Source organism: Taurulus bubalis (genome assembly GCF_910589615.1).
Source record: "Taurulus bubalis genome assembly, chromosome: 6".
Lineage (NCBI taxonomy): Eukaryota > Metazoa > Chordata > Actinopteri > Perciformes > Cottidae > Taurulus > Taurulus bubalis.
In genome coordinates this window covers 15,963,290-16,205,789 of record NC_136594.1, presented here as the reverse complement: position 1 = coordinate 16,205,789, position 242,500 = coordinate 15,963,290, and the positions used below count along the sequence as shown (strand labels likewise).

General features: G+C 39.7%; 7 protein-coding genes across 7 annotated transcripts in view; 5 read left to right on the top strand and 2 right to left on the bottom strand.

Annotated features, from left to right (window-relative positions):
- The window catches only part of LOC306738391 (neuronal acetylcholine receptor subunit beta-2-like), a gene marked incomplete at both ends in the record, with an annotated part of 11,444 nt that extends 2,067 nt beyond the window's left edge, over positions 1-9,377 (top strand). The window contains 6 exons of the mRNA XM_079220236.1: positions 2,533-2,678; positions 5,755-5,799; positions 5,900-6,009; positions 6,576-7,102; positions 8,197-8,690; positions 9,228-9,377. Of these exons, the coding sequence (XP_079076362.1) occupies positions 2,533-2,678; positions 5,755-5,799; positions 5,900-6,009; positions 6,576-7,102; positions 8,197-8,690; positions 9,228-9,377 (1,472 nt within the window). The remainder of the gene's footprint in view (positions 1-2,532; positions 2,679-5,754; positions 5,800-5,899; positions 6,010-6,575; positions 7,103-8,196; positions 8,691-9,227) is intronic.
- Positions 9,378-23,474: 14,097 nt separating this feature from the next.
- On the top strand, positions 23,475-43,633 carry LOC306738459 (neuronal acetylcholine receptor subunit alpha-3-like; the record flags this gene model as incomplete). Its single annotated transcript, XM_079220309.1, has 8 exons — positions 23,475-23,532; positions 32,894-33,033; positions 34,008-34,052; positions 36,783-36,892; positions 37,990-38,197; positions 39,820-40,449; positions 41,493-41,762; positions 43,502-43,633. 8 exons carry the CDS (start codon positions 23,475-23,477, stop codon positions 43,625-43,627), a joined length of 1,587 nt encoding a protein of 528 aa, XP_079076435.1. The 3' UTR covers positions 43,628-43,633.
- Positions 43,634-62,393: 18,760 nt separating this feature from the next.
- LOC306738461 (neuronal acetylcholine receptor subunit non-alpha-3-like) lies at positions 62,394-75,039 on the top strand (the record flags this gene model as incomplete). The annotated part of the gene is made up of 8 exons (XM_079220311.1): positions 62,394-62,466; positions 67,803-67,954; positions 69,930-69,974; positions 70,786-70,895; positions 71,369-71,882; positions 73,089-73,279; positions 74,114-74,315; positions 74,908-75,039. 8 exons carry the CDS (start codon positions 62,394-62,396, stop codon positions 75,037-75,039), a joined length of 1,419 nt encoding a protein of 472 aa, XP_079076437.1.
- A 6,680-nt stretch (positions 75,040-81,719) lies between these two features.
- Positions 81,720-118,482, top strand: chrna8 (cholinergic receptor, nicotinic, alpha 8; the record flags this gene model as incomplete). Its single annotated transcript, XM_079220310.1, has 10 exons — positions 81,720-81,789; positions 91,470-91,609; positions 97,139-97,183; positions 100,706-100,815; positions 106,662-106,741; positions 107,756-107,923; positions 112,249-112,443; positions 112,983-113,069; positions 117,162-117,271; positions 117,901-118,482. The coding sequence occupies 10 exons, from the start codon at positions 81,720-81,722 to the stop codon at positions 118,480-118,482; spliced, it is 1,587 nt and encodes a 528-aa protein (XP_079076436.1).
- Positions 118,483-123,694: 5,212 nt separating this feature from the next.
- On the bottom strand, positions 123,695-176,413 carry dnah6 (dynein, axonemal, heavy chain 6; the record flags this gene model as incomplete). Its single annotated transcript, XM_079219175.1, has 81 exons — positions 123,695-123,798; positions 124,045-124,267; positions 125,202-125,353; positions 125,544-125,616; positions 126,290-126,475; positions 127,366-127,493; positions 127,681-127,810; positions 128,134-128,255; positions 128,446-128,565; positions 130,428-130,566; positions 130,710-130,856; positions 133,241-133,329; positions 133,689-133,849; positions 133,958-134,148; positions 134,261-134,433; positions 134,661-134,796; positions 138,095-138,328; positions 138,486-138,665; positions 138,843-139,023; positions 139,242-139,309; positions 139,783-139,947; positions 140,105-140,230; positions 140,875-141,078; positions 141,395-141,591; positions 141,836-141,959; positions 142,257-142,373; positions 142,460-142,604; positions 144,265-144,500; positions 144,621-144,788; positions 145,024-145,266; positions 145,683-145,823; positions 146,289-146,441; positions 146,548-146,779; positions 147,348-147,502; positions 147,629-147,702; positions 147,861-148,007; positions 148,804-148,975; positions 150,563-150,694; positions 151,069-151,226; positions 151,457-151,604; positions 152,651-152,872; positions 155,028-155,171; positions 155,498-155,680; positions 157,262-157,384; positions 157,589-157,810; positions 157,896-158,108; positions 158,633-158,759; positions 158,959-159,066; positions 161,751-161,899; positions 161,993-162,160; positions 162,496-162,633; positions 164,525-164,686; positions 165,060-165,215; positions 165,379-165,504; positions 165,605-165,715; positions 166,266-166,430; positions 167,231-167,459; positions 167,742-167,838; positions 167,946-168,126; positions 168,505-168,624; positions 168,711-168,803; positions 169,275-169,325; positions 169,673-169,828; positions 170,029-170,172; positions 170,293-170,406; positions 170,606-170,734; positions 170,841-171,092; positions 171,281-171,433; positions 171,719-171,870; positions 172,832-172,952; positions 173,056-173,145; positions 173,329-173,436; positions 173,526-173,618; positions 173,750-173,933; positions 174,272-174,335; positions 174,424-174,514; positions 174,606-174,740; positions 174,904-175,251; positions 175,645-175,824; positions 175,989-176,062; positions 176,347-176,413. The coding sequence occupies 81 exons, from the start codon at positions 176,411-176,413 to the stop codon at positions 123,695-123,697; spliced, it is 12,117 nt and encodes a 4,038-aa protein (XP_079075301.1).
- An 875-nt stretch (positions 176,414-177,288) lies between these two features.
- Positions 177,289-192,279, bottom strand: sclt1 (sodium channel and clathrin linker 1; the record flags this gene model as incomplete). Its single annotated transcript, XM_079219063.1, has 21 exons — positions 177,289-177,617; positions 177,728-177,823; positions 178,424-178,502; positions 179,014-179,210; positions 181,631-181,823; positions 182,013-182,155; positions 182,265-182,339; positions 182,473-182,544; positions 183,615-183,713; positions 183,912-184,089; positions 184,487-184,578; positions 185,142-185,232; positions 185,938-186,008; positions 186,684-186,749; positions 187,025-187,147; positions 187,919-188,054; positions 188,481-188,536; positions 190,316-190,388; positions 190,545-190,597; positions 190,808-190,875; positions 192,246-192,279. The coding sequence occupies 21 exons, from the start codon at positions 192,277-192,279 to the stop codon at positions 177,558-177,560; spliced, it is 2,055 nt and encodes a 684-aa protein (XP_079075189.1). The 3' UTR covers positions 177,289-177,557.
- Positions 192,280-193,339: 1,060 nt separating this feature from the next.
- cUnh4orf33 (chromosome Un C4orf33 homolog) lies at positions 193,340-197,238 on the top strand (the record flags this gene model as incomplete). The annotated part of the gene is made up of 6 exons (XM_079220080.1): positions 193,340-193,404; positions 193,497-193,690; positions 195,174-195,234; positions 195,327-195,378; positions 195,479-195,678; positions 196,399-197,238. The coding sequence occupies 6 exons, from the start codon at positions 193,340-193,342 to the stop codon at positions 196,493-196,495; spliced, it is 669 nt and encodes a 222-aa protein (XP_079076206.1). The 3' UTR covers positions 196,496-197,238.
- Between the last annotated feature and the right edge of the window lie 45,262 nt (positions 197,239-242,500).

Below are 242,500 nucleotides of genomic sequence, written 5' to 3'. Positions count from 1 at the left end.
TACCCTGAAATCTTGGTTTGAATTATTTAAATGATGTACTACACCAAGAAAGCACATAGTACTTTGTTGTGTCTGCCAGCATGTTGGTGTAAGTGTTTGAAGACTTGATCAGGCCTTGTGCTACGCAATTATGTCTGGCACCATTCCTTAGTCACAGCATCTGTGTTTCAACTGAAGCTGTCACAAAACATAAAGGTTAAGAAACACACCAGTCCCAGTAGGCTTTAATAAACAACTCCATACATGTTACACAATAAAGTCTTTATAGGTCTTGATATTTTGTATCAGGCCCTTTGTGGCTGAAGGAGCTTTGTGAAGTCTGATAAATAGCCCAGAGTGATGTCACTTGAGTCAGGATTGAGCATTGAGTCTGAAGACTGCGAATTTGAAAATGAAAACGAATCTGAGCGTGTGGAGTTAGCAATAAGCGATCCCACCAGTCCTCATCTCTGCTCGAGGCTTGCAGCTCGAGGCTACATAAACCGCTACTAGCATAACAAACCCAAATCTCTTACCGAACAGAACCACATGCAGTAAAGGTACACAGTGAGTAATGTGGGCGCTATGTTTTGAAAAGTAAGAAGAATGTATGAAGCAATGTATTTTTTTTATTTTTTTCGTGAGTCAAACCATGTTATAAGAGCACAATGCTAAATCGTTCAAGTACTCTTTCCAAACGTAATTCCTATTACCTTTAACTGGAACTACTCATACATGCATACAAGCATGTGGTCCAATGAATCTCACTACAGTGGGTCTGCTGGGACCAACCACCAAGTAACCAAGTTGTTTTGTTGCCAAAACATACTTGTTTTTGCAGGGGTTTTTTCTTTCAGTTGTGTAATTTTAAACCAAACCATGATGTTCTTTTCTCTAAACTTGACAAAGTTTTTTGTTTTTTTGTTCTGTTTCAGTTCACAAAGTTGACCATATGTTTCAAACTGTTTAAAATTGTATAATCCTGGAGACAAACTTCCTGTGAGCTGCCCCTGTGGACAAAGACGATAGTATTTCCACGAGCACACCGCCTCATGTTGTATAGTTCTTTATCTGGCTATCGCATGCATTTGCTTTTGGGAAAGGAGACACTTTATCTTTTACATTTGTTTGTCCTTTGATCGATTATTTTTCCCTTCCCTTTTACTGATCCTGCCACAATTATCAGCCATAGCCACAAAATATGTCAAAAGTAAAATCTACTTCTGTTTGCTTTTAACTGGCTGCCTTATTGCAAAACTTTGCCTGGGAAAATGTAAACAAAGGCTTTTCTGGTAAATTGTTTTGTTGGATTTCATAACTACATTATATAGAAAGAGCCATAGTCTTCTTTCTGGTGGTCTCGTTTGCTCACATAGAGGTGTCAATTTTAAACTGAAACCGTTTCATAACCAGTTAAAAACTTCTTGTGGTAACTTGAACAATGTATTTTTGCAGTTTCCTGCCAGAAACAATATTTATCTTTGCATTGTTATTATTGAATAAGTACATAGAAATAAAGCACACGATGAAAATGTTCTTTCTTGTTTTATTACTAAGTCTATATTAAAAACAAAGTTATTATTCCCTTATTCCCTTTCCTAATACTAACATATTTTCCAGATACAGATAGCCTAGCCAGTAAGTATTTTCCTGTATATGATTAAGGGCTTCAACTATTAGGTTAACCTTCAGTTTAACTAACAAATCTCTCGCACAAATAGACAATTCAGGTTCTTGCTTGATGGAAAGTAATTTATCCTTTGAAAGATAAAATAAATTGAAGACTTTGATTCAGTTCTAATACATTCCCTGACCTCTCTTGCTTTTAAATAGCTGAACACATTGACAGTGACTTGAAATAACATGGTGCTGTAGTAAAAAGAGAACATCTTTGCTCACTCAGCCTTCTCTTACAAAAACACAAAATCCATGTGGCACAGTGGGGGTGAAGCATTCCAGATAATAAACGCTCTCTGTTCTGTTGTCAGTTTGTTTGACAACGTAGACATAATGGTTGTGGAAGCCAGGAGAGTGGGTCAAAAGCATTTTGCTTCTGACTTATTCATACGATCACTTTTACGTAACCAATAATTTAGGGCTGAGGAAACACAAAGCTTCAGGGATCCTCTCACAGTGATGGATGCATGACTGGATTTTTGTTTGTTATTTTGCTCTAAAACCCTGCAGTAAAGCGTGAGACTGCAAGACGCAACCCCATACACACACACTCACATTTCATAGAGAACACGTGATTCAGCCCTTTGGTTAATTTACTTAATTTACACCCAACTTGTTTATTGTTCATCATTCATGGTGTCACTGGACTGAAAACATACCGTGATGAATATCACACGCTTGGAGCTGCAACATACACGCACATATAATGTGGTAACATTTTTCTGTTCAATGACTCAATTAATGCGAGACACACTACCCCTAGACAAGTACTCTGTTTGTTTCTAGAAGAGCAGTAAAGTACATGCTAGTGTACCTCTATTGTTAAGATTTTAAATGAAATGTTTTCCCACTCTCTGTGTTCTCAATGGTCTGTAGGCAGCAGGGCAGAGAATGCAGAGGAACGGCTGGTGAACTACCTGTTGGGTCCAGAGCGCTACAACAAACTGATCAGACCTGCTGTCAATAAGAGCCAACAGGTCACCATCTCCATACAGGTGTCTCTGTCGCAGCTCATCAGTGTAGTAAGTATGTTTTCTTTTTACAAAAACACATATTTGGGGCTTTGAGCAGTGGGGGGGCCATGGATTTTCTACCTGCGCACCCCCTCGCGAGCTAACAGTGAGCTAGCGCAGACCTGCTTTCCATCGCAAAAGTTTGCAGAAAGTTCTTCTTCTTCAAGTTTAAATGGAAGATCGCCAACCAACTTGACTAGGTGCATACCGCCACCTACTGTACCGGAGTGTGCAGATTCAGGCCGCCGCCGCCAGCCGCTCCTCGTCTCTGTGAAGAATCACACGTACAGCACCCTCCTAGCTGGCCGTCACCATGTAGTTTAACCGGCTTTTCTACCTTATAAAGAAACAGGTGAAATCTGGTTGGATAAGAAATCTGCTTAACCAGCTGCAAGCTGAGGAACAGACAAGACAGGAGCTTGTACAATGAGAAAATAAACTAATAGGTAAAAAATTATTAAAATACATCTAGTGTATTTGTGAAAAACAATTACATTATAAAATAGATATCACTTTTAATTATACAAAAAAAATACATATATATAAAATAGCCATAATTTTGTTATTCTGTTTAGGCCAGCAGAGAAGCCTTAGCAGGCCCTGACGGCCCGCCACTTGCTTTGAGGTTATGACAGGCACTACATACATCATGAATTTGATTACAGCGACATCCTGATTGTGTAAAACATATTTAAAGGAATATAACCAAAGCTCTTTTTGATATATTATTTTACTAATCTGACTTACAGCCGAATGCATCTGTGGTTACTCGTAGTAATGTATGGAGATAAACATGGATGACTATGTGTTAAGGCTTTTACAAGGACACACAGCTGTGGTCACTATGACACTACTACATTTCGCTAAGAGATTACATTGGGGTCATTAGGTTGCTCTAGTTAGAGCAACTACGTTGTATATTTCACAATATATTACACAGTTGGTTAAACTACTCTGTGGGGCCACCGCAGCTCGCAGGCAGTGTCTAAGCCCACTATATATATATATATATATATATATATATATATATATATATATATATATATATACAACATAATAGATTTTCCAGGTTTATAATTCTGCTCTCATTCCTTTAAGGATCATTACTGAATAATAATAATAATATATTACTGTCCTGGTGTATTTAACATTTTTATCAAGTCATACTGGGTTTTCTATAGGGTAAAGACCCATGCAGGGCCTGACGCAGGTGTTTTCACTTATGTATTCTAATTAGTGATGCTCTCATGGCTGCGTGCATGTGTACCAAGTGTGTTTGATTGGCATCTCAATCTGTAGGCTATTTTCAAAGAGGATTGTTTCCATACTAGGAACAGCACAGGTGCGACTAATAAGATTAGCAATGGCTCATTAAAAATGTGCTTTACATGCAACATACTTTGTAATTGCTTCGGTACAGTGTTCTTTAAATGAAACGTAAGCGATACAGATACATACATATCAAAACAGCACTGAACAGTCATTATACAAATATGTGTGTTGTAGTAAAACATTTACAGTAATGCAGGTTAATGGGCAACTTTACATTTCATGTATAGGTGTGAATGAGCCTAAAGCTGTGTCTTTGAGTTAGCCCTGTGACAGACAGGTGACCACACCATGATGTATACTTCTTCACAACCAATACATGTTGGGATAGGCTGCAGCCCTCTCACAACCCTGAACAGGATAAAAAACTATCAGAAAAGGGAATGATAGATGATTTTCGAATATTGAATAAAAGATGAACACTGACCTGACACACTTTAGTTGCCTCCAGCCAAGGTTTTCAAAGACTGTGCTGTGGCAAATAAATGTGTAAAAAAAATGTAAACAAGATGTATAAGTACCACAGTCATTTTCTAAACATAATTTGCTATTTAATTTGATGCCGTAGACAGGCCTGCTGTGTGTCTTGCTCTTGCCCAGGAAAAGATGATCTACAAAGCCCCCCCTTAGCAGAATATTTAAAGGTTAGAGGGCCCTTTTGGGGCTGCACACAGCACTCGAGCAGGGTTCAAACAGCGTCCAACTCAGAACGGTTATGACTTGAAAGGATCTGTCTTAAAATGCGACTATAAGTTCTCGTTGTAAGAGAGACCCGGTTGATTTTTTGCTTACTTTTAACTGGTTATGAAACAGTCTCAATGTAATACTTGCGCCTCTATATGATCTAAATATGTAAGTAAAAAAGACGATCAGCAAGAACATTGACTATTTCTAAATAGTCTTTCTCAATGTTTATCTTCCGTGCCACTGCCATCTCTCTTGTTAGTACAAGACAGCTTATGATGCAGTCACCATCGTTCATTAAATTATGCAATACTTCAGCCTCCTGTCACGAACAGATCCCAGTTGGATGTGTAAGGGCCTGAGGGGAAGGGTAGTGGCTGGCATCTACATTCCAGCCAGAAGGCTCCACCCACTCCTCGTCAGGAGAGCATTGAGATCAGGGGTGGGAAGAGACACACCTGATCCTGATCTCCTCGTTATGGAGGTGGACAAAAGGTGATGGGGAGGGGAAATGGAGCAGAGAGACATGCGACAAGAGGAGAAGAGAGGCGTCGCCTCTTCATGAAGGAGAATAAGCCGGTAAATCGGATAGCGGCCCGGCTGATATAGTTTAGTTGGTGTAGTGAATTGATAGAGCTCTGGACTGAGCTACGTTTTCAGTTCTTTTGAGTTTGTTGAATTAAAAACCTTGAAAACCTGCAGAACTGACTGCCTATGATTGCTGCGCTGCCCTAACGCCTGTGTCCTCCGTACATTCCTGTTCCAGATGCCTTGTGTTGTATTAAATCCTACATATTTGATAATTTACTCGGGGGGGATACATGTAGCTAAATTTGTAATACCTTTGTGACATTTTGTGAATGTTTTGAAAAGGGATATTTGCCCCGTAAATGTTTCTGTTGGTGCGTCCTCTCCATATAGGTGCTTTGATACTTTGGTTTGACCTTTAGTGTGTTGTGTTACATCTACTGCCAGAATACAGCATACTAATAATTCAACTATTTATATTATAAATGGATTCTTATCGCAATTATGCTTATTAAATGACAAGTGGACTATTGCTTTCTTGTAGAATGAGAGAGAACAGATAATGACGACCAACTTGTGGCTGTTTCAGGTAATTTTTTTCTTTCTGTCATATAATAACATACAATGTTCAACATACAGTATGTGGGTGTGTTTGACAGTGAGGAAGTTTATAAACGCTCTCTCTGCAGGAGTGGAATGACTACAGGCTTAGATGGGACCCAGAGAAGTATGAAGGCATCAAGAAACTACGAATACCATCCAAACACATCTGGCTTCCTGATATAGTGCTATACAACAAGTACGTATGTGCATGTCATCCCACCAAAGACAATTTGTCCATATTTCATGTTTGTGATCTGGATCTATTATGCTGTGCTAAAGTCTGTGTAATAAAAGAATGCAACTACAATTACAGAATGTGTTTATGTGTGCGGAAATGGATTACCCTATGGCATTAATGGAGTTAGTTTGATATCATTCTATAGTAGTTAGAGGTTTTCCAACGCTCAACGTTCTAACATCAGGTTTTACAAGCAAAAAAACTGCTGCGAAAAAAAGCATGTTTCTCAATGGGGATTTTGTAATTAAAATGTTGCTATCTTTCTCTACTAAGCCAGTTTTTTTGGTAAGGTGAAGAGGATTAGTAAGAGCTTAATTAATGTCTACTTTTAATATTACTTCAGACATTCATGTGGAAGAGTTTTGTCTGATTATTATCATTGCAATGAAGGGAAAAAAGGTTTACGGCGCTGCCTTAAGAGTTAGCTGACTTTAAATATGTCTTATTTATGTGATGATTGTAATTGTATAATGTTTGAATCCATCACCTTTCTGATCTTACCTCTCACCCACAACCTCTCACAGTGCTGATGGCGTGTATGAGGTTTCCTTCTATTGCAATGCTGTGGTCTCCAACACAGGAGACATCTTCTGGCTTCCCCCGGCTATCTACAAGTCGGCCTGCGCCATCGAGGTGCAGAACTTCCCCTTCGACCAGCAGAACTGCACTCTCAAGTTCCGCTCCTGGACCTACGATCACACAGAAGTCGACCTGATCCTCCCAAGCGACTTTGCCAGCCGTGATGACTTTACACCGAGTGGAGAGTGGGATATCGTCTCGCTTCCGGCGCGCAAAAACGAGGACCCCAATGACATCACCTACCTGGATATCACCTATGATTTTGTGATCAAGAGGAAGCCGCTGTTTTACACCATTAACCTGATCATCCCATGTGTGCTGATCACGTCGCTGGCTATCCTGGTGTTCTATCTGCCTTCAGATTGCGGGGAGAAGATGACGCTGTGCATCTCTGTCCTGCTGGCTCTCACTGTGTTCCTGCTGCTGATATCAAAGATAGTGCCACCTACCTCTCTTGCAGTGCCACTCATAGGTCAGTCATATGTATTTGCATCTTTGTTCAGCTGTAGGCAGTTAGGGGTGTGAACCATTACTTACACATGGGTCTTGGATTACTGGGAATTGAATAAACTGAAACAAAATCTAAGATCTGATCTGAAATTAACAAATGGCACACAAGTAACTTTTTGATATGTTGTTCAAAGACACTGTTTAAAACCAAATATAATAAACATATTTTTCATTCAGATTTTGCCTCAATAATCAAGATTGTTAATACTTTTTGTATTATTAAAAGTACGACAATTAGGTATGATTCTTCAGCTATATTTATTGATTGTTTCCATGAAAGCCTAGTTTCACATTCAGGGTAATACACATATTCACTTTCTTACAGAGAGTTAGATGAACAGATAAAAAGTGTCAGACTGTTCCTCTACCTTCACCTCTAAAGCTCACTAATGAAGCCATCATATGTTATTTATTTAATCTGTACAACAGCCAAAGTGTAAAGTTGTGATGTTTACGGGAGGTTATGTATTGGACTATTTCTTTGATCGTGCAGTCACGTTGAAGTGCAGTCACTTCCTGATTTTTAAGTATGTTGATATGTATGATCATGAATCCTAATTTTTGGATTGGCTCCCATTTTATTTAGCTGTTGACATTATTTGCTGTTGAACTCAGATCAAAAACCTCAAAGGGCAAAATCGCTTGCTTTTCCAGCAGGCTTTTAATGCGAAACATGTGTTTACATGTCATCTCTATTATTGACAGCAACTTCACAACAAACAAAATAACAGCAAAGTGGTAGCCTCTGGAATTGCTCAGTGAATGAGAACTGTATTTCTATTAAAACTGGAACCTCAGAGCAGCAAATTGGTGAATGTGACATGAGTCTGCAGTTGTACTGATGGAGTGATGTGGAAATGTACCTGTAAAAGGTGAGTCATTAGGAACCTTTATTTGAGGCTTTTTAGTTCATATTGGACATTACGCCCTCAATTATTTGAGACTCTGTGATTATTCAATTAGAGAGTAACAAGTGACTGACTGAGAGCAGTGTGATTTAAGGCAGCACTGATATTTATGTGTTCATTGTGACATATTTCTGTTTCTCTCTCAAAGGTAAATACTTGATGTTCACCATGGTGTTGGTCACTTTTTGTATTGTGACCAGCGTCTGTGTCCTCAATGTGCACCACCGCTCCCCATCCACCCACCACATGCCCGACTGGGTCAAGCGCTTTTTCTTAGTCCGCCTCCCCACCTTCCTCTTCATGAGGCGTCCAGGATCTTCCAACGTCCAACGTGATAAACTCCGCAGGAAGTATGCAAACCGGAGTACCATCGAGAAAAACAATTCCCAGAGCGGCACAGACAAGAGGCAGTATTCAAACGTCAGACTCGGTGGGATCCGAACAGATGCCGACTCTTTCTACGTGAACGAGGACTTGGCACATAAGTTTTGCTGGAAGGTGGACGACATCCCAGATGGGGGTGGTGGGTTTTCAGACTTGCGGAGGCCTTCGGCTGTTCAGTGGGATGCAGATGTGGAGGAGGCAGTGGACGGAGTAAGATACATTGCCGAACATATGAAGACAGAAGATGACGATGAAGGGGTGAGGAGACAAAGACACTCCCATACTTAATAAACATTATAAACAAGTGTTGCTGCTGTAATTGCTCAAAAATCCCAATGTGTTTAGAAAACATAATGCATTCTCAAGTAATGTTGACTAAGCTGCCGCAGTTTAAGCATTTAGGACCTAGCTTCTAACATTACATATATTTTGACACAGTAGGAAGTCCTACAGTGCATGTAGTCATAAACGGGTCTTTTCAAACATTTTACGTAAACTTTAACCTCAAAGACTAATATAATTAAATAAGGATGTGATCCGTGGCCTACTACTGTGGGTAGTAATCTAGTTGCTAAGCTATTATTGGACAGTCACTGTTCGGTGGAGGGGTCTAGCAAACATTCAGCTGTAAAATAGGTGGATTGTGAGCACACAAACCTTTAGAGACGCCTCACAAGTTTATGTTCTTCTCGAGTAAAAACATGATGTTTTCCTGAATCTCTGTTCCTACAAACTTTCTTTATAGTCATGATTTGATCGGTGTTAACAATCTGTAACTTGTTGGTTTGGTTCCAGATCATAGAAGACTGGAAGTACGTGGCCATGGTGATAGACCGGCTGTTCCTGTGGATCTTCATCCTGGTGTGTCTGGTGGGAACTCTGGGGCTCTTCATGCAGCCGCTGTTCCAAAGCTATAACACACCCACAGCTGATGACACAGAGTAAGTCACATACACACCCTAAAACATACATTAAAGTACATCGCAACACATCTTAGGGGAAAACAAGTAATTTAAATGTCTGAAATATGAAAGAAACCGACTGTCTTCTGTATACCCAATCAATGCTAATGTCAATTTGTACTGTATTTGATTTTAACTGGTAACATGCTACGTCGCTTTGCAGTCTCCACAATTAAAGATTTCCAAGCAGTAAGAGAAAGTGTTATCTTTCCAGATGAGATAATGGAGGGATTTCACTATTGTTGTCTGATTGTTGATGCAGATTAATGGGCACGCGGTTGAGATACAGTATGGTAGAATGAAGTATCTTGTTATTTATAAATAATGAGCTGCCTAAATCCGATGAATAAATAGTTGATAATTGCTTTGACATTTTTCAGTTTGTTCTAACAATTGAAGGAATTTATGAACCAGAATCAATAAGCCAAAATCAATATGCGAAATCAAAAGAGATAATGTCTAAATTATAGCCAAATTTGAAGTAGTTATATTTGGTCATGCAAAAAAAAAAAGATTATCTTCATTTCGAAGACATCCTGGGTGGTGTCAGACACATAAATCACTGCATTCACGGAGCAGGTGTTCATTGCATGTCTTCTGATCTATTTCTATTTACTATTTTGTGTTTCTCTTTTCATAGGTATGGAGATTTCTAAGATTTGTGTGACATGAGATAGAAAGCTGCCAAATAATCGTCTCCCATAGAAACTATAATTGAGAAGTTGCACCAGGTCTGGCTCTGATCTGATACATACAGCCTAATTAATGCAGCCAGCTACATTGACTGTGTTTGTAACAGTGGACCTAAAAAAACCTCTGTTCTCCTCTGCACCACTGTTGATGTGAAAAATAAGACATTATACGACATTATACCAATTATTGGCACATTACAATGGACCACATACTATCCTGTTTTAAACCAAGCTTTATTGTAACAACACAAGAACAATTTATCCTATCCACCTTTTCTCTTCATAAAATGATGAATCCATCATCTCTCGCTCTGTCCTTCTTCATGTTCTGCTTCAGAGCGTTGTGCCTCATCTCCACAATCCACCTCCCGAGCAGCGTTGCAATCATTACCGCCTTGGTTTATTTTGAAGAATGTGTACTCTCCTCTTGCTTTCTCTTTCTGTCTTTCTGTCACTTGTTTGGTTATTTTCTTATTTTCTCTCCATTGTGAACCACTTCTCACTTTTAGCAGCACCAGGTTACATACGGTATTAAGAATAACTGTGACACTGACTGTATTCAATAAAAAGCTGTTGCCTCAGTCACATGTTCCCCAGTTTCTTCCTCAAATATTCCCTTTACTTAATTAAAGGACTATTCCAATAATTCTTCACAGTCAACCCAGTAAATCCTGTGTGCTTAAAAATGGCATTACCAACAAACATTTCCCAATGGATACAAGTGTAATTTTTGTATGCATTTTGCCCACCTTCCACGGGCCCATTGGTTTCAGTTCATTTATGAAAATCAACTTGCAGACACTACAAAATTAATATAGCTAATGCATCACAGTAAGTAAGTACGTACAGTTTATTTATATGGCACTTATCACAGTCAAAGGTCACAAAGTGCTGTACAGGAGTCAAGGAAAACACTGTTGAATAAGGGCGAAGTAGTTCAGCCACATATGCAGGAGTCTAGCCGTGTAGTGCTCTGTATGTATGGGTGAGGATTTTAAAGTGGATCCTATGCTCTACGGGGAGCCAGTGAAGAGACCTACAAATGGGAGTGATATGAGACCGTCTATTTGTCCTCGTCAGCAATCTGGCAGCAGCGTTTTGGATTACCTGCAACCGGTTAATCACAGATTTACTGAGTAAGGAGAAAAGTGCATTGCTGTAATCAATACGAGAAGAGATACAAGCATGAATGATCATCCAATTCAGCTGTAGAGGAGACATGGAGTTGGATATCATCTGCATTTAGATGATAAGCAACATTGTAGGTTTTAATGATCTGTGCCAGAGGTAATAAGAAAATAATAAAATAAATAATAGAGAATAATAGAAAAATAATAGAGGCCCCAGGACCGAGCCCTGTGGTACCCCACAAGACAGTGGAGAGATGTCTGACACAAATTCTCCCACAGAGACAGTAAAACTTCTGTTTGCGAGGTATGATGACAACCACTCCAACGCTGTGCCAGATATGCCCACCCAATCACTTAGCCTCTCAATCAGGATGTTATGGTCTACCAGTGGCGTGCCGTGCATGTTCTACCTGGGCCTTCTGTGCCGTTTGATATTGTATACATAAATACGCGCATGACGGTATGCTGCGTCATTAACAGACAATGCATGTAGTTCATATCAACAACCAGTCACATTTAGTCATAACACAACATGACAAAACAATACAACAAAACTAGTAGTAAAAAAAACACCAAATAGTCTCTACGGTGTCAAACTGAGGTCGAGGAGTACCAAAACAGAACAGTCACCTGTGTCAGATGACATTAATTAACAGTGAAACATACAACAGCACTGATTTTCATTGAAATTTTTTTTTATCAGACAATAGTTATTTTGCTTGAACATGAAAAAAACAAAACACTGCTATGGTCCGTGAAGTTGGTCTAAATGAAGGTCATAGTCATGAATATTTATCGCTGTACTATAGTAAAGTAATGTTGATACACCACTGTTATTGCTCTTATTGCACTTTTATTCTTGACTAATTCAAGTTCCACACATGTTGCACTATTACCATAAACACAGCAACTGTAGTTTATTTTGACCAAACCCCACATGCGCCATCCTGCTGCACCAAACGTATATCAATCTAAAAGTATGCTAAAATATACACTGTCCAGCTGTTTGAGAATATTACTGGGCTGTTTTAGAAAATTAAACTATATATTCTTTTACAACTTCAGTATGAAAAGATTTACAAAGAAAAACTCAAAATAAATATACTCTAAGTCAACACCTATCTACAAGTCTTACATATAATATTTTGCACACTCTTTTTTTCCACAGGCTCATAAAAGATGTGAAATCATCTACAAGCTCAGAATCTCTTTGACTCTATCCTCATGTTGTACCCAAAGACATTGTTATATGTATATGGAGTAAAAAAGAGGAAGTGAGAAAATAGAAGAAGGCAAATAATATTATTGATTCTGTGGATGGGATAACTGACACGGCTGAGTCCTGACAGTAAGCGATAAAAGGAGGTGTTCTTCACTCAGGGGGCAGACGCGGTTGACAGAAAGTGGTACAAGTATTTTTAGACTCCTCAAAAGTATAGTACGTATAAGTATAGTAAGTATAATGACACTAAAATGTCATCTGTGACATATTTTATCTGGATGACCTTAACCCCATTTGAAACGTTTCCCAAACTGTTTTCATCATGTTTTGATCAAACGACATCGGAGGACAAGCAGTTGTGTGTGTTTTGTGTTTGAGGTCTTGTATATGTACGCGTTGCTCTGAAACACATATTCAGTCAACATACATGTGTTCTTTGTAAAATGTTCTTAATGTTCATCTGCTTTATTGGTGAGATAAAATTAACCACACTGACAATTTATGGAGACATTTAATTTTTTTCTGAAGTGGAAAAAAGGGTGAACCCACATTCATGGTCACATCCCGTTAATGGACATCCTGGTTGTTGTGTGTCTATGTGTGTGTACGAGAAAGCTTCATTCCTCAGTCTGACAGAGGAGGAAATGTGCTCGACAGCACTAATGAGTGTTTGTTCCATTGCAGGCATTTGTGTGTGTGTGTCCGTGGGTTTGCGAGTGCATGTGCCCAAATTTGTGAACTCCATCTGCCAACCAAAAGGTAATATCAGGTGAAAATAACATCACCTTCAAACTGTCAGCAGCCTCTGAAGACCGATCACACTGTTACTTCTGATGTACTACCACTGAATGAACACGCACACATATAATACACTATAATAAGATTTAACTGGCCCAAATCCTTTATCTCAGCAAAAGTGAAAAGCTGATTCCTGAAGTCAGCACATCAGCAAAAATGCTATGAGCCTCTGCTGCTGTGGACAGCTATTGACAAGACGTATATTTACTGTGCTCCCTTTGGTTCGTGTGTGTGTGTGTGTGTGTGTGTGTGTGTGTGTGTGTGTGATATTTAACGTGCTCCACCCTATCAATATGAGGTTGACTGGAGCATAAAGGTGACAGATGTGATGTTGATGTGTCTGGAGGAAAGACAGAAGAGAACAAAGCAGGCCAGCTGTCATACATACTATTAGATTGTGTAATGTAAAGCTCTTATGTGTAATTTAGCATTAGCTTATACGTATACATCACTCTATCCCTCCATCCTTAATTAAGTCAGCTGTAACACCCGTGTTTCAAATGAGAATACTAGCAAAAATCTAAAAAAGGAATGAATAAAGAGTTATAATCTAAACTTTATAGGTATTTCAAATTTCTAAAAGACCCACTAGTTTACTAAAGGTAATGGGTACACAGTTGGCATAGTTAGCTAAAGGTTATGATTAAATAGTTGAAAGAGTTAGCTAAAGGTAAGACATGGAACATTTAAGTCTTGCCATACTAACTACAACAATGAACTAATTTGAGTTGCTGCTTTCATTTCTCTTCCAACCGTGACCATGCTTTCTGAATGGTATCACAGTTCTTCACAAAGCAGCACTTTTCCAGGACACTGCTTTTTAACTGATCTCTCTCCATCTCCCATTGGGTGCTACCTTCTGCAGCAACCACCTTACCCCTCACCCATCGGATCGCTGCTGCAGCGTTAATTTAAATGAAGCCAGCTTTTCAGATCAGCAGTTTTTGTCCAACACAAAATGGTCACACTAAGCCTTCTGTCCATGTGTTAAGGTATAGTAGCTGTGATGACGGAAGTGCACTTTTTCAATAGCCATAGCTCCCAGTGAAAGTCCAATAATTAGCTCTCTGGAAAATAAAGCACTGGTTTAAGCCAAATATTTCCCGAAGGGGTCATGAATGGCTTAATGTAGAAATAGCTTGGTGAAAGAATTTGGTTTGTGCATTGATGTAGACTCCAACTCTGTTTTTCCAAAAATATTCATATCACAAGATTAGTTTACATTGTTGCATTAGCCTTAAAGTAAATGCTTTTCACTGCTCTTACCAAGAGTGAGCTGAGTATGTCGATCAGAAACCACTCATGTCTGTATGTTGAATATAAAGTTACAGCTCGAAGATAGTTAGCTTAGTTTAGCATACAACTGGAACAGAAACTCAAAATAAAGCTGGGCAAACAGCTCTACGAAGACACCTCTCGTCAAACACTACGGTGTCGTTTTTACATTTTGTTTTACAAGATAAAATGTTAGGACTGGCAGTAGAGAGATTTGTTTTACCTTTAGACGGAGCTTACTATTTCCCCCGTTTCCAGTCTAAGCTAAGCTAACCATACCATATCATCTCCTTGCTGTAGCTTCATAGTTAACCAACAAACATGATAATGGCATCTATCTTCTCAGCTAACTGTAAATGTGAGAGAAAATACACATTTATTTCTAAAATGTTGAACTATTCCTGTAGTATTCCCTATTATTTTACCTTGAACACAATTCTTCAACCACTTTTGTATTCTTTCCTAGCTTTTCTTTAAATATCCATTCATGGAAACAAAGCATCCAAATTATTTTATTGTTAAATTATATTTCTCTTTTCGTGTTTTCCTTCAGACCACCACTTCATGGACTCTCCAGAACTCACGTTTATCTATTTCTTCATTACACTTAGCAACATGAAGGGATGCCTTAAGTCACACAACAACCATCATATTTATATTCCCTGTGATGTTTGCCAGGGTTAACAGAGGTCTGCATCATGGTGGATAATCCGGCTCCCTGCGTAGCTAAAGTTTCCTAAGGTTGCTCGCCTAAATAAGCATGGTTTGTCGGGCACCCCTGCAGTCATACAGAGGGCTTGTTCTGCTCCGTCTACCCGCACTGGAGCCTGAGGACAGAAACACTGCTGCTCCTTCACACACACTCCACCAAACCTGGACACGTGCCAGGCTCCATCTCTGTGGCCCATTCCTTCTTTCTCTTCCCTTTGTCAACCTCCATTTCCATCCTCCTCATCTTCCTCCTCCTCTCTTTTTCTGCTCTTCCACTCCTTCGCTCCCCCTGCCCCTTTTCAGTCTGTTTTAAATTACGTGTGGAGAAATGTGAACTAAAAATACGCCAGTGATAAACCCAATTATCTCTCCTTTTGGATGCTACACGCCCAAATAGCTTAAAACATGGGACAGGCTTTGTGCCAAATACCAGCCTTCTGTGTGGATTTCTATGGGTTTGTAATTTAAGTAGTACAGTAATTTAATGACTGCTGTTTCCAGTGTGGAGCTACAAATCAACTGAACGCAGCATTCATACTGTAAGACATTTAACTAGATTTTTTAAACAATTATTATCTTGGACTAGAGAAGTATTGTATCTGCTTCAGTGAAAACTAGCTGAGAGAGAAACAGCCAAGATAAAGTTGTGCCAGTGCAGCAGTAGGCTGCTCCCTGATGACCCTGCAGTATTACTACTTTCTGAATTTTCACTGTGTGTTTGGCTCCAGAAGATATCGCATGCTAAGCATGATGGCTTAAGTCAGCTTGTCCCACAGGATAACCCACTTTCAGCAGCACACACTATTTGACCGCTGTGTGCGTCAGCATGCATGTGTGTACACGTGTGTGTGTGTGCTGTCTGAAGATGACCAGAAAGGACACCAGCAAAGAAAAACCACCGACTTTTCCGTCCTGGGAACAACTCTGAATATTTAACAGACTTACCCTTTCAGATAGTTCACAGCCTGTGCAGCACCAATGCACTGTACTTAGCAGTTATGTTTAAAGTTTGGCTTTTCAGTTAATTTTAGATATCCAAACATGTAAAAATCTCCCCAGTGTTTGGTGTCAAATTATACTCCCCTTCTTCTTCTGCCGCCATAGCGATGAATATAAGATACCCAGTTTAGCAGACAGTAATGAGTGTGATGCTCTTAGACAGCACTTATGATGTACTAACAGAGGTTTGAGCTTGTTTAAGTATTCCTCTCGCCTATGGCTCGAGTACATGAGTGTCAGATACTCCTTCCTCCTTCCCTTGCTATCACAAGTTGTAACAGTCAAAGTATTGCCAGACTGGTGAGCTGTCACATATATATATATATATATATATATATATATATATATATATATATATATATATATATATATATATATATATATATATATATATTTTAATATATATATGTCTATCTATCTATCTATCTATATATATATATATATATATATATATATATATATATATATATATATATATATATATATATATATATATATATATATATATACATATATAATTTGGAGCAAACATTGGGTTTCCCAATTTGATTTATTGCAGTTATAGTCAGCATACATTTTGGACTAAATGCGTCAGACCATATGACATTTTCTGTCCCAGAGGAAATTAGTCTTGCAAGACCAGCATGTGTATGTTTCTGTGTGTGTGTGTGTTTACTTTTTGTTTCAGTATAAAATATGTTACCTGCTGCTGATGAAAATTCTCTCATGTAGGTGTAATGCACACTGAGTGTGTGTTTAAAGATACACAACAGGACACTGTAGAGCTATAGATCTGCGTGGGCAGACTCAATCAAATATTGCTTTCCTTAATCAGACAAATGAACACAGGTGCTTGTGTAGGTGTTTGTATTTGCTCTTCCACCTGCATTTATCTGTACGCATGTGCACTAAGCTGCTAATCTTCCGTTCAAGAACAATATTGCCCCTGTTGGCAGAGCTCTTGTGATTTTATGTTGACGCAACCAGATGTGTTGATATGATTTATTTAAAGTCTTTACTGAGGTTGCTTTTCTTGGTCTGAATATACACTTCTTAAGTGTTGTTTGATTGAGAATGTAATTGATAGAAAAGATTGCTCTCAGGTAAATACTTAAGATGTAATGGTTGCAATTAAGCCCCCATTGAAGCAATAAAAAAACATTAATTTCATTACAGCCAAGGTTTCTTGAGTACGCTAGATACAAAAAAACAAAAAACTATCCAACCGAGAAAGCCGCTCCAGTGTTGCCAGCTCTTTTCCAATGAAAGTAGCTAGTAGTAGTCGATTCAGGCCTCCCTCAAAAGCCCCTCTCCCAAAAAAACAAAAATAAACAGCTATTGAGCTAGCAGCTTGCAGACCACAAAAACATGTTCAACCTGTGCAATATTAATACACTGTTCATAATAATAGTTATATTTATTCTGTCTGTATATATATATATATATATATATATATATATATATATATATATATATATATATATATATATATATATATATATATATAATTCAGTATTGTAGTTTTTTTTACTGTATTATTACTGTTTTTTACCGTTTATTATTTATATTACTTGTTTTGATTTTACTATATCTCTGTGTGCACTTTACCCTATTTGCTGCTGTAATCCTGCAAATTTCCCCACCGAGGGACTAATAAAGGAATATCTAATCTTGTGGATGACTCCAGTGTCGAGGAATGAGTACATGGGCAGATTACGCAAAGGCAGGTAGCCTCTCTAATCACTACATGCATGAAACTGAAATTATTGGACAGGCTTATTTTAGCACTGCGACAGTCACAGATACTGGCTTTTTTTTAAACATTTTTTTATTGTCAGAACATTTAATCCATTGATTGCTGTCAGGATGAACAGAGAATTTCAACAAATAAAACTAATGTTTTTAAGAAGATTACCATCCGTATGAACATACACAACAGAAGGAGCCATTCCAACTCCCCATACAGTGAATGGCCATCCTGCTTAACCGTTTCAGCTACAGCCACCGAGTTCCATTGTGATTGATTGAAACAAATCATTTAGGCATCCTTTTTTATTTGCACAAACACTGCTAGAAAGATCTTGGGAAAAGTAACTTGTTTCAAAAAACTCCTGTTGAAGTATCTTTGTTATTTATTTTCCACAACTCTGCAGAGCAGTTCTATTTTCACATTAATTCACCTACACCATTCTCTAGACAGTTTGCTCCCTATTCACTGATCCCATTGGAGCACTTTGCCTTACAGTTTTTAAATTAAAACCTGTTTAACACATTCCTACGTCATTATTCGACAACCAGAAAGAGGTCAGCAGATTGCAGAAGAAATGACTACATATGGACTGCAAGCACGGGCATATTAGCAGCAAGTTTGTTTTTAATGAAATCACAATTCTGTGATGCATGCAAAAATCCTGACCTACTTTTTTTTAGGAACCTAAGAAAACGTTTTGGGGGACACAGCTGTTGGCACTAAATACAGTATACATATAGAGTATTTGACAAGTCAAAACTGTATTACATTTTCTGCTAATAACCTCATTCAACCCTGTCTCCTAAAAATTACGTTCCCCCAGAACTAATACGCATTCCCAATTACGTTTGATCAGAAACGTATCTCCTCCCTGACTATGTTTGTGTTTGACGTATTACACATACGTTGATTATACACGTATACGTTGATTAAACACATATGTTGATTATACACATATTTTTGTTTTATTGTTTTTATGTTTGTGTTTGGCGTATTACAAATACGTTTATAATCGTGTGTTTGTGTTATTGTTTTCTTGCTTTATTTAAACATATTTTAATTTTTAAACTCTGCAGAGAAAAAAAAAAAGAGGGGCGGGGTGAGGCCAGTGACAGCCGGCCAGTGAGAGCCGGTCAGTGAGAGCCGGCCAGTGACAGCCGGCCAGCCCGGGCCGGGCGCCGGCCGCACCGGGAGCCTGAGAGTCGGCCGCACCGGGAGGCGAAGACCGTTTGCCCGCCGTTGTTCGGCCAGTCTTCAGACTGCTTGCACCGGGGCTCGGACTTCAGACGCTTGGCGTCGCCGTCAGGCCGTCGGTAACAGCCTCCTTCGCCGGCTCCGGTCTTCTCTGAGTCGGGTTGTTTGTGAATGCAGCCCAAAGTGTGTGATAAACTCCATCTGGTGCAGTAAACCACTGCGATCATCAGCAGACACTCGGATCTCTGTGGTCACATCAAGTGCAGAATCTGACGTGAAAAATATTCAAATGGGCGGAAGGAGTCACGGGACCCAACATCCGGTTTTCAAAATACTAACTGATATGAATGTGTTTAGAACATTTCTGACCACATCCAAACATCTTAACTGTACTGGTCTTACAGAAATATTGTAATAAGTCAAACACAACGTAATGTTACAGTTAAGATGTCCGGAGCCGGCGTGAAGGAGGCTGTTACCGACGGCCTGACGGCGACGCCAAGCGTCTGAAGTCCGAGCCCCGGTGCAAGCAGTCTGAAGACTGGCCTAACAACGGCGGGCAAACGGTCTTCGCCTCCCGGTGCGGCCGACTCTCGGGCTCCCGGTGGGGCCGGCGCCACTGGCCGGCTCTCACTGGCCTCACCCCGCCCCTCTTTTCTTTTTTCTCTGCAGAGTTTAAAAATTAAAATATGCTTAAATAAAGCAAGAAAACAATAACACAAACACACGATTATGAACGTATTTGTAATACGTCAAACACAAACATAAAAACAATAAAACAAAAATATGTGTATAATCAACATACGTGTTTAATCAACGTATATGTGTATAATCAACGTATGTGTAATACGTCAAACACAAACATAATTAGGGAGGAGATACATTTCTGATCAAACGTAATTGGGAATGCGTATTAGTTCTGGGGGAACGTAATTTTTAGGAGACAGGGTTGCCTCATTTGATGAACTGAGGAAGTGTATGTATTGTATTATGATGATATATTTCTTTTGTGTAATGCATTGCATCAGAGTGCAACTATTTGACTATTCTTTGATGAGTCTGACTGGTGTGATTTCTTGAATGCAGCTGCACTGAACCTCCCTGAAAGTCATGCCTTCTGCTGTTCATATCACAATCATGACCTCTTTACTACTCTACCACCACTCTTATTTCTTTTCTCACCATATAAGGAAGACGTGATATCCACCTTCCTGCCTCCAGGAAGCTTCCAGAAGCCTCTGATCACCGCCGCTCCATTAAACCCCACCTCAGTGAGATGATCATGTCAGGGAGAATAAAAAAGGCCATCCAGATTTCATTACGTGGAGTTGAAAATAAAAGCACTTCTCTCAGGGTCAGGGATGTGGTGAAGATATGTGGATGTGAATAATTCACAATGGTCTAAAAGTTCTAGCGAGGGAGATAGATATTTTTATATGTTGTGTTTCACTTAAGGCAGAAAGATGTGATTGTATCAAATAAGAGCATGTGCAGTGGGGGAAAGCATGTTGGAGGTATGTGAGGTGAAAAGAGAAGGGCATCAGAAAGCATGAAAGGAAGAAATGTATTCAGCAAGTAAGTCAAATTGATTCTGAAAGAGGACTAAGAAGAAAATAAAGGTATTAAAAGGAGGATTGAGGATTGATAAAGAAAATTGGTGTATTGATGGGATGACGACTGAAAGCAGACGGAGTGCAAATGGAGAGATGACGCTGTGGAGAGAAAAGAGGATGACACTAATGGCTTTTGGGCTCGGTGCATTCAGCTTTTAAGAAAAACATGAATTAAACATTGCCCAGAGCAGAGCAGCAGCACAGGCCATGGTACGTCACGCTAAACAACCCTGGCAGAAACATTGATTCTCACCTAGTTCCTCCTCTAAACCGCTTCACTAATGAGGCTGGCGATGACAAGCGTGTCGTGACGCCACACTGTGAGCTCAGCACTTGTCAGATGGTGACACCAGCAACAGCAAAAACACATTATCCCTACCATGCTTGTTCTGTTTCACTTCATCTATCCTTTTTATGCAGCGCTTAAGATTAGACTCTGTAAACTCCTTCCAATTGCTAAATAAGAAAGAGAAAGAGAAATGCACAATGTTTTTATGGTTGTACTTGTGTTGAAACGAGGCGATACTGTTTGTTGTGACAACACTCAGATGTTGTTGTGAAGGTAGATTGTCTTTATCCTTGGTAATATGGCCTCGGGTGAAGGGGCGGTATTGATATAACGTGTGTGTGTGTGTGTGTGTGTGTGTGTGTGTGTGTGTGTGTGTGTGTGTGTGTGTGTCTGTGTGTGTGTGCCTGTACATGGAAGCACACCACAAAAACAAATGAAAACACACAGATGTTATGTAGTTTGGCTTTATGGAGTCATTTTGGAACTTTTGCAGTCACAACACTCTTGCTTTAATAAGTTCTGTTTAACTTAAATATATATTTTATTGTTCAGCTTTATTTAATTGTTCATATATAAAATAATAGGCAACTGGGCACATTACAGACTCCTACAGAGTCATGTAGCTTTACAAAGAACAATACTAATAACAGTCACTTGAATCATGGCCTATGCCTGAGGCTATCCATGCTGACTAGTTTAATGTTATTGGATTTTGCAAATGCACTAGATGTTTCAGTTTGTTGAACTGTTTTGTCAAACTGGTGAACTATTATTAAAAAAAATACAATATTCGGTGTAAATCATGTTATCTTGATCTGTTTTGTTATACTGCATCCCCTCATATAAATAACACCAACAAATCACTGAGCCACATGCCATCATATTCAATTTAGTTTAATTTATTATGACATTTTAAATGAATTACAAAGGTTAAAGAAAACAATGCAGTATGAGACTGGATGAAACAATTACCACATCACAATTATGATATATACCGTAAGTGAAAGAGGGCGGTTGCCTCCAGTGAAACTGTACCAGGCTTGGCATGTGATGTAAATATCCTGTTAGTATATGCCGCATATGTTTGTTTACACTGGTACTTATACACACACACACACACACACACACACACACACACACACACACACACACACACACACACACACACACACACACACACACACACACACACACACACACACACAAGCCCATTGAGTGTGTCTCGTTCACTACCCACTCACTGAAGGTGTTTATGTCGCCTAGGTTCAGCTCAGCTCAGCTAAGCATTACTACCTTAATTACTTTGCTTGATGACGTCAAACCAGGCGTGGAAAATAGCAGGCTAAAATTAAACATAATCAGCGCAATCCGAAGGCACCTGGGGAGCAAATAAAACGAGCAGCCTTCTCAATGAGACAGAAACAATGTTTCAGAGCAGCTAAACTTTCCTCCTAAGCACAGCACAGTGCTGCAGTTTAGTGGCTGGGGAAAGAAACAGCATGCAACACGCTCTATCTCTAATCTTGGATTTAGCAACGCAAACAATCTGAAGTCATGCAAGGATTGTACTCTAACTCATTGGGACACGCTGGCACGTGCTTCAAAGAGATGTTTAAACACCTAAGCGTGTCATGCAACAAAGCTAATAAAATATGAAATATCCTTCTAAATAAAGTAAGTGCACGTCAGGACCAGCTGACTTCAGCACCACGGACAGCTCTGATTGAGACTCGTTGGCGCTGTCCGGGTGGCTGAAATCACCAGAATCGCTATTTCCACACGTAGCAGGGCTACACGTCATTCAGTCCTGCATTTACCATCACACGAAAACTTTCTACCATCGGAGTATAAACACAGAGCAGCTGCCGACGAATAAAATGTATTTTAAGTCAGACATTATTCTGTTTTATTATTGTATTGACCTTTGTATGGCTCAGCCACAAACACATTAACGGGCATTTTAATGTTCCCTATTGTGAGTCAAGGCTATTTTACACGATCTTTGTTCAGTTTAAACCTAAAGAAAACTACGCCGTGGTGGTGCAACACTTGCCCGTAGTTTACTGGACACCAGTGTCAAACATTTATCTCGAAAATAGGCTCAATTTGTATTGTGTTTATTTATTTTCTCTTCTCGTCATCCACGGAATCAAATTACGCCTTTTATCCTTCAGAGCAAGTCAGGGCGGCTCTTTCCTCCGTATGGATGCGCCAGAGGGGAGCTCTGCACTCATAGGGGAGGGACGAACGAAGTCAAGTTCGGATCAGATCAGGAAGGAGCGCACCGGCAGACAGACGGCACCAGGGGAGAGACGCACGTTTTCCTGCCATTACACATTATTTAGTTCGCTCATCGATTGAACAGACAGACTTCCTTCAGGAGGAATCCTCAAACGACACGGGGGAGATGCAGCCGGCGGCGAGATGGACTTTGCTGCTTCTTCTCGCGGGTTGGATGGCGCAAGGTAAGTAGGGTGCACGGTAGGCGTATATATGTCATGTAATTCGTATTTATTTCAGATTTGTTTGGTTTAAATGAGTATGCGATGATACGGTGTGAGGTTTGCGCGCTAGTGACTAGACAGTTAACTTGGAGATGGTTCGGTGGAAAGCTTTTTAAAAATAACTTTGTCTTCATATTTCAGCTGTGAAAGTCAGCAATTACGTTATTGAGTTTCTGTCCAGTGCGTTACAGCCAAAGAAGTTCCTCTCTCATTAAATAGTCATCGATAATCAGTCCAATAACTTTTTTTCAGTTGTGTTATAATATATATATATATATATATATATATATATATATATATATATATATATATATATATATATATATATATATATATATATATATATATATATATATATATATATACACACATATAATATACATAGTCGTTAACGTGTCCAACGATTTAATGCAACACTGTAAACTTCAGCCTCACGAATTCTAAGTTATTTCAAATGTCCATGACTTGGTTCCGTGTTAACTAGGCCAACACAATAAAATGCGGAAGAATCCGAGAGATGAATTTTGATGAATGCAAATGTAGTTGTGAGGCTTGAGTCGCGATTTAGGGAAACCAAAACAGACTAGAATTTGTTTACAGGATCTGTTTTCCTGTTTGTGGCTGGTGAGAGAGTGTAGGGCACTGTATTATTCAGACAGAGGGCAGATAGGCGGGTTTCAGGCAGGGGAGATTGGCTGTCTGCAAGATTTTGATCTTTGAACAACCTTTCTCATTGTCATGTGCGTCTGTGGATAAGTCACAACCTTATTTAATTTCATACCATCATGGTATGAATCGAATGTTGTATCTACATTTTGTATTATTGTGTTTGTTTCTCTACTGCCTCATGAAAAGATAGAAGTATCTTTTTTTGTGAGAATATTTTGTCATTGTGTGGTCATTTTCGGTTATTTTGATGGATCCTTAATTTATCAAAATGATCATTTTTGGGGTACAAGTTGTGTTTAGCTCGATTCAGTTTAGTACGATCAAGTTAAGGTCAGGTGGGAGTCCACATTATGGATGTATTGATGGTTGACCTTAAGGCTGGGTAATATATATATATATATATATATATATATATATATATATATATATATATATATATATATATATATATATGTATATATATATATATATATACACACACATACACATTTTATTTTGTATTTGTATTTGTTAAATAAGGGAGAATAGACAGCTTTGTCTGTATGCATTCAGTTGTAATGGATAGGATAAGGAAGGAAGTGAGGAACAGAGGGAGCAAGACATGATTAATGGAAGGAAGGAGGGCAGGGAGGGGGAGCGAGGAAGGAAAGGAAGTAGGAGAGTAGGAGGGGGGGATTTGGTATTATTGAAATGCACCCAGACTTAATCACTGTCCGCAGCTGAGGCAGAGAGCCATATATGACCTGGAGCCACTCTGTGGAATAGATGCAGAGACGGTAATTATGCCACGGCATTTCAAAGCAGTAACGTAAACATTTGCTTCAAAGGCATAAATATCAGCTATCTGATTTATGCGAGGTGGCAGATAGGCGCTTTTATGGTTTATCAGGCTGTACACACATTGATTCCATGCATGACCCTCTTGGCTGGGATGTGTGTGTGTGTGTGTGTGTGTGTGAGTGTGTGTGTGTGTGTGTGTGTGTGTGTGTGTGTGTGTGTGTGTGTGTGCGTGCGTGCGTGTATGTGTGTGTGTGTTGGTATGTGTGTTTCTCTCACTCTCTTATAGCATTTTCTGAAGCCAAGTTTATACTTAAATCATTTGTAAATGTGGAAATGTGGAAAGTTGTGACCCTGAATCTCAATATGTACATGTATTAATGGCTCAGACACACTGCTAAAGACAAAGGCACTTCTGGGAATTAAGTGTCACTTGAGAACTCCCAGGCTCCTATTTACTAGGGGGGCATGTACAGTAATGTTAGCCAGCTGGCAGGCAAGCTTTAAGCTATGGCTGACATCTTCCAAACATTTACTCTGATGGTGATGATCTTCTTGTGTAACACATTTTACGATAGTTTTTTACTATACATTTCAAAATTTCAAATACAATTTCAAAATCTCAATGCACATTTAACAATAATTATTCATTTAAGTATACTCTCACCTATCCTATCATTTTATATATTCACAAATCTGCAACCACTTAAACATTTGACTACACTTTCTATTCTATATAATTACAGATGTTTTACATCATTATAAATCTGAATACATATCATTTTACGCATCCACCAAATTAACACTACTTACACATTCAAGAACACCTACACATCTCAGTTTACTTTTACAGATGTATTTACACAATTACAAAATAAGTAGCCAACATTTGTAACAATAAATACATTTTTGTGTCAACTAAAATGAGATTAATCTTTTTCTGGTTATGTTTAGGCAATCCAAAGTACTTGGTTAAGGTGAAAAAAAAATTGTAGTCTCCATTAAATGTTGGAAAAAAAAAATGCTACTAACGTGTTACCTCAGCCTGCAGGTATATTCATGATGCTGTTCCTTGTTTTAAAATAAAGCTGCTCTCTTAATATATTTGAATGCATGACTGATGATCCAGTCAGTGAACTGTGGCGTGTGTGTGTAGCTGCGTGGTAACAAGGCTTATATCACAGTAACATTTATAGAGCAGAACACAGAGCAGAGGGGGCGTGGCTAAACACAAACTGAGTCACAGATAAATGTGTGAAGAACACCTCACACTGCAGTGCCCGCTTCAAAACATTGTGTCGTCCGCCTTTTTTCTTGAACATCATGTTATTTCACCATTTTACATAAAGTTTGGGAGCACTTTTATATTTCCACAAAACACACATCCATTTTTTTATAATATTTTTTTCAACCTATTAAGCCAACACATGTTTTACTTTTAACACTTTTTATACTAGCGTATGAAGTGTAATATAATACATGGACTATCCCAAAGAGGACACATTTGTTATGCCCAATTTTTCCCGCTCTGGCTTCTCTCAAGGATAAATGACATTCCTAAACCCCAGGAAGAATAATATGGCCACTTCAGGGTCTCTCTTTACACCCAATCACCACAAAAATGTACATTACTAAATGATAAATATACTGTTGAGATATTGAACTACAAAGGCTGAATGACTCTCTTACATGAAACATATTCAAATTCATGTAACCCACTTTTTGGGGAACGTGCCTTCAGGCAAAGATGTGCAATTTCTATTTGATCCGCTCATTTTGAACGTGAAAAAAGTACATTTTCTTACCACATGAAAATGTGTTAGGGCACTGATACATGTGCGGCCTTCTGTGAATGCCATAAGGCTTGTATTAATAGCACTGTATTATACCTATAGTAGTGTGTATCTGCTGAAAACAGCCATAATGAAAATGAAATGTGAGAAAAGAAAAATTAAGGGAAGTTGTTTGCAAGGTTTGCTGTCAGGCATCACATATTTTCCTATACCGTTTTACTGGACACACACACACACACACACACACACACACACACGCACACACACACACACACACACACACACACACACACAAACACACACACACACACAGTCCCATCCCTGCTCCACTATCTTACTTTCTCTGTCTCCACACTTTCTCACTCACAAATCTCTCAAGCTTGTTGCTGTTTAATCTCTGTCAGTTGACTTCAGCTCATTTCAACTCAAGGAAAACAAACAGTATACGAAGAGCATTTCAGCTCATGGCAAAGCATTTACTCCTTTATACAGTGTTTACCATACATACACTGTGCATGATGAAGATATTAAAGTCTAAACACACTTTCTCTTTCACCCCCCTCTCTCTCTCTTCTTTTTGCTCTCACTCTTCTTTAAAAGCATTTGCATGCTCAGGGGAGAATGAAGGCTAAATGGCTCCCTACCAGTATCCTCTCAAACAGCCCATAAAATGGTCTCTTCCTCTCCATCACTCATTCTCTGTCCTTCACACTCTACCCATTTCCCTCCTCTTCCTTCAACTCACACTCGCTCTTCATCATCGCCCTCATCTTTTTCTAGTTGGGTTGACCTTCGACCCTCTTGTCTTGGGTGCATTAAATATCTCACGGGATCTATATTTTAATGAACTTGCTTTCTAAGTGTTTTTTGACAGATTCTGCATAGCTAGTTGAATAATTGATACTTTAACATTTTAGTACATTAACTGTACATGCTGCTGGGTTTACTCTGAGCTCACAAACTCCTATCCTGCCCTCGATCATACGCTGCAGCTGGCTTATTATAAGGAGTCCAATTGGAAAGATAAGCTTAGCCATTGGCAATACAGCTATGTACAAAGAATTATTGAATTATCATTATATTAGGACATAGTAGTCAATGAGTATAGATATCCCTATGCAGTAGTCAGGAAATACAAAGACACAGCACATGGTTGATGTGTCAGTACAGAATATTGTGCAAAACAATTGCTAAAATTAAAACCAGAATTATGGAGTGCTCGTTCAAAACATGCATGTTCAAAAGGGGCTTCATGCTTTAACGGTGGTGTTGCTGCTTGCAGCTATCTCAAGAACAACTCATACAAACAATTTCACACTCAACACCCCTGCACATCTAATTCCTTACCCATCAACTATATGCCATTCAATTCAATTCAGTTTATTTTATATAGCCCAACATTACAAATACAAATTTGCCTCGGAGGGCTTTACAATCTGTACACATGACATCCCTGTCCCGGGACCTCACATCGGATCAGGAAAAACTCCTCCAATAAAGATAGTAAAAACTCTTTCACAGGGAAAAAGGGGAAGAAACCTGAGGGAGAGCAACAGAGGAGGATCCCTCTCCCAAGATGGACAGAAGCAATAGATGTCATGTGGCCAGAATGAATAACGTAACGGAGTTACAGCACATTCAATGAATATGACAGAAATGATTCATATAATGAGTAGTAGGCATGGTCCATGATCCAGATAGCCACGATCCATGAAGCAGAAGGAGGTAGAGAGGAGGGGCATCAGCAGGGCCATGGCAGCTGGCAGGCCTGGTTCCAGGCCGGTTCCATCAGCAGGGTCATGGCAGTAGGCAGGACCGGTTCCAGTCAGCCACGATCCATGGCCTGGTGATAAATTAAAAGGTTCCAAGTCAAGTCCTTGGGTCTTGAGCTATACGTCACACACCCAAGTTGAGCTATTCAGAGTCAGAATCACCCGTGAAATACACTCTGGAAAAAAAAGTATGCATAGACTTTACTGTTAGGTAAGATAACCCACCTGGGTCTCGCTAACTAAAAGAGCTAACTAAAACATTTTAATTATTTTATTATTGAACTATGTAAGAACTTCCAAAAGGCACCCAAAGCACTTCAACTGTATTCTACTTACTGTGCATTTCTACATCAGAGGCTTCAGATGGCGTGAGTCGGGCCTGTTGTCAACGGAAACTTAACCACAGTATGAGCGCAGTGCAGCAACCATTAGCTAGCCAGTGGGACACACGAAGAGGAAGCACAGGGGGCTAAGCTGTGTTATGTATACCCTGTGGCAATGCTATATGTGTTATAAGTCAGTATCGCACAATTTGTATTGACATTTACACAATTTATTGTATGGAGTTGTAATGACAGAGCGGCATGGTTAAGGCTATCAGCTTGTGCTTGTTGACTCCAGGGAAGTCAAGAAAAGTTTGATTGCAACGTTATCAAGCATTGATACAGTATTATAGTATAGTGTTGGCAGGCTATATTCAGCATCCAGCAGCCAAAGTAAACTGCAGTCAATGAGCCGCTGTCTGCTCGCAGCAAGTGACATGCTGGACTCAGTCTGAGGGCCTTGAGGCTCCGCCTCCGCTGATCCACAGAGCGCTGTTTGCTTGTTTTTCTTTTTTTTAATCAATATTTAATGTGTCAAATGTTGTGTTGTGTGTCACGGACATGCTAAAAATTGGAGCAGATAAAACCAGTCTAACCAGTTTTAAAAAACTCTTCTTCAATGCAGTCTCACTACTCCAGCCCCATGTACACTCTACAAGCTCTACAGATACAGTCTTTAGATCATCACCATGGGGGAGGGGTTCAGTGAACTGTTAATTGGAAAATGGTGTCACACTTAGTTTGTAGTGATGGATAGCGAGATGCATTTACATCTTGATTAATTTACAAATCAAACATTCGTAAATGTTGGTTTCATTTCTGCATCACAAAATACATAATTTTTAGTATTGAGAGTTTTGTCTGCCATAGGCCTACTCTTTCTTCTTCGTGGTCTACTTTGTTTCTCATCCCTTTCCAATTTTACCACATAATATGCTAATCCTAGCATGATGAAAGCAGCCAGCGAAAACTGTCGAATGAGATTGGTTGACTAATGAGAGAGAAAGAGAGAGAGGGGACAGGAACGTGACAAATCCAGATGAAAGTGGGTAAATCTGTTGCTCATTTTCCTTCATAATGGTTCTTTTATGATTTTAAACGTGAAATGTATCTGACCATGTTAAATGTGTGTATGTGTGTGTGTGCGGATCCTGTTTTGATCAAAGAGCTGGTTTAGTAAGAGACGTGTATTAGAGAGCAGCTCTGCCTTTTAAATAAGCACCATACAAGTCCATTTTAGTCCATCGAATTTCTCCACTTCTTTTATCTTCTAATTAAAATGACCTTTTTTCCATCTTTCCTTCCTCACTTCTTTTCTATTGTATTAGTGAAATATTTTAGAAAATACTGCTGTCAACATTGTGCATTCAATTTTTTTTTGCCAAACATGGATTAGACGTGTTTGGTCCAATGCTCCTTTTATACTCTATTTAGCATAGCATGCTAGGCAGCTACTAGACAGAAGCTATGAAGTCTGGATTCTCATAATCTTCTGAGTGACATCCTAAGAAGGCTTTGCTTTCAGTCTCCTCTCTTCTCCTCTCTTGTCTCTGTGTTTTCTTATTTCCCTTGTCATTCTCTCTAGAGGGCTGTCACCAGAAGTTCGGAACCAGCTGGGTTTCTGGTGTCATTGTTGTCTGCATGAAAAGGGTTATCGCTTGCCTTTGAGTGGAGGATCTTGATTTAATAGGGTCAGCACTGTTTCATCATCAGAAGTTCAAGGCCTTCTCCATAGAAATCCACTTTAATTAAGATATTTTTCTCTCATATCCCAAATTCAGTTTGGCTGTTTTTTGTCAAATGAGGCTATATTTAAAAAGAGTTCAGAGGGAAACAACAGAAGTACCTCTAGGAACAATCTGCTGTCTTTGAGTTCTGCAAAGTTCGGAAGAGTAGACATAGTCTTTGTCTTGCTGCTTCCCATATTTATTTGTCTTTGTTTGTTGTCTTGTTTGTCTGTTTTTTGTTCTTGCTGTCTTTATCTCTTTTGCATGGTCTGTCTCCAGTGCAGCTCTATCCTGCATCCTCACCTATATCTAACAAACTTGAGAGCAGCCCAACAGAGAAGAATGTGGTATTGATCTAGATATTTCACAGGTTGATGGGGCGAGAGTTGTGTATCTGCGCGAGAACTTTCAGGGCACTGCGAGTATTGAAGGAGGAAGAGTGGCTGATCACCTTCACAAATGGCAGCAGTATGTTTGGTTGTGACTCAGTTGGCCTCAGAGCAGCAAACTGTGTGGGGAACCTTCAACTTGTCGCTTTGATACGGTTCACTTTGAAAATGTCCGTGGATTACACAACAAACACAAACAGGTTTATCTTGGTAAAGTGTGCAGTTGCACTGTTATTTTATGTCATAGTGAACTAGATTTAAATCTTTGTCATGTAAGTTTTTTTTTAAAGTCTGTTTTCTGTTTTATTTACTCTCACCATATGTCATGTTTTGTTTTATCTTCTTACTTTGTCTTTTTCCCTCCCTGTTTTCCACCACACCTGACTGTAATTAGTTAATTTGTTGCTTGTGTATTTAGTCTATGTGTTACCATGCTTCAGTGTCAGGTTGTCTGCTAGTAGCCTGTTTCTACAGTACAGCCTCACTCATGGTGTTTAGTTTATGCCAGTATTTAGCACTCTTAGGTCTTTGGATGGTCTCATGTTGCCTTTAGTTTTTGACAGGAATATTAACAGGAAACAGAGGGTTGACCTCGTCTAGTGAGCCGGTGCATCCTGACGAGGACGGCCATTTCAATCCTGGTGGGAATGGCAGACTAAATATATATTTAAAGAGGTAATTACTGAATGTCAATATACTGAATTGCTGTTGGTGACAAAAGAGTGACCATCAATAGTATCAGAAATGGAGTTTGATAATCTTAACGATTATGACTTTAAATTAATTCACTTTTGATTCTTTTTTTAATACATTTTGATCAAGGATCCAACCATGTCCTTGGTTGTTTTACATTTCCTACATTTTGGATTCACATTATAACATCTCATTGTTACATTAGCCAGAGAGTGCAATGCATTTATAACAAGTAACACTGAGTATATTCTTAAAGTAACATACATGAGAATACAGAACGGGGAAAAGCACAGAAAATAAGTAGCAACTCCTCCCACAACTTCATTTTTCATCTGGGCTAAAAAGAAAAACGAAGAACTTTCAGCACTTCATCTCCTGTCCTCGGGATACAGTCTTCAACTCCTCTGCACTAAGTTAAAATAGCTTGCCATGCATTTTCCACGATGTAGACATGCTGATATTGTGCCTCAGGCCTTTGAGGCTCCTTCCTGGATGATTAGTAAATAAGACCCTTCATAAATTGGTTATGTGTACAGCACTTAAGCCGCAGTCCAACCAGACATGCAGCTATTAGATAAGTTATAATACATCATGAACACCCTAAACTGCCCACACCGAGAGACGGGGACATTATTTATTGAGCTTGAATTAAACTCCATAGATATATACCACCTGCCCATAACTAAACAGACAGCATTGCTCTTGGCGCTTTTAATGCAATACTTGTACCATTCAGAGTCATTCACGTGTTTGTGCTTTCTTACTTTCTGACTCTATTTAAAGCAGCCCGATCCCACAAAGAAACACCCAAAAAGTTAACTCTTCAAAGTAGACTGTGATGATATAAGCAGATAAGTTATAATCCTAAGAGACTTCCTTATAGATGATTCATCAAATATCATTAAACTTTCATCTACGAACTTAAAAGACCAATTAATGTGATGTTACATCATAACTGGTAGAGGCTGACGAGGTATATTTCTCCCACAGTTTTCTGATTGATTAGCACTGCCAGTATTAGCCTTTCAGAAATATATGATTTCTTCGAGACAATTATAATTATAATTTGTTTTCTCTTTCAACCTCTTCCGCTCTTCTTATTCACAGTCACGTATTCAGTCACTGACCACTCTGTTTGCTCCTCTCTTCTTTGTCTCTGTGCCCTTTCTGCCTGTCCAGACTGCTTTTCATCCAAGGCAGAGGACCGGCTCTTCAGGAAACTGTTCAGAAGATATAACCAGTTCATCAGACCAGTGGAGAATGTCTCTGACCCTGTCACTGTGAAATTCGAGGTCTCCATCTCGCAGCTGGTCAAAGTTGTAAGCTACACACCCAAGCTACACACACACACACACACACACACACACACACACACACTGGAGTATATATATTCTAATCATACCATTTGTGTAAATTCTCAGTTCAATATGATTAATATTTAGTTTTATAAGTGTGTATGAGCAAAGTATGTAACCCAAATGTTGTTTCACTAATAGCAACCTCCCAACAGTATGTGTGAACTGAGAGGCGTCTTCCAATGAGCATCTTGATCATATTTCATACCTTTGATACAGAAAAGGCAAAAGATAGGCTGCAGAACGAGAGAAGTGAAAGCAGAAAGTGAATACGGTCTTTATTTAGTCTGTTCAATTTCACGGATTGTGAAAATGTCACACAGTGTTGTTATACACTGCTGTTTTGCTTTGGCAATGTTAAGTTTAAAGCGGTGGGGGATGGCTGCACATCCCTCGGTGAAAATAGGTTTCCAGCTCAAAATGGAAATCCTGAGATTAAAGGGAAATTGCCTACAGGAACCTTTTTCAGACTGGACGGATATGTAGCTATATCGGCTTGCTCGGCAAGGTGAGATTAATCTATAGGTGAGTGTGTGGACGTGCACTGAGCGAATGTATGTGTGTGTGTGTCTGTGGGCATAGTTTCACATATCTGCTTGTACATAGTGTTTTTAGCTGATATATTTTTGTATGTGGTTTATGTGGAATTCTGAGAATCACAGGACTGCAAATCAAACTGAACTTCGGTCACGGAGAAAGATTGAGAGGAAGTGACATCTGTAACCTCTCTATCTATTATTAACTTACTCACTGTCGACCTTTTCAGTCAATCAACTCCAGCTCTATAGGACAAAGATTAGAGGAAAAATTAAATTTCTTCTTGAAAAGTTATAAATTATTTTTCCTGGCTGGCGCACACTTTGCTTGTAGTTACTTGAGCTGATGTAACAACACACACAGTTCTGCATGTTAACAAGCTGTCTTCCTTCTCTTTGTAGGATGAGGTGAATCAGATAATGGAAACAAATTTATGGCTCAGACATGTAAGTACACGCACGCACGCGCACACACACACACACACACATACATCTTGGATATATATTTGAAGGCATCAGCTAGGGATCAGTGTCAGCATTATGGTTTGTCACGCTCTGTCTCTTAGCAGATCCATAGACATGGACCTGAACTCCAGACCTCCCACAGTCATTCTCCCAAATAACATATCCTTTTATCTTTCCTCTAAGCTTTTTTTAAAACCCATATAATTTAAGCTTCTATTCATCACAAACATAGAGACATTGCCCTTTTAAATCAGTGACTAATTGAGGCCAAACAGCTGTTGTATGCTGCTGCATTTCAATGGTGGCTAAGATGATACTGGGATCTTTCAAGCTTTCAAATGAAAAAGCATTGAAAGGCCTGTATAGGATGATCTTATTGGTAATGGCTGAGCTGTTTATGTATTACAAGGCATCACTAATGAGAAGCTGTGTAAACAGCACAGACACTGATACCGATTTTGATTCGCAGCCAGTGGGTTTACAGTGTTAGCCATTTTAGAAAGCCCCCCTTGATGCATGCATTGCATCTGTTCTGCACTGACGCTGCAGGGGATTCCTTCTGTAACAGCATACAGCGTTTCTAGAAAACAAGCTTCATTGACTACTTTTATGAAAAGGATAAGAGCATTTGATTTTAAACAGTAAAAAATAGATTCCCATTCTTATTAGTGTGTTTTAGCTAATACAGAGTGCCAGGGCTGGCTTTTGTATGTGTTTCATTGCGTATGTATTTCAGGTTGAAACTTGGTTGTTAATTAATCTACGGGGATCAACACTTATCATTGGTTGCTCTGTTGTTCGGCAGAGATACAAAAGAAAGCTATTGAGACAGACAATCTCACCAGCATTTAAAATAATAAAGAATGAAGTATTGTTACAACTAGTTTCACTATTCATAACTAGGGTTGGGTACCGAGAACCGGTGCCATATTGGCACCGGTTCCAACACGTCCGGTACCTACCGGACCGAAAAGCAACGCAGATGTCGGTGCTTCCTTCCGGGGCCTGAGCTGATTTAAGTACTTTTTTTTTTACACTACTCTGTAAAGTTGCGCAGTATATAGATACTAAAAAGGTAGCGCGGTACCCGCACGCTAAAAACGATTCTTAAAATAGCGCGGATCAGAGCACACTCGCTGCTCTGCTCTCTGTCTGCCTGCTTGCAGAGCGGGGCTCGAGGGGGCGGGGCTTCCAGCGCTCACACACACACACACACACACACACACACATACACACACACACACACACACACACACACACACACACACACACACACACACACACAGCGCGCGCACACAGAGATCGCTGGAGACACGAGCACGAGCTTTTGAACGTCCGTCCTCAGCTTGCTGGAACAAATCTCTCCAGTTGATATTAATGATGACGTGTAGTCCAGTAAAGCAGCAGTTTTAGGATCCAACAGTGTCTGAGTTCTGTTGCACACGGTCCCATCAGGCCACCTGATGCTTGTGTCTGTTCTTTTTTTAAATATATATTGTTTATAGTTTGAAGTTAAAAGGTTTGAAGCTGCAGTTTGAAGTCAAGTGTTTTGTATGTACTTATTTATTTATATATATATAGTATACTTTAAACAGTTCATAATATTGTTCAATTTGAAAAAAAAAAATTGCCTTGGCAATAAAAAAAGTATCGGTTCAGGCACCGTTTAGCACCGGTATCGGAAAAAACCCAAATGATACCCATCCCTATTCATAACTGAGAGATAACTGCAAAATATAATGAATTGTATCTGGTGTATCCTTTTTCAATATTTACTTAAAGTAACAAGACTAATACTAATATATTACATACATTTGAAGAAGTAAAACTACTAATTCCCAAATATAATGAAAATATGATCCACATCCTATTTCGCTAACGATGGTTACTATGATAAAAATAATGATTATTATTTTGTTTACGTTCCCTAAACTTCTCGCTTAAGTTTATTAGTTTGTGAAAACTTACGTTGTTGACTATTGTTACACTTAACAAAAATGACCCACTGCATGCTGTTATGATCATAGAAAGTAGGATAATTTATTTGTGTAAACAATAAGACATAAACCTCAACATATCAGGAATTACATCTCCAACCAATCATATTGTAAACTCCCTGGATAGATAGATGAAAAAGCAGTGTAGCATGAAGTGGTTAATTAAACAGCTCCCAGGTCATAGCAGGATATTAATCCGCCTTGCTAATGAATTAATTCATCTTGAATCCAATGCAAATAGCCAAGACTAATGGATCTATGGCTCATGAAACATTACCCGAAGGTATGTGAATCAACTGCAGTCAGTGTTCTGTCAGTGAGCTATTTACTTCTATAGTCCCCTCCTCTTTGAACTGCTCTTCATTTAGATGTATTGTAGATGTGTTATTATGTGCTTACTGAAGCATTGTGTCTCTTTTACCAGAAGGAAATGCATCAGACAACTACACATTTGCTTGATTTTATGTGAAAAAGCATGAAAGTGTGAATGTTCCTGTCGATAAACATTAGATTTTTTGCTCCATTATCTTTATTTTGCTCTGCTGTAATACATCAAAGGAAGTTATGACTGCAGTATAAATATGCATTTCAAAATATTCCCATGAAGGGGAATGTCTCAAGTGACTAATACTGTCTTTGTACAATGCAAAACAAATAAAAACAGATGGTTGGCTCCCCAATATAATCTCAATGTTTTTCTCTTCTTCTCTTTCAGATTTGGAATGACTACAAGCTGCGATGGATGCCGGCAGAGTTTGACGGGATTGAGTTCATTAGAGTTCCATCGAACAAGATCTGGAGACCCGACATTGTGCTCTACAACAAGTGAGACTCATCATGTTTATCATTAGCTTGTTGTTCAGTTTCAACTGCGAATTATTATCCCCCTACTCTGCAGTTTCCCTCAGCTCTATGGAGCGTTTTAGCGTTTTCCAGCTTATTGTTTTGGTTTTAATGGTCCGCAACCTCACTGCTTTGGTTCTTTTTCATCGCTCTCATTCAACCTTTTTTCTAGCAGCAGCAGCAGACTAGCTGGTGAACATAGTGGAGCATTTAGCAGCTAAGGAGCCAAATGTTTCCCTCAGACTTTGGTAGAGGCCAAAACAGACCTAAAACGTAAATGACAAGAATCCCAACTCCAAATGATTGCTAATGCTGCTCTGTGTCTGTGTATGTGTAAATAGGCAATTGTCTGCAAACATGCTTGCTATAAAAACAGCAGTGAAAGTGCTTGACAGTGTTGTCGCATATGGTCACTTAATGATGTCACCTAACCATTATTTAACCACTATTTCAATAAATTAAACTACAGCTTTTCCGTAGAGATGACAGATCAGAAAGACCATGTGAATCATTTTGTAAAACACTATTTTATTCTTTCAGCACAAGAACTTGTGTTAGTATCATCATCAAAATATGACATGAATTACAAATTCCCTTGAAGCACACAGGCATGTCTAGCTGCTGCACTATTCAACCCAGTGGACTGTAGTTACACTGAATACACCACTAGTCTATTATTCAGGGTCAGTTTGTGCTCTGCTCTGGTCTTTCAAAGTAATTGTGTCTTTGTACTAACAATATCATAATGTCAATCGAACACAATTTTGTATTTTACAATAATTCATAATGCAGTTTCATTGTCCTCTGTCTTCTAATCCTAATAATATATTTCATACCTCCTTAATCTTACCTTTTATCTTTTCCCCTCTTGTGTTTCTCACTTTCATCTCTGCCTCCCTCTAACCTTTGTGTTCTAATCAAAACCCACATATGCTTGTATCATTATCTCCTGAAATCCTCTCTGCCATGGGTCTACTTCACACACACACACACACACACACACACACACACACACACACACACACACACACACACACACACACACACACATCAATCAATCAATCATAAATCATATACAGCGCTGTAGGTGATTTCCTGGTGGAAGACAAGACCAAGGCTCTACTGAAGTTTGATGGTACCATTACCTGGGTTCCTCCAGCTATTTTCAAATCCTCCTGCCCCATGGACATCACCTACTTCCCCTTCGACTATCAGAACTGCTCCATGAAATTCGGCTCCTGGACTTATGATAAAGCCAAGATTGACCTGGTACTTATTGGGTCTAAGGTCAGTGTTTATGACTGTGTTTGAGTTTGGCATAACTATCAACTATTTCATTATTTTTCTTTCTTTCTTGTCTTATCCCTCCCACAAGAAAAAAACATTGCTTCCACTCATCCATATAAATACTGCATGTATTTAATGCAGATATCATTGCAAGGTAATTTAACTTAACCGTCTGTGAAAACAGTTTTATAATGTCTTCTGTAGCTCGGGAAGGATATCTCTCCAGTCTTCAGGGAAATAACCCTGATGGTGACATGGTGACCATCAGGATTACCATCATTAGGGTTAGTAAAAAAATACCTGCGTTACAAACTTGGGAAAAGGTGAAAAGGTGAATTAAGTGGGTATTTAAAACAGGGCTGGGCAAGTGGAACACATTTAAAACCAGTTTGATATATTTAACCAAACACTGGACAGGACTGGCAAACAACATTTTACCATTAGGTGTCACACTTGACTTGGCAACCTCTTAACCATAACTCGGAAGAGCGGCTTATCATTAAACTGAGAATACTACGGCGCCTTAAAGGTCAGCCTGGGTCGAAGTTGGCACTAACCTCATTACAGTTTAATCAGCAGGTGGCAAGCAAGACACAGAAACTTGGCGTGGGAGTTGGAGCATTTAGAAACCAACAGTCTCAACTGTACACACACAACACTGTTATAATGTTAGTGTTAACGTCATACCCACCATCACAAATGCTCTCTCTCTCTCTCTCTCTCTCTCTCTCTCTCTCTCTCTCTCTCTCTATCTCTCTCTATCTCTCTCTCTCTCTCTCAACTGCACACTTGCTAAAATAATGTGCCGTCGGGCTTGCAAAACACTGACTGGCAAAAACCTGTCTTGTCACTCCAAAAAACATGAATTTCCTAGTAAACAAATACAACTTGCAATGTGCAACGAGCGCCTTTTTCCATCTCCATGAAATTGAATCTCCTTGATGTTGCCGGCCGCTGCCTGGCAGTACATTGTGGACAGTCTGTGAGTCATTTTATAAACAAACATGATATTATGTTCACCATATTGTCATGTTGCTTATTACTATTCCAATACAAGATGGATTTAGTGCTGTGACTCCGTCTGCACAAGTTGCTGATGTAAGCTACATTTTCAGTTTTCCAGAATGTGTTATAATGACAAATACCGGTTAAGTCGGTTTGCATGAAATCAAACCGATGTAAGTGTGTACACCAGACAGGCAGAACCGGAAATCAACCTATCTCTAATTTAGGGTGCATAGAGGGTTTAATGACGGATGTTACTGAGTTGTATTATGTATCTCTTGTAAATGCCACAACCTTTTGAAAGTGCAATAAATTGCTGGAGTTCCCCTTTTAACATATTTTAACATTGTTTGTTTTGAATATAGATACAGCAAGAAGAGTTATGAGAATAACATTCAATTTTAAAAGTAAGATTGGGAGATTATTGGACAATTTTCTGTGCTGCCCATTCTAACAAATTCATAGTCATCAGCAGGAAAAAAAACTGTAAAAACCAAGTCCATGAGCCTTATATGTATTGCACTGACTGAAAGGGACCTAGAATGGTAAGCAGACCCTGTATGTTGTTCTGGTGTTAAATCAATGCATTATTTGATTTTAAGATCTTTATCCATTAGGTGAATCTGAAAGACTTCTGGGAGAGCGGAGAGTGGGAAATCATTGACGCTCCGGGCTACAAGCATGATATCAAGTACAACTGCTGTGAGGAGATCTACCCAGATATCACCTACTCCTTCTACATCCGGCGCCTGCCCCTCTTTTACACCATCAACCTCATCATCCCCTGCCTCCTCATCTCTTTCCTCACAGTGCTGGTTTTCTATCTCCCGTCCGACTGTGGAGAGAAGGTCACGCTCTGTATCTCCGTCCTGCTCTCCCTCACTGTGTTCCTGCTCGTAATCACCGAGACCATCCCCTCCACTTCGCTGGTCATCCCGCTCATTGGAGAGTACCTGCTCTTTACAATGATCTTCGTCACACTCAGCATCGTCATCACCGTGTTTGTGCTGAATGTACACTACCGCACGCCAATGACCCACACGATGCCAGATTGGGTGCGCTCTGTGTTTCTCAAAGTGCTGCCGAGGATTATGCTGATGCGGAGACCGATTGACGAAGACAGCAAGCAAGGGGGGTTGGATATCAGTGGGGAGGCAGGAGGAGCTGGAGGGGGAGGAGGAGGCGGAGGAGGGAAAGGAGGGAAAGGAGGAAAAGGAGGGAAGAAACAAAAGAATAGCTTGATACAGGTAAGGCATCCCCATTCCTAAACATCTAGTCCAATTGAGCTCTTAGGCTCTGACCCGAGTGTCATGTCCGAGTGTCATGTCTGACACATAATATATATAATTATGTTTCATATATAAACCACAGAAAGTGTAACTTGTTAACCTGGGCCACATCATTGTATGAAGGCCCACTAGAGGCCAGGAGTAATGGCACCACACCAAGCACAGTTGTTATTGCATATTCTACACTTTCAGACAATCTCCCCTGGAAGGCATTTATAGTGTCCACAAGAAAAGACAGAAATATGTGTATCAATATAAAAAAAAATAGAAACTATGGTCACACTCTTTTCTCATCATCCACAGTTGGGCAAGTGGCACATATCTAATGTGAATGGCCAAACATTTTAAGTTAGTTTATTTCCATAGCTATCCAGTTCCTGTTTGCTTCTATCAATAATAAGGAAGAGGTACATGGGCTTTGCCACGTAAAACTGTAACTTAGAGTTAATTCTGCAGCTGCAGCTCTGAAAGACAACTCAATATTACATCTACAATTGAATCAATTGTGTTTCAGCTCTGGTACAGGGAACCATCACAGTGGTCCACAGTGATTTAGCTCGAGAGCAACTAGGGGAAGTAACTGAACCATCCTGCAGTAATACTCAAAATATAGCTGTACAAAATGTAGTCCTCCTTCTGGGAATCGACCCAAGGATCCACCAACAGAGAGTGTTTCTCACAATGTGATAGCTTGCTTGTCAGACCATACAACAGTCTTCCATCTTCGAGTGCTCTTCTAAAACCCTTTGGAATATATAGCTGCCTATATCCTGCAAGTAGTGCCAGGTGAATCCATTAAAAACCTCTTCCAGGAAACACCATAAATTAAACAAAAGGTTTTAATCCCCAAAACACTGGAAACCTTGTTAATGTTGCACTTGCTGTACAGATATATCCCGGAGATCCCAATGTTTTATAATACATAATTACCCAAGAATGTCAACTTTGGGTTGAAGCAGAACGTGAAATGTAATCCAAACTCGGTTTGTGAACCCCAGCAGGTTGGAGGAGGCTCTCTCAACTGTCTGGAGTTCGGGGACAGTAAGTTCTCGTCTGCGGAGGGCTGCACTGGTAAGAAATGCCCTTGCCCCTGCCAGCATGGGAAGGAGACCCCAGAAACTCCAGACATGGGGAAGATAACGCGTCAGCTGAGTCCTCAGAGCATCAACACCGTGGTGGCCTTTTCTGTGGTGTCGCCTGAGATCAAACAGGCAATCGACAGTGTCAAATACATTGCTGAGAACATGAGGAGTCGCAACAAGGCCAAAGAAGTGAGTACTTCATTGTTTCATTGTATTTGATTACTCAGAATGTCAATGTTTCATAGGTAAAATAAATCACATGCAACCCAGGCTTAGAGCCGCTGGTGTTCAAATATTCTCCAACAAAAGTGTTTTGTTTACATTTACTGTCAAATTCATACTGTGTAAGACAAGCAAAAGCATATCGTTCAAAAATCAGAGAGGGACAAAGGGAAAAGAATAAGAAGTAAACCATCCCCAGGTAGCCGTCAGAGTTGATTGTTGCCAGACATTTTAACTTGTCACAGGTGTTTATTGTAGCATTAAGAATGGCTCTATTGTATTCATGCCCCAGTAGGCATGCACGATACCAGGACTAAATGGCTGAATGGAATTCAGCTATCCTTAATTGCATTATTTACACCTGTGCTTTATACATGTCAATACATCTGCTGTGAAAAAGTTATATCAGATATAATTGACTAGTTAGCCAAACTAATTTGAGACAAAAGAAAGACAAACATTGAAATAATAAACTCGGCTAAATGTTGTAAACATACATCACAACTTACAGACCATGTCCTGTATTAATTTGGACCCACTGTACTTAAATGACCAATTTTTGCACAGGAAAATGTGGTTTAGATAATGTGGTTAAACTTGTTAATAACCTGTATTTTGCTCCGTCAGACTTTAATACCATTTTTGGAAATACAGTAACGTTTAGATCAAGACACATATTCTAGTTTCTAAACTTAAAAAAACAAAACCTACAGCCGCTCATAGAAAGCAAACAGACAGCAAGCGTGTCAATGCATAATGTATTTATGCAAAACTACTCTAAACAGCTCCGGCCCTGGAGAGTTTTACTGTGATTCTGGGCAGCATTGTTGCGGATCCGAACCTGCAGCAGAAGTTTAAAGTAGTGTAAATTAAAATCAAATAATGTTAGATGTGAGTCGAGATGGTCTCTCTCTCTCTCTCTCTCTCTCTCTCTCAAACTCAGTGGGTGAAATGTCCCAAAGGGTAGAAAAAGTCTTTGATATGCAAATATTGTGGCTCAATCAGCTTTGTCAAATTGCCTGTTGTTTCTTTTAACGCTGTGGTTTGAATCCGATTATCATAGAAATTTCCTCCAGTGTAAATTATGTATACATTTTCTTTTGGCCTACAAGAAATGTTTAACTCAATTTTTCTCTTTGTCTTATTTGTGCATGTTGCCTTCTTTCCATCCTTTCTGTTTAATCCCCAACTCCCCCATCCACTCCCCCAAACCTCTCACCTGTATATCACATGTTTCCTTTCATTGCATACCTATCCTCACCTGCTTTAACCCTAGAACACTAACGTTACAAATAGTAACACTATCTATAACGTCAGGTATATTTTAGCCCATATAATGTACCTGATAAAAAATATCCAAATATGTTAAAAAAAACAATGCAAGGCAAATTGAAGTACTCTTCTTTTATTTTACCCTATATAACTTCTCATAAAACAAAAAAAATGTATCAAGGGGTGACCCTAAAAAAAGGCTCAAAATCGGGTGAAAAATTAGGGAATCGTCAATGAAACATGATTAGAAATATAAATAATGGAACTATGAACTATGAAGCAACACAATGAAAATTACGTAACCACAATCACACAGGTAAAAATCACTCGACGTTAGTGTTCTATGGTTAAAAAAAACAAACTAAAAATTTTCATCTTTCATTTGTCACCGCTGACACTCTCACCTGTTGCTTTCTCCCCTCCCTTGCTCACAGGTGGAGGATGACTGGAAGTATGTTGCCATGGTGATCGATCGAATCTTCCTTTGGGTGTTTGTGACAGTGTGTGTCCTGGGAACTGTGGGCCTCTTCTTCCAGCCTCTTATTGGGTTTTTCTCATAACTGCCAACCGATTAGGGTTCACTGTCACCCTGCGTAGAACAATCCCGAACAAGCTACTAACTCTCAGTTCTCGGATGGCCAATCAGAAGACAGCATTTTGAGTCCTAAAGGACTATTTGGTGTGCTAGTTTTGCTTCTTGCTTTTTGCAAAGAACTGCTAAAGAGATACAAAGGTTAGAATGCCTTAATTGTTATGCCCTTTAAGAATGCTTATTTCTACCAAAAACTGGACTCTGCCTTTCTGATAACCTTCACAAAAACAAGGTTATAATGCAGTATCTCAAAATGTGTTCTTTCAGCATTTTTGATAATTTAAAGAAGTTTAAGAAAACAACATTTCTTTAAATTATTAATAGTTTACAGTTTACAGTAATTTAATGTGTCTTTGTTTGGTTCGGTTTGTCAGTATGTGTGATAGCATGCTGTAGAGCCCAAACATTACTGAACAGTGTGCAGCCTGGCCAGTACTGTGGTTTGCTTCTTTAGCTGTTTTTTGTTTGTTTGTGTCTTTTATTTTACATCATGTCTTTACTGAAATTATATAAAGGTCTTAACGTAATTTTGACAAAATGTTTATTTACTGCGTTTTAGCCTCATAGTCTTAATCCCTGCATGGCTAAAAAGAGGTATATTAGAGTTTGGGTGGGATCAAAACTTTGCACATCCAGTAGTCCTTCAGGACTGGGCCCAGAGAATTCAAATTCAGCAAACTGGGAACGCTCCACCTCCAGTAGAAGTGACACGAACTCTACCACACTGAACTCAACCTTTCAGCAAACAACTCTCCCCATTGAGCTGACTGATGATTGTCATACCCGCCCCCCAGTCAAATTCATCAAGCTGCTCACTGTCAGAGCCGACAGGCTGTTCTTTTTTTGTAATTAGAAACCATGTGTTTATAAATGTTCTCTCTGATTAATGTTCCACAAGGTAATTGGTTGGCCTGGTAAATATTGGATTAAATGGTACTTGATTAGTTGCTCCTGAAATAGCGTTTCTATTAATTTATGAGAGGATTCTATCATCCAATTCCAAGCCTATTAATTTTCTTTTCACTTTTGATTAAGTTTACTATTAAGAGCAAACATGCAACGCACAAAACATGCATGACATCATTTTTGATTGCTTTGATCACAAATATATTGTTGTTGGATTACATCAGTATAATTGTACTGCTTATTTTATTCAATTTAAATTATCCCCATACTTTTTGTTTATATGGTGAGGAAATGCACAACTCGTGCTAAAGGGAGCAAACATGTTTGTACAAATGATCTTTGCCTTTCTTTTTTCTTTGAACCTAAATAAATGCAATATTTGTTCAAATAAAATGCATAACATTTGCTGGTAGAGGTTTTAAAATATGCACAAAAAAATCTATAACTACCTTGTGAAGGACTTTACACCAAATCATTTCACATGCACACACACTGACACAATGACATGGGAGGATTGCTGGGATATTGTTATTTCCATTATGCAGAAAAACAGCCACACAAGGTATAATTAGGCCTCCAGTTGCAATGTCTAATTACAATTTAAATTGCATCATTATGCATGACAGTGCCACATCATCATATTTATCTATCAAAAGGTCGATCTCTCAGCTGTAGAGTGGATGTGTAAAGATATGTTGCAGTGGCAGAGTCAGTTGTTGCAGGCTGTAATTAGTCACGAGTTCCTGGATATGAAAATATGGTAACAAACACATTTTTTGTTGCACTCCTGGATTTTGAGGTCGCCAATTAAATTCCAGATGGACCATGCACAACTTGCCACCATTTTGGCCCCACCCAACGAAGTGTGTCCTCATACAAAATACTTTTTTCGGGCATTTTGATGAATTTTCAGTAACACAAGTTAGGTTAAAAATACCTGGTCAAGTTCAGGCAATAAAGGGTTATAATATTGTAACCTAAAAGTAACCTATAAGCACAGTTGGAGCCCTCATCTAGAATCTATGGGATATAATCTCCTCCAAGCACAACCTTCACCTACTGAAAATGTTCATAAATGTTTATGAATTATGATGTGACTACCTGAATAGGTGTGGACCCCACAGTATACAGTATAAGGCAGCACCCACTGATGCCTGCTATCTGCGCTCTTAGCGAGCGGCGTAGATGCGACAGGGCCCCTTCAGTAGAACAAGGGCTAAAATATTCTAACTCACACAGGCTCTGCCCTCTACCACACTCTATGCGTATAGTGGGTGGAGGCTGAATGAATGCATGCATGAGGATAACAGGGGATGCACACACAAAGCCATCCCACCAGGCTTTTCTTAAAAAAAAAAGTCTTTACCGGCCACACCATGCCCCCAAAAACACAAACAGCTGCGACTGATGGGGGGCCACGCGTTCAACCTAAACTGAGCTGGTTCAGCACAAACTGCACCAAGCTGATGTAATTCTGCTTCCCTGTCCACTGCATGGGGTGGAAGAAAAAAGCATCCAGCTGGATAATCATCAACCTGAAAGAACTTTTTAAGTTCTTGGGAACAAAGGAGCGATTTGGTCTGAGGGTATAGCCCCGCTGCGGCCACCACCTAGCAGCAAGGAACTGGGGTTGAGTTCACACGTTCTTCGCTGAGGTCAGTGCCCGCAGCAAAACTGTCTTGAATAACAACACCTTTACAGAGGAGCGCTCCAATTGCTCAAAGGGAACCTTCACCAACACCTCAAGCACCAACCCTCACTGTCGTTATGCATTTCTACACCGTTGGTCTGCTCCGAGCACGAGTCGTCTGCTGAAGCGAGCCCTCTCTACGCTCAGTTGCACCAGATGAGGTGTGTGAGTTAGAACTACTTGCTTAAGGTAAGGGAAAAATCGTGGGTTAGGTTAAAATAACTGCGGAACTGCGAAATGTTCAATAATCACACAAATGTCATGTCCGAGCCCTCACATGCTTCTCATAGTATTCTCATAATATTCTTAGGAGAATATATATTTTTTTAAAGTTTTCTCCTGTAAATGTCTTTGATAACAATATAGATTGCATTAAAACATTGAAAGAAAAAAGCAAACACATACAGTAGACTTCCATGCTCCAACACGTTTTTTAAAACCTTATGAACGTCTCATTGAATCCCTGCATTGCAATAAAAAGTCAACATAAATCTGTACTGTGGTTGTATATCAACGTAATTCATGGAAGTCATGGCTGCACGCACCAACAAACACACATACTTGAAAGAGATCAAAGAGCAGTTTGATTCACTGGATAATCTCTTCTATGTTAAATTATGGTGCCATCCGAGCATGAAACGCATGGCTGTAGCCCAGAGGCTGGAAAGGCCTCTGTGATGCAGTGAACAGAGGCAGCTACCAGGGATATGGTGGCTGGAAGAGAACACACTGTGCATGCTGGGTGGCAACTAATTGTTGCCTAGTGGATATAGACCTAACAAAACAATTGGACATATATTCTGTGTGGACTCTGTTAACCTGAAGATATCGTCATTGGCCAAACAGGACCTCATGCAAGAACATTTTTGTATCTTATCTTGATTTTGTCGTACTTTTTTGTACTTTTGTAACTTCAGATGAATATGTAAATGATCAATGTCAAGATGATGAATGTGTAATTGGGGGCACATTCATGAGGATTGTAAATTAGCATTATTAACGCCCCAATAATAGCATATAAAGCTATGCATCCTGTCTCATATGTCCTGCATTGAAGTCCTGCTTTCCGAGCTCCATGAATGAAGTCTGTACATTTTAACAGTGTCAACTATGGAATGAAGGGACCTGCTAAAGCCAAGCAATGGGAGAAAATAATACATGATGTCAATGCTGTCACCTGATGGTTGCACTGTCACTAAAATAAAGAAGAAATTGTTCCATACTTTTTCAAATGACTTTTTTTTACATATACCTGTATGGTTAATATTTGCCATTTACCTTTGTTAGATCACATGTATGAATTATTATGTGCTACTCATTTTTTAATTTTTATAAAATGTAATAAAAGAAGGTTCTGTAATAAAAGAAGGTTCTATGCTGATGCTCCTGCATCAGCATAGAACCCTGAGGTTAGAGCATAGAACCCTGAGGTCAGAGCATAGAACCGTGAAGTTAAATCATAGAACCTTGATGTTAGAGCATAGAACCGTGAAGTTAAAGCATAGAACCTTGATGTTAGAGCATAGAACCTTGAGGTTAGAGCATAGAACCTTGATGTTAGAGCATATAAGCTTGATGTTAGAACATATAACTCTGAGGTCAGAGCATAGAACCCTGAAATCAGATCATCCATATTACTTACATACAATATTAATTTTACCTTTGGACTATAAACTGTCTTGAAGGGAATTTCATTTTAGGTTGGCAGACCAACACATTTGCTCTTTGGGGAGCCATTAATTTATTTTCTTGTAAAAAGCTTTGTGTGCATTGAGTTTAGTAAAACCACTGTGCTTTTTGTACTCATGTGATGTAAATATTGTAATCATCTGGCCTGAAAGTATTAACAATCCGTGCTTTGCAACTGGCAGGGGTTTTATGTGTTCTGTTGCTTCAATTCCCAATTTATATTCAAGTGTGCTATTTGATTAGAATTTAGAACCAGTTTAGTTTGATGCTTAAATGCAGAAGAAACATGGAGGAATTAAAAACATTAATGGCTCAGCCTAACTTGATACTATATGGACTGTGGTCTACAAACGGCTCTTTGACAGAGGTCAAATGAGATTGGGATGTCAAACAGAACTGGAATTACAATGTATATCAGGGCTCTCAAGTTTTTAAGACAGGTAAGAGTGACATCTCTATCTTTCTCTCTCTCTCTCCCCCTCTTTTTTTTCAGCGTGAGAAATACGATGTGTGGCGGGAGGGCGTGACTCAAGACCGAAATGCGTGACAGTCATGCTCAATGCATGACACTTGAGAGCCCTGGTATAGGGTGACTATTTTATTTTCTGTGGGATTTCAAAATAATATTTTTCAAAAAAAATAAACTGTAAATAGCATTTAAATAAAGTGCAAATTAAAGGAGGAGGAGGAGGAGGATATGTCACCTGTCTTAAAAACTTGAGAGCCCTGGCTTTAGCTTTGAAGCCTTCAGTGCTGCATTAGCTAGCGAGGCTAGCGTTAGCTATCAAGGCTAGCGTTAGCCCTCACTCCACACACTGGGCTCAGAGCTCCGCCTCGTTACCTCCGTTCACAAAGCCCTACTTCGTGAAGTCATGATCATACTTGCACAAACATTTCGACGTTTAGGGGGGGCGTTCGGCAGCACTTTTGTCTTTATTTTTTCGTTTTAAATACTTTCGCTACAGGTTAGCTAGCTGCTGGCTGAGTTTCTTCTTCTGCATATTAGAGATTGTTAAACAACTGACTGACGCATTACCGCCACCAAGTGGTGGGAAGCTGTATTGTAACTGAGCGTCTCATGGACAACAGTAATATCTCTGCTGTCTTCAATTGATAACCTATACGGTCCCACGACCCACAGTGAAAAACGAAAAGTTTTTGGCAGCCCTCTAGGTGGCGCTCGCGGACCAATGGGGGGCCACGGCCCTATGGTTAAGAATCACTGCCTTAGACAATTACCTTAATATGCTGCACTGGTATATTCAATCAAGTTATATTACTTGATGTGAAAAGCCAAGGTGTGATAATGGAAGCAAAGTAACCTTGTGCTTGCTTCAGTTACTGGTGTAATATTTATACACACAATTTTCACAAACGTTTGTTATGCTGCCAAGGATTTTAGATGAGACTTCTTTTTGATAAAGAGTTTGCAGGAGGTGAATAAGAACTCATATTTGATACAATGAATGAGAGGGATGATGACAGTGTTGAAAATTGTGTTACATTTCCTAACTTTAGCATTGTCAATGAAAAGGTATGCAAATGTATGGCCACATATTGTGTTATCTGAAGCTCTGTTGCTCTCAGGGAGATCACTCACACTGACAAAGTGCCTGACAACAGCTGAGCATCAGTTTTAAATTTATTTGGATTAGTTTGTGTAAACACTGGAGGGAATTGGTTTTCAGAGTTATGATGGACCGAGAAACGCAGATAGCTTATGAAGACAAACACACTTTTAAGAACAACCACACATACAAAGCTCTGAAACAGAGTCTTTAACACATACAATATCCTTATATAGTCAAGATAAGAACACATGTATTGAACATGAGCACTGCATTTGTACCTTTGAACACATGCATGGTATTTTTATGTACTGAAATCCTTCCTGTACTTTTTTCAGCTGTACTTATGAGGGCGTTTCTGACTTTCCTCTTTTTTCTTGTGGGATTTTGGAGGGGGAAGAGGCAGAGGAGAAGAAGAAAGACAGAGATGTGGTCCACAGCAGCAGAGAGGTGTTTCTTTGATGGCTAGCGGAGGCAGGAAATCACAAGATGTAATGCTCGATGTTAAACTGAGCAACTCTCACAGGCACACTTCAGACAGAACAGTGGGAGGGAAATGTAGAACATTGCACACTGCCGATGATATTGTGATTCCACTGCAAAAATATATTATAATTGCATGCTGCTTTCAAACATAACATTCCCAAAAATAAATGAGGAAATGCATAATGCAAAACAATGCAACAATTTGAATGTTAAAATCATATCCATGACAAACACAGATATCTGGCATTTTGAAACAAAGTAAAGGGATACAGTGTTACTTTTTTAGTATTTAGTAGTAGTGTTAAAAACACGTTACAACACGTTACACGTTCTCAATGCTCTGAATAATAAACAAAAGGAAATTCTCACTGCCAGGCCGTACCTCCTGTTTTCCCCTGCGTTTCCTCTTCCCACGTGTCTCTTGTTTTCCCCCTGTCTGTCTCTGTGTCTTCTCACCAACTCAGCAGTATATCTCTCATCGCCAGGCCGTTGTTGTAACCACAGTGGTAGTTAGTTGTTCTTGGCCACTCAGAGTTTGTTCCTTGTGTTATTGCTTACCAGTTCTTTCCCTGTCTTTCTGTGCCTTGCCAGCTCATTCCCCAACCTGCTATGCTCACACTCCGCTCCCTGCTTTGCTCGGCTCAGTCATCCTCCATCGCCCTCTCACCTTCGGTCACCACTGCTCCGTTTTAGTTTCTTGTCATTCTCACCACCCATTATCCCTGCGATAAAACTGTCACTTATTTTACTCCTCTTTTCTGTGTCTGCGTTTGGGTCCAACCCTGCAGTCCGTCACATAAACAATGCTTTGTTTGTGCTTAGTTTAGTTAAGTCAACAGATAGCAGCTCAGCAATGAGGAAATGGCAACAATTCAATTCAGTTTATTTTGAATAGCCCAAAATCACACATTTTCCCCCGAGGGCTTTGCAATCTGTACACATGCGACATCCCTGTTCCAGGACCTCACATTGGATCAGGAAAAATTCCCCCCAAAAAACAGAAAAAACCCTTTCACAGGGAAAAAAGGAAGAAACCTTCAGGAGAGCAACAGAGGAGGATCCCTCTTCCCGGATGGACAGAAGCAATAAATGTGTACGGAATGAACAACGCAATAGAGTTACATTATCATCCCGTATCTCAAGTCAACAGTCCAGATCTCTTCTTGACTGAACACAAAGGGTACATTTACATTCCTACAACCTACTGACAGTTGACTTTAAAATGAGAAAAACAATGCATCATAAAACGAAGGAAGGTGTGCCGCTGTGATTATCAAAGATGAAGTCAAACTGAATCTCTGTTTTCTGTGCTTGCTTTTTTAAAGTAGCTTTGACAAACTGCCTGTCAGCCTGTCTAACTCTATTCACTGCTTTATTCATGGTTTTAGTATGTTTTTTTGGGTCATCATACTTTCAGTACCCCTGATTTGAACCCTTCTGGCATGTGAGCGCTTGCCTCGGGATCACATACAAGTCTGTGCTAATGTCCCAGGGCTCCCACAGGCAGACCCAGGCATCATCCCTACATCTTACGGTCTCATTCACTTGTTTTCTCTGTCTACCTCTGTGACTATCATCGTTTCTTTCCGTGTTTCCAACAACATCAGGAAGAGGGTGGGACAAATCTGATTTGTTAACAGTTGCTAACCTTTAGCATTTCCAGTCCAGTAACATATAAGGCTCTTTCTGGGTCAGCAGCAAACATGTATTCCCATAGTACATGTATAGGAGATAGTGGCAGGATAAGTATCATATGTGTGTTTGACTGTGAACAACCCCACATGTGTAGTACTCTTCATTATTATAGCCAACAAGCCAGACAGGAAAGAAAGTAACAAGTAAGAGGTTGTATGTCTCTCAATAATTCATGAAGGTTGGAGACCCCACAGTACCGAGTCAACCAAGTCCTTCGCTCACAATTCTGTAAGTAAAGAGATTCAAATTGTGGACTTAGTACATCCTTACTGTATAAAGAGCTCTGTTTAACCTGTTTATTCCAACTTGTGTATTTTTTTAACGGTTCCAGACATCATTTGTAGTTGTAATAATAACAAAGCACTGAAAATAAGTCTAAAAATGCAAGAAACATGAGTATAGTCAGATGTTTTTAAAGGTTTTACATACATCCCCATGTTAACCAATAGCCACTTTTAGGAAGAGGACACAAAGGTGCACACACTGACCTCCACGTTCATAGTTGTGCATGCATCCATTTGTATTATGCAATGAGAAATTATTGCAGAAATCTGGTGTATCTTTCTGTCTAGCCTCCAATAGCGGTAGATAGCATGGCAAAATGGTTGGCTTGTTTAAAACCTCCCCGACTGATTTAGTCTCTTGTTACCACATTGAACTTGATGTTGCTGTCTTCCAGATCACCAGAATTACTTTGGTGAAAACAATATTACAGTCCAAAGTTGGAACAAACCAGAATTATGTTTTAAAATATGAGTTCAACATTTTGGCAGTGCAAAACAGTTTGTTGCAGAGAAATACAGAGCTGTTGAGAGTTACGGAGCTGTTCATGACTATTCACTAGCAAGGGACACAAGAGAGAAATTAATAAATCAAGCATCAACCCTGCTTTGCCAACTGACATCCTAATCCACACCTCGTCCAGTATATTTTGCTACTATAGCAAGCTAATGACCAGGTGCTATTTGATATGATAGGTGGGGTTGATTAACGCAAATCCCATTCATTTATTTTGCCCTTAAATTCAAGATGAATCATCGAAACTATCGTAACATAAAACAGAGAGGTATTTTGCTCTAAGATTACAAAAAAATGGAAACTGAATAATCATTTTGGAAAATATGTGTCTTTGTTCAGCAGGTTCTTAATACAAACAGATGAGACATGACCTTCTCATCTAAAACTCAGTAAGAAAGCTAATAACTGAATTGCCCAAAATGCTCAATTATGTATTTAATATATGGAAATTAACAGGTTCTATAGAGATTTTTTGTAAAAAATTTAAAAACATGAGAAAGATTATCTCACAATCATAAAACATATTGGTAAAATAAGTGGGCCACCTTATAGACATGGAATTTCATGGGAAAATAATCACAGCAGATCAAGCAACTTTGCTGAAACCGTGAATAAACATAAACATACAGGGACAGTGTGCAGTAATCAAAGAGTTACTATCAATATATCTAGTCAGACACGGTACTCATTTTAAAGTGCTCTCTCAGGAGGCTTTAGTCACTGATATCAAAGGGTCGTCTCAGGGAAGTCACGCAATCTACATTATGATCTGACACACTGAGACAACTTGAATGACATATTCATCCTGCCTATCGTCCTCGCAAATAAGTGTGGTGGTACAAACTGACAGCACTGTGACAAGATAACGGAGCTTTAATGACCGACTCATAAGAAATCTTGTTAAAGACCCCAGCGCTAAGAGCTCTTCAGAGAACAGGAGTGGGTGGCAAGAGATATGTTTTTATATTAACACACTGATCGCTCATCACGTTTTTTTTATTAAACTACTTGTACACCCATTGAAAAGCAGCACTCACAGTCACTTGTAGACCTTTTGAAAAGCAGCACTCATGACGAGCCTCTCCTCTACACAGTTTTAGCTTCAATCATCTCCAATCATTGCATGTGAGATTTGCCAGGCACACTTAAACAGTGCATGGTCAGATTTCCCAAAAGCATTATTCACAATCAGTCTGTTAACTTATTGGAACAAAGATTCTCAATGCTACATATTTTACTTTTATCCCAACCGAAGCCGAGAGAGTAATAATCAATCAACTGTTATGATATGAACACGTTTGCAGATATTTGAAGATCCAGAAACAGAAATTCATGATAAATATAATGCAAGGCTTTTAAGAATCATTATGAATCATTGCACAAGTTTCTATTTTTAGTATGGTTAGAGTAATACGACAAGAACAATGTGTGTGTGTTATGTGTGTTTGTGTGTCTGTAAGCACATTAGAGAGAAAACATATTCCATATTAAGGCAGGGCTGGGTGAATCATTATTCTTTGATAGCTGCCACAGCTATACCCCCAGGATACTGCAGAGCTTCAGATACTGGTCTGTTCCAGGGTGGTATTATACAGTAGATCACAGGGTGTGTGTGTGTGTGTGTGTGTGTGTGTGTGTGTGTGTGTGTGTGTGTGTGTGTGTGTGTGTGTGTGTGTGTGTGTGTGTGTGTGTGTCAGCAGAGGGAGCAAAATAAGTAAGAGAGAAAGAGTCTGATTGAGTCATACCTTTAACTCAGGGTCCAGAACATTTTTGTGACAACTTCAGTGGTGGAGCATGAGGAGTGTGTAGGTCTGTGTGTGTACGTACGTCTGTGTGTGCAGATGGTGCATGAGTGCATGTATCAAGGTACGCAGGATCCACGAGTGCAGACAGTGAGTCGCACTAACTCAGATCTCTGTCTCTCTATCAGAATATTTTTGTGACAGCTTCAGCAGAAAAGACACAGAGAAGTAGAGTGGAAATGACATACTTGGTTTTACTTAATGCCAACTCCTGTCACTCCGGTGTGTGTGTGTGTGTGTGTGTGTGTGTGTGTGTGTGTGTGTGTGTGTGTGTGTGTGTGTGTGTGTGTGTGTGTGTGTGTGACTTGTATTTTGCTTGTGTGTTCTTGTGATGCCCTCATTTTTCACCGAAAGGTCCTTCAGCTGTCTTCAGACAACAAACAACATGTTCGACAAAGGAAACATCAGTTCAGCTCTTGATGTGTTACTGCACACAACAGAGCTGATGTTACAGGCCTGACAATAACGTGATGGCTTTCGCAAAAAACTTCACTTATACACTGCATCAGCCTTTCAGACCAATATAATGTACTGCAACATGCACTATTAATCACATCACACAGAGTCCTACATTAGTTCACACACTCACATTGAGTGGACTTACCTTCCAGTTGCTGAAAAATACTGGTGTCTTCAAGGTAAACCATTCATTTTAAGGGTGCACTGCTCTTTATCAGAGAAGGGAAAGTTAACCAAACATACATTTGTCAAAGCAACCTTGTACAAGTATTTACCAAAATGGTGTTATTGCTGCCGCCTCTGGTCCCTGAGTGAAAAACTACGATAACAACAATAGCAGTTGTTGTTTGTTTACCGATTTTCCACAGGCGGTAGTAGTAAACCTCTTGAAGTGTTCCAAATATATAGTTCAGTTTTACTAGCAAAATGCGAACATGTTCAGGCACGTGCACAGATAGACCCCTAGTGAGAAGTTGTTTTGTCTGTTTTTGCCTGTTATTCATGTTTATTCAATTTGATAATTTGAGTTAGTTTGTTAAAAAAAAATGACATAGTACAGTATTCCTTGAAGTAAGCCTTACATGACAACATAGAAATCATGAATTAGATAAGATAAGATAATCCTTTATTAGTCCCTCAGTGGGGAAATTACAGGATTACAGCAGCACTGCTCACAAGTGAATAAAGAGTAAAGAATAATAAAATAAAATCAAGTAATATAAATAAATATAAACAAGCAGTAAAACAGTAGAATATTAATATACAGACAGGATAGAAAAGTATATATATATATATATATATATATATATATATATATATATATATATATATATATATATATATATATATATAAAAGTACTTAAACGTAAACGTATTACGTAAACGCAGCAGGTGAATGATAAAGTGACCAAGTTCAGATCAAAGTGTTCAAAGTGTTCGATTGTCAAGTGGTCTACTGTGAGCTCAGCTGGTTGTGCAACCTGACCGCAGCGGGAAGAAAAGACTTTCCGTACCTCTCCCTCAGACACCGGGGATGAATCAGCTGGTGACTGAAGGAGCTGTGCAGCGCTGCCAGAGTGTCCTGCATGGGGTGGGAGGCGTGGCTTATCATGGACGAGAGCTTCGTCATCATCCTCCTGTCCCCCACCACCTCCACAGTATCCAGAGGACGTCCCAGCACGCTGCTGGCCTTCCTCACCAGTTTGTTCAGTCTCCTCCTGTCAGCTGCAGTGATGCTGCTGCTCCAGAAGACCACTCCATAAAAGATGGCTGATGCCACCACCGAGTCAAAGAAGGTCTTCAGGAGTGCTCCCTGCACCCCAAAAGACCTCAGTCTCCTCAGAAGAAAGAGTCTGCTCTGTCCCTTTTTATAAAGTGCATGAGCATGGTCAGACCAGTCCAGTTTGTTGTTCAAGTGAACACCCAGGTACTTTTCAGGACGATTTCAATGTCCAGTCCCTGGATGCTCACCGGTACCGGAGGAGGGCGTTTACCCCGGCGGAAGTCCACCACCAGCTCCTTGGTCTTACTGGAGTTTATCTGGAGGCGGTTTCGCTGGTACCATCCTAAAAAATCCTGGTTCAGCTCTTTGTATTCCCTGTCGTCATCGGTGGAAATGAGGCCGACGATTGCAGAGTTGTCAGAGAACTTTTGCAGGTGGCAGTTTGCAGAGTTGTGGTTGAAGTCCGATGTGTATATGGAGAAGAGGAATGGAGCCAGAACGGTTCCTTGTGGGGCTCCCGTGTTGCAGGACACCCGATCTGACTCACACTCCCGTATCCGCACATACTGTGGACGGTTGGTGAGGTAGTCCAGGATCCATGCAGTCAGGTGGTGGTCCACCCCGGTCTGCTCCAGCTTGTCCCTCAAAAGTAAAGGCTGGATGGTGTTGAAGGCGCTGGAGAAGTCGTAGAAGATGACTCTCACAGTGCTTCCAGCCTTTTACAGGTGAGAGAGGCATCTCTGCAGCAGGAAGATGACGGCGTCATCCACCCCGATGCCAGACTGGTAGGCGAACTGAAGTGGGTCCAGGGATGAACTCACCAGAGGGCGGAGATGGGCAAGGACCAGCCTCTCCAGGGTCTTCATCAGGTGGGCTGTCAACGCCACCGGCCGGTAGCTGTTGAGGTCCTTGTTCCGCGGGGTCTTTGGTACCGGTAACACGCAGGACGTCTTCCATAGTTGTGGTACTTTCCCCAGCCTCAAGCTCAAGTTGAAGATGTGCTTCGCTATCCCGCACAGCTGGTCTGCGCAGGATTTGAGGAGCCTTGAGCTGATGCCGTCTGGACCCATGGCCTTCCTCACCTTGATCTTCCTCAGTTCCTTCCTCACCAGGTTAAGGGACACGCTGGTGGGTGGGGTGCTGTGAGGTGTTGTAGTGGGTTGCTGGTTGTGCCCCTCAGGCTGTTGGTTGTGCCCCTTGAACCCAGAAATGGCCTTGAGGCCCTTCCAGACCCCAACGGTGTTCTTCTGCTGCAGCTGGGCCTTTATCTCTGGGGAAATCCCCACTGGGAGTGGTGTTGATGAATATGCCTCCTTGGTGTTGGCATAGAGAAGATCCAGTGTCTTATTGTCTCTGGTGTGGCATTTGACATACTGGGTGAATGTGGGCAGAGTGGAGGACGGAGGGGCATGATTAAAGTCCCCAGAGAGAAGGAGGAGAGCATTGGGGTGTTGTGTCAGCAGCCTGCTTGTCGCCGAGTGGATGACGTCACAGGCCGCTTCAGCGTCAGCAGAGGGGGGGATATACGCAGCCACCATAATAACGTGTGAGAATTCCCTTGGCTGATAGAATTGTCTGATGACATGAAAGTGATGGGAATTTTTGCCACATCTTCTATCCATCTCATATTAGTTAATGAGACATGAGACATAGCACATATGGTTAATGTTAGTGTAAGTCTCCAAGGAATTATGGTAAGTAGTTAAGATTATCTCACTAAGGAACTGAAACAAGGCTGTGTGTGTGTGTGTGTGTGTGTGTGTGTGTGTGTGTGTGTGTGTGTGTGTGTGTGTGTGCTTTTATGCATGAACTGGTGTGCCAATAAAGCCAAGAGCATGTTCTCTCTGACCATTTTATCTTTGTGTAGTTGAGTTCGTCACACTGAACCTTCCACTACAGAATTTTGTAAGCACTTCCTCTTAAAAGTCTAACAACAGAACACAAGTGTGGCTGCATGTTTGAAATCATGTTTTCATACACTTTCACATACCCATTCTAGTTTGTGCATTCCTTATCGGGCAAGACGATATGAACTAGAGACAAACAAGTGACTTTTGTACCTGCACAAGCAAACAGATTAAGATTGTATTTGTTTTCGATCTAAACAATTTTCTTTGAAATCCACAACTTATTCGTAACTAGGCTCTTTCCCCTCTGTTCTCTCTCTCTCTCTCTCTCTCGTTCTCTCTCTCTCTCTCTCTCTCTCTCTCTCTCTCTCTTTTCTCTCTCTCTCTCTGTTCTCTCTCTCTGTCGTTGTCTCTGTCTAAGACGACCAGGCGTAGAGGAAGATTTAGCTTTATTCTCCTCGGTGCTGCTCCTTGCTAGAGCTGCTGGTCGCTCAGCCATACTGGATCAGTGTTGGCGGGTGAGCCTTTGAACAGCCTCTTATTGTCCCCCTGTGTTCAAGTGAATAAGTGGATGCCTGTTTTACTTGTGTGTGAAATAAATGCTGTTGTTGAAACACGGGAGTCCTGTGTCAAGGCGAAGAAAAATAAAAAACCTCTCAACTTTTTAATAAAATATCAATACACAAGTATAAAAAGAAGGGACATGATGAGTTTAGGGAAGGATAATAGCGTGACAAATGACAGCAGCTGAAATGACAGCAGCTGATGTCCCAGGTATTAGCTTGTGCGCAGTCAAAATCATGTCAGCTTTCTCTAAATCTTCTAGTGAGAAATTTTGCTGATTATGCTTATACTGCAATGCATAGATCCAGTCTCAAAGTCATCAGGCTAATGCACCATAACACTGTCTTTTCAGTGTGCTTGGTATGTAAATACACACACACACACACACACACACACACACACACACACACACACACACACACACACACACACACACACATATGTCTGTATGTCACACACTTTCTATTTCATCACTTTTTAATTTTGTGGAAAAAAAAGACTATATATATATTCTCAAGTACCCAACCTCAACCTTAAATGGGTCACCCTTCTTCGTATGTCACTTCCAAAAAGGATGAGTAATTTCAGACAACTTCAGTTTGTAAAGCAAGGCTTTATTATACATGTATGGTATCCAAGCCAAAACTGAGGTCACCCTAAGGGAATTTTCTTTCCAAAGCTTGTTTTCCCGTATTCAAATGCTGAGTAGGCTTGCACTCTTGATGAGGAGTAAACTGATCTTGCATGTAATCGGTAGAATTAACCTTCAATTAACAGTCATCCTAATTTTGGTAAAGGTGGCCTCTGTTTCCTTGGTCAGAGGGCTTCAAATTGAATATAAACAAATGCAAAAGTACACACTCATGACACAGCTACAGGCAAATGCTCCTCTTGTTGGTACCTTTCTGTTTGGATTGAAAAGGTCACTGAACACACACTGGAGCATGACTGTTAAATACAGCAGTTCTATAAAGAGCACGGGGACATGTGTAGTTTGTTTGCCTGCATATTCAGTGTGTGTGTGTGTGTGTGTGTGTGTGTGTGTGTGTGTGTGTGTGTGTGTGTGTGTGTGTGTGTGTGTGTGTGTGTGTGTGTGTGTGTGTGTGTGTGTGTGTGTGTGTGTGTGTGTGTGTGTGTGTCCAGGCAGTCATGCCTATATGTTGTTGCATTAAGCATCAGCCTGTTGAGGTTACCTGAAAGGACAGCTGCAACTCTACAGTGACGAATCTAGGTTATCACAAGTCCACATTCTTAGACAAAAACATACTTATTACACACTTATTAAATGCAATATGAGACAATAATAAGTACAATAATCCTTGAACATCACACAAATGTAAAAAAGAAAAATATTCCATTGTGCACTCTGATACGCTCAATTGCTCTTTTTTTCTCCTCAAAGATAAAAAAAGGTGAAATACAATGTAGATAACAAATGAGAGCAAACACACAAGAAGAAAGAAAGGAACAAATATGTGTCTCCTTTTCCAAAAGCTTTCTTTCATAATTAAAGCACAGATTGCTCTCTGGACCTTCCGTCAGCTCTGATGACCTTAATGTGAACTAATTTCCTTAATTACCATGGATTGGAAGTGGAATTAGACTAATTACTGAAGTAGTCTGCAATTTAAAGACCATCCAGAATCTACATTTACCTCCAGCGTTGGATAACAAGACTGAAGCAATTTGTGCGCACTGACACAGAAGAGTTTGTTTGGGTGTTAGATAAGCAGGAAGGTCGTGCCAACTTAATGTTTGTGTGTGTGTGTGTGTGTGTGTGTGTGTGTGTGTGTGTGTGTGTGTGTGTGTGTGTGTGTGTGTGTGTGTGTGTGTGTGTGTGTGTTAGATAGGCTATGTTGGGCAAGTCTTGGCATAGCAGAGCAGCGATCAGGTGCCGGAGCAAGGCAGCATTTAATGAGATGCTCAAAGCCAACAAAAGCATCCGAGTGCCATGTGACCTGCATTTGTGCAGCAAAGAGGTATGTGTTCATGTTGATGGTGAATGTACCATCAAATCCCATGCATTTGTTTGTGTGTTTGTGCGTGGGTGCAGAATGATTCACCTTGCAGTTCTTCTTCCAGCTGCTGTAGCTGGAAATTAATTACACGGAGAGGGAGAGAGAGAGAGAGAGAGAAAGAGAGAGTCCATCTCCTACACTGGCTCGCCTCGAGTTCTTTACGAGTCAACTAACAGTTTATTTGATTGCTTGAATAAATTACACAATTCAAATTAATCTGAGCTCTCTGTTCTCTGTAAAATACTCCAACTGTCGGACCTTTGCCCCTCCATAAATCCACTCCCATTCTTCTCAAAGGAGTAAACTAAACTGGAGGAGATGCATATTTCTCAATTTCTCAACAGTGTATGGAAACTCTCTGCCAGGATCGATAAATATAGATCACCTCATGCGCTCAGCTTGTACAGCAAGTAATTAGATAGATTGTGCCATAGTAAGTGCTCATCCTTGTCACTTCAGTTTTCATCAGCAAAAGGTGATGGCTTTGGAATAACATGTGTAAAATAAGAGCAACCACTCCCAGTCTTGTGGCCTACCTTGTACTGGAATCAGGCTCTAGTCAGGGTCCATGATGCCCACATGCTTTAAGAGCTCTAATCAAATTTGGTGTCAGGATGTGATGTGGAATAATGTATTCTTTGAGTGATCTGGGATCCTTTTTTCACTCAAGTGTCCTTGTATGATTGGCATGGATTCAGTTTTGCTTAAAACATACTTTGTGCATGTTGTCTCATCCATAGCTGCCTGTGACATTACGAGATGATGGCATGCCGTGCATGGAATGCAGGGACATGGCATGATAAGTGTGTGGCTCAATGAATAACGCATTAAAATGCACTCTGATGATAATGTGCAGACTCACTGCCGATAAAACAATGTGATGAGCTTCTGAGAGGAAACTTACAGGTCCCGGCTTCCCGTAAGATGATCTCAAGTCATTTCTCATAAACTAAAGTACCACACGACATCTATGAGTGTTACGCTTAAAGTAAAGTGGCAAACCCTGTTCGACCCAATCCTTTGTTTATTTATGGTAACCTGTGTGCAGTAAATTGATTTGGATCCTTGATGAAGTGTCTTAGGGTACTTTCTGTATTTTTCAACCTTCTGTCAAAGAGACTTACTGAGACCACATTTGCCTTAATTGGTCCAGTGCTGCAGCCGGAAAGGAAAGGATTTATTTGTTGTCCTATTAGTCAATTAGACAGAAACACATGGAATAAATAGGGTCCAGGTTGACAAATACTGAAGTCTTGAGGACCACTTTTGCTGTGTGACTTAATGGGTTGTGTGTGTCCGTCTGAAAGCAATTCTTATATAACGTATTATCACACCCATCAATGGTGTAAATATATAATGTTACTGACCCTGACATCTGAACTTGAGAGGATAGTACACTGCTTTTAAAGTATTATATTTTATTATTGTATATTAGGCAAGCCTGTTACTCACTTTTGATTATTTTGCATTGACTTTGACCTGTGTGTGTGTGTGTGTGTGTGTGTGTGTGTGTGTGTGTGTGTGTGTGTGTGTGTCTGTCTGTCTGTCTGTCTGTCTGTCTGTCTGTTGTTATTTATTTATTTACCTGTGGATGGGATCTGTCCTCCCGGGTCGGCGTCCTCCCTCCATCCTCGACCGGGCCAGCCCTCCTCCGTCCCGCCCTCAGCTCCGCTACGGCAGCATCCATCCAACTGGATCCCTTACGAACACACACACGAGAAGAGGCAGCGGTGAACCGGAGCAGGCGACAGACAGAACAAGGGGTGACAGAGAATAAACCACACGAGCTGTTGCTGCTCGACATTGTGACAGCGGACCGTGTTGCACAAAGCCTCCAACAACCGACGGTCCTTTATTATTTAAACTGGACAGCACATCGCGGTAGTACTCCGGAGGTCCCACCCGGCTGATGAGGTGCACGCTGTAGGACTGTGTGCGAGCAGGACAATGCTTTGATCGTCACACTGGACACATGCAATCGGTGTGGTAGATGATAAGCGGGAGCATGAAGTTTGCAGTTGCGATGTTGTGGTTGTCCCTTGCTCTCGGGAAGGCTATGGAAGGTAAGAATCGGGGAACACAGACGCGTCTTTTAACTGTTGAATCTGAGCTACTGAACAGCTGATTTGTCGAAACTAAGGATACATTGACTTGGGATAACCAGATGTTTTGGTGTTTTTGGTGAGCATTTACGATTGTATTGCGTGATCAAAGCACAGCCAGCATCCCACCGCCTAGTCTCATTGATCTAGCAGAGTGATTGGCAAATGTGCTCCGTCCTGCCCAATTATTCCTAATTTGGAAACTGTTTCATAAACAGGCGGTCATACTGTAAAAATCAGATGGGATTACACTTTTACGGGATGCAGCGGGACAACACGATGGGGTCAGACGAGAGGAGCACGGTCATGATTTATTAAAGAAAGGGAGCGCAGCGCCCCCCTTGGGACGTATGACTGAGCGTGGCTGTATATCACACTGCAAGAGAACAACATGGGACAATACAACACATTGCAATGCATGGGAAAATAATTCCATAACACACTAGAGCTGTGACTCTGCGTGGTATGGTGTTAGAAAAAGTAAAGAATCACATATTGTGTCATGGGTTTGAGCGACAGAAAGTCAGTCTTCTCTCTTTCTCTTTTACTGTGTGTGTGTGTGTGTGTGTGTGTGTGTGTGTGTGTGTGTGTGTGTGTGTGCGTGTGTGTGTGTGTGTGTGTGTGTGTGTGTGTGTGTGTGTGTGTGTGTGTGTGTGCGTGTGTGTGTGTGTGTGTGTGTGTGTGTGTGTGTGTGTGTGGGTGTGTGCTAGTGACAGAGAGCAAAATAGAGAGAAGCAATGACAAATTGATGAAAACAATTCATGCATCAGCATCAGAGGAACAATTATCTGTCCCAGGCAGCCTCAATCCACAGTCAAGTTATTGAGAAATCTCATTTTAAACTGACACTGAGCTTCCTGCAAGGGAATTATGTCACATAGCAGGTTGGCATGCCATGTCAATTATGCCATACTCAGATATATTTAAAATGTTCTGTTTACCCATATTTCAAACAAAATCATGCAGATTTTTTGGATTGTGCAGGTTGTCAAATATTGGTCTCCGACGTGTATGCCATCGACTCAATAAATTAATGGAAAATTACCTTTAAAAGTTCAAACACAACCTATCTTTCCAGAAATATTGTCACAGTTACTCTGGATATTCCAGATACCTTTCTGACAATAATTTCCAAAGGAACACTTTCTCTGAAAGTAGTTCTAATGGAAATGGCAGGTGTAGGCAGTGTGCAGTAATACAGCACACATGCAGTCGCCTCTGGTCATGTGATACTGGTCATGTGATGCTGAGTGTCTTTGACATCCAACGCCTATGTGTGAACCGACATGGCTTGGCGTGTATATGCTCTTACACACTATAGTACATGCCTCAAGGGCATAATGACTGATGGGGTTAACCATCATGAAACATCTTGGCTCCACAGAGTCATAATTATAAATCCACTCCATTCTTGACAAGACCCGCCCTGCGTAACTGGTTTAGGCACAGATGATTGATTGGGTTTGGACATTGACCGTGACTAGTTAGGCTCAGAATAGCCTGTTGGTTAGGTCATAGGACCTCAACAAATCAGGTTATCGGTACCTAATAGAGCATGGATGACTGGCCAATCTTAGTGCTTGAGTGCAAAAGGAAAGCATTGGGATTCCTAATAATGTCCCCCAGAGTCATTTTACATTGAAAGTATGCTTCCCTTCGTCTTTATGATTTGCTCTTGATTATTGCCTTCAAAATGTCCCCTTTCCCAAAGGTCTGGAAGAATATCTTTATAAATCAATGACATCTGCATTAAGAAAAAGAAAAAAAAAACACAAAGTAAAATTGTCTTCTAGTAGTGCGAAGAAGAAAAATGGCTCCCCTCTGTTACGTCCCATCCTTACACCCCCCTCAATGATATATCCTGCTGTGGTTACACAGTGAACAGATGGTGGATGGGACAAGGTGATCGTACCACTATGACACCCATGGGGTGTTTTAAAATGAGGAGATTGCAGGGTGTCTGTTTGAATGCTGGGTCAGCCTGTGTCTGCATCAATAATCAGCACACTGTAGTTAGTCTGTCTGTCTGTCTGTCTGTCTTACTTACACACACACACACACACACACACACACACACACACACACACACACACACACACACACACACACACACACACACACACACACACACACAGCAAGAGAGATGTATACCAGCCAAAAGCAACTCCATCTTGAGATTAAAGAGGTGTAAATCATATACAATAAACTGATAGAAACACACACACACACGTGCGCACACACACACACACACACAGAGTGTACGGGTGTTCACTGTCTTGTTATGTCCTTTGTATAGTACATATGTAAACACGCATCTCCCCTGCACGTTAGAATCAATAGTATGCCCTTCACCTCTGCTCAATCAACCCCACCTCCCCACACACACACACTCACACACACACACACACACACACACACACACACACACAGTCAATCAGTCTCTATCTGAGGGAGGGAGCCGACTCTTGTAGAGGAATCCATCCCTGTGGTGTTTAACTAGTTTGGCCTCTGTGCTTTGCCGCTTCCTGTAGAGCTGGAAGACTGAATGTACTGACGGGCCGTTTCAAGCCCTTACAAACTGTGCTTCACAGGGGATCTGATGCAATGGGAGGTAATCTGAGTCTAAACAGGCTGTGTATTTTATCTTCAGATGCCAACACACCCAACAGGAAACAGGAGTAGACTGAAGACAGGGAATATCAGGGTATGTTTGTGTCCATGCACACACACCCTTAAGCCCTCGTTCTCTCGTTTCGTTACATGGCAGCCTGGTCTAATAAAAATGATGTTGTCTGCAGTCTATGTTTCTAATCAAAGTCCACGGGTGAATGGATGAATCAAACAAACACAGACTTTCACCCAGGAGACCACAGAATGTGTGGTTTCCTGGGTGGAATCAACGGAGATTTCTAAGTTACTTACTTAACTCAAGTTACATAACAAAACATACAGACAAACCATGAACTTTTACAAAACCTAACAAAGTAGCTGTGTTACCTAAACATAACCGAGTTGTTTAAATTCATAACGTAAACCACATGTTTAAAACTGCAACTGTAATATATTTTTCCCTCGAAACATAATTGAGAATGCAGTTTTCTTTTATGGGAACATCATTTGTGAGCGACAAGGTTGTACATGCACGCAGGTATTGGAAAACAGACATACATGTTTTTCCTACTGTACTAAATATTAAACTATTGATAAATGGATTTTTCCTGTTTCGATGTGAGGTCCCGAGACAGAGGATGTCGTATGTATACAGATTGTAATGCCCTCTGAGCCAAATTTGTGATTTGGCGCTATACAAAATAAATTGAATTGAATTGAATAAAAAACAAACCCAACAATGAATTGATCCTATTAACAAGTAATGTCTGTGCATTCAAATCCATTAAGCTACCGGTTCTTTGAAGGAAAATGATTGATTGCCTTAATTCATCCACAATCCACTGAGAATTAGACAACACGATGCAACAAAACAGATGAGACAAACTGCATTAGAAAAACTAAATTAGAAGTTATAATCAACCCCAAAAGTAAATATTTCACGACAGTAGCAGAAAAAAAGTGCATCAAGTAATCTATATAGCATGTTAAATGAAAGGAATCTGCTTTAGCAGTCCACAACCTTGTGTTAAGAAAAAAGCTGAAATGGGAATTTTCTCTCAGCCGGCTATCTGTTTCGCTGTCGGTTCTCATTCCCCTTGCCCCAGTTAACTTCTCCTCTGATACCAACCTTTTCCCTGCCCCTTGTTCTGTTTCTCAGTAACTGGAGGGAATTGCTCCTGGTCACTCTGTCTCACTCCTTTCCTTATCAGCTCTCTCCACTACTCTGCTCCATTCCCCTTGTTTGAGAGGCTATTGATTCACACTTCTCTTCTCTGTCTATCAGCCGCCGTCTCTGGTGCAACACTACCATTGGCAGTGCCAGATACCGTCCTCTTATAGCATTTAAGTGCTCAGAACTCAGTGTTGATAGAGTTGCTGAGGGAGCCTCTGTTGTGCAGCTCACATATAAATACCAAATCATGCTCTGAGCGCCCAGCAAATGCTGCTGTCATCCGCATCTTTCATGAGTTATAATGAGTAACAGGGAAGCAGTGCGGTGTCTTGCTCAAGGACAATTTGACAGTACACACAGCTCCTGATGAGCATGCTGGCTGTCAGTAGAATCAAGTATGCAAACTTTAAGTCACTGAGGAGTCTCCGATAATGTACTTTTAACTGAATTAAAGTGCTTTTCTGCACTTGTGTACCTAAGAGACCTGATATTTCCTAATTCTCTGCTCGTGACCGGGTGGCTGATGATGTGAAAGCAGTGTTCCTGCAATGCACCGTCTCCTGCTCAGAGTGAGCGTCACTCTTTAACTGACTATTATGTCTCGTGCCTGGCTGCACAAAGCGCTCTGAGCTCAGCTTGTCTCCCCTGGCAATTGTTCTGTCTGTGGTGATCATGTCAGCATGATCATTTTGTCAGCCTTGGGAGCTGAGATGCATTCAGTCGGCCCTGGCCAGCTGTCAGTCCAGGGTTGACAGTGTGTGTGCTCCTGACTCTAAGGCCCTGACTTAATTTTCCCCTACACTTACTTTTGAGACTCTTGGGAGGTGGTTCACTTTGTTCATGCAAAACTGTGTCTTAATATGTTCTTAAAAAAAGGAAGAAATAGATGATATTTATGCACACATATGTCTGTGCACATGAATATTACATGCATGCAAATAAAGTGTACCTTTTTTGATTTTGTAATACTGTAATATAATATCACTGCAAAAGACCCCCAACCCCCCAAAAAATAAAATACTGTGGTATACATTTTAGGACCCCTAGTCCAGACTGAAATATCTCAACAGCATTTGTATGAATTGTCAATATTTTTACAGATATTCACAGTACCCAGAGGATGAATCCGAACAACTTTGGCAGTCCTCTGACCTTTCCCCTAGCACCACCAACAGGAAGTTGACATTTGTGGTTTTAAGCAAAATGTCTCGACAATTATTGGTTACAAAGGAGGACCAAAACATGTGAAGTCACACAAACGGCAGCAATGTCAATCCTCCATCAGTGTCTACACAGGATTAATTCAGACTCAGTATTGAGCGTAACACAATGTCTACACATCATATTAGCAGAGCAGCAGCATCAGCTTCAGAAGGATCTACATATTTCAGCACTACTTATAATCATATCCATAGCTATCCATATTCTTATGAACACTGTTCCATGTTCTCTCCCAAACTTGCTTCTTTGCTATTTTGTCTTCATCTCTATTTTCTTCTCTGGCTCCTTTCAGCGCAGGAAGACTTTGTGTCGCTGGCCGAGATGGAGGATTCCTTGTTGAGGAGCCTTTTCAGGGGTTACCAGAAGTGGGTGCGGCCTGTCCTGCACTCGAATGACACCATCACTGTATGCTTTGGACTCAAGATCTCACAGTTGGTTGATGTGGTGAGGAAACAACACCAGGATACACACAGGAGGCTGTTGTGAGGAACATGATGCATCTTCATGTCCTGTTCATCTGCATTGATATACCTTTGTGTGTTATGTGTCTGTTTCCACTCTACAGTCAACTTGAAGGCCAGTCTGTGCTGTTGAGGTTCCTGTAATTGAATTAGATGGGAAAGGGAGCAGGTTTACATGAAATATATAACAAAGTGGAAGTGAATGACAAAGAATTAGGCCATTTTTGTTGTGAATTCTCAGCAAAATAAATATGTACATACTTTTTATTTGTGTGGAGTACTCAACAGATATGTATTCTCCATTTGATTTGTATGCAGCCTTTGCAATTACTTTGCGTTTTAGTACAATTGACAGAGGCAGAACGAAAGAAGGAGAATCAATATAGCCAGGCTGACCTTTGAAAATCCAATCAGATAGACAAATAAAGCAGAAGGCTGAGGACATGACCTCATTGTCGTGAATGGCTCTGGCTCCGTTAATGCCATACTGTATGTTATATTTATATTAGATAGATGGGGGTATCTTAAACAGACTCTGCATTGATCACATCCTGAGCGCCCTTGAGCAAAGTGAAACCAGACATAGAGGCTCTAATGCTTCCAGGAGAGCAACACAGTAAACAGTCTCTGTGTGTACTTTAAAATTAAATTACCTTATGTAACATGGTTAATAAAATCCTGTTACAGTCTTCTCAGGATATGATGGTTATTTTTTGTCATGAGAGAGGAAAGGAAGACGGAAGGGATAAATTGAAACTCACCATCACTAAGACACATACGAACAAGCAGAAGCGGTGATTATTATTGAAATAAGTTCATGAAAAATATATTTGGTTAAGAGACGGCTCATCTGTTTAGTAAAGGACAGAGGGTTACTATGTTCAGAAGTAATGATAAAGGACAGAAAGGCAGTTAAGAGAAAAATGGAAAGGGATGGTCAACAGAGGAAGTATATAGTACAGAGGTTACACTGAGGACAAAAGTGTGAGCATAAGCAAGGAGGAGGATAAGGAGCTGATGGATTTAAATGGGCAGAAGAGAGAATAAGAATAAGAGCAAAGAAGAACGTGTGGTCCAAAGTGGTCTTTCATAGTAGCAGAGGAAGTAATAAGGCCATCATGCTGAGAGGAACCAGATCACATGTATTATTTAGACAAGGGCACACACACATGCATGGGTGCACACACACACACACACACACACACACACACACACACACACACACACACACACACACAAAGCTGCTCCCACAATTCCACAGAGGGTCACATTCTGCCATGCAAGATTAACATTTAGAAGAGTGCCATCTTGTGGTATTCTAGCTAAATTACTGTGACTTAAAAAAAAACGCACCTCTACATACGATACGATACATTTTTATTCAGAGCGGATGGGTATGCAATCAGGTTTGCCTCAGTGCCTCTCGTGAGCAGACAAACTATTTCAGACTATTACATGGATTTTTTTCTCTTTTATAGTTTAACTTTGTATGTGTTTTGCAAGGTTTTTCCTTCAGAGAAACTCAACAACTTCCAGAAATTCATTACTGTCTTTGTCCTCTTCTTACTCCTCTTTAGTTTTTTTTTTTACTTTGTATGTCGATACTCATTGAATAAATGAGGCAGCTGTGCCTATGCAAGTATTGCCAGTGATATTGGCCACTGAGTATCTTGTGCTCATTAAATTCTGTAGATGTACCCTGAAGCAAGGCACTTAACCCCCAAGCTGTTCAGTGGGCTTTCTTAGTGGAAAGCAAGAGAAGCAATTAACCCACTTTGGGGAAAAAAATATTTCTGTTTCACTAGGTTTAAGTTATTTCTTTCATCCCACTCATCCTTTTGTTTCTAGATTCTGGTTTGCTCCTCAACTCCTCATTAGCCTCTCTTATCTTTCATAGTAAGCACCACAAAGATGGGTAAATAGTGAACAAAACGTCCTCCTTGTCTTCTTTCCTGCAGGATGAAAAGAACCAACTGATGACTACAAATGTCTGGCTATGGCAGGTAAAAACCAAAGCTCCGAAACTGGATATTTAAATTGTTAGGTGCTATGTTAACATCTGTGAGTGTGCAGCATTTTAGGTTTTCCATGACTGGAGTGGATATGATTCATTAGCTGAAATATGCTATGTAGCCAGTATAAGATGTAATGTCACATATTGTGTATCATTTTACTGAAAGATAATGAAAGAAGAGTTACAAAATGTAAAACAAAAAATGATATACACGTAGTGCAATGACATACAATCTGTGTTTGTACTGTGTCTAGAAGGGACATTATTGTATTATATTTCAAAGTTATCCAGTTAGATATAATATACATATTCTTGTGAATGTAACATCTACTTGAGATATTCTTAATTTATTCAGAAAAATCTAAATTAAATTACATATTTTCTTTTGTAGATATTCATTAAATAAAATATAAGTTGTGCATTTTAAATAAATGCAAAACATGGCAGATGTAGGGTAATTCCTTGTATCTGATTGTCTTACACATGAGCATATACGATGCTTGATAAATGATAAATAAATAAACCATTATTCTTGGCCCTGGTCTATTAAATCCAAACAACATTGAAGGATATCAACAATACAATATTAAGCCAAGACACATATGGACATTGGCAAGGCAACAAGCAAACTTGGGACAGTGATGCAATGAAAAACATAGTTTCCATTTGCTTTGGGCAGTGAACAGTCTGGTGCCATGCTGCTGAAATAAAAAAAGATGCACTTAAATACTTCTTAAGCTTTATTAAGTCGAGTGTCAAATCATGTTACTTATCATGCAGTGTTATTTATGCATTTAAAGGAGTGGGTGGACCTGAAGCTGAAGTGGAACCCAGATGACTATGGGGGTATTACCTCCATCAGAGTGCCTTCAGAGACTATTTGGCTGCCTGATATCGTGCTGTATGAAAAGTGAGTTAAGCAGCACTCTACACACATCAGTAGCACATTCGGAGGAACTGTCTGATAACTCTGAAGCATTTACATAAATTTTCCTTTCCTTTTTGATGTTTATTGACCATCTTACCAGGGGTGTATATATAGACAGTGCAGGCAGTGAGGTTGCACTGGGGCCTGTGGGGTGAGGGGGCCCATCGAGAGAGTGGGCCCTCCAACAATGTGATGAGTGAAGAACGTGCTATTAAGGTGATTCAGATTGCCACCTAGGAAATAAACCTGTGATAACAAATACAGTATTTACTTTAAAATGGTGCAATTTGCCATATCTTTTATTGAAATGGTAAACTCATCTCCACCATAATTTAGCTATTATTGTTTTTGTGAAATAGTCTAAACTGTAAAAAGCTATTCAATTGAACGAATCATTTATTTGATTAATGTCCGTACCGCCTCATCCTTTCTCTGTCTTTCTCATCTTCACCCAGTGCGGATGGTCGCTTTGAGGGTTCCCTGATGACCAAAGCCATTGTGCGCTGGGATGGTACCATAACATGGACTCCACCAGCCAGTTACAAGTCCTCCTGCACCATGGACGTCACCTTCTTCCCCTTTGACCGTCAGAACTGTTCTATGAAGTTCGGCTCCTGGACCTACGATGGAAACATGGTGGACCTGGTCCTAGTGGATCACTACGTGGACCGTAAAGATTTCTTCGATAACGGGGAGTGGCAGATCCTGAATGCAACAGGACAAAGGGGAAGCAGGAGGGATGAGGTGTACTGGTACCCATTTGTCACCTACTCCTTCATCCTCAAGAGATTGCCTTTGTTCTACACCCTCTTCCTCATCATTCCATGCCTCGGCCTCTCCTTTCTAACTGTGCTGGTGTTTTATTTGCCATCTGACGAAGGAGAGAAACTGTCACTTTCCACATCTGTGCTGGTGTCGCTCACTGTGTTCCTCCTTGTCATAGAAGAAATCATCCCTTCATCTTCAAAGGTGGGTTCCCTCTGGGGGTTTACATATAAGCCTTTTTTCATTTTAAAGTTTCTACTGGGCTCAATATATCTTACTTTTTGTAATCTCAAATGCATTATGTTCAGATCACAACCACAGCCCTCTCAATTACTGAAGCTTAAACTGCATGTCAACTCAATTACTGTAAGAAGCTAGTGACATCAGATTTATCTATTTATCTCCATTACAGAAGCCTACAGAGCTCTAAAATACAATGATTGCTTCTAAAATCCTCCCACAATTCAACGTATAAAGTATTACCATGCATTGTGGGTAGTTTTGTAGAGGACATCATTTAACTACTTCAGCACTCCCGACATTTCATCTCAGTCAACATTTTCACTATTCAGTAAAATAGCTTGATATCTAGATTTACTGGGGCAAAATGTTGTCCAGGCATTGATGGTTTCGAAACAATGAATCACATTAACTTTGGTGATGTCTTTTCTTGACCTTTAGTCTTACCATTAAGTTGACTTTTTTTGTTTGTGAGTGAAATATCTTGACAGCCATTGGATGGATTGCCGTGAAATTTGAGACAGAAATTCAACATCTCGACAGGGTAATTTCAATTAGATTTTTGTAACTTTTCCTCTAAAGCCATCTTGAGGTAAATATTTTCCAATACTAGCAATTACCTGCCAAACTAATGACATTCCCATTCGCATCATCCGCTATACTTTGTTTAGTGCTAATTGGCAAATGTTAGAATGCTAACATGCTAAACTAAGAACATTTAAACATCAACATATTAAGACTATAATATACAGTTAGCCCTTTGCTTGGAACACTGTGACTGAGACACGAGCATCACTGTTTTCCTATAGTGAATAAGTGTAATTTATTGTACTAAACTGCCAGAAACTAATCAAGATGTCTAACATCAAACTTCTATAACATAAATTAATGTTTTTAAAGGGTAAAAATAAAATGTAAAAATAACCCCTCCAGAGCCACAAGAGAGCTAGTTTCACAGGCTAAATGGTAATCCTCCTGAAGAGCAAACTGATCTTCACGTGAACAAATTAATGGAGTGTCCCATTAAAGAGCAGTCAATGTGTATTATTAATAAAAAAAGACTAATGTATCCTTATTAAGTCATTACCACCTCATCCTTACTTCCTCGGGAAATACCACATATTTCAAACAGTCATGATACAGTAACCTTTACATTTTTTCTGTCACTAGGTGATCCCACTGATTGGAGAATACCTGCTCTTCATCATGATCTTCGTCACTTTCTCAATCATCGTCACCGTCTTTGTCATTAATGTCCACCACCGTTCCTCTGCCACTTACCACCCTATGGCCCCCTGGGTAAAGAGCCTCTTCCTCCAGAGACTGCCCAGACTGCTGTGTATGAGGGGACACACAGACAGGTAATATGGGACCAACTATCGTTTAAGGAATGTTTCAACATTTTGAGAAAAATGGTTATTTGCTTTCTGTCCAAGAGTTAGAGGAGAATATTAGCATAGCTTAGCATCACTATGAACAAAATAAGTTACTGGCCCTGGCCAAGAAATACAGCCTTCGTTAAAAAGCAATTTGTTGTTTTGACATTTTTGTTTTTGTTTGGGTAAAATGCACGAGATATAACGTGTTACTTAGTAAACCTTTGAGGTAGGCAGCTGTTGTTACATTTGTTACCTTACCAGGCTAGCTGATACGCTTGTTTCTAGTCTTTACTCTAAGTTCGGCTAACAATCTCCTGGTGGCAGCTTCCTATTTAGCATGCAGACATGAGCGTGGTATTAATCTAACTTTTGGCAAGAAAGCAAATATATTTCAGAAAATGTTGAATTCTTCTTTTAATATCTGCCAATACACACTAGAAGACAGGGCTCTCAAGTGTCACACATTGAGTGTGACTGTCACACATTTCGGTCTTAAGTCACGCCCTCCTGCCACACATCGTATTTCTCACGCTGAAAAAAACCTCTAGGCTATTTAATGTGCCGCAGCGCACAAACATGACCTGGTCGCGCTGCCCTCACCATGGAGGAATCAAGCACGTCTCCCCCAAATCCCCTGGAGTTCTGCCGCGAGGTGCCACTCATCAGCCAATCAAACAAAAGAGGGAGGAGGAGGGGGGAGGGGGGAGGAGGGAGGAGGAGGAGGAGGATATGTCACTCTTACCTGTCTTAAAAACTTGAGAGCCCTGAGAAGATACATATGCAAAATAAAAAAACAGTTGGTGTCAATTTCCTCAGATTCCACTTTGCAGATATGGAGATGCACAGCCCGGAGCTGAAGAAGAAAGGTGCGGGGAGGAGGGGCGCTCCTGGCCACAGTGGTGGTCAGCCGAGACGGAAGGAGGACGAGAACCAAGCCTGGCTGAACATGCTGGAGAAAGCCACAAGTTCAGTTCGCTACATCAGCCGTCACATCAAGAAGGAGCATTTCATACGAGAGGTGTGTGGGCAGACATGGGATGAAAGTCTTTGCTTGCATGTTGCATTCTCTTCTAATTTGTATGCGTCTGTGCCAGCGGCCTGAGGCATTGTGTTTTGGGCTTGTCATTCTGTCTGTCTCATTTTTGTGAACACAATGTTTTAATACATGAAGGGACTTTCTTTAAATATGTCACAAAAGTCTACTTGGGCTCAAAGGATAAACTGAGTAGAATTTGATCAAAGGTCAAGGTCACAGTTTTGGACACGCCATTAAGATTTCATATACTCATTTTGACAATGTTCAGACAAATGTTTGATAGAATTATGATGTGAGTAATTCTCATTTATACAGTTACAGTTTATTATTTGACACAACGTAGTAGTTATTGTGTCCTTAATGAAGAATGTTATCGCTTTAAAAAAAAAGGGCTTGAGGTTAACACAGATTCACACCTGTGGACTTTTCTTTTTTGTCTCTTTTTTGTCTCTGTCTCTGTTGTTTCTATCTATCTATCTATCTATCTATCTATCTATATATATATATATATATATATATATATATATATATATATATATATATATATATATATATATATATCTGTCTCATCCAGGTTGTTCAAGACTGGAAGTTCGTGGCTCAGGTGTTAGACAGGATTTTCCTTTGGGCTTTCCTCACCGTGGCAATACTGGGAACCATCCTAATCTTCACCCCTGCTCTGCAGATGTACTACAGCACACCTTGATGAACACGCACACACACTCATGAGTACTCTTCAACAGCTCCATCTTGTTTTCCAGTTTGTCTTGTCTGATAAAGCTCAATAAACAATCCACACTGCATATTTATTTTCTAGTAGTAGTTATAATGTATGGTTTTTATTTTGTTATGACTATTTAAACTGTAGTGTTACGCAACATGTCACTCATTGTGAGGCGCATGCATGGGAGTGTAAGGGAATGAAAGCAATAAGCAGGTTATAGTAGCATGTATGATTTAAACAAGCATGTTTGTATAACTCTAATGTTGTAATCATACATGCAACGACATGCAGCATATCACAACATGAATGAGTTATTTTCTGTGTCACATGCACCATGTTGTCCAGCCAGCTGTAAATACTGTCATGATTAAAAGAAAACCAATGTACCAAATCCTTTTCCAGTTCTGTTTTGGAGGATTTGTAATGCTTACAACCTAGCAAAGTGAGCAACTATCCCAGTGAGGACTGCAGGGTTGCAGCATGGGAATTTGTTTGTTAATACTGTTAGCAACACAAAAGCATCAGGAATATATTTCTGAGAGACAACTGAAGCCGTTATCTGCTCTCTTCAGAGCCACAAGGCTCCTTTGCCAAAAAACAGTGATTTTACCATTGCTGGTCTACCACTGCGTCGATCGGTTGTTTTGATTGTGTTATTGTGTGGCTTTGGTGTTTTAAAAGGTTCATTCAGATTCACCAGTCACACAATAACAGAAATAAACTAAATGATCGAGGTCTGAAGATCTATCTTCACTCTTAGGAAAGCAAAGATGAATAGAACAACTTCAGATCCCAGTTGTAAAGTGTCTGATGGCAAAGGTAACAAAGTGAAGATATTCTTTATATATCATAGACTTAAACTGATAGATTTTTTTTAGGTGGGCCATTCTTTTAGGTTGTTAAAATACGTTTTTCCCAGATGTCCCACGTCCACAACAGTACATGGCTTTGCTCCCGTGCCCTGTGGCTTGTTGACTACCATCTCACTGACTATAAATAAATACCTCACACAACCCAAGGATTTTTTACCAACTGCTTAATAATTATTAAGTAAAACACAATGCAAAAAGAGTGCCAAGAAACAGGGGTTAATAGGAGCCCACATCTTACTGTGTCACCTGGTTACAGGGTTAATCTGGCGCTGTTGATGTGCACAAGAACCTTGGACTACCTGATGGAGTGGACCAATTATGTTTTGTTTTTTGCTGTAATGACACAGTATCACCACTAAATGGCAGCAAACATCTTTTTAAACAGGAGATTTTAATGTACAGACTATAATGATAAATAGTATTTCAAATATAGCATGTATGCACACACAAATAAAGAAGTTAACACATTACCCATCAGGATGCCATGATGCATATGCATGTGGCCATGTTGAAAACTAATAATGTATCTTCATTCACAGTTCCAACCTGGTTGAGTAGCTGCATGGGAGAAGGTTGACATTGATATCCAACAAGATGATTAGGAACAGCAGATACTCTATGAAGCTCACAATGTTAACTTGTTGTAGAGATTCAACCACATATTTGTAGCGGTGGGGTATAGGTCATATATAAAGCATTATATTGTCAACCCCCTTCTGATCGGCTATACTTAAGATTCCCCAAGATGTCAGCTTTGCTAAAGGGCACATTACCATATTAATTACAAGAGGAGAAAGTGGCTCGTTCATTTCCCACACACTTATTTTCCCAGCTGGCTGAGTTTTTCTGTCTGATCAGTCAACCTTCCGGTTACTAGCAGCTGCAACTTTCTTGTCTAGCCTTCGGGCTTTCGTCACCCACCAAATATTGTTACAAGTGGCGGTCCCGAGTGATATCACTGCGTTGTGTGCTTTGGCCTAGTTCTAGAGAGACATGAGTTTGTTCTCTGACTTATTAAACATTCCTGGCATGCTGAAGTGAAAGTCTCTCCCCTGTTTTCCCTGCACTTAAACAGTCTGACCTCAGCCCATTCTTCTATTATTCACAGCTACAGACCTGACTCAGGCAGTGCATACACACACGCAGGTGTGCGTGTGTGTATGCACAGGTATCTCTTTGTTTGGGTGTGACAGAATGAGAGTGCACGAGAAGGGCCCAGTGTGTGTGTGTGTGTGTGTGTGTGTGTGTGTGTGTGTGTGTGTGTGTGTGCGTGTGTGTGCGTGTGTGTGTGTGTGTAACACAGACAGACTGTGACAGAGCAAGGTGTGAACCCCTCAGGATTCACAAAGAATAAACAAGATTTCAGGTCTTTGGATAAAAGAAAATAGAAATTTTGGCACAAGATGAAAATTTCAGCGATCACTAACGCTTTTACAATTCACCCTGACAGGAGCACAAATGTCTGTCCCAAATTTCATGGAAATCCATTGTATAGTTGTAAAGACATTTCAGTTAAAACCACAAATGTCAAACTCATGGTGGAGGCTAGTGGAAATGTCAGGGGATCACCAATGTATATAAAGGTCCATAATCTGGGAACCATGTACACCATTTTGTGCCACTCCATCTAGTAAATATTATATGATTTTTGAAAATGTAATGTAATGTAATGACATTTCACAGGATACGTAAAGCACTGCTGATATCACTGGATGAAAAGTCAGGAGATCACCAACATCAGTAGCATTCACCCTCTGTGGGCCATAAATGTCTGTGCAAACTTTTCTGTCATTCCATCCAATAGTTGTGGAGATGTTTACGTCTGGCAGAACGACACTATTCTCCCTAGAGCCAGGCAGATAGCGTGGCTTATATAAAAGACCAGAAGTGTTTAACGGATGCAATAAGAACTGCATATATACATTTGGGGGTAATACTTTGAATATACTCTAAATGCAGTATTTTATATTCATAGAGATTTTGACTCAATAGTAGTTGTTGCCTTATGCCAGAGGGCAACCTAATCCATCTGAGTGAACACAATTTACTAAACTTAATCTACTGCAGTCTGAATCCAATATATACTATTCTACCAAGATATGATATGTATATATCAGTTATTGCAAACATTGCTTGGCAGAGCTCACAGGCTTGAAATACAAATAATTGTCTTACTTGATTTTCTGCGATGTGTACAGCTCCAGTAGCAATGAACATGAAAAGATTGAAAATATGATCAGGGTAGGACTCTTAGGAATGTCTTGGGAGAAAGACTACATTTTCTGCTTCACATCTGTTATCAATGTTTAAAAATTGAAGCTAATCTGGATGGAAAGGCTGAAACCCAAGTTCTCCACATAGTCTCATGAGCTATGTGGTTCTGGGAGAGAGCTGGTCATGCAATAGGTTACTGATTGAACTGCCAGAGATATAAAAAAAAGATGACTGCATCACCTTCGCTAAAACTTATAACGTCATATACAAACTGTGAGTGAGAGCCTCATTATTTCCCAAGTACATGACTCAGACTGCCAATAACACTACCAACGTCATACAGTCATTTTAGGAGGTGCAATACATGCTCCACTGCTAGCCTCTCTTTTCCTGTCTCTCTGTGTGATACTGCCTTTCAAAGAAAATACAGCCTGATTTGATCGAGAATAGACAGTCTAAGTTCAAGTTTGTGTCATGTTTTTTGTTCACCGGGACACAAGAGAAATACAAGTGTAGAAATGGATTGAGAGGCCAAAGAGACAAAGAGAAGGATTAGCTTTTGTGCTACATTGAGGTACATTGACAAAGTGTTAGTGGTTATGGATTTTAAGACAAGCTTACACTGCTCATACTCCTGTGTAAATAAATGTGTCGATGGAAGATATGATAAAGGTCAAATACTGCATTCTTGAATATAACAAGGCTGATTTTAAAACTTTATCTCTGTATTCAAAAGGCACAGTAATCAATAATTCATATAATAAATAAGACAAAAAATGGCATTGACTAATGTGAGAATTGTTGTCAATATGAATACATAGAGAATCATCACCAAGCTCTGCAGAGCGTTCCAGTATCTTTCAGCTTGTCCCTCTGGCTTCCAGGAGAGGTAAAGTTAGCTTGACGGAAAGCCTACAAATGTTCCAGTTCACATATGCCACCTGTCCATCATCTAACAGCAGACAGATTAAGTTAGCAACTAGATGGTGAAGCATGTTTTTCAGCTCTGCGTTTTGTCTCCATTAACCTCAGAGGGAAATATCTGTCTCTGCCTCTAAATGCTCCACTATGTGTATCAGCCAGTACAGTGGGTTATTAGAACTGTCTCACTGAGAACAGCTGTCTGCTGTAGCTGCAAAACTAGATTGGTGAGAGTGTGGGCCAGACAGCCAAACAATGAGCTGAAATGTGCTATAAAGCTCCATAAAGCTCCATAAAGCCAAGGGCAGCTGCATATTCAGAGGATGATTGTCATTTTTCGTCAAATTTTATTTGGCAGAAGCTGTATTCAAGTGATTTCTCTTCGCATACATGAACAGTGCATTGATTTAGAATGAAGAAGTATGCTGACACATATTCAATGACATAAACCTCAACATAGAAATGTCCAGCTATGCTTGATGATCAAGCTGGCTAGTTACTGCGGGCAATGTATATGTTAGTAAGTGTAGTAAAGAAAGAAGGGGATCCTTTCAGTTGGACTTCAAGAGACAGGCCAACAGTACAGGACTGCACTGTAATTGAACAGGTGCACAAAGAGAAAAAGGCACACGGAAACATGCGCCCACACTTTCACAAATACACACTCACACACCGTACCAACTCCAATCCTTGCAGGTTCATCCAATAGAACATTTATTTAATGTGAGCTGAAGGCAATATACATACATGTACAACCGTGTGTCCAGACTGAAGCCAGAGGCAGACAGAAATACAAGGAGGGTAGATGGGGGTTTACTCACTGAGACTGAAGCGAAAGGCGGGAGAGTGAGAGTGATATATAGTGAGGGCTAGAGAAGCGCTGCAGGCGCCCTCGTAATGGTCTGAGGACATCACCACATCTGATGCTCACAGGCAGAACTGTGAAAGGAAAGAACAGAGTAGTGGAGGAGAGGAAACAGAGGGGGGGAGAAGAGAGATGGTAAGTTGAGGAGGAGGATGAAGGAGGAGGAGAGGAGGAAGAGAACGGACAATGAATGAGTGGGTATGGCAGATGGGCAGTGGATAAAAAAAAGGAGAAAACTGGAGGAAGTGAGAGTCAGTGGGTGACTAAGAGGACGACAGAAGGAGGGAGAAGAGCATTAAGATGATGATGCAAAGCTAACAGCTCAGGACGCAGATCATCGCTGAATCACACCAACCAACAACTTGAAGCATCTCCATACTAAAACCGCATATGACTGCCACACACAAACACACAATAATTCCCCAATTTCATGTCTCGGCGGTGTGAAGTGTGCTGCCCTGAAGATGTTTCCCTCCCCGCTGACAGCAACCACACTGAAGCTCAGGCTGTCTCGTCTGAGATAATTATGTGTTGCAATACGCTTTAACAACTGGCATCATGCACAAAAATGCACCCCATTGAACGGCTGCTATGTTGATTGAGATGAACCCATGTGGTACATGCTGGCATTAAATTGTTTATCTGACTTAATTCATCATCTGCACCGCCGCTATGCAGGAATGTTTAAAATAGCAACATAGCAACAGTCACAAAGTAAATGTGGTGCAAAAAAATAAAACTAAATGTGGGGCTAAGCCACCAATGTAAGAGGGAAACAAGGTTGTGACCACATATAACACATGGATTTGGATTAATTGTTTCTTTGCCACATGCTGAGATTCATGACTTTCAAAATCCAAATTGTGGTAGGCACACTTTATTGTATATGTATGAAAGAAAAGACATGAATGTGTCATCATGAGTCATGGGCACCTGATCAGCAGGCTGGATAACCATTTACCATGTTCAAAAGTTAATGGCTGAGAAGGTGCAGATTATGAAATGGAGGTATGGGATGAGGGCACAATGAAAATGAGGGGAGGAGCACAGTTATAAGGAAAAACAGCATCGTAAAAAAACGTAAAAAATGAAGTGGCTGACACTATACAAAAGAGCACAAGGCTGAGAGGAGGGATTTCAGGCTCATGCCTGAACTTTAGCTTTTAAAGGAAGCTCTTTATTGTTGCTCAGTTGCATTAGAGAGGTCATGTTCAACTCTTTGAGGTGAAAACCTACGGCTGCCACCAAAATCCGGGTGATCAAGTTAATTAAGCATGCACAAAAAAAAAGTTTAATTAAAAACATGCGTAGAAAAAGTTTTCCAAACGAGCGGGGGCGGGGCCATGTCTTTTGCGGATCCCTGCGTGCGTGGTCGGCCATATATTAGTCACCATTGCCTATAAACCAGATGAGGATAAATCCCACATGTCTGGAAGGGACCAACCTTGACGGCACTGCGCAGAAGCAGCCAGCGGACAGGTGGCTGCCATCATCACCGCACAGCACACGGCTGCGACAGGAAACGCTCAAAGGACAAGGTCGAGATGTCTGATATAAAATACAGCTGAGCACAGAGAGAGGGAAGAGAGCGGAATATAAAGTGACTTTTGAGGTGTCAGGCATTGAGAGAGAGAGAGAGAGAGAGAGAGAGAGAGAGAGAGAGAGAGAGAGAGAGAGAGAGAGAGAGAGAGAGAGAGAGAGAGAAGCACCAGCAGTCTGACAAAGCTGCACTCCTCGAAGTTTGACATCCCCAGCGGGCTACAGAGAGAGTTTCGCTCCTCGCTGCTGCCATGGAGCCTCGGAAGTGTACTGGATCTGTGTTGATTGGAGTTTACCTGTGGGCGACATTCTGCTGGAAAGGTGGGTCACTGATGGAGCCTTCAGTCTGTTGGCTGTCTGTCAAAGGATGCAGGGACCAAAAGAAAATGATGCAGCCAGGCACCTTTTCTTTTCATTTGAACGTCATGCATGTCGATACAATTTGTCAGATGAGAGCTGCAGTTAAGACACACTTCGGCTTAGTTCACTGCACGTGCTGTTTGCAGAACTGGTCAAAGGCATGGAGTTGTCCGAACAATATATTTTATTAAGCTTCTTAAGAAAAATATGTATAAATATTCATTAAGAATGGCAATTTAAAATAGCGCTCAAATAATCACCTTCATGAATCTTGCTATATTCAAGTGTTTACGTTTCTGTTATAAGCAGTGCTGCTGATTCACAGTTTTAATAAGCTTCTGTATTACTAAATGTGCAAGCTTGCAGCGCATGGACCAGTTTGTGTTCGTGTGCTCACGTGAGTGAACTCTTTTTAATAGTCCAACAACATCTGGGCCAGAATAATAATAATGAGGGCGTCCTGGCGATGCTGCAGGAAGCCTATTGGGGCCGTTCATCCCTTAATGTATCTGCAGCTAAAGGATTGCTGAATGCGTGACTACATTGGAGAGCTAGAGGACCCTCAGAGGAGGTTTAATCTCTCTAATATGTTTGAATCCCTGATTCTAGACTTTATCTAGGCTAATATATGGAAGTGTTTTTTCTTTAAAATAAAAGTTTTACTCATGTAATCATGTTTTTTTTAGTCTGACTAAAGTAGAACATAGACAGACACTGTAACTCAGTGCTCTGTGTGATCATAAGGTGTATTGGCTTCAATAGCAGGTGTAATTGATCCTATAACAAAGTCGTGATGCCCTGCTAAATAGATTCAAGACTCATAGGATCCCTAATCATCATAAGTAAACATCTTTAAAATGTTCCATTTGATTTTCCAAACTGCTTCAGCGGAGCCAAACCCAGCTGACATTGGGTGAAGGCAGGGTTCACCCTGGAGAGGTCACCAGTTTATCTCAGGGCACATATAGAGACAGACAACCATCCACACTTACATTTACACCTACGGGCAAATTTAGAGCTTCCAATTAACTGCATGTCTTTTAAATGTCTATATGGAAATGTCTGGATATAGAATTCTACCTATTGTATCCCTCAATGAAGTAATGCTTTCCTCATTGAGGAGTGATATGGTGTCTCAACAGACATTTTCTAGGACAACATACAAGCAGGATTTAAGTTATTTCATAAGTACAAGGTGACTCCTTCTCTCCCCTTCACACAATTAGTTGTTTGTATTACGGTATGTGCACTCTCTGTTCCAGACGAAGTCCATAGCTTCTCAGGGTACAGTGTGTCAAATGTAGTCTGGATACAGTCTTGTGTTCATCTGAACCTGTAGATGGCTTGTCTGTGTTAGCCACTACGTCACTGTGCAAAAAAATATGCAATTGAATGACTCATCTGCATCCACGGTGACTCACAGGCAAGTCCTTTTCTATGGTTTCTGATTAGTTGTAGATTACTATTCAGCTGCCTTAATTACACTGTCGACAATTTGTCTTATTGATTTAACACCCTTTTAATAGGCTTTGGGTCTTTTGTTGTCCTTTATCAAGCTCCTATAGACAGTGTTAGAGAGATGAAGACTAAAATATTCGAAAAATAATGTAATTGACATGCACTAGTCAATATTTTGATATTAATAATGGAAAACATGTGGGCTTTCTTGAAGTAGAAATGATCAATGCTCCACTTTGCAGTTCTACTTGGCTCTCTTGATAGCGTCTTTCAGCTTATTGTTTTTTCGGGAGATCTGCAGCTTAAGAGTCAGGTATTTTCCTCAAGAGTTGGTGGAGACCAAAATGGAGTCAAAGGGAGAGTGAATATTGGACTTACATTCCTAAATTGACTATAAACACAACTTCAAATGAATGATTATTGTGCTCTGTCTGCTGGATGTGCTTTGCTGACAGGTTGAAGAAACTGTGCCTGTAGGAAAAATATTATGCAGCACCACAGCCAGCACAAATGGATCATTCTTGTAAATTTGAATTTGATCATGTGTATACTCATGATCAAATTCAATGTGTATACTCTTGGGTCAGAGGAAGCATATTTTAATATATTTCCACAAGCTTAGAAAGTGACCTTCTTTGATATTCTTGAGGAAAATAAGTTGACCCGATCGTATTCTGTTCTACTGTCTTCTTTGCTTTTCATATGTATTGATTTTATACATATATCTGTGAACCAGCTGCTTTGATGTGATTTGATTAAGTTTATCAATATGTAATCTCTCTGGGCTCTCTGATGGGATAGTCCTTATGACTGGTGTCATGTTCTCGAGTTCAATGCTATCTTGTTGCTCCTTCATCAGATTGCAGCAAAGACCCAAATAGTGACTATTGGTACTTTTTCTTTATCTATATAAACATTTGAGGTGAGCACAACAATAAGACATCTAATATGTTAAAATTATGAATACAGTGTTTTCATCAGCAACATCCATGTGAAAAACCAAAGAAACATCTGTCAGAGAAAATGTAATCATGCTTAATTAAACCAACATGTGGAGAAGCTATAACAACAATATGTTAAAAGTATTATACAATATTATTGTAATTTAGTCACCTGTTGGATCGATCGCAGGTTGTCTCTTGTTTTCATAGTGTTCACTCAAATTGTCGTGGTGACAATGGTCCATTGTGTATTATATGTATTTTATTTATTTTAGCTCTTAATGTGTTAATAATTCGAACTGCAATGTGGAAACTGAACTGCCTCTTGGGGACATTAATCATTGACACTTCTCTGGCATTGTCCGTCTTAGTGTAAAGTTAATATTGCTGCGAGCCGCATGCTGTTAGGGGTTACCTTCTGGCCCTTGAAAGCTCCAATATGATACACACAAAAATGTCTTAGGAATGTAAAAAAATGTTTTGCAGCTGCTCTCTACTGACCTGCAGAGGAACCTTAAGGGTGTGTCGTGTTACATTATATAACTTTAGATCATGCAAGGTGTGTGCATGCTGGGGTCAGCCAAACAAATAGTTAATCAACGTAATTATTTGCTTATTTAATATTGATTGCATGTGAATGTTTTTGGAGGCTCCATGGAATGGCAAGTAATGGCAGGTAACAGTGTTAACTCACAACAATGAGCAAACAAAATCCGTCTTTCAACCAGGAAACAGTTGTTTGTGCCCCGTGTGAAACGAGTAGTCGACTCCACTTCCGTAGTTATTTTAACCCAAACCACAATTGTTTCTTAAACCTAATCAAGTAGTTAGTTGCCTAAACCCAACTAAGTTGTTTCCTCTTTTTAAAACAGAGGTTTATTTAAAACAACTAAAGACTGTCAGCTGAAATTGCCACGTGTTGCTGGACTTTCATTTCAACCGTTGTATGAGGATAAGTAGAAATACCATTGCATAGCTGAGAAGAGAGAGGATACTTAGAGATACACAGGTGTTTTGATGGACATGTAGTTTTTATTTGACTTTGGGATTGAAACTTTTATTATGCAAGCACAGTTCCTTTTCATGTAACTTTCAAGAAAATAACCTTGATGGTGCTATGAAACTCCTCGAAAGTCTGTGTGGCAAACTCGAGGTGTGGAGTTTGAAAGGCATGAATGTCTGATTACTTAAAATATGCTACCTAGTTGGACTGTTGGAAATGTAGGTTACAGCTATTGGAGCATGAACAATGGGATTGAAAGTCAAAATATCTCACCCTCTATATCAATTGTCCATTTTTTTTTTTAAATCTGTCTCTCACAAGTCCATCACCTGTATGGAGGTGGCATAGTCAATTACTGGATATACATTGATATGGTTGTGACAAAATTGTATGATTATTCCCAGATTGTATTCTGTCAAATTGATTCACAAAGCATTTCACTGAACTGAAAGAGACTTCGCATAATCTCAGGTATACATCTTTACTTGTACATCTTCAAGTAAACCTTTGGAAGGTTTTGTCTCAATGATTTGTTAATCCTGTGAGTGTCACTGTTTGTGACAAGAAAAAAACAAGCTCACCATGAACAATAAGTCTGTAAAAATGATTTTGAAGGCAGGGAGTGACTCATAAAGTGAATGCCCTGTGTACCTACTGCTGCAGCATCACAGCAATATAATAGACTCCCTTTTTATTTCTGTACAATACAACTGAGCTTTAATGATTGAGGATCAAAGGAGACCCCTAGTGGGCTCTGAAATGTAAATGAGAGAGGTCTCCGATGCCATGAGAGAGAGATATATATGGTAGTCATTTGAAATTGATAGATGCCTCCAGGCCACATTAGGGCTTTGTCTGCATTGGTGTGTTCAGTATGTCTGTTGAGGTTCTGGATCATGGAGCAATTCAGTGAGAGCTCGTTGAACGACATTCTGGGAAATGCAAAAGAGGACAGAAGGAGAACTGGTTTGGCTGTGGAGCACTCAGAGGGAAGCTCTGAGGGAAAGATAAATATTGGGACAGTAAGGATTTTTTTTTTTAAAGGGAAAGTTTGACTACGTATCATGTGTGGATATTGAATAAATATTGAGCAGAATGATTACTTACTGTAAACAGTGTCTAACAAGTCTGAATAGCTTGGATTCATCCATTATATGTGTTTCACTTGAAATTAATGGGAGACTGGGAACAATGGGAGAGTAACAATATTCAGGACAGAAGTGTAATGTGACCGTACCGCATCTCTTGTGTTACAATATATTACATTATATTCTCATGCAAGCTTGAGAGCCCTTTGCAGACATTTGCAATTTAAATGCAATTCAGACCACAACCATCGACTTCATTTAAAATTCAATCCATTACTTTCTTACAAAACATTTATATGTGTTGCTATCTGTGACTGGAAAATACAACTGTGTTATTTTTTTCTGCATTGCAGTCGAGCTAACAATTAGTTAACATATTGTGTATATATACAGTCTATACATATTATCGTTATATTCAATTAACCATTGATTTCAGTGATTTTTCAACCAAAAATGACAACCTTTTGATGATTACATTCTTCTTTGTGATATTATAAAAGCAATATCTTTGGATTGTGGACTCTTGGATGAGTAAAATTGCACGTTTCATTCCCACATCGTGGGCTCTTGGTCACCACGATGAACATGTTTCACTAATGTCTGATATCTGATAGACACAATTAATAAATTAGATTTATTTAAATGTATCAATAGTGAAGAAAAAAATGTTAGTTGCAACCCTACATTCGACTAATGAGACTTCAGTTCGAAAATCAGTTCCGTCCCTAAACCAAATTTTTTTTGTAATGATGCTGTGAGCATTATGTTGATCTTCAGCATAGCCATGCTTACACCGGTGCTCTTGACAACCACAACACTTTAAGCCACTTCCTGAAGAGATAAAGATGAACAATGACAACATCTATAAGAGGTTAACAATCATGGAATGATTTGTAAATCAATAAAATGTGAAAATGCATAAATTATGAGTAAGTAAGAGTGGAGCATTTTGTTAAATGATGGATCCATTATCATCTGCTGCTGCTGCACATAGTTGAAAGGAGAGGAGGAGAGGAGGTATGGAAGCAGGTGAGGAAGAGGACAGACGGAGTGACTATTTCCTGTTTACATTCTGCACACAGTAGTTGCCCTTAGGGCTACACGACATAATGAGACAGGAATCTGGTTTCCCTTAAAACCCTAGTGACCTCCTTTATCGTGGCGGTTCACACTGTCAGCCACGTTAAGTACACTAGGGTAGAACACTCATGTTGAGCTATCTGTTGTTATCCCTCACAGCACACACACTTTGTAAAAATATCTTTTATGAGAGCTTTTTCTTCATTTTTTTTCAATGAATCATTTAATCATCTGTCCATCTGTATCTCCCTCCAAATCCAGATGCTATACAGCCACACACCACATTATGCAACAGCATGGGATGTATAAAATGAATAAGGCAGAGTGTATTTGTTTGGCACCTTTCAACAACAAGATAAAGTGCTTTGCATTTTTCTCATCTGTCAATAGCTATGTTTCCATTCATATATGTGTACTTGAATTGTGGAAATACATTTGGCAAATACATTCTGACATAGTGAACATTTAAATCAGGTGACTAATCAGCTGTTTCTGCCATCTTCCCAAATATTTCCATAACGTGCAAATGATTCTCTTGGTCTCTGGATCGCATGAAACATGGGAAATACCTGCTGAGGTGAAAGAATAATTAAAACTAATTGAAACTAATTCTCTCCATTTTTCTCGAGATGGGTTAAATATTGTTAGAGGGCCATTGAATATAAATACTGCTTATTATTGTAACAAAAACAGGGTTAGCAAAAGGCAGATTTTAAAGTCTGCTTCACCTCTGCTCTGTTGCACCTGTAACCACACACAGCATTGCTGTCATGGTGTACTGATACAACCTGAAGTACACTTGTACATCACTACAGCAAAGTGAAAAGTCAAACGCCAGAAGGTAGTAAAAGCAAAACTTTCATGGGGTGCTAAACTATACAAAACATTTGACGGTTGACTAACTGCACGAGCCAAGTCACCTGTAGCCAGACCAGCCAGCAGCCTCAGGATGTGAGGCTCATAGGAGAGCAACAATTCAGCAATGTAAAACCATCCAGTGCAAGAAGAAAACACCAACCTCTAGTGGCAGTAGTAATTATGATGGGAGTAAAGGAGGAAGTCAGTTGAGGTAGTATAAAGAGCAACAATGGGGTGGTGGTTGAGGGGTCAAATAAACAAAGGTCTTTAATTTGAGAAACCGCTGTTCATGTCCTGTGTGAAACCGAAAGTTAATGTTGACTTATTTTACTTAAGTAATGTAAGCGCGTCAGTAACGCCAAGTTATGTAGGTAGAATGGTTCAGTTCAAAATGGTAAGTTTCATTTTGGCTTGTCTGAAGCATCACAATGACCGTGATGACCACTGAAAACATCCAAACAATCAGCTGATAACATTCAAAATGGGTGTTTGTTTTCATTCAGTTTGAGAAAGTGTTTAGAGATCCAGCACTTGATTTCTGACAGACAAAATAATAACTGATGACAATTGCCTTCTTCAGGAAGTACTGTATGTTCCTGGGCTTGAACCCTAAAAACAAACTGTTCATGACTTACCGTATTGGACTGTGCCATCTTCTGTCTCACAGGCAGCAGGTACAGTGTTTGCTGTGGATTGCTGCTACTGGAAGGACGAGACAACTTGATACATCCACTATGTGTTGCAAACAATGGAAACATTCTGGTAGGAAGAAAGGCATTTACTTAATTTACTATTAGAGATTAACTGCAGTATAACCCAAGTTGCCACCCAGTCAGAGATGTGTACATTCATACAGGAGCTCTTTGTCAGGGCTCTTTACTGTTAAGGCCAACTATGTTCAGCTTGTTTTGGCTCAATTCACTTCGCTCCATCGACTCTCAACCCTTTTGCTGGCTGCCATTATGCAGATTCCCCGTTATGCCAAGATTCCCCATCTACCACTTGCTAACACCCTCACAAACAGGGAGCTGTCTTTGTTTATTTTTGCCTTATTAGCTAATTAGTCATCCACTCAGTCACTGTCGGTGAACTTGCATCTTGGCTGTCACTCTGTAATTACTGGTATATGTTCCAATATTCGGGAGATGCCGGCAGACCTTTTTAGTTGTGGCTGAGATGAGACACTGAAAGATAAGGAAGTCTGCTTTTTTTTTTTTTTAGATGGTGGCAACCTTGATTTAGGAGAAGAAGCTGCTCCTCCTAAATTTCATTGGTTATAGATAGGAAACTTAAAGTCACTGTGCTTAGATTATTTTGTGATTATGGGATCTTTCATATTATTGAGTCGTGCCTATTTTGCATTTTGAAGTAGTTTAGAACATTTCATAATGATACTATTTAAGCAGATGCAAGGATGTTTTAAGTGTTTAATAATGTACAGTATCTCTAACAAGTTCCCCCATGAAGACATTTTATATTATTACAGCCTGTGGTTTATTATATTGTCACTCGCTATCTGTTCTCACACCAGCCTCCACTTAAAGGAATCCACAGGGAAACTTATGGTTTGTGATGAATACATTAATAAACACTTATGTGACAACTACATTAAGTGGCTTAATAACCATTCATCAAATGTTTATTGCTTCTGAGCGTTAATGGGTCTTAAAATAGAGTGTTACCACTGAAACTATGGCATTTGGGTCAACACATCAAAGGAAGGGCAGAAACTCAAGTCACATGCGAAGAAGGTGCCCGTTGAGCAAACTCAACAAATTACGTTTCACTCAGGCTGAGTTGCGAAGATGAAGTTTAAAGCATATTGATATGATTGTGCATAAGGAATGGAGATGCCTGTCCTCTCTTGGAGGTGCTCCAAGTTCCTACCATTAAATGTAAGGGGACATGTGGCCACATCATAGTCTTATCACATCTTGACAACTGTTCAGTGGCTTGGGTAAAAGGTTCAGGAATGATTGACGTCAACAACATTGATTGTGGTTGGAAATGGGAAATGAACAGTAGTCTGCAACGTTACAATTCTATGTTTTGTTGACCTATAAACCCACCCTGACCTCTTCCTTCCTGCTAACTTTGACGCGCTGTCACCTTGCTTCCTCCTTTGCTCCCGTCATAATCACTACGGTCACTGTAGGACTTTGTCACTTGAATGTTGTTTTGTGGCATTTGCTGTATAATGATGCTGTTGTTCTTCTTGTAAGACTCTGATTACCATATTTGGAAATGGTTAATACATTTGCAAACAACTGCATTCAACTATTGTAATGTATATAATCATGGTGTTATGCAAATCTTTCTCCGTGCATGTAATTCAGGAAAGATGATTTTATTTTTTATTCTTCCTTGAATAGCATCTCCTAGCTCAATGTTCGTCTTCATCGCATAATTGTACATCTAATGATAAGTGATAACTTTAACTGTTGTAGTAATTCTAAAGTTGGGTTCAATTATAGAGGTCCTTTAGTGACATAACATATATAATGTAGTAGTAGTTACCGCTAACTGTTTCACTATTTGAGCTGTTTGTTGTTGTTTTTTATTCATAATAATAATAATAATATCAAAAAACACAGTTATTTTAGGGACATAATTATTGCTTTGCACTTTCACGTTTAGAGCACTGCTTTCACTTACATGTTGTGCTACATTTCTGCTAATGTAGGAATCTTTACATCAAATCAAGATTCAAAATAAGGTTCTTCTGTCACCTGAATTCAGTTCTCATTTCACCAAAACCAGTAATATACAGTATATTACTCCTCCACTGTGGACTGCAGCTGCAATATCCACTAAATGTTTTCACAGGCCGCATGAACAATGTTGGACATAATTGCAATAATAATGTTAATTAGATTACAGGCATTAAACTGTGTGGGAGTATATCTTAAGTGTTTTATTAAACTACTGGGCTGATTGAGTCTCTGTTAAATATATAAACAGTAGAACTTAAATGTGTCAGTTCCTTCCACCATTACTCCAATGTCTTATTTTACTTACCATGACATTCTTCCATTTTCTCGTCTCTCGCCTGTTACTCTTCTCTTTTAATCCTTTAATTCCACTATCCATTATTCTTTTCCTTCCTCTTATTTTCCTTTAACACCCACGGCAACTTCTGTCTTTTACCTCCTTCCTCTCTTTCATCCTTCACACTCTTTCTGTCTTTCATATTCAATCCTATTTTTTCCCCAGGTTGTCATGGAGGTGTGTACCAAAGGAAGCTGTACCGCGACCTGATGGTAAACTACAATCGTCTGGAAAGACCCGTCCAAAACGACTCTGCGCCCATTGTTGTGGAACTCGGCCTCACACTGCTACAAATCATTGACGTGGTGAGTGTGTGTGCCCGTGTGCGTTGTAGCACAGTTAAGGTGTAGAGAATGTTTAAAGACAGACAAAAAAGAAAGCAAGGATGTGTGTGGAATTCATTTTAAAATCAACAGTGAAAAATAGAAAGTAAATGGATCTGTACTTGTACAGCGCTTTTCTAGTCTTCCGCCAACTCAGCGTGCTTTACCACTACATGACATCATTCACCCATTCATTCACTGATCGGAGGAGCCACCTGCCCATCAGGACTAACTAACATTCACACTCATTCACACACCGTAGGCCCAGCTACGGGAGCAATTTTGGGGTTAAGTGTCTTGCCTAAGGACACATTGACCTGGGCTAGCAGAGCAGGGGATCGAACCGCCGATCCTCTGATTGAAGGATGACCCTGATCCCCACTGAGCCACAAAAGTTTAAGACTCTTTGTGAAACTGTTTTTCAGGATTTTCTTTTCTGTTAAAGGTATTCCATCTGATTGAGTGACTGTGGTGCATGTTGAAGCACACCCTTTGTGCTTACTAAACACAATTCTTTCTCTGAAGTTAAAACAGTTTTTGCACGAGTTGCAGCACACAACCAACTGAGACTATTTGTCTTTGAATAAGCAACTTCTTTGTTTCTCCAATCGATCCTTTTTCATTCCGAGTCACCACAGGCCGTCAGTCCTATCTTTCATTCAACAAGAAAATGTAATCTTAAGTGTCAAGATATGCTCAAGATCAATACCACTTCCATAGATGTCTGTTAAACATAAAGGCTGCAATAGCAGCTTAGTTTAGCAAAAAGAATAAAGAGTAAGAGCTGGACTATATCTTGACCCGGTGCAATGACTCACTGGAGTCTCTGCTTGTCACCTGGCTTTGACCTTCACATTACATTGGTTGTTTGGGTTGAATAAACACGAACTGCAGACACGGTTCAGCGTTCAAATTTGAGCAAATAATGCAGCCGAGAAAAAGTGAGGCGTATAACTCCAGTTAACACAGGTCACAGCACAATAACAGCTGCAGTCATTGATAACAATGTGTTCTCGCTTTACAAACATATTTTTTTTGCTGCCCTCTTCATTAACTTCTCAAAAGCATTCGATACAGTTCATCATACAATCCCACAAACTGAAGTATTTAGGCCTGGATGATGCCACGTTTAATTGGTTCTACTCTTACTTTACAGGAAGAGCTCTGATGGTATTCAGTCAAGCCAGCGTCCCATCAGCAATGGGTTGCCTCTGGGCTGGGGTCTATCTTTGGTCCTTGCCAGTTTACATTATACATAGATAACATAATTATTCCTAATCAATACTTGAATATAATGTTTTTGCTAATGATACAATTTGATATGCCCCAGGCTACACTCCAGCCCCTGACTCGTCCTCCGTCTGCCTTTGATGTTTTCCAATTATCCCTCCTGAATCACAGGCTAGTTTAGATGCAGACAAGATCAAGTACATGGTGTTCTCCACCTCCACCAGTAACATTGGCTGTCCTGCCATTCAAACTTTAAAGGGCTGAGTCATACAAATACTTTGGGATTTGGCTTGACAGCAGATTGTCTGACAGGTCATTGGCCATTTTTTTTTAACCTTTTGACAGAACCAGATTAGCTGTCTTTTAAGCACAAATAACTGGCTGCTGCTCCAGAGTCATATCAATGTTACCCAGAAACACGAGGAAATTAGCTCAATGTGGTCACAATCCTCACTCTTAGTTAGATCAACACTTCTCTGGTTTGGGTAGAGTTTCTGTCACATGTCATTTTACGTTTCGTTTCTTTTTTGTTCGCCCTGCGCTTCCTTGTGTATTTCCTCCTGTTCCCCGTTTCATGCACCAAACCTCTCTCCAACCCACACATAACTTCTTGCCTGTAAGCTCCACCACACAACCGGAGCACTCATCCAAAAAACCCAAGCCGACACTTCGTCACATCCCTGAGCCAGCCCTGTCACAAGATGTGCACGTCTTCTTATGATAACTACATGGTGGTAAGAGCCATACACGCTAGGATGTAATATATTATTCTTATTCTATTATTAATATGGGTAAGTCCCCTGCAGCATACATATACAACAACATTTTAATGTATTCTTAGAAACTTGCAAACGACAGAGTCAAGAGGCGAGGCAATCTCCAGAGAGAACACATGGCGCTTTTTAACCACAATGTGACAAGAGTGTTTTGTGCTTTTTAGGTTTATGTTATTTAAGTGCTGCTGATTGAAAAGTTATGCCTGTATTATAAAGAACGAATTAACCAATCACTTTCAATGTACAGAAACCAAAGAAAAAAAACATACATTTGTTGAATCTACTGTATGTTGTTGAATATGGCTGACATGTGAATGATATGTGTGTTTGCTATTTAAATATTGTTGTTAACTACATTGTTTGCAAAATCGCTACATAATGGATAAGCTTACTGGGCAGTTTGTAAATAATGTAAAGCTGTTTCCCGTGTGTGTGTGTGTGTGTGTGTGTGTGTGTGTGTGTGTGTGTGTGTGTGTGTGTGTGTGTGTGTGTGTGTGCGTGTGTGTGCGTGTGTGTGTGTGTGTGTGTGTGTGTGTGTGTGTGTGTGTGTAATGTGGCCTTTGATTCCTCCATCTGCTCCTGGGTAACTCTCTAACCAGGGAACTGGGGCAGGTTGATGCCACAGACTGAGTTCATCAGCATAATTAATGACAGAAACACAGGCAGACTGACAGACGAGCACATGAACCGGTCACCATCCAGTATGGGAAGGGCCACCATGTGCCTTATGTAGCTAAAAAAAGATGCCAAAGTTCATTTCAGGTTCACTTAGTCAAATATAACACTAAAATGCTACTTACGCATTAGTACATCAGTATTGATAATCCTATAATAAAAGTCAAATAAATACAAATAAATATATGCATTATATAGTGTTTTTATCCAAAATTCTTTACAATTTGCCTAAAACTGCCAAGACTAGGAACAGAGGGAAATAGCTGGCCTGGCTCTGTCCAAAGGTAATACAATTCACTGGTGACTTCCTGGAGTCTCTGCTGGGTGGCTGTCAATTGCTCCGAGTCCAAAAAAATAGTCCATCACAAAATCCCATGAAAAAGAGGATTGTAATTTTTACCTCTGGCTTTTAGTGTACATGGTTGACACAAATGAGATATTACATGTTAATTAGTAAGCTTTAGGTCGGTGAATTTTGTCACCTTTGCAGAGACCCAGGCTAGCTGTGTCCCTCATGTTTCCAAATTGGTCCATATGATGATACTAGCAAGTTTCTGTGTAACGGATTAACAAAAACCCATTCAATTTCCTCCATTTGCACACAAAAGTAAAATTTCACACTGACCCAATAAAATGCAGAGGAACGAAAACAGATTTTCTCACAGAATAAACTTGGTGACTGCAGCTGTGGTTATTACTGGGGGTTAGAAAGTACCCCTATATGTGCTCAGGTAATGGTAAAATAAACCTACCTGTCTAGATAAATAAATCCAAATGTTTGCTTTTAGTAAAGGAATATACTTCCTGCACCACTTACAAGGTGCCATGTAGTGCATTAACACTAACATGTAAGTCAAGAAAGAAAGAGAGAAAGAATGACATAAAAATACAAAAATATGTCAAGGGCTGTTAACATGACGATCATAGTGTCTTCTTGACGAAGATTAACACGGCCAGAAACATTCACATTTAATTATATCAACCCTGAGACAGCAAGTTAATGTAGGGAGACATGTCTCATTGAGCCCTTGCTAAACAAGACAATGTTGCATCCACTCTCTGTTGTGGTGCAGCAGAAATCCGTCCGTATCCATTGAGGTATTAAAACACTGGGGCATTCCGTTGGTCCTCCATATATTCATGCCCTGTTAAAGATCAGTTCTTTTAGGAGATTGTTGACAATCTAAAGTGAAACTTAGTGGAGGAAGCACACTAGATGATTTTAAGATATGATTCATGATTTCTGTTCTTCACATTTGTTTTCTTCAATTGAGTGCCTTTGAATTCAAGTGTCCATTGCCAGTCCGTATAAAACCAATCAAGGCAGATTTATCAGGAGATTAGAGTGGGTGTGAGAGGGCTGATACAGTTTATTGAAGCTGAGCGAAATCTCACAAATCACAACAAAAGAGAGGTCAAGCACAAAAATAGAGTGAAAACACAGAAACCTTGAGTCAAATCTCCATGATTGCAAGCTTGATCGCACCACCCTCGCCAACAGATCAGAATAACGTGCTTTGTGAAGCACACAATGGGAGGCTGTTCTACTTCAGCACCAGAGAAAGGAGGCTGTTTTAAAGAGGGGCAGATCATAAAATAAAGGGGGAGATAAGAGGGAGGGAGTTAGGCAGGAGGTTTTTTCCTGTGGGTTTAAAAGCCCAAAACCAGTGGTTTAATCTTGAGCAATGTGTTTTATCTCACATGCTTATCATCTGGGTTTTTTTTCTTTAAAATCTGCAACTGAAATGTAGTGAGGGAAGAAAAGCTGGCTGCAAGGAGCAAGAACTGTATGAAACTGTGATACGGAGAAAGGAACAAAACTATACATTAAATGAGGTTTAGTAGGATGACAAATAGAGAGAAATAAAGTGAGCAAATTGATTTTGTGATTTAATTTTCATACAGTCACAAGAAAGGAAAAGTTTTCAAAGGGTTGAACTTGAGGTATAATTCTATCTTGAGTCACGGGTAGAGGATAACGAGATAAATCACTAAAGTGATTCTACAAAACATGAAAAAGAAATAATCCGTGAAGAAACAGAATAGACCATGCTGTCAAGCTGTTTCCGCCTTTTCTTTAGAGGTAAGAGGGCGGTAATCCGTTGGACACACAGCGTACCAGTGTGCAACAAGGAGTAAAACTTGTCGCTGTCATGTAGGATTGTGCTAAACAACTCTAAAGAAGTCCAACCTCACACTTCTTTGCTCTTCTTTCTTGAGGCGCTTCTTCTGACCTCTTTTTCTCTTTTTTTCTGTCTTTGTGGACTCAGGCTCTGTCTGTTCTGATTCTCTCTCTGTCACTCTTATCGATCACACTCTCCTCTCTTTACTTGTTTTCCCATGCCATTTTATTTTCTCTCTGGTCATTTACCATGAACTGACCCTTGGATACATGAAATGCAGCTGGAGCAAGAGTCTGTTTATTTGTATCTCTTTGTTGAAGAGCCACATCATTTCTGCTCAATGTCAATGTCTATTTCAGGTGAAAAATTGCAGTTTGACCTATTTTATTTCTTTTTTTATTTCCTTATTATCGATGAATTGTTTAAAATGGCAAAACACCACTTCTGCTACTTTACATCACAAGAGTGCCATAAAAGAGGAAAAAAAGCTGAGTGCATCATTGGCATTCGGAGAGCATGTCTGCTCCGAGTCTATTGAGCTGCAATTTTACTTTATTGCCGATCTGTCTCTTAATCTCGCTTCATGTTTAACAGACATGTTTCTATTTCTTTCTTTTTTTCTCACGTTGCAAAAATAATGAACTTCCTTATCAGTCCACAGCAATGTTTCCTCCATGCTGATTATTCTCCCCTCCTTTCTCCCGCAGGATGAAAAGAACCAGGTGATGATCACAAACGCCTGGCTGCAGATGGTGTGTCCTCTCTTCAAGCTCTTTTTGTGTGATCACTGTTATAATTGTTATTTGGTTTATTTTTGGAATGCGTGTGTGATGTTTGTGTCCTTTGGGCTCTGCCATTTATTCATTAATTTTCAAAAAGTGTTCACATCTCTCTGCATATGAAGACATAGAGCCAAACCAATAACCTTTAGTTATGAACAGAAGCTGTTTTCTGTGACCAAAAAGACATTTATGAATAAGTGAATCTCCAGGGCTTCATGTCACAAAATGCAATATCCTTAAGTTTATGTTAGCCAGTGTCATGATTTGTTGTTTCCTCTTAAATAAAAAGCAGTAGCATTAAGTTTTTGTCAAAAATTATATGTTGTGGATTATTTATTATTTTATGATACTTAAATAGGGCAACATTATCAGCATTAGGCTATATAACAGGAACATGAGAATTAAAATATCTTGTTCAGCCAGCAAATCAAACCTTTAAAGATATTATCTCAGGACAATGTATTGTTAAGCTTTTATAAATTATGTTACATTGGCTGCTGTTGTTATGCCTGTAAGCGTTCCGTTCCGCAAAAGAATAACGTAGATTAATTCCTCCAAATTTAAATTATTTAATTTACTCTTCCTGGCAACCATTGAGTTGAGATTTCTTAGCAGTAGCTAGCTAATTAAGCTAACATTAACGTCATGGGTTGGTAGATAATGCTGTCTCTGGTTGACTTCTTAATCTTTAAAGCAAACTTATTTTAAAACATGAAAGGCTTTTTTTATTAGACCTCTGCACTTTATGTTCATGTAAGGCTCACCCTCTATGTCCTAGGAAGTCAGTATGTTCTCACCAGTTGATGTGTTGATACATTTTTTGTATTTGGGAAGGTACAACCATCCAAACTCTTAATGCAGAGTATTGCTCTCATTACACCCCCATGCTTGCGCAGTATCACAGGAGGAAATCGTAACAGCATCAAGTACCGCCATCTAGGCATGTGGAAACTAAGCTACTTAGCTCAGCTACAGCACAACTATCCTATTATGTAAAGGTGAAATTAAGTTAATGGTACAGGGAGTTTATGATGCTCAGAGAAATGTTACATCAGGCCAGTCAGGTAGGTGCAACACCGTCATTATCACAGCAGCCCCAGTCAGAATAGACCATTAAGGAGTTCACAGCTTACACTCATTCAGTTTGAGTTGGTTGCTGACTGGCTTACAAGTTATGAATGAATGAATTATTCAGGAAGCCACCTCGTTAATGCGGGCATCCACTTTGGTGTGATGGCTTGAGGGAGCTTTGCAGATGCAGCAGATTTTGAAGGAGACTTGAGAAGTACATTAAGAAGAGCACAGGCAGGCGGAGAAGGGTCAGGTTCACTTTGAATGAATGTCCCACATCCGAATGGATAGGCGTTGTGTTTTTTTTAACTCTGAGAATTGTAATGATCTTGGTTTAAATCCAGATATGACTTAAATGCAAGTGTTGTGTATGTATATATATGTATATGTATATATATATATATATATATATATATATATATATATATATATATATATATATATATATATATATATATATATACAATTAATTTGTATGTAATGGAACATGGAAAAACTGGAAAAGGTCTGGCTAAGAAAGCTTTGTAGTGGCAGCAGATTTTGTTGGGAGGATGTATATGAAGGTCTTAACAAATAATAAAAGGCAATCAGTCCTATATGTAAATATCTGCTCAACTATTTAGTATGTTACTTCTCTTGGAAGTGTGATAAATACAGAACATATTTGCATCCTACACCCAAAAAGTATCATCCTAAATATTACATTCAGAGAATTAATTTCACACTCTCTTAATTTAGAACCTAGTTGTTTCAAATTAGTGACGCTTTCTTAAATTTCTGTTATGTAAGTCCAAACCTATTCTTAGAAAGCTGTTACCTTACGTAGCCTAGTGTCCTCCTTGTCTATTCCTGACAGACTACAAAGTTAGTGAGCTGTAATTTGTTCTCTTGGCTGTTAGTTGTGCTTTCCAAGCCAACGTGAACAACATAAAAGGAAGGCTCTGTAGCACCAAACAGCAAAGGCCCACAGATGACAAGTGTAGTGATTAAGTCATTAGCTGCGTGAGTGGAGACATATGTCAGCAGGCCCACTTTAGAAGGATGGCATCTCTTTGAAATTGTTTGAGTGAGGCACATATGCATATAGACATGTGCACGGAAACATGCACACATTAACAATCCCAAGAGCACATTCATGCAAACACAAAAATACACATTCCACACTCTCAGTATGCATATGACCACAGATGTGCCCAGTGTACAGAGGCCACATTAGCTATGGGACTGTGTTTGCTCCATAGAGAATGTGCCCTCTGGCAACAACATCTGAGTGCCTCCATCTGTAGGACTTTTATACATATGCTATACACACATATAGGTATTTACACACATTGACACACACACACACACACACACACACACACAAACACAGTAACAAACACATATGATCTTGATACAGATTCTAAATCACGAAAAGAGGCACAAAAGCAACACACACTCACTCTCTTTGCCTTTAGATGTGTTGATGCTGGGCTCAGTTGGCCCCTTGCTCTCTCTGGACTCAAATGGGAGAACAGGGGTCAGAGCCAACAACTGTTGGCTTGGCAAGAATTCACTGCCAGGCCTCATTAGCAGAGCGAGAGAAAAAGTTGTAAAATATTAGCCTGGCTCAAGGATGTGTTTTATATTTTAGGAAAGATGCAATGCAAACAGATTATATATGCAGTTTGCATAGCATTTTTCCAACAGTATTTAAGCTGTGAAATGCATGTTGCTAATAATATATATAAAAAAAAACTTGGCTCACTTGTCAAACAAACCAAAAACAGTTAAATCAGGAGAGACTTGTTTTGCATTTAACAATACATGTATTACATATGCATAACATTTGAATAGTGCAAAGCCTTTGGCAATTTGACTCTATCCTTAAACATGATAATAGAGGGCAGTGATGCTGAGTTCTGATAAGGAAGAATCCCTCTGGAGTCCAGACACTGGTGGTGATGAAGGGAGTTGCTGCAATCCGATGATGAATGAGGAGCATGACTGATGCTGACTGGAGGTGACTTGGGTGGAGGAGGGTCACATCTGGTTTTTCGAGCTGAAATGACAACTGACAGCAGCAGAGAGGAGAACCTGTTTAAAAGTTTGACAGCAACAATATGATTGGTTTAGGGACACGGTGCAGCATCTGGTTGGTTGATCTAAAGTGGATGGCCCCCAATCAGTCGATAGAGTAATCTCAGGGAGAATTAGAGACTGAGAGATTTATGAATGACCAGTAGTGTAAAGAGAGTCTTCCTTCCTGAATTATTATTACCGCTTAAGCTCCATTTGAGTCTTGAATTCTTTCTTTTTTGTTCAACATCTGTTTATTTCTTAACTTGTGTTCACTTCTCTTTCATTGTCATGTGTTTTGTCCTTGTGTCAATGCCCTCACCTTAACGTCTCTCTCATTTACTCTCTCTGCTGTTGTTTCAGTATTGGACAGACATTTACCTTTCATGGAATCAAGAGAGCTACCCTGGGGTTCAGAATCTGCGCTTCCCTTCTCATCTGGTTTGGGTCCCAGATATCCTCCTCTACAACAGGTAGGGCATACTCACAAACACCTTGCCTCGTCTCATCTCATGATGCCTTGTTTTGTTTCCTCCCTTAGTATTACCCCAATTGCTGCATTCATACACCTGCTATTTGAGAGTTGCTTTTAAAGTTGTATTGATTAAATACTACTTAATACTACTTTTTAACATCTGAAGCTATCCAGTTCATAAAATGAGATAGCATATGTTATGACACATCAGTATTAATATAATCATTTAATATTTAATCTCTACTCCACATGCCCTTATAATCACTTTACTTGTATAATGATGAGTGATTGATCTTCTAAAATCACCCACATAACATAGTTTTTCTGTTTTCTAACTTATATTGATATAAAGGAAAAGATAAAGAAAGGCAGCTAAAATTATGAAAGCCATTTTTTTTTGCTGGTAATTGTATGAGACATGACATGATCAGCACAGTGGTTAATCGGTCTTTGCTCTTGCCATTTCCTTCGATTTTGCATACTCCTTATTTTTATGTTGTTTACTGTTCTCTCTCTCTCTCTTTTCTTCCTCCATTTATGAATTAGTTTTCTGTATTACATGGATGGATACTCTTGATTTCCTGGAGCCTGTTCCCCAGATGAAATATCACTCTTTGTTAAAACCTCATTTAATGAGATGATTGAGTCCTTTGGGAGGGCGTAAACCAGAACTCCCATGGGGCTTTGCATCTGTTGCCTACAATGGCCAGTGGGAATTAGACTACTGAAAACACTGTGCTAAGTTGCTAGACACAGATATGTATTTTTTGTACCTTTAGTTCTATCCAATATTTTTGTTATTTATTTTGGTCCTTTATTTTAGACTTCATCATATAATTTCAGCATGTTTGTAAAAATTATTACATTTTTGCTCTATACACCGTAGACACAGCAACGGGGAGCAATTAGAGGTTAAGTGTCTTGCTCAAGGACACATCCACACATCGACTAGCGGAGCCGGGGCTTGAATCACCGATCCTCTGATTGGCAGAGGGGCATGCTAACCACTGAGCCACAGTCGCCACCTGTTTCTGAGTTTGATATCCACAGAGTGGTCTGTAACTGCTCAGTTTCTGAGAACAATTGTAAGATCTCTCCGGTCTGCCACTCAGCTGATTGCTGATTTTCCAATTACTTTTGTGTACATGCTTTCGTGCATATTAAAATAATGTATCCAATTCTGTCCTCAAAACAAACCATCTTCAGACATGACTCACAGACGGGGCCCACATGGTAAACAAATGGCATTCAGAACATTTACCCTCTTCCCAAACTATTGTGACTTCCTCTATGACTCACATGACTTATGAGTGATCTAACTCCTTTGCTAAAAAACTATAAGGCGACTGTAATTATAGAACGCTGTGTCTAAATGGACAGTAGGACTAAGGCCTGTCAAAAATGAAGTAGAATAAAATTGCAGTTCTGTGTTTTTAACTTTTTTAGCTCTAGAAGATTACATCTTTTATTCCATCACGATAGACTAATACATTAGGTTGAATGCAGTAACTGGGAAGATCAAATGCTCTTATCATGTTATTGCAATGGCAAGCATTTTCACACAGCAAATACAGTGAAGGAGTGCCATTCTGTGTTGAATGAGAACCTCCCTTACTAAACATTAATCATATTAATGTGCAAGGGAATAGCACTTGAGGAAAGACCAGAGCGGTGTGTGTCTGGTGCTCTTGCTTATGTGAGTCAAACAGCATTTTTTAAGTGTTGCTTACTGTAAAAGGCACCAGGGAAGAAAGGTTATGTGATTGTTAACATTATTAAACCGACACGCTCCAAGAGAGGGTATTTAACTGGGGAGTAAGATGTTTTTTATAATTTATCTCATGACTCCTTAGAATAACACAAATACAAACCCAAAGAATCACACTTGTAATGAGGGAATGACAACACAATACACTGCGAGTTGATTGATGGCGTTGGCTTTTCAGCTGTACCTTCAAGGTGATTGAGGATTTGGGGTGGGGGGTATTGACAGGTTTCCCACATATAAGTGTATGAATGACGGAAAGGGAGAGGTTTGGCTATCTGACAGGGATGTTACAGGACATTAAGCAGCTTAAAGTGGGGATCAGTGATCGCTAACGATAACGACAATTTTGTCCTGACACAGACCCAGATTGAATCGGACGTTCCTTATGCATGCATAATAAATCATGATTAGAGTCATTAATTCCTGTTTTTATGAAGCAAGAAAGCAAGCAGGAAGAGAGATTGAAACTGTAAGATAAGATTAACTTGTACTGTTCGCCATCTTTAAATTAGGTCACTGCAGTAGAAAGACTTCAGCAGGGACAAAATAAAACAAACTTTTAAAAGAACACCAGGAAAACCCGTCTAGGAATATTTGCGTGGTGAGACACAATATTGTTTGGATAACAGCGCACATTGAACTCGATGAAACCATTCATAGTGTTGTTTACATGAAAAAGTGAAGTTATATAAATTGTCGGACAGTGCCCAATTCTCATTGGAAAGCTGTGGAGGGAGCGGGTTTCCAGAGTTAGTCGACCATCTGTGTGAAGGTGTAAAGGTTAATTCATTTGTGGGTATAAACAAATGCAATAACACAAATGCTCTTGAGTAGAGACTGTCCAAAAGCTTATCCCCTTATTTCCCCTTATTTCTGTTTGTATGACTCACTGTCTCGCCTGCAAGTGTGGCTATTTGGAACAGCTATAAACAGATTTGCCTTTCGGCGTGGTTGACACTTTGTATGCACTTGCACTTTGTTGAAGCATACCCCGGCCTTCAGAGCAACCTTTGGATAAGCAGCCTTGACTGAGGTGTCCTCTTTGAGCCAAGCCTGGGAGGGGGACCGGCAGATGCACCATATTAGCCTACTTCCTGTAAAGTTAGTTGTAAAGGTCGTAAAGGTCTGGTGCTCCGTCATCATGCGTGAGGTGAGGGTAGGATCCCTGGCGTGCTGAGTTCTGTCTAAAAATACTGGCTCTGTGGACGTGGAACGTCAGCTCTCCGGTGGGGAAGAAGCCACAGGTAGTGCCAGAGGTTGCGTGAACCAAATATTTTCCGTCACTGACTGAATTTTTTATAACAATGACAGAAAAATATGAAGACATGTCCATCATTTGTGATGGACTGGAGGCCTTGGAGCACGTCTGTAAACAAACGTGACAGGATCACAGAGTGGTGCATGATGCAGCTGTGCCACAGGTGCGGAAGGAACCCATGCTGTGGGATTTTTCATCCATGTGAAGCGAGTGCTTGCCAAATCAGGAAATCTCAAAGAAAGAAATCTCGAGAAGAAAGATTCAAACCGCCATGAGAATTTGTCCGTTCAAGCCAAATATGGAAAAAAAAGATCTTGACACAAAAAGTCATCTTTTCTCTCCATTCACTTATAAGCCTCTTCTTAATATTTATTTATTAAGTCAAACACGCACACATACAGTACCGAGGGTGCTGCCACTCCAGCCGTGTGTGCTACCGTATCCGTCCTCAATCCAAAACTCAGATGTAATAGAGATAATGATTTCCCAAATGTTCACTTTGTCTTAATTTAACAACATATCCTGCTTCTATCCATAATTGTTGGTATTAAGGCTTTCAAAAACAACATTGTCACTGTGGTCAAAAACGGTTTGCTCTGCCAACTTGCAACCGCGGACACACAAAACTGACTGAATTACAGAAATGTAAGACTTCATTTGAAAGCCTAAATAGGAGCTTTCAATATAAAAACAAATGATATTAAGTACCGCCCTAGTTGCTCGGTCCACTTTGTTTGTTTCCCATTTACAGAGCCTGGGCTGTCTATAAACATCAGATTTGTTTTCATTGCACACACTGAATGAACAGCCAGCGGACCCTGATGAGATATTCACTGAATTTGGAAAAGAATAAACATCACATCACAGACTCCGCCTTTATAATTAAAAAAATGAAAATGACGGGTAACCATAGATCATGAGTTTTTCAACCTTGTCCGTCAAAATGAAGGACAACGAGAAGATGTACTGCAACCACTAGTTAGTGCAGGAGGTACAAAGGCATCAAAGATCACAAACCTTTGGCTGAGTGCTGCTATGTTGGAGTTTTCTCAAACATAACATAATGTTCCACTCTATGTGACTGCATGCTATGAAGCGGATGCTCAGGCTGTTTGTTATGCCTTTGCAGGAAACAGCAATTTAAAGTATCTGATCTTCTTTGAGTCACTAGGTGGGATTAAGAAGAAGAAGCCTCCTGGGACATAACTGACATTGCTAATCATACAGGAATTTCTGTTTCCTCAGTCCACGGCAGGGTCATCGCTCCCAGTTAGCCAAGTGCTGTAAAGCCAGACTAGTGTATGATCTAAGGTAGATGGCTGTATGCTTTGTTTGCAAAATGTGCCGTGTGGTTCTGAACACAAGGACTACCCTCCCCTAATGGATGCTTTCTTTCACTGACCATGGCCCAGAGCTCTCCTTTCCTCTAAATCTTTGTCTCTTTGCACACATTCAGAAAGAGAATCTAAGGGTGATGTGGTTCTTTGGAGCTGAAAATACAACTTGCTGTGTACCACCTTATAGTCTAACACATACGTATATAACAGATTGATAACTCAGCGGAATTTTTTTTTAATCAAAACTACTTCAAAAGGCATTTGCATTGCATATCGTCACTCAGGAGAGAACACACTGAACTGAAATACACTTGCGTTAAAAAAATGAGTGCATTATGTATTCCCATTGTGTCCCGGAACACTTTTTTTTACTAATGTGCACTTGCCACAACTTAATTTGAACATAACATACATACCATATTCTTTTCTCATTTTGTCTCTGGCCACTCTTAATTTACATGTACATAAACATCATATGAAATAAAGAGCATTCAGTAAAGTTGTCTGTCACTATGTCTGGGTCCTTCCCATTTATGTCCCATTCCTCCAGGTTCAGTTTTCAAACAAACATGCAATGTTACTATCTGTCGGGGAAAGTATCGATAGTAGACATATCAATACAATATTGTTTAAACAATATCCCGATAGTAAGTTATTTCAATATTTTTGCACAGCTCTGATATTCAGAATACATTGTTATCCCAGGCACAGTAAGTGCCTTCCCCTTCCCTTTTTTCCCTGGCATCTACGGCTCGTTTTCTGGTGTGTGTTGTCTGCTTGGAACATGCTGCCACAGTGGGGCACAGACTACATCAGCTTCGGCCTTAACCCAACAACAAAAGCTCTTAGAGGGCGAAGTCTATACAAAATAGAAGGTTAGTCACGAAGCGGAGCCCTCTAAGCTGTGGGCTCCTCTGGTTCCGCCTACTCCAGCTGAAGAAAGGCTAGTTTAAATTTGAAACAGAACCATGGTCACACATTGAATGAAATGCCATTATGGGTAAGGTTTGTTTCTGTTGTTTGTTTCAGTCCTCCACATTTTTAATCAAAGGCTAAAAATGGCTGTCATGCAGAGTTCTTTGGTTTGACTCTCTAAAAGAAAAACAATTATCGTTGGAATGTTAAAGGGATGTTTTTGTTTTTGTGTGAAATGTATAATTTTGTGATTAGGATATCTGTACTTTGGTTGTTGGGTGTACACAATCCCTGTCTGTTTGAAGGACATGGCAGACAACCATGTTTGTTTAAGATAATAAGTAAAATTGTCTGTTTGGATCTACACTAATCCCTGTTGTCTCTGTTGTCTGTTTGTTTTTTTAATCTTTGCATCCGTCTTTACTTTGGTTCTTAACTTCCAACTGTATAACCTCTGTTCCGTTTACTCCCTTTTCTCGTTTGTTTCATAAAAGTCTCCCCATTTACCTAGTTTTTTGCTGTTTTTTTCCAAAATGCTTTACATTATCCGCTTTCTCTCCCTGCAGTGCTGACGAGAGGTTTGATGCTACGTTCCATACAAACGTGCTAGTAAATTCTTCAGGATCCTGCCAGTACATCCCACCAGGTGAGACATTCAATGTTACATGTTATATTTCACAAATAACCCAGTTTTAAATTGAATTCTATCAAATATCTCTTATCACTGGGTAAGCTGCATTTTAAGTAAAAAGCAAGATTTTAACTTTTGACAACTTTATTGTTTTCCATTATGTAAAGCGTGTGTTTAAACGGGAAAATTGACTTGTTTCTCAGCCTTTCTGCAAATACATCAAGAGATTACAGAGCAGATCTACCAGAGCAGCTACAATTGGTAACTCCAAGGTCCCATTCTGCAGAACATCTTTTGCTCAGAAAGATTTTTCTGTAAAAGGAAACTCGCTAAATGATCATTTTACAGTCAGTGCAAACTTCATCACTTTCACAAGAGAGCAACCAAATACTATTTAATTCAGCAACACTTCTTATTTATGTCTAGCTCTGTAATGTAATGCTTTAAAATGTTTGCTTCATTGTTCCTCGCTGTATTCTGTCTAACATAATTACCTCTTTGTTCTCATCTCCTAGTTATTATTTTTGAGAAACATCATTAATCTGATCTCGTAGGATTTAACCACAAGTTGATTATTATTAACAAGTTATGTGTGACCTACACTTCTAAAAAGGTTCATCTTTTAACCAAATTGAACCCTGAATTTGTATTCCCAAAAATCAGCAAAGTAGTATCCTTACTCAGATTACTTTATTGTTATTAATTAATTAATGTTAAAACAATTCAGTTCAATTAATCCTTTGTAACAACTTGTGCCTTTTCTTTCTTTTAAAAAACAGGTTTTTTTTAGTGACTGAAAATGTATAAAATAAATAAATGTGAAATTATAGATAAGAAATAACGTTATGTGTTACGTGTATGATTTGCCAATAAAAGACAACATGTATTTGTCTTCAAAAAAAGAAGCACAAAAGTACACTTTCATAGGGACTTTTAGAGAAACTTGATGTATTGCTCTGCGATGCATCAATTTGCTTTTACAAATTAGGCAAAGCACATAAAGTAATTTTCCCTAGTGCCTCTCTCAAGGCATCCTGAAGAGTACCTGCTACATTGATGTACGGTGGTTCCCATTCGATGTGCAGAAGTGTGACCTGAAGTTTGGCTCCTGGACCCACAATGGCTGGCTGCTGGACCTCCAGATGATGGACGTGGACATCTCCACCTACATACCCAACGGGGAATGGGATCTCGTTGGTAAGAAGAAAAAAATACTCTAAGGCACACTGAGGCACATTCAGATGTAAGCTGCTGCTGCTGCTGCTGCTGCTGCTGCTGCTCTCAGGAACTGCTTCTGCTGGCTAGAAACTGCTGCTGCAACAGCAATTTCTTCAAATCTTTTACTGCCATTTATAGGTGAAATTGTAGAAAATGCTACAGACTTGTTCAGCATCCCCATGTGTATACTTTTCGGAAGTTGATCATGTCATTAATTTGACATTATAGAGTTATAGCAATTCAAAGAGTGTGTATGATTATGATAGTGTGCTGCTGCTGCGGCTCCAGCAGCCAGTCTTTTATTTTTTTTAAAGCAAACAGAACTACGAAATCTTTCTTGAGTGCCACCTAGAAGTTCAATAGTAATCCTAATTTGCCAAGATTTGGCCTAAGCCAATTCATACATAAAATCCTTAGAGTTTCTGCCTGGTTATGAAAACATATTTACCAACATTTCTTTTCTTAAAATGTGTGTTTATTTCTGACAGGATTCATTTTAAAATGTTTAATTACCTGCATAGAGAAGAACCGTTTAGCAGGCTACTAATAAACTAAACAGCAATTCAGTGTTGTGAATCACTAAATATTTTGGTGATGAATTTGTGCGGTTAAATCTGAAAATCAGAAACAATAAACGTATGAGAACTTGCATGGACACATAAGAGGGATTAAGATGATATGATGATTAACTGACAGCACTTACAATATTTATGGGATATGTTTTGAGCAGCAAATTGTAAATTCCTTCTAGGCATCCGAGAGACTGACAGACTCTTTCAACATAAGCTCGGCCCTCCATGTCATATACAGGGAGTTAGTCAACCGTCAGCATGACACAGCTCTGACAGCAGGTGTTTGGTGATGTCGACTTTCCTGTCTATTCGTTCTGGTTAAAGAGTGCTACACTACAGATTTCCTAACGAATATTGCTGCTGTTTAGCGCAGCATTATCAACAAAGTTTCTTCCTAAACTCTTTAACCATTTATTTGATTATCTGACATTTTTTGTAAGTTGATAAATTACTTTAGATGATTAATAGCACATTGTTTAGATTACAGTATATTTAATTTAGCTGACCAAAGCGACTTACAATAAGTGCAATTCAACCACGAGTACAAACTCAGAGCAACAAGAATCAAGAAAGTACCATTTTTTCAATAAAGATAAACCACAAAGTGCTATCTGTAAGTGCCATTTCAGTGCCATTAAAGTGCAACTAAAGTGCCACTAAAGTGCTACTACGGCGCTACCTTCCTTATTCAAGGTGTAGTCGAAAAAGATGTGTTTTTAGTTTGCGACGGATAATGTAGAGACTTTCTGCTGTCCTGATGTCAATGGGGAGCTCATTCCACCATTGAGGAGCCAGGACAGCAAACAGTCGTGACTTTGTTGAGTGTTTAGCTCGCAGTGACGGAGCTACAAGCCAATTGGCAGAAGCCGAGAGTAGTGAATGAGCTGGGGTGTACGTTTTTACAATGTCCTGGATGTAGATTGGACCGATCTGTTCACAGCACGGTACGCAAGTACCAATGTTTTGAAGCGGATGCGGGCGACCACTGGTAACCAGTGAAGGGCGCGGAGGAGCGGAGTAGTGTGGATGAATTTCGGGAGGTAAAGACCAGTCGAGCTGCTGCATTCTGGATGACCTGCAGAGGTCGGATAGCACTAGCAGGTTAACCTGCCAGGAGGGAGTTACAGTAGTCAAGGTGCGAGATGATCAGGGCCTGTACAAGAACCACCTTCTGGGTGAGAAGGGGAAGTATTCTCCTGATGTTGTACATGTTGCACATGAACCCCATAACCTGTTGTTTTAATACTTCTTTTTACAAATGATATAAACAAGATATAAAGTGTTAAACAATATCAGAAGTGCTGGTAGGAGGATGTTGTTCCCTTACAGAGCCAGGTTAGCTGTTTCCTCCCATTTCCAGTCTTTATGCTAATTTTAGCATAAGCTGTCTCCTGGTTACTTCATATTCACCAAACAGACAGTGGTATCGATTTATTTCTGCAAAAGAGACAAACTATTCCTTTAACATTAAAGCTTTACAAAACCAGGATTTTCCTATATTTTCTTATTATTTGTATTTTTTATTTTCTCTAACTCTGTCCACACTTATTCGTCTCTGTTGGTACAAAAGCATACTGGTTCCTTCGCTATGTGACTCTTTCTTCTCCTCTCATTTCCTTTTCTGTTTTTTTCTTTTCTTTTTCTGTCCATGTGGAAATGTAGAGCCCACATTATCTCTAATTCAAGTTTAGGTGTTAATCAGAGACCAACAGAATAATTTACGTTCACACACACACACACACACGCATACACACACGCACACACTAAAAACACAAAGTGAGTGTACCCAGCTGGCTGGGTGAATGGAGAGTGGTGGGTATGGGTGTGTGTGGTGACAGCTGGCCCAGAGATGGTTCACTTAATTCAGGCACAGCCAGCCGGCAAACTGGCGGTGAACACACAGTCCTGGTGCTTCAGAACATTCCCATCCCATTACCAACTAACACACACACACACACACACACACACACACACACACACACACACACACACACACACACACACACACACACACACACACACACATACACATACACATACACACACACACACACACACACACAACCTGTAGTCCATTTTGGAATAACTGTGTGTATGACATCTATCAAAGTAATGCATACTATTCATCTTCTAACACAATGGCTCTCATAAACAGAAATGCACTCACACTTGGGATTTATTTGACTTGACCGGACCAAGGTGACATTGTTTTTCTGTTGATCTGATGGACAAGGCAGATTAGTTGCATAATGTGAACATGCCAACAAGACATATGAGCATTAGGGATGATTGAGGATTGTTTTTGGAGAGGTAGTGGGGTAATTTCAAGTGTCCACAGATCTTTACTGTTCCATTCCACATTCCGCGCTTAGGTTTTGCGACTCAAGTATATTGATTGTTCCTCAGGTAAACACAGAATATGGTGTGTCACACATACCTAGAAAGAATCACTGATTCTCCCTAATCTGGCCATGTTCAAAATGTTAAAAGGATAGGCTCACATTTTTTCAAGTCTTTCTTAAAAGAGTACTCCACCCATTTACCATTGCCTTCCTATAGCATTGTTGGATTTTCTCTGGACATTTAAAAAAAGTATCAAAATCAATGCAGCAGGGCCAGAGCTATCCTCTTTTTTCATTCAATGCATTCCTCTTCCTTGTCAAACCTGATGCCTACATTACCCACAATGCAATTTGGCAACCAAAGTTTAGTTGGAGATTTGTGTGAGTTATGCTAGTACGGGCAGGTTTACCCTTGAGCCGCTAGCATCAAGCTCAATATGACATGCTGTATAAACCAATGGCCTTGCCTAACAGCAGGAACTGTTGCTGATGTCTAGCTGTAAAGTCAGACACAGACAATGGACGTGTCATTGGACTATGAACTTGACCTGACTTGTCTGCAATTTCCCTTGATTTCACTGAACATGTCCAATGACAAATACAGTAAGGATGAAGAGTATGAACAACAAACGCCAGTTAGCCAGTGTACACGAAGCCTGCTCTCAAACAGGTGGCTACCATAATGAAATTAAATTTGCTGTAGAAAACACATTATGACTCAAAACACTTGGGACCTCTGTCTATCCTTCTGACAACAAAACACAGTAAGCTGTGCTTTATAATGATTTTATAACAGCTAAAATATGTTGTTTTACAAAAGGTGAAAATGTGCTTGGAGGATTATTACTTTATATAAAAGATTACATCATGCCATTACTGTATTATGTACAGTATTCATTTAGGCAAGAGTACATTTGTTGTTTTTTCAGCGACAAGCTGCTTTTCACATGGGCACCAAGACAATTCATTAATGGTAAAATCCTAATCTTTCTACATTCTCAGCATTCGCTATATCTGTGCTTGGTTTAAGTCTCAACCTTCAGATAAAGAACATGTAGATTAGGTGGCATCTTTGAGGGATTTGGGAGAAACTGTCATTCAGTCTTTATATGACGAAATAAAAAAAAACAGGGGAGCATTAATCATTTAATTGTCTATCTGACTCACATGTTTTTCTTTTCTTCCAAGGATACAAACAGTGTACATAAATATGTCCTTTCAACCATATTTATTGTTACCAATAATATACACAAAGTATTAATAACTACAGTTAACTGATCTCTGCCAAGCACTCAATCAGTAGCACAGCTGCTGCAGCCAAGAAGAACCTAGAGCTGAACCTTTATTAAAGTTTTGTCTGTATGACCCACCTTTTTAATTTCTCCGCCAGGTGTGCCGGCTAAACGTAATGAGCTGTACTACGACTGCTGTAAGGAGCCATACCCCGATGTGACGTTCACAGTCACTATGCGCCGCAGGACACTTTACTACGGCCTCAACCTGCTCATCCCCTGTGTGCTCATCTCAGGTCTGGCCCTGCTGGTCTTCCTGCTCCCTGCTGACTCTGGAGAGAAGATCTCACTCGGTACACACACACACACACACACACACACACACACACACACACACACACACACACACACACACACACACACACACACTAACACAGAGAGACAATGAGTCATGGTTAAAGTCATACATGCATACAAACAAATATTTCTCTCCCCTGTCTTGCTGATTCCGATGCTGTTGCAAACCCATTTATCTGTCATTGCTCTTCGCTAATGCTGACATTTTAGCTGTTAATTTGCCTTTGAGTTGGATTTTACTTATTAGCAGACAAATAAAAGCTCCATCATAAACACAGCAAAGTTTATCACCTGCACCTGAAAATGTCAGCTTCTTTAAAAATGGCATTCAGAGAGACGGGGTCCGAGTACATATAGAACTGAAAGTAATCCCTCGAGGGTAGAATAGACCAAAATAAATCCACAGCTGTTTTCACCTATTTCGAAGCAACCGGCTTCATTTATTTTGAGTACTCTCAAGTCACCATTTAAGAGAAAACAAGACCGTGATGAAAGAATGTCTCCTCTGTGCTTCTGCTCTTCTGTCTTTCTGCAGGCATCACAGTGCTGCTGTCTCTAACAGTGTTCATGTTATTGGTAGCAGAGATCATGCCTGCTACTTCAGACTCCGTTCCTCTGATTGGTAAGACACTTTTCTGCTTCAATTACTGCTCATCGTGATTTTCAAAGTGATGAAGAAGAACGAAAAATAATTAAGATTGATCACAAAGTGATCAGCAGCTTATCTCCCACACATTTCACTCATAATAATAATGTGTAACATTCAAAACTTGAAGGAATAGTTTAAAAATACACACTTTATTTTGTCAGGATTAGAGAACATGTATGTTTGGTTAATATAAAGCTACAACCAGAAGCCTGTAATCCCGTAGTTTATTTTGCACAAAGACTGTAAACGGCTTGTTTGGCTCTTTCGAAAAGTAAAAAAAAAAAGAAGTAAAATATAGGCTTCTTCTTTGTGTACCTTCAGACAGAGTGAGACTAGCTGTTTTCCCTGTGTTCAGCCTTTATTCGAAGCTGAGCTCCTGGCTATATATTGAAAGGACATCTGTAAAGGGGAGTTCAGGAGCTCAGCCCCATGTTCCCTCAGCATCGTCCTTGGCCAATGTTAAAATCTATCCAGACCTTTTTTGAGATATTGTGCCAACAAATTCCGTCAACAGACATTTTTGTTCGTACTTCGTTGGTTGAGTGGGGCGGGCCATGCCCTTGCCACAATAGAAATGAGATGGGAGAGGAGGCTGCAGACGGAGAGGCTGCTTGATGTCATTTGGCAGCTCAGTGATGTAAAACGAATCCATTAGCAAATGTTCCTTTATTAGAGTAGACATATTAACACATTGCAGGTGGCAGTAGGAGCAAGCTCAAATCGTGGCATCGGCACCTCGTATAGGCACTTCCTGTGGCATCTCTAGTTGCCACTAGTTGTTGTGGCAAGCTGCCACAAAAACGTGGCAGCTTGCCACAACAACTAGTGGCAACTAGAGGTGCCACTAATTTTTGTGGCAAGCTGCCACAACAACTAGTGACAACTAGAGGTGCCACTTACTCTTGTGGCAAGCTGCCACAACAACTAATGGCAACTAGAGGTGCCACTAGTTTTTGTGGCAGCTTGCCACAACTTTGCTGCATTGCCACAACTTAATCGTGGCACCGGCACCTCGTATAGGCACTTCCTGTGGCACCAGGCATCAGGTGCCACTAGTTTTTGTGGCAGCTTGCCACAACCATGTACAATATTTTTACACTTGAATAAACAATAATCAAATACAAAGAAAAACAACTATTTGTGGCATCTGGTGAGATGCTCAGATGCATTGTTTAAGGATGTCAAAAGTCAATGTTGTACTCCCTAGAAGTAGCATTTCCATCATGTGGTTTTTGCATTCATTTGCAAGGTTTCCTTCTGAACCCAGTATTTCTGCACATATTGAAGATGAGTGTTATTGACCCATTTGGCCACAAGAGGGAGTTTACCTTTGTGTGAGTGCTTTTGTCAGGAGTAAACACATGCAGGTATATTTCTCTTTTAAAATGTTTTTTTTTCTGAATTTATAAATCCACTGTGCAATGCAATTCGTTAGCATAGCCGTTCATTCATTTTCTGTTTTGATATTGGTTAAATAAATTAAAGATTGGTATTCTGGCTATTGAATATCTATTGAATCAAATATCTGCCTCTTTGTCTAATTTAACTCATCATTCATATTTCTCCAACCAAATCTAATATTTATTATGTAGGACTATTCATTTTTTGGTTAGACTTAAGTATTGTAATGTGAATAATGTCATACAGCCTTCATAATAATTGATTATTCCATTAATCCATTCATTTTTTTAACTCCTTACTAAATCAGACCAAAAAAAATAATTGACTGTGCTGTAATTGAGAAATAAGCCAGGTATGCATTTACAAGTTATGTACAAAGTCTTTATCGGTCTTTAAATAATGCATTTATTAATTTAATCTCTCTTTTTAATTTAACCTCTCTGGATCAGAAGAAATAAACGTTTTAGGTAGGTTTTTATTCATTGGTTTAAACTCAACAGACAAAGACTTTCAAGCTTGTTCTTATTATTATAATGAATACAATCCATAATATCCTACTGTAACAGAACTAATAATAATTAGTAGTAGTAATATGAATGATATGTGCACTGCCACCCTGTAAATTATATGAAATCAAACATTATTAGTTTATGTTCCACATTTGAATATGCTTATTTGTCATTGTCTTTTATGACTGTATGTAGAGATAATGACATTTGTTTACAACAACTTTTTTTTAATTTATTTACTGTAACAACAGTAAATATTTCTCTGATATTATTAAGTTATTTTTTTAATTGGCCTTGCTTTTTAATCTTCTTAAGCATTACTACCAATGGGCTTCTAATGGGGCTCAGTGTCTCCCTCCAACACTCTCAACAGTACAGCGGACAGTAGGTGTGGATGGAATCACAACCTTGAGTTGCCCTGGTGAAAGAGAAAGGGCTGTTCTGTGCTCTTAATTTTCCCTTCCTGTTACAAATTGTATTTATTTTCTTTTTATTTGTTCAAGAGGGACAATGCACAATGTACGTGTATTGGATGCCTTGTTAAAAATAATGAGAAAGAACCTTGCAAATGAATGCAAAACGACTGACATCCTTAAACTGTGCATCTGTGCATCTCACCAGAAGTCACAAATAGTGGCAGGCAGTTGCTAAAACATCTTCTGAATCTATTCTGCAGCGATGACAGCTGTGGCCACAAATACCTGCCACAGCGGCCTTCTAGACTTGAGCTAAACATTCAACCAGAAAACTATTGTTGTGCCTCAATGACTGTCTATGTACCACAATATAGCCTAATTAATAGACCTGTGTTTAAGATTTGACCAAGGTAGGTTGATTGACATTTTGATTACAATGGTATTCAACTAATTCTTAACTGAAACCTAACCTATATTGTTAATACTTGTATTCTTAAGAGCACTTAATGATTTCTGTTCAGCAAAAAATGACACAAGATTAGTTAGGGAAAAATATTTTTCATTATCAAACAAAAAAGTGCAACAAATGAAGTGCTTAAACAGTAGCCTTTTAAAGCAAAACAATAGATTAACACATAAATAAATTAACAAAAAATGAGGTATTAGAAGGAGATCAAAAGCTGGGTAGAACGCGTCTGGAACGAACACGTCTGGAACGAACACGTCTGGAACGAACACGCGCCTGGAACGAACACGTCTGGAACGAACACGTCTGGAACGAACACGCGCCTGGAACGAACACGTCTGGAACGAACACGTCTGGAACGAACACGCGCCTGGAACGAACTCGCGCTGGAAGGAACGCGCCTCGGTCCAAAATCATAATTTTTTTTTGCCGTGAGAAATTGGTTGTGTGGCGTGAGTGCGTGTGAAAACATGCAAAAGCATGTGTCACACGGCGAAACCGTGAGAGTTGGTAGCTCTGATAATATATACCTTCCAGGACCTTAAGCAAGTTGCGGCACCGCTCTCTGACACAGGCAGATGCCTCAAAAACTAGTGGCACACGAGGGGCAACTCGTAAGTGCCCCGCCGCCTGAGACGTGCCATCGGAAATGCTGCCTCTAAAGTAGTGGCAGCTCTCAGCACATGAGACGTGCCACCGAAATGATGCCTCTAAAGTAGTGGCAGCTTCCGGAACAGCGGCATCTCCCTCTGGCACCGCGGAGCCTCCCTCCGGCAGCATGGCATGTGCCTCCAGCACTGTGGCAACTGAGCGGTGCCACAGGAAGTGCCTGTACAAGATGCCGGTGCCACAATTTGAGCTTGCCCTCTCTCGCAGGTGGAGCAGAACTGATGGATTGAAGACAAAATGAAAAACTCACTCTGTCACGTTTACTCTAACAATTATACTTTGACATGGACCAGATTAAAAATAAAAATATCTGGAGGAGCACGCTTGTTTACACATATATGTATGTTATGCATGTTGTCGTTCCTGTGGCTTCAAATGCCCCCAAGCATATGTGTTTTGGTTGGTGTGTACATTGGGGTGTGAAATGTTAGTCTTCCTCTCACCGGCTCCCGTCTGACTAACTAGCCAACCGACTGACCAAAATACTGTGCCTACCTCTTGTGTTTCGTCTTGTACTGTATGCAGAGACATGAGCTTTTCATTAACAAATGACACTGATGGACTGTTGTTTATTATTCCTAATGGAAATTGTTGTCCTTTCCAGCTCAGTACTTTGCGAGCACCATGATGATCGTGGGCTTGTCTGTGATGGTAACAGTCCTGGTACTGCAGTTCCACCACCATGACCCCCATGGAGGGAAAATGCCTAAATGGGTAGGTTAATACCTTTCAAACCCAATAATTTATCATCAGCAAATTCTGATTGACCTAGCCAGTGGATTATTTTCAAATAACCACACAATTTATTCATATTGGTACATTTAATATCTAGGCTGTTGAGTATGAGTTAGCAACACTTCATTTTGACTGTCTGTAATAACCCTCATGAGCAAGAGGGTCCACCAACAGTACAGTTATGTTGTGATAACCGGGCTGTTAAATATGCATATTTTTTTATCATTCAGATTTGATTTTATTCTAAATTTGACAAAGCTCTCGAATTAATTGTGGATTTCCCCCTAATTATGGATCAAAAACACAAATGTAATTAATAATTAAAAGAGTATTCACATTCAACAATGCAGGTATTAAATAATAAGTATATGGAAGGAAAACCTAAAGGTTATTATTCTATTCCTCATGGCACATGTGCATCTTCCCTTACTATAACCGTAACAAAGATAAGATTTCAGAGTAAAAGTTCTACATTTCTCTGTATTATCTCCTGGCCTCTCTTTTTATTTTCCATGTGATTTTTCTGCTCATACTTTGTTCTATGACCCACTGATCTCTCCTTTCCTTCTGTCCTGTCTTCTATCTTGATGCCTTATCTCTTGGTCCAGGTCCGAGTCATCTTACTGAACTGGTGCGCTTGGTTTCTCCGCATGAAGAAACCTGGAGAGGATAATAAAACGGCTGCGAGTGCCAATCGCCCCGCAGACTACAAGTACTCCCACAACCCTCCGCACCACACCAGCTCCGGCAGCATTCAAATGAGCACCATACCAGGACAGGCGGCCACCCAGTCAACCACGACCAACGGGAACATGAACCTGTACTTTGGCTACCACTCGATGGGCACAGACAACCCGGCTTTCCCACCGAGCACTGACTCAGGTGTGGTGATGTGCGGCGGTCTTCTTAACGGCTCCTCCCCGCATGACATCCATTCAGAACAGACGCGGACTTTGCTGCTGGAGCAGGTGCCAGAGATTTCGAGGATCCTGGAGGAAGTGCAGTATATTGCCCGACGCTTTCGACAGCAGGACGAGGGAGAGGCGATCTGCAGCGAGTGGAAGTTTGCAGCGGCGGTGGTGGATCGGTTGTGCCTGGTGGCTTTCTCGCTCTTCTCCATCATCTGCACCTTCACTATCCTCATGTCAGCTCCCAATTTCATTGAGGCTGTGTCCAAAGACTTCACATAAGGCCGTTCTCTTCCCTCTCGGAGAGGAAAAAGAAAGGCAAAGTTAACATTGGGAATCCTGACACGACTAGAACTGTGCTGCACAAGCATCCCTGCTACAACTATGTGAAGGGCAAACACGTATCAGTTATTCTAAAGGGGTTGTTACAAGTCACGGTATGAAGCAAACCTTTCCCTCTATCTGGACATATTTGTCAGTAATATATGGTTGTTGTTGTTGATGATGTGATTTTCCCCTTTCAAAGTGGCTCTCCTCACCAACACCTTACATACTGAACACCACCGAGGTAGTTGAGGCCTCATGCAGTAGTTAATGTTTTAGCCACTCACATAAATGCACGTTTCATAATTTACCTGCACTTCACATCTCATCAGAATATGTTGTTATAATCACTATTTCCCTTCCAGCTTTCTTTTCTGCTACTTTTTTCCCACTTATATTCCCAGTAGTACTATACATCTACAGTTGTCTTAATGTCTTTAATTTACATATAGTTACATATAATCTGTTACATATAGTACAGTCGCTAGAGTTCAATAAACAGTTTTAGGTAAAGCTTTTTCAGGCCTGTATTCTAGTAACACTATTTTATTTTGTATTTGTAAATACATCTACATCTTACTTTATGTGGTGAAGTCTTTTTTATTAGGTTGGTGAACTTATTGAGGGCTACTGACGTGTTAACTCACCACACTGTACACCACACACCTCTTTAAACTAAGGCTGCAAATAATATACAATAAATTGTAGATCTGCCAAGAATTTTCTTGATTATACAATTACTTATTTTGTATATACAATGTCAAAAAATAGTCCCACAGCCCAGGTTGACATCTTCAGATTGCTTCTTTTATTCAAACAACAGTTCAAAACACAATAGAATACATCACATTTGAGGCTAAGGAGATAGTGATTGTTTTCAATCTTAGCTTTAAAAAGATTACTTAAATGGTTCATTAATAACATTTAAATGGTTGACTATTAACTTGTGTAACTAATCAATGTATTAGTCTTGTTTCAGCTCTGCTTAAAACATGCTTGTCACTCTTTTTTTTATTGTTATTCCAGTCATCCTCACTATTTCCTTTCTTTTTTTTTATACCATCAATCCTCTCATTTCTTTTTTGTATATTTTACACCCAGGTTATATATCCTTCAATGTGAATAGATCAAGTTTTACTATTGCCAGTACAGTCCTCCTTAACTGTGACATGAGAGACATATACAGTTCAGCTCTTTCTTATTATAGCTGGAAATGATTCCACCAACATTTCTGCTTGTTGGCATCCCTTGTGCTTAAACATTATTTATATGATACACTCTGGCTATTTGTAAATCAGACCACATTAATTCAAAATGTATTCCTAATTCACGTGTTATTCCTTGTTTATCTGCGCTATGTCTTGACAAATTTGGAGCAAAACTTACATTGAGAAAAAAAGACCAATGCAAGTAGTGATTGAAAGACAATATTTGTTCTTCTGATGGCTTTTTAAATGAATTCTAAAGGGACATCACAACATTCGGTACTAATCTTTTGTAGTGCCGAGTGTTTTTACTCTCTAATACTCAGGCAAACACTTGCTTCTTTAATCTCTAGTAACATGCAACAAGGATTACTAGGTGACCTTATGTAACAGATTTGTGTTAAACCTTCTCACCACCAACCTTTAATGTGTTGCCAAGAATGTGATATTTATTTGGTTTAAACATTTCAAATGTTGTCAGTTGTATTAGATACACCATTGTTTTAATGAGTAATGGTATAGCTCAACATTGTGGGTTTCTTCTACTCCAGGAGGTATGTGAGATGTGTAAAACATATTATTTAATTAAAATAAATCTTTTTTTTATAAATTTTAAATTAGCATCCATTCGAAAATTGTTATTTAATAAATATTCAATTCAATATAAGAGTAAGTTCATGAACATAATGTTATATTTTATATCAGACATTGATGGCACAGTGCTGTGATTTCAAGCCAAAAAGCTTTGCACTGGTTCCCGTAACCGCTCGGCTGAAAAGATATTTTACACGGGGTACATCACTAAAAAAAGGTTGAGAACCACTGTTGTAGTGAGTTAGATGAGATTGATACCACACAAGATGTCTGAATGGTAAATATGATGTTTTTTTCCCAAAGATGTGGCACTGCTCTGCTCCATTAGTCTCATATGAGACGAGGAATGAGAAGTGTCTTCAATGAGACTTGGACTAATTTATGTAGATACTTTGTGAGATAACCTGACCCATTTGTATTGTTACTCATGTTGATGTCTAATTATTTAGCACACATTTTCCTGTGAGAAGCATTAATGGCATTGATCCTGTTCAAAGTGTGTTAAATTACATTCTGTTGACCAATCAAAGTTTTGTGGAAGCAGCGACCACACAACTTGCTCAAATAACTGTTGCAAATGTGAAAAGTACACCCAAAATGAGCATAAGTCTGTTTACTTTTACAATGCTATTACTTTTTTATCGATCACCAGTGTTGTATTTTGTTCAACTTGATTGTCTTTTTCTTTGTGGTCTGTGCCTCTCTGCTCAGTATAATTAATATTGATTTCAAAAGATAAATGCTCACTGTACATGCCAATTTAGAGAAAAATAAAGGAGCCATGTGATAATTACTGGTATTTGAGTGGCTGACATGCAACAATTAACTAAATAGAACATTTTAAAATGCTTTTTTGTTGTCGATGTAACTGGACAGACAGTGTAATGGCCACTTGTCACCTGATGTGCATGGTGAACCACAGCATGTGAGTACCATGGTAATGTTTACATACAATACAATGTGACATTTCACAGTTTAAAGCCTTAAACAAATAAAGCCAACACAAAATAGGAAATGTTGTTTTTTCTCACTATAAAATATAACAGTTGGCAAGAAAGCAATTAAGTGTATCAAACAATTCCTTTCACACTTTAACATTTTCTTTTATTTTTTTGCTAGATCCTACACATTGCATCTTGGGTTGACCTGAGCTCAGATGGGAAAATGTAATTGTCAAGTCAGGAGGGATCCAATCTCCTGGCCGATAGTTCGGATGTGAAGCAGCTCACGCACAAAAATAAACACACGTGCGTGTGAGCACGCACTGACCAAATGCTTGTTGAATCTGCTCATATCTAATATCAGGCGTTACTGCGCACATACAGTTGTTGGTGGCTGGAATGGTACCACACTTTATCTCTCTCTCTCTCTCTCTCTCTCTCTATCACACACACCTGTCCCCAGTACATCCCTCCTTGTTAACTGTCCTCAGACGCAGGGGAGTGTTGAGTTATGCAATCCTGGTGAATATTTTTTATACTGAACCTCATTGCCTTTATGCTCAGACCAGCTAAGAAGCTGCAGGCTGTAGCTTTGTATTGTAGGGAGTGGCTTTATCACTGTTAACTAAATCAATGGCTTTGAATAGCCTAAATGACTGTTGTCAACATCCTACAGCAAATTACAAATCACTCCAGTAAGAGCACAAGGCTCACCCACTGTCAATCGGTGCTTTTCCTCATTACAAACATGTCGATTAGCTGTGAAATATTCATGTCAACAGCTGTCCCGGGAGCTTTTTTGAATCAACTATGTTTGCTTTATGTCTGAATCTCACTCTTAGTATTTTTTTCCTTATCTGCCTTTTCTTCCCCCCTTAAAAAAAAGAACACCTCCATTCTCTTTGGACTCATCTTTTGCAAACATCAGCCGTGTCCTCTTCCCACTGATTTGCTCCACAGAGAAGTGTGTGAGTGTGTGTGTTTGGGATGATAACCTAACAGCAGTAGGCCCACAGCACATTCACTGTTATTTAGAATGCATTATCTTGACTCATAAACGGATTGATCAGGAGGAATATAAATTAAACTGGATCACTGTGCTTTCCCAATGGAACTTTCCGTGTTTACAGGTGAGATGAATACATAGAAGGTTTCCCCTCTGAACTAACATGTCCTAATGACCTGACCTGATGACGCCCCCACAAAGCCAGACAACTCATCACCATTACCAGCTTAAGGGAATCCTTTTCATTAAATGTAATATAACCGATCCAAACCCTGCAGAAAACCAGACAGATTAATTCAGTTTAATATTCAAAGTACATTGTAGTCTGTACAGGTGGGACAGTGGAGGACAGAGACACAGAGAGTGGCAAAGTGAGATTGAATGAGGAACAGAAAAAAAGAAAGTATATGAAATATACACTTTCTAAATGATGCACAACCTGAATTTTTTAATTTTACTCAATTATGTGTGGGCACAATTTCTAATACAGCATGTTGTGTGAAGCGTATGGCAAATTCTAAGCTCTGTCGTGAAACTACTGCAATAAGTCAGGTCTATTTTTATATAAAATGTCTATCATCTGTACTGGTGCTTTTAAAGTTGTATTCTCTTTACAGCACTTTTCTTGTTATTGTGCTGCTCTTCCTCAGGTTGATGTTCATTTAGTGTTTAAGTTCACCCATTGCTGCTTGGCTTTACCGAGCCGAAAGGGCTGAATGAGGCAATGTGCGTGACAGAGATAGAGATAGAGTGTCTGCACCCTGCCCCAGTACTGCAGTGGGTGTACGTAATGTGTTTGAAAAGCCATATTTTATGTGTTTGCACTGCATGCCCTAAGTTAGACAAATAGGCTGCTGTGTGTGTGGGGGTTGTGGTGGAAACATTTTCTCATTTGATGATCATCACTCCTTCTGTTTCAACTGACCCCACTTTTCTATCCCGTTTATTTTTTAGAACCATTAACATCTCTGTTCATCCATGTACTGTATCTACTCTTCCGTCCGTCCCTCCATCTTTTCTCTCCCTGAGGCTACATGTGAACCGTCATTTGCAGGAAGCACATTCATCTAATGACTTACCAGACAGCATGAATGGAGCTCTTCGCTACATGTTGTTTACACGTCTCATCTTTAAAGATCCGGATGTACCGCTCTCATTAAGTGTCAGCAGGATTAGATTTTGTTGCTGCACATAACTGATATGAATCTCCACGGATACGCAAGTGTATGAAGGAAGCAGATAGATCAGTCGGGATTATAGCTCGGAAGTGTGTATTACACTGTATTTGAAGTAAGAATACATTCAGCATACATTATATTTGAAAAGAAGAATAATTCCACAAAAGCTTCAGTGTAAATTCAAGGTTGTACAAAAGTAAATGTTTCAGTCACATTTCAAATTCCTTTTTGTCCTTGAATAAAAACTTAATCATCCAACTGGCACAGCAGAGCAGAGGCTTTTGATATCCAATAGTCGCTGGGTCGATTGGAGGGAAGCATTACTGTCACAACAAAATTAGTTGAGTGACCTGGATGGAGACAGAAATGAAGGGTGAAGGAACAAGTAAAATCAAATTAACGATCCATTACGTTGCTTGAATGGTAAAAGAGATCCTGGACACCAAAATTGGTAAGGTGCCCTTGAGCAGAACAATGAAATCCTGTCTGCTCATTGAGTATTGAAAGGTGTCAGCTAAATGCACAAAATGTAAGAAGATAAAGGGCAATCCAAAACATGTAAACATGAGTCCCTGTGTGAGGCCAGTATAATATACCTGTGGTGGACAGAGTCCCAGCTCTGGCTGAGGTCTTGTACAGAGGAGCGTGGTAGAGGTCGGGCTCAGGCACGTAGTTCTGCTGTGGCTCAAAGTGCACCACCGGCAGCATGGCGTTCATCACACGAGGCAACGCATCCTCAACCACCATGTTTTCATCGTCCCAGCGGCTGGAATCCATAAACATGCCGTGCACGAGCACGCCGTTTTCTGGCTCCGGTAACTGTTGTGTCGGTAAATGAGATGGAGTAGTGGTGAGTGAACCATATATATTCAAGGTCATCAATCATTTTAATGCTTTGCTGCCTCTTGTGTTTTCAGAGTAAATGTATTTAGCAAAGGACTATAATATGCTTTCACATTCACAATCGTGCTGACCGTCTCTTTTCCTTTTATAGGCTGAGTTACCAACAAAAACATTACATTGTCTTTGCCTTGATACAACCATTTTACCGAAGCTGTAATTATTTCCGTGAGCCTTACGTACCAAAGTGTCAAAACGACATATGGTTTAACAGGAGTTTAAGTATGTGCTGACTAATTCTTGGCTGAGTGCAGATACTTCCTGGGGTCTGCACTGGTGGCCTGGCAAACTTTATTTTTTGTTAGAAAAATTTAACAAATCACAACTTAATTAAGCTGAGAACAAATCTGAAGAAAAGTTTAAGTTTTACAAGCTGATATAGGACTGTAAACAACCAAAAATGTATATGATGCAGTGCATTGAGTGAATTTAAGGAAATGTGCAAACTTTAGTTGAGGTGATGCAGTGCAACCACAACCAAAAATAACACTATTACAAGAAGATACTATTTTTGTGTTGCTGTTAACCAGTTTTTTATTATTTATTATTTGTTATTCCCATGGACAGTTGTGTTGTCTGCTGCACTGCTATTAGCCTCAGCAATGATAGTTGAAATACTCTAATAATTTATTATCATGTTTTTTGAGGGCATTATTAAGGTTCTTACTCAAATAGATGACAGGAAATGAGGGGAGAGCAACATGGGAAAGGCATGCAAAAATTTTCCAGACTGGATGCAAACATGGGGCACCAGGGTACCCCATGTTTAAAATAATCGTATGGAGACAAATAGACCCACAGATTCAGAATCCCTAAACATCACTTCCCAACAATAAACCCCCCTCTTCAGTACCTCATCATCGATGTCCAGTTTAGGCTTGTCAGGCAGAGTGCGTAGAGCCTCACAGACTTCTACCTGGTCTCGGTACACCGGCACCATGTTGAAGCGGAAGTTGAGCTCATCAATGGGCAAATTGTAGTGCCTGGCATGATTTTGAAGCACCCCTACAGGCAGAGGGGAGAACACAAGATATATTCCATCATGTTCCTTTGCAAGATCTAATGCATGTACATAGCAACAACTCAGGAAATTGTTGAGGAATTAAAAACTAAACATATAATTTTTCTGTCAAATAATAGTTCAAGTGATCATTGTCTTCTAGCAGCAAGTTATTTTGGTGTTTCAGTTATTTACCCGTAAGAAAGCCTTGAGGAAAGAAGAATCCTGAGATCCAGAAAGATTTGGGTGGACCACGTGTAATCCAAGTCTAGCAAGAAGAACATTTATCAAAATTGCATATCTATAAATCATTTTGATTTTTGTTTTGTTTAACAAGGCAAGGTGCATTGCAAGCATCCTGTTATTAACGGGGTCTGACTCTGACTCAACTTGGGCTGGCAGTGAAGTGAATTCTCTCCTCTGAGGTGGCGATCATGTGCATCACTTCATAAACTAATGCAACTGTCCCCCGTTTGTCCCCTTTGTGTGTATGTCTGCGAGGGAATTTTAGTGATTGCGCAACACACATGTTCCGACCAGTCTCACGGAAGAGCAGTTTAAGTCAGGGGAGACAAACCAAACGCTGATAGAGGGTATACACACAGACAGAGAGAGAGAGAGAGAGAGAGAGAGAGAGAGAAAGATAGAGACTGTCTGTGCCTTAGGGAAGAATGCAGAATGTGTTATCAGTGTTTTCAACTTTACGGAAAAACAAAGACACACGCACAGTATGCATGGTGAGATTTCTCTCTGACTTTAACCAGGAGAAGTAAGTGAATCCTACTATTACATTACTTCCTGTGTTTTTAAATGTCTAGTTTAATTGCATTTCCTTCATCTTTATAAAAACAAATGGCTTATACAACATTTGAATACGACTAGCAAGTGCAGAAGATGCAAATATGTGTGTGTCATTGTATATTTTCCTTTCTCTTCCTAACCTGGATAAAGGAGGTCCTGAGAGCCAGGTCTCTGACCCAGGATGCCAGGGGTTTGAGAGAAGGGTAGGCAGAGTTTTCCCAGTGGGTGGGCACGTGGTTGTTCAGGAAGCTTGTGTATATGCGGTCCATCTCTTCTGACATCACCACCAGACCTGCTATGGCCTTCTGCAGAGTGAGAAGAGACATCTGGGAAGCACAAACAATCATACATCACAATTAGGGGGTGTAAAGGGCAGAGGAGATCTAAAAATATATGTCAGCAACAGCATCATGTTGATACAACAATTTGTCACAATCAGAAAGTGAGGACAATCTGATGAAAATAAAACATGTTTTCAAAGTCATTGTTAGCACAGAAATGGTATCATTATATACGGTACTCATATCAGTACATGGTATTGGTAAGTACCCAAATGTAAGTACTCGATGTATCCTTTGTTTTTGTTTTTCTCAGATCATTTCATGACATAAGCCCTGGGAAGCAAATTACCAAAATAATTCTGGTAATCCATTTTCCAAATCTGATCTAAATGTATTTCCTCTCCTTTATTAATGACTTAAAAAAAGTAAAAAAATAATAATAATAATATAATAATCATGACAGGATAATATTTCTAATTTTCATCTGTAATAACAGGTGACAAAAATAGGACTAAAGCATTCATGTTTTCTTCCAGTTGAGGTTTAATCGACATCATTTGCACTCTTGATGATCTTGTGTTTAGGGTGCATGGATAATTTAAAAGTCTCCTGGAAGAAAATATATATAAAATGAGTATTACAACAACAAAGATTATCCAGACCAAAACAAAAAGCCCAGGCCAACGGTTTCATTGGCTATTTTTTTTCCAACTGGCAAAACTTGTTTTCATCTGTTCTGAGGTCATAAACAATAAAGGCCAGAGAAAACAATAAAGATCAGTCTTAGAAAATTGATGACCAGATTGTTTTTTTCTTCAGTTGCCTCTCAGGGCTTCTGTATTTTGCTGATGTGTTCATGTATAATTACTCTCGGATAGATGGAGCAAACATTGCTCGAGGAAGCTAGATGTTTATGGGAGCGAGCAGTGAGGCACCTTGAGCACGCTCAGTAGGTGGTTGAACCGGTCTGCCTCTTGGCCCAACACAGTTGTCAGGGAGTTAAGGCGATCGTTTCTATCCCGGACATACAAAGATTCAATTGCCTCATCCATGTCCAGACACTCTGCATGGACAGGTGGACCAGAAGGGAGACAAACCGATAACAGACAAAGACAGGTAGGCAGACAGATAGACATGCGTTAGAGTTTTTTTATGAGATACATTCTCAGCAAAAACACAAAGTAAGATGGTTCTTTGCATGTGTACCTCATGAGGGGCATGTCTGTTTGTGTGTGTTTGTGTGTGAGTACCTGGTAGCTTGGTGAGGATGGATTCAGCGAGTTCGCAGACTATGTCATCGTTACTTTTAGCTCCATGGCAGGCTGATGAGCGAGGGTTTACATCAAGTATGGTGCTTATTAGAGTCATGGTTTCTTGGCGCTTTGGAGGCAAATACATAATACACCGACAAGGAAACATTACTGATATTTCACAGTTGCACTCTCATACTCTCTGAAAATAAATGCTTTTCTAGCCAGCAATACGCTGTTCAAGCAGATCCAAATTAAATCATGAATCGGCCAATAAATGATAACATTCATTGGTTAAAATGAGCTATTCAACACATTACCCTTCTGCAAAACAAACAAAATGCAAAAAAATTAAAACATTGGTCAATTAGTTTATAACATCAGCTTACATGAGAAAGATTGTGATGTTTCTGTACATATTTCTTTCTGTAACATTCTGTTACTGATCCTCACCTGGAATGCCAGGTTGGCATTTTCATGCATACCAAAGACCTCAGGATCATCTATGATTGGAAGACTTTCAATAAATTTGTTATATTGCTCTAGTTCCTCCTTTTCTGGGGCATAGTAGATCCCTTAAAAACACAAGTAAGAACACCATTAATTCAAAGAAAATAAACAGTACATAAGCATAAACAAGGACAAATGGAAATGCACACAAATCTAATATATTGAATTCCATTATATTAAGTGTTCCTGTTATTTTGTCCATGTCCTGTATGTAAACCAAGAAAAAGAAAGAGAGAGCCTAAGATAGAAAATGACCTGAGGAGGAGTAGGCATAGCCAGGATCCAGGGTTTGAGGCGAGAAGAAGCCTTTGAGGACCGTCCTGAGGCAGCGCTGGTCCCAGGCATCCGTCACTCTGCCCCCATATGTGATCTCACCTGGGGACACAGACACAACACACACATAATGTTATCAGTCTCCATCAGTGAAATATGCATGTGCTATAGCACATGGTCTAAACAACATGGTGCAAGTACATTTAGGGCGTTTCCAACTCTGGGGCAAAGGGGTTGTATTTAGTCCGTTAATTAATCATAAGTACATTTTAAGCAAAACATGAATTAAACCAATCAGAGTGTCATCCAATCAGAGTGTTACAATCCTATGCAGCCACTACAGTAACCTAACTCTACAAATAGTATAATATGAATACCCTTAAGAAAGACAAGAGGGAAAGAATAGTGAAAAGACAGCCAGACATAATATTACCAAAGAGCAAAAAGTAAGAGGAAATTATGTTTAACACAAACATTGCAACGCTTAAAATACATATTTTCTCGAAGACATGGTTATGTAAAAAAGTAAGGAAGGGAGTGAATAATCAAACAAATCTCTGCTGAAGCTTTTAGAAAGCTGCAGGCGTAGTGATGCTGGCAATAGAGGAACTGTTCCTTCTAAAAGAGGAAATGCAATATCATGCTTGACTTTAGCCCAAATTCTTTCCCTCAAAGAGTGTGTAGCTCCAGCACACAAGGACTGTTAGACTTAAGGATTAAACTAATAACACAGTCGTGTGAATGCAACAATGAGAGACAGCAATTTGATTGCGAAGTGGTACGCTCTCCTGAGACTGAACACAGCACATAATCCTTTGAAGGTGTAATTGAAAACCACATTAGGGAAACAAATTAACTTTAGCGATATGATTTATGATTATGAGTTATTGTTAATGAAAGACATCCCTCCCTCTTCTTTATAATAACTTTGAAGATGTCTGTTATGAAGGTCCAGGACAGAGAATATTAAATCAACGCAATTCAATTAAAATTGTATTTGTGCCCATATGTTTGCTCCGGATATGTGATAAGAATACAACTTCAATAAAATAGCAGCGAGAGGGACTAATTGTCTGCCGAATGTATACATTACCTCATTTAAATATGTGCAAATAGCACTGGAGCACTGAGAAACTATTTCCTGGCAGTGTGGTTTGGGGTGCATTTCACCCTTTGCAGGTGCTTTAAAAGTACATGATTTATTTTTCTTTTATTTGTAAAAAGGTGTATCGGCCGCAAATGCTGCACAATCTTTTAGTTAATTTGGCTTCACTTTGAATGTACACTTGGCTAAAACTAAAGCAGTCTAATACAACAGTACTGCAATAAATTATGCCTTTGTTTTTATGAGACGTTTATTAAATGTTTTGGTTATTTGGGAGGATGTAGTTTGTTGTGCTGAATAATTGTATTATGTTATACTTATATCTATTCTACCATCATTGATTGAAATTGTATGTACACTCCCATATACCATGATAAGTGCTGTGATATGTGAATTTCATTTTTGTTTTCCTTGAAATAGAAACATACTTTTTGTTGTGCATGGATCTGTTGTTATCATTTTTCTATGAACAAAAAGCCAAAGGGAATAGAGGAATGAAAGTACACTGAGTAAGAGTTGAACAAACATAGGATCACATCTGCAGAACAGAGTGAAATTGTGTCACAGAATTGACCTGCTTTGTGAAATCAGCTAAATGTTTGCCTTCCCCATTTCACACAATGCAGAAAATGTGAACATTGTTGACAAAACAAAAACAGCAGTGAGCCAACCAATCTGAATGTTTTTCTTATGCTTTGCACATTGCACTATACAATGTTGTATTTTCAGAACCAAATAAACAGACACACAACGCCTAAAACATAAATTTGTGCTTGACTGTAAATGCATGTGTGTATGCATTTAGATGGACTTGCTTGCAAATACACACGTGTATATCCCTGTGTGAAAGCTTCCCTACCAGTGATGTATATGAGAGCGTCCCAAGGGATTGCGCCATCTTTGCAGTAGAGGTTGAGGTTGAGCAGAGCACACTCCCTGTCACTGTCGTTAAACTCATAGCGGATGTTCCAGCCCAGAGGACCAAACTTCTTCCTCTCCTAAGACACATGCAAAACAAGACACAAATAAGGAGATGTGTAGAAGTACAGGCACATACCCAACTAAACACATACAACAGAATGCAAGAAACACAGAGCTGTAATGATCAAGCATGTGTGAGGTGTGTGAAACAGTGTGTAACCTGGATGATTGCATGGAAAAAGCAGATTCCAAAGATGATCTTCCTCCACTGGCGTCCCAGAACGTGGTCTTCAAAGAAATTGCTGGATATCTCTGTGAAGGACCGACGCATGTTGGCTCGGAGGCCTTTAGGAGGCTCATTAGTCACCTGGCAACAACAACACAGAGGCACACAAGGCTTGATGGCTGCTACATAGAAAACCATGTTGAGTTCTGCTTGGACTGACACATTTTGGGGCTCACTCTTCTGGTTGTGGCAGCAGGTTTTTATATGGACGTTTTTTTGCCTGGTTACAGAGCTTTAAATATCCCCACTCCACCAAGCTCAAATCAAGAAAGAAACAGCGTTTTCTAAATTGAAAAGTAATCGACCAATAAACAAACCAACAAAAAAGTAAATCAACGTCAGACTAGCAATGATTAGAGTAAGATACCTTAGAGTAATAATAACAACAATGGAGACCACTACAGACAGTCAAGCTGCTATCAAGGCTGTTCTGAACTGATACAAAATACTGAACAGCCCTGTGCTTTGATGTCTGGGAAAAATGTATTATTTACTTCTGTCACACTGCTACGAGATGCTGGGTCTGCCAAAGCTATATTTTCGTGGCATCTGCGATGGCGTATCACGGTCCATCTTCTCTATGCTTATCAAGCCCTCCTCATTTGTGTCAACCTTTAAAAGTAATCTAAAACATTTTCAAAAAATCCTCCTAGAATAGATGCCAGGTCTATGTGAGAGAATTACCCCGACATCTCAGACTCGTTCTCTGAATGGCCTCGCTTTCGTGTTTGGGCTTCTGAATAATAGTTTTGACTTTGATCCTTTTAGGCTAGTTCTGTTATTTTAACTCGATATACTCCACTCTTAACACCATGACAAAGTATGTTGTCATTGTGACACATCGCCTCGTCCTAGAGACCTACAATGACATAAGATTCAGGGAGACACATTAGTCTTTACTGATTGGAAATCGAGTGTAACAAGTTGACAATTCTGCCCGATATCAGGCAAGAAGTTTGTGCCAGATAAGGTCTGATTGGATTTTGAGTGGGGTCATATTGACTAATACTGCAATTGTGATATGATTTGAAATATTAGAGGGTATGATAACGGTCACATAATTATTCTCATTTTCATCGAGAAAAACTAATTAAATCGCAATTGCATAGTTGGATTGTTCAGCCCAAAGCCAGATGTAATGACATTCCCTCCAGACGTTTCTGGGATATGGCCTTCACAAGATGAGAAATATACGAGGTCACAGGGAGCCTGACCACCAAAATCTAATAGTTTCCTCCTTTTTGTGATACGACATGATACGCCATGGAGGCATGGAAGAAAAGCAACAAAGATTTATACAAGAATTCAAGATAAGATGGGGTGAATGATTACTATACAAATGGTATTTTTGTGGGTGAAGTATTCCTTCAATGACAGAAACATTTTATTTACAGTATGAAGTGCTGGTGCTGGCACTAAAATTAGTTGTGAATAATTCGTAGGCCAAAGATTTAGCAGTGTTAAAATTAGGACTGACGTGAATAGGCCCCTCATTTATCACATTTGTTGCTATAATTTCAAGTTATTGTGACACTGTGGCTTGTTGCGGATGATGTACAGAATACACAGATCCCAAATTTCAACCGATTTATGTAGACATTTTGTTCAACTTTTCCTGAATCCGAAAGTACTGAATAGTCTCTTATAATAAGCAAGTTACGAGAAGAGTGACTCAACAATACATTTACATGTTTTTTCTAGTCAGTTGTACTTACATAGCCAGTGGAATTAAAAACATGCAATACTAAAATTAAAATAATTTCCTTTTGGGCTAATTCTACTCCCACACGGCCTGTTTAAACTGATGTTGTGACACTTCTTTTCATGGAGAAAGCATCAGTTCTGCCTTCTTTTCAACAAATTACAAAGCATGCAAAATGTCACATAACTTTCCAGTAAAAATGAATGCAAATCACGTCCAATTAGTCTTCTTTGTACTCATTCCAGACTTTCCCTTATCCAAGCAAACACAACTACAATGCCATTATTGAATGCTTTAGAATACTACCATCAGCATCTTTTTGTAATTAATTACCTTTTTTCAATCATACATAGAAACACAGCAGTATTGACATGTATTATTGATAGTCCTTTGTACAGAATCAATATGTGCATAATCAACTGTAAATTTCCCACAGAAGTCTAAGAAATTAAACTCAGTATATGTATTTAGTATTATTTATAATAAAATAATATTTATTTTTAAGGCATGAGGGTGTTAAAACTCGTCATGAAGAACAATGATGAAGTGCCATATGCATCTGCAGAATGCATCATTATCTTATTAACTGTTAGATTGCTAATTTTTTCAAAGCTGGACTTCAATTTGGAACTGAATCTTCCTTAAGTGTGTGAGCGAGTGAGTGAGTGAGTGAGCGAGTGAGTGAACGAGCGAATGAGTGAGCGAGTGAGTGAACGAGCGAATGAGTGAGCGAGTGAGTGAGCGAGTGAGCGTGCGTGTTCACCTTGACAGAGTTCTGAAGCACTGTAACAGGAAATACTTTGGTCGGCATGGAACTGAGAAACAAACGGAAGTTCTCATCGATTGATGTGTCTGTACAGGAACAGAAGGGAATGTTATTCACCGCTATAAAAAAAATAAAAACATACAGAGTGAGTGTTATTCTAACAACGTAAAGTAGCAAGAATTTAATTTTTTCACAAAACAAAACAATCATTTAGTCCCGGAATGCTCGGCTTATGTAGTGTTGCTCGTGTTTTCTGTATTTACTTGGTGCTTTTCTTTTCAAGTTGAAGCTTTCAGTCACCATGCATGAGACAGGAGCAACAGTGCAAAACGTAATCACAAAGGCGTCACATCTGCAATAGGTGTCACGCTGCTCTGCCCTTGTAAACTCATGTGCACAGTTACATGGTGTAAGTGTTTAAAACACTGTTTCAATATGGAAATACCAGGTTCAGTAAAGGTCTTGATGAGCTCCTCCATGGCTAACATCCAGGAAACAGCCAGATGACAGTTCTGCAGAAAGACCCATTTGCCAGTCTCCATTGCTGCATGGATCATCTTTTCTGCTATTGGGCCCTGGCCTTGACCTAATGAGATGGACTCCACCCTGAGAGAAAGAGACCCTTGTCATCATGTGGAAACACTTTCCAGGTTGTGCGCCGTTGTCTATATAAACTCACCAACCTTATATCATCTGTCTATCTTTTTTTTTTACCTGTCAAGACAACCTCTCTCTTTTGCAAAGCGCTGGAAGGCACCCATGGGGTCGGATCCTGTGCTGAGAATGAAGACCAGTGGTGTGGAAGGGGACATGTCATTGTAGAGGTTTGCCAGGTCTATGGGAGGGTTCTCCACAAACTGCTTCCCTATGCTGACAATCACAAACTCTGTTGCTGCAAACACCACCTGGACAAGAGTGGGGAGGGTGTCGATCAGATAACAACTGGAAAGAAGGGCCAGAAAAACAATCTGGATGGGTTGAAAAAAATGTCTTTCCACAGATTTCATCTCGGCTCACCTTTTCTTCAATGAAGCTCTTGATAAGGACTAGCTTCTGGAAGGCCCCCAACCTTTCATTCCAGTGACCTCTGATCTCACTCCCTTCCTTCACTTCTTTGGACTCCCCAAGAGGACGCAACTCTGGCACATAGCCTCCCCATGTCTCTGGATTAATAGATGCTTGAAAACAGCCTAAAGGACAGGCAGCATTTAATGTGATACAAATCTTCTTTATAAATCACTATGTGGCAGAAGAATTATATGATATCCAAGAATTAGAATATTTAAGCCTGACAGTGAAAAATGATGTTTTGTTATTAGATAAAATGTTCTAGTTTTTTACATTTAGCAGAAACATTATGCATCTAATATGCTGATTCTTGGCACATCAGACAGGATAACAGTTGGGTTGGGTTTACCTAGCTCGATGTGGATAAGGGTTCTGGTGATTTCCTTGGAGATGCCCTTGAAGCAAGGCAATGTGTCCTCCAGTTCGCAACACGTGCGCCACTGAAAATCACTGAGCCATGGCACATTTGGATGTTCTGCATAGTCCTGAAAAAAGGACAAATTGAACAGGAGATGATTATGACCATAAAGGAAGGAGATGGGAAATCAATGGAGGACCGACCTTTAGTAGTTAGGCACTAAAGAATAATTAAAGGTTTTCAATAAAAGTGTAAAGACAAAATGATTCAGAACAGGGCAGGTAGACGCGTCTACCTGCGTATTTGACAAATTTGACTCAAAATTAGCAAGAAAAGCATAGATGATGGATGTATTGAAGCTCCGATGCAAAAGACAAGGTATTAACAGGAGGATCACGAGGGCTGACAGGTAGCAAATGGTGGATGAACGTGGGAATATACCCCTGATCAGCACCGACTGATCTGCATTGTGGTCACAAAGGTAATACCGCTAATACCCAACAGGTCTTTTATTCATTGCTTAGTTCTTTATTGCCTAAACCAATGCTGCCCACCCTTCTGACTCACACTGGGGTTTGAGAGGGAAGACAATGATTATACGAAAAACAAAGAAAAACACTGAAATGTAAACAAGCTGTCTTTTGGACTTTCAGATAAGATTTAGCCCCTCTCAAATTGTCATCTCTGACTTGAGTGACTAAGAATTTTGCACTGATTGCAAAGGCCTATTAGCGTGCTACTTACAGGTTGTGAGGACAGCTGAGAAACAGAGATATGCTTCTTTTCTTATCTCTCTTCCACAGAAAAAAATATTTTGTCAACCTCTCCACTGATATATTTTTACAAATATTATTTGTCGCTTACTGTGTGTGTTTCCATCAATCTCAGAAGTTCTTCAGCAATAAGCTGACCGAGAGAGAGCCTGACTGACACTTTGTGATAAAGGACTCTCAACTCAATCCCCCAAAAAGATTGGGAGAGTTAAGATACTGCTAACACGCCACCATGAGGGGATTTTTAGAAGGAGAAAAAAAAGTACCTTGTTTATCTGCAGTTAGGTGGATCCTGTAAGTAACAGTAAGGAACTGTAGTAATTATCTATTTTTTTCTAATCTTAAAAACACAATAGAGCTCATGACACAGTTAAACAAGAATGTTATATATATGTATATATATATTCCTCCAGGCAATTAAACCACTTAAGCCAGAACAAAACTTTGTTTGGCTTTAGTGGTCAAATCTCCTTTCTGACAGTTAAACATTCTGGTATGATACAACTCTGAACTGATGTAGTTCAGCTATTCAACTGATGAATAACTCTGCAGTCTCTCGCACCAACTGCATGTGCAAGTTCAAACGTAGCTTAGTTTGAACTTTGTGGGGAAATAATGCAATAGCTTTGTAAAAACAGATAAAAAAAGCTCAACTCAGTCCACAGATCTCTCAAGCCTTCGCTGCTGCACACAGCGCTGTTCGCTTCTTTATTCAAAATTAAATTTATATTGAATGTGCAGCGTGTCTAAACTGCATAAAATTAGAAACAGCGCTCTCTTGGGTCCCTAGCAATATACCTGCCAAGTGTGAAGTAGATTGGAGAATGGTTCTTGAGATATGCAAAGGACATACCCAGAGGTGTCAAAAGTATTCACATTCATTACTCAAGTAGAAGTATAGATACTAGGGTTTAAAAATACTTCTGTAAAAGTTGAATTATCAACTCAAGCTTTTTACTTAAGTAAAAGTGTAAAAGTACTGGTTTAAAAACTACTTAAAAGTATAAAAGTAAAAGTAATGTAAGGGGAATGTTTTTTTTCCATTAAGGATAAACTCTTAAGCCTCTCAGGGGCCTATAATGCACTACCCCACCTCCCCCAAAACAATCATTTTTATAAAGGCTATAATGTTTTAAAATGTAATGTTTGACTATAATGTTTTAAAATGTTATCTTGAAAAATGTGGGATGCACAAGGCTACCCGTTTCAGCTGCATATATGCCAATTTAAAATGATCACATTTTATTACAATGCAAATACATTAAAGTACCATATGTGTACTACTGAGCATTAACATGCGTCTCATGGAGTGGAAGACATGATAACTAGTTGCCTATAAGTATTGTAATAGTGCAAAATAGGCGGCGGCGGCGACTCCGACACAAACACTTAAAGCTGTGGTTCTCAAACTTTTTCTGTAAATAACATAATTGTGTGACTCATCTGTGCTTTTAGAAATAACAGAAAAAAGAAAATTGCAATCACTTTCAAGTAAATCAGATTGCCCCATCAGACAATGTTTTGTGTAAGTTCTATCTGTGCAAAAAATTACTCATATTTAGTTACTACTAAATAGCTCATTGTGGAAAACAATAAGCTTTTAATTTTTTTTGCCAAACAAAACAGAATGAGTGCAGATATGTGAGCCATCAGGTTGTATCAGTATCAGTGGCTGCAGTGAGCTGCTTTCCTCGACACATATGTTATAAACGGGGTTGTAGATTTGATACGGCCTCTCTCAATTCATGCTCAATATTGAGCTTAGATCTGTTTTTTTATTTTGAGAAACGCAACAGCAAGAAAAGACGAGCTCACGGAGTCGCGTCAAATCGCGCATGCGTAAGCGTAACCTGTTAACGGCGTACCGTAACCATTTACCCGAAAGTACAGGCATTTGTCCATGTATTTATTAATGACTCAGTTTTATATCCGTGTACTTTGTACTTTTGTAATATGTGAAGCCAGCGGCTCATTGTTGGTAGAAGACACGAGCACCGTGGCTCGTTTCACCTGGAGCAGGAGAGCTGCTCCGGGTTCAGAGAGCTGCTCCGGTGCGAGGAGAACTCCGGTGCTCCTCACAGGAGAGCTGCTGTTGCATCTTCACCCTGGGAGCGTTTAAAACGCAGATATAGCGGTCTACTTTTCACGCGACATATTTTTCGACGCTCTCTGTCCGCTGGTGTGTGTGCTCAGTGCTCACCTGTGTGCGCGCGCACGTATCTGTGGGCAACGGGGCGGAGAGGTTTTGTGTGTGTGTGTTTTTGAACGATGACAAGCCGGAGTGACAACAAACCAAAATGAAATAGCAATGAGGCTATTTTTAAAATGTAGGGAGTAGAAAGTACAGATATTTGCGTGAAAATTTAAGGAGTAGAAGTAAAAAGTCGTCTGAAAAATAAATACTCCAGTAAAGTATAGATACCCAAAATTTCTACTTAAGAAAGGTAACAAAGTATTTGTACTTCGTTACTTGACACCTCTGGACATACCCACAAACGCACACAAAGAGAGAAAGACAGATCGACAGAGATTGCTTGCTTTACAGATAGATGAACACCGCTGAGGCTCCACCCCCATCTTCTATTGGATAGATTGCCATCTGACAGCAGCAATTTACCAGCATGATTTTTTTAACTTGATTTTCCATCTCACCTTTTCCAAAGTCACAGCACCTTTTAGGAAGTGCTGCCACTCGGCATCGGAAATCTCCCCACGCTGCCTCATGATTTCTATGCACAACATGAAGCTGTAGATCAACTTGTGCTGCTCGAAGAGGCCACGGGACACGTTGATGTAGGAGTTGAGCAGGATCTGGTCCAGCAGGATCTGGAGACGATCTTCTAACACGCTGCTCTCCTCTGACGTTTCAATGGTGGAGTTAAAGAGCTGAGGGTGAAGAAAAAAATGAACATTAATAATGGGATGGAAAGATATTGAACAAGAGGATCAGAAGTATGCTACATGAAGTCATTTGTGAATGTGTGCAAAAATCAGATGGAGATTTGTCAGTGGCATGTACAATGACGCCTGGTTACTCACTTACCTGTTTGAAGTACTTGAGGGAGAACTGGTACATTGGATCAATCTCAGACAGACTGGCAATGACAAAGTACAAGACTGAGCCTTGGGTGGCCACAGGTCGGTAACGCTCCCTTGCAGAGTTGATCATCAGCTCAGTGGCCTCTGCCTCCTCCAGACGATGCTTTATGGCCTCTGATGTCACCTAAGGAATGGTGAAAAAGGGGAGAAAAAGGAAAACAAAAAAAGAGAGGAAACGCAACAAAACAAGAACAGAAACGATATGGTAGAGGAAAGGAGGGAAACAGAATAGTAAAGTAAAATACCAAACAAAAGGGGAAATGGTCTTTGTAGATGATGAAAACATTCATTTGTTCTTTACCTTTGACTCCTGGAGAGTCTGAACTAGCTCTTTGTTGTCAAGCACATTCCCCTCAGAGGTAAAGAGAAGCTTGAGGATGCGGTCCTCGATCTCTTTTAGCTGGTTGCGGTCAGCGTTGATGCGCACAATCAGCTCGTTCCTCTGTTCTTCAAGATGTGGACTCTCCAGACGCACCACATCACTAGGGGTTGCAGGAGGATCAGGGTGGAGAAAAGAATGTTGATGTGAAAATTAATAAAATACAAATATCACTACTCTAGCTACATATTATGGCATGTGCAAAGTGCAAATAGTAATTACTAGGGGGCATTGAGTTGTATAGAAGTTTGTAAATGTGGATCATGTGGTTTGGGAAGGTTGCAATATTTTTCTTCCATGTGTGTATGTGCATGTAAGTACCTAAGCAGTTGGTCCTCCAAGCCAGATTTGGTAACGGTGAAGTTGATAATAGTAACTTTGATGCACACCTGTAGGGAAACAGGAACGAACGAGCGAACGAGCAAACGCACGCACGCACGCACGCACGCACGCACGCACGCACACAGTGAAACGGTCAATTCTAACAGCCACATGTGGCCTAAACAACAATTAATTTGGAAAAATATCTTAACTGCCATGTCACTTAAAATCTTACATGCATTTCACAACGAAATAAAACTGCCTAGATATCCCGACAAACTGCCTACAAAAATGCCTGCAAACTGACCAAAGTCGATGCCATTACAGGAAGCCAGCACTAATTGTTTCAGGGCACGAAGGTTCTATGTGTCACTGTTCTCTTAGTCCACACAACATGCAACATACTTCTGTAAGCCTATAAACAGCTGGGTGCCGTAGTTTTTAAATGCTTACAATTTATTCTGTAAAAAATCAAACAGCAGAGGTGTGTTGGTGTCAGTCTAATCCAAGACTGCATAGTGAGTGTGTGTGCTGTCCTTACCTCTGGTAGGTAGTGTGGGTTGGCCATCTTGGTGGTCATATAGAACCTGAAGTTTTTGTCATAGTCAATATCTGAATCTCCGAGTCGGATCAATGTCCGCCCACCAGCAACAAATGTCTGCTTTAGCAGGACGGGCTCCAGAGCTGGATCTATAGTCTCCTTTAACTATTCACACACAATACAATAATGCAGTTATGTGCACACATTAATACAACTTTAATCAACAAGATTATCCAATAAAGGTCTCAAATGGAGATAAATGGTCAGTTCAGTTAAATGTGAAAATTGTAAATGATGTGTGCTATTATTTGTGTGTCCCTACCTCTTCTAGCAGTACAGGATTGCCTATGCGTATGGCATTCTCTAGGGTACGGAGAAAGCTTGGGTCTGTCAGCTTGATCACCTTTAGACCATGCTTCGCCTCTTTAGAGCGGATCCATCGGTTGGCCTGAGGGTAAAGGAAATAACCTTAATTTAATGTGACAACAAGACGGCCTGTTTACACTGTTTGTATATGAAAAGAATGAATGGTAGCACTTAATGTGACAAAGAGAGACTGTAGCAATGGTAGTGCAGTGGGAGAAAACATGCTCAATGTTGTGTAAGTGTATAGTACATCATCCATAGTGAATAATCCATGTTAGGCAAAGACATGGACTGTCACAAACAATTTGAACATCTGTCAGACCCATATCTGCATCATTCTGTCTTTGTAAAGCAAGAGAGAGCAGTTGTACTAAAGAAGATAAACAAATAGAGCTACAGGGATGGACAATTAGACTTCTCAGTGGGCAAGACACAGAACAGAAGCTAAATGGGGGCCTAAAAACTGAAGCGGGAACAATATTTTCATATTCATGTTCATGTTTATAAGTCTGAGTGAGCTGGTTTGTGTCTATTCTGTGTGTGTGTGTGTGTGTGTGTGTTTGTGTGTGTGTGTGTGTAACCTGTAACTTTGTCTTTGACCGTATCTGACAAGAAGTTAGATTTTTCAGTAAAACTGATTAATTGACCAATTACAACAAATAAGAAACCGATCCACGCCTGAAATACACTGAATCAACGCTGTTTTGATCCAAGTTTGTAGTTCACCTGATCCTGTGGGTCGATCATGAGAGGCCAGCGGCGGCCCTCGGTCACCAGGATCCCGTTTTCCGTAGAGACGGTGTCACGAGGCAGACCCTCTGTGTTCCACTGGCGGATGACAAATGGATCTCCCAGAATGTTGATCAGGCTGAAGCTGGAACTGATGGGGATGTACAGTTTCTGGCACTGTATTATCCATTGCTCAATTAGCTGGGAAAGAGGGCACACACACATATGCATGAGTGTATTCATTTTGTCTTTGTTTTTTTTAAAGATGATTGGTTTGAGGTGTTTTTGTCTTCTTTTTAGTATTTTTTCTCCTTTCTTAATCAATGATTTTATTACTGAACTTCTGTGTTTTAATATACAAACAGATTCAGTGGGAAATGCGCCTTGAAACAGAAGTCCAATAAAGAGACACAATTGGGCTTAATTCATTCTAAGGTGTAAACTCCAAAGTACTCTCATGCAGAACCTACACATTGTCCATTCTGCATACCAGAGTAGTTATTAACGCTATACCTACCAGCTGTCTATAGTGGGAAGTAAACGCTCCATAGTAGGCCACACAAGCAGCTGCAATAAAGACATTCCCCACAACGTTGATGATCTCTTGCTCAAACAAGGTAACGCTTTCTTCCCAGCGTACTTGCTCATCACCGAGAGCAGAAGTAAGCTTCCCTGCCCTGGTCAGTCGAGCCTGTGTCAGAGCCATGGTGTTAACTTTGGGGAGAAAAAAAAGAATATTAGCAAGGTAAATTCTGTTTTTTTTCAATTCAAATGGGTAATAAAACTGCCTTGAAAACGGAAAGAGATAGCAGATATCTAAGTTGAGAACTTCCTGGTAGAACTTCCTCCATCTCTTGAGATTTAAAAATATTAATACATTCAACATATACAGTTGCTGGGCAGTTTAAAACTCAGGGAGCGTTTGTAAGTGGACACATATACTGAGCACACCCCTTACCCAAATCCTCCTTCTCATTAACGCTGCTGTCAAACTGCTCCTGCAGGACATTGATCTGCTCCTCCACCTCCTGAAGTTTTTGTTGCTTCTCCCTCAGGGTTGCCATCGTCACATCCAGCTCTCCCTGCATTGGTTGGAATAGAGGGAGAAAGGGATGGAGGGAAATTAATGGATTATTGAGAGGAAATTAAGTCAATTTTCTTTTCTTATTATTTGGTCCAATGCATGCAGGAAAATCCTCTGTGAGATTGTAAGAGAATAGAGAATGGATTGTTTCGTGAAAGAATGCTTTGATTGTAATACACTGGACAAAAATAGGCAACATTGACCTTTGAAGCAAGAGTATGTAAAGGCACATTCAAATACATTGTAATATGATTGAAACCTGTGTGCATACTACACTCTACTGTATGTTACTGACCTGCGCCTGAGACAACTTTTCCCTCTTGGGGCCTACTTCTTTGAGGACTCTGGAGTAACGATCCATGGCTCTGGCCCACATGCACATTGATGTGCAGGCTTTGGATACCTTCTCCACCTAACAGCAGTAACACAATAAGGATTATTGACAATGTATGCCATCAAAAAATCTATCAAAGTGTTTGTCATAAAATCCAAAAAGACCTTCTCAGGTATGAAATCAGGGTTGTTGATGTATTTTTGCAACTTCATGAGGATCTGAGGCTTGATATTGTCCTTGTCATAATCTGTTAGACGCCTGAGGAAATTGGATTCACCCAGCAACTGCCTGGCACTGGGCCAGTCCGGTCTGTAAGGAGACAGACGTCAGAAAATGCACAATAACAATTGATATGTGTCCATGTGTGGCTTAATTTACCTCGTGACAAAATACATCTGTTAAAAATGATGTAAACTGATTTCCAGTTTGAGTCTGGTGCATGAGTTAGCAAACCCAAACTGGAAATGTCATTGCTAGCAATGATATAAGAACCAAAGACCAAATAATCAAAGTGCATGGTAATGTCAACTCCTTTCAGTCATGATACTGTAACTAAAATGTGTGAATCCCTAGAACAAGAAGAAACAAAAGAGGAGAGTGTATTGTATCAACAGAACTTTTATGCAATCAAATTCACCTAGTTTGTCATAGTGTTGAGTCAGTGAGAGTTCTAGATATTGCTAGTGTGCTGCGGGCCAAACAGTGGGTGTTGAAAGGTGAAAAGTAGATGGGATATTGGGACAGATTGGATTAGTGCAGCAATTCAGCAGATTAATAACTGATGAAATGTAAGGATTGGCAGAGGGATGCGAGTCATGAGAAGGTAGGGTAATCCCTCGGAATGTTGACTATAAAATATGTGGGATTAAAAAAATCTTACACATCTGACTGAGTGACTGCAAATAAAGAGAGAATAATTGTGTTTAAAATGATGATCATCATCATTTTGAGAATTGCTAAAATGATGGCCAAAAAAACTACGCTGAAGTTATCATACATGCCAAATTGATGAAGGTGGCAGCAATGGTGATTGTGATTATAATGCTGGATCACCATGATCTATGGGCTGAGGTCAGGATGCCTGATCAATCTTTTTGGGACACAGGCAGTGGGTTGAAAACATCTTCCTGTTTGGTATTCTTTCTCTCTTATCCTGAATTGACATTGGAGGGGGTATGCAAACAAGTATTTACTTTTGATCTGATAGAATGAAACACTGTTTTGAATGTGGCCATTTGCCATTGGAGTCTAAATAATTTCCAATGGGGAACTGAAGCCAACTATGCTCTCTCAACTAGATTCCACTGATAAAAAACACTTTATCTCGCAGAACAGGGAAATTGCTGGTTTACTACTAACTCGATTGGTTAGTTTGCTTGTTGTGTGGCTGAATCTGAACCATCCCTTTTAAAACACCAAAGTCAGATCATAACATAAACCAACTAACTGATTGAGACATTGGTAAACCAGTAACTCTCGTATTCTGTGAGCTAAAATTACTGTTTTTTTAAGTTCCCCGTCCAAAAGGGCTGTCTGACGGCAAGGTGCAGTGAAAATACCCTTTAATTTAACATACACTAAAACTGAAGTAGAGTTTTTTAGGTGGGTTTTTCTTTTAGGTATCTAAAATATATGTTGCTGCTACCATCAATCATAGCAGTACATTTATTTGCTCCCATGCCCAGGAGTATGTTTTTCCAAACTGGGGGTGTACCGACCACCATCTATTGTATGTAACAAATTGACTATAGATAAGTATTTCACCATTTATGCTCTTATGACTTTAATATGAAAAACCCCTATAAAATGCCACCTGCCCTCCCTAATTTGATGTATTTTGTTCTTAAATAGAATATTAGGATGTGACATAATTAGTGAGCAGTGTGTTTGTATAAGAGATACAGAGATACCTCAAATAAAACATATTTGAGGAAGAAACCTTTTTTAAGTGAGAGAAAAGCACACTGACTTGCAGCTGAGCAGGATGCAGACAGCCTCCATGACGGTCATGACGAGGTCTGGAGGTTTGGTGAACACCTTGATCTCAGAGATGTCTGCCTTGTCGAGAGAACTAAGGGCCACATTGGCAACGTTCAGGGCTGGCAGAGCCTCGTCCAGGTCCCTCTGGGCATCATCAGCTATGGCCTGGGTGTCTTCAGCTTTGACCGTGGCCAAAGCCTCATCCTCTGACACTACCTTACGCACCTACGGAATGGATATTTTGTGTACACATACACTTCAGCAATGAGAAAGAGTAACATGCTTTTTCAGCATCTGTGTTTGTCCTACTCTCACACAAACATGTACGCAAAAACACATACAGACCTCGTCGGCGCTCTCCTGGTCTACAGCCAGTTTCTCCATGAGGGCATCCACATCAATGGATTTTTGTTTCAGGACTGGCTCCAGAGCAGATAGTTCCACTTTCATTTTGTCAACAAGCTCATTGGTCTCCAGCAGTTTGGTCATACCATTCTTCACACGATCCCTGGCCTGTATATAAACACCCCCACCCAAAGGTATATTATCTATATTTTACATCAACAAAAAGAAAGCATTGCAGTGCCACAAGGACAAAGAAACTAAACACTGAGAAAAATGAACAATTAAACATTGCTAGTAAGCACCAGCTAAAGCAACTAGCTATTTGCTTTTCAAAATCAGGGAAATATTCACGAGTAATCACTTTTATTGATAATTGTTTGTGCACTGTATTGGTTGGACTTACAATAACTAATTGCTGTCTCTTCTCCTCTAGCATGGACAGGTAGAGGTTGATGAGCTCCAGGTAGGAGGTAGGTGTGGTGTAGTATCGGCGTCTCAGCTCTGAGTAGAAGCGCTCAGCCATGTCAGTGACACTAACATGTATCTCCACGCATATGGCGGAGAAGCTCTGCTTCAGCTCCTCCCCGCCAAAATCCACATTCTGGAAGAAGGCCTGAGAGACAGAGAGCAGCGCCTCACGAGGCCACTGAGCACCAAAAGGTAGCGTGAAAAGAAGAAAGAGTTAGATAAGGAGTGCAGTCAAAACTAAGATATTTATCTTTTATTTAAGCTTTTGTTTATTGGCACAAGTATTTAATAGAACAGCAAAATGAAAGTCTCTTGCTAAAAAAGAACATAAATAGAACAATATGGAGAGAAAGCCATGAACTGCAATCCTGAATAAGCAACAGAATGGTGGACGAGAGAGGATAATTGTAAAACAAGAAAAATGCATTAAGAAAAAGAAGTACAGAAGAAATTACATTTTGGGCATAGCTGCCAGGACCAGGAGCATTTTAGATAGATTGAAAGAAGAATGGTTCATATTTTATGGCTTTCTATGGATAGTAATGACCTCATCATATTTGATTTCACAACCGTAACCAAACTATCTCAACATACCTGCACAAACCAGTCGATGGTGCAGCAGTTAACCAGTGAAGGAAACATACGACATCGGGACCTGAAGGCATCGCCCACGGGACTCATGCACAGCACGATGTGCAGCTTCTCCCGCACACGGGAGATGAAATACTGGAATATCTGAGGGCAACACACAGACATGCAAATATTCCATCATTTCCACAGGTTTGGTCTCAGCAGACAGAAAACATTAAAGGCCGATGTTTTCTTACAGCTCCCTCAGGGGCTCTGACTTTAACTCAGTGCTCTTGCCCAGACTAAAGCTATTTAGGCCCTTTGTGGGAAACACTCTATGTGTGTTGTCTCTGAAATGTTATGCACTTCTTTATTATCTTCTTTTGGCTACTGCCAGCTTTTTATACTGATGATCTCTTTATTTTATTTGAACATCTTAAACATTGGATGGGTATATTTGGTATTGTAGTAGAACAGTTCATTCATATCTCTCCGAAAGGACCCTTTGTGTTATTGTGACATTCCAAATATTAGTCTGGCACATCACCTATTGCTTGCACATGTTGTAGATATCCTGTGCCTGAATGATGTATGTTTTTCTACAGTCAGCATTGGTGTCCCTGGGTGTACCTCATCCCTGTTCTCCTCACTGATTCCAACTTCTTTGGCTTTAGGGCGGGTGGCCGCTAGTACTTGTTCCAGCTCATCTTTCTCAAAAAGGTTAGGCACCTCGCCAGAGTTCAGTATGTTGTTGATATCCTCCAAAAACTCCTCCACCACAATCTACAACAGGAAACACACAGTATACAACATACTTGCATGTGCCAAAACAATCTGCAGAGATCCAAATGATTATAATTTTCATATAAGCCAAGTCCGCCCATCATACCTGAGTATCCGTAAAGAGGAACACCATATCCTTGCCCTCCACACCTGCCATCTTGTAGAGCCTCCTCAAGTCTTCATGGAAACTGTCGTAATTGTAGCCTCGGCTCAGTTCGATCTCAAAGCAGCAGTACCCGCACATGTGGGATGCCAACCGAGTGAGTGACTGCTTGCCTGTGCCTCCCACCCCTACTAGCAGGGCATTGCCTCTCTCCTGGCGAATCATACGGGAAATCCTAGGAGTTAAGGGAAAAAAGTCATCATTTGTCGACAAAAAAGGAAATGTTGTGCATTGCGTATTGTAAAGATATACTGTATATATACACAGGTCACAGGTTCAAAACTGGATAAAAGTCAGCTTATGGCAGCTTCTGGCAGACAAAAACAGAGCTGACGCATGCGCAAAGGGTATATGACAGCATTGACAGGCAGCCAGATGAAACAAACTGCCATGTTGATACAAAATCAAGAATTTTACGAGTTAAAAATGTTGGGAAAACGTAAGTATACTCAACACACTCTATATCATTAGTTTAGCCATTTGTATGCATTTTAATGCAGAACAATTTCATATTATACCTTTAAAGAACAGATTTGTGTGGAGTGATATAAAGTGATACAAAACTACTGATAAACAGCTTCTGTCTGTTTTGATGTACAAACATTTTATGTAAACAAACAACTAATTATCAAAGCTCATCCAAATATGTTGCACCACCTACAGCTAAAATACCTTAACCACCTACAAAAAAGTCACGTTACCAAAATCTGGCAAGTCAGTGGTGCAAGTTCACATAAACACACCTAGAAACATGCTCCACAGCATCCTGGAAAAACACTAGCTTGGTCTCCTTGGAGAAGGTCATGTTGTAATCATCGAGGTAGTCCAGGAGAACGTCCTGAATCTTTTTCATATCTGTCAGATCCTCATACAGACGATCTTCTTTCTCTGCACCCAGCTACAAGGATCATTAGATGCAGAAAAATGTGAATAAATACAGGTTGTTAGCTATTTCAGTGATAACACACAGATTCAATGTTTTCTAAATTTATCAGACTTTTTTTATTAGAAGAGAGAACCTGACCTTGATAAAGTCCCCAAATATGATGGGCTGAGTCACAAAGTATGAGGGCTCCAGGGCAATGCTAAAATATTTGCCTAGCAGAAAGGAAGAGAGGGTCAAAGGAGGGGTATTGCAAACGATGCATAATAAAAGGAAAACGGGGAGAGTGACACATAGTGGTCGAACATGTGCACCATTCAAACAGTTCGTGCATCGAGCAAGGCAAGTTATAATTTGAGAATAGACTTCTTACTGGCCATTTCAGTGACGATGGCGTTGAAATAGGTTTTATCTTGGTTGTTGATTAGTCGATCGTGGAACACTCGCTGACACTCGTGGCAGAAGAGACGGAAGATCTGGTTTGTGTCTCTCACTTGACTCGGCTCACACTGCAATATACCTGGACAGCAAAAGAGGTTAAAGAAGATGTATGGAATGGATCATTGTTCTGTTTCATTTATCTTCAATGCATAATACACAGGAGCAAAAAGTCCAGGGACAGAACATCCACAACCATCCCTCCAAACAAACGCAGGATTCGCAAACACGTCCTTAAAAGCAAGTATATCTCTGGCTTAAGTGTTTCTGAAAAATCTACAGAATATGTCTTTAGTTGTGGTTTGTAAATAATGTGTAAAATACTGTTAAACAAACTCTAACTCGAAGTAAAAAAAAAAAAATAATGAGAGAAGTGGGTGTTTATTATTCTTAACCAACAGCATGCACGCAGTTATACAAGTCACTTCAGCTCGTCTTTGTGCCGTAATGATACCTGCTGGGTAAAGGAAAAGAAGGATGGATGAGGAAAGAAGGCTGAGGGGGTGATGGTGCAGACGATTTGGGAACATGAGGCTGAGACAGAGCTTATAAATGTTGCTAAAGTGGCTTGAAGAGACAAATCATAGCAGTGCCCTCAAGCTGTGAAGGTACAAAGATTAAAAAAAAACTATTTTTATCTGTCAGTCTCTTTTAGCAAAGCTTGTGCTGTTGAGGAAAAGGGAGATGTGATCATACCTAATATTAAAATGCACTTTTAGTGATCACTACTCGCTTAACGCCTTAAACCTCTTCCTGTGTTTTAGTTGTCTGCATGTTATCCTTGTCACTCCCATATTTCTGTTGCTTAAAAAAGAACAGTTGCAGTTGTCACAGCAGAGCCCTGAGTGTTCAATGATCTGAATATAATTGTGTCTCACCTTGGACACACTTGGAGAGGTCCCGGAGATTGAAGACATAGTGGGACTTAGCTGGAGTAGGCAGCAAATCTACACTCAAGCAGTTGTAAATCTCCACAGCTGCATCCACAATCTGACCAGCACAGTTCTTCACCGCTTGGGAAAAATCACTAAGGAAACCACTCAGGATGGCCTGGAGGAAGATTGTGAGGGAAAAGAGATCATAACAAGCATGAAAGAAGGAATTAAGTGTGTATCTACCATTTTCACAACACTCTGGATCACCAATTAACTAATATTTGTGCCCTTAAATGATGATGAAGATGAAACATTTGAAAAAAAATTCTGTCTGTGCTCTCTTGACTAGACATGTTCATCCTTTCCTCACATCCATTTCACGTCCACTGATTCGTTTAAGCCAGGGGTCGGCAACCTGCGGCTCTTTAGCCCGTCTGTTGCGGCTCCCTGAGGTTTTGACCAAAAAAAAAAAAAAAAAAAAAAAAACGTTTTTATTTTATTCTTCTTTTTTTTTGCCCAGTGGAAAATCTTTCAAAGGGAATTCCTCTTATCTTGGCGTTTGAGGTGATATTGAGTCACTGAAAAATAAAAATAAACGTTTAAACATTTCTTTAACTAAAATGTGCATCACATCCTGTCACATCGCTGTCAAGCAGCTTCCCCTGCAGGTGCTACTAGTGATTCACAAAGCTCCGCCCTCGCTAAACTATCAACAGAGAAAGGTAGTTTAATTCTGCATGGACGTATTCATTAGCTTTCACTGCCAACGATTGACCTGTGTGCTTGATATGTGGCGAGGAGTTAGCAAACAACAAAACATTTAATGTTGAAAGACTCTTCCAGAACAAGCACACAGCATCTGATGAAAAGTATCAAGCTGCAGAAGAGCAATTTATCAACTGCTGCAGCAAACTGAGCAAAGTAAATATACTTTCAGGAAGTGGATCAAGTCTCCAAACTCCACTCCTTCTGCTGGTTCTGTGTCAGCTCATGACACACTGAGGCGTCCGCTCGTAAAAACAGATCCGCCCTCCTCCGTTTGCGGTGCTCTAAAAGTCCAAAGTGTGGAGGCTCAATGTAAACGTATCAAAAGATATGCGTTTTAAAATGTAAACCTCACATGAGGATGACAGGTATTGAACCGGCTACCTTGTGGTTACAGGATGAACACTCTACCACATGAGCCACATATATAGACAGGACTCAAGGTCTGCTAAGTTGTGTATTTAATGGACCTTAATGTAGCCAACACATGCCTATTTCTTTTCTCCTCTTCATAAGAGTTTGATAGTTATAAACAGGTAAAATAGCAATACAATGTCAACAATTGTCTTTATTCTTGTTCAATAATTTCATAAATACAACAAACTACAGTTTGTTGTACATATAATATAACTATATATACAACTTCATAAGCTTTGATATCAAATAGTTTTTGCGGCTCCAGACACTTTTTCTTTTGTGGAAAAAAGGGCAAAATGGCTCTTTGGATAGAAAAGGTTGCTGACCCCTGGTTTAAGCTGATAATGCCATCAGAGGGATTTCTCTCAGCGATGATCTCAGCAGCCGATTGAATATGCTGAAGAAAAAAGTCCAGTTCCGACGGAGCGGGACACGACTGACGCTCAGCGACGGTGTACATTTTGGAAAAGTAACAACCTGTCTGTGTACAAGTGTGGGATATTTCCTCGATGCAAGTCATTTTAAAGCTCATTCTCTCAAAACAGTATGTGTATGTCGATGTGTATATGTGTCTCCTCACTTTGAAGATCTGCTTGAGGCTGTGTTCCGACGGTGTGGGAAGACACAGCATACTGAAGTGGCGGATGAATCGGGGGGTCACCTGATTACGCCCCCCTCCTGGAGGAGCACACGCTGCGGCAATGGTCATTTCCTGGAGTATAAACCAAAAAAGGTTTGCCAAAATAGAAATGAGAGCAAGCACTTTGATTTGAGATTGTAGCTAGTCTGGCCAATTAACAGCTACGCCCAGTAACTGCAGCACTTCAGTGGTCCTTTTTGACAGCTAATTATCGCCAGACAGCATACAAGTTTTCTTAACTGAATACTGAAGGGCATGTTTACTCGTCTGTAATTAGACTCATGAAAGGGGCCGCCATAAATTATACATAGGACTCTATAACAGCCATCTACTGAACTGTATGCAGCCAAAGTCAGATGTATGCACATACATAACTCATTACTGTCAAATATGCCTTATGACTGTACCTCATCTTATTTATATTTATATATACAGTATAGCTATACCTGGATCTCCTTCCAGATGAACTTGTTTCTGTCATAGAAGCCAGAAAAGTCCTGGAATTGGCGCAAGAGTTCTATCGGGGGCTGAGAGCCATAACTGTCCAGTTTAGGCATATTCAGGTCATCCACAAAGACCACTAACTTCTTGTTACCAGGAGCACCTGCAGGGAGGGAAAGGCAAAGGACGAGGAGAGAAGGAGTAAGAAAATGATTAGATGTCCAGATTGAAAGATGGACAGATGGCAAGAGAGGATGATACTGTATATAGATGGTTTGGGAAAAAAGCAACTTTAACAATAACACTCATTCAATGGCAATAACAATACATATTTTACCACAGCCGTTGTACATTGCAGTTTATGAGTGTGGTAATGCAACTGTGAGTCAATACCCATAATGTTTTTCCTCTTTTTCTCCAGTTTGGACTCAATGATCTCCTGTGTGCGGGCGGATGAGGTCTGAGCCGAGAAGTTAATGTAGACTGGGAGGTAATCTGCACTTTCCTGAATACTGTTCAGAAGGCCCCGAGCCACCACGGACTGTAAGGAACGGACACATACAAATACTTCACCAACACTGACACAGATAACTTCTTGTCTAACCAGTGATAGTGAAAAAATCAAAAGTTTCAAAAAAAAATTCAAAAGCTTTTAACAAATTATCTTGGATTTTTGTCTCCATATAGTTTACACAGTTTAGCACAACAATACAGCCCTACAGTATAGTATATAAGCCCTATAGTAGAAACTCAGTACCAAAGCTAAACACTCACTCATTTTAGGAGTATTACAATTGGATTTTGATATTAATAGGTGCTTTATATTATAGAGATAGTTGTATTCATAGTGTGTATAATTCAACCTCATTAAGCCATGATCTCCAGCTATTCCTTCTCTAAATTCTATCAGGAGGGTTGGTTTAGACAACAGAAAGGTGGGTTGAAAATCTGCTTGGGTAAAGATGTGCATAAATGACCTAGACTAAAGGGGAAAATAACCAACTATCAAATGCATTTTCCCTGTTAATTTTTTTGTAATAGGCCTAATGTAAAAGGGTTCCTGCACATTATGTTCTGTTAAATCCAACAGTACTCATACCACACTACTGACAGTGACACTGCCTTCACTGAAACATTACCAGAAGTATGACTGCTGGGAAGTGAACCCAGGTTTCTGATTTTTCTTAGGTGTTTCTCAAGTTCTTGGTGTCTTAAGGTGCACTACGCACTAGCAAATACATGCTATTTTCTTGGTTTTGACTATTGTTATAGTTGCTGTATTATGTGTTTGATGCAATGCATCAACATCAATATTGTTGATGATCCAGGCTGTGAAAAAATTAAAAGCTTGCATTATAGAGAAAATAATAAAGTTTTTAAGTTTTGTTTTGCACCATTATGTAAACAAACTAGCCTATAAGGTTAGAACTTCTGAAAATGAATGTATATTTGGTAATGATAACCAGGACTGATGTTGGTTAAAACCTGAAGTGAGGCAAACGCGCTAAAATATTTATATCTACAGTATTAAGTCAGTGTGTTACAGTTTAAAGTACAGCATGTCCTACTGTATCCATGAATCCTTACCTTCCCCACTCCAGTGCTGCCAGTGAAGAGTACAGAACGTCGCACAGACAGCAGTTTCTCCATCAGGTAGCCGTAGCAGACAGTGTCTGCGGTGGGGACTAGCATCTCAAAAAAGGGCTGCTCCCTGTTGTATTTGAATGAAGGGATTATGTTGTCCCATGGCTCCAGACGCTTGTGGTTAAAGTTCATATACGCACTCCACAAGGTCTCATGCTTCGGGAGCTACATGGCACACGTGAATGTTCATTAATTGACACACATGAAACTGGGCAAATACCATGTAATGACTTTTACAAAACATGTACAAGTGCCTTCATTAGAGTATATGGCATTAGCTATACAACCTCCTTAGAAAACAAGCATTTAAGAAACTCGTTTTACTCTGTTGTTGATTGTAGTCTCTGTTATGTGGCATTTTGGAAGTCGCCCTACGGCATATGAATTAGTATTTGTCTGCCCCATTTGTTTTCCTGAATGCTGCTATTACTGATGTGTGAGCATGTGTGTGCCTTTTGTTTTACATCAAGCTAACAGCTGGGAGTTGGCTGCACTGTCTTCATCTCATGGTAAACACACAACAACATACACACAAAGAGTTCCCTGACCTAAATTATATTACAATTGCCAAATACACACACCACCACAAAAAACAACAACAACATCATCATCATCAGCTCTTTATGCACAGAGAGATGAACAGGAGATGTTCCAGATGATACGCCTTCATGAACATTTCACTTACATGCTCACCCCACCATCATTCAGGTAAGTGAGTCATGTTCCTCCCCTCAATCCTCTTCCAGTACTACCACCCAACCCGACAAACCTCTCAAACAATTACCTTTACATTTCCTGTTAACATCAGCCTCCACCTTCCTCTATTATAATATAATAAACTGCCTGGAGAAGATGCTCCTGAACATCATTCTGCCAGTTGTTGCCCAAGGACTCTGTGGCCTGCCTGTTTTACCTCCGCCTCCAGCACCTGGATTCATCAGGCCACTTTGTTCGGATCCTCTTTAGCTCTGCTTGAAGCACCATTCAAAGGCATCTTATGATCCATATCAATTCCCCCCCTTCACCTCAATGTCAGCAAGACAAAGAAAATAATAATGGGTCCCTCCTCATCGCAGCACTCTATCATCATCAAAAAACAAACAGTTGACAATTTCAAATACCTGAAGTGACACGAAGCAATAGACTCAGCTTCGACCAGCGCACTAACAACATCCAAAAAAGGAGCCAGAAAAGACTATTAGCCATTTGTTAACTATGTTGCCCCTCTTCTCCACCTGTTGTTGTATCAGAGCATTATTCATTCCGTTCTACTGTACTGTTCCACCTGCTGGTCAACCTCAGATCCTAAAACCAGGTGTAGGACAGTAGGCCCTGAATGGCTCTTTCTTTGTGCGTTGTTGATCTGAAGCTTATTCTAGAATGACTAATTCATAATTCTATAATGCTGGCAAGGTAAGATAGTGATATACAAGGGCATTGTATAACCTTGGCACAAGCTAGCAATTTGTTTAGCTTTCCAATATGTTCCATGTAAATCGCTTCAGACATAACTAAAATGTATAATATGGATTCTTTTTCTTATTGTTTTCATTACACACGAGCGACTGGTATCATAATCCTCTTTCAGATTAGCTGAGCTCTGGCTAGGAACATCACGTGCCAAGAGTACTTTGATGTAATACAATATGAGCTAACCTTCAGGCCTTTTCACATATTTCATGCTCATACCAGCAAACACTTTGGTAAAAGGATTATATTAGATAATATAGATAATCTGATGATAAGAGATATAGAGATATATAGATAATCTGCTGATTGCATGGTATAATTATATTCTATATTCACTCAAATATCCACAATACTTTATAACAACAATGATAACACAAAATAACATATTTAATAATTATGTATATAGTCAAGTATCATCCTACTTAATAAATTATGGTAATTTACTGACTTCAATGCTAGCGTATTGTAATTCCCATAGTTGTAAAACATTATGATCTCTTTTTTAATAATGCATTATAATCACTGTTAGAGTATAATGCATTACATGTGACTTTTGAGTGACAGGCAATTATGAAGTATTATGATACTTTAATTTATAGGTTATATAAATTGCTTTATTATGAATACACATGAGTACTTATAGCTATAATTATACAGCACGTTAAGCTGTTAATATAATAATGCATTATAAGTAGGTTTAAAATGCATTACAAACACGTGTTACCAAAAATGTAAGACACTGACATTTTTGTCTGTAGTTTTTCAGTGGGATATGTATGGGGCCCAAAACCCTCCATTTTGTCAATCTATATCTGTATGTATCTGTAGGTGTGTGCACAGGTATATATACCTTCACATTGCTGTTTCCTTCAAACTGCTTTTGAATGAAGGTGTCAAAAGCATCCCAGTGACAAATGGTCAGGTTTCCTCCTATTGCCCACAGGTAGCAAAATATGAAGGTCGGACATAATACACTGTTGAGGTGCTTGGATTCCTGGCACGAACACACACAGACAAATATAAAAACGGGAAGCAATTGTATGTTAATAAGTAGTAGTAACGGTATGGTTCAAATTAAGGATAACCTTTATTTACTGTATGTATTTGTGGAGTCCACTCTATAAGGTATAAGTGCTGCATGTGGTTTGAACAGATGCTACCTTTATCATCTGACTTTGCCCACAACAATACTGAATCTTTTTCATTAAAGTGCTAAGTTATTGTGCAAACATGTCCTCATTTGCACTAATGGCCCTGTGTGGCACCATGGATAGAACTGAAATAGACTGAAGTGACAGTTAAACCTTGTGTTTAATGTACCATTTGAAGGTCTGGCCCTCCTTTGCCCAGCAGCAGTGCCTCCAACAGACAACACAGAGTGGTCACTTTACTGATGTCCACCTGTCGAATCGCCTGAGTGCAATACTTCAGAACGAACTGAAGACCCTTCTCCACATATTGCTCAAACAGCTCCAGCAGGTATGTTCTCACTGGGTCTGGGAGCTATAGAGACAGCATGGAGTGAAGAGATTGGTGCAGGGAGAGGAGGGTAAGGTTATGCAAGAATCTTTACATTTATCTACATAACCACTGAGGCAACCTGGTTAGTTCAACTTGAGTTCTATAGTTGGACATGTTGGAAAAATATTTGTTCACTTCCTTGCCAAGAGTTAGATGAGAAAATTGTTACCACTGTCATATCTGTCCGTTAAAGAAAGACAGGACACAGTTAGCTGAGCTTAGCATAAAAGACTGGAAGCAAGGGGGGCACATCTCACCTGACTTTGCAAAGGTAAAAAGCAAATCTAACTTCCGGCACCTTTAAAGCTCACCGGCCTCCCATACCGCCGGAGAGAGCAAGGCTAGCTGTTTTCAGTTTTTATGCAAAGCTAAACTAAATGTCTGGTTGTAGATTAATATCTAAATGCCAGACATGAGAGTGGTAATAATCTCCTCATCTATGAGCAAGAAATAGGATGATCCAATTAAAAGAAATGTCTTGAACTTTTCCTTGAGCAGGTACTGACTACAAGCTGCCAATTTGTAGCAGAAGGTTAGAGAGAGAGAAGACAGCCAATGCTCTCCCTGTCCCCAAGAGACGCAGAGACACAGAGTCCCAGAGTTAGAATATCGAAGTGTAAATCAATACAAAACAAATGAAAAACTCTAATAAACTCTAACAAATCCACACATGTGTTTGTGTAATCAAAGTTATCCTAGACAAAGCAAAATGCACAAAGACAAAAGAAGGTCACTAGTCTCTTAATGAAGCGCTTTAAATACTTAAAGGTGAGAGATAAATGTGGAGAGAGAATGGGAGAAGGCAGGCACAGGAAAGCAAACATACGACAAATTTTCAGTTAAATACAATGTTTACTCCGCCATCATCCAGTCTGTTCTCTGTTCTTCCATCACTGTGTGGTTTGGATCGGCCACCAAACAGGACAGAGACAAACTACAACGAATAGTCAAGGAGAGAACTATTGGTTCCAGCCTGCCCTCCATCCTGGACTTGTACACCTCCAGAGTCAGGAAGCGGGATGGAAAGATCACTGCAGACCCCTCACACCCTGGACACAAGCTGTTTCAACTCCTCCCCTCCGGTAGGCGTTTTAATGGCCATGTGTGTTTACACATACATGGTCATTAAAACTGATTCTGATTCTGATGTCAACAAACAGACTAGTCTCAGTCAATTAGACATTGGGACAGTGAGAGATAGACAACAAGAAAGAGAGTGAGAGTTAAAAGTTAAAGGGAGAGATGATCCACTCTCACTGCGGTGTGAAGTCATCCTGAAAGGCTTAGAGCTAAATGTTGAAGCAGTAACTTTGATGTGATGTGCTGTCATGAACTTTAATGGTAAAGCTTCAGTTATTCTCAATGGAATGCCTGATAAAGCACATTACCACTCATACCAGTGCACAAACAGTTGGGGTACACACAGTCACAGTCTCTCACACAGAGAATACAAAATTTCGATTAGATCCTCAATTACAATGATCATGCTTTTAGCCAATTCTAAAATACATTTTGCAATTGCAAATACTGTTATCAAGATGGCAGAGATACAACATGTACAACCTTGTCTCCGAGACCACTGATCCACGTCTGGACATAGGGCATCCACTTGAGCTCATTTGGGTCGATATATACCATCCCACAGCGACTGACAGTGGCTGGAGATGCTACAGCCAAGTCCTGGACCTGAAAAACAAAGTTAAAGAAGGCTAATAATAAGATAATCTAGGGTCACAAAATGATGTGGAGCCATGTATGTATTCACTAAAGCAGAAAGCATCAAACTTGTATTCAAGCTCTAGCTGTTTATTCTTGGACCTGTCTTTGACACTATGAAATATAAAACTTCTTATTGAATAGGCAAAACATTAAACTATGGTCAGCTCTAACCTCAAACAGCATATGTATGGATGGTGTGAGTTTGATTCGTTCGCTGTTAGCCAGACAGAGCATCTTGTTGTCATCCAGCACTGTGTTCATGTTCTCAATCCACAGGGCGTCAACTGGCCCATCGGAAACCACCCACTTGTGGTCGTCAGTGTTGTCGCTGACCGCATCACGGACACTCAGCGCCATCAGTCCGTCACGCCACTCGAGTGTTAACGTATTGATCTGAAGGGTTGAGGAAAATAATGAATGAATGTAGAGAGAGAAGTAAAGAAGCCGTTGTGTATTTTTTTTCTTTCGTTTGCAGTACCTCTCCGTAGAGCTCTCCCATTGTGACAGATTTTGGGTTGAGAATATAGGTCTTGACAAGTTGATAGAAGGGGTTGTTATCCGCATGCTCCGTGCGATGGAGGGTCTCCAGTGTGTCTGCCAGGACCCTGTAGACAGTGGTCTTACCTCCACCAGTAGGCCCGACTAACATGACTCCATGACGCACTAACATGGTCTCATACAACTGGATCACCTGGTTGTATAAAAAGAAGAGGAGAGAAGGAATGAGGGTGGCTGGCCATAATCTATCATTTTATCATTTTCATTAGTGTTAACAAATATATATATATACGTATATATATATATATATATACATATATATATACGTATATATATACATATATATATATGTATATATATACGTATATATATATATGTATATATATATATATATACGTATATATATACATATATATATATATATATATGTATATATATATACATATATATATATATACATGTATATATATATATATGTATATATATACGTATATATATGCACCAGTGGTGGCACGCTATCATGCACTGGCCTAACTATTGTGAGCAATTGTAGCTCAGCGTCTCCCTGTTGATGAGTGGATGACCTGCTCTAACCACTGAGCCGCAGCCGCTTGATGGTAAGCAATACCAGCCTCATCTTTTAAAATGTATATATACTTTATGTGAAGTGTTTCAAAAAGTTAAAATAAGAAGAACATCACTTTCCCCCTACTGTACCTTATTGGTCATGCTAGCCAGTGGCTGTAGGTTTCGCTTAACCAGAGACTCCAGGATAGTGGTTTCTAGCACACCATAGTCATGCTCAGGAATACTGACACCGGGGAAGAGGTCAGATAGGATACCACTAGAGGGGGTTGTTGGCATAATACAAACACACATCAAGATTTCACATGTAACATCATAAAAAATAAAAAAAAACATATTGTATTTGTGCAGGCAGGCTGGAGTAATAGATAAATGTCTTGTCCTTATTGTTCATGTCCTGATTGTTAGAACATGACACTTACATTTTGTAAGATGTGCAAAAAGTGTGATCGGCATACCCAAATAGCTCAGCATCATCAGTGAGGAACTTTGGTAGGTTGGAATCCCTCAAGGCTCTGATAAGAACCACATCCTCACTGAGGTCAGGGTTTGTTCTCTTGAGAGACCTGAGAACACACACATCAATTGTGTTACTTTACACATCAAGCATCAAGTCATTGCCATTTTACAAATACTTGTTCTGCAATATGACTTGCTTTATTTTATTGGCAATCCTAAGATTGGGCTATGCCTTTTTGCTTTTTCCTGGAGTTATTGTCTTTAGGTCATGTTACGCCTGTTTACTTGTTTGTTTCTTCTGTACTTTCTTCCTTCTACACCAGTGGTGGGCAATTCATTTTCCCAAGGGGCCACATGAGAAATTTGGACCGTTGTGGAGGGCCGAACCAATTCTGAACTTAATTCAATTAACTCAATATTAATGTTATTACTTTATTAAAAAACTGTAAATTATATGGTTTTAAACTGCTACTGGTAAGAATACATAAGGCTATGAAAATAAGTAAAAAATGTAATGTAATTTTTTAAGATTTAAGATGTTAAAGACAAGCAATTTATTATTATTATTATTATTATTATTATTATTTAACTTTAAACAAAAGCAATAAGTGCTTTTGATGTTTTCCAGTTCAGTTGTTCTTACTCAGTGAGAAAAGTCCAGTCTGTGTTGTCTTGAACATGAGCATGAAGTCTGGTTAAATGAGGTGGAGATGTGACAGCTGACAGGTATCAGAGAGAGAGGATCTGATCTGTTGAACTTCATCACTTGAATGTTTGTTCTCATGTAGGTAGATCCAAAGAGAACCAACATCTTCTGAGCATCGTTCCTCATGTGAGGAACGTTCTCCTCTTTGAGAGAAGAATAAAAATCCAGAAGTGATACTGACTTAAAGTGCTCTGCCATAGTGGATCAGACCGCAGGTCAGATCCGCGGTGGCTTTGCCCGATTAATTTTCAATCTGGAGACGGAGACTGCAGCGCGAGGCTACTTGGGAGGCGGGGGTCTCGCCGCAGCACCCGCTGCTCGCTGAGGACAGAAATTGCCTAACAATACGCTTTCACTTCAGTCTCCAAGTCGGCAACACTGCCCGTCGTGAGACTGCGTAAACGCACGCGTGCGCGCACACATCAATAAATCGCCTTCAAAGTAAAAGCAGTGCCGTTTGTATTGCATTCATGGCGTGCACCTTATTTATTTATTTTTCATTTTTGATTGACCTCACGCGGGCCAGACTGGGAAAGCCGCGGGCCGTAAGATGCCCAGGTCTGTTCTACACGATGTCTTGATCATAAGGCAGAACAATCCTCAATTAACATGTTGTTCACTACAAACTACATCAATTAACTAGTCAGTTTCATTATACATACATGAACATGTGAAAGAAAATCTGTTGAAATGGTTTTATTATTTAAACAAATATCAATAATATTGTAAAATTATGTTTTAGTCATTAATGGATATGGACTCATTATAAATAAAGAGACTGTTTAAAAATGTAAGTAAAAAAATTAGAGACATTAGAGTGGGAGATAATGAATGTGTGCTTAGTGAGGAACAAGCAGACTCGGAGAAGTAGTATGTAAGCAAAGACAGACAATGAATCACAAGCCAATTACAGTTCCCTGAGCTCCAGCTAATAACCAACCAGCAAATTAAGCATGACTTTTACTACAGGTGGTCGAGAATATCCATTCAAATCTAGTTGAAACAAGGTTATTTGTGCATCTTCCAGCATGCAGCTGAATCAGGTGCTCCTCAGTTCTACGACAGCCAACCTCCAAGGTAACTGGAGTGCACTGATTGATTTGATTTCCTTTAATTGTGCAAACAGACTAACACTACTGTTTTTTCAGTTAAAATTAGTCGTTTTTACTCTCAATGAAGGCTGCAAATCAATCAAGTCCCTTTTCTTCCCTTAGATATCCATTCAAATTTACAATATACAGTTGACTAAGTGAAGGAAATTCACAATTATGACAATGTGAAACACAATGAAACTAGTATTTAGATTAAGTGCTTATTTTCTTTCATCACCCGTAGTTACAGTACGAAACAAGGGGTTATTTCAACAGTCAGAGGATTTTACCCTCTAATCTGAGTAATCACTTGTACCCTATTTGATCATTTAAGGCTTTTGCAGTTGATAAAATATGTTCTAATTATATTTGAAAGTTCAGCAGAAAGCACACTCATCTAACTCACTGAGGATGACTGTCCAAGGTTCCAACTCTGTTCTCAAGATCATTTTTAAGTACATTTTCAGTGATGATCTAGTTTGTATGAGACATGGATTGTGCCATATACTAATATGTTCCTCTCTGTGGAAGTCAGATTGAAAAGATGTGCAGTCTATATTTGGCTTTAACTTTTCTATGAAATCAATTCTAAAATGCTGAGAAATTGTAACAAATTAATCATAGAATGACTACCAAAAAAACTACCACAGTTACCAGCCTGCAGTGACAAATATCTACATTTGAAGGATACTGGAACTTACATTATTCAGAGTTTGGGCCACCAAAGATGTAATAACACCCAATCTGCATGTTTTACTCTTTAACGTGACTTGGAGGTATGTTCACAGCATTTATGCAACATAACAGCCTTTTTTAAATACTCCTGTCCATAAACTTAATTTAGAAAGAGAATATAATCCTGAATAAACGAAACCCTTTCAGATGGCAATGCTATAGTAAATAGTATATACGCTATAGTATTTTGGAAAGCCTAATAGTGCAATCTTGGAAGCACATGTGTTTCAGTGTATGTGTGAGTGTGATGTGCTCTGACCCAGCCATGACCAGGACAGACTTGACGGCTCTCATGCCAAAGTCGTAGTGGTCCTGCTGGGACAGCTGCTCAGAGCACAGCTTGTACATCTGGGTCATTTTCCTCGCTAGGATCATACTGGACACAAATCCCTCTGAGTACAGAATCACCTGGAGGTAGAGAGAGAAACAAGAGAATGATAAAAGATTTGCAGTGAAAATAAGGAAGCAAATACAATGACGCACACTCAGAGGGCCTGTTACCTCAGCAATGAGTGCGTAGTTTGGCACCATCATGGCTATGGGTCTAAAGAGAGCTTTAAGGTTGTCGGGTAGCTCTGTCCTTCCAGCATAGCCGGGGTTCATGGTGATGAATGCTGCACACGTCCTCACCAGCTTGATCTCCCGGCCCTCAAATTGAAACCTTGACAGCTGCGTAACACAGTTTATGAGTATGTGACATCTCGTTTATGAGCGTGTGACATCTTAACCATTGTGCCTCACTTAAAAAGAAATTTCTCCAGTGTCCTCAGAGAACAAAAATGTCTGTTTCTTAAATGTCCGTGTCTAAAAAACTGCCATAAATTAAACATCAATATTATTTTGGACTTTCACCAAGTTCAGTCCTGGTCATCGCCTACCAATAATTATTAATTATCAGAGATTTACCCTTTGAATACCAGATTGTTTACATAATGGAACGGTTGTTATAATAAATAAAAAACACTAATTAAATAACTTTCTGTTTATGGAATGAGAGTGTGTACCTTATTTGCTTTGGCGTTCCGTATGGTTATCAGCTGCTGTGCGATGACAGACAGCACTTCAATGTCAATTCGGTTAAATTCGTCAAAACAGCACCAAGCACCAGACTGAGCAAGACCACTAAAGAAGCGCCCCATCATCTGGAAGACAGAAGTGTGACAAAGAAAGAGAGAAAAAATGACAGTTAAATAAAAATGGAGGTTTGAGTTGTTACTGTAGCACCCCCGATATATCAAGCAGTTATATCAATCTATGCTCTCTTCAAAGTCACGGGACTCCTTTGACAAAAACAGCAAGTTTGCAGAACACAGGAGTTGCTGATCGACCAATGCCTCAATCGGTAGTTTGTTTGTGTTGTTGTGTAACTTAAAGGCACAAAAAAGGCACAAAAAAAACACAAAGAACGAGCCAACCAAGGCAGTGGAAGAGAAGCATCCCCCATGTTCTGCAAAATAAAATTACAGTTTTTGTCAATGGAGTCCATTGGCTTTTAATAGAGCATAGATAGATAACGGCCACACTTCCCCGTCGGAACGGGCTCCTGTGTTCGCCATCTGCTGTTGGTCATACACTGACTATGGATAAGTACTCAAATAAAATACATACTATTCCTTTAAGGTCAAGTGAGACTGTCACTGTAATTCAAGCTTACACATATATTCGTGACTGAATTGGATCCTGCTAAAAAGAGATGAAGACATTTGTCCATGAAGTAAACAAGCCATTGACATGACTTTGGGCCATACGACAAGACAGAGAATTTGTTTAACAAAAATTAAAGTAACAATAACGTGTTTCGAATAATTATAGTACTTTATTTCAAATAATACATCTTATGTAAAATAGTAAGACGAGAGAGCAATGTTTGCTAGGGAACACAATATATGTTTGCAGCTGCAGAACAGAGGTAGTATCAGTAAATTCCATGACACTTGTAACAACCACTCTCACCGGTGAAACAAAAAACACTGTTCAAAGTTGTTAACATCTCAGGGACAGCAGAATTCAATGTTAAAGTAAAATGTTCACAGTGGAGCAGAGCTGAAGAAAGCCCTGCCACTTACTCATAAAACCCGGCCAGTTCTAAATCGAAGCCCTCTCCAGCTCTAACACACAGGGGTTTGCTAACAAATAACTAACTACAGCGGACGAAGAAAGAATGGCTTTCCAGCCGACACTTTGTGTGCTTTCAAATGAAATGTAAAATGTGCCTCAATGTCCCAATCTGAAGTTTGGGGGTTTATAAAATACAGATATAGTTGTACATATAATTAAAGGTTATTACTAATATATGCAATATGCAGTTGTGTATGTTTGTCAACTGATCATAATGAATGCAAACTGACTGATGTAATAAACTGTAAACAAACAGAAACAATGAATAACTTGATTTAAAAGACCTTCTCTCCATGTGAAAGTGATAACAGATTCTAATCTTGTGATTTGAATTTTGATTTTGAGTCATCCCTTTTATTTATATATGATCAACTTAATGTGCTTCTTATTAGATTGCAAATGCAATAAAAACACACACAAGTAACCCATTTTAGGTTGTTATCAGCCAGATATAGTATGATACTTATTATCATACTATTGCATGCAACTGTCTTATGTTACAGTTACTGCTACTGATGGGGCAGGCAGAAATGAGAGAATAATTGCTTCAGGAACATAGAGCAAAGAATGTAATCTGGTTTAAGGCAATGTTTTAGAAGCGCATAAGGCTCTGTACAGAGTATAGGCACTTTAATTGGCACTGGCACTTTACTGCTTTTGCAGTAGCGCCATCTAATGGTATCACCTAGCAGGTACAGTGAGAGTGAGATTAAACCTTCCTGAGTTAATTAAATGTATTATTTACTGTGAACAAAAGGAGAAGCAGTGATGAGTCACATGTAGGTGAAGAGGTGCAGGGGAAGAAATGAAGGAAGAAATAATTAAGAACTGAGTGGACGAACAAGTAAAAAAGAGAAAAAGAACGATTAATAAAAGGATGTCGGTTGCAGATGAGTACAGTTTGTCATGTCTGACCTTGTAGTCAAGTCCATCAGAGCAGTTGAAGACCACACACTGTATCGCCAGGGCCTTAGCCAAGTCCTTGGTGGTCTCAGTTTTGCCCGTACCTGCTGGCCCAGCTGGTGCTCCTCCCAGGTCTAACTGGAGAGCGCCCATCAAACACAAATAGCAACGGTCCTGGGTAGGGGGAGAGATAAAAGACAATTTGAGTAACGGTGACACACACAATATGCTGTGTTTCTGTGTCATATTTGTAGTTCTACCTACTACAGGACACACATTATATTGGCTACACTCTCAGCTCCGTATAGTGATTTGGTTGTTTGTCTTTTCAATACCATGGGTTCATAAACAATCTGAATGAAGTACAATTATCTTTATGAAGCCCTGCGGCTGGTGGAGGCTTGTGTAACTGTCGATAAGATATGTGTTCCCAGTTTGACCTCACTGCAGTCGCATTCAACATAATGCATAAAAAGGTTTCTGTGTTAAATTAATGGGATAAGATAAGGCATGTGTGTCTCAGTATCAACGTGTGTACATGTGTTACCGTGAGTGGTGTTATAACCAGTCTAGGACAGGATCCCAGGTATTCATAGCCATAAATGTAAGTAGACAGGGCCATTTTGGCTACACAGTTGTCCAGGTCCAGGTCCCAGTAGTAGCGTAACTGTCTCTGCCATTCAAAGTTATACCTCGTGTCCACCTGAAATAGAGGACTGAAGTTACTTTGAGTCAGTGAGTTGTTACAAATATTTTCTCATCGCATGAAAAATCCTCCCTCAATATCTGCAATAACCATACAAAGGTAAGGACAGACATTTATATAAGCTGATTGATGGTTTCTATGTGTTTTTGTACTATTGTACCTTTTGGCGGATTAGATCTGTGACAATGTCTCTGGCATGGACGTCGATGGTGATGAGGGCGGTGATGATATTACGGTGTAAAGCAGGCAGCTGTCCTCGTACCAATGCCGCCAATGCTTTCAGCCTCTGGAATACACAGACACGCACAAGTATTATTAATAATTTTAAGTAAAAAAGTGATTTATTTGAGATAAGGCAAGCAGTAGAGTTAATTGGTGTGGTTTACATCAAAGTTAGTCAGTTCAAATTCCTGCAGGGAAGCAAAGTGGTTGTGTGCTCCATCTAGGCAAGCATCCATGTCCTTGCACCACATCAACTGGGAGATGGTCAGCACCACCTGGTGGACACACACACACAAACTGAAGCTAAATCACGGGGTATAAATTGATGAGACTTAGCACAAAGCATTACGGGAAATGATAGAAAGGACCAGTGTGTAGCATTGGAGCGGGACCTTTTCATGGATGTCCGCTGTGTTGCAAGGCCATGTTTCAATAGTAGTCCGAAACAGACAAAACAAGGGGAAAGGTGTTACCAAGGTTTTGCACTAAACAGCTCACAATACCAAAGACTTGGTAAGAGAGGAGTGAGCAGAGGGGTATTCAGTTGATTGCCACCAAATCCTACACACTGTTCCTTTAATATCTTGGTTAGCGGTTATAGGAAAAATCCAAACAATTCTCATGGTTAGTAAAATAATATAGCTGTAAAAGTGAAATTTATTGGCAACTATGTGTCACAAAGATTTTATATTTTGCGACACAAACTCAAGGAGAGTTGTAATCTACGGACTATAAGCACACATGTCTTAAAAAAAATCATAAAAAAAAAATGAAAAGCACTGATTCATTTAATGGTTGTGTGTGTGTGTCTGCCTACGTGTGTACCTGTGATGGATGTCCAGCCACCACCCATTCCTCTCTAGACTTCAACTGGTAGTCAGCGATGGCAACCTTGCTGAGGCGTCGCAGTGAGGAGAACATAGCCTCCTCCACCTTGCAAAGCCAATCCTCCACATTGCCTTGTGCCTTAAGACCTTTAGTCAAACGCACCTAAACTTACACACAGAAAAACAAGAACAGTTGTCGTAAGAGTTCTCTGTGAATCCTGTCAGGGGCCCCCTGCACCTCACCCAAAAAGTGTCACTCAAAAAGCCATGTGCCAACCAAGAAGAATCAACATGACTACAAAAAAACACAGAAGACTACAAGGAGACTGAAAACAACTACAAAGAGAGGCAAAACAGCTGCAAAGAGACAGCCAATGAGGATGTCTGATATAGTGGGCAACTCAGTAATCAGTGGAAGTTAAATTGCTACTGCACTTAAATAATTATTCATTATCCTTCCTGCAGAATTTGAGATGTCAAACACAATTACATCACAACGATTGCTGTGTAATTCATAATATAATTTACATCTTCATCTGGGTACTAAGAAATAGTCCAGAGCAGAAGAAAATTAGCAGTTTGCCTGCGGTTGAGCACAAGACTACTCAAACCAATAAATTCTTAACACACGTGTAGTTTCTAAAACAATACTATATAATGAATGATTTTTTTTTCAGAATTTGGCATGTCCAGTTTTTGCCTTAATACTGCTCACACGAATTTTGGCATAATTTGAGAACCTGCTTTATTACTGCACTCATTTAGGGCTGATAGGTAGGAGAAGATGGGTGTCATTCAAGATGGATGACAGGGTTATCTCTTTTCATAGTTTATACACTAAGAAAGCTAGCATATGAGTGTATTTCTTTTCACTCATGCTCTCAGCAAGGACTGAAACAAGATGCTAACAAATTATAAAACAGATCATGATGACCAAAGGTGTTAAGGTTGCTCAAACCTGACCTTCTCTCCCTCAGGGGAAACAATATACAGGATGTCTTTGCTGGAGACTGTCTCCTGTTCTCCAACATCCAGTCCCGTTCCTGTATTGTTCCCAGAAGATTCGGGCAGCAAACCAAACTCTAGCCGTTTAATGGCATCAAAACACTTCCTCAGGTGGGGCTGCACTGCTTGGGGGTTTCTTGTCTGGGCCAAGATCTTTAGCAGCTCGTCATTAGATAAAAAGTAGAACCTGCGAGGGTAGAGGACTTATCAGAGTGTCAGAGTATTTAACACAACACACCAGGATCCACATCATGGTGTTTATCACCCAGTGTTCACTGGGAAGAGATATATAGAGTAACAACTGGTATATTATAGCCATACATTTAAAATGTAGTTTGTGCCCTGGGAAAAATAACCAAGAAAGAGGGGTGGGAAAGGACAGGATGACAAAAAAAATAAAAAGATGGAGTATGATGTATGATGTAAAAGCTCCGTTCTAGTATGTTACAAACCAAGCATGTGTGTATACCTGGGGAAGATTACTCTCTTGGACTCGAGGTAGTCTTCCAGACACTTCTGTATCTCATCCAAAAGAGTATTGTTGTTTTGAAAAGTCTCCAACAGATCTGCATAGCATGAAAAAGTGCAAATGCAATTGTGTGAATCTGTCTGCCCTAACACACATACATGTCTTCTTGTCTTGTGTTTCCACCGATGCGTTATGGCTACCTACCAGGCTGTGTTGCTGCTTTAAGGGCATTAGGCATCTTGTTGACCTTTGCCATGATCTCCTTCCAAGACTTGTCCACCTTGAGAAACATCTTGGACTCAGCAGGCAGCTGCCTCTTGATGTCTGGGGCCAAGAAGATACTCTCTAGATAAAGCCAGTTCCTTTGACATGTAAGCCACTCATCCTGGTAAGGATGTTAGGAGAGGAGAGCGAGAAGAAAGAGATAGAGGGGGAGTGCAGACAGAACAATGTGAGCAGGAGGAAAAGTTTCAGATGTAAAGGGCAATTATGATATGAATAATAGTAATACTGTTAGTATTGCCTTATATGAACCAGAATATAGCACTCATTAAATATTATCAAAGCAAAATATATTCTGTACTTTGTCTTATCATTTGCAGCCACTAGGGAGCGCTACTGTGTAACATTTGCGACCAAATTCAATGTCAAAATCGGCATTTTGCATGGAAAGAAGCCATTACTAAATAGAAAAAAGTCACTGAGTCAAATGAAAGATCTGAAAGATCTAAAAGATCTGTTCTATTATTTTGAAAACCGTTACCAGTGTTTGGTTGAAGAGGGTCAGGTTTCTTAGCAATTTGTCCACCCTTAACTTGATGGGAGCTACGTAGCGAGAAGATGCCACCGTGCCTACATTGATGATGCTGTCATCCAGGAGTACCTTCACAGTAAAACAAGCATGAAAACACACAATAAAAACTGAAACACTACTAGAACGCTAAGAGACTGTGTGCTACATATTACCACCTGAATATCATCCGTGCCTCCCAAGATGCAGCCGTCTTTAGAGTCCCTGTGAGACAGCACAGTGAACTCTGTGTTCTTCCAAGCGTCTTCCACCTACATGGCTCATTGAAGGCAGAGGGTAAAGGTTTAAGTTCAAGTATCAAATCTGTATAGTGGACAACTCCAGACTAGAGCTGCACAGTAGTAGCAAGGATCAATAGAACATAATTTGATTGATTTGAATTGCCTATTGTCAATGCCAGCTTCTACCATATGCACTTACTCCAAATCCCAAATTGCAACCATCAGCTCATAACATGCCACTAGGCACTAGCCATAAAAACCTCAAAGGTTACAATAACCCAACCACTGCACTTAGTGTCAATTCATAAAGAAAATATGGATTAAGCTTCAAATGATACTACGGGGCATCTTTGCAAATGAAGAAATAGAAAAATTCTCTGTGTGGGCATCAACATCTCATGATTAAAAGCAAATCATATTCAACAGACAGGAAGATAGAGAGTACACTTTTATTGCGTATAGAAATTCAGATAGTTGGAAGGTAGTTTCCTTTCCACGCACCTTTCTAATAACGGTTTCCACTGATGCCTCTCCTGAAGCCTGCCCTGACACCTAAAAGTCAAGGGATGTGTTAGTCCTGTTAATAGAGGCCAGGCAAGATACACAGACAATATATCAAGTTCTATCCTTGACCTCCCTGTGAGGTCAAAATACAAACAAAAGATCAGTTTAGTGCAAGGTATAGGTAGATGAGGTACCAGGACTGTGCAGGGAAGACTGCTTCAGTAAAATAAGAGGTTTTCTAAAGAGTCTCGGAAACACTACCACTTTTGTCCAAAGGCACCGTCAAAGTGAACACGACATTAAAGTTCATGTAATAGCTTCAATAGTCAGCAGTAACTGTGGCCCCAAAACTATAGCAAGAGAAGGGCATTATGTAGCCTTTATGCATGTGTTACCTCCTGTATCTTCATGCCATAGGAGAAGACGTTGAGCTCCTCTAAAGCAGCCACAGTAAGCCCCTCCCTGTTCAGGGAGATCCCCACAACAGACTCCAGAGTGTCCCAGTGCTCTGGCTTCATACTTTGGTTACGTAGATCAGTGATCACAGGCAGCTGAAGGAAAACACATGAGTATTATTTATATAAAGGCATTAAGCTGTAGTTAAGAACCAATTAAAGTACTGCAGTTCATATTTTAATATGGCATCATTTCAAAAAGATGTTTGTGATAGCATTATTTTGGTTATTTATGCCACCTACTACAATCAATACACACGCACATTAGTCACTACAAAACACTTTGTCCTACTCACCCTCTGTTTCATGACTTCCACCTTCTCCTTAAGACTTGGCACTACATTGTTGCGTGACAGGCCCTTTTCCAGCTGATTGATGTATTTGCTATATTTTGTGAGCTGTGAGCTGAACTGCTCCAGGTCCAGCTGCTCAAGTGTGCTCTGGGGATGAGTGAATATGGAAGGACACGGTCAAACTTAAAAGAGAGGAAGAACTGTTTACATGTAACTGTGCATATATGTGTCCAGGCCTTCAGATACAGTGTCTTGAGTACAACTCACCTGCCTCCATCCATCTGATAAAGGGTCCCATTTCTGTAGAGAGTCCCAAAGCAGCTGTTTCAGCCTAAACTCTGCAATTAACTCCTCCAGGGTGTCAAATGTGGTGACCTCCACCTTTATTCATCAGAAGGTAGAAGGGGGAAACTCATTATGGCTGGCTGGGTAAATCTGCTTGTTTGCCCGTAAGGTTTCAATAAACCGACTGTTTCTGCTTTGGACCCAGTTTTTCAACACAAAATAAAATTGTTACAACTTGACTTGGGACAGTCAGAATCATTTTGAATGAATAAAAGGATCATAAAAATTACAGCACCTTGAATTTCTTCTGGTATGAGTTGTAGGTATGGGCCTGGGCCTGCAGCTCGTCTACGGACAATTGGATCCCCTCCAGCAGCAGACGCACTTGGGAGGAATCTGCATTGATATCGAGGATTTGTGGATCCTATGCATGAGAAACCACAAAGCAAAATAAATCAAAGACATATTGACACAACTTGAGTAAACCAACCTATGGTTCATAGACAAATTAATAATACGTTTCCACGTACCTGTGAATTACGCTTGATTTTCAGGACCTCCTGGTTTAGCTCCTTAATGTCCTTCTGCATGGAGGTGCCCAACTTTTCCATGCTGGAATCCCTCTCGGCTGCTTCCTCATTGATGATGTTGTGCAAGGAGATAATGGAGGGTTGCAACTCGGCAAAAACAACCAGATCCTCAGGTGGCAGGGGAACTGAGTACATGTTAATCAGACTGTACATCTGACACACTGTCTCCTGCTCCGCTTCAAGCACCGTAATCTGGCAAAGAATAAGAGAGAGAAAATAAATTAGTAGAATAAAGTCAAATAGGACAAGAGGTGAGACGAGGGGACAGAAGAGGAGAGAGGATACTTGGTTGATGAGTACATACTTTAAAACTAACTTTGTTGGTTTTATTGTTTGTGATTGCTAAAGAAACTGATTTTAATGTTAAATGTGTGTCTTACCCTCTCCTGAATCTCATCCAGGAATGTGAGGAAGTTGGCTAACTCAGCTGTAGTGGAGCGACTGGACTCTAGTTTATACCGAGCTTCACAAACCTCTGCAATGACAGCATCTAGCTTCATCCTAGCCAGCTGAGTAAGCATCTCGTTGATGACCTGGAGCAGAGATTCAGAGCAGAACAATGATTCCTACATGCATTCAAAAATGTTGCAGTCACGCCAATTGAATATCCGGTTTTGTCCGAAAATATTTTCTCCCAGGTTTTTCACTCACTAAGGCCCTGAACCTCGCTTATGTTTTCACTTCAGTGAGATTTGATCAATACAGAGTGGCCTCACTGCCCTTCTGTTTAAATCACTTGTTCATCATGGTCAAAAGCTCCATAACCCTTTAACCATAAACGGATATGTTGTACATGTTTGCACATTTCTAGTCCTCACCTCCAGACAGTGGAGAGGGGCAGACACAAGCTTCTCTTTTAGCAGTGTTTTATCCACAAGCAGTAAGCCGAGATGTCTTTTCGGTTGGATGGCTGCAGCCTTCATGTGCTCACTGTGGTATAACTTCAGTGCTTTTCCAAAAAAGGACATATCTGTAAGATAAAGCAGTCAACAGCCAACAGTTAAAAGAACTGTGCTTTTTTTGCATGCTTTACTCCCCAACAACAATGTTTTTTATAGTTGTGACCAAGTCATGCCTAATTTAGAAGATCCAAGAATATTCACATACATGTGTACACATTTAAGTCTAGGACAGTGTTTTTCAACCTTTTTTGAGCCGCGGCACATTTTCTACAATAAAAAAATCCTGTGGCACACCAACAACCCAAAAAGTTTTAAAATGTCACATTGTAGCATAATACAGCATATATGGTAGGTAATTATTGCGCTACTTACTGGAATGGAAGAGTATTTAATGACTAGGTCAGCCACTATATTGCAGGCTCAGACGCTCAAAAAGGGAAAATTGAAAAAACTGAATAATATTTTTTTTGGACCGATTAAGTGAAATTGGACATTTTCCCAAGGCACACCTGACATCTCTCACGACACACTGGTTGAAAATCACTGCTCTAGGAAATGCTTATTTTTCCTTGCTGGAACAACTTAGACACTGTGACAAGAACTAATAACACAACACTCAGTATTACCGATTATGATGGAAGTTGAATGAAGAAAAGAAATATATACGATAGAAAAACTTCCATCTATGGAAATACAGTGACTAGAGTGTTATGTATCAACCGTTAATTACTTTATGCTATAACCAGTTATAACAGTTTTCCATATAGATCATTACATATACCTACTTTTTGCAAAAATGGAAATATTTGAAACATACACAACTAAAAGAAGCATGCACTGGTCCTTAAATAAAGGTTAAGTCAAGAGGTGTCTTTTCTTTTCTGTTATTTAGACTTCACCAAAGGCAGACCCGAGACACTTAGTGTGAGTCCTATGCACTGTTTTATAAATGAGACCACAGCTTGGACAGCAGTGTTGGATGTGGGATCTTTAACAAAAATAATGTCTATCTTAATGTATGTGCATCACCGTGATCCTTTTGCCGCATTGCATCCAGATCCAGACTCTGGTTCTCTTTATAGAACAGACGAAAACGCTCAAATGTGTTTAAGTACACTTTTGCTGCGTCAAAGGCAAATTGGAATGACTCCTAAGGGGAAAAACAAAAAACAAGTAAGGCCCATACATACATAATACTGGACAGAAAAACAGCAACCTCAAGAGATAGAAACCAATGCAAAGTAATAACTGACCTTGATTTTCTGAATGGTACTCTGAAGTTGGCCATCATTCTCTATGATCAATTCCAAACAGGGGCCATCTTCATAGTTGTTTTCAAATTTCTAAAAGTCAACAAACACACATAGAAACTTATACATAGACCATATCAAAGTTCAATAACAGAGTAAAGTCTAGCAATACCTTCATGTTTTTACATATTCACCACATTAATATTCAGTACAATCCTGAATACACACCTCAGGCCTGTCAGGTTGAGATTGAGATTAATTTTTATTTTTAACTACCTCCTTGTCTTCAGGGCTTGTCAAGGAATTTAAATCTGGATCATTTGTAAGTGTATTCACTGACATCACTGTTTTCTCAAACGATCCAATGATCTCTGCAATAGTTTCCTGTAGGAATTAAAAAAGATACTGTGGGGTAATAAATGAGTAATAAATAGCTTAAAGCGTAACAGTTCGTAACAATTTGGAAAACTAACCTGAAAGTTCTCCACAGAAGGTTTGTAGGTCAAAGCATTCGGGTCCAGCATCAGCTCAGAGATGAACATAGGTTGGCCACAGCAAGTTTCTGACTAAGACAGACAAACCAACCAAAACCAAAACTGAATACTGATCTGTATGTGCTTGAAAACCCATTTGATGGATATAGTAATTACCATGTTTTTACTGGAAATAATACAATAAGATTACTGAAACAATACACTACCTGCTGAATCATCTCTCTTTTGGCAGGGTCAACCTCAGAGCTCAGGCTCCAGCTCTGAATAATGGCAAGGCTGGGCGTTCGACATACCTGCTCTTGGAGCACAGCCAGTAGTTTGGCCACTGAATTCGCAACTAAGACGTGTAAGGTGTTTACAACCAAATAGTCAACAAGACGGATGAAGCTGGGTAAGTGAGGGGCAGAGAAGAGTGAACTGGGTTAATGTGATAACTGTGTAACAGGCCTTTTTCACAGCAAACATTTTGATGTGTCACAAAGGAGAACAACTGGCAAAACTATTAATATTACCAACGGTTGTGTTAGATGGATTTAGTGCCCAAGTAAGCGTGACAGTTAGCTGGAATTCAGCATTGATTCATTGAATTTTTTACACTTGTGTTTTTGACCGTGATAAATAAAAATGTTTACTATGATAAAAAAGAAAAGAGGCATGTCTGGTACAAAAATAGAGATAGAAAGTTAAGAGAATTAAAGAGAAATAAATACAAGGTAAGGACTTACCAGAATCGGCGGCTGGATTGAAATGTCTTTATGATCTGTGCAAGACCTTTGCCTTCCCTATTAGCTGTGACAAACAAAGCATATTATCAACCTCATGGTAAGTACACTACAGTGTCTCCAAATGCTCAGTGTGCACACACTTGATTAATCACCTTTGGCTGGAAGATCCGCCAAGTAGTTTCGGCATGCACAAACAGTCACCTCCTTCACCAGGTCTTGAAACTTCCTCAAGTCATTCAATACCTGATAATAATGAACACATATGGGCAATGAGCAGCTGAGGTGGCACACTTCAAACATCTGTACCAATCTATGTATAGATGTATAATTTCACCTCTTGTAGTTTTTTTAACTGGACGTCCTGGAACTCCTGCAGTGTGTAAGTGTGTTTTTTCTCCATGTGACACAAGCCTGTGGCACTGATTTGATAACACATTTTCCTGATGTCTATCAGTGCAGAACCTAGAGACTGTATTACATTTACAAATGTTGATTCATTAATACAATATTGTAAACTTGTAAGATGTTTTGCTCAGTGAACATATTTACAGAGTATGATATTCCATATTCAAGATAATTAACACATAGAGAAAATCCAGACCTCAATATACAGTTTACGCAGTGTCACATACCTGATTCACAATAAACAAGTGGTTTTGGAGGGACTTCCTGGCCATATGAATCCTCTTAGCACGGATTTTTGTGCGCCAGACATAAAATGGTTTCCACTTTTTGAAGTTTGCAAAGAAAGGGATGCGAATCAGCTTGGAGTGGGAGGCATCCTCCTCTTCCTTTCGCTTGCAGGTTATGAATTCAACCTCCTCGCCATTCACCAATACCACACCTTCATCGCTCATCATCCAGTATGCATCCTTACTGTATTCAATAAGTTTTACTCCGGAGGGAGTGTCCAGATGTCTATTCTTGAGGGAAAAGGGCGAATTTGCGTGAATATCAGTTGACACCACATCCTGGGGCATCTGAGAAGAGACACAATGAGAGATGAATGTCCTCCTGCACAGAGCTTATTCAAAGTCAATACAATTAAATTAAAATGTAAAATAAATAATTACTTGGGGCTTTAACAAAGGATTTGTCAAGCTTCTGCCTGAAGAGCTTGATTTATCCGAGACCATTTTGACATTACACTACATTTTGTCACCAGTTATTGAGACTGCAAGGGAAGCCTGGGAACTTGATTTAATGGTACTTGGGTCTTGGGTTTTAGAAATTCCTTTATTTTATACTTATGAAATAATGTAGGTGTAGAAATACTTTTGAAGAATATGTCCATCATGCTCTATAATTGATGACAATATAATGGATTTGCTCTACAAATGCTTATTCTTTTCTCAAACATGTCCATCACTGACCTTGGTCCTGGATTTCAGAGAAGGTAGATGGACAGGCAATTTGTCACGCCGCCCGTGTGGCTGCTGTGTTTGTTGAGATGAAGGAGACTGAGTGTTCCAGCCTGGAAAATACATCCGCTCACGGTCTTTTAAGTGGTGGATGCTGGGTTGTTTCCTTTTTACGCGTCTTTGCAGCACAGCCTAGATAAAGGCGAAGAAAGTCATCTACAAAACTCCCACATCTAAATACTGGAATCACTTTTTGACTGCGCTAAGGATGATAGCGTATACATAAATAAATGGGAAGTACGAAATTGAGATGATATTTCATATAATCAGTTTGATCAAATTTTGCCAAGTCTCACCTGTGTGTCTGGAACACCTGGGGGCCTTGGTAAGATGGTGGTGGAGCTCGGTAGTTCAGGGAGCTGCAGCCGTTCTGGGACAGTAGTTTATGTCAATCGGAATTGAAATGTACCATAGGCACTGAATTAACAAATTGACTATCCCAAGGCTCAGTAGGACCTGGCTCAATTTGTGGCTCTTCCTGTGGCAAGTTCAGCTGCCAAAAAAAAGGCTGAGCTTGACACAGGACAGGATGTGCATGTGCCAGTGCTATAGCTGCCGCTACCACACTTTGAGCTTGTTCCTTAACTTATGCAATGAAACACGTCAGACATAACTAACACATTGAAACCTACAGCCTACGTTAGACGAGCCTACCTGTGGAGCCCCGTCCTTCACCGCGGAGAGGCGGAGAGGCCCTCGGAGAGGCCGGGCCTGAGGCCATGGCGCTACTGTGTCTCCTTACACGGTGCGGGACAGCAGAACGGAAGAGTTATAGTGACTGTACGCTAGCTAGTACAGTATTAACGTCAGTGAGCGGTCACTTTAGCAGAAAAATTAGCACAAGACACGTTGTTTAATTTAAGTAACGTTAAGTTGACATTAGGTACAGTCATATTAACCTAGCCTGTAAACCTGACAGATCATTTTAAGCAGAGTAAATTCGAGAAACATCTGTTGAAATGCGTCGATAATGTTTATTGTGCACCGCGGTTTCTGCAAAGGTTTCAAAGGCTTAGCGTTAGCTAGAAAGTTACCTACATTTGAAACGACAGCCCGCCCTGGAAATAAAGAGTTCTTAAATAACCCAATAACTTGGAAAATGAATAAGACGGCGTATTCGAGTAAAATGCCTTGGATTTTAAACTGTTGTTAAAGATAACGGTGGCTAATTAACACGAACTAATCTAGCGGTTAGTTAATTAACGCAAACAATACAACGCTAATCAACTTTTCAATGTGCTGAATACCTGTAACGTTTAAAAGTCTTCGAGGTATTCAAACATGCCTACCGTATCAAATATTCAGCTCTGACGAAATGTTTTGGCCTGGCTTCTTAACGCGTGCTAATGATACATGACTAAACTTCATGAAACTATAATAATCATCTATACCGCTACGGCCCGGAGGTGAGGTTTACGGTATCCTAGCAACACAATTATCTCCCGGCATGCAATGCATCTGGGCAGTTTGACAAAGGCAAAGAACCGTAATATATTTAAGACCCAAAGCGTTGTAATTCCATTTAACCATATTTCTGTGTACACAACAAAGACCAGAGTGTATTTGGAGGAGTTTATTTTGTAGTTGTGGAAAGAGTTTGTTTTACATAGTACACATCAGACACATTCAATCCCTAATACAATTCACCAACTTTGGCACATTAGTGCATACAATTAGAACATATTGCATCTAAAAACATATCTAAAAAAAATATCATATCTAAAAACCAGATCACGGAAGCCCCTATTGTTGTCTTATGTCTTTGGCCAACATGTTAAAATCATGTTAACAAAAACAGCAATGCTCTTTAAACACATATAGCTATACTGTATATTGTTCTTCCTTTAGCACAGTGACAGTCGCTGTTATAAAGTCTCTGGATCCACCATGGCTGTTTTTCTTCGCTGTGACGCCAACATACTCAGCTGTTAAAATAAAAAACATAAAGCATGATAAATTAATGATGTCAATATTACATGAGATAAGAAACTGGGAAATACACCTCTCTCCATGTAAGAGTCAAGATTACCCATACCTGTTGTGTAGCAGTAGTGGCCTTTTGTTCAGCTTGTGTCAGTCGTCTCTGAAGACGACTGGTCTTCTCTTGATACTCTACTAGCTGCCTCTCATACTACACACATATGCACACGCATATGCACACGCATATGCACACGCATATGCACACACACACACACACACACACACACACACACACACACACACACACACACACACACACACACACACACACACACACACACACACACACACACCTTTGAGTCAAACCATAACTATGTTTGTGAGTCAAACAAATAAAAGACACCAAGTTAAAGCTTTTTTATTTTTGCTCTTTTTAACAAAGAGAACTTGTTTCATTTCGATGTGCATTCTGTGAACCTAGGACTATGTTGAAGTCCATAGGATGGACTGCATGAGTTTAAACAATTCCCCTCCTGTTTTTGTAATGCTGCTTGATGCTGCTTGGTACTTCTGACACTAATGATGTAGTCTTCAAGTCAAAAGCGTTCTGCTTCTTGTTGCTGCTTTTATGTGCACTGTGTTACAAATGTAGAGGATGTTGTCCTACAGTGCAGGACACACATCTTACATTTATTTTTATAAGACCAGAATTTTTTCAGAATTGCTCACCATTTCATCTCCCCTTTACACCAACCACTCTTGTACTGAAAATCAAGCTGCATGGTTGTTTATGTGCATGTGTTACACAAACCTCAGCAACAGTGTTATGGTAAGTTTCAAGCTGCATCTCCAGCTCGTGAGAATGCTGCTTCTGTCGATTCAGCTCTGCTCTGAAATAGACATTAACAGAGATACATCATTTTATCAGGAGATGAAACATTCGGCATGCATTGTTTTCATGTACAATATTTCCAATACATATCAGGTTAGTACAGCTGTTGCTGAGGGCAAAACAACTTTAAGTGTCCTTTTTTTCCTTTTTGTTTCAACTGTGATCAAAATCTTTGTTGCTCCACTTTAGCTGTTGCTTTGTCTTTTGTCCAGTGTTATTTCCATTCGACTGGTTATCATTGTACACTTCATTTTGCAGGGTTTTATTTGACCAGAAATCTTTCAGCCTGCCAGCTCTTTTTGTGCACCACATTGCTTCACGTTAATCTACACAAGGAAAACACACCACACAGACAGATGTTATTAGAGTAGGCCTATTCCTTTTTCTTTTTTTGAAGGATTTTAACTGGCAACATTTGAGTCATGAAGCCCATTTTTCAGTGCATGCTTTCCTTATTCTATCCTTATTTCCTTTCTTTCGTAATGTTAAACTTCCCTCAGGTTTCTTACTTGAGGCCAATGATTTTAGTCTCGAAGGTCTGTACAAGATTGTTGGCTTCTTCTTTCCAGCGCTGGGTACTTTTTTGCTGTGCTGTAAGGAGGCGCGTCAGATCAGCTCTGGAGCTTTGGCTGCTGTCCTCCAGCTCCTGCATGCGTGCATCAAGTCCCTGCTCCTTCAGGCTGTACTCCTGCTCCATCTGTGAGAGCTGGAGGGAGCAGAGAGAGGTGGGGTGTACAAGGTCACCTTACTGGTCCTAAATCATTTCATTAGATGAAGAAGAAACACATGCCCAATCTTGTTGAATCTAATTAAAATGCATGTTGTTATTGCATAATAATAGTATGTATCACTATGTAAGCATGACTTGTTATATTTAAACATGTATGTTATCAGTCTTTTACCATTTTAAACTTAACCTATCACCTTCTTTGCCTGTTTCTAAATATGTATTTATATATTTCTTTCATTTCTTCAGAGCAGTAAATTGCTTTGCTGTTTCTCTGGGGTAGTGCTGAGTGCTGTTTACTGTCTGTAATACACCGACTGAGGATAAATACCACATGCACACTAGGGCTGCAACAACGAATCGATAAAATCGATAAAAATCGATTATCAAAAGTGTTGGCAACGAATTTCATTATCGATCCGTTGTGTCGCGCGATTATTACGCCGGGCAATAAGTCGCGGAAAAGAAAAAAAGAGCGGAGCAGAGCAACTGGCCGGCCAGCGTTTCTGAGATTGGAGTGAGACACGAGAAAAGCTGAGGTTGTGATGTTCTCAAAAATAGAAGATCTTTGACAAGTCGAGTCTTGGCCAATCAGCGTCTTCATGTTCCTCAAACTTGTTTTTAATGGAAGCTAGTCAGCTTGCTATCGCGTTAGCTAACGTGTTTGGGTTGTGTATTGTCGTTAAAGTTACGTTATGTTCCGCTACAGTTCAGTCTTGCTTGTAAAAAACCGTAACGTGATGAAACATGCCGTCACCCCCCCGGTCTGGTTCAGTTCACGCTGTCACTCGTTAACGTTAAACCGGCACACCGGCGGATCTGGCTGCAGGTTTTTTTTTTTTTTTTTACTCAAAGTAGAATGAAGCAAATCACGTCGTTGGGCTTAGCCAACAACGTGACGTCGTGGTCATAAGAGACCCAGAATGAAAGAGTTTAAGGAAGAGGACTCTATATGGAGCAGTACAGCTTCCCTCTGTCCCAGTATTTCATACATATTGATAACGCAGGATATGCTAAATGCAGCCTCTGGAGGGATCAATTACAGTAAAAAGGGCTCACATTTGGCAGATGTAAAGCATAGATGTGTATGTTTTTAGTGTTAGTCCATTTTGTTGTTTTAATTAACAGCTCAGGGAAGTTCAAGGAGCAACCTGTTTGTGCACTTTCTGAAGATGTTTTGCACTGTCACTTCTGTTTTTGAATAAAGGGTTGGAAATGAACGCTTTTTTGATAAAAACATTTTTTTATCCGATTCATCGAAAAAATAATCAACCGATTAATCGATTATTAAAATAATCGTTAGTTGCAGCCCTAATGCACACTCACTTTAAAACACCCAAACTATCCCTTTAAAAGGTAAGTTCACTGATTTTGAACTAAATGATTAGTTTAATGGTCATGAGGAACTGCTTCTGAGCTTGAAACAGTCTATAACAGTTGTTTAATGTCATCAGGGAGCTTTCTGAATCTGCAAAAATAATCCTGACATAGTCCTCAGGGTTATCTCAGCTTGGGTTCTGAGACAGCACATTTGTACAAACTGAAGGTGGAGAGTTATGAAATATGTGGTCATTGACAGGCAAGGATGGTCGAAGTTAATACAAGTGAATGATGATGATCAGGCTTCCCTGTGTAGATGTGCAAGTTCCAAACATGAGGAAGTGGCATCACAGGCAGCCAGATCTTTATTCAAGAAGACCATTCGTATTTCTTCACTTGCTGGCTGCTGACGGGCTTGTTCTGGTCCTGGGGCTCGTCTTCATTTTAGAACTAGCTGAGGTCAGAGTGTAGAACCCTGAGGTCAGAGCATAGAACCCTGGGATCAGAGAAACCTGACGTCAGAGCCTAGAACCCTGAGGTCAGAGCATAGAACCCTGGGATCAGAGAAACCTGACGTCAGAGCCTAGAACCCTGAGGTTAGAGCCTAGAACCCTGAGGTCAGAGCATAGAACCTTGAGGTCAGAGCATAGAACCTTGAGGTCACAGCATAGAACCCTGAGGTCAAAGCATAGAACCGTGAGATCAGATCATCCATATTTCTTCACTTGCTAGCTGCTAGCTATTGGTCATAATATTCTTCTTCAAAGATAATCTTTTGGCCACCTTGATCAGTTGTGATAAGGAACCACATGGGCAAAGATATATTTATTGTGTCCTGCCCCTAACTTGCAGCTGGGATAGAGTATGAGCAAAGAAAGACTGGTTCCTGCAAGACGGAGGGTAAAATGTGAGAGCACGCGCACGCACACGGAAACACACTAATATAAATGTGTAGGGGGTGTACAGTGTGTGTGGTTATTGAAAATATCACCACACAAGGGTTAAATTAGTCTTTTCTTGCATTTCTGGTATAGACACCCTTCTCCATTTCTTTCCTTTTATATCCATCGGGAAGTTACCTGTTGTTTGGCCTTCTTTTGGACCAGCAAGGTAGCCTTGCGCAGCTCATCCATTTCCTTGCGGAGCTGCAAGCTCTCCTGTTGCAGCTGGAGCCGCTCCTCGCTTACACCGACACAGTCGTCCCGGGCTGCAGAGAGAAAGCCTTGCAGCCGCCGCACTTCCTCCTGGCACCGCAACAGCTCCTCACTGTAGCTGCACAAGCACAGATGGATCAAGAAAGGAAGAAGTGAGAGAGATGCTGAAAAGGACAACATTTTTTTAATTTTTATATCCATTACTATTGGCAGCCACGTGGGCACTTCCCCCCCTACTGTTGTGAGTGTTGTGAGAAGGAATGGAGTAAAGGTGGAGGGCAAACATACAATGCTAAGTTACACTTACTCCATCTCCATCTTTTTCAGTTTGTTCTGTGTGCTTTGCAGAGTGAGGCTCATGTCTTCCTTCATCCTCTCTGCATCTAGGCACCTCTGGTGAAGGACATCCATCTTCCTAAACTCTGGCTCTGCCCTGCCCTCCTTAAAAACCTAAAGCAAAATCTATTTTACAATCATGCAATCAAACACTATCAGAACACGGGACCTTATAGTTTAGCAGCTTCTTCCTTGTGGGTTTCACCGATACTTTAATAAATACCTTCTCCAGCTCCTCTTCTACAGCTTTTCTTTCTCGCAAGGATTTTTCAATTCGAGACTCTTTATCTGCACACTCCTACAGAAAGGTGGAAAGAGAGAACAATGAGTCGGAATAATAAAATGCAAACACATGCGCAGACAGGTGGAGATTGAAAAAGGATTTAATGTAATGTTGAAAGGGATTTGTCTTTAACAAGCCAGGATCTTACCAGCTGCAGAGCAGACAGCTCCTCGGCCATACGATGGATTTGAACGTTGCACTGCTTACGCACATTATCCACCTGTTAAAGATAAAGTCACAGTTTAAAATGGGCAATGAGTACTGCGATATGTGCAGTGCAATATTGCAATTCTATCTGACTTTTATTACTATTATTATTAACTTTTATTAGATGGAGAAAAAAAAAGTGCTTAAGTTGGGCACCTAACTCAGCAGTTTAATTTCAAAGGTTAAGTAAAAGAAAAAAGTTACCATATTTAGACTTTTTTTTCTTCTTTTTCCTCTAGGCAGCCCGTTTAGGCAGCTTTGGGGTTTTTTGGGGGTTTTCTATTAGCAAAAGTTATGGATAGTGCCAGGTACATGGTAATATTTGTGTGGTACCACCATGGTCAAGCTGAAAAATTGATAAGTCTGGACACACTTTATTTAGGGAAACTCAAAACCTCATGCATAGCTGCCAGAGTAGTACTTAAAACTTCAGGTAAGTCTGAGGTCAAACCACCAATGTAAGCAGTTTTAGGATAAATTCTTAATTCTACATACTTATTTAAAAAGGCAAGCCCTTACTTGGGCTGCAATGTTTAACCTCAACCTCTAACTCCAAAAGAATATGTCCTGAAAGTTAAAAAGGCATATTCAAGGGAAGGTCTCTAATTTACTGAAAGTCAAACACATCCACAGTTACTCTCTTAAATAACATTATTTGTTGAAGGCTAGCCAGAGACTAAGATGACAGCCAGTGCTGCAGTCATACTAGGCCTCATTAATGGGATTAAACAGTTTAGGGCTTGGTGACAAAGACCCATTAATTGAGCATTAACCACCATGTCCCTGGCTGAGGTTAGGCTGGTGGAAAGAGCAGTGCTTTGTTTTTCGGCTTAGTACATCAGTGCAGTTAGAGGTTGTGCCTCCATGTTAGGCTAATTATGAATCAGGCATTGCTGTAGTTTTTACAGATATTAATTTCTTTGAGAATTTAGGGATCAAGTTGGCACCAAATTTCTTGACATTATCCGGTGGTTTTAATAATGATACAATACATTTGGTATGTTAAAAGCAGATTTTTCAGTAATATTTCAACATCTACTGAAACAGCCAAACAGCTCAGACAGATGTTCAGTAACTCTGCACCTCTTTTCTGGTGCGGACTGCAGCATCCTGGATTAACCGTTTGATGGCCTCTTTGGTCTTCTCAAGATCCTTTGTCTTCTGTTTCTCTCTTAACAGGGCCTGAAGGGGTAGAATAAAAACAGACAGGGCTACAAATGTCAGTGGGCAAAGTTCTGAAGTGCTAAACCGATGTGAACACAGAGATTTGATTGTCAAAGGAGCTATAGAGATTGAAGGACCGGCTCGTTCTGAGATACAAATTGTTGTTTTAAAATGGAGAGGGATAGAGAGATAGAGACAGACAGTGATTATAGTCACCTGGTCCTTCTGCAATGCAGCCTCCTCGGCCACCTGAACACTCTCTCGGACTTTGGCCAGGGCCTCATACTTCTCCTCTTCTAGGGTGGAACAATGTGCCTGGAGTTCCCCCACCTTTCTTTCCCACACAGTTTGATCTCTGCGAACTGCCTCAGCCTCGTGAGATGCAGCTTTTAGTCTGGCAGAGGAGAAAAACGAGTGAGTACCAGCAGCCGAGTAAAGGCAGGGAACTGCTTGGCTCTCACTGTCATCTTGATGTAAAACTCCATGACTTCCCAAAAGATTCTGACAGCTCACTGCTTCTAGAAGCTCAGCAACAGTTTTTTTTTTTATTATTTGTATTGTTTTTAGGCTACTGCTATATATTTCAAGTCAAATGGGAAGAAAAAAAACTAATGTGCTGTGATCATGTCTAGGGAGTCATTTGTAAAATATGCTATATATAATATATAAGTAAGATTTTATATAATTTCCTCAACTCATCAGAATTTACATTTCACAATGGTCGATATGTTTCACAAATTATTGAAACTTTTCTACAAAACATGAAAACTGCAGACAAGTGAGCAGCTCACCTGGCCTCTAGCTGGGTCAAGGCCGCCTGAAGCTGTTGGAGTCGTCTGTCTGCTGCGTCCTCGCGCCCCTGAGCCTCTGCCACATCTTCCTCCTAAATAAATACACATCTGTTGATTTTTCTTAATTAACTGGATTAATCATTTTGTTGTCAGGGGCCACTGCAGCCCAAAGTGAAGACCCAATGCACTTAATTTTCAAAGTGTATTTATTCTTAAAGAGAGAACTAAGGCTATTTTTTTAAATATCTAAAAAATGTTATCCCAAGGGTCTACGAAAAGTCAAAAAATATATATACTCTCTCCAAACTCAAATGTGTTATGACAGAGTATAGTCCAAGATAGCTTCACAGACTGTGAATTGGGAAATGTTTTATAGATGACACTAAAAGCACCCGGGGGAATGCTCTGAGTATAAGATACGATAAAATAATCCTTTATTAGTCCTGCAGTGGGGAAATTGCAGGATAGGGTATATTTTCCCTTCGTATTGATTTAACTTTTCTAGGCCATGGAAATAACACACTGGACTTCTTCAATTTAACTGGTGTTCCCCTTTAAGATTCCTGATCAAGTATTTATTCACAACATGTCCCACTCCCATTTTATGGACAAACAATACATTTTTATTCTGTAATTTTGTTTCATCTTCTCTCACCCGTCTCTGCATCTGGTCCTGGATATTTTGTAGTAATTTGGTCATCTCATCTACTCTGGCTGTGGCCGTCCTCAGCTCCGCTTTGGCCTGCCTACATCAGGAGGACAGAGAGTGAGAAAGAGTTCAAGTCAACAACATAGACACTTGACTGCCATCTTGCATTTAGAGAATATATAGTATACATTATTTGGTTATTATAAAAATAGTTTGGCATTTTTTTCAAACACTCATTCACCTTCTTCTTGGATTAAGCAAAGGAGATGCAAGGTGTTAACTTGTGATCATTGGAGGTGTTTACAGGTGGATTTGATTACCTTTGAACCAAGCTGTGCTGGCTGTTTTCCAGTTTTGAACAGGGTGCCGGCTGTAGCTTCATATTAAATGACATGAGAGTGCTATCAATCTCTTCAGCAAAAAAGCTAATAATTAATTTCCCTATCCCTGCACACTCTTAGACTTCTAAATAATTATTCTAACTTCGAAGTGAAGGCTTTTTCCACTGAAAGTAAAATGTACATTCCACTATTTTGGAACATATGTTCAACCTGTATTTCCCAGCATGGGGTTAAACCATGGGTCTAACGTTTTGAGACTCTTTCACACGAAAGTAAAAGGGATCCGGCATCGACCCATTTTCCTACAGTTATTATTTCCACTTGTGCAACCTGTATTTTTTTTAAGTCCACAACTGATGTAGGAAATTGCTGTAAAAGGGGTTAAAGTTACCTCACAGAGCACGTTCACAGAGCAAGCCAGCTGGCAGCAGCCATTTTGAATATCTGATGTATTTAGTCACCTGAGCTGGCTGTGTAGCGCCTCCATCTCCGTGCTCTGCTCTGTCACCGTCTTCAGAAACTGCTGGTTAGTCTGTGTGTAGCATGAGAGACAAGACTGCCATTTGTGTGGCATGACTCCAAACACAAGCCGTAAACTCTGATTCACAAAAAAGCATATCTCTTCAAACTTTTTAGGTCCCGTTTGAGCAAATCCAGAGGAGATTCTGATGGTCATTCATGGCTACAAATCAATCGCTCTCACATACAGCGACTAAAAAAAGCTGCATGTATGAGGACTCAGAGATGGGAAAGCCCAGGGCTCCCTCTCATTAAAAATACATCAGTGGGATATAGTATTACCCTCTCCTCACACACTGTATTTTGACCAAAGTAAGAACAAGGCTTGTGTGTTCATGGGTTTGTATTGTAATGTGTGAAAATAAATAAAGGCACAACATGCTGTACAATGTAATCTCCAATCACAGTCTAAAAAGAGCCTGAGTGCATTTCTATGAGACTGTGGCAGAGCGAGAGACTAGTGCGTAACAGTATGCGCTGGTAGTTTGAGGTTTACCAAGCGATTGGACAGTCCATTATATAACAAGGCAGTTTTGGATAACTACCAGAGTCATTTGGAAAACCAATTCACTTAGTTACATGATTAATTATTAGAGCAGGGTTCATTTCGAAGAAATGTGCAGCATTTCAATCCCATGGCTAATTAGGAGGCCACAATTTAACAAGCTTTTAATTAACCATCACTTACTGATTCCAGTTTCTGATTGGCCACTTGAAGTTTGTGTGTGTGCTGCTGGAACTGAACAAGCTGATCCTGTGATGGGGAAAAAAGAGGAACTCAATAAAAGTTAACTGCTTGTAATTACCTCATGCTTATATCAAGCATTAACTGAGGCCAAGCTGCTCTAATTAACCTCATTTGTATGATAATGGCTCCATCTAGTGGCAACATATCTTGTATATATTGTTGTTGCTTTTACTGTTTGTTTTGACCATGTAAAGTGCCTTGAGTACCTTGTAAAGCACTATACAAATCAAATGTATTATTATAATTATTAAGGCTTGCATGTTTGTGCGGAAATACTGAACCTTGAGCTGGTGTCTCTGAGTATCGTGGCTCTGTCCATCAGAGATGGTCTTCTGGTAGGTCTGCTGGAGGAGGTCCAGCTCCTGGGCTTTTGTCTGCCACAGCTCCATGGCCTGCAACCGCTCCTAAACAATACACACACAAATATACATGTATGTTTATACACACTATGAGGCATCAATGCATGTCACAAAATAATTGCTCAATTGCATCCATGTCCGTGCATTAAGGGAATGAATGAGGACATGATAACCTAGTGGAGAACAGAAACTAGCAGCATTGAAAACAGCTAAACTCTGTAAAAGAGAACTGCTCCAAAACAGTCTTATTTTTATGTTGTACCTTGTCAGCAAGCGAGTCACCACTAAATTAAAGGGCCGTGCAGTGTGGAGCCCCTGGGACCCACTGTCGTTGTTGCTGTTGGCAGTTAACAACTCTAATGCACGAGTCAACTACTCAATAAATCATTATGTCTTGTTTTTTTATTTCTACTCATTTAAAACACTCAAGGAACAACATGTAAATATGACCGTTTAAAGTGGTCCGGAAGCACCTTTGACAGAGCTGGAATGAGTGTTTCCCTCTGCTTCCAGTTCCTGTAGCAAGCAAGACTTTTGAAAGAAGTATTATCACGGGGGAAGAACTCACAATATTGAGTCACTCAGTTGACTCTTCTCCACTTGCGCTACTGTAGCGTTAGTTCAGTATTTAAGCTAAATGCTCGACAGTAATTGGACAGTTCTCTTCGTTTTGTTTTTAGCACACCTTGAAATACCTACAACCTAATGCACAGTTAAAAATATATTCACATTGTCCTTCTCATCTAACTCCCAGTAAGACAACAAACTAAATGTGACCTTAATCTCCTATATGTTTGGCCATAAACATCTACAGACCTGTTCACACAGCTGGACCTGTTCTTGGAGGTTTCTGACGACTGCTTCCTCCTCCAGCATGCTACCCTCCGGTCCTGAAGCTGCCGGCAGGGCATGAAGCTGCTTCTCAACAGACTCCCTGATCTCGACATGGAGCCTGGCAAAGGTGGGGGTTGATATTAAAAGGGCGATTTAGAAAAATAAGGACATAAGAGATAGTTCACGATTTCAAATAAAATACCACAACCTTAATTACAGCCGACCAAGCACCCTTTATTTTGGCTGTGATGTGAATGGTCAAGAGGCCTTGAATATCGACAAAGAAAGATTTAACAACTAAACATCACTATTCTACTTCTACTATCTCACGGTTACCAGATTTTTGGTGGGTCAAAAAAATACAATCAGTCACTCAACTGTATAATAATTATAGATAGAAAACAGATTAATATCCAACATTGTTTAAAAACATATGCCATGACAGAAAAGCTTGATTAACGTTGACTGATGTGATACATGATTTGTTCCAGGAGATTTTGTGTGTCTACTCTCTCTACTTTAAAACCAGTGGAACGTTGTATACCTTTCGTTCTCTTTGACAACCCTCTCCAACTTCACTTTGACCTCTGACATCTGCCCCTGTTGATTAAAACAAGATGACCAACACAGTGTTATTAATTAGTTAAGACATCCTCATACATTTTTGGGCACCTGTAATCAAATTCAAGTCTGGATTTGCACATTTGAAAAGTATTGCATGACTAAAACATGATCATATGATCAGTAGTGTTAGGTGTACAGAGATAGTCGCTGTACCTGTTCAACCAACTAAATGATTCGTCTCGGTATCTGTATTCAGAGAGCAGAACGGACATGGGCATAGTTTTGAATCCGACAGTTGTTAAAATAAAAAAATTAAATTATAAAATAGCTACAACTTTGTGATTCTGTTTAGGCAAGCAGAGAAGGCTTAGCAGGCCCTGACGGCCCGCCACTGGTCAAACCTAATATGCATTGGCATATTCACATTCATCAACAATGTTAGAACACTCTATGAAAAAGGCCGTAGCTGTGTCATAATATATAATAATACCACCAAATGATTCCTAGTTTGCAGATAATTCCGCCAAGGTTGCCCAAGTGCTTCGTTTAAGTTCTTATAGTTGTTGAATTTCTCTCAATTCATGTTTTAAATTGCTATCATTTTCAAGGTCCAATCATTGTTTAGTAACTCAATTAACTCAGCTAGCTGATAACCCAGTCCTGAACCATCAAGCAATTAATAAGAGTCATTCTTTCTAGCAACAGGCTGAAGAATAAATGTTTCAAAAGGTGAAATATGTTGTCAATGCAAGACTAGGGAAACTTTAATATGTGATAGATCGGTTTAAAAAAAGTATGAAATACCTTCATACCTAATGAACACAGGAATATCATTTCAAACTCAAAACACCCGAAAACTTTTAAAATATTCAATATTCAGTGGCTTCAAAGGGATTTGTCCTTGTTAGGCAGAGAAAAGCAGATGGCATCTCTAGGTCTGTTTACCCTACCCTCTCTCTTTTTATAAAAAATTCCCTTTGCCAATAAATGAATAAGACTTTATTAATTTTATTTGGAAACTGAATTCCATCATTTAAAAAAGCATTTAGCAGAATAGAAGGGTGAAGGTGGCATTACTGAACTTTATTAAACGAAACTATACCTTCAAAAAAAAAAAAAGTGAAAATTCGGAATTCTTTTGATACTTCATTCATCAATATACTTTAGGAAAAATTACAATGAATTCTACTTTGTGATTATAATGAAACAAAACTATGTTTTATTCACAATGATTAAACAAGACTTACAAAATGAGGGCGCCCAACTTTTCAGGAATCAGATCTAAAGTATTTCCTGTCCGTTAAACTATTATAAATGCTATTCCTCGTGGAATCCTTTAGCTGATGAAATGCCACTCAAAGATGCAAGAGCTAGTGAAATTGAATCATACCTTGTTTGTTAACGGATAAATAATTACAGTTGACAATGTGACACATATATGGAATAATTTCTCCAGAAAAATGTGGAGGGCTGGGGGAGACAGAATATAGCGATCACTTTTCAACAATGTATAGAAAATGAAACAACTAGCTTGTGAAATAAACATGTGTTTCTTGTGGCCACAATGATATGAATGGATTTGAAGAAAAATAACTGATGCATAGCTGTATCAATCATGACATATCCCTCCCCCCAAAGAAATATTACGGTACTCAATAAAGCATATTTAAAAGAGCTATACACATGTATCCAATTTCCCTAGACGATATCAACAGTATATTTATAAATAAAGTCCAAACATGTAATATGTTTGTATAACATTTATTTTCACTGTACACATTTGATTCGCGTATCATTGTTTAAGTGTTTTCTCACCTGGTATCTCTGCAGCTGTTCAGTCATTTCATCCATGTGCCGATCATACTCTGCTATCAGAGGAGCCATTATACTGAAACACAGATGGATAATCATGCCACTTGTGTCACAAAACATACTTGCTATCCAGTGTGCACATATCCGCAGATGTTTGTTGTCTTCATAACTCTGACTTGAACAAGAATATGTTGTTGACTGCCATACAAGGAAGACTTTCATTGCACCTCACCTTCTATCTGAGATCCAGGGTGAAGGAGACTCTGCCCGTCTTGCTTCCTCAGCCTGATGAGCAGAGATGCAGGACTGTCCAGTTGTACATACTTCTACTACATAATCCTCATTAATCAAAATTCCCATATGTATATGGTATATCTTTTCAAATAATTTCCTAACAAAGTCAAAGTAATTTGAATGCAAGTTGTTCACTGAAGAAACCAAATAATGAGCAAAAACTTTGTCAGTTTATTTAGTTAATAACAGATGTCTTTGTACCTGAGATGGTGTCGACTGAGTGCGGTGTCCATTTTGGTACTGGCTGAGAGCAGAATTTAGTCTGTAGACTGAACAAACACACGCACACCCACACACACTTTGAAAATGCAAATTTTCACGAATGGGGTCCTAGATTAAAACAATATCACTCACCAATTATTCATAGATATCAGAAAGCAGAAAAAGAGCATTATAAATATTTAAATCTGGAGTTCGGTATCTGGCAATTCAAGGACAGACCCAGCAACGGTGGATGTGTTTGGCAAGTACACCACCAGATATGCCCAGTTTGGCTGAGAGCAGTCACAGTTTAGGCTAGGAGTTAATTACAGTTCACAGTATTTCAAAAGTTTTAAAAAAGGATCGGAAATTAGACAGAGGCGATGAATGAGAAGACAGCAAAGATGGTAGATGGATAGAGACCTATTGAATTTAGATACATTTCATATTGTTAATGGGTTTCCTTGGATTTTTCAGTCATGGATATCTTGGATAACATCAAATAAACTCATTCTGGTCAATCGGAAGATCGGTTTCAAATTATGCTTAAAACATTTACAATAGCACCAAAAGATACTAGAAACACTTTTCCTCATGATTGTTTGAAACACAAATGTGTATTGCATCATAATTTAGTAAAAAACAATCACAATCTTGAATAAGGTCATCCTGTTTGAATAATGGATATATATATTTTGTAATGTTAGTTGTTTAGATTGTCTTAAATAGCAAGAATGTGTGAGTCTGCGCATGATCATTTCTGTACTAAATTAGGCTCTTTTTTTATCCTTCTTTCCACAGCTCAAGTCACTCGTGACGAAATTCGCAATTATCCCACAAATAGAAATTCACCGTGATAAACGTACTGTGAGTGGTTTTATCACAATGCACAATAAGCACCTATATCTAACCGTTCTTGGTTTAGGCACACATAAGCAATTTGACAATTAATGAATGCAAAACAACAGCCCTGATAATGCACTTATTGTGTGCTGGGCATGTGACATCCAATTACAGAAGCAGGTTAACCGTCATGTGTGGTTCATTTTCAGACGTTATTGAGGTTTTAGAGAGGATATGTCATTAGCCTTTGTGAGCTTGTCATGCACCAACACTGACATGTTCTGTATTCATATATAACTGTATAACTGTCTAATACAAATCACAGCATAATTCCTATAACTGACCCAGACTATTTATTATTATTATGTATGAACAATAGTCATGCTGATGTGGGTCTAATAATTTGTTAAATTGACATGCTAAAAACACATGATCTACAACATAGTGTGCGTGTTAGTAGACATCAAACATAAATGATGAAGTCATGTCATATTTTGTATTTACAAGCCGTCATTATTACTTTCCCCAAATCTTTCCTTTAACATATTTTGAGACGAATTTGGGCTCGTGTGTGTCCTCCCTGATGTGTCCTTACCTTGATCACGTAAAAACTCCACTTCCTCTTCCATGGTGAAGGCGCTGTCTAGATGCAATTAAAACAGTTTGCATTGGAACGATAACCGCTGCCCTTTTAAACTCGCCATTAACGCTATTATAGAATGAGATGCACGAGATGTCAACTCTGTTTTCAAGGCAAAAGTACTGTGCGGAAGATGAGCTGTCTCTCAAAACACATGCACTCTGCTAACGAGTTTACAAAGCTGCTAAATATGTACGGTAGCTTGCATTAAGGTTACCTGTGGTTACCTGTTGCAGCAGCTAGCGTTAGCTGGGGCAGCGAATCAATCTCAGCAAAGCTCAACGAGCTAACTTCACCGTTTGGTCTGTGAAACAAATGGCCTAAAAACAAAACTATATCAGAGGGTGTTTTAACTCACCATGTCTAGTACAAAACCCACAAAATCATAATTGTTTACATCACTATTCTGTTGCGCCATCCGTTTTGAAGCCAATAAATGACAGCCAATGGCTATGGAAATGTGCACCGCGGAAATAGTTCCGTGTGTGCGACAAGAAGATGAACCAGTTCCGCTCTGTGCCGGGGAGCTTCAGTCGGATATATTTTTAAGGATATGTTCAAGTGAAGAAATACGATCTTTTAGATTCAGTTTGTGTATTTTTTTGAGGTGTAAATATATATATATTGTTTTCACCCCGACGAGCTTGTCGTGTTTGTCAAAAAAGTAGCATTGATATAATGTAAGATTTGCTTGATCTCCGCAGCTCTCGACCAACTCGTCACATGATCTGCTAACACAATATTCGAGGTTTGTTACCTTACTGAATTTCTATTAGTAAACAATGTTGTCTCGATAGTGTGTTGATTGGTTAAGAATTGAAAGGTCTCATCTGAAACCACCAAAGGACACCATGTACGTTATGTTCATATCAGGAAGTACATTTTACAATCTTGACAAGTTATTAAGTAACACAACTGCATTTCTCTATAACCTAGATTGATAACAAACTGCTTAAATAGCCGAGCAGAGTGTTTATGGCGACACAAGAAGCCCAGCTGGAGCACAATTGACACTATTTTAACCAGTGAATTGTTTGAGTTTTAACAACATGGGGGTAGTTCGTTCAATACAGTTTCTGACACTTATCCACATTCTGCTATGCTGTGAATCTCTGTAAGTTTGTAGTGTGTTGCTCCACCATGTCACCATGTCATTATTATTATTATTATTATTATTATTATTATGATTATTATGTTTTCTTTCAGTCCTTTTACGCGAATGCAGTTTTTGATCCAGCACACTTGGAATAGCGATCCTGTGAGCCATGACCCTATCAGGATCAATTTCTCTCCTGGGCAAGGAGGGCTGAAGATAGAGATGTTCGGCCCCTTCTTCAATGACCCAGCCGCCCCTGCGGGTCCCCCAAACCAGGCCTTTCCTGGACTCTGGGATTATGAAGGTAGGAGCTCAGGAGATGCTGTATGTATGGTAGTGCACTACACCGCTTCCTGGACATGCAAATATATGTATAGAAAGAAATTATCCTTTAATAATCTCCATGGGGAAATTGGTCTCTGCATTTAACCCATCCTTAGTAATTATTGGGTGAGGCGCCCGGGGAGCAACTGGGGGTTCAGTGTCTTGCTCAAGGACACTTCAACATGCCAACTATGGGGAGACCAGGGATCGAACCAGCTACCTTGTGGTTTCAGGACGACCACTCTCCCCATGAGCCGCCTCTTGTAGCAAAAGCTTTTAAGGATTTACTGACGAATCCATAATTAATGACCATGAATAAAGTGATTGCAAAAAAAGTTTGATCTTCTAGAAATCTCTTTTTAAAAATATTAATGTATTTATATTTAAAGACTAATTGACACACATATTTAATTTGATAACTTCATTACCACAGGTTTTTAATAGTATAACGTTATGGTAATCATGTTAATCAAGTTCTTTGAATGCATTGCTTAGCAACAAGATAGTTCAACCTTATTGAACTGTTTATTTGCTTTCTTGTCGAGATTTAGATAAGATCTAATAGCTCATATCTGTTCAACATGAAGTTACAGCCAGCAGATGGTTAGTAAATCCACCAACCAGCAATACTTTTGCAAACCAAAGTGTAAAAATGACAAGTTGTGGTTTCCCCAATTACCAGTCATTATGCCCAGTTAAGATAACCATCTCTTAGCTCCAGCTTCATATATTTTATCAATCTTCTCATCTAATTCAAACTCTTGTCTCAGCAAGGAAGCAAGTGAGCATATTTCACAAAACCCTTTTTACTGATTATAATAAAAAAATATGAACATAATATCTCTCCCCAGACTTTGTAGTGTTGTAAACTTGGTATTTATAAACGTCACAAAGGTTGCATTTATGGCCTATTGTAATAGGTAAGGTTATATTGTAGAGGTGTTGCTTTTTATCGTTCCCACCCCACAATAGTTGTATCATAACGTTGTTACTGCGGTCATGATTTAGGGATTTAATCTGTATGATGCAATTTTAGGCCACTCAAAGGTGTTATACCATTATGATTTTAGTCCAATGAGGTTTGAGAGACTAGGGAGTACCTCTGTTTATGAGGCCATAATAGTAATTGCATTATCATTGTAATGGTGACACAGCAATTAAACCCTGTAATTAGGTTGAGTAATAACAATCCAATCTAATGGACCTGAAGTAAGTTCGATTTCCGGTTAATGAGCCCCACATAGTTGACCTCATTAATGTTACTTATTAGAATAGAAACAAACCCCATTATAATTGAGGGAGATATTGGGCATGCTGTAGGTGAGCTTGTGTGCTTGTTTTAGCATTATGTATCTGTTATTTTTACATAGTATTGTTAAGTTACAGCTTAAAAAATATGCCTCAAATTATTTGATTATTGTTGTTATTCTTGATTAATTGGTCTGTCTTCTTCATCGTCTCAGTTGTGGAGTCCTTCTTCCTCGACAGTACCACAGAAAATTACCTGGAAGTGGAGTTTTGTCCGTAAGTACCCAGCTAAACTGTTGTAACATCCATATGAACATATGTTTATAGACAATCTTACAACAAACATGCAAACTGTGTTTTCATTTTAGACATGGGCAGCACCTGATATTATTGCTATCAGGAGTTGGCCAAGCATTCCAGGTAGGCAGGTGTTGAGGGAGTTATTGAATGGGGCAGTGGTGCTTTGAGTTAGGTTTTTAAGTATTTTTATTATTGTTGTCTTGTTGCCTTCTTTCTCTAGCAACAACTGCCCATGGTCTTTAATGCCACGATCACAGGGGACAGGTGGATGGGTGAGGCTCTCCTCCCCTGGTCATACTTACCTCCCAATATCAACAAGATGAACTCCTACGCAATTCATGGCTCAGGAGAGAAGCGCACCTATGAGGCTCTCTACCCCATCCCCAAGGACGAGATAGTGGAAGGCCAAAATCCCAATTTGTGAGTACATTTGTTTTAGGTTATGTACACAGATATTATTTATAGTAAAATGTTTTGGTCTCAAAAGGTAGTCCAGGAATTTAGTATTGCGCTTTATTTTAAAATGGGGGCCTGTTGAAAGAGAAATTAATAAAAGAGTGGTCAAAATCCACACAGCAGAGGAGGAAATACCCCATCTCTCAGTCCCTAGTACGGCTCAAGCTAAAAAAACACTGGATCCTACACACTGGATCCTACATTCCCATAATGCAACTCAGTGGCCTCTTCCCCTTATTGGTAGATGTTCACATCTTTCAAATTCCACCCCCACTTTCTGTTGCAACTTTAAATTCTCAAACTCTCGCCAAGATAACTCTGATGACATTATTTTAATGACATCTTCAGGGTAATTTTCTCAGATTTTAAAACCCTTCCTCAAGAGCCAGAAAGGACATTTAGCACAGTTTTCATAGATGCAGCTCAGCTTCTCCCGATGAGTAAACTGATGTGAGAAATCGTTGGACTGCCCCTTTTGATTTTTTGTTTTTAATATTTCGCAGCCGGAGCAAAATAAGTTTAAATGCCATAATATTGACAGGCCAACTTGCACTTTTTATATTAGCCAACTATTATCCAACCATTGGCTAGGTAATTGCACTCAAAATCAGATGGGCAGTATATGTGTGTATGGCCGAGTTTCGTGCATCCTACTGTATATTTAATTCTCCCTCTATCTCTTAGCCACCGCCTGGAGTATTTCCAAAATTTCCGCCTGCAAAGCATCATGGGAGAAGGTTGGATCCAGCCAGAGTCTGATCTGTGGATAGGAAAGCCCTGAGCTTTTCAAAAACACTCCCTTGTCCCTCTCCTTTTGTCTCTTTTATACACACACACACACACACACACACACACACACACACACACACACACACACACACACACACACACACACTACAGTGGTAGGGCCGTAGTACAAGCACTCATTGATGGCAAACAAAGGGCAATCAATCTTTATTAGTTTAAGATGCCAAACGATATGACAAGAAATATGTTATCAGCTTGTCAGAGCGTATTAGCCTTCACACACACACACACACACACACACACACACACCTCTACATCCACACATTTACACACACATCACATTGGACGTCACCTTAATTTGCCTCGGCAGAGTGTGACCTATAGCAGTTATACTCTGGATGGTGGCAAGAATTGCTCGCTTTGACATTTGGCTCCTGTGTAGCCTGCATGTTTCTCTTCAGTGAGATAGAACACAGCAGGTTTTGTGATTCTCTTCCTTGTCGGTTAACAGACACACACACCACTAATCACACACACGCACACACCATTGAAGTGAAAAATCTGTTCTTCAGCGATACATTCTAAAGCTTTTTAATTGTACTGTAAATGGATCCTTTTGCAACAATTTCACTCTTTATTGAATGCCTTTTATAATTAAATATGTTAACATATTGACTACATATTCGTGATGAAATGTACTATACATTTTTGACTCAGTCACTTTACCGGTAATTGGATTTCTGATCATGTTTCAGTGCCTGTCTATCCATTAAAGTAATGCTCCTTCACTTTGAAAATATGATTTGTTGCTTTCTTGTTGAAAGTTAGATAAGGTTACTTAAGTAAAAGTTCTAAAAACATAGATAAATAACTTAAAGTCTTACATTAAAACTCCTGATGAAGTAACTGTATACAACAAATGTCACCGTAATGTATTTCAAGTTACAAAGGGAACTTTCTTTCTGTAGAAAAATGTCACCTTATTATTATTATTATTAGATGGTTAGTACTGATGCATCGATGTGTAAGTAATGTGAAGTTCCAACTTCTAGATGCAGCTTCCTAGTCAGACATGAGAGTGGTGTCATAGGCAAATAGTCTTTTTCGTCAGACTGTCAAGCTATTTCTTTAACTTGACCACTGTGGAATATATTTTATACATTATATTATATTATATCAAAGCATGTATGATTTGGACTCTTAATGACGAATCAAATTAAATAAAGTAGGTTGAAAGCTGCTTGCAATATTAAATTGACTCATCCTGACACTGCAGTTTATCCCCCCTAATATAGCAAATATCAAAGTCCCCCTCACTTACTTCTCCACCTACTTTTAGAGTAGAGTTGAGATCACAGGCCCTCTGATCCTCAACACACACCGGCACACACACATGATGATAGATGACTAACACATCTCTGTCTTCTCTCCATGACCCTGCAAGCATTTCCCTCTTGTCCCTTCACCTCCTTGTAGAGTCTGTGTATTAATCAGAAGCTCAACTTGGATCACTGGCTGGCAAACCGCTTCTCCTGACCAGCCGGGGAACTGATCGATTTTCATATTGGATGTGTTGCTCTTCACAGTGGCAGCCCAAAAGCCCACATTGAGCCCTATCAGTTTTAATTGGCATGCTCGCCTTTGAAATGCGCGCCGTGATTAGGCCTTGAGAGCCCACTGCTTAAGCCAACTCCTTATGATTGCCTGCGGTGCCTTGCCACCACACTGCACACTATTCACATGCACACACACGCTCATGGAGTTGGCACATTGTATTGCACCAGCATGTCTCCTACTAATAAAATGTTGACCTAAAAGCATGTTTCTGGACCCAGTAAGAATAAAACAGGATCTTTATAAAACACTTTGATGAATATATATGACTATACCCACCCACCTGTGTGCAGTCAGAGGATGTGTCCCCACTCAGGTTTAAACCCAGCTCCCTCTAATTAGTGTGAGAAGATGAGAGGGGAGAGCAGAACAGGTAGCTGCCTCTCCTCTACCGCCAAAGCCCCGGCAGACAAGCAGACACAAGAGCCGTCTTATCCCCTTCAGAAAAAGAGACCAGCCTGCTCTGAAACATTCAACACCAGCTTAAGGGTGATTCCGCGTGTCAGAAACTTTCTGGTGATCACCCCAGACCTAGTTTCCTTTTTTTTTTCTCTCTCCAAGAGACGTGGGTCTCATTTCTTCCAAGTTAAAAGAGTTTTTGATGGTATGAAAACGATAAAGTTGTGATGAAAAATAGAACGGGAGGGATAAAGGAGTGATCTCAAAACATAAAAAGAGGGAGAGATTGAAAAAGCAAAAACGGTAATGACTTTGTTTTAAGGATTCTGGGAATGAAAGATTCGTACTGGAGCTAATAAGATACTGGGACAATGTGTAGCCTTTGCAGGCCAAAACACTGTATCAGATTGTACAGCGAGATATAACTTATCAACACTGTGCAGTACACAATCCTAATATGGCTGGCTTCCAAAATACCACATCGCACAAACAGAAGCAAACTTTGATCAGTGTTCACGTGGGACTTTATCTTACCTAATCACCAAAACAATAAACTGAAAGCGACCTTATCTGTTATGCTTATCTATTTTCGACAACGACCAAGGCAAAACCAGTCATAAAATGTGGAAATGCACCAACAGAGCTGTGTTGTGTCAGTATTCCATGAAGGTTAAAGTGAATAGGCTTATAATAAAGCCCCGATGGAAAGAAATATGACATCCCAGTATTTCCCTGAACCAACTTAAGGCTTATTAAGTCTGTCTAATTATTGTCCAACAAGTCCCTCATTATTGAGAGGGCTACAGGGGTGAAGGATGGGAAGTGTTGTGTTATGAACAAAGAGCTAGACTTAAACGCTTCTGCAGTGTGTGTGTGTGTGTGTGTGTGTGTGTGTGTGTGTGTGTGTGTGTGTGTGTGTGTGTGTGTGTGTGTGTGTGTGTGTGTGATGATACAGGTAATTGCAGTTGAAGCCGTGTGCGATGACGGCATGGACAGAATATGGGATGAAGCTGGAAGAGGCTGGGGAGAGGAAAAGAGAGACGCAGAGCCAAGTGCATGCCAGGGACATTAATAAGGGCCAGACGAGTTCTACTTCGCAAAAACACTGCAGTGAGCAGGAGAAGAGAGAGGGAGAGAATGAGGGGAATAGAAAAAAGAAACAAGAGCAAAGGGGTTTCATTACAGAAGCATGCTTGACAACCGTTTGCAAACTTAGGCGAGTGAGGGTCTTTCCTTCTCACATCCACACACCCCTAGGTAGATATGCAATAAATGTTCAGGTCAAGATGAAGACAATCTCCAAACAGAAAGTATAATATTTTCCAAACTTATACATACATAACTTGCCTTGTGTTTATGAATCATTGCTCATATACAATAATATATTACAGTGAGAAATAATAATTAATTATTGCTTCTGCTTTATATACACACATACACTCCCATCAACCACTTCTGCTCAATGTATTTGTCACAAAAGGGAATGGGATTCATATGTTATCACCGCATAAACATTGTAAACAAATGATATCAGTAAGAGCGTGAAAGATAGTAAATTAAGCTTTCTTTGTTATCAACACGGAATATAAATCATGAGTGTTTGCCTAATTGATTCCATTACATTCCCACCTGCCTGCCGACTCTCTCGTCCATCCGTGCATTGTTTATCTTCATTTTAAGCTAGATGGATGAAAAAGGTCGTTATTGGATGTGAAGCCCGCATAATTCCATCCTTTTTAGTGAACACATTAATTGCCAATTAGATGTGACACAGAATTATTATAGAATATTTGTTGTTGTACAATAAACTCACAAAGAAGCAAACTCTTGATACAGAAGTTTACTTGTTTGGGAGATAATAAATGGTGATATTCCTTTGTTTTAAATAGTAAATAGACCGCTTTGCGCTTGAAGGTAATTTATGTACCGCTTGATATTACTGGCCGTAAGTGAGCAAGTTCACTAACTCCTAATTGGGAAATAAATCACACTGTTGCCATAGTAACAAACACTTAAAAGTGGTAATGGCAAAATGAGAGAATGCTGATAGTGTCTCAGCACATTGAGTTGGTCTGTGTATGTGTGTGTGTGTGTGTGTGTGTGTGTGTGTGTGTGTGTGTGTGTGTGTGTGTGTGTGTGCGTGTGTGTGTGTGTGTGTGTGTGCACTCAAGCATGTGTTTTCACCCCCTCCAGCTCATTACTAGAGAGCCTTGTTAATATAGCGGCTGCTATGTACTGTACATGGCATGCCGTTTCATTCCATTAGGTCTTGTTTTAACCATATTGCTTATACAGATGGAGCTGTGGGCCTGCTCGTTTAAAACACAGACAAATGTTGAAATAACAAAGTAGTTAATCACATACAGTGAACCCAAAAAATAATCACATCATTAGGTGTCACAGTCTACCATTATCATTTTTTACCCCCTTTCACATCCGACTTTGTAAAATCTTTTCCACTTTCATTCATTTCCCTTCTTCCCCTATGTTCTTCTCCTGCGCCCTGTCCTCTACTCTCCAGTCCCTTTCAGCTCATGAAATGGATGGAGGCAGAAAGGGCATTAGCGTAGATGAATGGGGAGACTGCCAAACACAATCTGGCCCACTTCAGTAGACAATTTAATATGGACTCGCCCACAGTGCGGTTACCCTGCCAGGGCTCTGCACTAAATCTCACTTTGAATTGCTATGATGGATACAGATGTGACACATCAAAACGTGTGTGTGTGTGTGTGCGTGTGTGTGCGTGCGTGCGTGCGTGCGTGCATGCGTGTGTGTGTGTGTGTGTGTGTGTGTGTGTGTGTGTGTGTGTGTGTGTGTGTGTGTGCTGGTATGCGTGCATCCCTGTGTTTGAGTAGGCATGATGGATACAACAGACGATCGACAGACGGGTGAGCTGTGAGAGGCATGGGTGATAATTATAGTATTTATCTGGGTTAGGTTAGGTGTCATGGTTGCCTGTGCTGCATTATGAACAGATAAAAGGCTGAAGTTACTTTCAATGCTTTCCATCAATTCAACACCTGTAATTCACTTTTGAAAGAGAGCAGACCATGCATGAAAGAGATGAAGTGTATCATTAAAGTGAATGTATTAAAATGCAGAAAGTAGACTGTTGTGGCCTTATGGTGATTATAGGATGTAATTTCACTAGAATATAGATCTATGAAGATACTAGTGTAAATTAACAGGAAATCAACCAAGATGAAAACAGAATGTATTCCGCTTTGAAAATGTGCCAACATTGACAAATTATAATTTATCTCTGACACATTTCCAGCTGCAAGCACACTTAAATTGGCTTTTGGTTTTCTAATTTCAATTTCAAATTTTTCCCTAATACCATGCATATATGTAACCTGATGCACCAGATGGTCACAGAACCATCTCAGCCATTCTTGATAACTGTTTGAAAAAGAGCAGGCACTGTGATTTGGTGAGTTATCCGTCTATCAATGTCTATAATGGGCTAACTTCAACCAGTCAGACCAGCGGAGCCAGTTGGTAAAAACTCTTGCTGAAATCAGTCAGACGAAGAGAAGAGAGAAAACAACTTTTCTATTGATATAATTCCTTCCTGCTATTGCAGCATCTATGCTAGCCTTTAGCAGCCACCATTGTTGTTTCAAACAAACAGGGGCCACTCAGTTTGGCTTCACACACACCTAAACCACGCCTATAGCTCCCAGAAGCGCCTCACAGAACCGTCAGTGGTTCTGACAAAAATACATTACTTGAAGCCTGACAAGATGGATTTTCATGTGATTGTTTGATCCTGTGATCCTGCAATTCAGTGACCTTGTGATATTGCAAGAATTCAGCTGCTGTGCAAGGAAAGCAGAGACATGCCTCAAGGATAAGATTGGGTCTCAGCTTCCAAATTATTTAGAAGGTCTACGGAAGGACCAGCATGTAGTCCTATCCATCTGCTGATGAATTTAAGCACATATAAGAGGACTCAGAAGACGCATCATTATCACTTGATAAAACATACGAGGTATGTCCTTATACCAAAAAACACCAACAGATAGATGAAGCCACTCAGTTGCACATGATGGATTTAACATGAACAGAAGTAACTCAAAGAAATAAGGCAACTAGTGTTTCATGAGTTTAATCAACATTAGGCGTTAGGCTTAAACCCATTTCAAAAAGTTATACTACTAGTTTAATCATACCTCTGTTTGGTTTGTTAAAACGTAAAATTAACTATTTTTTTTGTTAAATGTTTAAAACAATAACAGTACTTCAAAATAGACACGTTTAAAACATTAAGTTGAGCCAACAACTGCTTATTTATATTATCCAAAGTTGTGAGATTCAATATCTATTATGTATTTGTCACTTCCATACAGTTCCATGTTAAACAAACAAGTACACGCATACCTTTGTCATTTTGCCACTAGGCAGAAATCATCCAAAATAAAACAAAAATATTACTCCGTTGACAAATGTCTCAACTAACAAACTATTCTGGTGTTAATTGTGTTTGATAATGCAATTGTTATTGGTGTAATCAGCTGCAGCCAAGGGAACAGGCAGCACTAAGTGGCTTTGGTCTGAATAACCACTGCCACCCTGTCCTCTAACAGCATCTTATTAGCCAAGATAAGGGACCAATCAATGGTTTGAACGCACGGCCATTTATCTCCACTGACTCAATTAATTCTATTGCTCTAACTAAGCAGATGATTCAGTGCAACTGAAGAAAGTGCACTTCTAAGTGACAACTTTACCTATACGTTCCTTTGATTAGTTTAGAGACGGGGCCTTCCGATCTCATTGGAAATAATTGAAACGTTTCAGAATCATTTTTTTAATGACTCTTTCGTTGGACCAAATGTCAATTTAACATTTGTTCTCCTCCTTTCCCCATGTGAAACCGCGGCTCATTTGGTTGTGTTGCGTTTGTTTAATTCCTGCTTTAGCTTCCAGACCGTGGTCGGGAAGCACAGTGCAGGGGAGGCTATGCTTGCCTCCAGGGCCAACGTTGATGCTCACTCCAGAGATAACCCCGTTCCCTCTACCCAGCAGATGAGGAGCAAGACACAGAATTTCATAATACATGCTTAGACAAACCAAAACACCAGACATGTACTGCCACTTGACAATTGAACTGCTCATTTCTGCTCCGCTCAAGTCGCTAACATCTGTCTGCCCTTATAGTTGAGACCTAACAGCAAAGTCTGCTACTGCCAGCAGCTAGTTAGCTTAGCTTAGCTCTAAGATAGTGGGAAACAGTTGCCTGGCTCTGTCCAAAAGTAACAAAATCCCCAGCCACTTTACATCTAAAGGGGGGGAATTACATCTGTGCAAATTGTATCTATCAATTTCAACTTGTCTCACTCTTCTTTAATGAAATGATGTACCATCCCGAGAATGAAACGTCCCAGTACTGAGAAAAAATAAACTTGCTTATCGAGGTAATTATGACTGACTGGTGCTATCATCTTCCTTTCTGTCAGAGGTTAGCTCACCTGGTACAATAGTTTACCAATAACTTTAATGCAGTCACTATGTCTTCAAATATGTCATGAACACACACAGATGACTTTCAATTTGACATTTTCTGAGACGGTAAGGCCACAGAGCGGCATGAATGCAAGAGAGAGATGATGAACTCTTAACTAGAGACTCTGCAATGCATCCCTCTCCTGTATCTGGGGCACAAAGTGACAACAGGGATGGCCCCATATGACGTACACCAGGAAGGAATTATATTATGCATGCATATGGTTGGTGTAAAAGGAAAGGGTTCACCCACTTCTTATTATAGCCAGATCTTTGCATGGTCGTGGCATGTTGGACAGTCTCCTGAGCAGCTCAGCTAGCATAACTAGAATGTTCTCTTCCATCAAGTCCACATCCACAATCAGGACAATGGACAATAATTTAATATTCCAGAAAAAAAAGAGAAAAAGGTTATTCTTGAAACAACTAGATGTGACAGGGAACTGTAAAAGAAGACATCCTTGCAATGAAGGCTCTCCAGCATTATAGGAAGTGGATGCCTTGGACAACATCTGTGACTGCAACTTTGGCAACTAGAATAGCTTTATATCAATGTCTATATGGATTGAAAGCTCGATAATAAAAGGCTTGCTCACCTGTATGCAACCGGCTCAGTTGTTAAGAAATAAGTTAGAGTTTGAACTGGGTCATTGAGATGGATGGTAATATACACTTATATATTGTACACTGCAATTAATTTAATGTACTGAACTTTTAACAGACAGCACTTTCATCATGTTGACCTTGTGTTCTTTTTCACTTCCACTGTTGACCTCATGCAAACATTTACATGTTAGTGATGTTTGCTTTGCAGATTGGAGTTGGTAAACCAAGAACAGTGAGTACTTTTCAAGTCAGAAGACTGACAAAGAAGTGTTGTGTAAGTAGAAGGTCATAATGTAGAGGGTTACTATTCAGCCTTGGATTTACAGCTCTGAAAGGATTATAAGCAAGTGTCATCACATGAAAGTAGTGCCTCCTGGAGGGTTGGCATCTTTGATATCAAGATGTGATCAGAATGTGATTGGTGAAGTACAAGCAAAGTGCAGCAACGGGAGAGAGGACATACAAAGAGGTGGTAGAGAATAATATAAAGTACGAGAGTTGAAATGGGTAAGAGGACAAGCAAATCATACAGCACAAACTAAGAAACAAACACAAAAAAGAAACAGATGAAAGCAGAAAACAGAAAACTTGACTAAAACAAAAATAATTGTGCGGGAGAGAGAAATAGAGGGCAAGCTTGAAGAGAAAGAATAGAAGATGGAGAAAATGAATGCTAAAAGTCCAATCCAGGATTCTACTTGGACTGTGCAGAAGAGGGGAGGTTTAAAAAAAGGGAACTCAAACGATCGCAAAACAGGCGAATATAGATGTTTTATTTAATTTTACTATTATTTTTCATCATTGCTCATGTTTTCTGGCTGGCAACCAGTCAAACTGCTGATCAGAAGAAGCTTGGTGATGAGTGAAGGGATAAGACATCCCCACTTTCACAGATAAGACAAAACTCAAATATCTTTTATTTTACCCTCTTCCCGTTACTTATCTCCTTCTCCAACTCTTGTTTCTCCTCTTCCTCTTTCCTTCCCCCTCTTATATTCTTTCATCCCTCTCTCTCTTCTTCACATTTCTGCATCCTCTTCTCTGTTCTTATCATGCGGATAAGGTTTTTATCTTGCTGCCAAGCAGACACTGATAATGTTCTGACAACTAACAGCAATTAACTAAAGCTCTGTGTCTCCCCTCAGACGAAGAAAAAAGTTTTTTTTGCCTCCTGTCCTTTTCTTCTCACTCTGAATGTGAATATTTGATCAGAGTGGTTGAATACGTCTAACTTTTGAACCTAGCATCACAGAAACAGGAGACGATGGCTTCACTCATCTGCTCTGTGTTGTGTCTCTCAGTGTTTCTGTTAAGAGTCAGACTTGGGCAGCATTGCTCATCACAATTCAAGAAGTAAATGCATTTAATTCCGTTAGCAAGTGTGCACGCACATGGTTCACTGCGTGAGTGAGTGACTGAGGATGAACTGTCACAGCTGTTCTCCTTTTTACATTGGTAACGTGTCAGCGACTGGTAATAGCTCATTCGCTGCTCTGAATTAAAACACAATCAACTAATAGGAGTACAGGGAGAGAGGCAGGATCTAACAGGATTTATGAGGAAAAGTGGAAAAGTGATTGGATGTGAAGTTTGAATTAGCAGAAAGCAGACTGGTGTCAGACTCTATGAAGGTGACTGACTGAACAAGTGAGCGGTCGACTCTCAGTGGACCAAATCCCATCCAAAACCTGTCGGTCAAATTAGTGAGGTAGGTAAGCCCCACCCAACAGTTAGGCTGGGCAAGCAACTTGCCAGCTATTAATTAGGCTATAGTTTGAATGGCCTTACATGCCCTTTTCTGCTCTTCAAGTAAATGTAAGTCATCTGTTCATCTGCATGACTTCAGTAGGAGCAAGCTCAAATCGTGGCACCGGCATCTCTAGTTGCCACTAGTTGTTGTGGCAAGCTGCCACAAAAACGTGGCAGCTTGCCACAACAACTAGTGGCAACTAGAGGTGCCACTAGTTTTTGTGGCAGCTTGCCACAACAACTAGTGGCATCTGAGAGGTGCCACTTGTTTTTGTGGCAGCTTGCCACAACAACTAGTGGCAACTAGAGGTGCCACTAGTTTTTGTGGCAGCTTGCCACAACCATGGACAATATCTTTACACTTGAATATACAATAATCAAATACAAAGAAAAACAACTATTTGTGGCATCTGGTGAGATACTCAGATGCATAGCTTAAGGATGTCAGTAGTCAATGTTGTACTCCCTAGAAGTAGCATTTCCATCATGTGGTTTTTGCATTCATTTGCAAGGTTTCCTTCTGAACCCAATATTTCTGCACATATTGAAGATGAGTGTTATTGACCCATTTGGCCACAAGAGGGAGTTTACCTTTGTGTGAGCGCTTTTGTCAGGAGTAAACACATGCAGGTATGTTTCTCTTTTAAAATGTTTTTTTCTGAATTTATAAATCCACTGTGCAATGTAATTTGTTAGCATAGCCGTTCATTCATTTTCTGTTTTGATATTGGTTAAATAAATTAAAGATTGGTATTCTGGCTATTGAATATCTATTGAATCAAATATCTGCCTCTTTGTCTAATTTAACTCATCATTCATATTTCTCCAACCAAATCTAATATTTATTATGTAGGACTATTCATTTTTTGGTTAGACTTAAGTATTGTAATGTGAATAATGTCATGCAGCCTTCATAATAATTGATATTCTTTTGTCAATTTTAATCAAGCCATTCATTTTTTTTAACTCCTTACTAAATCAGACCAAAAAAAAAAATTGACTGTGCTGTAATCTGTGCTGTAATTGAGAAATAAGCCAGATATGCATTTACAAGTTATGTACAAAGTCTGTATCGGTCTTTAAATAATGCATTTATTAATGTAATCTCTCTTTTTAATTTAATCTCTTTAGATCAGAAGAAATAAATGTTTTAGGTAGGTTTTTATTGATTGGTTTAAACTCAACAGACAAAGACTTTCAAGCTTGTTTTTATTATTATAATTAATACAATCCATAATATCCTACTGTAACAGAACTAATAATAATTAGTAGTAGTAATATTAATGATATGTGCACTGCCACCCTGTAAATGATATGAAATCAAACATTATTAGTTTATGTTCCACATTTGAATATGCTTATTTGTCATTGTCTTTTATGACTGTATGTAGAGATAATGACATTTGTTTACAACAACTATTTTTCTTTAATATTTACTGTAACAACAGTAAATATTTCTCTGATATTATTAAGTTATTTTTTTAATTGGCCTTGCTTTTTAATCTTCTTAAGCATTACTACCAATGGGCTTCTAATGGGGCTCAGTGTCTCCCTCCAACACTCTCAACAGTACAGCGGACAGTAGGTGTGGATGGAATCACAACCTTGAGTTGCCCTGGTGAAAGAGAAAGGGCTGTTCTGTGCTCTTAATTTTCCCTTTGTTACAAATTGTATTTATTTTCTTTTTATTTGTTCAAGAGGGACAATGCACAATGTACGTGTATTGGATGCCTCGTTAAAAATAATGATAAAGAACCTTGCAAATGAATGCAAAACGACTGACATCCTTAAACTGTGCATCTGTGCATCTCACCAGAAGTCACAAATAGTGGCAGGCAGTTGCCAAAACATCTTCTGAATCTATTCTGCAGCGATGACAGCTGTGGCCACAAATACCTGCCACAGCGGCCTTCTAGACTTGAGCTAAACATTCAACCAGAAAACTATTGTTGTGCCTCAATGACTGTCTATGTACCACAATATAGCCTAATTAATAGACCTGTGTTTAAGATTTGACCAAGGTAGGTTGATTGACATTTTGATTACAATGGTATTCAACTAATTCTTAACTGAAACCTAACCTATATTGTTAATACTTGTATTCTTAAGAGGACTTAATGATTTCTGTTCAGCAAAAAATGACACAAGATTAGTTAGGGAAAAACATTTTTCATTATCAAACAAAAAAGTGCAACAAATAAAGTGCTTAAACAGTAGCCTTTTAAAGCAAAACAATAGATTAACACATAAATGAATTAACAAAAAATGAGGTATTAGAACGAGATCAAAAGCTGGGTAGAACGCCACCTGGAACGAACACGCGCCTCGAACGAACACGTCTGGAACGAACTCGTGCTGGAAGGAACGCGCGCTGGAAGGAACGCGCCTCGGTCCAAAATCAGAATTTTTTTTTGCCGTGAGAAATTGGTTGTGTGGCGTGAGTGCGTGTGAAAACATGCAAAAGCATGTGTCACACGGCGAAACCGTGAGAGTTGGTAGCTCTGATAATATATACCTTCCAGGACCTTAAGCAAGTTGCGGCACCGCTCTCTCTAACACAGGCAGATGCCTCAAAAACTAGTGGCACACGAGGGGCAACTCGTAAGTGCCCCGCCACCTGAGACGTGCCATCATAAATGCTGCCTCTAAAGTAGTGGCAGCTCGCAGCACATGAGATGTGTCACCGGAAATGCTGCCTCTAAGGTAGTGGCAGCTTCCGGAACAGCGGCATCTCCCTCCGGCACCACGGCATGTGCCTCCAGCACTGTGGCAACTGAGCGGTGCCACAGGAAGTGCCTGTACAATATGCCGGTGCCGCAATTTGAGCTTGCCCTCTCTCTATATTTGTCTTAAAAGTTGAAATCCACAGTTTTAAAAGGGGACATATTATGCAAATTAACAATAACCTTACATGTTTCAAGCATACTTTTTACTCATACTGTCTGACAGTTCTCTCTCTCTCTCTCTCTCTCTCTCTCTCTCTCTCTCTCTCTCTATATATATATATATATATATATATATTATATATATATATATATATATATTATATATATATATATATATACATATATATATATATATATATATATATATATATATATATATATACGTATATATATATATATATATATATATATATATATACATATATATATATATATATATATATATATATATATATATATATATATATACATATATACATATATGTATATATGTATATATCCATCCATCCATCCATTATCAGCCGCTTATCCGGGGTCGGGTCGCGGTGGCAGCAGGTTCAGCAGGCCGACCCAGGCTTCCCTCTCACCCGCAACACTTTCTAGCTCATTCTGGGGGATCCCGAGGCGTTCCAAGGCCAGCCGGGAGATATAATTCCTCCAGCGTGTCCTCGGTCTTCCCCGGGGTCTCCTACCATATATATATATATATATACATATATGTATATATATATATATATATATATATATATATATATATATATATATATATATACATGTATGTATATATATATATATATATATATACGTATATATGTATATATATATATATATATATATACATATATATATATATATGTATATATGTATATATGTATATATATATATATATATATATATATATATATATATATAGAGAGAGAGAGAGAGAGAGAGAGAGAGAGAGAGACAGAGAGAGACAGAGAGAGAGAGAGAACTGTCAGACAGACAGTATGAGTAAAAAGTATGCTTTTTTAACATTGAATATCAATAACCTTACATGTTTCAATGTTAAAAAAGCATACTTTTTACTCATACTGTCTGTCTGACAGTTCTCTCTCTCTCTCTCTCTCTCTCTCTATATATATATGTATATATATATATATATATATATATATATATATATATATATATATATATATATATATATATATATATATGTATATATATATATATATATATATATATTGCTCTATATATATATTGCTCTATATATATATGTATATATATATACATATGTATATATATATATATATATATATATATATATATATATACATATATATATAGAAAGAGAGAGAGAGAGAGAGAGAGAGAGAGAGAGAGAGAGAGAGAGAGAACTGTCAGACAGACAGTATGAGTAAAAAGTATGCTTTTTTAACATTGAAACATGTAAGGTTATTGTTAATTTGCATAATATGTCCCCTTTTAAAACTGTGGATTTCAACTTTTAAGACAAATATAGAGAGAGGGCAAGCTCAAATTGCGGCACCGGCATATTGTACAGGCACTTCCTGTGGCACCGCTCAGTTGCCACAGTGCTGGAGGCACATGCCGTGGTGCCGGAGGGAGATGCCGCTGTTCCGGAAGCTGCCACTACCTTAGAGGCAGCATTTCCGGTGACACATCTCATGTGCTGCGAGCTGCCACTACTTTAGAGGCAACATTTATGATGGCACGTCTCAGGTGGCGGGGCACATACGAGTTGCCCCTCGTGTGCCACTAGTTTTTGAGGCATCTGCCTGTGTTAGAGAGAGCGGTGCCACAACTTGCTTAAGGTCCTGGAAGGTATATATTATACATATATATATATATATAGATATATATACTCTCTGTCTCCGTCTGCTTTGATTGGTTTTCGAGAAGAACCAAGGTGCACCTTTGCAAGCCGTGGGAGAAGATACTCCGGCGGGGGAAGTTTATTCTCATGAGCCTTCATGTGACAAAGCAAGGGGAGCCAAATCTGAATGGATTGTTGAATCATATATTTGCTGATCTAGGCAGCCAACAAAAAACTGACTGGGTTGTCTTATTTCACAGTTTGTGGGTTGGTAGGCACACAAGATTCCCAGATGTATGTGCACATTGGATACATTGAGAAACTGAGTTGTTCATAATATGTTCCCTTTTATCTTTCCTATGCAACTTCTGAAATAAGAAATAACGAAATCCTCCTCCTAGAAATGAAAACTTGAAGTCATAAGCACACAAACGCACCCACGCTCAATCCAACAGGTTGTTGTGCAGTACCAAATCTAAAATCTATTGTTTTCCCACTGCGAAAAAAATGTCAGGTTAACTGCTCTTATAATAACCATAATGTCCATGTGATGGTGAATAGTCTATGCCATTGCTTGGCTAGGGTAAAACAAAAATAAAATAACCATGAATGAAATTACATCAGTCTATAAATTAAATTGAGCCAAGATGTCTATGACCTATACATATTTTTTTCTTCTAGAGGTTATTGAGGAGACACCAATTTCTCAACTGACCGTAACAAAAGTTGATGTTAAAAAAGACCACACTTTTAGGCTGGGGGGTACACCAAAAAGTGACTTTATTTTTTATTTTTTTATCCATCTTTACCACATCTGTCCCTTAAGGCGTCACCACCTTGACCTTGATCACTCACACTACCCTGTGGTGCTCAACATTGAGCACAATGTCTCATCGTATGATCGCAACAGTAAGTGCATCTCTCTGTTCCTGTGTATCTTTCTGTTTCACTCTTTCTGCTATCAGAGTCCTCAATGTGTCTTGGAGACCATGGTGACACAGCCATAACTGGCACCCAGCTGGGATTGCCTACCTGACAAGGAGCGCTCCATTGCAAACTAAAGAGCATTAAAATCCTCCCTTACCCCACCACACCACTTCATTGTCTCCCTTTCTCTGAACTCTGATCTTTTCCTCTGTCACTTTCAATTCTCGGTTACTCTTCAGACATCTTTTCTCTTGTGTCTCTCTCAAAAAATGGCTTATATTGAGATATTCTCTCTCTTTCACTGCCCTTTTGTTCCTTCCTTTTCCTTGCTTGCTGTCCCCCGTCCACTTGAATTACTGTGGTGGATAGTTAGGTAGGAAGGAGGAGGGATATATATTGAAGAGGAAGGAGGAGGAGAGAAAAAAGAAAAAAGGAGGCTGAGAAGAAGAGAAGAGGTTGTAGAACAGTGGAAAAATAAGGACAAGTGGAGCGATAGAGGAATACGGGGAGTAAGCGGAGGGAGGATGTAATCTTACTGTGGGAGTGTGATAATATATCACCTGACACAGTTAATAAAATGTCACGATGCCATGGTTTTGGACAGGAAAGAAAGGTTAACTGGTACTTCATATAAATGTACTTCAAGAAGCACAGGTGGAGGAGATAAAGACTACACACACACACACACACACACACACACACACACACACACACACACACACACACACACACACACACATACTATAATACACACATAAAAGCATGCAGGCTTGTCGGTAAAGATAACAGATGAGCTCATAAAAAACGAGAAACAATAACGGACAATTCAAGCACATTCAAAGACATGCATGCAAATATATGTGAAAGAGCGTAAGCACTAGGCAGCAACAAAAAGTGCAAATTTGTTCACACACACACATGCATGTTCCTGCACATACAGTATACACACACTCAGTTACATGCACCCTTTGATGATAGCTGTAATCATATGTGGTGGAAAATCTAATTTTTCTTCACATCATGCATTCTCACCATCATTCTTTTCTCCTCTAGCTTCTTTATCTACTCGTTTTTTTCAAATTTTCCTGCTCCCTGTTGTCTCCCTCCCTCCGCTCCTGTTTCCCTCTCTTTCTTCTCTCCTCTCTCTATGCATATCCACTCTTCATTCTCAACCTCCTATCTCACCCTCCACCTCCTCTCCTCCCTGTGGTCGGCTCATCCCTCTCTCCTACTCCTTCTTTTGCCCCAAGGATATCTTCCCTCCTACACGGCCTCGCCTCATTCCTCTCTCTCTCCATTTATTTATATCAATGAGCAAAAGTCATCCTTTTATCTTCCTCCAGATGAACAGACTCTGCCTTTGGAAGAGGACAGAAGAAGAGAGGAGAGGAACACAGAGGAACACAGTTTCTCTCAGTGCATAAATTCAACTGTACCAAGCGTTGGGGATATTATATAAACTCTCCCTTGTAAGAGGAGATAATTCAATGTGTTTTGGCTGGCTGGTAAAGGAATTGTTTTGCCTCAAACCCTCCAAATGCATTGTAATACTGGATTGGAGAAATCAAGACTTTATTCCAGCATTTACACAATGGACTGTTGGGAACAAAGATAAACCTTTTACAGCATCACATTCACCTCAGGCTCATACTTTGGCCTTCAATTCACCTAAAAGAAAAAATAAACAATAATGGAATATGGTGTTTGGAAAATACTGGTTATTAGGTTTGTCTCAAGTTCATGGTTTTGTATAGTTTAAGATCACAGTTAACACATTACAGTGTGATTATTCTGCAATTATGAGGAATTATGAAGGCATTTTGGGGCGTTATTAACAGTGCAACAAAACAGATGCAATGGTGTGTTTTTTTATTAGGGGATACGTATACACAGTAATGTGTATTTTAGGGAATATTTTTTTAACTCCAAGGGTGTTATGTATCACTTTTGAGTCACAGTAACGTATTCACTGTGAGACAAAACAAATATGTCGTGCTGCAGGCTCATTGGATAATATATAAAGTAAAGGAGGGTTTTAATTCGGTCCACTGTCTTATGTATCCGTTTGATCTGTTTTTTGCTAGGCAACAACAAATGCAAAATGTCTCATAAATAATTGAACTGAAATTGAACTTGAACTGAGCAGAACAGTTGTAACTCTCATGATCCCTGTCCTCATTCCAAATTCTGATTACACATACAAAACTGGAAATCAACATCAAGTACTGACCCACTTTTTTTAATAGGAAATTGCACAGGTGCACATACACCTTAGATGTGAGGCACAGCTTATGTCTAAGGATGTATTGAAATACACCAGTGGTCAATTTTCTTATTGCAGTTGCTGTAACTGCAATAAGAACATTTATAGAGTAGTAATCTGTTGTAATTGTATAGGTGTGTATGCCATTGTATGTGTGCACCTACATGGAAACAGCATGCAAATATGCATGCAGATTAAGTTATTCTCAACAATGTGTTGATAGCTTCAGTCAAGTAAGTAGAGTGACTGCATGTTACTTAGAAGAGTAATACAGCATACACATATATAAATATACGTGAAGCCTAACATAAATTGTCATTCTCCTATTTGCTGAAGTTCAACTGACGATGGCTTAGGTGTGCTTCTCTCTCAGAATGTTGTAGGCAGTCATGTTGGTTAGTGGAAGTGCTTCAGGAACCCAGGGGGCCCATTATATTCATTATTTATAGGCTCTTTGTTTTTTGCATCATTACAACAGAAAAAAAGAGGAAAAGGACAGTTTCAAGAGAAAATTGTCATCTCCTGAAATGTGGGAATGAGCTCGTAGATGGAAAGGCTCAGACCAGCAGAATGCAACACATGCAATGGCAGAGTGCTGATGCCCAGCTAAATTCAAACCCTGATACCCCAAACTGATACACTGAAGTGTGTCTGTTGCCAATAACTAACTACAGGAAATGCTGACAAAACAGTTTCCAGCTGTGTTGCTGGTGTGTTCTTCGAGGAGTATTATTTGATTTGATGTCTAGTCTAAAAGCAATACACATATATGAACTCCAACTAAACTAAACTGTGTACAAAGTACATAATGAGTAATGGTGGCCAACTTTTTACGTAAATGGTCTTCTTCTTGGGTAATTAAAATACTTTTTTGGTGTGGAATAAGTGCTTTGCTCCACTTTAGTATCTCATTATACCCATTAATTAATTCTTAAATGCCTCAAAATTACAACATTATTACTCCCTTTATTTATTTTACTTTATTTTACCAGGAGGTCCCATTGAGATCAAAATCTATTTTACATGAGAAAACCGGCCAAGGTAGCAGCCATAAAAAATCACAACACAATAAGATACAACATACACAATGTCCTATAATTTCCTATTATGACCATATCATTACACTATAATATGTCCCTTATAAAAACAACATTGTTGCCATTGTATTTTATTTATGTTTGGTTTCACTGTCACCTAATTATTTGATTTGCTCTACAAATACAAGATTAAAGTAGTTGCTTTGTTATTGCAGGGCTCATTTAACTGTATTTAAATATTTTACAGTGTCACAGTATGAATTTCACATGATGGGATCCACATTTGTTGACTTTTCTGTGCCACAGAAAGTCATTAAAGATGGCATCCATGCTTAATGTTACTAACTACTAATGGCAGACATATTTAGCATTGCATATGCTACGTTATCAGGTAAGTAATTGAGAACATGGAACATTAGTTGAGACATTTACAGAAACACATTCACATACAAACATACATGCAAACAATACTCACTAACTTTGGAAATATTTTCCTTGGAGTGTCAGGGACTTATTTGTCTGAACTCACAAACCGTGTAAATCTTACATAACCTTTTATATAAAACCTCCCTCTACTTTAACAACAGCACCCTGTAAAACAGAAATTAATTTCTGATCTTTGATAGTTCTGCCCTCGTAAATGCCTTTACCCTCCTTAACTCCTTCCAATTAAGCTTCATGTTTGACAGTTTACTCACGTGTGTCACTGTTCGCAGGTACGCTGCACAGCATCTCCACTGGGACAAACCACCTAGCTTATGACTCTATCTTAAATGTTCACAAATAAAACCAATTCATCTGACAATGAGCTGAAATCATTCAACAAGTTATTTTTCTTTCTGCAAATGAAGAAGAATCACATGTTATTTTCTTGATTCAGATGCCTTATTCTGTCTTGCTACATATTTCTAAGGAAAGAAATTCCTGCAATTCCTCCTTTTTCAGGAATGATAATCCCTTTGATGGGAATATTTCAAATTTATTTGAGGGGCTTGCTTCAGGGTATATGTTGTGTATGAGAGGCTGACTTGGCCATTAGAGCTGATGTCTGACACGTGTCTTTCCAATCAGCTTTCATGCCGTGACGGACACATCCTTTGTGACTCCGACGGTTAAAAACACACACACACACACACACACACACACACACACACACACACACACACACACACACACACACACACACACACATACACCGGTGATAATGGAATAACCAGCTCTGTTTGGAGTGTTATTGCATTAGACTCAGACAAATGCGGAATGAGCCAGAACACCTTTAGCTTTCCATTAAGGAGAAAGCTGCCTGGACTCAACGGTCTGTGTCAGGGGGAAAACCGCAGAGCTGGATGGAGTAAACGAGACACAGGGTGAGAAAAAGGATGATGATGTTATTGGTTAACTGCTGGACTGTGATTCAATCCTCCACGTTGAGATAGGTCTCTCTGTCAGCTTCCTTTTTGTTCTCAACACATCCTCTCTGACAGTTGGGTCAGTCTTTACACATACACATCTCTTTCTCTGTCTATCTATCTCAAGACGTATAAGTTCACATCATCTGTCTCAACAAACATTTAACCTCTTTCTCTGCCTTCGCTTCTTCCCTCTCTCTGTCTTTGTTTTCAGCGCCTTTACAGCTGAATCTTTGTCACATAATCTCTTGAGGATCACATTAAAGCTTTCTCGCAGAGCCCCACCGCATTCTATCGAAATCCCATGCCACTGCTAAGTCTGTCAACTACTTTCTGTGTGTGTGTGTGTGTGTGTGTGTGTGTGTGTGTGTGTGTGTGTGTGTGTGTGTGTGTCTGTACATGTATAAAAAAAAATAGTTAAAAAAAATAGTTATGTCTTTACCGAATGAAAAGGATGGGAAAAGGCCCTATATAAATATCATCTGTGATTTAAAAAAAGACTCTCAAGCTGAAAAAAAAATCAATATTAGTGATGATCATCGTTAGAATCTCTTCAACAGCAAGCACAGAGCTGTGTGTAGATTCAATATTCTGTCAAATTGTGTAGAAAGAGAAAATTATTCATAATGCCATGTGGAATAAATGATTTAAAAATCTCTCTCAAATGTGTCAGTTTTTTAAATAAATGGAAAAGCGAGGAAGCGGAGGCGCATCCTTCACAGACTTCACAGAAGTCTCTTGCATGGGAGTCTCACTTCTGTCTACTGAATCCCTTTTCTCTCTCTGTTGCCTTTCTCCACTCCCCTCTGCTTCCCAATTTCTTCACAGCTTGTCATTTGTTCCTTAATACCACCTCGCTCTCCAAGTTGAAGATGCATAATTATCTTCCTATTGCTTTTGCTTTCACACCCTTTCAGCTTGCACAGGCAAAAAAAAGCCTTTCCAACATCATTAACTGGACAGATATGCATGTGTAAGTTTTGTGTGTATGTTAGCCATGTGCAAGCACACACCAACATTGCTTGTCAATGTGCTGATGTTGAGAGTTTGTGCAATACCAGTTTATAGTGGCTATACATGTGATGCTAATTGGAGGAGCATTTGTTTGTTTGAACTATGGTAACATCAGTCAGCTCAGCATGTGGACTAATTATGTTTTACATTACTGTTTGACAAATGGAAGAAAAGGAAAACACATGAGGATTTTCTAAATTGAAGATATTTAACCAAGTCAAGTTTTTTAGAGAACATTTAATTATAACAAATGCTGACCAAGCGGCTTTTAAAGAGATTGAATAAAAACACTGACCAAGAAAAAATACAGACATAAACTAGAGAGCATCTTGAAATGGGATCACACCTGCCAAAAACGGGTGTAAAGTGGCGGGGCCAATGGCCCATTCCCCATCCTGTACTTTAGGCGTTCTTGATCAGATTACACCCACCTTTGAACTCAACCTTTATTTTGATCTAAACACCTATATACGTTTTGTGTCTGCATCTTGCACGGTTGTGATGCTATGCATTGTCAAAATCTGTCCACAGACATATAAACACCTAGCAAAGTACTTCAAACTGATTTCTGTGGTAGTTTCATCAGGACTAAACACACACACAAGTTGAAAACGATTCCAGCTTCACTGTTGTGGCTGGTAATAAAAAGCATACAATATCTTGATAAAATCATAACAAAAACAGCATTACACAAACAAACAAACAAAATAGAAAAGGATAAATAGAGACCATCCTGCTATGGGATCACATCAGCTGTGAGGCCAAATCAGGCTAGGGGTGTAAAGTCAGGTCCACTGCTCTACTTTCGACACCATTGCTTAGACCACACCCCTCTTTAAACTCAGCCTTCATTCTGATCTTAACTTAACTAAGTTTTGCGACTGCATGTTGCCCGGTTGTAGCACTATCATCGTAGCACTATCGTTGTAGCACTATCGTTGTAGCACTATCGTTGTAGCACTATCGTGGCAGCAACATCTGTCCACAGATCGACAGACAGACAGACCCAAGCAAAGTAGGCGGTACTAACAACTGCTTCTGGTTGTTACTGCTACAGTAGGCGTCAATCGCATTTTGCCATGATGACACACAAACAGCCACACACGGTCACGGCGGGTAAAAACACTGTGAACTGCTGGCATAGTTACAGAGGGCTGTGGTGGAAGATGGTCTAGTTATAGAATATATGCATGTTATAATCTTTGAAAACATGGGGTTTTCAGCTTTCAGAATTCAAAAACCAACTATGTGTTGAACAAACTATGTCTCATTACAAAGTGTTTTTTTAACAATACAGTTCCACAAAACTTTTCAAGGCCCAGGGTCATTTTTTCGTCAGTCTGCAATCTCATGTTGGGCTTTCTAAAGCACATAAAAGCTACATGCGTTGAAACACACAGCACCCACAATAAATGGGAAAACAAGCTTTACATTTTATTGCAAATAATTAAAGGCATTATTTTTTAGGATTCCGTTTTTCTATAATATTGTTGTATGTATTGTTAATAAACATTGAATAATATGCATTTTCCAAAAGGTGTGTTTTAAATGAATATCCGAATACCAAAATGTAAAAAGGAATACCTACCCAACGAATGAAAAATCAAATAGTTGAATATTTGGGTCCATTCATACTTCCCAGAGAAGCATATAATGAACAATGGACATACATGGACTGTAGAAAAATCCAACATATAGATAGCAGGAAACTGGTAGAATCGGACATGGCATATTATAGTGCAGTGCGGTGCAGTCCCGTGGGTCGGATGCACATTCATTATGCTGAGGAAAATAACTGATTCAGCTATTAGTGAATTTTACAACGTTTAGGACATAATTAGGGCTTTTTAAGTGTTCTCACTGGAAAATTGACTTGTCTTTATACATCTATAGCCACAGACTCATTAGCGTTTTTCTTGTCAAAAGAGCACCAGAGTTTTGTTCTTTGCTCTTTTATCCCTTTTGTCAGGTTTAAAGTAATGTGTTTGTGTCTGGACCACCAGAGCATGGACCAATCAGCGTCCTGTGAGGAGCTACAGCTCCGGGCGTGATTCAGGTGTGTGTGGCGCGACATGGAGAGCAACTGTTCACTCAAAACAATAATGGTGGTTCCTAAAGAGGTTTGCGTAGATGCTGTATCAGTGCTATCAGAGATCCAGAGGATTTCTTCATTGAAAGAAGATCAAATAACATTACGGAAGACTTTTCTCGATGGAAATATGTTGTTGTTCTTCTCCCGACTGGCTTTGTTAAGAATTTGACAGATAGTTCATCCAATCACCAGTCAAATATTTTGTCAAACTTTTTCATTCACCAACTGGCAAAGTTAGACGCTTTCTTATTTTCTGGCCTACATGGAATCTATATTGTGCTCTTGACCACAGTAGGACATAGTACAGTCTGTGGGAAGGCTAGTGCCTCACAAGCAATTGTGTCTAAAACTTTTTTATGTATGTTCAGTAAGTTTTTTTATTCTGCAGTATCAGTGTTTTCCATCAGAATCAGATTTGAGGTACGTCTTTATCCACACATTACATTTTATGTCGGCCAAAACCACCAGACCACAGTCACACAGGTGATTGAACAATTTCTGGGCTCTTGCTGTTGGCCTGAATGCCAGATGGATTTATGACAACAGCACCTGATTTGATCTTGTGGATGGCAGTTGTACAAAGTCTCTGAAAAGGGTCTATTCACCCAGTCTGTGATCATTCAGAATCATGAAGAGGAGGAGACCTGTTCAGAGTTTTGAAGGTGAAGACACAGTTGATGAATGCAATGGAAGAAGATACAATTAGGTGTATAGTAGAATATAGATTTTGCAATACTGATTCCCACTTTGAAAATCCCAGGTGACATTCAGACACAAGGTAAATTGTGTATTTTGGCCCTGAACAGCCTGATTGAAGAATAGCTGCTTGACATGATGCCCTCCTGATTGGCAATCTAGCCTTGGATGGATATTAATGATCAGGCACACAAATACACATGATAGGTGCACTACTATGCCCACACATACACATGAAATATTCACCTGCACACAGGCATGAGTCCATCTCATCATCACTGTAAAACTCACCAAAGAGCTTCACACTTCACACAGGCGCTTTAATCATGTATGTGAAAAGTTGCCAAGTAAGGCACCCTTACACTGAGCCAAGGTGATAACGAGATCTGTTGTAAAAGGAACAACAACATCAGAGAAGACTGCTGCCTTCCAGAGCCACTGCTTCCACCTGCAAATGAGGGAATATGAGAATTAAAAGAGATTAAGGAATGACAAGCAATCTCTGAAACGAGAACGAGTCACTCATGGCCTTTACGGAGTAATCCTGAGCTGTGCAGCGAAACCATTCTGTCACCTTCTGATAAGGACTGAGAGAAGCGGAGGGACAGACACAAAGAGAGACGGCAAGGAAGAGAAGGACTGTAATGGAAAGAGAGGAGGTAGATGTGAGAAAGACTGAAGAGAGAGAGGGAGGGAGGGAGGGAGCAAGAGACTGGATTGGACCCCAAGCTGCTTTCAAGCACGTAGAGAAACTTCGTAGAGAAGCTGTCTGCTGAAACTGTCACCACTGGAATGGACTTCCAACTAGTGTTTGATTAACCTTTCTTACTTGATCCACACAACTTGGTATAATCTCTGATGCCCGCCCGCTTCACCTCGCACACACTCACACACACGCACACGCACACACACACACACACACACACACACACACTACTTCTAAAGCCTTCTAGCCCTTTAGACAACTCACATGCAATGTCTCCCCTGGTATGAACAAAAAAATCACCTAACCTTTCAGCATCTTTTCCCAGCTTATTAATATGCCTCATCGCTAAAAGGCAAGAAGGAAAAATGTCTCATTTAAATTTGGAGCGGCGATAAAATGGATGTGGGGTTCTATTAAAGGTGCCTCTCTCCTTTCATGATATACACAAGACTACACACTCGCACTGGTATGTACACAACTTGGCAGTGTCCCACTCAGTATCGCATGACTTAGTGATTAAAAGGATGGCAGTGAATCTCAATCTCAGCACGTTCATGCCAAACCTGACATTTCGACTTCTTGCTCATCTCAAATGGTGTTTCTATCACGCAGTACTAAGTAGCTAGTGGAATAGCATATCTTTCTTTGACTTCTATTCCCTATTATGAGACCAGTTTTAGAGTCAACTAAGACACTTGTTCAGCTTTTTCTCATCTATTTGAGTTTTCTTTTACCTTCACTTTACTTTGAGATCTTCTCAACTCACATTTATGTATTTTAGATTCAAAACAGCTAAGTCCTGCTCTCCTCTTGTTCAGCCTCAAAGTAGTATATCTCTGCTTGGACAGCAATGTTGCTCTCATCTAGCTTGTACATTTCTAGTCGTGTCAATATTTGATAGCCCCCTATTTCATTATTTAAACCAACCGTTGACTTACTTTCAGGTACTGTTGCTCTATATATAGCTAGAAAAAATGTCTATCAGCTGCAAAACCAAAATAATGAGCCTGGGCCTTGAATCAAATGAAATGCTTAGAAAAAGGCAGAGATATCCACTGGTTTTGTCAATTAAAAATGGTGTGATTGATGATAAGTGAAAAGTAAAGACATTAGAAACTTTGCAAGGGGTTCCACCCTAAAATTGTTGCCTTGACTTCTTCTTACTCAATTACCTGTTTAATGTTTTCTCTTTTAAAACTGCTGTCTCACGTTCTATTCTTTTCCTCCCAGGTATAACAGTATAATGTTGATGGCTTCCTTCTCTTTTTTTAGGTAGTGTAGCACTACACTATAGGTAGTAAAAGTTAGAGAGGCAGCCGTGCAGTAATTATTACACTAGTTTGACCCTCGAACTAATCGGAAAGCGTACAAAAAGGTGTAACTGAGCTTTAAGGATGATGAGGAGTAAAGCATTTGACAATTTCACTTCCAGTTCTTACCTCAACTCACCGTTATGCTTTGCATTTTTAAATGTCTTTGTGTTTTTTAAACACTATTATACATCAGGCTATTATGCTTTATCCCAATTAGTCTTCCACAAGGTTTCGTTCTGGAGCCAGTTTTGTTCTGTTTGTCCATGCTTGCTCTTGGTCATTGTTCAGTGTCCCTGCCTCTATTTCCGGTATAGCCAGTTGTACCTGTTAAGCTCAGGGACCTCATTAAATTGGCCGGCATACTTTACTGTTTATCTGGAGTGAAAGGCTGGAAATCCCGCTGCCAAAAATTCTGCAACCAGGAATTGTTGTCACAACTTGTTGTCACAACACAAGCGTGATAAAGCAGTATTTGGTACAACCAAATAGTGTATGAATAACATGCCAATTGTCATGTTGTGTGTCATCACTTTGCATGTTTTTGCTTTTCGCATGTAATTTCACTCCGCAGCAATATTAGACCCTTAGAGCAAGTGCTTCGGAAGTCAGGTGACATTTTATAAAAAGCAGGACAGACCGCTTTTGGTATCCCATGGTAAAACTCAGTCAACCGTTGACTTCTTACCTATGCATGTAGATTAATTTATGTATCAAACGTTATTATTTGTACCCAAACCATGAGCTTTAAGTAGTTTTCTTTGCATGCACAACTTTAACCACGTGATCAAAATCTGTGATCGTTCATCCGTATAAGACAAATTGGGGAATGGGCTGTAAAAGGACACACAAAAAACTTAAAATGCATAGAGATGAAGCCTTAAAATGTATGTGCTATTTACATGCCTTCCCATGAGATCGTGTTGGATCATGACATTCGTTCTGTTGCTCTGTTATTCCAGGACCAGCCACTCCCTCCTATGGCAGTAACCCATTTCCTGACATTTTCACCACCTGAGCTTCCCCACCCACTCACTCACTCACCTGCTTCTCACTTGCCCTAATCAGCGGAGTAGTATACATCGTGATTAGCAGTAATACATCAGATGTTCTAGTTTGCATCTGCCCTAGCATTCCAACCGTGTTTATTCTGTCTGCCTGAACCCAATGCCTGTTTCCAAATTGATAATTCTTTGCCTGTCCCCTGCCAGGTTAAGCTAGCCTGTTTCTGGATTAAAGCTGACTAAAATATTTACTCACCTCTGGCTGCCTGTGTCATATTTCTAGTTTTAAGGCTGTTCTGTGTTACAATCCTAAAAAAAAGAGGAACATAACTTTAATTATAGTACTAACTTACTAATTTATTGTGTCCTGAATCAGAAAAGTAGCTCTGTAGTAAGGGTGAGGAGATGCAATTATATATAGAGCCACCACAAACTCTACAATAGCTGCAGTTGTCTGTTTTTGTTTCTACCTGTGTGACTTAATAATGTATGACTTCATAAATATTGCTTGTAAAAACAGTAGCTATGTGTCTGTGCTCTTGACCCTCTATGAGCCTAGTACAGCTTGAGATCCCTGTGCAGAGCCTTCTTGGCTTTTCAGCAGTCCACACTGAGGACTTAATGTGACCGGATATTTTCTGGGAGGCCCAGTTGAATCTGAAATACCTTGCCTGAGGAGATAAGGCTGGTAGACAGAGTATTGTGTGTTTATTTTTGTCAATGTGCTTTTTACCAAGCATTTCATAATTTTCACAATATAATTTTTTTAACAAATTTAGATTATTTTCAGTTGTTCTCATTTTTCAATTTTTTTTTTTACATAGGATTCAAGAAGGGATTTATTTATTTAAATAATAATGATACAGTTGTATATACATGCATGTACGCTGTACACACACATGAAACACACACATGGACATTCACAGATTCAACACTGTCAGGTTTGACACACCAGTCTGAATAGCAGCTGTCATCGCTTTTCTTGTCTTGCTGTCCCAGTCTCTTTTACACTGTCCCCCACACCCTGTCACTCTTTGTATTCCTTTCATACACCCCCTCCCATATGCCTTGTGTCTGCCGCTTTCTCTCACCTCTGAGAGTGTGAGGCAGGATCCAACATTCTTTTAGTATGTTGTTTGTTGACATCGCCAACATCCAAGTTGTGTAAATGTCACACCCACACAGCTCTATCAACATGGTTTGCCCTGTCAGCTGGAAAAAGTTTCTATATCCTGATTTTCAACTGGCACAGGTCCAACTGAGGATGCACTAAAGTATCAGAACTTACTGTTTTATTATTAATAAACGACCAAAATTATGCCCCTTGTGTTGATTGTAGGTTGTCACTCACAGGTGCTTAACACTAAACTTTTAAAGCATGACAAATATACAGAACATACTTGCAATAAACTATAAATATAAAGACAACAGAACAACAACAACTGTTCAGCAGATATAACTCACCCTTATTTTTCATAGAAGTCTGTACCGTATCATCCATCCACTGCTTCACTGCTCAAAAGCAAAAAGGTGGAATCATTTATTTTGCCTTTTCGCCTGAAGAGTTAGATCCAGTGAACATTTTCATTAACTGCACTGGAGACATTAATTTGTGGAAAGCAAAAAAAGTTTACTGCTCAATAGACGATAAGCAGAATTGATGATCCCTGAACTGAATCACGGAAGTTAAAATTCCAAGGCCCCTTGTTCTCAATACCTACCCACCAGGTAAAAGAAATTAAGGTCATTATAAACCTCAAGTTCAATGATGCACTTCCTTTTGACAGACCTGCTTTATTCTGCTTTTTTCTCAATACATTATGCTGGACAGCAGTGCTTTATCACTTAGGTTGATGGAGAAATACTAGTATGTGTTTCAGGACTTGTGGAGAGCAGCAATGCTCTGTTTGCTTGTTTTCTTAAAAATAGACAAAGAAATAGATGCACAAATTCTAGCTATCTATTGCCATTTATGGCACTTTAAGGAACACAAAGGGACTTTATTTTATTAAAATCACAGCATGTGATGTTTTCCAACCCAGAATGTAATGTGTATCTTTAAATTTAGTTCAAATTCCTACTTGTTATGCACTCATACATCACACAATGCAAGACAGGACAAGTTGGTATTGTTGTATTGTGCTTGTTTATTTTCTCAGACATTTTAGGTTTTGCGCAGTCAGGATGAATGTAAGATCCCAAATTGTTGAACATCTGCCTAAACATTGGAGAGTTTATGCTACACTGATGGACAAGCTGGCAAGCAGAGCATTGCAGCAGAAGAGTCAATATGGTGGAAGTATAAATGCTGAGTGATTAATTACATCCTGAGAAAGTTAAACGCTCTAAATTTCAAGACATGTGCTTTACGGGTGTCTTTTTAAATATTGTGTTTGCATGGCCAGTGATTTGTGGGAGGTTTGAAAAGTGAATTTTAATTTGGGTCAGAATTCTTCCTCGCCAATTCAGGATCGTGTACATAGTGTACACAGGATAATCACAAACACACCCCGAGGAGAGCACCAGGGATGAAAAACCTTTCACATCTTAGTGGGACTGTGTCTGTTTATGTGTCGATGAACCAGAGGTGTCAAGTAACGAAGTACAAATACTTTGTTACTTTACTTAAGTAGACATTTTGGGTATCTATACTTTACTGGAGTATTCATTTTTCAGACGACTTTTTACTTCTACTCCTTACATTTTCACGCAAATATCTGTACTTTCTACTCCCTACATTTTAAAAATAGCCTCGTTACTATTTCATTTTGGTTTGTTTTCACTTCGGCTTGTCATGTTCAAAAACACACACAAAAAAACCCTCTCCGCTCCGTTGCCCACAGATACGTGTGCGCGCACACAGGTGAGCAATGAGCACACACACCAGCGGACAGAGCGCTGCGAAAAATATGTCGCGTGAAAAGTAGACCGCTATATCTGCGTTTTAAACGCTCCCAGGGTAAAGATGCAACAGCAGCTCTCCTGTGAGGAGCACCGGAGTTCTCCTCGCACCGGAGCAGCTCTCTGAACCCGGAGCAGCTCTCCTGCTCCAGGTGAAACGAGCCACGTTGCTCGTGTCTTCTACCAACAATGAGCCGCTGGCTTCACATATTACACAAGTATAAAGTACACGGATATACAACAAAGTCATTAATAAATACATGGACAAATGCCTGTACTTTCGGGTAAATGGTTACGGTACGCCGTTAACAGGTTACGCTTGCGCATGCGCGATTTGACGCGACGCTGTGAGCTCGCCTTTTCGTTTCTCAAAATAAAAAACAGATCTAAGCTCAATATATATCAAAAAAGTTTGAGAACCACACCTTTAAGTGTTTGTGTCGGAGTCGCCGCCGCCGCCTATTTTGCACTATTACAATACTTATAGGCAACTAGTTATCATGTCTTCCGCTCCATGAAACGCATGTTAATGCTCAGTACATTTATGGTACTTTAATGTATTTGCATTGTAATAAAATGTGATCATTTTAAATGGGCATACAGTATATGCAGCTAAAACGGGTAGCCTAGTGCATTCCACATTTTTCAACATAACATTTTAAAACATCATAGTCATTATGGCCTTTATAAAAATGATTGTTTTGGGGGGAGGTGGGTTAGTGCACTATAGGCCCCTGAGACGCAGCTTAAGAGTTTGTCTTTAATGGAAGAAAAAAAATCTCCTTACATTACTTTTACTTTTATACTTTTAAGTAGTTTTTAAACCAGTACTTTTACACTTTTACTTAAGTAAAAAGCTTGAGTTGAAACTTCAACTTTTACAGAAGTATTTTTAAACCCTAGTATCTATACTTCTACTTGAGTAATGAATGTGAATACTTTTGACATAATTATAACTATATCGCTATATTCAGTAGACAATTTAAGGGGGATGCCATAGTGAGAAAAATGACCAAAATGCATGCCTGTTGTCAACCTGCTGCCACCCTTCCCATCTCCTAGTAGCAGAGAGAGTGCAATGGCAGAGGGGGGTTGTTTAGTGCTAGTCAAATCTGCCTGATTCATTGATCCTTTATCTGAATGAGCTTTGTGCCAGTTAGAATCTATGGGTCTGAAATATCAGTAACTGTGCTGTGTAATGATAAATCCATGGCACTCTCCATTGTGCAAACTAATTCATAATTGCGACTTTAAAAACAAATTAATATACAAAATATAGTTGCGAAAGCTTCGCGTCACAGTCAAAAAGTTTGAATCCTCATCAGTTGATGATCCATGTAGACATGGAAGGCATGGGAATACATAAATCACATCTTGCATTGTGGTATAGAGCTATTGTTGCAAGTAAGATAACAACACATTTAAATTTGGACTATAATTTGTTTATGCAGCCAACCAGCATAATCCTGGTTGGCTGCTTAGTTTAAATATTTATTAAAATGTTCAAACAATATGTTTTCACTTTTTTATAACACTAGAGTAAATGGCTTTTACGATAAGGACTAACTGATGTTCGCTGTCTCAGGTAATATTGGCTGGAGGAAAGTACACACTTCCCTCAGTCCAACAAAAAGTAGGGCAGAGCTGCTTACGTTAGCCTACGTTCTGATAACATCCAGACCAGCCACCACACATTAAGCAATCCACTACACAATGGATGTGCTGGTCATGAACAGGCCTTGTCCCGCAGACTAATGTAGTTAGTTAATAATCTGCTCCTTGGCATTGGAAATAATGCTCTTTTACTGTAGGTAGTAAGATAGTTAGCAAGACAAATGGACATTTGCAGCTTATTATTCTGTTCTTGTGTTTTTGGTTTTGCAAAAGTTAGGATAATGACATCACCTTAGACCAGCCGTGCCTCGCTACGGTTATTGAGCTACGATTAGACAATCCTAGTTCAGATGAGGGGTTTAGCAAACAGTCAATTGGATGGCCGAAGCAAACAAAACTTCAATAAACAAACCTAACAGGCAGGTGAGTAAGTGAGAAAGGGAGTTTTTGAGTCAGTAAATGAATGAGACTGAGAAAGTAATCAAGTAAATGAGTAAGTCAGCGAACAGCTGAATAATCAAGTGAATGAATGAGCAGGTAAGTGACTTTGCATCTGACTGATTAAGTCACCAAGCACTTCTGCTTTCTACGCACTTAAGCCTGGCAAGCAGTTGAGGCATTTTATATGTTAATGTGTGCGAGAGGAAAGTTAGGAAAGAATGTGGTGTGAAAAGAAATGAGAGAGCAAGCAGCGGTAACAAAGGGTGGAAGCTGGGCGAGGACAGGATGGTTGGGGGGGTTTGAGGGGTTGTAGGGAGGTAGGGGGCTGGAGAAAACCGGGAGTGGATGAACGTGGGCGAGTAGAAAAAGAAGGGAGAATCATTGGCGTGTGTTGAAGGGATGGAGAGAAGGAGTGAGGGTGGCTGTGGAAACTGTGGTAATCAGAGGGCAGTGATGGGTGGTCAAGGTGTGTGTAGATGTGAGTGCGTGTGAGCCCCACTGTGGTCAGAGCTCTGTGACAGTTCCTCTGCCCTCAGAGTGTGTCGGTCTCACTGTGCACAGCTGTGTGTGTAAGTCATATTTTAAGGTGGCTGAATGGATTTTCAGACACTTTTTCTTCTCTCCTGCTGATTCGCCGGGTGCCTCTATGGAGTTACTTTATAACTGCAGAGGTATAAAGTTTGCATCAAACCTAACCTTACATCTTGAATAGGATTTTAGATTGTTTTGTAATAAGATAAACCAATAAATACAACTACTAAAACACACATCAGCAAAAACATGTATCCCCTTCACATATTCAACATGAACACCCACTGCAATAATGACAATTAATGACAATAATGAGTCAGTTGGATGCTCTCAATTGCTTTTGAAATTTCAACGATAGTTAGATAACTCATTATACTTCTGCTTGGATGAAGGCAGAGACAGTATGTACCTTGATTAAGGCTGAAGATTTTAAATTATGACTTGCCAGGAATATGACACTCTCTCTTTCCTGAAATTTCTTGCCACATTCCCTCATTTTAATATTTCATATGTTAGAAAATGTGGCAATATTTTCATTAAACCTTAAAACAATAATAACTTTGACTGTGATAACACACACACACACATGCATGCACATACATACACACATACAGAAAATTATGTTAGAAAATTATCATTACAAAATGGGTAACAGTACTTCAAATTATATTAAAACGGCTCATCTCAACATAGAAACTGCAGAACGGTTATCCTAAACCCTCTCTGTGTCTCTATTTTTTTTCTTGTGGCTCTCTGTCGGCTCACTGTCTTCTGACTGGCTAAGCTTTGAGATCACCTTTCTGTGATCATTGTACTTACTACGTTGTGTGGGCGAGTGAGGTAGGGAAGGAGACAAAAGAGAAAGAGAGCGCATTCTCTTGTCTGTGTTGTTCTCCGCTTCCTCTTTGCCACCGCTCTGCTTTGATTTCTCCCCCTCTTTCCTTTCCCCTGTCTCTCTTCCACGTTTTCTTTCTCTCAAAACCTCCACAGATAACACAACACACAAGCAACTTCACTGTTGCACAAACTGTTTGTGCACAGAAACTGGCATCCCAGTTGAATGGTACCCTGAGACAGAGACACAAACTAGAACAGCCCAGTGTGAGCCCAGTCATGGATCACTGGTAATCCCTACAGTGGATCAGTGCCCCGGTGTGTGTTTGTGGAGAGACAAGTGTGTGTGCTTGTGTGTGTTGATTTGTGTGAGGCTTGCTGAACTTTTGGTGTCAATAATGACTGTGCGCTCACACACAAACACATCCACTTCTTCCACACTTACGCACACCAAGTATCATCCACCTCCCTTGTTGACATTTGATATTAGTTTAAATGCCAACATAAACATCTCTGTTCCTTTATATAGACACTTTCTAAGACGCATACGCACACACAGACACACTTTCACTCTGCTACTTTACATTCAAATCTTACCTTGGCTATGCTTGTGATTAAATTCCTTGTCTCCGAGGAGAGCAGATGCTATTGTTTCCTCCCTCTGGCTGCCTTGAACGGAATGAGACTTGAGATCCCCATTCTGGCTCAACCGCCTCGCAGTTGCACTGCATCTATGAGTCCCGACATGTAGTGGAATTAAACTACAGGGTAATATATGGTTGCTATTACACCAAGGCCTGCCAGCTTAACCTCTCTCATAGATCTCCCCACAGAATCACCTCTATGTACTATTCAGAGTTAAAGCTTGTTCTCTCTAACTTGACTTTTGTGGGCGAAGGCCGCTCTTATTTTCCAGCCTTTTTCACATATGTATTAGCATGTGCAAGTTATCTGTCCTGAGTTATGAGTAAAACAATCATTTTTCCTCCAGTCATATGTATGCAGTGCTAAGGCTAGCCAACAGGTGGCACTGCAACTCTTTGTTTTCTCTTTGTGAGGAGCTGACCGTGGTGCTGAATGTCCTGATCTGCTGTTGCAAAGGGAGAAGAGAGGTGAGAATGGATGGGATCGAGGGAATGTAAACACGAGGAAAAGGAGGAGAGGAAGAGAAATAAAAGAGGGTTTGGTTTAAAGATGGTTCAGGAAGGAAGAGCCTGCCCGGCAAATTAGGAGAGAGAGAGAAGTTAATGGTGAGGATGAAAGAACAACATGATGGAAGTGCTAAGCAAGAGAGGGGAAATGGATGGGGAAATGAAAGGGTGATTACAATACAAAGAAAGTGAAGGAAGAAAAGGTATAAATAAATGCAGGAATGAAAACCTCTGAAATTGCACAGGTAAGGAAAGATCTGAATTGAAAAGAGCAATACATCAGTCAGAATACAGCTGAAAGAGAAATGAAAAGAGAGAGAGAGAGAGAGAGAGAGAGAGAGAGAGAGAGAGAAAGAGTGAGAGAGAGAGAGAGATTATGCCATGCTTGCCACTTCAATAAGCCGAAGGTAGGTTGAGCAAAATACAAGTTCACCCTGTGGTCATTGATCGAGATTTGTATTAGTTGAATGGTGGACACTGCGGGAGGATGATCACATGGGGAGAAAGTGGATGATGAAAAGACTTAAAAGTGCCGATTACTATGCTGACGATGACATTTAAATATCAAACAATGGATTTGATGAATAAGGGGAAAAAAGCAAATGGAAAAACAAACGATTTCACACAAAAATGAAAACATGCCATAAAGCCTGGCATAGTATGTGCCTGTACATATATGTGTGTGTGTGTGTGTGTGTGTGTGTGTGTGTTTGTGTGTGTGTGTGTGTGTGTGTGTGTGTGTGTGTGTGTGTGTGTGTGTGTGTGTGTGTGTGTGTGTGTGTGTGTGCATCGATATGCTCGGTTACTGTGTATTTCCGTGTTTGTTTGTGTCTGTCACAGCAGTGACAACAGTGTTTATGTGCGCATGAAAGAGAAGAGCAGGGGAACAGACGTAGACAGATGGGGCTAAGAGGGGTGGAAGACATTAAGTGTGTCGTGTCCGTCTGTGTGAGAGTGTGTATGTGTGTGAATGCGTGTGTGTTGGCTGATGATCTCTCATGCAGTGGCAGCAGTGGTACAGTATGCATGACACAGATAGCAGGATTTATGCTCTCTACAAGACTACAGATGGTGACAGGGGAGGCCTCTGCTTCCCTCCATTTCCCGAGTATGACTCTCTTCCTCTGTCTGCTCCCCACCCTTTTATTTATTTATTTATTTATTTCTCCCACTCACCAACCCTTTATTTTGACCCTTCTGTGTGTACTTCCTTTGCTCTGTCATATTCTCACAATGACCCAGTAAAGGGGAAGTCAAACTCTATCCACCCTACCGCTGTCTCGATAGACTTCAGTAGTGAAACAATTGTTTACTTAGTAGAGCAGTATCTCAGGTTGCCGTGGGGGTTCATGAGGTGATCGAGGAGGATCTGAGGGAGGAAGACTATTTTTGTACTCATATAACTATGTATATTTGTGTTTTTTTAACCTTTGCAACACATGTGTTTTATTGTGAGCAAATTACCTTTAGAAGTATGTTGCTCTCTTCCAGTATTACATCTGGTAGAGTAGCTTGTAAAAGTTAAATACAATTTATGTGTTGTACATCTTTTAAAAGGACAAACCACAACAGCAAAGCTGTGGGCCGGTCAGCTAAACAATGACCTGAAAGCCTCTGTGAGGGTTACACAAGTCTTAAATATGTATAAGCATTTATCTTGGAATCTCCTTGAATAGAAAATTACATGAGCTCACAATAATAATAAAAAGTCATCTTTGATATCAACCAATTAAGATCAGCCCTCTTCAGCTGCACCACTAGGGCAAAACAGTCAAGGATGACTAACTGACTTGCTAGATCCTGTTATGGGTTGATCATTGACGTCAGCCTCCTCCTTGAGCTTAAGCACTGAACAAACTGCTGTTTAAATTGATGATAAACTAATGATGATAGCCTTGCTGTGTGACCAGTGCTGCAGCACTACGATTCAAATGTTCATACTAGATGTTGTCGAACCACATTTCAAGTAACATTTTCAATGAAGCTTTTCCAAAGGGCCACATTTGAAGGTGGGCGAAAAATCATCATAGGTTGCATTACACACTCTTTCAAAAGGCATTCTTTGTTGTTCTAGTCTCTTCTTTAACGGCAAGCCTCATAAAAGTCTCATCTCAAAATGAATTGGGAAAAAGGGTTTTTAACAGTATTTCACTTGCTACTACAAACAAACAATGATGAAATTGTGTGGAATATGAAAAAAAAACTTGAGAGAGAACTTCAAACCCTGCCGACTTTCCCTCCTCCGCACACCTGGCCAGTTTCTGCGTGAAGTGTTCATCATTGTGTTTATATGCACTAAACCATGTTACAGTCGGCTTTCTCCAGTAAGCTGATTTCCTAAATTTCATGTAAATAAGAAACCTGGTTTTCTGTAAGGGATTAGAGAAACCTGATTGCCCTGATTTACCTTACTTGCATGGCTAAACAAGGCGTTTTCCACCACTGAACATGTGTTGAATCCAGACATTTTCATGTTGTGTGGAAAAGTTGTGCTCCTTCAGTCTGTGCGGTCTCTCACTGCGTTGTCAGTCTCCATGATTGTCCGTTTTTTTTTCTTTGCCAGAAAGTCCCCAAAAAGACAGACAGAGACAGTTCTCCTGATTCCACTAAGAGAAAAGGGGTTCAGACACTGTTGTTGTTTGTAGAATACTAAGGTCTTTATACCTGGCCACTCTCCACCTGTCCCAGACCTTTCCCTTCACACTCTGATGGAGAATAAAGATGACTCAGAGAGCAGGTTGGCAATACTGAAGAGAACGTTTTCCTTGTTTACCTCGCTGCAGCATCATTGTATAAATTTGCCAATAATATCTCATTCACCCCCCTTGGCGGTGAGAAAGGACTTTTCGGGTGCAGTGAAGTTTGCTGTTGAGCAAATCGGTTTTGAGGTTTTGCCGACTGATCTTTCCCACTTAGTCTGTTATACTGTAGGTTGCCTCTGGACCAGCTGCAGTGACTCACAAAGTATATTGAGGTGAACGTATTTTTTCCACTTGAATTTGGCAGACAACACATGGTTAAAGTTAAACAAAAAGTGCAAGAAATTACTTGGTCATGTTTCGGCAACAAACAAAACTTGTTTGCTTTGTAAACATCATGGGTTTGCTTAAAGTAAGTATGCTTGTTAGCTGCGTTATTTAAGTCACATATGTAAATCAAAGTAAGTGAAATTTGACTTTTGGTTTAACACGGGTCACAAACAGTGGACCTCCTGTGATTTGTGTGTTTGAGCCACTTATCCACCCTGACCTATACGCACACTTCCACCAACTGTTGAAAAACAAATGTAATTGGGAAGCTAACTTGTTTCACTATAAATGTAATTGGCAATGTCATTTTGTTGTATGGACGCATGATTTTTACTAGGCAAACCTTTGCTCCTCTTTAATTATGGCTTTGCAAAGTTTGTTGCATCGCTGACATGGTTCAATATATGTTTTTTTTCATCCGTGATCAGAAATATATAGTGGGATAGGGGTCTGTGATGAAAGAATGTTTACTATTTTGTTTAAATTTTTTCTTTACTGCTTCTGTGTCTGCATGTCCCTTCCTCACTTGTCTGTTTTTCACTGGTTTATTCAGCCTCTGTCTATTCGTGTCTTGTTTATATTCCGTTTGCTCTGTTCTTACTGCAAAGAGAATTATCTTCTTCCTCACCTTTTTCAGCCTCTCTTTTTACCTTTTTCGCACACGCACACACACACACACACACACACACACACACACACACACACTCACACACACTCACACACACACACACACCTCTCTCTCAACCTCCAGTTGTGAGATCAATGCTTCCCCCAGGTAGGCCAAGTCTCAGCTCTTCTGCCACACAGTGTAGGAGTGAGTTAAAAAGCAATCTAGTGGGTCAGTTACGAAGTCAAATTGTATGGGCATCAATGCTCCATGCATGTTTTCTGTTTTTGAAAATTACTGACTGAGAGTCAGACCAGACGATTTCTCTGATCTTGCAAAGAGTGGAGGATTCAGTGATGTGCTTTAGAAAAATAAGATAGTAAGATTTAGACAGGAGGGGGCTGTAAAATGAAGAAATAGCCTTTCTGAAACTATTCTAACTTTCTCTAATTTTGTGTGGGTTTTTTCTTTACTGATTTATATGTTGTTGAATTGACAAACCGGGCACAGCCGGTGCAATAAATCCCATGGCGCAGCAAATTCCACCATTTACTTGACCACATGCTAAGTTAACTGTCTGGTAGTGCTCACAGCCATGCAACTAGAGACATACAATACAGCATTAGAAGCTGGATAACAACAAAACATCACCAATGCTTTCATGTGTGTTTATTGTTTGTCTGGGCATAAATGCACAAATGTGTCTGTATTAGCAGATCAAAAGGAAAAATGGAAGATTTGGGTTAGAGTGATCCAGGAGATTTGGGTGAGAGTGATACTCTAGAAAGAAGGATTAGTGAGTTAAACAGATGATTTAACCACAATACAGGAAAATCCAGAATGTTCTGTTCCAAGAACAGGGATCACGGAAAAGATCCCATTGCACAACTCCCCAGGCAAACAACTTCCTGCATTTTGTTTTTTATGCACCAATTTATGGTGGAAATGTCTTTGTACACTCAATTCCAGCAGCAGGTTGACAATTCAAAATATAGAATAGTTTACACTATGGATCTCAGACATTCTGTGTTGCTTTCAAAATATTTATTTTGCTGTAGACCAACTTTTCTCATTTAATGTTATCCTTGCTGAGTAAACACACATAGGCATGATTTACTCTTCTGTTCTTGCTTTGGTCTTTTGTTTGTAACCTCTTCAAATGTGCATGTGGCACCTATTTATAAGAGCCGATTAATGTATTTAACTTAATTTATAAAGCTCTGGACTGAATAGTTTATGTTTCAGATGTCTTCTCATGTTCAAAACTTGTTGTGTGTTCAAAACATATCCCACATATGTGTTCTCTGAGAAATCAAGAAAAAAAGATATATAATAATTATAATAATCAGTATTTGCAGGTTTAAGGTTAAACCTAAATCAGGCTTTTCCCATTAACCCCTGCTTCCTTACCCTCCTCTCTGGAACCCCCCTCTTACTCCACCTCCCTTGTGTTGCATGGAGTACACACTAGTACACATCATGTGTCTTGGTGAATTACGTTTTTTTTAATGTCCACTATTTAAGTTGAAAGACCTCCACCCTCCAACGCACACACTGATGGTTAGACAGGTCCTGAGGTATTATGTCAATGTTCTTTCAGCAGTGCACAGAGCATTTATCTATCTTCGTTTCACTTCACACCCACATACTTTCACACTCACACAGTTGTCTTTTTTTGTGTAGATGTGTGCACGTCTGTGTGTATTCATACCTCCATCGTGACAATATCGTTTTATTACCAGGAGGGCAAGGCGCCTAATTTTCCTTGAACAAGGTCATATCCTGTCTTGCGAGAAACAGGAAACAAAGGCCATGCTCGTTGGGAGGAGACCTGGATCCCACTGCTGCAAATTACGGATGTCATGCCTTCTAACGAGAGCTGGTCCCCTTCCTCATTTTAGCACTCGAGTACACACATGCTTGGATGCATAATGCAAGCCAAGTCGAGATCTAACTCACAGCCATGCTGCTTTGTCTCCCTGTGACAGATAAATCCGAGTTGTGGTTTTGTGCATCTGTTTGCGCGTGCAGCGCCCACGGCACCTGTCAATCACCCCTGTCGTTTTTGCATGAGCTTCACTGGGAGATGAGGGCGTATTTGATTTGTTCGCTGAGGGGAAGCATAAGGCCTGTAACACTGTATCACACACACGTAGAGGGAAGAGAAAGTTGCTATTCCTGCAATATGTCAGATCCTTTTGAATGCACACACACCACACCGGCAGCATGCATAAAGACCAACAAAGACCTAGGCAGACACACATCATAGGAACATCATAGGAACACACATATGGAGGAACTCGGCTCTATTATATTATAGCAATGCTCTAGTGTGTTTAAATGAACACACTCCATCCTCATCTTTTAGGAAGAGAGAGAGAGAGAGAAAGAGAGATCAACCAGAAGGGAAACAGAAAGATCCAGTAAGATAGATACTAGATGAAAGCATGATACAAGTTGATCATGTGAGCAGCACTAGAGGGAGAAAGACGGGAAGGAAGGGCGGACGACAGTGTGAGAGAAGGAGACAGAGTGACAGACAGAGAGAGTGTGCCTGGTCAGAGGGCCGTGGCCTGCTGAACAGAAGGTGCAGACAGAGTGTGGGGTAGCTTGGCCTGCTAACCTTGGAGTGTAAGTAATTGGCACTTAGCATTAAACAGCCCCTCTTCTTCTGGGATAATAAGCCTCACAGAAAAAAGAAAGAGCTGTAAGCTTTGAGGGACTAAAAAGAGTCAATCACGCATGTTAGTTCTAAAAAATGTATCTCTAAATTACAAATCAGCATATAAACTGCAGGACGGCAGTTTATACACAGGTGACATTCCATGAAAACTCACTTTTTCTGTGCTGGTATCTGGAGTGCCTACCAATCCATAAACTGTGAACTGAGAAAACCCAGTAAGTTTTTGTGGGCCTGCCTAGATCAGTAAATATACAATTCAACAAGCCAATCAGAGCAGATGGTCTTTTTCTGTAGTGGTCTTAAAAAGACAGACGGACTGTTTCAGATGGTGAATACAGGTATATTCAGACTGACAGCATGAGAACAATATCTGTCCTCATAAAGGCATAAAAATGGGTTGTAGTAGAAACCCAAACTAAAGGTATTAACCTGAAAATCAGCATATGTCCAAATTGATTCACAAAGCAGCAAAATGTGTTCAAACGTAGAAATCCGAGTTAAAGTTTACGATACTGTTGGATGTCTTACTGCCCATCTTCCCTTCTTCTTACTTTTGGAAAATCTAATTTCCTACATTTTGAGCCTCACCAAGCTTGGTTACACTTATGCTTTCAGTGTGTATTGCAAAGCTAAACTTCATGCACTGAGGAGAGCCACATTCAAACGGGCTGTAAATCATTCTAGTCCCACTTGGGGTCCAGATTCGGCCTGCTTTGATTCACACCACTGGGCAGTAATATTTACTGTTCTTTTGGGGAGTGCCGGGTGCCGAGTATTTATAACAGAAAATATCCAATACTGTCTGAGTACTACAGACCAGTATCTACCTAATAAGAAAACTGCACTGCAAGTGCAATTAACACATACAGACACACATACTTGCTATGAAAATGTGGACACATCCTTATATATTCTGCTCACTCCAAACCAGAGAGAAAAGACAGGACAAAAACATAAAAACAGAAAGTTCTCGATTCGACTACAGCATGGGAATAACAGTGAAAGCTACTATATTGAGAGATCAAACAGAATGTAAATACATTAAATGAATATATCTGAATAACGCTCATGACAATATTTTAGAATTCAATTATTTAAATGATCCTGCCTTAAAATCAAAATTACGTTTATGGCATTTTTATAAGTATACATTTATTATCACAGTAAGGATATTTTAATGTAAAGGAGTCTACTGGGAAATATCCAAAATTATAATATCTACTCTACTCCCTTTTGTCAAAAGGCCCTTTTTTGGCCAAATTCAAAGCTTATGGCATTCACAACAATCGGTTTGTCACATCACAAAGGCACAAAGGTTTGTAAAATCCTATTCTCTCTGTGACTGGACCCTGTCTGCATAATCAAGCCCACAGATCATTACCATGTGTGTCATATTACATTCATGCCAAACCCCAATTAAGGTAGGATTACCTATGCATGGCCAGTTTTATCCTCATTTTGAAGGTGGGCCCCATATCTATAAGCAGCTCACAGTTAATTTGAGCTTAAATTTGACATCTATCTGTAGTTGCTTTTGCCTTTGGAACTGGCATTGCTAGTGCAGTCTCCATTTTAGGGTTAATATTCTCCATGTATGACCAATGGAAACTTTCTGTTACTAAGATGGCAATTACCTTAAAACTTTCCTCCCACTGCAGTCTCATAATTGATTACCATTAATTGCCGGTGCTGCTGCAACTGAGCATACAGTGTCCTCATCAGGAAATGACTCTCTGTATGATAGACGGCGAAGGCTGAATTGTGATTTTAAGAAGATGAAGAGCTCTATGCAAAAAACTCATTAAAAATAGTTAACAACTGACATTACTTTATTAAACATGTGCTTACAGTATGCATACACACATGCACACACTCAAATACCTCCCCTCCCCCAACACTACTCCGGGGACTTAATTATTGCCACATATGAGCAGAGAGAAGCTCCCTTATAATATTAACATGACTTCATTTTCCTTTTAATATTCAAGAAAATCTTATTAAAAGGAGAGAAAAAGCTCCTTTCCTGAAAACAGTGAAGAGATCTTGATTAAATAAAAATATCTTTGCGCCTTGCCTGTCAGAGTGAAGGAGTGAGAGAGACGTGTTGTAATGATGAGGCCGGCAGGCTTAGCCTTTGAAGAAAAGAGATGTATCAATATTAACAAGACTCGACTCCAACCTGACCTCTTATTCTTCTCTTCCCCTACTCCCACTTTTTAATTCTTGCCACTGGTCATTGGCATAAAGTGTGGTCTGTAATGCAATGGCAACAAATGCAGCCAGAGATCTGAAGAAATCCTTTAAACTTCATCGGCCTCACGACTAAACCGCATTGACAGGCCTCACAACAGGGAGAGGCTTTTTTTCTTCTTATGTACCCAGCTGAATACGTAATGAAATCACATCCATCTTGATACACATCTGAATCTTGTGATTTCATATTCTGCATGTTTTCTTCACAGCTTTTCAAACAACATCTCACTTTTATGCAACATGAAAACAGCTACACTGTCTAGAGCACAAAAACCTGCAGGAAACAGTATGCCATGCATTACTTATATGTGAATTGTTCATGATATGACATCTCTTGTCATGTAAGGAGTGTTATTAACATCACATAGCATACTTAATGACTGAGCCTTTGTAGTCTCACCACTAATTCTTACAGATGTTTTTTAATGTTAGTGCAACATTAAATATACAGTAATATTATACACTGGTTATGGTGCACACACGTGAGACAAATTTCTCTATCAAAGTTATAGAAGATACCAGAGGTCAAAACATCTGCTATCCACATGTAAAGAGTTACAAACAGCATGTGATGTCTGACACAGGGAAGCATGACATACCTCACATATTGCAGTTCATCAAATCCTCAATCACCGTATCAACTCTATATCAAGAGGCCACAATCATCTACAACCCCCGATGACACCACCAATGGCCCTACTGGTATGAATTGGTATGAATCATTTTATCAATACTATCTCAGCTGTGAGGCAACAGTTTACTGTGCCTGTGATTCCCAACGTAGGTGTCAAATGATCATGCAGTATGTGGGATCACAGGGAAGAAAACATCGATATCTGCTACACAAGATAATGTCGAGAAGAATAAATCAATCTTTAAGGTGCTAACCTGTGATGAGGGTTTATAATAAACAATGTAGAGGTCACAGGCCTATTGCAGACATTTCTATACCCCTCAGGATAAATTGAGACAGCTTTGATGAATCCTTAACTTGTCAGCTTGCACCATTATCATATCAAAAACATGCAAAACTAATATATTCTATGTACTTTGTGCTTAAAGCTGAATAGCATTGTTTAGCATGCTAACACACTTAGCTACGATCATGGACATGGTAAAACATTATGCCCGCTTTTAGAAGTGTTATTGTGAGCATGTTGCCATAGGGTAGGCATTTATCTGAAAGAACCTCTGTTTTGAATAAGTACTGTAAAGATGCCGGTGTAAAAATAGGACAGACTTTATGTTGTTTTAAATTTCTTGGAACTGCAGACTGCCATTGGTAAGGTTGCCGTAAATTGCTTTTACTCACTCATTCATGAAAGCCTGTTGGACGGTTGGTGCTTATCCAAAGGAATGCTTACACCAAATTACAGTTGGTACTTGTCCAGTCGCATCTTTACATGCAAATTGCGTTGTGGTAGCAGTGCCTCATCTGTTGTGTAGTTGCACGCAAGTTCAAATGAAGTTCAGCCAGCCTCGGATGGTAGGGCCATTCCTTTACATGCATATGAAGTAAAGGGGGCCACACGTATTATGCAAAAGATGTCTCAAATAGAGAATGTGGCTCTAGTTGCAGAGTGACAGTGGCTGGTAAAACAAACAGTCGCCATAATCACTGCTGGCCTGCATTTCCACAATAGCAAACAAAACATAAACAACCCAAATGGTGAGTTTATTTACTGTGTCAGGGCAGGTCTAGTGAGTGAATGACACGACCGGCTTTTTACTTTTGAAGTTGCGCTGACTAGCATAGAGTGTATGGAGACAGTTATTTATGATATGTTACAGAGGTAGGTCTGCTAGAGCTAAATTAAAATGTAAAAAGTCCTTGAAGTCCGAAGTTTAGAGCCCCTCTGTATAATTGGCAGCCTCTAAAAATGATTGCTAGTGATTCACTGGGGAGTTCAATATCTAGGGATGTGTGGTGAACTTCTTTCCACCTTGAGGATCTGTCGATTTGAGTGAAGGGAATCCAGAGTAAAGGTGTAGTGGAGGGAAAAGCCAGAGAGAGAGAGAGCGATATGACATAACCCAAACTGAGATTGGTTGCAATGTGATATCTTGTCCCACAGACTTAATCAATAGGGAGGGAGAGAGATTATCTCTCTCTCTCTGTGTGTGTGTGTGTGTGTGTGTGTGTGTGTGTGTGTGTGTGTGTGTGTGTGTGTGTGTGTGTGTGTGTGTGTGTGTGTGTGTGTGTGTGCAAATGAGGAAAGTTTTAAGACATCTTCTAGCTGTCCACTTCAGGGATATGTGAGCACACTGATCTACCTATTGCTCTTCCCAACACAGATACACCACATGTAACTCTATATATTCTTTCAAAAAGCACTTAATGTGTATTCACCTGTCATACTGCCCACTAGAATTATTCACATGTAACACTGAAAAGAAATTGGCCACACTACAGTGCAGCTCCCATTTAGCAGAAGTATTAAAAGTCACAACTGTATTAAGTTTGCCTGTGAAAAACAGGTTAAAGTAATTCATATAACAAGCTGATGAACAAAAAACACATTTGCCACATGCAAAGGAGACATTAGCTAGAAATCATTGGGTTTTTAAGTGGGTTTTTAGGACCGGACGTGTTGCTTATAAAGCAAAGCTGGAGCAGAAAAACATGCAGTTTGATTCCAGTTGGAATTAACCTTTTGAAAATAATAACTTCTCTCTGACATCTTAAATTACACTCTCTGGTCTGTGATCACCCCACTGGATCACACAGATCTGGTAACTAAAAGCAGGTAGAACAGATGTGGTCTTTACATGGTCAGTGTAGTTAGCAATGGTGGTGAGACCATGCAGGCAAGCATATCAGTGAGGCAAGGTGAGCATGCTAGTCAAAAAGACAGATGGTCATCAGAAAGCACATGGATTCAGTCTGTAATTTTGTGTTGCTGCCCTGTATATACACCATATACTGGAGCTAATTGTGAATGGGGTGCCATGACGCTGTCTGGTCCAGAGAATGTTCTGCCAGTGCATGAAGACATCAGCAGGGAGCCGTGCCAACTTTACTGCAGGAGAGATAAATAGACATTACCACTGACGACCCAATTACCTGCAGCTGCGACTGCTAGCATGCCAGCTCCAGCTGCATGCCAGCCCAGACA